The sequence below is a fragment of the Zosterops lateralis genome, assembly GCF_965231275.1.
Source record: "Zosterops lateralis genome assembly, chromosome: 14".
Classification (NCBI taxonomy): Eukaryota; Metazoa; Chordata; class Aves; order Passeriformes; family Zosteropidae; genus Zosterops; species Zosterops lateralis.
The window spans coordinates 17,660,074-17,944,246 of record NC_139774.1 but is presented as its reverse complement, the minus strand read 5'-3'; the positions used below and the strand labels follow the sequence as shown (position 1 = coordinate 17,944,246).

Below are 284,173 nucleotides of genomic sequence, written 5' to 3'. Positions count from 1 at the left end.
GTGTCCCCCCCAGGCAGGGCTTTCTGCAGGCACCAGCCCTCGTTTTCTATTAAAAATACACTCCAAAACATTTTTGAGTGGCTTAGGGATGAGAATAGGAACAGGCAGCCCTGGTGTGAGGGACCTGCAAGGTGCAGGTGTCAGTGTGAGGAGCTGAGCTGTCCCTGGGAGAGGCAGGTCAGTACTGGGAGCACTGGGGTGACCACGGGCCATGCAGGGGATGCTCATCACTTTCCGCCCTTGCAAATCCCTCCCAGCATCCCTACAGGAGCTGTGCAAACTGCCTGGCTCTGCCTGAATAAATGAAAAAGTCCCTGGGGCAAGAGGGAAGCCGCTGGTTCCCCTGCAGGGAGGTGCCTGTGACCTCCTGGCAGCTCCTGGGGGAGCCTCCCTGCTCTGCCCCCCAGCTGTGCTGCTGTCCCCGCCTGCAGCAGCTGCTGGCAACAGCTGGAACGTGGGAAACAGCCCTGCTGAGCCCCAGGGCCCCTCCAGCCCAGCCCATTCCCCTGTCACACCGGGCAAAGCCTGGCTTTGGACAGGACACAGCCCCGGGAGCCCTTCCCAAGAATTCCTTCACCACAGCCTGGCTTTGAACACCTCGGGCACCTTCTGAGCACCACTGCCCGCCCAGCAAAGGGTTAATCTGCTTTCCATCCCATCGCTGGGCTGCCAGAGCTGCAGACCTGGGCTGGGGCACTATTCCCAGCTGGGGCACTATTCCTGGCCTGAGGGTCCCAGCCTGGCTGTGTCCCTGTCCACGTCCCTGACCTTGTCCCTGTCTGTGTCCCTGTCCATATCCCTTACCATGTCCCTATCCATGTCCCTGTCCATGTCCCTGTCCATTCCCTGGCCCTGTCCATGACCCTGTCCCATCCCTGTCCATGTCCCTGTCCCTGTCCATGTCCTTGACCCTGTCCATGTCCCTGCTCATGTCCCTGTCCATTTCCCTGACCATTCCCTGACCCTGTCCATGTCCCTATCCACGTCCCTGCCCCTGTCCCTGCTCATGTCCCTGTCCCTGTCCATTCCCTGACCATGTCCCTGACTCTGTCCCTGCCCATGTCCCTGTCCCTGTCCTGTCCCACAGCATCCCCAGGGCCACAGGAAGGAGCAGAGGGGCTGAGGTTGCTGCATCAAACCCCAAACCAGGGAAATTCCCAGAATCAGCGATGCAGATCTCGTCTCCCACAGCAAGGAGGGGATGTGACACCGGGACAGGGGTGGGGGATCTGCATCTGCAATGCCAAAACTCCCAGAACTTTCTCCCCCAGTGGCTTTTGTTGTTCTCCTTGGCTGCTGGGGCTGGGGAGGAGCTCAGGCTTGGCAGATCAGAGGAGTTGTCATCTCACTTTCAAGTGCTCCAGGACTTTGTAATCTTGGCAAAAGGAAGGTGCTGAAGGGGGTCTGTTCTTGAGTTCCCAATTCTTGCCTTTCCAGTGTGTCGATGAAACAAGAAAAAATCTCCTGCAAGCCTCTTCTTGTTGGATTCTTCAGTCCTATTTCAAGATCAAATAGGCTTTAAAACAGGTCTGGATAAGCTCAGAGACTTAAATCTGCTCGGAAGGTACAGGTTGGGCAAGAGGCCGACGTGACAGTGGCTCCCTGCAGATCACAGGTGCCTCTGGCCTGGACAAAACTCCTTCTCCTCTCAGAAAAAAAAAGCTTTTTTTTTGAGCTTTTTAATATTTTAAAAGCTGATTTGGGACATCCCTGCTCTGGCTGGGGCTCCTGTTACCTGCAGGCAAAGCTTTCATCAAACACTTTGCATTTTCTGCCCCTAATACCTGAGAGGGATCAACATTACTGGGGCTAATTAGGATTCAGAGGGAACTGATTGTTCATCAGAGAGAGGGGAAAATGTTCCGTGGAGCCCTTGGTTTTGGTGGAGCTATTTCACATAATTAAGCAATTCCACATCTTGGCATTTTATTGCTCTTGTTATCGCTGCACTCTGTTAATAAGTTTTTAATTGCAAATCATCTCTGTGACACAAAACTACGCCGTGTTTACTGATCAGCAAAAATGCCATGGAAAGCAGCAAACAAAGGATTGGCTGCCAGGGCCTCTCTCTATTCCATGGTTTGGCACCAAAACCTCCTCAGGTTACCTAAAAAAAAAATTGATTTCTGGTTTGAAATGTTCTGAACAGCACAGAGCCTTGACTGAGGCTCTGGGAATGGGGAAAGAAAAGCTTCCAAGCTTTTCCAAAGCTTCCAAAATCAGTTTATTTGTGTGTTGTAGAGCAGGAGTTTATCATCCTGCAGATGCTGTGTTTATATCCTGCCCTGCTGTGTGTAACTCTGGCTGGGGAAAGGTGGGTTCATGCCGTTATTTAAGAGTTAAATTCACAATTGCCTGTACAGAATTCACGTCAGGCTGAGCAATAACCGTATATCTCCTAAAATCGGATTTATTTGTTTGTTTTCAGTGGAGTGTCCAGGCTGAAGTGCTGAAAAACATCTGCTTTGTGCTGGGAAGGGAAAAACTCAGAAAGCTGGAATGGGAAAGGTCCTTCCTTGCTCTTCAAATCCCCAATTTTCCCCCTCTAGGGTGAATGGACAAGCCTGAATTCATTTTTAGCTCATTTCTTCTATAATATATGAAGGAAATATGTGAATATCTATTCAATCTCAGGTGGGAAGTTTCTACTCAAGAGAATAAAACCTGTTTGGGACTTAAGCAAGCAATTATTTTCATTTTTTTTAAAAAAAAAAGGGGGATAAAACTCAGAAAATTCCAATGAGGTTTGTATTTGTTTTAGAGAGGGGTTTAGCTTTTGAGATTAAAAAAAAAATAAAAAATAAAAAAAAAAATATACAGTAATCTATTTCAAAATGGTTTTCTTCCAGAGTTCATGTGGATTTAGCCATCAATCAGCACCTGGAATGAAAAATAATTCCAACGTTTGACGTCAAATGAAGCATTTAATTCAAATTAAAATAAAATCCATTACCCAGGGGTGGTGAGGATCACAAACCCAGGAAATCAGAGGTGTCAGCCTGTCCATGGGGAGGGTTTGACCTCCCTGACACAGCCCAAACTCCTGGGGTTCAGTGTGAGCAGCCCCTGAGCTGTGACACCAGCCCTGCCCAGCCCAGGTGGGATCTCTCTGCCCCAGGGCTGACACTGCACTCGGGGACACCTGGAGGTTTGTCCTGAGCTCTTGACTTTTCCCTGAGATTGGAGCAAACATTTATCCCTGCTGGCTAAGTGAGTGCAGCTGGGAAATGTTAAACATCTGCAGGAGCCCTGGACAGGGGTTTGTGCCTCTTCTCCAGGTTCATCCTCCTCTTCTGCTCCTGCCTTGGGCCAGTGGGGCACCCCCTGATACCTCACCTTTAATTTTATCTCACCTTTAACTTTATCTCACCTTTAACTGGGACCTCACTTTTAACTCTGACCTCACCTTTAATTTTTTCTCACCTTTAACTGGTGCCTCACCTTTAATTTTTATCTCACCTTTAAAAGCCACTGGAATCACCCCAGTTTTATGTAACCTCAGTGTCCCTGTTCCTGTCCCAGGTTTGGAAACACTCCTTGTCCATTCTCTTCACTGTGGTATTTGTGCTCTAAGTGCCCCCTCAGCCCCAGGGTGGGAATTTCAGCCCCCTGAAATAATTCCCAATCCTGGTGAAAATAAACCCTGGAGTTGCCTGAGCCCTGCAGAGGCTGGGGATGCTTTGGCCTCAATGCCCCAGGGAAAGCTCCACAGGGCTCCACTGCCCTCCTGTCACCCTGAACCTCCTCTGGGTCATTGCACCAAGGGATTCCCTGGTCAGGGCTGGAAATGTCATTTCCCAGAGCTCTGTGCACATAAACCAAGCACAGATTGTCCCAAAATATCATTGTGATATATTGAATACAGATACAGTATTGTATCTCACTTGAAAATAAATAATGTCTCTGAGTCCTCAGGCTGGAATTCTTCCCCATGGGAAACTCCTTTGAAATCCAAACTCTGCAGTCCCAGCCCGGCCTGTGAGAAGAGCTCCATGGCAGGTACAGACACCCAGCTGAACCTTCCTAGAAGGCAAAATAACTAAAACTTACAGCTACAGGCTCTGAGCTCCATTTAACTGGAGTTAATTGGACCAGAAGAGAAAGCAGTGAGTGAAGTCCTGGGTGCTGGAGGAGGGAAAACTCCCCAGGCCATCCCCAGCAGCCCAGGAGGAATTCCTGCAGCACAGTCACTGTCAGAGCTGCCAGCAGTGACAGGGACACATCAAATTCTGTGTTTGCAGCACCAGAGACAACTGGCCAGAGCTGAGCTGAGAGCACAGCCTTGATCTCTCTGCTGTGGGCAGGGGAGGAGGAGAGCAAAGGGAATAAAAGAGTGAAAACCTTTACAGAGTCAGCACTGGGGAATGTGGCTGTTCATAAATCTTGTATTCGTGCAGAATTCAGACTGTGAGTCCTGTAAGATAAATTAACTCAAAAAAGAGGAGAGGAGAGGAGAGGAGAGGAGAGGAGAGGAGAGGAGAGGAGAGGAGAGGAGAGGAGAGGAGAGGAGAGGAGAGGAGAGGAGAGGAGAGGAGAGGAGAGGAGAGGAGAGGAGAGGAGAGGAGAGGAGAGGAGAGGAGAGGAGAGGAGAGGAGAGGAGAGGAGAGGAGAGGAGAGGAGAGGAGAGGAGAGGAGAGGAGAGGAGAGGAGAGGAGAGGAGAGGAGAGGAGAGGAGAGGAGAGGAGAGGAGAGGAGAGGAGAGGAGAGGAGAGGAGAGGAGGATCACAGTGACATTTCTCTCTCTGTGTTGTACCCCTGGAGTCCCAATAACCACAAACATATCTCCTTTCACTGGTAGCTCAACTAAAACCCAGCGTAGCAGAAACAGCTCCTGCCAGGCACCTCTGTCAAGGAGCAGCCCAGAGCTGCATTTCCCAGCATGAATGGCAGCGTTATTTTGCCTGTGTTAACAGAGGCAGCGATTATTTTTGGCACGGGGCTTGTTGTAGTTCCTGCGGGATTTTCCCCGCTGCCCTTGATGGATTGTCAGCTGGGAGGCAGCAAACACAGCGGGCACTGGAGCAGAGAGCCTGGCAGCAGAGGGGCTGAGAATGGAGCTCCTGGAGCAGAGTTGGTGGCTGCTCAAAAATCAGTTTTCTGTCAGTGACTCTGTGAGTGGTCATTGTTGAGGGGCAGCACCTGGGACCCCCAAACCCTGGGACCCCCAAACCCTGGGATCCTCCTGGCCCTGGGACCCTCCAGCCCTGAGACCCCCAGCCCTGAGACCCTCCAGCCCTGGGACCCCCCAACCCTGGGACCCCCAAACCCTGGGACCCCCCCAATCCTGGGACCCCCAAACCCTGGGACCCCCCAACTCTGGGACCCTCCAGCCCTGAGACCCCCCAACCCTGGGATCCCCCAGCCCTGGGACTCTCCAGCCTTGGGACCCACAAACCCCGGGACCCCCAAACCCTGGGACCCTCCAGCCCTGGGACCCCCCAGCCCTGGGACCCCCCAGCCTTGGGACCCTCCAGCCCTGGGATTCCTCAGCCATGGGACCCTCCAGCTCTGGGACCCCCCAGCCCTGGGACCCCCCAACCCTGGGACACTCCAGCCTTGGGATCCCACAGCTCTGAGACCCCCCAGCCCTGAGACCCCCCAGCCCTGAGACCCCCCAGCCCTGAGACCCCAAACCCTGGGACCCTCCCCTGGGGCTGGAGCTCCCCCAGCTCCCCACAGGGATCCAGCTTCTCTCAGAGCGAGGGGAAAGTTCAGGCTTTGGCTGCAAGTGCTGTATTTTCTCTGGATGGATCCTCTTGCCAAGGCGTGGAAATTTCAGGATGTTTCAGCACGGTGCAGCTGAAAGGAAAACTTTCTCTGCCTGCTCAGGCACAAGGATACAGGTACAGGGTGTTTCTTCAACGTTCTGGACTGAAATATTGAGTGAGTACAGGCTCCCAGAGCCTTCCAGTGCTCAGATTCTTGATTTTTTTGTTTGAATCTGCAGAATTTTCCTGCCCAGCCCAACTGTGAGTGGAGCAGCAGCAGCAGATGGTTCCAAATGTGGTTCAGGGGCTGTTGCAATGCAAAGCCTTGCTCTGCGCAGAGAGGAGAAGAGATAACTTCAAAATGGAAGTTAATAGCAATGAGACATGGGAAGAATTTATTAATTGGCATTTAATGATGCATTAGTATTTATTTAAAGTTTTGTAACCATAAGCTGAGGCTTTAAATAACCGTGCTCTAAAGGGAAGTGGAAGGAAAGCAGCAGCAGAGAGATTAAAAAATTAATGCCACGCAAAAAGGAAATGAGTTCACCTGAGAAAAGTCTCTTAAATAAAATATTTCCTGTTCTTTTTCACGCGCCAGCACCTTATCTCCAGCCAAGGCATTGGAGTCATTGTGATAGTGAAAGCTGCTGCCATTTATCCCTGAGGAGCTCGGGGAGCTCCTGCCCCTCCTGGGAGCAGCTCTGGGGACAAGCCCAGCTCCTGTTTCATCCCTGCACACCCAGCTTGGTTTTCTCCTCCTCCATTCCCCAGCTCATTTCACTCAGCTTGTTTAACCATTAAACAATGATGAAGGTCTTGGAAAGGCCTCAATTCTTTCCCCTCCAGTTCCTTCTTCCCCTGTGGTTGGGAGGACCCCCCTGCAGGGCCACCCACTCCGGGGCAGCTCCAAAATATCCCAAAATTTTCAGTGAATGGACACCAGGAGCTGCTTATCACAGAGGCTGAGAACACCCTGATCAAACAGAGCATCAGCATGAAATGCAAAACCTTCATTAATTTTCAAAGGAGCGAATCAATTTATTTTTTTTTCCAACTTCTCTCATAAAACCGCGAGGCTCCGGCTTCAAAGGCAGTTTTGGAGGTGGCTGGTGCAGGATTCAGTGAGAATGAGATGCTGATGTGTAGAAATTTTATCCGTGGATGGCTGGGACAAGGAACTCTGCAGAGCTGAGATGTTCTAGAAACACCTGGGTTTATTATTCCAAGGGTGGTGGGTAAAGAGGGCTTTCCACCTTGGCAAAGACATCCGGGAACAAGGGCATGAGAAAGGAGTCTGTAGAGTTTAGAATATAAAATGACATGGTGATGTAGTAGTTCTCACAGGCTGCAGGCAAAGTCTGTAGGGTTTGTATCTCACGCCGGTTGGTCAATGTGAATTAGAATATTCAACACAAAAAGAGATAGAATGGATTGGAACAAGAGGATCGCTCTCTTGTCCTGGCTCTCCTCCCTTTTGCCCTCACCTCTCTCCTCTGGCCCTCTCACCCTCTTCCCTCACCTCTCTTGGCCCATCCCCTCTCCTCTCTCTCCCCTCACTTGCTCCTGTTTTCTCCCCACGTTTTTCCCCTGCTCCTGCCCCGTTTTTCCCCCTGAGCTCTCTTCTCTCTCTCTCTCCCCATTCTCTCTTTAGGGCTTTGCTCCAGCCCAGGCTGGTGGCTGAAGGCAAAGCCCTCTTTACCCACCACCCTTGGAATAATAAACCCCCGTGTTTCTAGAACATCTCAGCTCTGCAGAGCTCCTTGTCCCTGCCATCCACGGAAAATTCCTACCCTGCACCACTCGGGGCTGCACAGAGCAGCGTGTTGGATCATCCCTCCCTCTGCAAAAATTGATGCTGTGCCCATTTATCACCTCCCACATTCGCACCCGGCTCATCCCATTCGCCTTTTCTCGTTCCTCAGATGTGCATTTTGCACCATTCAAGAGATGCAGCGCTGGGGGAAAAAATGAATAAATATTTCAGTGAATCCCAAAGGGTTTAACTGACAGCCCCAAACCCAGGGGAGGAAAGAGGAGCAGGAAAAAGGGGCTCAGAGGCTCTGGTTGTGTAAAGGGACATCTCTGGAGATGCTCCATTTTCCTCTTGCCTGAGAAGTGCAGGGATTTCTCTGCAGAAACCAGAGGAGTTTGGTCAAAGTAAAAATGGAAACAGCCTGTCTGAGTTATAAATGGCACTCGCTGCCAGAAGGATGAAAATCATCAGGAATGGAGCTCCTGCCATGGGGAGAGGAGTCTGGGGAGTGGAGACTGGGGAGCAGTGATGGCTCTGCCATAACACAGATTTCACCTGTGGGATGTTTATGGAATAAAAATAAAAATAAAATAAAAATAAAAATAAAAATAATAAAAATAAAAATAAATAAAAATAAAAATAAATAAAAATAAAAAAGAAAATAAAAATTAAAATTAAAATAAAAATAAAAATTAAAATAAAAATTAAAATAAAAATAAAAATAAAAATCCATTCCTTATGATTTCCAAAAATCTGGGGGTCCAGAGCAGCAGGACCGAGCTGCTCCTCCTTCCTCCTCTTCCTCCTCCTGCTGGGGCTCTGCAGGGGAGGTAATGATCTCCCTGGAGGGATCTGGGGGCTCTGCTAATTGTTTTAGGGGAAGGAGAACTGCCTTTGCAGGCTGCAGGAATGGCCCCTTGTGCCTGCTCAGAGAAGGGATCTGCCCAAGCTGGCACTGAAGGGATTTTAGAGAAAAAATGCATTTAGAAAAGACAAGTTCTGACTTTGATAGAGCTCCAGGTTAACACAAAATAGCTGTTTATTTATTTTTTTTTTTTTAAGGGAAGCCTGTTTAATTTGTGCTTCAATTATCTCCCCTCCTATGAACATGCACAATCAGGAGCCTGAAGTCCATTCCCCACCACACCGCTTAATTATGGATGGAAGGTGCTAAACTAATTAAAGGATGGCTGCAGTTACCTGCCAGATCTGCCTGAGCAGCTGCACATCTCCTGTTCCTGCAGCAGCCTGGGCTGGGGACAGGCTGGGGACATGAGGGGCCACCAGAGCTCCTGCTCTCCTTGTCCTGCTGTGCCAGCAGAGCACCCAGACAGGGCAGAAATGGGATTTCATATTTCAGATTGTCCCCAGGCTGTGCAGAGCTCTGCCCTGTGTCAGGCTGCTGTGAAGGGCAGAAATGGGATTTTGTGTTTCAGATTGTCCCCAGGCTGTGCACAGCCCTGCCCTGTGCCAGGCTGCTGTGGACTCAGGGCAGAAATGGGATTTCATGTTTCAGATTGTCCCCAGGCTGTGCACAGCCCTGTGCCAGGCTGATGTGGCACTCAGGGCAGAAATAGGATTTTGTATTTCAGATTTCCCCCAGGCTGTGCACAGCCCTGCCCCATGCCAGGCTTCTCGGGCACCCAGACAAGGCAGAAATAGGATTTCATGTCTCACATTTCCCCCAGGCTCTGCAGAGCCCAGCCCAGCTCCCCTTGTGTCCCCACAGCCCCTGGGGGTGTCCCCAAACCCCGGGACACTTGGGCAGTGTCACCTTCACCCAAACCTGCCTCCTTTGGAACCAAAAGCAGCTGCACAGAGGGAGGATCCTGCTCCAGGGTCACCACAAATGTCCCATGAAACGACTGAGGTGGCAGCTCAGTTTTGTTTTATTCCCCCTCCTAATGAGTGGTTATTTATAATTTTGCCATCGGTAATTACAGTGTCTCTCAATGTACACTGAATATCAGGAAAAAATAGGGTTTCATTTTATCTGAATAAAACATTGACAGCCACATTCCTGTTCTGGCATTGAGACAGTTGAGATCTTGCTCTGACAAGTCCTTATGCACCTCGGAGGGGCTGTGCTTTTTCTCCTCCATCATTTCACTGGTGCCTCCCGCCTCTATTCCCACAGCCATTCCCAGGCTGGAATCTTCCCCTGCTCCCCCAGGACTGTGTCTGCCCTCCCAGGGAGGGAAAACCCCCAGCCAGGGCCAAGGGAACAGGGGAATCAGTGGGGCCAGGATGGGCCAAGGCTGTGAAAGGCACCTCCACTCTGCTGAAGCCACAAGTGCACTGAACAGGAGTGAAATAAATGTATTTCATTAAAGGATTCCCAGCAATTTGGGCTTTTGCTGTCTGTGGTTCAGGGCTGGAGGGATATAACGGGGTGCAGATGTCAGAGGGGACTGTGCTGAAGGTTTGCCCCTTTTATTGCTGGATCCTTGTGTTGGAAAAGAACTTTCTGGAGGTGTTTTTGGTACTTTGGGAAGAGAGAAAAGGGAATTTGATGTTCCTGTGCAGCAGGCAGGGAGGAGGCTGTAACTCTCCCAATAACTCTTTAAGCTGCAGGACTTCCACCCTTCAGGCTCTTGTGTCTTCATTACTTCCAAATAAACAAAAGCAGTGATGAGAGCAGAATTCCTGAATTCCTGTATTCCTGAATTCCTGTATTCCTGAATTCCTGTGCCTGTTTGGAACTGCAGCCTGCAGGGGTCTGGCACAGCCTGGCCTGAGGGTGCTGTGGGTGCTGTGGGTGCTGAGGGTTCTGTGGGTGCTGAGGGTGCTGTAGGTGCTGAGGGTGCTGTGGGTGCTGAGGGTGCTGAGGGTTCTGTGGGTGCTGTGGGTGCTGTGGGTGCTGTGGGTGCTGAGGGTTCTGTGGGTGCTGTGGGTGCTGAGGGTTCTGTGGGTGCTGTGGGTGCTGTGGGTGCTGTGGGTGCTGTGGGTGCTGAGGGTTCTGTGGGTGCTGTGGGTTCTGTGGGTGCTGTGGGTGCTGTGGTGCTGTGGGTGCTGAGGGTTCTGTGGGTGCTGTGGGTGCTGTGGGTGCTGTGGGTGCTGTGGGTGCTGTGGGTGCTGAGGGTTCTGTGGGTGCTGTGGGTGCTGTGGGTGCTGAGGGTGCTGTGGGTGCTGTGGGTGCTGAGGGTTCTGTGGGTGCTGTGGGTGCTGTGGGTGCTGAGGGTTCTGTGGGTGCTGTGGGTGCTGAGGGTGCTGAGGTGCTGAGGGTTCTGTGGGTGCTGTGGTGCTGTGGGTGCTGTGGGTGCTGTGGGTGCTGTGGGTGCTGCGGGTGCTGAGGTGCTGAGGGTTCTGTGGGTGCTGTGGGTGCTGCTCTGGCTCCAGGCCATGGGCTGCAATACTGAACCCAAATTTGCCCAGCAAATCAAGACTCGTCACCACTGCAATAAATAATATTTTGCTGTAATGTATCTAAATACAGGTACAAGGGAGTGGAGTGAGATGATTGTAAAGGTCCTTTCCAACCCAAATCTGGGATTGTAAATTGTGCCTCAGAGGAGGAACCTTTGGGGCAGGGGTTGAAGGGTGGTCCCTGCTGGGTGTCACTGTGGTCACTGCAGGGAATGCAGGGTGGGGAGCCCTGGTCCCTGAGAGCTCTGAGGGAGCCTCTGTTGCAGGAGCAGCTCTCAGCACCAGCCTCTCCAGGAGGGTTTGTTTGAAGTGTTCGAGGTGGTTTTTGTGTGCCCACATGAGGGGCAGCACTGCTGGTATATTTGCATCCCGTGTGGGATGTCTCCTGTTTTTAAAGCTGCTGACATTTCCATGGCTCCAGAACACTCAGAGTGAATGGAAACTCCATTTCCAGGGCTGGAATTAATACCAGAGTATGACCAGACATTTGCCTGCTGCAAAAGCAGCCCAGAAAACCCTCCAGAATGGCCCAGGTATGGTTTATCAGACATGAAAACACAGAGAGAAGGTGCTAAGATAAAATCGACCTGAGGGGGCCCACAAAGCTGCTTCTGTTTGGGAAAAAAAAAAAAAATATTAATCATCCTGTGGCAGTAAAAATGGCATTTTTCAGTAATATCTCTGAGCTATGGTCTCTCTCCTCTGAAGGGGGGCAGAGCCTGCCTGAGGAACCCAACACAGTTGTTGTGCAGAGCTCTGGTTAATGCAGAGCTGTTAATTGTCTGACCATTAAATTACTTGGCTTCTACTTACTCCCCACTGGGGACTAATTTTAAATTCAATTAGCACGGAATTTAAGGGATATAGTTGAGGGATTCCAGAAAGCTGCAGAGATATGAAATCGTGTTTGATAAGATGCAGCCAGGAAAGGGAAGCTTTTAATCTCCATTTCAAGCTTTTAAACCAGGAGAAACTCCAGAAGAGAAATTAAATTCCCTTTGAATCCATGTGCACGAGTGAGATTCCTTTATGTTAACGCACCGTAATTTCTACTTATTTTGTTCTTTCCAGTTATTAATGAGCCAGAATGTGAACACAGCCAGCAAACCTTTGGGGGCTGAGCTCACAGGGGGGGTTTGTAAACTCACACCTTGGTGGGTTCTTTAGGCACCGGCTGAGGCTTAAAAGTGTCAAAAACCTTTTTGTTATTTTCACTGCATCAAAAGCAACAGGGATGAGAAATCTCATTTGGTGTTTGGGTGTCCGTGGGGCTGTGGGTGCTGTGTCCATGGGGCTCTGGGTGCTGTGAGTGCTGTGGGTGCCCTGTGCTGTCCATAGGGTTGTGGGTGCTGTGTCTGTGGGTGCCCTGTGCTGTGTCCATGGGGCTGTGGGTGCTGTGGGTGCCCTGTGCTGTGTCCATAATGCTGTGGGTGCCATGGGTGCTGTGCTTATGGGGCTGTGGGTGCTGTCCATGGGGCTGTGGGTGCTGTGGGTGCTGTGTCTATGGGGCTGTGGGTGCTGTGGGTGCTGTGGGTTCTATGCCCACGGTGCTGTGGGTGCTGTGGGTGCCCTGTGCTGTCCATGAGGCTGTGGGTGCTGTGCCCATGGGTCTGTGGGTGCTCTGGGTGCTCTGGGTGCTCTGGGTGCTGTGCTGTCCCTGGTGCTGTGGGTGCTCTGGGTGCTGTCCATGGGGCTGTGGGTGCAGTGGGTGCTGTAGGTGCTGTGGGTGCCCTGTGCTGTCCATGGGGCTGTGGATGCTGTGTCCATGGGTGCTGTGGGTGCTGTGGGTGCCATGGGTGCTGTGCTGTCCGTGGGGCAGAAGAAGGAGCCTGTCCCCCCCTGCAGCAGCCCCCCAGCTGCACCAAGGGAGCTGCACCCCATGAGCCCAGTGCCAAACCCCAAAAGCTGCTCCTGGCCCTGCCAGAGGAGCTCTGTGGGCGCAGGACTCACCCACTGCCCTGCTGCTCCTGCAGGACCCTGAGGAGCCACAATTGAGGATAAATGCTGATGGACACCAGAGCACTGCTCACAGCTGTGTGGAGCTGGTGCCTTTCCTGGCCTGGAGCCTGTGCCTGCAGCAGCTCCTCATCCCTGGGAAAACAGCAGAGAGAGAGTCCCTGCCCCATGGATGTGTCTGATCCTGATGTCTTTATCCTTCTCAGCTTCTCTCCATTCCATATTCCTTGTGCTGTACACTTTTTTTTTCTTTTTTTTTTTTTTTTTCTTTTTTTTTTTCTGATGTCTGCGTGTGTTTTTGGGAATAGAGCCCTATTTAAAAATAGTTTTAATTAAAAAAAAAAAAAAAAAAAAGTTTTTAATAGTACATTAAAGAAAATCAAAAAAATCAAACCCCAGAATAATTACAATTCAATTCAAAACTTTTTTAAAGGATGGCAAGTTTATTTTTCTTCACTTTTCTGGCACAAATCCATTCAGGAACGGAGCCTGACAACTCATCTTAATTTCGGATAATTACATTTTTGCGATTTCTAATTTGCTAATCTATAGTAATTCTCCTGCGATTTTTTAAAAAAGCAGAAGAGGGGAGTAGGGAAAGCTGATTTCTGATCAGAGTTCCTCCCCGCTATAATTAACTCCATCTAAAAAACCATAATTGATGCTTATATAGCTCCCCAATAGCATCCCTGGAATTGGAACAGGCTGCATTGTAAACTGTGCTTTCTGCTCTGAAAAGATTGATTTGCAGCCACTACCAATCTGTTGCTAAGCACTCGGTGACGGCACACGCCGAAGTCCTCAAGGACAATACAGAACAGCCAGAATGTTTTTCTCAGTATCAAACCATTTTCCCCCCCCCTCCCCTTGTCTCCTGAAATATTGCATCAGTTGCTCCTTAATCAAAGCATAAAAAAAATATATGTTGCCAAGGCAATGCCGGAGCCGGGCTGGAGCTGCAGAGTTTGGGGTTCACCAGAGCACCACAGGACTGGGGGGGGTCCTGGCAATGGGGGTTTGCTCCAGCTCAGAGGGGCTGTGGGGATGGGGATGGGATGGGGTTCAGTTGTTCAGCTGATGGTGGAGAGCGAGTGCAGAACAGCCAGGCAGGTTCCTCTGGAAGGGTCAGAGAGGTTCTTTTGGAAGGACCAGGCAGGTTCCTTTGGAAGGACCATGCTTTGGAAGGATCAGAGAGGTTCCTCTGGAAGGGACAGGCAGGTTCCTCAGGAAGGATCAGAGAGGCTCCTTTGGAAGTATCAAGCAGCTTCCTTTGGAAGGGCCAGGCTTTGGAAGGACCAGGCAGGTTACTTTGGAAGGATCAGACAGGTTCCTCCGGAAGGGCCAGGGAGGTTCTTCTGGAAGGATCAGGCTTTGGATGGACCATGCAGATTCCTTGAGAAGGACCAGACAGGTTCCTCTGGAAGAGTCAGGCAGGTTCTTTTGGAAGGAGCAGGCACTTCCTTTGGAACAGCCAGGCAGGTTCCTTTGGAAATGTCAGGCAAGTTCCTCTGGAAGGACCAGGCAGGTTCCTTTGCAAGGGCCAGGCTTTGGAAGGGTCAGAGACGTTCCTCTGGAAGGGTCAGACAGGTTCCTCTGGAGGACCAGGCTTTGGTTAGACCATGCAGGTTACTCTGGAAGGGTCAGACAGGTTCCTCTGGAAGGACCAGGCTTTGGAAGGACCAGGTTCCTCTGGAAGGACCCAGCTTTGGAAGGACCAGGCAGGTTTCTTTGGAAGGACCCAGCTTTGGAAGGCCCAGGGACCACCCCACCCCTCTAGAAGGAGTGTCTGTGCTCAGCAGCAATATCCATCCCAAACAGCCCAGAAATAGAATTCTTCCCCAATCCTGCTGTTCCTTTGGGGCCACAGGGGAGAGACAGTGGGAATGTGCATCTGCAGCAGAGATGTGATTCCTGCACAGCCAAAAAACCCAAATAAAGCCCCAAACCGAATCACTGTGCCCATCCATCTGTGCATTTTATTCATGTACAGATGCAAACTGAAAACAAATCCTTAAAAAGAGATCCTGGACCATTAGGTCAGGAAAGGCTCCAAATGCTGAACTCTCCCCTTGCCTGCTCTGCTTTGTTAGGAGATTTTAATAAAAAGGCAGAGAAGAATGCCAGCTGAGCTGGCACATCTGACATTTTGATAACCTCGTCAATAAAAGTTATTTTATTGGCTTTAAGCAGCTGCAGAACTTTGCCTTATTGTTGAGCTGCCTGTTCATTCTATTCCTGTCTCGTTGATAACAGTAAAAGGATGATGAGTAACGGTGGCAATCAATAGAAAGGCATGTTGCTTCCTCTATGACCATGAACCCAACTCTTCAAATTGCATCTTCAGATTCCAGGGTCTTTATTTCATCATAAATAGATACACAGGGGGGAAAAATACCTGAGTTTCTAGATGGTTTTATGAATGTTTGTTCCCAGGTTTTCAGCGCTCTGCACCAACTTGAATTCTTTCAAAAGCAAAGCACAATATTTGTTCCGAGTGGGGGACAAGTTTTTCAGCTCCATTACAATTATCTGATGGACGGGTGAGCACTGGGTGAACCTCCAGCAGAGCTCCAGCCTGAGCCAGGCCCTGCTGGGAGGGAAGAGCTCCTCCCTGGCCTCTCCTGGGCCTGAGAGGAGAGCTGAGGGTGAAGCTGTGGTTAAAATTATTACGGCTGCAAAAGTCAAAATGAAACTAAATGCTGCTCTCATCAACACTTAAAAGTCAGAGTGTTGAGTGTGTGAAGCTGCAGGTGGGAGAGCAGAAACAGAGGCTCCTGAGCCACCACCAGAGCCCAGCTTGGAGCAGCTCCCCCGTGGTTAGCCAGGGGTAGATTTATTTCATGGAATGGATCACGCCAGAACAAATTATGAATGATTGTTTAAAAGGTATTGTCTTCTGCCTTCTGAAAATAATTTTTTCCTCCATAAAATTCCATCAAGGACCACACCAAACAGGACATTTTGACTGACACACATGAGCAGGAGCCAAGTCAGTTTTGACTTGAAAACATCAGAGCTGAGCCTGCACCTGGGCACACTGAGCACACCTGGGGTAAACCCCCAGAGCCAGGGCACAGCTGGGCACACCTGGGCACAGCTGGGGTAAATCCTCAGAGCCAGGGCACACCTGGGCACAGCTGGGCACACCTGGGCACACTGGGCACCCTTGGGATAAACCTCCAGAGCCAAAGAACATCTGGGCACACTAGGGCACATCTGGGCTAAATCCCCAAAGCCAGGGCACACTTGGGCACACCTGAAGTAAACCCCCCAGAGCCAGGGCACGTCTGGGGTAAATCCCCAGAGCTAGGACACATCTGGGCACCCTTGGGATAAATCCCCAAAGCCAGGGCACACCTGGGCACACTTGAGATAAATCTCCAGAGCCAGAGCACATCTGGGCACACTTGGGCACATCTGGGAACGTTGAGTACACCTGGGGTAAATCCCCAAAGCTGGGGCACACCTGGGATAAATCCCCAGAGCCAGGGAACATCTGGGCACACTGAGAACACCTGGGGTAAACCCCCAGACCCAGGGCACACTGAGCACACCCAGGCCAGGCTGAGGCACATCAGGGCTCTGAGCTGCCCTGGGGCTGCCCTGGGGCTGCTCTGGGGTGCTGTGTTTGCACAGGAGCCCCAGCACCACCACGGTCCCTCCTTTAACCCATCTCTTACCCTTGAAGGGACCAAACTTCCCCCTGGGCCACTGAAAACGGCGTTTTCTGAGAAAAGATGATCACAGCACATCTCCACAGGAACATAATCTTTCAGCTCATCCTTGGGGGAATTTTTTTTGTCCCTGTTTGTGTGTAATTAGAAACTGAAAATACAGGCGGAAGGCTTGTTGTACACAAATTGACGTGCTCGGCTTCAGAAAAGCACATCAGAGTAGAACAAAAGGGACTGAAAAGACTAAAAACCACTCACCTTGTGTGGAATAGGAGCAGAATGTACTCAATGAGAGGGAGAACCAACCAAACCAAACCAAACCAAACCAATGGGAAAGAAACCAACTGTTCCGACCTACACCACCGGCCCCCTTTGGAATGCAACAATCTGGAAAGTGTCTTCCAGAATTAACCTATGGAACCTGATCTCTGCTGCTCTAATTTTTCCAGTTTACTCTATTTTCCTCCTCCTCCTGTAATACCAGGATAATATTTTTTTCCCCTATTTTTATTTCCTTGAGTTAATTCTGAGAATTTTTCCGTGGTTATTTAATATTTGCAATTCAGACTGTGACAGTTCTGCCTGTAGTTGAAAAAATAAAAAAAAAACCTCATGTTGTGTTGCCAAAAGCAGCAAGAGGAGCTGGGCTGCTTGTGTTAATATTTGCATTTGAAAGTGCAAAACTGAATTTTCTCTAGCACCAGACATTTCTGTCTTGGTAAAAGTGCTGGAGAAAAAAAAAAAAAAACATTTGCTGGGTAGAGGGAAAGATGCAAAAAAATACTTATGGAGAACACCACTTACTGAATGGTATTTTCAAAATACAGAGTCCTTGGAAATGTCAGCAATCTGTGGAGCAGCTGAAGAAGTTGTGTAGTGGTTCCATCCCCCAGAACAGTTTCCTATTTGCCTTTAATGCCACATTCAGCTCTTGGGAAGGCAAAGCCCAACTCCTTAATGGCTTTGGGGGCTCTGGGCCACCCCCCCTTTGTTGGCTTTGTTGGCTTTGGGGGCTCTGGGCCACCCCATTTTTTTTGGCTTTGTTTTTTTTTTGCTCCCAGCCTTGCTGAGGGATGATGAGTTTGGTGTTTGGGGCTGAAGGTGCAGCACAGAGAGTCTGTCACATCCCCCCTGTGCCCACAGGCCCTGCAGGTTGACACAGACCCCTGAGGTTTATTCTGATTTTCCCCAAGAGGAACAGAGGTTTCACTTCATATTTCAATGTTCCCCTGGTGTTTTGGGGGGCTGAGCTCTGACCAGGGGCAGAGGCTCCTTTGGGCACAGCTGGGCAGGGCTGGGGGAGCAGAGGGGGCTCAGGAGGGGCTGATGAGCCCCAAAACCTCCTCAGGCTCCCCCCTCCCTAGGAACCTTCCTGGTGCTGAAGCTGTGACTGAATTCGGGTGAACCAGGGCGGTTCTGGCTGCCCCAGGGGTCCTGCTGGGGGAGGAAGGGGCTGTTCCCCTTCTCCTGCCCCAGTCAGGGGTGAGGGCTGGGCTGGTCCTCTTCCCCACCTGGGAACAGGGACAGAGGAGGGATCCCAGGGGATCTCTGGCACCTGTGTCCCCCTGCCCTGGCTGTGCCTGTGTCACCCTGGCTGTGCCCGTGTCACCCTGGCTGTGTCTGTGTCACCCTGGCCGTGCCCGTGTCACCCTGGCTGTGCCCATGTCACCCTGGCTGTGCCTGTGTCACCCTGGCTGTGCCCATGTCTATGCCCATGTCACCCTGGCTGTGCCCGTGTCACCCTGGCTGTGCCTGGCTGAGCCCGTGTCACCCTGGCTGTGTCTGTGTCACCCTGGCTGTGTCTGTGTCACCCTGGCTGTGCCCGTGTCACTTTGGCTGAGCCCATGTCACCCTGGCTGTGCCTGTGTCACCCTGGCTGTGCCCATGTCTATGCCCATGTCACCCTGGCTGTGCCCGTGTCACCCTGGCTGTGCCTGTGTCACCCTGGCTGTGCCCATGTCACTTTGGCTGTGCCTGTGTCACCCTGGCTGTCCCTGTGGCACTGCAGGGTTCCCACACCCACCTCCAGCCCCTCAGCTCCTCAGTGTCCTCTCCACCACGTCTCACCCCAGGCAAGGGGGTCCTGCTGGCCTGCCCAGGGCCAAGGTGTCCCTCCCAGCCTGGCCAGGGTGTCCCCTGCTGCTGTGGCCTCTCTGGGCTGGATTCTGGGGGGTCCCTCCACAGTGAAGGCTCTGCCCCAAACAGGAGCCCAGGGAATGTGGCAGAGAGAACTCCAGATCCTCCCCAGATCCATCATCATTTGCCCCAAGTGTTTCTCACTGGGACTGGTAACATAATAATTGTTGCATGATTTGCTGAGATCCGTGTTCTTTTTTAAAAGTGTCATTTATTTGACAAACGCTCCTTTGCACGCTGTCACAATAACGAGGAGAAGAGACTTGCAGGATGGAACTGTGCTCTGAGCAGCATTGATTTAGTGATTAGTGTCACGTTCGTCTTGGATTTTGTAATTCAGACTCATTAACCCGAAAATATTCTTGCAATTTTCTTCTCCTAGACTGGTTTGAAAGTACAAAAGCAGCCTCTATTCATTTCCAAGGAATCCAAGAGCAACTGCCTCTTGTAAAGGCGCTGAACAAGGAGGGGGCAGGCTGAGAGTCATAGAATGGTATTTAAAGCATTAATTTTATCATTTGTTCCAAATCTCGATTCAGAGAGTGTTTCTCTGCTTTGCCACAGCAGTTTGGACAATGAGACTGAACCAGGGTGTTGAAGAACCCCAAACCCTTTAACCCCCCCTGTTGGGGTTTGCTGTGCTCAGAGGCTGCCCCAGCCCCGCTGGCTGCAAAAAAACTGCTCTGTGCTTTACAGGACTGGAGAAATCATTCCTCCTGCTCTCCCATCCCAAACCCCTCCTTTGGGGCCAGGTCATAGGGCTGTCTGTCCAAGCAGAACCCCAGAACATTCCAGAATGTGGGATGGATTCCTCACAAGTTTTCAGCAAAGCAGAGATTTGGTTCCTCGGCTGGGTCCTGGCATCAGTCCTGCAGCTCCTTGGTGCTGCACTGAGCAGCTGGGAACGTTTTTCCTGATGGAACAGCTTCCTCCAAATGAAATCTTTAATTTGTCTATGCAGATCCCTTTTAATATAATCGGGCTCTTTATTTGGGCAGAGCAGATCTGATGAAACATCCCATTTCACGAGGGCACTTTAGGCCAGACATCAGGAAAAACCTTGCTAATGATTCAAATGGTGAGGCACGGCCTGGGCTGCCAGGAGAGCTTAAGGAAACTCCATCATGGGAAGTCTTTAAGAATAATTTTGGCAGCTATTATCAGGAATGATTTAACTATAATTGATCTTGACTTGGAGCAAGAGAATGGACTGCATGACTTCTTCTTCTTCTTTCTTGTTTTGCATGATTTCCAAGAAACTCTCAAAAAAAAAACAAAACAAAAATAGAGCTGAATTGAGATGGTTCAGTATTACCAAATGTTCCTTCCCCTTCTTTCTAAGGGGAATTTTTTACTACATTTCAACTGATCGTGCAAATAGTTGAACACAATTTGTAATGTCAAGGTCTGGACCCCTTGGGAATGTAGCTCCACCTCTCTCCATATTTAAATATTTAAATATCTTTCATTCTCCTGTTGTTTGGGTTGCAAAGAGTTGGTGTTTCCCCAGAGAAGCCAAACGTGGGGATGGGGCTGGAAGGAAGAGCTGCAGCCACTGTGCAGGGCCAGGCTGAGCCAAACCCTTTAGTTCCACAAATAAGATCTAGAACACAGAGGGCTTTAAGCAAATAGTGCTCAAGTGAAGCTAAAGGGAGAGCTGAGCATTCAGAAAATGACTCAGTGAGCAGCGAGGAGGGGGCTCAGCCCGGGGCTCCTGTCTCAGGCTGGTTTATTAACTCCCAAGTGAAGTGACTAACAGCAAAACTGATGCACAACGCTGATAACGGGCCTGACCTTAAAAACCTCCATGAAACGGATAATTTGCTCATTTTCTAATAAAAAAAAAAAAAAAAAAAAAAAAAAAAAAAAAAAAAAAAAAGCAGTTATATTAGTCACTCTTTACATTTGCCTCTCCAGGCTCTGTGCACAGAGCTAGATATAGACACAGATACAGATGTCACCGTTTTATGTGCTCGGAATGAGCATTTCAGCCTCATGCAGGGAGATGTTCCACAGAGCTGGGGCTGCTCCCCGTGTGTTTGAGGAGGCTCAGCAATGTGGAAACAGCTCCTCCACACCCAAAATTAACATGGCAGAGGCGCTGTGAGTGTTCAGAGTAACCAGATCACCCCAAATCACAATCACAACTGCTGCGTGTCGTCTCCCAAACCACGTTTGTGGTTCCTGTCAGATATTTTACTCCATTCAGGCTGAGATATTGCAGTGACAGAAATCTGACAGCAGATCCCCCAGCTCACATTCCCTGACAGAGGTGGGCCAAGGCTGGAGTTACTTTCCAAATCCCTGTGACTTTGCAAGTTGGAATTAGAATATTTGGGCGAACCACAGGAGCGATTTTGGCGTCGGGACGTGCAGAAGTCGCCTGGTGAGCTTTGGCCAAATAAAACCACGCTGGGTTTTGTTTCCCAGCAGCTTTTCCAGGCGAGGATGCTTTTCAGAAAATGAAACCCATTGACCCAGGCCAGCCAAGCAAAGAGGGGAGAGTGTGTAAAGGTTATAACCGTGTAACACTGAGAGGGTTTTTCTCTGCCCCTCCATAGTTTCACTGAGTCCAGCAGAACTCACCCTGGGCACTCCTGAACCTGCAGCCAGGAGCTCCTCACAGCTCATTTCACACCTCGGGCTGTCTCAGGCCTGGAAGGCTGTGAAACACCTCAATGAGGTGAAATATTCTGTACAAAATCATCTTCTCCTTTTTATTACTGAATGGCTGTGTCCAGTTATTGCCATCCCTGCTTTGCCCCAGGGGGCAGGAGGACCAGCACCAAACACAGCTGGTACCAAAAGGCTTCCAAAGGTGTTTAATGTCCATGAAATTGTGTTGTTCTCCAGCCAGAGCCAGGCTGGACAGGGCTGGAGCAGCCTGGGACAGGGGGAGGTGTCCCTGCCATGGCAGGGGTGGAATGGGATGGACTTTGGGGTCCCTTCCAGCCCAAACCACTCTGGGGTTCTGTGATTTTCTCTATTCACAACACAGGTCAGGCTTGGGGAAGCAGCTGATGAAGAAGCAGCAGCTCTGTCCAGGTCTAATTTGAGTGTTTAATTGAGTATTTCTGGCCAAATCAATCCAGTTTTGGCACTGGAGTGGCCCAGCCCTTCTTCCCCCAGTGTCAGAGCCTTGCAGAGCCCATCTTTGGAGAAAAACCAAAGAACTGGCATCTCCTGTTGTTCCTAATTTATTATTTGCACACAGGTGACTCCCCCTTCCCCTCCTGCTCTGGGATTATCTGTGTCCTGGCTGGGGGAGCTGAGCTCTGGGGGCACCAGGAGCATTTCCTGGATAACTCTGCTCCCTGCTCTGCATGGTTTGCAGAATTACACTTCAACCACTCCTTCTCTGTCCAGCTGCACAAAACTTCAATGTGCTAACAAAGCTTTATGTCCCTTTATCTGTTTTTTAGGCTGAACAAGAAGAGGAAAGGAGGAGTGGATGTTTCAGTCCCCTTTCCCCATCCCCAGGGGGAATGAGCAGGGGATGGATGACCCAGGAGCTCAGGACGTGTCAGGCCCAGGCTCTGCCGAGCTCCTGGGCCATCCCAGCAGAGCTCAGCACTCAGACACGGGGAGAGAAATGATGAAAGCAGATGTGAGGAGGACTGAAACCTCTTCTCCTGTTAATGGATTTCTCTGTCCTGGTATTCCAGCCCTGTGCATTTCCCTCCTGGAATCCATCCTGCTCCATGTGTGTGTGTGTGTGACATCTCAGCTCCAGCTGTGGAAATGATTCTGTGCTCACTGAACCCCGGGGGCTCTGGGTGAGAAATGGGCCACAGGAACAAAGAGAGGATTAAGGGACAGGTTTCTGTTCTCATTTACTGATAGTGGAGAGGGAAAGGAATGAAACCCTACAGAATCATGGACTGACCCCAGCTGGGAGGGACCCCCAGAGGGCTCTGGTCCCTCCTGCTCAGAGGGATCAACTCCTGCTGGGTTTTGCCCAGGTAACTCAGAGGGATCAACTCCTGCTGGGTTTTGCCCACAGTAAATCCTGCCCTGCAGGGTGTGGGAGCCTCCAGCAGCTCCTTGGGGCACTGGTGGCTGCAGGGCACAGCAGGGAGGCCCTGGAGAAGTGCTGAGCTATTTCTCCCCCACCTCAGGGCTCAGAGGTGCCCAGGCAGGCAGCGTCCTGCAGGAATTCTCTCTTATAAGGCTTTGCTTGGCTGAAAACTTCACGAGCCTGAGCGGAGTTTGGGTTTGCGATCGTGGCCAAAGTGGGAGATGCTTTGCCAGGGGGTTGCTATGAAAACTGCTCCCAGCTCCATTGACTGCCTGTGCTGCCTCTGCAGCATCAATTCTATCCCTGGCTGACACCTTTGATTTTGGAATTGTCTCCATTTTCCAGAGAGAAGTATGCACATCAGCTATTTTTGGAGAGCGTGTATTTAATCTCCTGCAAGAAACGGAGCAAGTCACTTGTTCCCTATTTCCAGAGCCATTCCATTTCTCTCGGTGACAGCTCCAAGGAACAGAAGCCCTTATCTTGTCTAATGTCTTCATTTGGGTGATCCAAAGACACCAAACCAAAGATTCCCTCTCTGCGCCACTGTGGGATAAATCCTGTGCAGCACCACCCAGGTGAGGCAGCTCCTCTCCCTCATCTTGGTAAAAAGGGAATATTCAAAAGGAGCCAGTGCTGGATCTGCCTGGGAGCCAACTGAAAATGCTCCGGGGCTGTTCATCACTTTTCTCTGGCCATCCTTTTCTTTCATGCCCAGCTGAGGATAAGCTGTGGTCTTTGCACCGTGTAAAGTGTGTTTGGACTCTTTGCTGGAGTGAAAAACGAGCTGTTATCTGTGCCAGGACTGAGGAGAGAGGGAGAAATCTGGGACAGTCACAGGGGCTGCCAAGGGAAACAACCCGTGGAAGATGTGAGTGGTTTAATAGAAAACACAGAGAGCAGAGGCGCTCACTGAGAGCTGCTCGTGATGGAAAAGTGTCCAAGAGCAGCTGCAGAGGGGCTGAAGGACACGGCTGGGGGATTCTCTGGGCTGTCCCAGCCCTGCTCTGTCCATGTCCAGCAGGAGATTTGGGCTGAGGAGATCATGGAGGGGATCACACACAGCCCCAGCTCCCCCAAACCAGGGCTGGTTTGCTGTGCCTGAGCCTGGCCCAGAGCGAGGTGAATCCTCAGCCATGGGCTCATGGAAAGGCCACCCGGCCAGGGGACATGGTTATCTGGGACGTTTTGATGGCAAATCTTTCTCTTCTCCCCAACACCAGCAGCCCAAGGATGGACAAACACACCGAGGAATGTTGTGCATCCCTGGGGGAGTGCCAGGACCTTTCAGAGCTGTGTTCTGGAAGGAGGGAACACCAACATGGTGGGGTGAGGAGCTGGTGGACAAACACCTCTGTGTTCCTAAATCCAGCTCAACTGGCCCAGTGGAAAGTGCTGATAAAACAAATTTCTCTTTCTGACAGGACAGCTGGTCCTGCAAGGAACATGGAGTTGGGCTTGATGACCCTTATGGGTCCCTTTCAACTCCTGATATTCCATTATTTTACTTTCTGCCTGATTTCTAGTTTCCTCTAAATGCATTTTGGGGTGAGTTGAAGCACCCAGAATCCATCCAGCTGCCATTTCCCTGCCTGGACTGGCCATGTTCTGTGAGCTGAGAGAGGAGCTCAGGGAAACACGGGCAGAGCGTTTTCTTTGCTCCTCCCTGGTTTTCTCTGCTCCTTTCTGGTTACCCACAACACAGAGCTGGAGGATGAAACACTCGAGGAGCCTTTGGTGACCTCGGAGATCACAGGAAACACACCAGGGGCTGTTCAAACCAGCAAATTCTCACACCAAACATTCACCTGCCTGTGCCCTGTCGGTTGTGTCACCCCCTGCTCCTTCCCCAGCCTCCTGAGCACCAGTTTGTCCTCTGCTGTCCTCTCCCAAACATTTGTGACACCTGTGGCTCAAATGGCTTTGCCTCAGTGACAGAGCAAATTCCAGAGCTGGGGGAGGTCTGTGGTCATTCAGTTGGTGCATTCAGATCCCTGTGGCCATCCCAGATTATCCCTGTGGCCATCCAATGCCAGGTGATCCCTGTGGCCACCCCAGGTGATCCTTGTGGCCATCCCAGGTGATCCCTGTGGCCACCCCAGATTATCCCTATGACCACCCCACATTATCCCAGTGTCCCCCCCAGGTCCTGGCTCCCAGCCCAGCCCTGTTAATTGTCATTTCTCCCTGTGCTCAGAGGGGGAAGGTGAATGCTCTGATCAGAGCAGTTCTGTAAACTCTGCTGCTCAGATTGTTCACCTCCCACCTGCCAAGTGCTCCCAGTGTTGGCTCAGGAGCTTTGCCAGCCCTTGGACAGTGGGAGGTTTATGCCCAAATATCAGCCCTTGTTGGCTGGACACCCTTCTCTGGGGTTTCTGTCACTGAACCATAATGCAAGGCACAAAAAAATTTATTTCTTGCCAAGAAATGATTCTGAAATTTCAGAGGAACAAAAGTTAACGGTCTGAATTTGAAATTCCCTCTCATCTAAAAAAGCTGCAACTTACACGAACAATTTACATCAAAAGGAATAAAGCATCACACACAAACTCTTATAAAAGATCCAGAATTCAGAGCTGGGTAAATTTTTGCTTATTTTACACACATCACTTCTCCTGTTGCTTCACTGCAGTTGTACCAAAGTGATGGTGTTGAGGCTGGAGCAGATCCTGCTCAGAGAATCAATTAGATCACAGACACTTTAATTGCTGCTCTGTTGAAGGGCCGTGGGAGGGTTTCACTGTCAGTCTGATCCTCAAGTGAAGAATTTTGGCCCAGTAATGAATGTTAAGTGGGAGAAAAGGCTGGCTCTGAAATAGGGATAATCTACACAGGAAACAAGGTCTGACCCCTGCTTGGCTCCTGCCTCAGACAATTATTTCTGGAGACACAGACGAGGAGTGAAACCAGCCCATGGAAAAGGGCTGCAGCTCAGCCTTGGGGCAGGAGCTGCCTGCACCCCCCTGCCCTGGAATCCAGCAGGGCTCAGGGTGACAGGGATTGGGGACAGGGGCTCAGGGTGACAGGGATGTGGGGACAGGGGCTCAGGGTGACAGGGATTGGGGACAGGGACTCAGGGTGACAGGGATTGGGGACAGGGATGTGGGGACAGGGACTCAGGGTGATGCTGTGGTTTTCCCGGTGTCGCTGGCTCCAGCCAGCCCTGGCACCGCCGCAACTTGGGGGTTTTTGAGTCAGTGAAACAGAGCCACTGCTGAGGCGCAGATGAAATGAGAGACGGGACTCTCCGATGAAACAGCAACTGAGGTTTTATTCCAACCCCAGGGCCGAGGCTCCAGGATTGAGAGATGGAGAGCAGGAGAGACGGAGAGACGAAGAAACCTCAAACGCCTAAAGAGTTCAGTTTTTAAAAAGGGAAAAAGAACACGTGGGACAGCAGAGCATGGGGACCAATAATAAAATTCAGGGTACATAATTTAACTTGTAAGAAGGAAAAACCCTAGCTCCAACTAATCACCCAAGAGTCTTCTGAAAAGTTTCCAAACACTGAGAAAAGTCTCTAGTTGACTGGCAAAAGCAAGTGCCATGTAAACAACAAAATTAACAAATAACTGCCATTTAGTCTTAAAAATAAAAAAAAAAAATAAAAAGTAACAAAGCATGAACTATTCAACACTAACACATAACATATCAGCAAAAAATAACCATCAGCGCCCATCAACCCACTGCCACAGGGTGACAGGGACATGGCTGCTCATTCCCCATCTCTGCCCCTGCACAAAAGGGGTTTGTCCATGGGACACCCACGGCCACAGTTCCATCCTCAGGGAACTTCTGTAATTTACAGAAAGGTCAAATCCATTGCATCAACATCTCCCAGTCACTACTTTTACTTAATTAAAAAGAATCAGATACTAATTAGCATTCTTAATTAGGCTTATCAATCCCAAATGAGCCCAATGGAAAGCAATAAAATCCAAGTTCAGGCCTTCGTTAGCAGAATGAGAAGCTGTTTGTTTTTCTTACAGAATAAAGCAGCTCCTCAGAATTTCCATCTGCCTTTGCGGGAAGGAAGAGCTGGCTGTGAATCCCCCTGGATGGTTTGGAGAACCTTTAGGAGTTTTTTCCCCAAGAGTCTGAAGTGGCACCTTTGGGGTTTGCCTTCCCATCCTATTTTATTAGCAAATACATTTTTCATATCTTAGCTGAAAAACTACTTCACAAGTTACTTCCTTGTTATTTTTGACATTGAACAATATTTGTTTCTCAGGAAAAAGCTGTTCTGCTTGTCCAGACAATGTTCAGGGCTCTTAAATAGATGTTTTATTCCCAAAGAAATGCTTTACCTGTTCTTGTGTGGCAGAGCACGAGCTGTGCAATTACAGGACAGAGTTTCCCTTGTGAAATATTCATCTTTACTTGTGGCAAATGTCTTTTTGGACAGCAAACCCTGAGCTGTCTGTGTCCCAAACACCACTGGCCACTCGTGCTCAGGTGTGTTAGGGGGGAGCTGGGAAAACACCCCCTTTAGGAGACAAAAACACCCCCTTTAGGAGACAAAGCTCTGGTTAAGCCATTTCTTACTGGGTTTTGCAATTCTACACTCCAAGAAACTGTAATTGCAAATGGATTTGGAATGATGTGCAGCTGCATGGTTTGGTTTGGTTTGGTTCAACAAGTGCCATGAGAAGTGCTGAGCAGAGGGGGGCTGTGCTGTGTGCAGGGGAAAGTGCCCATGGGTCTCGTTCCCCTCCATTCCAGCAGCTCCCTGTGCCCTCCCCAAGCCCCAGCACTGAGGGCAGAGGACAGAGATCCCCCTGTCCATGGAGGGCAGGGCTGGGGCTGGCTGAAGCCTTGGGGAGGAGTGTAGGAGCATCTGTGGAGGGCAGGGAGAGGGAACTCTGCAGAGCTGAGATATTCTACAAACACGGGGGTTTATTGCAGGGTGGTGGGTAAAAAGGGCTTTGCCTTCAGCCACAGCCTGGGCTGGAGGGAACCCCAAAGAGAGAGGGAGAGAGAGGGGGTGAGGGGAGGGAGGTAAAGGAGCTGAGAGGGGTAAGAGAGAGGTAAGATTGAGAGCAGTAAGAGAGGGAGTGAGGACCTTGTCACAATCCATTCTATCTCCTTTTGTGTTGAATATTCTCATTTACAGTGACCAACGCGCGCCAGATACAAACCCTACAGACTTTGCCTGCAGCCCATGAGAACTGCTCTATCACCACATCATCCTGTATTCTAAACTCTAAAGAGACTTTTCTTATCCACCTTTTCCCTGATGCCTTGGCAGGGTGGAGAGGGGCTGCACCCTTGGGGCCTTTTGTTTTCTGTCCTTCAACTTGACTCCAGCTACTCACTGTCTTCCTGCCTGCCATGGTCACATCTCAGAGCTGAATTTCATTTGTATTTCACTCTCAAGTTTTACAGCTCTGCCCAGGGCTCCCAGCCTGGCACAGGGCTGCTGGCACTCAGGGCTCCCTCCCCAGCAGGAGCAGGACTTTGTGAAAAGCATGGAAGCAGAAATTCACTTTTATTTTCATTGGAATCCTCTAAGTGTCTTTGACAACCATGGCCATAATGTTGTTTATACAAGCAGAGGTACCAATATCTGAAGTATGGAAATGTTGCCACAGTATAAACACAGAGCTGGGCCGAGCTGAGATCCTCTCCAGTATCGATGGGATGCTGCCATTCTCCTGACATATGGGAATGTTTTCTCCCAATAATCTCCTGCAGAAGGAGTTCTGGGCCAACCACTCATACATTCAAGTTCCATAAAATACACAGCAGAATTTATAAAGTTATTAGAACAGAAATGGGCTTGGAGCTCTCGTTTCGTTGTACAATATGCGGCTTCAGCAGAAGGACTCTGTAAACAGATATTTTAGCTGAATACTAAACTCTCTTTAATATTTACTCTGACAATCTTAATGGTGGACCTCAGCCAGTGTGTTTATGCAGCCCCATGCCTGAAGGTTTGTGCTTCAGCCTTACAGCTGAATGTTTTCCTGTGTGATGGACGATTATTTCAAACTGCTGCTCTCCCCAGTCCTCAAATCCCAGACAGTTTTTGTTGCAAGCTGTAATTTCACTGTACAGGCAGATTCCACACGGATTTCATGTCAGTGTTTGTGCACGGGGAGCAGAGCTTGGAGGTTCCCTCTGCAAAAGTAACAGAAGAACTGAGTCAGGTCCTTCAGTGCTCAGTTAAAGAGTCATAAATAACATTGATGTGCATCCTCTGAATAGTTGTGTTTGCTACAAGGACCAAACTGAAACACTACAGCAGAATCTTTATGGCGGTTCAAATTCAACATCAAAATTGCTTTTTACAGTTGTTGCCTGGACACCCAGCACTGGATGGAGCCTGGGTGAAAGTCAAATGCAAACAGCTTTGTTTGGCTCTGAGTCCTTGTTACTGCCTCAAACCCAAGGGATGCTTCAGGAGAGAGACACAAACAATTCCCCGGTAACTGGCTCATCGATGCAGAGCTAATCAATGCAATTAGCTGAACTTGGCTCAGTGATTAGTCTCAGCTTTGAGCAGACCCCTGTCACAGGCTGTGTTTGCAGCCCTCTGCCATCAGCAAAGCCATAACAGCCACAGCTCTTGCCCATCCTTCGGTGCCAGTATTAAATTACCTCCCCTTCCATCTGCACAAGCCAGGCTGATGTAAAATGATGTGAGGAGTGTGCAAAGAAATAGGTTTTTAAAGGTAATTTAAACAGAGTGCCCTGTGAAAGGCCTAAGGAAATGCTACTGAGCAGTGGGGAGCAGTGGTGTGATAATGGAATAGAGGCAAAATAATGGAAATTGCTGCTCATTGAGCATTTATTCTGAATATAAGCCAGCACTGTGCCCATCTGTAGGAGGTGTAAAGCAGAGTTCAGAGTGGCTGGGGCACCTGCACTGCTCTGGTTGCTTTAGTGACTGATGGTGAATTTGTACTGAATTTCAGAAGGGCTCCCTTCCATTTGCTTGTTTATATTTAGTGTAAGTCTAAATAGAGAAGCAATCAAATGATGAATTAACACAAATTTTGGTGCACTTTTACTGATTGCCACTGTGTGACCTTCTAATTATTCTGTGCCTCCAGCTTAGAGACCCTGAAAAATCCGTGATTGTATTAATGGGGTTTTTTCTCCTTTCAGAACATCATTCCCTCAATTCCTTCTCAATTTCCTTCCAGTCCTCCAGCTTTTGGTGCTTGGGAGCCTTTGACTGGCTGTGCTCAGAGCTAATAGAGGTGACACGAGGGACAGCAAGGGCACTGCATGAGGAACAATGGCCTGGCCAGGATGACCCTCAGGGAAATCACACATCCCTCTCTGAAGAGCCTCTAGAAATCAGAAGGGAATAATAATAATAAAAAAAATTATATCCCAAATTCTCAGCTCTGCAACTAAAATGTCAGTAGCTGTGATTTGGCTGCAAACATCAAACTGCTCTGTGTGGAGGTTTTGCCTCCAGGCTGTTCAGACCAGCTGTAGTTTTGGGCATTGGGAGCTGACAGATGAAGGGCTCAGGGGAGCCAAGGCACGGGCACAGGTGGTCCTGGTGGCTGGGCTGGCCCAGGGAGGGTGGCACAGGGCTGAGGATTTGGGAAAAGTGTCAGGAAAATGGGGCTCCAGGGGCTCCTTCCTGAAATGACTGAATACAGTTTGTGTTCACTAAATATCTTCATGTGTTTCGTTCCAGCCTCTGTAACCAAACCCAAACTGAATCAATACGACCTTGCCCAAGAACATGTATTTTGGTTTGGTGCCTGATTTTAACTTCTAGATAAAACTGAAGAGATTTGGCTTTTACCATCACTCCTCATTCCGAGCTGGCATTCTGACCTGGGTGAATGAGCAGCCTGGCTGCTCTCCAGGAGCTCCCTGAGCTGGGCCAAGCTGAAACATCTGATTATTATTATGTGGCCTTATTGACACACTGGTTAGAGAGTCCCTGAACTCAATTGGAAGAGACAGTTTTAATATCCTCTGCAGGAGAATTTTCCAGGAACAGAGGTGTGTGTTTAGGGGCAGGGAGGGCTCTGTGCATCATCCTACAGCTGTCCCAAAGCTTTCCTGCCAGGGGGCAGCAGGGTGGGCTGAGGAGAGCTGCTCCATCACCCAGGGCACAACCCTGGGGCAGATTTGGGCTCCTGCCAGGGCTGAGCATCTCCCCTGAGCATCACCCCACAGCTCCTGCTCTTCACCTGCCCGTTTCCCCCCTCTCTGTCCCCCCTGCAACATCAGACACAGCCCGTGGTTCCAGACATCTGAGCTGGAAATGTATTAACTTATGATATTCTGGCTTTCATAAGTCTGAGGGTTTCTGATGTTTTGGGACTGTTGTCATCTTGATTTATTTTCTGGGCTTGAAAGGCTTGAACTTGGATATCCATCTTTAGGTTTGTGCCTGTCTGCTCAGCACTTCCCTGAGTTGCTCTGGTATTTTATCTTCCTAGAAGATTACTCTGCTGGAGTAAATGTAAGGATGGCAAAACCCTCTGGAGGCAGTTTGGGCTGGTTTATTTAGAAAGAAAAATGTGGTAGATTTTCAAAAACGCTGCCATGGGAAAGGAGGGAACAGCGTCTCATTTGGAAATCTCTGGCTCAGATGATCTGAAGGATGTGATCAATACCCTGTTCCCGTGGTGTCCTGCTCCCCCTGGACTCTGTCCTGCTGACAGTCTGGGATGTGGGAAATCAGACACTTGAACTGTTTTATAAAAGTGTGGGGAGATCCATCCATCCCCTCCATTTCCATATGATTTGATCTGGAAGTGGGGCTGGGGGCAGTGACACAGCGAGGGGGGCTCAGCCCTGCTGTCTCTGCTGGTTCTGCTGGTTCTGCTCCCCTCTCCCTCTGCCCCACGCTGGGACTGGGGCTGAGCTGGACACGGCCCTCTCCAGCCCCACTCAGCCCCAGCTGAGCCTTCCCACCCCTGCTCGTGGCACAAAGAACCTTCTGGAAGCTCTGAGCTGTGGCAAAGAAAAGGTTCTGGAAGTCCTTGTCTGTGGCACAGAGAAGGTTCTGGAAGCTCTGGGCTGTGGCATAGAGAAGGTTCTGGAAGCTCTGGCACACAGAAGGTTCTGGAAGCTCTGGGCTGTGCAGAGAGAAGGTTCTGGAAGCTCCGGGCTGTGGCAGAAGGAAGGTTCTGGAAGGTCAGGACTGTGCACGGAGAAGGTTCTGGAAGCTCTGGGCTGCGGCACAGAGAAGGAAGAAGGTTCTGGAAGCTCTGGGCTGTGCAGAGAGAAGGTTCTGGAAGCTCTGGGCTGTGGCACAGAGAAGGTTCTGGAAGCTCTGGGCTGTGCAGAGAGAAGGTTCTGGAAGCTCTGGGCTGTCAGAGAAGGTTCTAGAAGCTCTGGGCTGTGGCACAGAGAAGGTTCTGGAAGCTCTGGGCTGGAGTACAACAAAGGTTCTGGAAGCTCTGGGCTGTGCAGAGAGAAGGTTCTGGAAGCTCTTGGCTCTGGCACACAGAAGGTTCTGGAAGCTCTGGGCTGTGGCACAGAGAAGGTTCTGGAAGCCACGAGCACCGACCCACCAGGATGGGCTGTGGCCACCGTCACTCTCAGGACAAGATTTACACACAGACCTTTAGGAGCTGGTTTGAATTTTTTGCAACTGTCACATTTGGTTTAATCCCCGTCTCCTTTGACCAACGAAGACTGAAGAAAGAAGTTTATTTCCTTGTCTTTTTTTTCCGCCGTCTGTTTGATGCTGCTCCAGTCCCAAGTGATTCAGACAGCTCAGGCTGAGGAGGGGAAGGAGCCAGATCCCTCCTCTTGTCTTTGCAAAAGCATCTCGGGGTCAGTCCTTCAGCTTTGCAAAAATTCAGCTCAGGAACGTTCCCGGGTTTCTTGTGCCAGGAGAGCTTTGTGGCAGTCACTTCAGAGAGCTGAGGGAACTTTTTTTTTTTTTTTCTGAGATAAATCACCACCAGCACTTTGACAGCAAATATCCATCTCCAGCCCGGAGCACTTAATGGCCATGAGCTAATCTTCATCATAAATACCAGTTCCAATTTTGCTCCAAACAGGTGGAATGTCAAATGGTGAGTGTTGGCCAGCTGAAATTAGTTTGATCTTGATCAGAACTACAGCGGGAGCTCTGCCTCTGAGGGCAAACACAAAGATTAAGTGTCACCCTGCAGAAAAATGATGGATTTGCTGCGGGGGGAAGAAAGAAACTGAACTCCTCATTTCCAAGACCCCTTGGCTGGAATGGTTCCAGGTAGACTTTGCCTGCTCTGGGCTCAGGTTCTGAGCATTTGGAGCAGAAATCTGAATTATAGACAGATGAGAGAGGGACCTGCAGCCCCAGGGAGGGGACGGGGTGTCCCAGCTGCCCATCCCCAGCCCTTGGTGACACCTGTGGGGACAGGCCTGGCACGGACTGTCCGGCTCTTGTGGTCAGTCCCCACCAACACCCACTTCTGCTCACCACCCCGGCAGAAAGGAGGCAGAATTCTGCCCCTCAGACCTCCCTTGGCTCCTGCCTCAGTTTCCCAGGAGCTCCAGGATGTTCTGTGCAGGGCTGGTCCCAGCTCTGGAGGGAGCAGAGCCTCCCCTGCCCACGGTGCTCTGGGGGGGCAGCAGGAGCCCCCAGGGCTGTGCTGCGGACACAAATCCTGGTGCCCAGCCCTGTGCCACCACCCCTGAGTGACAGATGTGTCCCAGCTGCCCGAGGGGCTGCGGCTCCTCCAGCTCCATCCCATCACATTTTATATCCTTTCCCCCAGTTCCCTGTGAACTCCTCCGAAATCAGCCGGCTCTGTGTTTCCCAGCCTTTTACCCACTATCAGAATGGCTCTTTTTGATGATTAAAAAAGGTTTCCGAGTTTCCCCAACAGCATCGGGCACTGAAAGCACAAAGGGCTGGGGGGATTCACTGATGTCTCTGTACCAGTGAATGGCTTTGGATGGAGCTGGAGTTGAGCAGTGACTAACTCTGAGCCCAGACATTTCTTCTCTTGTTTAAATCTCGGGCATCACTTTTATAATGACGCTGGATAACATCAGCGGTGCTGTACTGGGGCTCCTCCAAGGATTTCGGGTTGGTTATTAAAATTGCTGCACTGATCTGTGAGGGATCCCGGGGAGGGAGAATGGCTGGGGAGGTGCAGGATTGGAATGGGGAGTGAGAGATGGGGGAGAGCCAGAGGGACAGGGGGACACAGGGACAGGGGGACACAGGGACAGGGGGACAGGGGGATAGAGGGACAGAGGGACACAGGACAGAGGGATAGAGGGACACAGGGACAAAGGGACAGAGGGACACAGGACAGAGGGATAAAGGGACTGAGGGACACAGGGACACAGGGACAGGGGGATAGAGGGACAGAGGGACAAAGGAACAGAGGGATGGAGGGACAGAGGGACAGAGCGACAGAGGGACAGTGGGACAGAGGGACAAAAGAACAGAGGGACGGAAGGACAGAGGGACAGAAGGACAGAGAGACAGCAGGACAAAAGGACAGCAGGACAGAGGGACAGAGGAACAGGGCGATGCTGCCCGGACAGGCGGCTGTGCCCCTCTCCTCCCTGCTGTGCCCAGTGCGCACCCCCAGCCCCCCGGACAAACCCCCCGGAGCCCGGGGAGGGGAAGGGGAGCAGGGAGGGGACCAGGGGACAAAGCCACCCCCGGGCACAGGGCACAGGTCACCGGTACCCCAGGGGGGGCACAGGAGGGGAGCGGGCGCTGCTGCTCAGGGTCAGACCCTTCCCAGCCCTCCCCGGGCAGAGCGGGGGGCTCCCGGACCCTGCAGATGTGTTGTTTATAAATACGTGCTGTACTTAGGAAAGCGCCGTTCAATTCACCAATAACGCTGGATTTATTTTTCCCAGTCGTCTCCAGTCTCCAAGTCAGAAGCGAGCAGCGGATTGGCCGCCCGCGATGGTTTCTCAGGAAACTGGCAATTAAGGAGCAGGAAAAACGCCTGTGAGTCACAGATGCTCATAAACAAGCGGAGGGGATTGATTGGGCTGCAGCAGGAGCCGCCGCACAGTGCCAGTCCCATCCCCACCGCTGGATCCAGGGGTGGCTGTTGCTCCCCTCTGGTCATTCAGGGGTTAACCCGCTGTGCTTTGTCCCCTCCAGTGCAGTGAGTGTCCCCAAGGGCAGCCCCTGTCCTGCCCAGGGAACAGGGGGACATTGGGGGTCCCTTGGCCACGTGGAGCTGTTCCTGCTGCCACACCTGGAACACCTGGTGTGAACATCTGGGGAGGGAATGTCCCACCTGGTGTGAACATCTGGGAAGGGAATGTCCCACCTGGTGTGAACATCTGGGAAGGGAATGTCCCACCTGGTGTGAACATCTGGGAGGGAACTGACCCACCTGGTGTGAACATCTGGGGAGGGAATGTCCCACCTGGTGTGAACATCTGGGAGGGAATGTCCCACCTGGTGTGAACATCTGGGAAGGGAATGTCTCACCTGGTGTGAACATCTGGAGAGGGAATGTCCCACCTGGTGTGAACATCTGGGGAGGGAACTGTCCCCAACAAACCTCGTCTCCTCCCTCTCTCCCAAGCCCTGGGATCCCTCATGGCTCAGCACTCTGAGATTTAGTTTTTGGGGATGGTCTGAGATGGTTCAGTGCTCCTACAGCCTGTGGCCATTGTCACTTGTGGGGTGGCCACTGTCACCCATCAGGAGTGGCCACTGTCACCTGTCAGAGGTGGCCATTGTCACCTGTCAGGGGGGTGGCCACTGTCACCTGTCAAAGGTGGCAATTGTCACTGGTCAGGAGTGGCCATTGTCATCCATCAGGGGTGGCCATCGTCACCTGTCTAGAGTGGCCACTGTCACCTGTCAGGGTGGCCACTGTCACCTGTGGGGTGGTCACTGTCGCCTGTCAGAGGTAGCCATTGACACCTGTCAGGGGCGGCCATTGTCACCTGTGGGGTGGTCACTGTCACCTGTGGGGTGGTCACTGTCACCTGTCAGGGGTGGCCACTGTCACCTGTCAGGGGGGTGGCCATTGTCACCTGTCACCACTGTCACCCACTGGGTGGGACCCTTGTCCCCCATTGCTGGTGGCCACCAGACCCTTTGGGGTGGCCACAGGCACCTCAGGGGCTGTTCTGGGCCAGTGGGACCTGCCTGCAGTGAGGGAGGGGCAGGAAGCAGCGAGGGCCTCTCACCAGCTCTTGTTCTATTTATTCCGTATCCATTGGAAAAGCGATTCTGCCCTGAAATAATTCTCTGCTGTCATATGGGGAGTTGATGATAGAACCAGAAATAGCTTCCCCCACGGTAATGCCTCGTGCTCTGCTGCTCTGGCCGCTGGTGCAGGCACAGCCCTGCTCTCTTTCCTCCTCTTTTATCCCCCAGTTCTGCAGAAATATTCAGAAATTTGTGGGAATTTCTTCTTTTCATTCTGAACCCGTCTCTCGGTGCTGCACAAAACTCCTGTCAGAGCTCCTATTATCGGCCTCGTACATTCTGACATACATTAGTCTGGAATATAAAAATCCTCTTTCGTATTAAAGCTAATCTAGAATTTTGATTTAATAAATTGGATCATGCTCAAGGAAATCAGAGTGAAATATCAGCTTGTTAAGTTTCATATCAGCAGCTCTCTGATAGGTATAATACGGCAATTTCTGGTGAATAAATTATCAAAAAAGTTTTATGTGCTGTGTCTAATCTCAATTTCCATCAGATAGAAATAACCACCTACCTCCCAAAGGATGGATTTTTTTATTATTATTATTATTATTCTGTACAACAGCAAAATTAATTATGCTGTTTGGGGTGGGAGTTTATGAAAAAAGACACAGAGGGTGGTTCTTAGGGAATTATCTTATTAATGTCACTTCAGCCATCCAGATAAACACGAGGGATTCACTTGAGAGGGAGGCAGAGTCACAACTGCTTTGATTCACTGGATCAGCCCTGTCCCACTTCAAAGTCTCATCTTCATTATTTGGCACCAGTTCTCAGCGTTATCAGTTTTTTAAATGCCCCTCCTCTGCCCGGCACTTTGGAGATATTTTCCTCAGCGGGTTGTTTTTTTCCACTGGCCCTTGTTGAGCTGCTGATCATTATTCCACATCTTAACGGCGCTCTAATCTTCCTCCTAATTACATGTAATGAGTATTTTGGAGTTGACAGAAGTACATCAAGACATAATGATAAAGAAAATTGCTAAATTGAGTCTTCCAATTACATTCTATTAGCTCAGACGGTTGGCATCTAGTAGAAATAAAAATAGGCATTTATTAAAATCCTTCTATTTTCCCCTGGTGTTTTCATCCCGACCCCACACGGTGTTTCTGAGGCCAGAACACAACTGGCTGCCCTGGGAGCAGCTCCATCTCTCAGCTGGAGCCATGAAATTCTCCCTGAATGTGTGAGGCTGCTGTCAGTGGTGACCCTCAGCCCTTCTTAGGATAAATTCCACTTTTTTTTCCTGTTGCTTATTGAAGGAAGCAAATTTTGTTCATTCTCCGACTGGAGGGTGGAGGCTCCGCTCTTGCTTTCTTACCACATCTTGTATTATTTATGGCCTCTTTCCACAGAGCTGATTTGAGTATAAATAAAGGGAAAGTCTTAATTAGCACAGCTCCTCCATGCCCTGAGTCCTTCAGAGTTTTCTCACCTGGTGAAGCAGCCCTGGGTCAGGGCAGGGTGAGCACTGCAGGGACCTCCCCTGGGAACTGGGGAAACTCTGCAGCATCTCCATCCCACAGCCCTGACCTGATGTCAAGCCCCAGCCACAGCATTTCCCCAAACTCTGCCGGGGTTGGTGGTTTGTGCTGAAGCTCCTCTGGCTTTGGGATCTCAATGCAAACACAGTTCCCTGGGTTTGTGTCACCTTCCCTGGGTTTGTGTCACCCCAGGGTTACCTCATCCTCACCTTTCACAGCGTTTTGCTTCTCTCCTTGTGCATCCCACTGCAAAGGGGTTGAAATTTTAGAAAAGCCCTTCCCAACAGAGAGAGAACAGCTAGAGAAGAAGATTTAAATATTTGTCCATAAGTGTCTTTGTGTCGTCAGGGCAGTCTCAGAGGTCCATCCCCTCCTGGCCAGGGGAAAGTCCTGCAGTGCTGCTTTCCCTGCTCCCCCTCAGAGTGGCCTCAGCTTGGGTTTGGGATGATTTGTTCAAGTCAGGATGAAACAGGAGGCAGGATGCAGCTCTCTCCTGTGCTGTGGGACAGAAAACCAGGCAGACACGACGAGCCCTGACCCCCTGAGCTCCTGCAGGAGCTGGCAGACGAGCAGCTGAGCCCACATTGTTTTCCAGCTGGCTCATCCCCACAAAGAGCCACGTTCTGTGCTTCCCATCACTCAGGAGCTCCGGCCCTGACATTCAGACTCATCCCAAGCAACCTTGGGATGGCTGAGAGTCATTTCCCACACACGGGGCTGCAGGAACATGTTGGCTTGGAGGGGCTCCCTGGTGGAGTGTGCTCAGACTGAGGGATTGCCCATTAAGGGCTGGAGTGGTGGAAATGAAACCTGTGAACAGCTCGGCTGTTCCTGCGGACAAACGGCCCCGCTGTGCCTCGGCCCAGCTGATCTCTCCTAAAGACAATTATAGGATGCAAATGTTTATAAATCACCTTTTCATTTTATACCCGTTGATGTGTTCAACACGAGCTCGGTGTTTCCAGTAAGGCCTGAACAGACTGTGCCCCTTGTCCATCGTTCCTGAGCGGGGACACAGGGGCTGCTGGGGCTCAGGTGTGTCCTGGGCTGCCTGGGAGAGCAGGATCACATCCCTGTGTTCCTACATCCCCCATCCCCACATCCCCCATCCTCAAATCCCCTTATCCTCACATCCCCATATCCCCCATCCCCATATCCCCATATCCCCATATCCCCGCATCCCCAAATCCCCAAATCCCCACATCCTCATATCCCCATATCCCCACATCCCCACATCCCCAAATCCCCAAATCCCCCCATTCCCCCATCCCCTGCTCAGCCTCAGGGCTGGGGCTGCAGTCCTTTGCCTTTCCATGGAGCAGGATGATGTCCTCCTAAAATATTCAGTGATGCACTGGGAATGTGGAACTGACAAAAAAGAAAAGAAGCCCCTTCAAAGCTGCAGGTGTTTAAATGCGATGGAATCAAAGCCATTTGCTGGTTTCCAGGGCCATCCTCCCCCTCCCTGTGCCCCCCCAGCACTGTCACTCTCCCCCAGCCCCTCTTTGCTGCAGTTTGTCACCTCTCCCCCTGCACTGTGGGGTGTCCTTATGGGGTGAGGTGGCTTTGCCTCTCCCAGCCCTGCAGGGTGAAATGTCACCATTGGTAGTGACTGTCAGGAGGATGGGAGCTGGGTGTGGATCCCAGCCCTGCACTGGGAGTTTGTGCATCTCCTGCTGCTGCAGAAAACCCCAGCTGAGGGTCCCCAAAGCCACCCTGTGTCCTTTGGCAGGGACTGTCCCCTCCTTTCGCCCAGCTCCAGCACCTCGGGGCAGGCAGCCGGGCCGGGGCTGGGGCTCAGGCTGGAGCTGGCCACATCACACACGCCGTGATTTATACATCCTGTCCCGAGGAATGGCTCCAGCAGAAGAAAAGCACCGATGGAAATTGCTGCTGTCACTTCTGCTTCCTGTTTATGAGGCAGGATTGGGTTACACAGATGTCAGCGGTGGCACCGCCAGCGCCGCATCTGCCCTGCCTCAGGTACGGGGAAAACGAGGGAACATGAGCCCTCAAATCACATTTTGGTGCCAATATCTTCCTCAGCAATAAGGGGAAGAAGAAAAACAATCTCAGGAAGAGGCAGTATATAAGGGACAGGCGCTGCTGAAGCAGAACAATTATTGCTGCTATAGAGGAACCTGTGATGCATCATCTGCTCCTTAACAACTCCTGGGAGAGAGGAGGGTTATCGAGGGACTCGGGGGGCCAATCTCTAACCCCAATCTTTAATAAAGAGCTGGAAAGAAATCAGGAAATTATACACTTGTAGGGTTGATCTCAATGGTAAATGCGAGTCTACAGAAATTAATAAAGGATGAGGTCACACAACAGCTGAAGGAGTTCATGTTGGTTTGGAAAAGACACTCCAGATGACTTTTCTAATTTATTTTTTAAAGGAATAAAGCCTTACCTGCCAAAGATGTAAGAATGTTCTCAGCAGCTGACAGGGGGGACGAGGTGAGATGGGCAGTGGCAGCACCTGAGTGCAAATAAAACTCAATATTCCTGAGGGTGGCACAGCACCACGGGAGGGGCACAGCAGGATGTGCCCCCTGCAGCTCTGCCGTGGAGATTTAACCAGCCGGGGGCCAGTCACACAGCCCTGGTGCAGTGAGCATGGGAAAAACTCCTTCAGTTGTGTTTTTGGGGAGAAAACCCTCATTCCTCTCCCCATCCCTGCCTGTGGCAGCCATCCCATCCCATCCCATCCCATCCCATCCCATCCCATCCCATCCCATCCCATCCCATCCCATCCCATCCCTGCCCATCCCATCCCTGCCCATCCCATCCCTGCCCATCCCATCCCTGCCCAGCCCAGGCCATGGTGGGCACAGAGGGGACCCCCACCCCCTGCAGAGCTGCCTGGGCTGCCAGAGGCTCCTTTGTTGGACACTTGGGAGCTCCATGCAGGGCCAGGGAACACAAGAATGCTGCACATCCCCTGGGGAGGAGCTCCTGGGGGTTCCACAGCCCATCCCAGCCCAGCACAGCTCCCCTTTGGGGCTGGAGCCTGCGGGGCTGTGCTGCTCCCACCAGGGCTGGGCTGGGAGCACAGGGCATGGCCTGGCTGCAGGAGGGACAGACAGACAGACAGGGGACACTGCTGGGGTGCTGGGGCTGGGGCAGCAGTGGCACCCCAGGTGGGTGTGGGCTGCTCTGGGGACAGCCCTGGAGTAGTGTTTGGGGTGTATTAGAGGGGCACAGGGCTGGGCTGGGGTTTGGGGTCAGGAATGGATGGCTTGGGAGGGACAGGAGGCTGCCTGGAACCTGATTTTAGTATAAATAGAGGAAAGGTGTTCATTAGCACAGCTCCTCCATGCCCTGAGTCCTTCTGAGTTTTCTCAGCTGGTGATGCAGCCCTGGGTCAGGGCAGGGTGAGCACTGCAGGGACCCTGGAGCCCTCAGAGTCTTCATTTTGAGAATGGAGAGGAGAGAAATTGCTTGAACAGAAGGTGCCTGAAGACATGGTTTAATTCCCTGTGATATCCCATAGGATGTTCATAGGGGAAAAGAACCCTCAGCACGTGCAGGAGCTGGATCTGCCCCATGGGAGGAGCAACACAGCTCTGCTCTGGGGCTGTGGGGCTGAACAGGGGCACAGATCCAGCTGGGAAATGCTCTGGCAGCAAAGTGCACCCCTGTGCTCCAACCTGACACTGACCACACTCAGCTTGGGAGATTTGATCAGGAATTTCATGGCAGCTGACAGGACTTCCCTCAGCTCTATTGCCAAGGCTCTTCCAATAGAGGAATTTATCTTGGTTTTACCACAATGTATCATTTTAACCCATTAGTGCAGCCCTTAAATTGCAGTGGGAGCCCTGTGATGGGGAAGTGCAGTGGGAACCCTGTGATGGGGAAGTGCAGCAGGAAAGAACCTGTGGGGAGCTGTCCCAGCTGGGTGGTCTGTCTGTCTGTCTGTCTGTCTGTCCCTCATCCCCCTGGGCCTGCAGCTCCCACACTTTCCACAGACAACTCCTGGTGAACTTTTAGCCCTTTGAGCTAATCCTGAGCTCTGGGGAGGAGAATGAGGCTTTACAAAGCAGGGGATCCTCTCTGCTGACCTTTCTCTGCTGAAGGACCCTCTGACTGCTCAGGGGATAAAAAGTGGGTCACCCCCAGCCTCCTCCTTGCTCAGCTATTGAGAGAGATGTGATAAGTAAATAAACATTTCAGCACTGAGTGAACAAGATGTTTCTGTGCTGAGGAATGGTAGCAGCCCTGTGGTGAGTGCAGGGGCTGGAATTAGTCAGCAGGAACCGCTGGAAAGCAGCACCTGCCCCTCTGTGCAGGCCCTGACACGCTCCTGCCCACCCAGCCCTGCTGCTTTTGGGAAAAAAAAAATGAGTTGTTTTTCAGCCTTATTAACTTCTCCATCCCTCTGATGTGTGGGGAATGGAGCTGATGCTCTGGTTGGAGCTCTGAGCCGCCAGCAGCCCCACGCAGTGACGGATTTCCCTGCACACCAACACATTTACTGATCTATTTACTAATTCATTCACCAGCACACTTACTAATATATTTACTGGTTTACTATCTGCGTGTTAGTAGATGTTCAGACTGATTAGCTGGAAACTCCTTCTGCTGGGCTCTTTCTCAGCTCTCAGAGTGCCCTGAGGAGAGCTGGGAACCACCAGCCCAGGACCCCCTGGCCTGGGACACCTTTGGGTGTCCTTGTCACCCTTCCAGGACAGGATTTCAGACTGTGCCCCTGTTGTGTTTTGTAATCAAAACATAATTTTTGTCTTTCTTTTGGTCTTTTGCTACTAATGCCTGATAATGGGTATATGGGGGGGGAAAAGGGAGAAAACCTTAATATTTGATCAGTCCCAGAGATTTCAAATCAGGACAACTTTGAAGAAACTTACACAGAGAAACTTATTTAAGATTTTTATCATTTTCCTTTCCATTAAAAAGCTGACGCACAGGTGCATGTCTAAGTCTACCCATTGTCATCTCTCATGTCTTTTTGATTTCCCTTTTATTTTTACCCCTGCTTCTATTCTTTCTTTCCTTTATTTAACAGTGACAATTCAAACCACCTTTTTGCTTAAACCCATTGCCAGGTCAGTAAATCACAAATACACACTTTTTAAAGTGAGGCTGCACTGTGCACGGCCATAAACAGCCAATAAATAAATTTGTTGGCATCTAAAGGTGTCCTCTCCCAACAGACTCTCCTACAGTCATTTCCTAATTTTACTGCTGACTGACTTACCAAAGTCATTCTTTCTGTCCTGAGGTGAAAAAAAGAAGAAATACTAAAGAATAATTTCTTTCCTGTGGCATCATCTATTCCTGCTCAATCAGTAGCAGGTCACGTTGGCTCAGGAGGAGCTCTCCTCATCCTCCCAGCCCAAATGAAGCCTGGCTATGAAAAGCAGCATCGTTACCGTGTGATTTGGGAATTTGCTGTTAAAAATAAACAGGGAGCAGGGCAAGGTGGAGCTGGAGATGTGCAGACGCCTCTTTATCCACCCTTCCCGAGAAGATGGAACAAGGCAGGAATCACTGCAGTAATGTCCCCTGTCACTCTGAATAAAACATGAACAAAATTAGTTACTCCTGCCTCGGATTGAAGCAATTATTTCATGTCTCCTTTCCTTGCACGAGGCCGTGTGTAAGCGATTGCCAGGCGCTGCAGACGGGGCCATAGAGGATGGAGAAATAACAGCTGGGACTAATTGGAATTATGGTCGGCTTGATGCACTCCGTTTGTTTATTTATTTATTTATTTGTGTGTGTGTGCAGGGAGGGGAGGGAAGTTTCCCCCAGCATGTGGAATATTTAAAGGGAAAAGAGCCGTGGCGAGGCTGGTGAGCTTGGCTGCTTTAATTAACCTTTGCACGGGGAGCTGCTCCATTCCCCAGTTATTGTCACACTCCCCATGCACCGTGTCTGTCCTCCCCAGCCCCAGGGACAGGCTGGCACTGCCACCTTGTCCCCACCCTGCCAGGGCAGCCCTGGCTCCTCCAGCCTGGCACCCACTGGGTGATTGCTGGGAAAACCTTTTCCTGAGGGAGCTGAAACTCCTGGAATCTTCATCTGTCTGCATCTAATTATTCCTGGCGTGAGGAGGCAGCTCTGAGAATAGTCAGGTAGCTCAGGATGGGAGTTCAGGGTGCCTTGTGCAGCCCCAGCCCAACCAGCCTTTGGGAGGTTTGGGGGTTCCTGTTCCCAGGGGAGCTCAGGAGAGAGGGAAAAGGGCTGAGGAGCTTTGGGGAAATGTCTGGACCCAGCAGGTTCCTCCAGCCTGTTTGGGTTCTGACCGAGGGATGTTTTCAGCCCAAACTGTGCTGTTTGTCTGCAGCCCCAGGCCTGGGGAGCCACGAGGGCCACGCTGGGCTCTGCCCACACCTGTGCCTGTGATGGGCAGTGTGGAGGGAGAGGTGGCACTGCGGGGTGGCACTGGGAGGTGGCACTGTGGAGATGGAGGTGGCACTATGGAGGTGACACTGTGGAGATGGCACAGTGGAGGTGGCACTGGGGGTGGCACTGGGGGGTGGAGGTGGCAGAATGGAGGTGGCACAGTGGAGGTGGCACTGGAGGTGGCACTGGGGTGTGGCACTGTGGAGGTGGAGATGGCACAGTGAAGGTGGCACTGTGGAGGTGGCACTGTGGAGGTGGAGGTGGCACTGTGGAGGTGGCACTGGAGGTGGCACTGGCAGGTGGCACTGGTGGTTGGGGGTGGTACAGGGGGGTGGGGGTGGCACAGTAGAGGTGGCACTGGGGGGTGGCACAGTGGAGGTGGAAGTGACAGAATGGAGGTGGCACAGTGGAGGTGACACTGGGAGAGTGGAGGTGGCAGAATGGAGGTGGCACTGGGGGTGGCACTGGAGGGTGACACAGTGGAGCTGGCACTGTGGAGATGGAGGTGGCACTGTGGAGGTGGCATTATGGGGTGGAAATGGCAGAATGGAGGTGACACAGATGAGGTGACACCCCCATCACAGTGACACATGGGGTGTCTGGGGTGTCTGTCTGGGGTTTTGGGGTGTCTGTCTGGGGGTTTGGGGTGTCTGGCTGTATCAATCCCCACAGTCTGAAAGCAGCAAAGTGCTGCTTGCCTTGGCAGCCCTGGGCCGTGCAGAGCTGGATGTTTGTTTGCAGGATGTTTCAGGAAATGCTGTGACCTCCTGGCTATAGATAGGAACAGAACCCAGCGAGGCCGTTGGGAGCAGAGCAACAGCTCATTTCGGGACCTTGTGGGTTAATTTAGTGGTTTTTCTGCCCTACTTTTTTTTTTTTTTTCTTCTTAAGATGTGGCAGGATGCTGCTGAAAATGTGTAAGTCAGAGTGCTGGAAAGAATCCTGTGAATTGCAGTGAATAACTGCAGAGCAGGGAGTATAAAATACATGTGTTTTTTTAATATTTATTCATAGATTAAAAAGCCAATATGGTGGCTGAGATGAAGGGTAAAAACTTTAATTAAAAACAAAACAACAACGCTTTCTTTCAGTTGCCGTAGCAGCAGAGAAAATGAAGGTAAACATCCTTCTTTCTGAAAAATGATCTTGTTCCTAGCAAAGCCCACCACCTCCCTTTCCCAATAGGAATGTATCATCCTGCTGAGCTGAACCATGAAATGTCACCGGGCAAAGTCCTCGGAAGGCAACGTGAGGCTTTTTGCTGATCTTGCTGGACGCCGGATCAGGAGGTGGAAAATTATCTCATTTCATTAATTAGTTGGGAGAAAATTAATCATCTTCTGATGCATGAAATGTGGAATGCTGATTTCCCCTCTTCTGGGCTGACAGTGCCAGGGTTTGGGGAGCTGTGGCTCCCGTAAGGCCACACTGGGCTCAGCCTTTGCTGGGGGGCCAAGGATTGGGAGTTGGGTCTGCAGAAACCAGAACTTTAATCCTGGCTGTGCTCCACCAGCCTGTGCAACCAGGGCACACCTAATCCTGCTTACAAAAACCACATTTCACCAAATTGTAACTCCATGAACATCAATAACGTGTTTCAAGGTAGGGACAAAGCACCGAGAATCGTCTGCTCATTTGGGTTCCATGGCTGGGGGGCTTCTCCCACTGCCCAACTCCCACCAGAGGGCAGGAGCAGGGGCCAGAGGGATGGATGGATGGATGGATGGATGGATGGATGGATGGATGGAGGGATGGATGGATGGATGGATGGATGGATGGATGGATGGATGGATGGAGGGATGGATGCATGGATGGATGGATGGATGGATGGATGGATGGAGGGATGGAGGGATGGATGCATGGATGGATGGATGGATGGATGGATGGATGGATGGAGGGATGGATGGATGGATGGATGGATGGATGGATGGATGCATGGATGGATGGATGGATGGATGGATGGAGGGATGGAGGGATGGATGCATGGATGGATGGATGGATGGATGGATGGATGGATGGAGGGATGGATGGATGGATGGATGGATGGATGGATGGATGGATGGAGGGATGGATGGATGGAGGGATGGATGGATGGATGGATGGAGGGATGGATGGATGGATGGATGGATGGATGGATGGATGGATGGAGGGATGGATGGATGGATGGATGGAGGGATGGATGGATGGATGGATGGATGGATGGATGGATGGATGGATGGATGGAGGGATGGATAGATGGAGGGATGGATGGAGCTCCCTGCAGAGCTGACACCCATCCCAGCAGGTACCCCTGTCTGCCCGTCTCTCAGTTGTCCTCATTTGGACACTTCCAGGGATGAGGATCCACAGCTTCTTTGGGCAGCCTGTGCCAGTATCCAAATCAGGAGCTCCACTAAACCTTTTCCCAGCCTGTCCAGTGTCCTCAGGCCTGGCGTGGGCATGGTGAGCCCTCCCCACCCCGAGGGTGCAGAGAGTAACTCACACCTGGATTTAAAGATGCTTTATTAGCTGTGGGGGAGACCTGAGCTCCTGTGTGTCAGAATTAGAAACCATTAGTGCACAGTTTGACAAAAATCAACTCAACCTTGACTGTTCATAAACATGGCCTGACATTTCCCTCAGTGCCTGGACACACTGGGCAGGATTTTAAAGATTCCAACCCTATATAAAAGGCTCACTGTTACGAAAAATAATTTACATTGGTTCCTTTCCCAAATACATCAATTACAACCTCAATAAGAGCACACGGTGTTTGCATTTCCATTTCCCACCACGTGCTGCTGTGAGTGCACTGGAAGAGTTGGAGAACTTTATTCCATCCATAGACCTTGGGATTCCCAGGTCTACAGGGAAAAAATCAGAGTTCCAAAATCAGTTTTCCTTCAGGAGACAATACAAATAAAATGGTTCATGTAGTGCTGATGTCAGCCAGGATGTTGGCAACTAGAATAGAATAACAGAGCCACAGGATGGTTTGGGTGGGGACCTTAAAGCCCATCCAGTGCCACCCCTGCCATGGGCAGGGACACCTCCCACTGTCCCAGGCTGCTCCAACCTGGCCTTGGGCACTTCCAGGGATCCAAGTGCAGCCACGGCTGCTCTGGGCAATATAATACAATAATAATGTAATAATTCAGCTTTAGGTTGCATTACATATCAGCAGGTGAAATACCTATTTGCTCATTTTACCTTCAAGTCATGAAGAAACGAGCACTTAATTCACTTTCTTCATTTACTTGTCAGCTCTGTTCATTATAGATGCACATTTTCTAAGTTAAGTATCCAGGTTTCATATCTATATTATAATTAGGACTGGGGAAATGTAATGGGAACAGGTATCATTTAGCATTTCTATTCAAATTCCTCCTGTTTTCAGACAGTGCTTCAGGAGGGGCATTTCCAGGAGGGTCCAAGCTGCTGCATTTTCCTGCACCCCCTGTAAAGATGCCAAAAGACATTTGGCCTTCTGCCTTCCATGGGCAACAGAAACCTGCCTGGGCAAAGCAAAAACCCCTCAGGGCTCAGGTTTGTGTCCTGCCCTGTGAAATGGGAGAGGCTGGGGATGGAGGAGCTGTGACTGCAAGGAGCAATTCCCAAAGAGTCGTGGTGGAGGTGGCAGTGTGGAGGTGGCAGTGTGGAGGTGGAGGTGACAGTGGGTGTGATGGAGGTCACTGTGTGGAGGTGGCAGTGTGGAGGTGGAGGTGACAGTGGGTGTGATGGAGGTCACTGTGTGGAGGTGGCAGTGTGGAGGTGGAGGTGACAGTGGGTGTGATGGAGGTCACTGTGTGGAGGTGGCAGTGTGGAGGTGGCAGTGGGTGTGATGGAGTGTGGTGGCGGAGGTGACAGTCATGGTGGAGGTGGCAGTGTGGAGGTGGAGGTGGCACTGAGGGGGTGGAGGTGACAGTATGGAGGTGGCACTGTGGAGGTGGCACTGGGGGGTGGCACTGGTGGGTGGCAGTGTGGAGGTGGAGGTGGCAGAATGGAGGTGGCAGTGTGGAGGTGGCACAGATGAATGAGGTGATGTTCACACAGGTGAGGTGCTGTTCAGGTGAGTGAGATGATGGTCAGAGGGGTGAGATGATGTTCAGAGGAGGAAGATGATGCTCAGAGGGGTGAGATGATGCTCAGAGGAGGAAGATGATGCTCAGAGCAGTGAGGTGATGTTCAGAGGAAGAAGATGATGCTCAGAGGAGGGAGGTGCTGTTCAGGTGAGTGTTTGGGTGCAGCAGCTTTGCTGATGTTGCTCCACTGATGCTGTTCCCAAGGACCTGATGGTGCAGCCAAAGGTGGTGGTTGTGTTTGAAGGGAAATGGAGCCATTCCCAGTCCAGGTCCTGGCTGGAGGGTCCCGGGGGGAGCTGTGAGGGGCACAAACACCCCAAAACTACAAACACCACAGAACTGCCCCTCCCTGCCCAGCCGGCAGCAGCTTTGCTTTGTATTCACCTCCTGCCTGCAGCTCAATTACCACAAATGGTGCTGATGAGGAAGAAGGAATATCAAAGGAAAAACAGGATAACAGCCCTGAAATTATGTAAATAGCTGATTGAGGAGCGTGGCAGAGATGAACTTTTTCCATTTGGGTATATTGAGTATTTTATTGTACTTGCAGAATCGCAGCCTCTCCTGGGGCTTTTCTAACACTGCGGTTTGTATGTGCTACACTCAAGCCTAACCAGCTGTCTGCATGCCAGGGACATTTTTTTTCCCTTTATAAATGACAAGATTTTGATTTCACACCACAGTTGTATCAATACTCTGCTCTCCCGAGAGCCTCTTAATGCGATGACAATCACAATATTAGCTCAGGCTGGTAATCCCAGGGCTCCTGTATTTCAGCATCTCCCCAATCTCATCAGAATTATATTCTTTCAAGAATATATTGTGGTGTTTATCTTCATACGTATCCCATAAATAATGCTGATGAGCATCCAAAAAATGGTCATAAGTTTCCAGGGGAGTGTGAGGAGCTGTACAATGTACCCTTGGCCTCCTGCACCCATCCAAGACAGGCTCTTCCAAAGGCTGCTCTGTTTCCTCATGCAGATTTCTGTTGTTTTATTTTTACAGAGAGGAATTTCCTGGTGCTCTTTGCAGTCTCCAAAGGGAGATTGAGGGGAAAATCCTCCCTGTGGTGCAGCCCCTGAGGTGGGAATGGTTTGGAAACCTCCCTGGGCAAAGCAAAACCATCCCTGAGCTGTAAAACATGGGAGTTCCTTCGGTGCTGTGCTTGTTGTGGTTTGGGGCTCCTTCCAAAACAATGGCTTTTGTGAATAGTTTGTATAAATCTGAGTCTGCTCCAGGTGGGTTTGTGCTGGGTGAGGCTGAGCCATGGCGAGGATGAGCCCAAGGCTTTCCTGCCTGGAGAAGTGTTGGTGTTGTTCCTTTTCTCTGTGATTTTATCATTAACCAGATAAGGTGGTGTTGCCTGAAGCTCTGTGAATAATCTCACCTTCCTCGCAGTGTTTTCTGTCTGGGATTTAATGAGCCTGATTTTTTTGATGCCTCAGGCAGGGCACAGCTCTGGCTGTAACTTCAGGAATACCAGTGTGGAACTCCAGGAATAACAGTGCTGAGTGTTGTGAGGTGATGCTGTGCCACAATTCCTCTGTGCTTCTGGGAATTTCACCTCCACCTCATCAATTAGGCAATAGTGGAGGGAGAATGGAGTAGATATAGTGGAATGGAAATTGTGGAGCAGATATTGTGGAGTAGAAATTGTGGAGCAGATATTGTGGAGTAGAAATTGCGGAGCAGATATTGTGGAGCAGATATTGTGGAGCAGAAATTGTGGAATAGATATTGTGGAGTAGATGTTGTGGAGCAGATATTGTGGAGCAGATATTGTGCAGTAGATATTGCAGCGTGTTGGCAAATCAGACCCAGCACACACCATTGGCAGTTCCTGCTGTCTCCTCATTTCCTGGCTCCAAATAAACTCACTGGTTGTCATTTAGCAGAGAGGAGGGGATGTCTCTGGGAGGAGCAGGGTGGGCACATCCCTCCTGTGCAGCCCTGCCTGGTGCTTCTGGCCTGGGGAGCTCCAGGTGTGTCACCCCTGCATTTTCTGGCTTTCAAGTGTTTGGATCTTTGCAGCCTGATTCTCACACTGTTTCATGTAAACTCTATGTATTTTTTCACCCTCCTGGACACACCTCAGGGGGCTTCACTGTGCCTGTTCCAGGGGAGGAATGTTCCCTGAAGGGTCTGATCTTTGTGCTGGTAGTGGTCTTGCAGAGTTGAAAATGACTTGATCATATATATATATATATATATATATATATATATATATATGTATAAAATATCTCTATTTATCTATAAAATATATCTATCTATATATTATATATATTTATATAAAATGTATTATATATATATTTATATATATTTTTTTTATATATGTATGTATGTGTATATATATCTATATGTTTAAAGAGGACAGAATAACTTCTCCCAAACCAGTGCCCAGGTCTGTCAGTAACTCAGAATATTAACCACACCTGGGCCAAGTGGAGCTCCCCAGGCCTCCCTCAGCTGGCTGTGAGGGCAGGCAGGGAGGCAGCCCAGGTTCCCTCTCCTGGGCAGGAAAATCACTGTATTTACAGCTCTGCACTGGAAACAGGCTCTGGGTGCATCATCCTGAGCCCAAGGATAGGAAGTGACTCCCATTCCGTGTCTTTGCACAGAATAAAAACTGCAGCCTCTGCTCAGAGTCTCCAACACAGAACTGCATCTCCTGAGCTTAGAAAAAGGGATTGTTGCCTCCACCAGAATGGGGAGGCAGTAAAGCCTTTTGTCTTTGCAGAAAAAACCTACTTGCAAAGCTCTTTAAAAATTCTACAAGTGGCCCAGAGCTTGCTTGGTCAAAGAATTTAAACATGTAGTCTTGACATGTAAATATTTCCAGAAATATTTCCTGAATAAATAAGATTCCTTCCAAGATGACCTCAGCCCTTGGCAGCAGCCAGGGCTGTACTGTACATCTTCCAGAAGGATTCATCTGCTGGGCTCTGCAGCCCCTGGAGCTGCTGCCAGGAGCTTGGCACCTCTGCTGGGATGGGGCAAAGGGAGTCTGGAGTGTATCACCCCTCCAAAGTCTCCTTTTCTCTCCTAATCCCAGCCTCCCTCCAGGTCTGCAGCCCCTCTGATCCCCACCATGTATAGTCAAATGTGGGGAGGCAGAACTGAGCACCACTGGCCTTTATGGGCCATAAATCATTTGGGTTTTATAGTTTCTATAACTCCTCTTGCATTCCAGATAAGCAGGGCTGGAGGTTGGGTTGCCTCCAGTTCCTGGGGCAGGTTCCTGGGGGCTCTGCAGAGCTGTTCCTGCTGGTCTGACCTTCCCAAACCTCCTGTGGCCTTTTCTCTGGGTTATTTTTGGTGTTATCCTTCAGGGAGAGCATCTGTCCCTGCAGCCTGTGCCAGCTCCCACCTTGTGTGCTCACAGAGGGGCAGGTAAAGCTTTTCCCTGCACACCTGGGGGGGACAGGCACTCCCTGGGGCTGTGGGGACACAGCAGACAACAAAAAAATAAATGAGTGTCCATCACAGGCTTCTCTTTCTGCTCAGAGCTGTTTTCCACTTCTATATCTGGGGATTCCTCCTGCAAACTCATCCCTTTCCCAGCACTGGATTTCCTCAGCCCTGCTGTGTCCTCACCTGTGTGTTCCTCCCCCTCACCTCTCTCCCCTGCCCCAGATCTGGGACCTGCAGCCAATTTCTTACTGGTCTGAGCAAAGCACAAACTATTCCTGCCAGTTAAATCCTTACCCAGTGATCTCCAGTTCCATTCCAGTGGCCCAGGGAGCTGCAGAGTCTCGGTTCCCCCTCAGTGGGAAGGAGCTCTGAGGGGAGCAGTTCTGCCTTCATAAAACTCTGCTTTTTCCTCTCTGCTTGTCTAAAGTTATAAAAGTGATGAAAAACTCGACTCATTTCTTCAAGTTCGAGAACATAAAGAGTTTCCCAAAGGGTGTCTCTCTTCAGAGAGGGGGGTTTTAAAATCAGCTTCATTTCTTGGCCAATTTGTTGCTCAGCCCTCACTGTGTTATCAAAATACTGTATTTGCAGAAGGGAGCAGGGCTGGCTGCAACACAAGAATGTCATTTTTTTGGAGAACTCTTCGACTGAAATTTGTTTGCAATGCACGTTGAACACAACCAAATGCTTTTTGGAGAGAGAAAAAAAAAATTAAAAAAAAAAGGAAAATATGCAAACTTTGCCTCCTGGACGGGCACAGTAACCCCAAATAAAAGCAGCTGGCGCTGCCTTGGAGCTGCTGGTGGTGGGTGAGAGCTGCTGGTTCCTCGCCCTGGGGAGCCCCAGTGTGGCCCAGGTGACCCTGGGGTGGCCCAGGGATGGGCTGCAGGTCATTTTTGGGGACACAAACCCCTCTGGGCAAGTGCTGGTGGAGCCCTGCTGGGCTGTGACACTGGGAGGGGACACTGGGAGGGGACACTGGGAGGGGACCCTGCCCTGCCCTGAGCACGGTCTGCTCATCCTCCCTGACTCCACACATGGATCTAATCATGGCTGAGTCCATCCATACATGAATATTTACTGAAATTCTGCTCGCTGAGCCCTGACATTGTTCCTGGTGCTCCTGCAGAACACGAGCCCTCCAAGGACTCGGCCTCTGATGTTTGTTTTCCACCTATGGCCCCGTGGCTTCTCCCCCTCTTGGCTAATTATTGCAGTTTCTTTTTAAATGATGCATTTGGTATCGAACTATGGATTTAAAAAAAAAAAGTTTTTATGCTTGTCTTAGCTGGAAATATGTTCTGGCCTGACTTGTAATTCCCTGTGCAGCCTTGTTGGAGTCAGGTAATATACCTCAAATATGAAGTCAATAAAATTGTACTGTAAGTCACTGCAGATTTAAAGATTCTTTTTTTTATTTTTTTTTCTTTTAATGAACAAGAATCCCAGGCAGCCAGAAACAATTAAAAAAAAAAAAATTCCAAGGCCTAATTAAGAAAACAATTTAAGGATATCTTGGGATTTAAAAATCTGCCAGGGGCTGTGGTGAGCAGGGAGCTGAGCAAAGCCCCTGAGGGTTCTGGCCCCTTGTCCTGCTGGGTGGGAGTGAGGGCAGTGCTGGGACAGCTCTGGGACAGCCCTGGGACAGCCATGGGCAGTGCAGGGACAGCCCTGGGCAGTGCAGGGACAGCTCTGGGCAGTGCTGGGACACCCATGGGCAGTGCTGGGACAGCTCTGGGCAGTGCTGGGACACCCATGGGCAGTGCTGGGACAGCCCTGGGCAGTGCAGGGACAGCCCTGGGCAGTGCTGGGACAGCTCTGGGCAGTGCAGGGACAGCCCTGGGCAGTGCAGGGACAGCTCTGGGCAGTGCAGGGACAGCCCTGGGCAGTGCAGGGACAGCCCTGGGCAGTGCTGGGATAACCCTGGGCAGTGCAGGGACAGCCCTGGGACAGCTCTGGGCAGTGCAGGGACAGCCCTGGGCAGTGCAGGGACAGCTCTGGGCAGTGCAGGGACAGCCCTGGGCAGTGCTGGGACAGCCCTGGGCAGTGCAGGGACAGCTCTGGGCAGTGCAGGGACAGCCCTGGGCAGTGCAGGGACAGCCCTGGGCACTGGGAATTGCTGCAGTGGATGCTCCTGCAGCAGGAAAGCACAGGGGGAATCCATCCCTGTGCCCTGTCACAGCTGGAGCCACATCTGGGACATCTGGGGACCTGTGCAGGTGTCAGCAAATTCACAGATTGTGAAAGTGCCCGGGGCAGTGCCCGGCTCGGTTTGCAGCTTCCTGTGCTGGTGAAAGTTCCCCAGCCCAGAGCTCTGGGTGTTCTCTGGCTGCCGGTAAAGGGTTACAGCAAAACTGTGACCCCGGGGGGACCTCGGGGACAGGGCAGGGACAGAACAGGGACACGGACAGGGGCAGGGCAGGGACAGGGACAGGGACAAGGACAGGGGCAGGGCAGGAGCTGCTCCAGCCCTACAGGGCAAGGACCAGGGCTGGGCTTTGGGATTAGGGATGGACTTTGGGGATGAGAGTTGGGAATGGGATTTGGGTTGGGTTTTGGGGCTGGGAATAGGGTTGGGCTTTAGGGCTGGGCTTTGGGGATGGGTGTTGGGAATGGGATTAGGGATGGGTTTTGGGGATGGGCTTTGGGAATGGGTTTTGGGGCTGGGATTTAGGGCTGGGCTTTGTGGATGGGCTTTAGGGCTTGGAAAGAAAAATTGCAGTAAAAGGATCTGTGGTTACAGCACCAGGCTTGTTTCTTCAGAGCTGATAACACTGATGGGATCCGAGCTTATTTAGTCTCATAAAGCAAATGAGTGATTCACGGGCTCCATCTCTGCACAGAGACTCTATTTATGTGATCCCAGAAATTATATAAATACTGTGTTATTCATACATCTGCATCTGCTTTGATGGCAAGGCAATTATTCCTCCCAGCACAGCCCCGTTCAGCAACTTCCTAATGCTCCAGAGGTTATTTATTGCAGAAAAAAAGTATTAAAATACACCTTAAATGGCCAACACTGTATTGCTCATGCTGTCACTGTCACCCCCAGGCAGGGACAGGTGTGTCCCTGCAGCTGGAGCTGCCCAGGGGTGGCACCTCTGAGGGACAGCAGGGCTGGAGCTGGGCAGGACAAAGGGCAGCCAGGGACACACCTGGCTCTGCCTGCCCTGGGGACACCAGCCTCGGGGACAGGATGGCAGGGGGACAGGGGTGGCAGGGGGACAGGGATGGAGTTGGGACAGGGATGGCAGGGGGACAGGGATGGCATTGGGACAGGGGTGGCAGGGGCTGTCTCTGAATTGGGGCTGTCCCTGAATTTGGGCTGTCCTGAATTGGGGCTGTGCTGAATGTGGGATGGGGGATGTGGGATGAGGGATGTGGGATGGGTGATTTGGGATGAGGGATTTGGGATGAGGGATGTGGGATGGGTGATTTGGGATGAGGGATTTGGGATGAGGGATTTCAGATAGGGGATGGGTGATTTGGGATGGGGAATTTGGGGTGGGGGATTTGGGATGTGGGATTTGGGATGTGGGCAGGGTCCAGGCCAGCTCTGCCGGGCCACAGGAGGAGTCTGACCCCATGCAGGAGCTGGGGAGGTCTCAGAGGGGACAAACATCCCCCGGTGAAGTGCCAGGCCAGCAGGAGGACTGGAGGGGCTCCGGGTAGTGACAGATTGTTTCTGGAGCAGAGGAATGGCTGTGATGGGAACGCCAGGTTTCCCTGCAATTCTGGATGTTGTACAAAAACAGCTCTCTTCAGACCCAGCAGACAGAAGCAGAATAAAATAGGGGTTTTGAGTGGAAAACTGCCAATTATTCCAGATTGTTGTGATAGTTTAGTGATTCACACAAGACTCCAGTAGACTGCTAGAGAGAACTCCTGCTCCAAATGCTCTTCAGGCTACACAGCCTGTTTGGGAATAACACACTTTTTGGAAATAACACTTCCATGCAGGTTTTTCTGCTTCCTGAGCACTCTCAGTGTATCACAGGGTGGGCAGGGGGTTCCAAAAGGCCACCAGCTCCAGGTAACCCCAGGGGACAGACCAGGGACCTCACAGGTGAGGCTGTGGACAGCCCAGGTGTGCCCCTCACACCCAGGGCAGGGTGGGAGGAGTTTTACCTGCAGCTCTGTGGTTAAAAGAAGGCAGTAGGAAGAAAAAAAAAAGCCCTATATTGACTAATTTTTACCTTACATAAACTTCTCACTAAAGTATGTGAGGGGTAGAATGTGCATGTGGCATCAATTCTGTTATAAATGCCAAAAAAATTTTCTGTGCAGTTTATAGAAACCACAACAGATCTTTAAAACAAATGATTTGGGTTTTTTTTTTTTTCTTTCTTTACAATTTTGCCGTGTTGGCAGTTTAAGGGATCTGAAAATTGAATCCATCCATCTGGCATTGGGAAAACAAACAACATATTTGTCTCTGTTCTCTCTTCACTCCAAAGCTTAAAGATGTGAAACACAACCAAGCAAATGTGACACGGGAGGGGAAGGGAGGGCTGGGATCACTCACCCCTCAGGCTGTTCACTTGAACAGGTTCTAAAGACAAGATTTGACTCATTTAACCAAAATTCCTCCTTGAAACTGAGAAGTTTTAAGGATTAGAGAAGATCTGAAAAGTGCAGGGTGTGTAAAATCCCAGGAGCTGATCTGACAGTGCAGGGCTTGGGGCTGTGCTCAGTGCAGGGCTGGGGACACTGGGGACATGGGGGACAGGGGGAACAGGGGGGACACTGGGGGACACTGGGGGACACAGGGGACACAGGGGGCACAGGGGATACATGGGACACAGGGGGTACGGGGGACATGGGAGACACCGGGGACGCAGGGAACACAGGGGGCACAGGGGACACAGGGGACACGGGGGAAAAAAGGGGACATGGGGGACACAGGGGACACAGGGGACACAGGGGACATGGGGGACACAGGGGGCACAGGGGGCACAGGGGACACAGGGGACATGGGGGACACAGGGGGCACAGGGGACACAGGGGACACTGGGGGACACAGTGGACACAGGGGACACAGGGGACATGGGGGACACAGGGGGCACAGGGGGCACAGGGGACACAGGGGGGCACAGGGGGCACAGGGGACACGGGGGGGCACAGGGGGGCACAGGGGGCACAGGGGACACAGGGGGCACAGGGGACACAGTGGGCACAGGGGACACAGGGGGGCACAGGGGGCACAGGGGACACGGGGGGCACAGGGGACACAAAGGACACGGGGGACACAGGGGGACACAGGGGACACTCCTCTTCCATGTGCAGAACAAAACAGTTGCAGAAATTCAGTTCCCGCCGAAGTGACAGCTCTCAATTCCCTCAGGCCTCTGTGCACTTGCCTGTCCCTCCTTCTACAGGTGATTCCTTTAATTTTTCTATTCTGGGCTCTAACAGCCCAGAATAATTAATTAAATAAATAAATTTATTAATAAATGAATAATAATTATTTTATAATAAATAATTAATTTTTCTACTTGCTAAATGAGAGAAACCGCAAAGGGTTAATCTTTATCAGAAAAGCATAAGCACACTTAAGCACACATAATGGCCACGTTATTTCCATTAAACTCCCTCCTCCCATCTATAACCTTGGTCACATAATCAGGCATGAAAATCATTATCTATTTCATTCACATCTGTTAGTAATTTTTTTTTTGAAACCTCCTTTTAATCTGATTAGAACTTGTCCTCTAAACCAAACAAATTCTAAACTCAAGGCTAAAATATCAGATTAGCTTAGTAATCCACACAATATTTTCATTTTCTCTTCCTAATTGAATTTGTACATTGATCCAGGTTACTGTTCCCCTGGCCATTGTTGTCAGCCCTTTCCCAAATGCCAAAGGTGTTTTCTGCACGGGGGAGGCACTGACAGCTCTCTGCTTTTCCAGTAAATTCATCCCTGTCCCTGTCCAGGGACACCCTGGGCCTGCCCCCGCTGTCCCTGCCCCTCACAATGATGGGGATTCTCCTCTAGAACCCACTGGGAACGTTGTCTGAAAGGTGAATTCCTGAGGACTGGGCTGGGGAGTGCTGTGAGGATACCCCTGGATCCCTGGGCAGGGTTTGGGACACCCTGGGGCAGAGGGAGGTGTCCCTGCCATGGCAGAGCTGGGACAGGATGGCCTTTGAGGGTGTCCTGGGTTGTGGTGTGGGATGTGCACACAGTATTTATTCCATCCCCATCCCCATGAGCTGTTGGAACCAGGTGGGGCAGTGTTTTCCCAGGCCCCTCCTTTGGGCTCTTCTGCTCATGGCCCATCAATGCCTTGCCCAGGACTCACAGGGAACTCCCTCCAGGAGCTCTCTCTGTTTAATGGGCCATCAAGGAGCCACTGCACGACTCCTCATCCCATTGGGAGATGCTCCCAATGCCCAGGGGGAGGAGCCAAGCATTCCCACCTGGAGAGAATCTGGGATTTGGGACAGGACAAGCAGCCCTGAGCCACTGGATTCCCAGAGGAGCAGAGCTCCCAGACCTTTCTGTGGGATCACTGCTTCAGGAAGAGCCCCTCACCTGGACTGCTCCCCCCACCCTGCTCAGGGTGTGTTCTGACTCTGTCAGTGCTCCTTTGTGTTATTGCATTGATTTTATTTTATTTTTACCTTTTTACCTTTCTTCTTATTAAATTGTATTTCTGACTTGGAGCCTCTCACTCGTTTTGCTTTCAAACCACAACAGAAGGTCCCTCCCAAACCACCCTGGGGTCCTCTGACTCTGATTTTGAGGGAACATCCTGCAGGACAGTGGCAGTGGCAGTGCAGGTGGAAAGAGAAGCCAATTCCAGGTATTTTCTTCACCTCCTGCTGAGTGTCCCCATTATTTTGCACAGCCTGGGGCTCAGCAGGACACTGTGCAGAGGGAGAGGACACAGGGAACCCCTGCAGAGCTGCAGTTTCCTGCTCTTTTTGTCCATTTTTTAGGGAGTTCTCTCAATAAAAACATCCACCAGCCCCTCTGGGGCTGCTCCTGCTGAGCCCAAACCCCTGACACGGCCAGGGCTGAGGGGATGCACAGAAATAACCTGTGGGGTTTCACTTTCGCTCTCACAGATGCTCCCAGGCAGTTTCACTTTGCAGAAATCCCTTCCCAGAGCAGCTCAAAGCCCCAGTGGGAGCTGCAGCAGCACTTTGGGAGGAGCAGAGAGAACCCCCCAGGCTCCGGGAGCTGCCCTGGAATTTGTTCTCATCCAGCCTCCAATTTTCTTGCCTCTATCTCAGCCCTTTGGGGGCTGCAGGCAGAGCAGAGTTTTGGCAAGGACAGCACGCTGTAAAGCTTTTATTTGCCTGTTGCAGTTGTTTCGGGTCCTGTTCCTTGTTAAGGAGTAATGGAAGAAGTCAAACACTGACCTTCCCTGCAAGCCCTAAAGAGCCTTTTGGGGCACTGTAACAACCTCTGAGGACTCCTGGAGTTCTTCACCAGTCTGTATAAAAGTTACTGGTCATCAGCTGCTTTTTCCTTCCTCTCTGATGACGGCTGAGTTATTTTAAATTAGTATTTCTTGGTTTATTAGTAACTATTTCTCAGTCCCATCCATTAATTTGGGAGCATTTTGTCACACTGCACAGGTGTCCCTGTCCTTGGCAGGGGGGCTTGGACCAAAAATCATCTTTACTGGCGCTCCCAACCCAAACCTGGCTGGGATTCTCTAATTCTGCACACATTTCCTTCAACTCTCCTGAAAACAAATGCATGTTGTGAGCGCTCAGGATGCCCTGAGGATGCTGTGCCCCAGGATGCAGGTCCATGGCAGGGATGCCAACACCCCACAAACCCCCTGGGTGCTGTCAGACCCTCTTTTTTTGCAGCAAGGCTCAATACTGGGCTGCCCGGAGCACCCAGGGAGCTCCAGCTCCTGAGAGACGTGAGAAACTTTTGTAACAATTCCCAGCGAGTGCTGAGCCTGGAGTTCTCTTCATCTCTGCTAAAAGCCATAAATCATCCCACTGCAGGACTTCTGCCATCACACAGCCCCTTGGGCTGTCACAGCACGGGCGTGGTTGGCTCTCACCTGCAAATTAACCAGCAGTTCCACACCATACCTGAAAAACCAGAGAAGACTTGTTTCACTGGAGAAACATATTTTTTTTAATTTTTTTTTTTTAGGAAGTTTTGCATTGATACAGGAGAGCCCAAACCTGCAGCTTCATCAAGCCAATGGACTTTGCTCGTGGTCCCTTAAAGAGAAGTTTGCAAACTGAGGAGTTTAAATCCTGTGAGTGAGTCTGTGCCTGGGCAGAACCTGCCCTGGTTCCTCCTGGCTGCTGCTGCAGCTGAGGGTTTCTGTCTGCAGGGTGAGTCAGGCTCTTGTTCCTCTCAGCAGGAATCTCTGATCCCTTTGTGCTGACACCCACAGCAGAGCTGGGCCCCTCATCTGCCTTTGCTGGGGTTTAATAAAAGGTCAGGCTGGTTCTCTGCTTTCCTGCCCCTTGCAGACAGCTCTCATGGCAGACAAATTGAGCTGCCCAGGGGGAAGAGAAAGGAGCCTTTAAAGGGTCAGAAAGTGGTTAAAATGTAGAAGCAAAAAAGGTGGGAAGGAACAGATCATTTCACAGCTAAGTGGAGCCCCACAGAGAGCTCTGCCATTCCAAATACTCACAAATGACTTGGAGAAGGAGAGGAGGTGGCAGGAGGTGGCAGGGAGTGACAAAGTCGTCTGCTGAAAATACATCATTCAGAGCAATAAACCCAAAATTTAACTGCAAAGAGCTGCAGAAGTACCTGACCAGTGCCTGAGCTGGGAGTGAGCAGGGGATGAAATGCCAGGCTGGATTTACAATGCACAGAAGATTATCATACACACAATGGAAAGCAGGAAAAACAAATGAGCGTGTGCCATGACAAGCTGTAAATTAGCTACTGGAGATACAGAGTCCTTCTGAAACAAACTCCTCACTGCCTGTCAGAAAAATCAGCTGGGACGTTCAGAGTGATGAGGGAAGGGAGAGAAAACAGCTTTGTGTGGCCATGTCTTGTGTACTGTATGTACTCTGGTCACCACTCTCAGCGAGTATGAAAAAGTGTGGAAAAGATCAAGAAACAGCATTAGAGCAAAAACAACAGCTTTGGAGAGCACAGAGTCCTGGTTGATTCCGTGGTGCTGAGGCTGCTGTCACTGTGCCTCTGCCCCTGGGACATGGGACACACCAGGTGTGACATGGGACACAGGTCCCCACTGCTCCCATGTCCTGGGGACACTGGAGCCCAGCCCCAGCAGGGGCTGCAGGGGAGAGCAGGGGCTGCAGGGCTGCAGGGGCTGCAGAGGGGAACAAGGGCTGCAGGAGAGAACAGGGGACAACAGGGACAGCAGGGGAGAGCAGGGGCTGCAGGGGATAACAGGGAGGAGCAGGGGAGAACAGGGGAGAACAGGAGATAACAGGGGATAACAGCGGGGAGCAGGGGCTGCAGGAGACAACAGGGGCTGCAGGGGACAGCAGGGGCTGCAGGAGAAACAGGGGTTGCAGGATTCTGGCTCCAGGCTATTTCTGAACAAAAACTGGGAGAGGCCCTGCTCCTCAAAATATTTCAAGTGAGGCTGTTTCTGACAGAGCTGCTGCTTATTTCCACTCACAGTGTTTCAGAGCCACTCACAAATCTGGGTTTCAGTGCTGCTGGCAGTGCAGAAACTCTCAGGTGGCAAAATAACCACCTGTTCTGGAGAGCTTTGTGTTACCAGAATGTTTAGGCTGTCTCTAAACTCATCTTTAAATAGGATAAGACAATGTGATTGTCTTTTTATTTGTTTTCTCTTTTCAGCACCAATTTCTGTGATGTCAGTCTGATGCCAAGCATAATCCCACAGAGGAAACACCTTGGTAACTCTTCTGGTTTTTTATAAGATCTCCCAAGTAAATCACAGAAAAAGCCTGTTTGAAGCAGCATTCCTTTGAAAGTTATATCCATGTAAATGCTGGAACAACAAAACACAGGGAGTAAAGAGGATGGAGCCCAAAGGATAAGGACAATTAAGCACTTTTTACATAAGGAATTAAAAGATCAAGACCTTACATCAAATTAATTTCTACCATATTCCCTTCTTGTCTCCAGAAAAAAAGCATTTTAATTTTAATAACCCATCTCCTTACCTAACTCCCTTTGAATTCCCCAATTTTGGGTATGTGATATTTAGGAAAAGGTTAAAAAAATCCTTTTTTTACATGGTGCTCATACTGCAAGTCCAAGAATCCTTCCCCTTGGCCCCTGGGATTGCCTCAGGCTCTAATTTAGGGCCCATCCAGGGCACTAAACCTGTCAGAGTTTGGAGTTATGGTTTCAGTTTGAAGAGGTACCAGATCTCTCTCTGTAAAGGCAGATGTTTTAAAAGGCACGTGGCATTTCATAAAACAGGCTTTTAGTGGTAACATTTTTATTTTGTTCGTACCTTTACTCACATATTTCACTCCCGAGTCCGAGCTGAACACTCTGCCGGTGTCACAGCTGAATTTGTTTCATTAGTGGACCCAGCTGCACATAACTCTGCTTTATTGCTGACAGGGCCTGGATTTACAGAGCCTGCTTTGAAATCACCAGCGTGGGAAGCAGGACTTGGTTTAAAACAGAACTAGGTGTCAGTGCTGTGTGCTGCACTCCTGCAAGTGCTGGAGCCAGGTGGGAATGCAGCTCCAGAGTCCCTGGAATCCACGCCTGTGCCCAGCCCTGGGAATCCACAGCTGTGCCCACTCTGGTTCCAGCAGAACTTGGCACTGGGGTTAATTTGTCCCTTTGCAGCAGCAGCACAACATTCCAGAACAAACCCAGGAACTCCCAACACTGCTCTGCATCATTTCCACCTGCCTGGCTCCTGGCAATCCATGGAGCTGTCCCAGGAACTGCTGAGCCAGGTCAGGCCTTCACTGACTCACCTGTGCAGGTAACTTCTCCCTGTCCCCAAGGACAAGCCAAGGTGACCCCAGGAGGTCCCATCAGGTCTCAGTGACACAGAGGAGCCCCACAACCCATGGAGGGGCTGCCTTGGCAATGCCACAGAGCCCAGACTAAAATCTCTGTGCCCCTGGCTACTGGATTTCAACAGGCACTGTATTTTTAATTTTTTTTGCAGGAAAAAATACAACTGCAATCAGAGGTGGTTCTCTTCTTGCAGGCATCCTGTAATTAGCCCAAGTTTTCTTTTTTCATCCAGAGGTCTTGATGCATAAACCAAAGGTTTCCTCTTCCTTGCATGTTGTTGCCAGATGTTTCTGCAAAGCTTCAAAACAACAGAGTTGTTTGTGTGTATTTGCACATGAGTTCACCCCATGGCTGTCACAGAGGGCTCCTCCTCCTCCTCCTCAATTAACCCAATTAATTCCTCTCCCCTTCCCCCTCCACTTCTGACCACTGCATTTCTCTGTCTGTCTGTCTGTCCCAGCACGCTGAAGTTTCAGCCCTTTGTCACAGATCCCACAGGAATGGGTTGAGCTTTAAGGTCCTTCCCAGCCCAGGCCATTCCATGATCCTTTAAGGGAAGGAGCAAAGGGAATCAGGATGGAGCAGATCAATACCTGCAAAGAGGAAAGGGCTGGGAAGGAGAATGGCACAGAGGAAGAACCACAGAGTGGTTCACGTAGAAGTGAAGGACCTGGTGGGAAATCAAAGCACAGAATAGATGAAAACAGACAAGGGCTATGATGGGAAATACAGGAAAAAACATGGTAAAAATAGAAAAAATACCCGGAGTCATCAGTGCGAGGAGGAGGAGGTGGGAGGGCACGGCCCAGCCCTCTGTGCCTCAGCCTGTGTCTGACCACAGCTAATGGCAAAAGCACATTGGAGTGAGCTCAGAGGCAGCAGCCTCCCCTGACAAACACATGGAGGATGCTGTGATGTCCTGCTGCTAAAGCAGCAGCTCCTGAGCTGTGGAGCCACAGCTGGGGAACATCCTCATCCCATTCTGGCTTCCCTGCAAAGCTATTGACAGGCTGCAGGCACTGGCTGGGGGACTTTGATGTATGTTCAAGAATTAAACAGAATTACTCTCAAGCTGATAGGAAACAAAAAGCAGCTCCTTACAAGGCAACCCAAGATCTTAAAAGCTTTGGCCTTGAGAAGAGCCTTAGACACTGGGCCTGTCAGTGCCCCCTTGGGAGGGAGCAGATTGCAGAGGGAGGAGCAGCTCTGCCTATAAAACTCTGCTTTACATGAGCTGTCTGAGGCACAGCCACACAACTGGCATTTCACAAGAAAAGGCAACACAACCCTTCTTTTGGAAGTACTTCCAAGTAGGATTAAGGACTTAAGGAGTTGTTTTGTGTGGACTGCACAGAGCCTTTATTCCATGAGTGCAATCTCTGATCCTTCCCTGTGTGAGATGTTTCCTGTGCCCCGTGTTCTGCACGCTCCCTTCAGTCAGCTCTGACAGGATCTGCTTATCTCCAGGTGCCCCCATTGTCCGGGCTGACCCCAGGCAGATTTATGTCAGCATCTGGCAGCCACAGGAGTTCCTTTCGGTGCTTCAGATGTTCTTTCTGACCTTTGGAACACTCTACACAAAGCTCAAAGTGGCTTCCATGAATTGCCTGATATCCTCAATGAGAGCCATAATTATGCTTTAATGATTTAATAATATTCTCCGCTTCTATAGTTTAAAGTCTATATTTAGTGTTTGTTAAGGTCAAGGCTCATTATCTCTGCAGTATTCTCACATTGTGGTGTAGGAATGTGCAGCCATTTACAGATTTTTGAAATCTGAGAGTTGGCACCAATCTCCCTGTGGCTCCCCAAAATTCCTGGGGCTCTGGACCAGACCTGACAAAAAAAAAAAAAAATCACAAGTTTATTAAAGCCTAATTTACCTCATGGCTCTGTATAAACCAGCAAAGATGAGCTGTGTTTAACTCTGACCATCACCACATAACACATTTGACGTTGTTCTGTGTTGGGTGCACGTTAATGTTGTAAAACAGCCAGAACATGCAGCTTTATCAACTTCTACATCACATTCACCTTTAGTGGAGGAGTGTCCTGGGGAAGACTTGTGTCTGAAGGAGAACCAGGGGAGGTGGTTTGTTGGCTTGTTCAGGCCCAGGGGAGAGCTGTGTGAGGAAGTATTTTGCAGCACCAGGGGAGCCTCAGGCACAGGAGCATCCCCTGGTCACCTCAGGCTCCTCCTGGCCAAGGAGCACCTGTGTCACCCCTGCATTTTCTTGCTTTCAAGCGTTTGAATCTTTGCAGCCTGATTCTCACACTGTTTGGTGTAAACTATATATATTTTTAGAATTTATCTGTGTGTTTTGCATAGTTGTTCTCTGAGAGGAGAACTTGACTGATGGTCACAGTGACCAATGGGGTCAGGAGGTTGTGACCTCCTTGGGCCAATCCTGGCCTTCTGTAAAAAGTGTATATAAATGATGGAGTCAGAGAAATAAAGAACTTTCCATATCTCACCTTCTGCTGCTGCTGTCCTCTGTGAGGATCCACACCCACATCACCTGTGGCCCCTCTGAGTGAGGGGGTCACACACCTGGGGAAGGGCAAACCTGTAACAGCTTTATAGAGAGGCAGAAAACATCTGGCATTTTAAAGCTGCTCAATTCAATAGAAAAAAAATTATGGGGAACAGTTCCCAGGGACAGAATCCGGTGCGGACCCGGAGAGGTGGGGACAGACAGGGAGTGTCACCAAGGGAGGTGGCACTGAGTGCTGCAGCCACCACCGAGGGGACACAGCCCTGGGGAGAGGGGACACAGCCCTGGGGAGAGGGGACAGAGGGGACACAGAGGGGATACAGCCCTGGGGAGAGGGGACAGAGGACAAACAGCCCTGGGGAGAGGGGACAGAGGGGACACAGAGGGGACACAGCCCTGGGGAGAGGAGACAGAGGACAAACAGCCCTGGGGAGAGGGGACAGAGGACAAACAGCCCTGGGGAGAGGGGACACAGCCCTGGGGAGAGGGGACAGAGGACGAACAGCCCTGGGGAGAGGGGACAGAGGGGACACAGAGGGGACACAGCCCTGGGGAGAGGGGACACTGAGGACAAACAGCCCTGGGCACCCAGGGCCTCCCCACCCTCCCAGGGTACAGTAAAATTCTGCGTAATAATCTAAAATTGGGTTCTTCAGGATCAAAGATGACATTAAGATAAAGAATTATTCATTAGAGAAGGAGTTGTCCTACCCATTACTGCACAAACCCAGCTGTAATTAAGCATCTGAACGGGTGTTTATAAACAGATGTTCTCATCTAAATGTCTTAGAAATAAACAGCTTTGTTATTCCAGTTTCTCCAAACTACAGGAGCTGCAGCTCTCCTGCAGGCTGGTGTTCTCCCACATGTACCCTAATATTTGAGTTCCCCAGATTGCAGGGGTAAGAGGGGCTCCCAAATGGAAGACAGTTTCTGCAACAGAACAATAATGTAAATTTTCCCAGCAGCAATTTTGGATTTCGTGCTTTGAGAGACTCTGTTACATCTTTATTGAGCAGCCAGGACTCTGCACCAGCCCCACACTGGTGGCACAGGTTTGTTTCACAGTCTCTGTGAACACTCTGACTTCTGCTATTCCGGTTCCCTCGCATGGGAAGAAGTGTTTCCTGAGAAATCCATTGCATCATGCAAAACTCACCGCAAGACAGCTCTGAGGGCTGCTTTAAACACATCTTTCAGAAATGGGGAAGAGCTACAATTTTTTAGAACCATTTTTCATAACTTGTGGGGGAAAAAAAAAAAAAAAGAGTAATGTTAATGTAGCATTGTGTGCATGTGTTTTGCATTTTAAAAGTAAAATAACAGCCTCCAAAAGTCAATGTGGCTTGAAACAAAACTTATAACTTAAAAAAAAAAAAAGAAAAATAAATAAAAAAATTTAAAAAGAAAAAAAAAAAAGAAAAATAAAAAGAGGGTATATAATTGTGCTGTAAAATCTCTTCATCTTGTCCAACCCTCTGCCAAGGCAGGGTCACTTGGAGGTGACACAGGAATGTGTCCAGGTGGGTTTGGGATGTTTCCAGAGAGGGAAACTCCAGCTCCTTCCTGGGCAGCTGTTCAGTGCCTGCCACCCTCCATGGAGGGAAATTCCTCTTTGTGTTGAGGTGGAACTCGTTGTGTTTGAGTTCTTTGCTCCTTGTCCTGTCTCTGGCACCTCTGAACAGGGTCTGGCACCGTCCTCTGCCAGCCCTGGAGATGTTTGTGTGGATGGATGGGATCCCCTGTCAGTCTCCTCTGGACTGACCCAGCCCAGCTCCCACAGTCCCTCCTCTATCAGAAAGATGCTCCAGACCCCTCAACACCTTCGTGGCCTCTGCTGGACCCTCTCCAGTGGCTCCTTGTCAGAGCAGAGCCTGGAGCTGGTCACGGGCTGCAGCTGTGCCAGGCCAGGGCCGAGTGAGAGCATCTCCCCATGGCCTGTCCATTCTGCTCTGTCCTGTCCACTCTGCCTGTCCTGCCCCGTCCACTCTGCTCTGTCCACTCTGCCCTGTCCACTCTGGTCCATCCTGTCCACTCTGCCCAGCTGTGCTCTGTCCTGTCCACTCTGCTCTGTCCACTCTGCCCAGCTCTGCCCTGCCTGCCTGCTCTACTCTGCCCTGCCCTCTCGGCCCAGCTGTGCTCTGTCCTGTCCGCTCTGCCCGTTCTGCCCTATCCACTCTGCCCTGCCCAGCTGTGCCTTGCCCTGCCTGCTCTGCCCTGCCCAGCTGTGCCCTCCCTGTCCACTCTGCCCTATCCACTCTGTCCTGCCTGCTCTTCCCAGCCCTGCCCTGCCATCCCTGCCCTGCTGTCCCTGCCCTGTCCACTCCGTCCGTTCTGCCTGGCTCTGCCCTGTCCTGCCCACTCTGCCCAGCTCTGCCTGTTCTGCCCTGCCCTTCCTGCTCTGCCCAGCTGTGCCTTGCCCTGCCTTGTCCACTCTGCCCAGCTGTGCCCTGGGTTATCCACTCTGTCCTGCCCTGCCCGCTCTGCCTGGCTGTGCCCTGCCCTGTCCACTCTGCCCATTCTGCCCTGTCCTGCCCTGCCCGCTCTGCCCGGCCGTCCCTGTCTGCTCTGCCCAGCCCTGCCCTTCCTGCTGTGCCCAGCTGTGCCCTGCTTTGCCCGCTCTGTCCTGCCCTGTTCACGCTTCCCAGCCCTGTTCACTCTGGCCCGTCCGCTCTGCCCCGCTGTCCGTGCCCTGTCCATTCTGCCCTGCCCTGCCCGCTGTTCCCCGCCCGTCCGCGCCCATCCCGGCTGCACTTTCCCGGCTCGGCCAACAGGTCGCACCGTTCCCCCTCGGCTGGGGCTGTCCCCGGGCCGGGCAGGGCCTGGAGCCGGGCCGGGCACGGCACAGCCGAGCCGTGTCGATCCGGGGCTGGGAGCAGCTCTGTCCGCCGCCTCCCCCGGCCGAGCCGAGCCCGGCCCGGCCCGTCTCCACTCCCTCTCCACGTCGGGGAGGCGGAGGGAAGGAGGGAAGGAGGGCGAGAGGGAGGGGAAGGGGAGGCGCGGCCGCCGTCCTCCATTTTGTGTGGCGGGGGCAGAGCCGCCGAGCGCGGCCGAGGGGACGGGACGGGACGGGGCGGGGAGCGCGGCCGGGAGGGGGAAGCGACATCCGCGGGGGCAATTAGCGCTAATTAACGGAGGGGGCGCCGCGGCGGCAGCGGGCGGGGACGGCTGAGGGGCCCGCGGGAGGAGCGGAGCGGAGCCGTGCCCGGAGCGGCAGCGGGGGGAGCCCAGCGGTGCCGCCGCGGCCCCCGAGGGGCGGCTGTGAGCGCCCTCCCCGCCGCCTGCCGAGGGCCGCCATGGCCGTGGGCGGCTGAAGGAGCCCCAGCGCCCTCCCCCGGACGAGGTAAGGCCGCCGGGGGTCCCGCGGGGGCTGCGCTTTACCCCGGGGAACTTGGCATGGAGGGCGGGGAGGGTGGCAGCGGCAGCGATCCCCGCAGGAATACTCGGGGCAGGGCAGGGGGGGAACCCAGCCGAGCTGAGCTGAGCCGCCCCTGGAGGAGCCCGGGCTGGGACAGGAGCGGGGCCGGGCCCCGGTGTGGGTGTCCCGGGGCCCCCAGTGTGGGTGTCCCGGTGTGAGTGTCCCGAGGGCCCCGGTGTGGGTGTCCCCCGGGCAGAGCCCCCTGTGTGAGTGCCCTGGAGGGCGCGGAGAGCCCCAGGCCGGGCCCTGGTGTGGGTGTCCCAGGCAGAGACCCCGGTGTGGGCGCCCCGGTGTGGGTGTCCCCCGGCCGGGTCCCGGTGTGGGTGTCCCGGGAGCCCCAGGCAGGCCCCGGTGCGGGTGTCCCGGGGGGCGCAGAGCCCCCGGGCAGGGCCCGTGTGGGTGTCCCGGTGTCCCCCGGCCGGTCCCCGGTGTGTCTGTCCCTGTGTTGGTGTCCCGGGCCCCGGGCCGGCCCTGGCCCTGCCGCGGTGGGTGTGCCGCCAGTCGGCTCAACAGGTCCCGACACATTGCTTCTGAAAACTCCACTTCGCAAAACGCGATTTTTTATTGCAACCCGGCGGTTTTAAGCGTTTTGCATCGTTTTCCGCCCTTGGGCAGACTTCTCGCAGCTGATTTTTTGACACGTTTCCTACGCTGGATGATTCGCTGCCTTGCGAGGGTTTTTTTTGGGGCGTTGGGGGGAATTATCAAATGAAATACCTACCTTTTTCCCTCCCCTTGGCGTTAAAAAGGAAGAAGGCAGCGCTGGCGGTGGAATAGTTGTATTTTTCCCGGCCGCTGTCGGGTGTCCACCTTAAGCAGCGCGGCCGGTCGGGGCTGTCCCGCTGCGGGTGCGGGGCCTGGGCCGGGCCGGGGCTCCCTCAGCGCGGCCTGGGGCTCCTTTTCCCCGGACAGAACCCCCAAATCCCCTCTGAAGGACCCCCAAATCCCTTCAGATTGACCCCCAATCCCTTCTGAGAGAGCTCCTGGCGGCTGAGCCGCTCCCGGCCGGCCCGAGCTCCCCGGGGCCACCTTAAGCTTTTCCACGTGGGGCCTTTGAGTCGCTCCGAGCCTTAACTTTGCCCATGGAAATAGCGGCGGGGCCGCGGCCCTGAGAGCCGGGCTGTGCCCGTGTCCCGGTGTCCTGTGCCCGTTTCCCGGTGTTCCCGGTGTCCTGTGCCCGTTTTCCCGTTTCCCGGTGTCCTGTGCCCGTTTTCCCGGTGTCCTGTGCCCGTTTTCCCGTTTCCCGGTGTCCTGTGCCCGTTTTCCCGGTGTCCTGTGCCCGTTTTCCCGGTGTCCTGTGCCCGTTTTCCCGTTTCCCGGTGTCCTGTGCCCGTTTTCCCGGTGTCCTGTGCCCGTTTTCCCGGTGTCCTGTGCCCGTTTTCCCGGTGTTCCCGGTGTTCCCGGTGTCCCAGTGCTGTGTCCCGGTGTCCGGCTCTGCCCCCCCGACTTGCGGCACTCCCGGGTAAAAAAAGGCTAGACAACCGTGTCAGGAAGTTTGCCCAAGAATTTACAGTGTTTTCTCCAAATATTTATGCTTTCAGCTCAAATTAAAAAAAAAAAAAAGGCTTGTAGGAAATACAAACGTCTGAAATTTAACGAGGTTTGTTTACGGGTGTTGTTTGCAGAGTAGCAGTGGATGGGTAGAGTGCTGGTAGATGATAAAAATCCTGATTTGTTTGTAGCTGGGTTTTATTTATGAGCTTGGGATGTGTTTGAGGAGTTGTGCAGGGTTCGCTGATGGATGGGCGGGTTGGGTTTGCAGCCCGGTCCCGTGCGAAGGTGTGAGCGCCTGTGTTGTGGTGGGGAGGGAGGGAGGGAGGTCAGTCCTGGGGAACACAAACCACAGAGCTGCCGCCTCTGCGACCCCCGGACTGCTCTGCCAGGGGAGAGATCCCGGGAAAGCTGCCAAGTGTCCTTTTCTCCTGCTCAAGGTGTAGTTAAATACCAGGGAAATTTACCTGGTAGAATTTATAACCGGGTCCTTTAGCAATTCTTGCAGTTCCTTAGTGTGAACGTGGGTGACGGAGCTGGAGATTGCAGAAATGCCATGTGCAGTGGCTTGGGTTGTGTGCAGGCAGACCAACCCTTTCATCCACGTTTAGCAAAGCTTTAAAATACATAGTTCCTCCTCAGTAGACAGAGAACAAACCCCAAAACCCCCAGCAAACAAGCGCAGTGTGTTTGAGGGATGTGGCACGTGTGAGCCCACAGTGTGCTGTGACTCTCAGACAGCTCAGCCAGCTTTGCCAGGAAAAGCCTTTAGACTTTTTATTTTAAAGCTGTTTATTAATGTGCCCTTGCCGTGCTGACTTTGACTGCTTCTCATCTTTTTGTAGTTAATGGTAAAGTAATGGATTCCAAAGAATTGCTTAACCCGTCGGATCAAGACGACAGCAGGAAAAATGCACTCATCAGTACCAAAGGAGGGATCGTGATGGACTTCCATCCACCCTTCAGGGGTGGAGCTACTGTCCAAGCCCCTGTGTCTACATCCCCTCTCCCCGCATCTTGTCACTCAGATTCCAGTCAGCAACCTGCTTTGGCTGACTTTCCAAAAGGATTAGGAAACAATGTGCCTCAGCCGGACCTTTCCAAGGCAGTGTCGCTCTCGATGGGACTGTACATGGGTGAAACAGACGCGAAAGTGATGGGAAACGACCTTGGATTTTCGCACCAGGGCCAAATCGGCATCCCTTCTGGAGACACGGACTTCAGGCTCCTGGAGGAGAGCATCGCGAGCTTGAACAAGTCCTCGAGCCTGGCGGAGGACGCCAAGGGAGCCGCGTCTGCCGAGGTGGAGCCGGATTTCCCGGGCATGGCCGGGCGCGGCGTCCCCGCCGAGCCGGGGGCCGCCGTCCAGAGCCAGGTGGGCTCCAACGGCGGCAACCTGAAGTTGTTCTCTGAAGACCAAAGCACCCTGGATATCCTCCAGGATTTGGAATTGCCGCCGGTGTCGCCGGGCAAGGAGCCCAACGGGAGCCCGTGGCGGCTGGACCCGTTGCTGGAGGAGGGCGGCTTGCTGTCCCCCATATCCGCCGACGACGCCTTTCTCCTGGAAGGAAGTCTCGGTGAGGACTGCAAGCCTCCCCTTTTATCTGACACTAAACCTAAAATTAATGACCGTGGTGACCTTTTACCCAGTTCCAAAATGCCAATGCCTCAAGTGAAAACAGAGAAGGAAGACTTCATTGAACTGTGTACTCCCGGCATCAAGCAGGAAAACATGGGCCCTCTCTACTGCCAGGCCAACTTCTCCGGGTCGAACCTGCTGGGTACGAAAGTCTCGGCCATCTCCATCCACGGAGTCAGCACCTCTGGGGGACAGATGTACCACTATGATTTAAATACTGCGTCTCTCTCTCAGCAGCAGGATCAGAAACCAATTTTTAATATCATTCCATCTCTCCCTGCCGGGTCAGAAAATTGGAATAGGTGCCAGGGATCGGGGGATGAGGCATTGGCTCCGCTGGGAACGCTCAACCTCTCTGGCAGACCTGCTTTCTCTAATGGCTATTCAAGGTAATTAGTTTTTGTTGCTCTTGATTAAAACGCTACAAGTGTGTTTAGCACAACTCCGTGCATGCTGGTTTGTTGCTCGGGCTTTTGTTTTTTTTTTTCCCTTTTCTTTCCCGTTTTCCATTTGGTATGTGTGGCTGATTAGACATCGCTGGGGAATGTTTATCCCACAGTACAACAACAGCAGCTTTAAGCAACTACTCAATTATTGGTATTAAAGGGAAGAAAAGTGGAGGGGAGCTGGCGTGCTGTAAAAAGTAAATAAATAAATAAAAATAAAACTTCCAAGGTAGAGCCTAGAGGGAAAATGGAGCATGTGGTAGCAGGATCCATACACAGGCAGTATGGAAGGAAGTATTTAAATGTATACAAAAGCTCCTTCGTTCCCAGGGGTTAGAGGATCAATCACTGTGGGCTTTTTTTCCCTCCCTAGCATTACTTAAATGTTATGCACAAAAATAACTTGGTTGCCGGGTAAATTTCTAGAATTACATTTAAGCTGAACTGGAGTTTTCGCTGTGCTCGGTATCGCATTTACCTTACATGGACAAGAAGATTCCGAGTGGGAAACACTCAGCGGCTTGTTCAATAACTGCCTTTAAAAGAGATAAGAGTATTTGCAGGCAGACTTAAACACACCTGGAATTTAACTCCTGGGCAGGAGGGCTGCTGGGAGGGAGGTGTGGGGAGCTGGGTCCTACCTGTGGCCAGTGCTGGTTGTGTTTCCTGCAGCAGTGCAGAGGTGCAGCCGTTGCAGGGAAGGGCTGCAGGAGGAGCAGTGGCTGGAGCAGCTCTGGGGCAGCTGTGCTGAGCTGCAGGAGCACAGAACAGTTCCCATTCCAGGGGAACACCCCACTGTGTCTCCCCTGGCTGCTCTGTGTTTAACAACTCCTTGCACGAGCAGCCTCCACAGAAAAGGGGGATTTTGTATAAAATCTGTTAGAAAACAGCCCTACAAGTGCCTCTACAGAAACCTGCTGTTTGCAGGCTTTTGGTGAAGGATCTGGTTTAGCGTTCTGGGTTTTATTGCTCTGCTGACACTTGGATCCCCAGGGTGTTCCCGCCAGTCCCGGGGCTCTCCCTGCACGATATTTGCTCCATTTTCCCATGGTTGGAATGAAGTGTGTGAGGATTTCTTTGTTTCAGGAAGACAACTTTTAGCTTGCTTTCATTCTCCATTTCTTGCACAGATTTTGATTCGTGTCGTAAATGTTTTTGTTTGTTTGTTTGTTTGTTTTTTTCTTTGAAGTGTTTAAAGCAATTTCTAATGTAAGAGATACAGAAAAGAAAATCAAAATTTATGGCCAGATTCCACCTTGGTACATGAACATTGAGCATGTCTTACCGTTTATTTCGACAGAGTAGAAATGCTTCGTGCTAATCTTTTGCATAATTAGTTTAATTCCACGTTGTGTTCAGTTTGTTTCGTGGGGATTTTTGGGGGAGTTTTTCCTCTGCTCTCGCCATATCTTTAACGATAATCACAAAACTCTGCGTCAAAGCAAGAAGCGTTTCTGCATCGGGGAGGAGGATTTCAGGGACATTTTAAATGAGCAGATTGCCCCGAGATAATGGAAATGTCACTTTTGGGGGATAATCCCGAGGAGGTGCAGGCAGAGCTCACCCACTCGGGGTGGGTAACACAGAGATGTCAGCCCGGCTCTGGGGAGTTCAGGCACCACTGTTGTGTGCTGTGTGTGATCCCAGCGGGATGGGGAGCTCCTCTGGGCTCTGAGCCTGGCAGAGTTTCCTCCTGGAAGGGATGGGAGAGCAGGGGAGATGTCCTGGTGCTGTCTGAAGGGGTTTGGGGCAGCACAGGGAATAATATCCTGGAGCATCCCGACCCCGCCGCCTCCTCCAGTGCCCCGGGTTATCCACCCTGGGGCTCCAGCACTGACGCTCCTGCTTCCTGCAAGGTCATCTTATATTTTATTGCTTCCTTTTTGCCGTAAGATAATGGATTTTTTTTTTTTTTTTTTTTTTTTTTTCTTTATGGAATGTGTAAAGAATTTCAAGGTGGCTCCTTGTTGGGCTTTGTGTAAAAACATATTATTCACTGATTTGTGGAAGCTGTTCTTACTTCCTAAGGATTTTTATATACTTCAACTCCAAAGTCCAGTTCTAAAAACAGCGTTGTTTGGGTTTGCTTTATTATTTTTATTCTATAACGTTCAGGCAATTCCATGTTCCTTTTACAGTGTTTGAGGTATTAATGAACCCTGGGTTTGAAGCAGGAATTTGCTTTCTTCTTGAGCCTTGCCAGAAATATTTGGTCTAAACTGGGTTAGTTTAAGGTGATGCATTGTGGATTTGTTTGTTTTTCTTGTAGAAGACTTAACAAAATTGGCATTTGTTTTAGAAACAAAGGAAGGACTCTCTTGCCAGGTTCCCGTGGTCTGACTTTTTTTTTTTAGGTACTAAATGTGAGAGGTGGAGGCTGGGAGTTTGAGAAGCTTCAGGTTCCAGGAGGAAATACTTCTTGGTGTTTGTAGAATTATTTGTCTACTAATAACTTACTAATTGTAGGCTGAACGTAGGGAAAGAAAAGCTGCAGTTCAGCCCTGGAGTTCAGGTTGTATTTAATCTGCCTGTTTAATGGGAAACCTGGAATATCCTGTTCCATCCACTCAGGCTGGAATTGATGTCGTGCCATTTCTGGCTGGTTTTGCTCCTCCAGGTAGCCCAACGTGCTGGGCTTTAATGAGACAAGTGATAATCAGGCCCAGAAAACCAATCCATTGCAGTGAGCTGCAGGAGGGATCCAGAAGTTAACAAACAGGATGCAGACTTCAGGAGTTTGATTAATGGGAATGGATTGGCCATAATCAATAAGCTGTTGTTGATGGAAGAGCCAAGCTGGTGCTTGTGCTGAGCTGCTCAAACACTGAGCTGCAAACTCCAGATCCTGAGCAGCAGGGAGGCTTTGTCTGGGGTGGCTCTGAGTCTCCCCTCCAACAGAGTGCAGTGAATGAAGGAGGTGGACAGAATAAAAGGGAGGAAAAAGCAAACCAACAGACAGTTTACCTTAGATTGTCCTTAGTGGCAGCGAGACAGCAGCTGGAAGAGGAGCAAATCGAGCTGCAAGGCTTCACTGAAGAGCTGGAGGGTTTGCTGCTGTCTCCAGTGGGATGTTCCTGTGATTTATGACACAAACCCAGGGAAAAACCGTTCCATTTCAAGGAAATGGTTTTAGCAACACACACTCGTGGGGCTCTCGCATGGTATAGACATTAAATCCTTTGCTCAACTCCTGTTGCTCCGACTTCCTGGAGATGTGGCTCGTTGTGGGGGGAGTGCAGGGTTTGCTCCTACAGCCAGAATTCACAGAAACTGGGCCCCACTGGCGCTGTTAGGGCTTCTCTTATTACAATTGAAATCATTCCTAGTACTTAAGCTTGTGGGGGATAAGGATCATTAAGGAAGTTTAAGAAAGGGCAAGAGCTGAGAGAAGCCATTTAGAGAGGAGGAGAGGCTGGAAGGAGGAAAAGTTTCGCTGGGTCCAAAGCCTTGCTGCCAAAAATTCCCCTTCTGCCCTTAACTCTTTAACTGGGATTCTTCTTGTGCTCAGGTGCTGTGTGAGAAGGAAAGGGGAATAAAAAGGGCTTGTTTGCCAGCAGTGGTAAAGGTCAGTTGTCCGTTTGTCTTCCCGCTTTGTTTCCCTCGGCCGCTGGCCAAGGCCGGTGGCTTGGCAGGGCTGGAGGCAGCGCTTTAAGTGCTGCCTGACTCAGCAGTGGATAATGTATGGGACATCCGGAATCGGGGCTTTTTTAATAATTCTATTTTGATATAAAACCCAGGCGTGGTATTTGGAGTGCTCAGTAGTCTGTGTTGTGATTTGTCAGCTTAATGTAATACTGTACTTGGGGGGTTTGACTCTGGGAGCGCACGGCGAAAAAATCCAGTTGTTTTGGCAGGAAGGGATGAAGCAGGAATGTCCTGCAGAATGTGCTCTAAGGCACTGTGGAAAGGTAATAGATAAATGAAAGGTCATGTAAGATGTAATCCACTTTTCCCACTTTTGGCTGGTCCTTCCATCGAGCTCATTGCCAAGGAGGTTGTTGTAAGTCCAGTCCAAATGGTTACCTTCTGCAAATTTATTTTTCCCTACAATGAGCTCTGTTTTAAACTTAATTCTGGCTTATAAAACAACCTTATTTCTGTTGTTCATACCATTTTTCCAAAATTTATCTCCCTGGTTAAACCACTTGTACTGTGCTGCTGCCAGTGGAGACAGAGCTGTGGAATAAGTCCTTAAGGAGTGAATCCTGCTCACGAATCTTCTCAGAAATGTGAAACACAGGTATTATCCAACTCCTACATTGTATATTTACCATGCTAAGGATTACTTTTACAGTGAGAGCAATTTATCTTGGAAGCAAATTTCCTTTTTTTCCTTTGATTTTTGCTGCTCGTTCTGGAAATAAACAAGTGGTGCATATTCTGTGTATATGTAACTGCAAACTGGAATTATTTCTGCACTTTAAAAGGTTCCCAAGTCCTCCTGTCTTCCTGGGTCTGGTTTTATAGTCACTGCTGAGTGTGGTGGTAACTTTCCTCCTCCCAAAGCTGTTGCTGTGGGGTTCCATTAATTTTTGGGGTAGTTGAGCTGCTGTCCCACCCCAGGGTGCTGCTGTAGTGTCATGTGTTCATCCTGGGAATGGTCCCCATGGCACCAGTCTGGAGGAGAACAACATCCCAATAAAATCCTGTTTGCAGCCCAAGTTACGAGCAGTGGGAAAAGCTTTGTAGAGCTGTAGTTACAATTACCTTGGGTTTGTGCTGTTGAAACAACTGCGAGTGCCACCTCTGGGGTAGAGAAATGAACTTGGAAATGCCTTTGTGAGGTGATCAGCTTGGAGCTGAGGAGCACAGAACAAGTGTGTGTGCAACAGGGTGCTTTCTGGGGAGAACCCTTGGATGTGCTGAGTGCTGTGCACCAGACCCAGGAGTTTGGGTTGAGCTCTCTTTGGTTCCCCAGCCTTTGTCTCAAGTTTACACAGATTTTAATCGTATTTACTGAAGAATTAACGTGTGCCACCGTTGCGTGTACAGGTTATTGTTCTCATCCCAGGGATTTTCTGGCTGATTCACTGCAGTGTGAGATCCATTGATGGCCATTTGTAACAGGCACTGTAGTGTGAGATCCATTGATGCCCTTTTATAACACAGCCTTTGCTTTAATAGCCAAGGCCCTCGCAGAGCAGAGCAGGAGTTAATCCTGTTCTCAGAGCTGGCTTCTGGAAATACTGGTCAGATGCTGCCTGTGGATGGCCTCATCCCCCTGGGACAGGAGTGAACCAGTACAGCTGGAATAGATGACACACGCAAAAAAAGAATAATTTCATCTCATTGTCTTGGCTCTGACTCCAGAGCAGCTCTTTTGGGCTATCTGTGGGAAAAAAAGAAAACACAGGATCCACAGTTTCTCTGCCCATGTGTGAGGGTGGGACCATTGTGGCATTGCTGGTCTCCTGCAGAGGGATGTCAGCAGAGGGTCACCTGTACAGAGTGAGCTCCATCCGTGGCTTGGAGCACTTGGAACCAAACCAGGGAGACTTGAGGGGCAGCTGGAGGACTCTGGCCATGGAGCAGGAGAACCAGCAGGTGTGAAGTGTCCCCATGGATAATGTCCCCATGGATAAGCAGCCACTGTGTCCCCAGAAGTGCAGGGCTGGGCTGGGAGGACAATTCAGCACTCTGTGTCTCTCCTGGGGGTTTTCCTCCTTACCTCACCTTCCCTCCAAAGATGATGTTGTGCCTGTGCCTCCCACGTCCTGGCCTGACTCAGCTCCCACAAACCTCTGCCGTGCTGTTTCCTGCTGGGATCCCATCCCTGGCTGAAGCAGTGTCTCCCCGTGCTCAGGCCATGCCTGTAGTGCTGAAACAGAGCTCTACAACACCCTGACCAAGGGTTTTCCTCCCTGTCCCACCAGCTGTGTCACCTCCATGTCCCAGAGGTGTCTGGCAGGGGCAGGAGGAGCAGCTGCAGCTCCTCTGGCTCAGGGAGCCAAGCCTGGAGCTGTGTTTGGGCTGCAGGGATGGAGATGAGGTCAGGTTTGCTCTCTGTGTGTGAGAGGCGAGTCCAGGCTCCAGGACACGCTGTTACTTACCCAGGATATCATGTCGAGTTCTCTAATCCCGCTGCCTTAAATCAATAATCACCACAATTGTGTGCAGTTCTGGAGGAAATTGTGCTCTTCAGAAGTCGTCTTGACATGGTGTGTGGAGAATGTTTCTGTACCAGCTCGGTGCTTTTTTAATCCAGGCAGTGCCAAGGGGTCACCATCAAACCTCCAGATTCCAGCTCCACCTGTGGAGCTCCCAGCCTGTGCTAAACCTTCCTAGAAAATTACAATCCTGGTGTGTTTTGGAAATTAATATCCCACAGACTGCTGATACTTTGCTGTGGGGATGCAATATCATGCCCAACTTCCCCTTTTTGATCAAATATCTTGGGTTTTGTGAGATTGCAAAGGCAAAAGTACTGTTGGGGAAGGGATTCTAAAGTAATGATCATGTCTTTCTTGAGTTCAGTTCACTGCTACTGTAATTTACTAAAGAAAACGACTTTCATATTGGATTTTACAGTAATACATTCTTCATACTATTTGTAATATGTTTGTACAGTTACTGTGTGTCAGAAAACAGCTGGAGATCATCAAATTTCTGCACCACGGTCACACAAGATTTAATATGAAACTTGTGAGCAGCAGGGCGCCATTTACTCTTGTGTTGCTTTATTCAGATACTTCATATTTCTCATTGCTTTTATTTGTGTAGCTGAGTTTAAAGTTAGTAAGTATTGCTCAGGATGGGACTTTTTATAAAGAAATGAGGGCACAAATGCGTAATTTGTCTCAAAATACTGCCTGGGAAACTCAGAAATGTGCTGTAGAGTCAAGGAGGAGCAAAGCATGAAGTATCAATGAAGTCTGTATTCAAAAATCAAGTACTGGAAGTGATTTCACAGCTCCCTGGCTCGGTTTTCATTTTTCCAAGAAACCTGGGAAAGGTCTTGTCATTGTCCTTACCCAGAATATCCTTTGTGGTGCTTTTCTGGATGCAGCTGGGGCTTCAGCCTTTTCTTACTGGAACCTTTGCAGGCAGGGGTGAATTGGGGTTTTTTTTTTGGTGTGTACTCCTGTCCCTGGATGTCTGAATGCCTGTTCCAGTCCCTGGATGTCTGAATGCCTGTTCCAGTCCCTGGATGTCTGAATGCCTGTTCCAGTCCCTGGATGTCTGAATGCCTGTTCCAGTCCCTGGGTGTCTGAATGCCTGTTCCAGTCCCTGGGTGTCTGAATGCCTGTTCCAGTCCCTGGGTGTCTGAATGCCTGTTCCAGTCCCTGGATGTCTGAATGCCTGTTCCAGTCCCTGGATGTCTGAATGCCTGTTCCAGTCCCTGGATGTCTGAATGCCTGTTCCTGCTGGCAGTTTTGTGGAGGAGAGGGGCTGGAAGGTGGGTGAGCTCTTTGTCACAACTGGGCAGTGTCTTGGCTGCCTCTCCCTGGTGAGAGGGATGTGAAAACAGCTTATCTGGGGTCAGACATTCTGGGGAATTTTTACAAAATGAGGTTTTGGTCTTAGATGAGACTCCTGAAGCCATACACAGCTCCTTTCCAGCTGTGTGAATTGGGTATGACAGGGGAGGGTTTCCATGGATCTGTTCTTCCCAGCTGGACATTGGGAGGGGCATGGCTGCTTGTGGTGTGTGTGCACCTGGCCTTGCTTTGGGCTTCAGCCCCTTGGCAGCTCTCCGCAGCCTGTGTGGTGTCTCCTTGCCTTCTCCTGCCCTCACAGCCTGCTTGGAGAGCACCACTCTGAGGTTTGGGGGTTCTCAGGGATTTTTATTGCCGAGCTCCAGCAGATCCGCTCTGCCCTGAGCCAGGAGTGTGGAATCTGTGACAGAAAACAGCAGCTGATGTGGTGGTTTATTCGTGCTATCACGGCTCAGAGAACCTGCTCCAAGGTGTAGGGATGTAGTAACAGGGTCTGGGAGGGCTTGGCATGGCCAGGGGAGCAGGAGCCTCTGGGGGTGCTGGGGTGGGCACAGGGGGCTGCAGGAGCCTCTGGAGGTGCTGGAGTGGGCACTGGGGGCTGCAGGAGCCTCTGGGGGTGCTGGGGTGGGCACTGGGGGCTGCAGGAGCTTCTGTGGGTGCCAGGTTGGGCAGGGAGCTGCAGCTGCTGGGTTTAGGGAGGCTGTGCTGAGCTGCTGCTGTGCTGTGTTTGTCACTCATCCCGACAGCTTGGAGAGGAGAGCTGGTGGTGTGGCTGTGCAAGGTGTGATGTTCAGTCTGGCTGTGCAAGGGGTGATGTTCAGTCTGGCTGTGCACAGGGGGATGTTCTCAGTCTGGCTGTGCACAGGGGGATGTTCCCAGTGTGGCTGTGCACAGGGTGATATTCCCATGGATGCACTGTCAGGAAAAAGCTGGGGCATCTCCCCCATCATTTAAAAATGGGGTAGTGAGAATTCAGCTGTAACATATTAAACTCTCCATTTGGTTTATGATTTCAGTAGCTTTTCAGTTCATCAGGTAGTGTAAATTCAGAATGATGTATTTTAAAACAAACCCCCTATCCACAGGCACGCTGTCCATTGCCGTGTACTCATATATTTTTTTCTTCTTGCTTACTTGTTTTTCCCTTTGCTTACTCGTTTTCCCTGAGAGTTTCTGTTACCTTTCTGAAGCAATAACTTCCCAAAGCCGTCAGCAAAGGTTCTGAATAAATCCATACTGAAAACGTGCACGTTCTGCGTGCACATGTGTGGATTTGTTGTGCAAGAATGCAGTCCAGGCTTGTTAACTTCAAAAACAAAAACCAAAACTAAATAAAGAGAAGAACTGGCAGACTTGACAGCTTCATGTGGATTTCAGTTTGCATGTGGATTTCAGTTTCCTGCTACCCGGCTGTTGTTTTCTCTCTTGTATTTTTTTCTGTGGGTTACTTTTGCTGCCAGGGCCTTTGATGGTTCATTTTGCCTGTTGAATTTCTGTTAATCTTGTGTTCCATATGAATTGGTCCCAAATCAATTGTGCTGTCCCCATATGAGGGTAGGTATAATTAGACTTTTTTTTTTTCTTTAAATTAAAGGACTTTGCATCTTGGTTCTCTTAAAAGATGGACTAGATTAGAATATAAGTTAATATGAGAAAAAACAGTTTTATCTGAAAACAGACTTTTAAAGCAGCTTTAAAAATTAGAATTTTTAAACTTCGTATGCAGAGTAGTTTTGGGATGCTGAAGATGTATGGAAGTTAATTTCACTTCATACCTTAATTTTAATAAGATAATACATGTTTATTGAGATAATGGCATACTGGGGGATGTACTGCCTGTTGGTAAGGATTGGCAGTCACCCCAGCAATGGCATTGGAGTGGCCTTTGGATTTTATTAAAAATAACTTTATTAATATTTTATTTAAAATAAGACCTGGATTTAATTAAAAAGTCATTTCCAAACAGACCCATTTTGGTTGGAAAAGCCCTCCTGGACCATTGATTCCAAGCTGTGCCCAATCCCCACCTTGTCACCAGCCCAGAGCATTGAGTGCCATGTCTAAGTTGTTCTCAGTGCCCTACTGGGATTTCCAGACATGAACTAAAATTAGTTTGCAGAGGATGATCTTAGAGATCTTTGCCTCTTGATTAGTAAATTATATAATCCTGTTTGAGGGGAAAAGGAAGACTTGTAATGCTTTTGGGGTTATTTGCTTTGACCAGACAATCCCGGTAAGCTTCAGGTTTGAGAGAAAACTGCAGGTTAAATTTCTGCTGTTATTTGAAGCGGCACAAAGCGTAGCCATGATCCCGGATCACAGATAGGCTCTCCCAGCTGGAGCAGCACTGCTGCTTTAATCCAGATTTCAGCAAAGGCTTTTCCTCTGACCTACTTTGTCCCAGCCCAGCCCAGGCTTTTGAGAGGTCCCTTGGCTGCCCTGCCCATGGGGGAAGTTCTCTGGTGTCGGCTCGAGTCCTGCTGTGCTGTGACTTCCCTTGGTTTCATTTTCACGTTGCTTTATGAATTCTGCCCTTCCTGGCCACGTGTTTCTGCTGAGCCCCACATCTGCCATTTTCTGAACTGAACCGAAAAGGAAGCTTCCCTGACACCTTCTTTTTTAACAAAAACCCATCTAACAAGTTCTCTGCTGATTTGGTTTCCGTAGCTGGAGAAGACAAGTCTGTTCTCATGCAGTGCCAGGTGATTTGCAAGTTCTGTGCATGATTTGATTAAAAAAAAAAAAAAAAAAAAAATCTAGTGCTGAAACTCCCTCATCTAAAATATAAGTGTTGTAAGAACCTGAGTGCTTGGAATTGTGTATCATGAGTAGCAGAGCATTCCTTTTTCAGCCCTTACTGAAGGGAGCAGTTAATATCAGGATGCCTGCACGACAACATCCTGAGTCATCGAGATCCTTGACAGCTCCTTTCCAACCAGAGCAACTGGTTTGACAAATGAGCTTGGACTTATTTTATCACTTTAAAGATAAATCTTTAAAGACTCCTTTTTAACACGTTAAAGGTTGGGACATCTGATATTTTATTAAATAACAATCTGGAGGTTTCGGAGTCCACTTATTTTTGTGCCTGGGCTTGTTCCGTGTTGCAGATCAAAGCCCGGCTGAACATACCAGTGGGGAGGAGGAAGTGACTGGGTTTCTATTCCTGGCTGACCCCAGCCTCGGAACCGAGGAAGAGCTTTAAAGGAAATGCAGCATTCAGCTCTCTGAATCTTTCCAAGTATTCATAAGTGCTACCAGCACTGGCTTCCTGCATGCGGCATTTCGAGGCGTGGACATGTTAAAACTGCCCTAATTTCGAGATGAAACAGGGGTGACAAGGGGAGCCCTAAACCACGGAAATAGCAAAATCTGCAGTTCCAGATTTTATCAAAAACATCCAAACCATCCTATTGTGACCTGGCAGGCAGCTCTGCAAGCCCAGCTAGAGTGGGTGGGAAGGGATGGCTGGAGCCCAGTGGGGTCTGGGAGCCTTCAGCCTGGGCAGGGAGAGCTCCATGGGATCCCTGCAGTGCCCCTGATCCCCTGGGCCAGGCTGGCTCTGCCCAGCACACCTGGAGGAGCTGCCAGCCCTCAAAGATGTTGTCCCCAGGGATCCAGCACTGTGACAGGGCTCCTGGAGGACCTGGAGTGGCACCTGGAGCAGTGTGGGGTGGGAGCCCAGCTCCTTGGCACAGGGGCAGCTGTAAACCTGTAAGGTCACCGAGCACGAGGAGGCTCTTGCGAAAGAGCTGTCCTTGCTCCTGGAAGGAAAACATCCCTCATCCAGTGTCCTGGGCAGACACCCCTCATCCAGTGTCCTGGGCAGACACCCCTCATCCAGTGTCCTGGGCAGACACCCCTCATCCAGTGTCCTGGGCAGACACCCCTCATCCAGTGTCCTGGGCAGACACCCCTCATCCAGTGTCCTGGGCAGACACCCCTCATCCAGTGTCCTGGGCTCCTCTAAGGCTGTGGCTGAGCTGGAAATCCAGTCAACCTGAATTGATTAGAATGGCTTTTTCTCCTTCCTTTAAGACTTGGACACGTTTCCTTGCCAGAGGCCATTTCAAAAGACAGAACCCAGCAACCCCCTCCAGGCTGTGATGGAACTGGGAGAGGAGTTCTTTTGTGGGCTGGAGAGCTGGGCAGACAAGGGGCAGGATTTGGGGGTGGCTGCTGAGGCTGAGGAGTGTCCACTGGTCCCTGTGGGTCAGTGCTGGGCTGAGGAGGGAGTGAGCACAGAGGTTTCTGGGTTAGCTGATCCTGAGCTATTTCTGGTGCTGAGCACCAGGCTGGAAAGCTCTGCAAGCTCAGAGCTGAGCAGAGAGGGAGCTCCAGCTGGGAAATGCGAGGCTGTGAGCCTCAGGAGTATTATCTGTGCATTGACTGCACAGGATGGAGCTCAGAGCTGGCAGCTGGGACTCGGGAAAGGGTTTTGGATTGTCACTGATCATCCTGGGCCACCCTGAGCTCGGTGTGCAGGTGGATGGGGGTGTTGGTCACTAGGGAGGATGAGGAGGAGCTATGGCTGTGCTTGGTGAGCCCAGCACTGCTCCTTCCCTGCTGTCTCCTCCTCAGTGGGCTCCAGGAGTTCTTCACTGGCTCCAGAGAACTTCTGTGCATGGCTTTGGCTCCAGTGCCTGAGAAATTGTCCCCAGATTTCTCAATGGAGAAATGGAGGGAGGACAGTGGCAAATCCAGGGTGGTGGTGCTGATGTCTCCCTGCATAGCACTTTTTCCTTTCCTCGTTTTGATACTGGGATATTCTCATGTGTGTGTATTCCCCCACCCCGTGTGTTAAACTCCATACTTCATTTTGCCTTGAAAATTTCCAATCAATCAAGGTGATTATAGGAAACAGGCTCTTCCAGATGCTGCCTGGGGAAAATCCTGAGGGTTTGAAAGGCATCCTTCATTTCTTTTATGCTGTAGCCATCGTTCCAGAGGCATCTGGGAAATTAAAATCTTCTCTTATAAAGATGGGTTACTCTGTCACACATATTAGTGTCAGTAGTTCCCCTGGCTGTCCCTGTTGTCCCCACACGTTTGGATTGCTGGACCAGCACTCAGGAATGTTCTTTTCCCTCCTGTGCTGTTGCCACAGATGTGCCACCAAAAGCAGCTAGACCCTGGTTCAGTAAAAAAAAAAATCAATAATTTTCTTTAGTTTTAACTGCAAGGAGATTGTAGTAAATAGACTAAATATCAATTTAATACAATTAATGCAAATTTGTAACTTAAATGTAATTTTTGAAGTATTTTCTACAAGCACAGCAAGAAAGAACTTTAATTGCTCAAGAAAAATGAGAACTTGACCATGTTCTAGCCATTCCAGTAGTTTATTTTTCTTTATTTTCCATCTGCCAAGGCTAGAGCTCGGTGCTCTGCTCTAGTCTCTAATCATCCTTTCCCAGGGAAGGTGATTATGTTTTTTGGTTGCTGTGTTAACAATGTGCCCTGGTGCTTCAGACTCCTCATTTGGAAGGTCCATTAAACCCAGGGGTTTCCAAGGTGAGAAATTGAGCTGCAGGGAGGGAGCTGGCTCTGCTTTGGGTGTGTTTGGAAGAGGCTGTGGTTGGGGTCTGGGGGGGCACATCCCTCCTCAGCCACTCTCAGTGTGTGCAGTACATTGTGTTTCTGCTCTACGTTTCCCAGGGTGATGATGAATCTCTCCCAGTTTTCCCAGAATTGTAGTTTTAGTGAATAAAGCTGTTCTCGATGCAGGAGCAGGGAATGGTGTTGGGAATCCTTTGCTTATTTCTGCCCTGAGGGGCTTTCTAATTCTTTCCAGTAGAAAGTCATCGTGCACATAGTGCCGAGCATTAATTGCTTGGACTGAGCCTCGCACAACATGTGAAAATTAACAGTAATACAAGCAAGCTGACGATGGGACGCTGCTCTGGGAGACGTCGTGTTAAAATGACAATAATTGCCTTCTCCAGCCTGTGTTTTGAAGACCTTTTTGTGCTGGTGACACCAGGCTGGGAGCAGCTAATGGCTCTGTCCTCCGTGGCTGCTGCTCTGCTCCAGGGCACGCAGCTTTGCTCTTATTTCTGCAGCTCACTCAGGCAGGGCTTGCAGATCATTTCCAAAGGGATATTTCTTTGGTTTCAGTCAGTCTGCAGGCAGTGGATGCCACAGTTTGTGCACAGGAGGGGAAGAGCAGAGCTGTATCACTGCAGGCTGGAGCAGTTTCTCAGGGAAGAGCTGTTCTCTCACTGCCCTGAGACACTCCTTCTCCCAGCGTGCCTCTTGGCCTGAGCACTTCAATTTCCTTGGACTCTTTGGACCTGTTCAGACCAAACCTGTTGCTTTGCTATTATTTTCTATTCACAGAAGAACTGCAGACCATTATTACTTTCTCTTTTTGCAGGTGTCTCGAGCTGTCACCAGCCTTTATTATTGCCTTTGCAGCATCATGCTCACGAAGCTGCTGCTGTTTGTGGAGGGGCTGGATCTTTTACCATCCTTCATCTCAAAAATTGGAGTCAAAGATTTGATTATAATTTTGTAGCACTCCAGCACTGATACATTCACCTTTTATTTTGGATCCCTGAGTTGGTGAAGTCTCTACTTTCTTTTTTATTATTGCTGGCAGGATCATAGAATGGTTTGGGTTGGAAAGGACCTTAAAGCTCATCCAGTGCCACCCCAGCCATGGCAGGGACATGTTTCACCATCCCAGGCTGCTCCAACCCCAATGTCCAACCTGTCCTGGGACACTGCCAGGGATCCAGGGGCAGCCCCAGCTGCTCTGGGCACCCTGTGCCAGGGCCTCACCCAAAATCTCGTCTCACCCTTCCCTCTGTCAGTCTAAAGCCTTTCCCCAGGCCTGTGTAAATAAGGAAAGCACCTTTTGTTTCCTTCTAAGTAACATTTTGCCAGTCCAAATTTCAGTTTTCGGGCCAGTCAGTCTGGCTTGTGCAATTGCCTTTGATAAATAAGTGTCTGGGTTTGCATTTGACAGGAGAGGCATGTTGGAGTTCACTTGGTGAAGCCTTTTGGCCAATGAAAACTGTTTTTTCATCCTAGTGATGCCTTTTTCTGTAAGTCACCAGTTGTGATTATATCACTTACCGTATGCAAGTAACATTTTCAATTTTCTCGTATGAAACTTGCTTAGATTAGCAGGCACATACAGAAGGTCTGTATTTGATGTTTAGTATTTTTGGAGAAGCACCGTGCTGGTTTTGTCTCAGGGTAGACATGCAAATGTAACACAAACACTTTGAGTCACAGGTCTGAAGGCTGTTGGTCAGTCCCAGCCTGTGGGACAAGATTAGAGTGTCTGGTCCTGAGAGATGGTCTAGGAAGCAAGTCTTTTTTCTTAACAAACCGTGGGTTTTGTAACTGTCCACGTAAAGAGCTGAGCCGCTGTCCCCTGCCAGCTCCTTATCAGCCCTGCTGCAGCCTGTGCTGCTGGAATCACAGAGCAGGATTAGCTGGGGCTGCCACACCACTACAGGACAGACACCTTCTCCCTGTGCCTGTGGGCTCCAGCACCAGGGGCTGTGTGTGGATCAGACACCTTCTCCCTGTCCCTGCAGGCTCCAGCACCAGGGGCTGTGTGTGGATCAGACACCAGGATTGGTGTCAAGAGGGATCAGACACCCTCTCCCTGTCCCTGCACACCCACAGAGCCCTGCAGGCTCCAGCAGCAGGATCCCTGTGTGGATCAAACACCAGAATTTGTGTTGGCTCAGCCTCCCAGCCATGGAGGTGCTCTGTGGAGCTCCCAGGGCTGGACAGCCCCGGGGGGTGTTTGGCAGCAGCTGCTCCTGCAGTGCTCAGGGTCAGCAAGGGGCTCAGACCCAAAGTTTCCTGCTTTATGTGACTGCAAAGGAGGAGAAACTGCTTGGAGAAGCCTCTGCTCTCTGTTGAGGGTCAGAGACACCTCCCAAAGCCATGCCAAGGCTCCAGCTCTGCTGGCCATGGCTGGTGAGGCTGGACCTGGACACTGGCACTGTGACCCCAAATGTCCCGACCAGTGAAGTGCTGTGACAGTGTTCTGTGTGCGCTATAGGCCTTGGCTTTGGGCATATTTACCAGCCCCCATCAGCAGGGTTTGTCACTTGAATCACAAGATTAAACTTAGTCTTAAATACTCTTGGAAGGAAGCAAACATCTGTGTTGTGTGTCTGCTTTGGGTTTGCATGTGCTCTGTACTTGTGCTTGCTCGAGGAGCAGGGAATCCTGAGAGCTGGGGCATGCACACAGCATTATTTATCTGTAATAATATAATTCCTGCTTGTATCTAAATGCTCTTCCCAGTTTGATACATACAAGTTTTAATTTGATACTGGATTCTTTATTATCTGTATATATTCAGGAATGAGTGTAGTAGCAATCACCAGTGGGTATTTTTATTATTGTCTGCTTTGTTCTTCCTCCCTCTCTGCCCAGCAAACTTGGTTCTTTTCTGGATTCGTGGATGCACTGTGGAGTTATCAGTGGTTAGACAACAAGTAAACACGTACTGTACACGGGCTGCTGGCCAGCTGGCCCTGGCAGCCGGCAGCTCGGGACTTGCTTTCAGCCCCAGAAGAATGCCTGTTTGCTTGGTCATTTCCTTTCCTTTCAAATACAAAAAATAAAACTTTTTTTTTCCTCCAATTAAATTGCTTTCCTGGCCTAAATATTGAAATTAGGGAGAGAACTCCTCAGATATTGGGGCAATGTGGGAGGAAGCTTTGGAGTTTGCAGAGGAATCCTCAAGAAACAGTCGTGCAGATGCCGAGATGGGCTTGAAATTCATCTTTTTTTCCCCTTTCTTTGTGGGGGAGTTTCACACTGATTTTTCTCTCCCTGTTTGAGGCTTGCATTATCTGTGGCAGCTGTGCCTGTGCCCAGGGAGGTGTTGGGGCACACAGAGCCCTCGAAGGGCAGTGCCCTGACCATGGGCTGTGTCCCTGAGGCTGAGCTTCCTCTGCTTGGAAAATCCCCTTTCACAGGGTGTTTTCTGCATGTTTTCGACTCCAGGGTGGGGAAGGCAGCTCAGAACATGGCCTGGAGCACCCTGGGACATACCTGGCCACACTACCCTGGTGTTTTGCACCCCTGTGACTGGTTTCCTTCCAATATTTGAGTGATCCTGTTTCTGTAATGCAGAATTAAAAACGTCTATGCTGTAAAGCGGGAGAATAATTAGGCTAAATGCATGCCTGTAATTGATCTTTTTGCTGGTTATTATACTAAAGATCTGCCAGGAAATTTGTTTTCCTTTCCTGCATCCCTTTTCTTCTCCCTTCAAAATGTGCTCAGAAACTCCAAAACAAAATCCTTCTGCTGGGAAAGGCTCAGCACATGAATCAAGGCTCATGGTTGTGGCTCCCTTCTTTGACCAGAGGAGGATTTTTTCAAGGGCACCAAGACAATGTGTGTATTATTCCCTCCAGCTCATGGGTTCCTCAGCCTGGGATAATGTATGGGCAGGTTTGGCAGGGGCTGCCCAGGGAGGTCTGGAGTCCCCATCCCTGGAGGTGACACTCAGAGCTCTGGGCTGGGAACAAGGTGGGCACTGGGCACAGTTTGGATCAGTGACCTTGGAGATCTTCCCCAGTTTAAATGACCCTGTGAATTTGATGACATCCTTTCACCAGTGTTACATACACCAAGGGTTTATCATTGGGTGTGGGAGTAAATCTGCTTTTGCAGGGAAGTTAAGAATCATTTCTTACAGAGCAGCCTTAGATATCATCTCTCTTCTTGGCTCTAGTTTGAGGTCAGAAAGAAATCAGAGGGCGCCTTGGCAATGGGGCTGAAACAGCACAGGTGATCTTGGGGTTAATTTATTTATTTTACAGAGCCCTGTTTCCAACTTACCTTTATCTCTTCCTCTGGTGTGTTGTCTCTGTCCACGTAATGCAGTTTTGCAATAGCAGTTGCATTTCTGGCAATTTCTGGGCTGGCTTTGCCTCCTGGGGGTGCCGGAGCTGCCTCGGCACAGGCGCAGTCGCCCTGCCCGTGGCACAACACTGAGGGGGAATTTGGGATGGGAACATATGCCTGTGTCTCCTGAGCTGCTTCAGAGGCTGCAGGAGAAATCCAACATTCTGTATCTTGGGAAATCAGAGGAGCGGAGGTTTGCAGGAGAGTGAAGGCTGATGATGGGAGCCACCTTCTTTTCCAGCTCCCTCCAATAAATGTCAAGTAAAATGCTTATTTTACACACCAGAGGTGTGGGGGAGCTCGCCTTTAAAAAGTGTGTGAAAACATTCTTTTCATATTGTAATTCAGGACTGAGTTTAAAGGCTGGTTTTGAAAGCAATAGTGCTTAGTGGAAACTGGTTTTGAGTATTTTGAATGGTTTTCTTCCTTATTAATTTTCCATTTGAGCACTTTAAAGTCTATCAAGTCCATTTCCCGTCTCCATCATCACATTGAGACTACTTGGTGGTTTCTCTGATCTTCTCAAGGCCTTGCTTTCTGTAAATGACAATCCCTGTGATATTTATAAAACTGTTTTTTACTTGGTGCTGTTATTAAAAAACGTGGAGCAGAGAAAGCGAGTCTGGGAGGAATGGATTTGGTTATTTGTGACTTTGCAGCACTCTGGGGTGGCTCTCGCTGGGGGGAAGGAGCAGGAGAGCAGTAACCATGGCTTTATTCCATGTCTTGGGAGCACATTCCTGCCTGCAGTTAGACTGTGATGAGTCCTCTGCCAGGCTGCCATGTGCAGTCCCTGCAGGGCTCCAGGCATCTCAACACGGTACATTCCCATAATACACTGAATATCTGCAAAAATATCTGCCTGTACAGGGCTGTGCAGGTGAACACAGCACAGGGTCTCCTCTCAGGGCTGGTCCTCAACCTGCTGCACCCCAGGAGCACTGGGCTGCATCATGGAGCTGGGGTTTGTCACCTGGAGTTAGCACTGAGCCGTGGGATTTGTTCCTTGTTTCATCAAAAGTCTGTAAAATATTTCAGGTTTTTCTTGCAAAGCTTAAAAAAACTGCCAGGTCGTGGTTTGAGGCTCAGCCTAATCGTGTGATTTAGTTGGTAATTTCCTTTCAAAAATGCGAAATGTGAAACTTTTTTTTCCTCCAGTTAAATTGCTCTCCTGGCCTAAATATTAAAATTAGGGAAAGAGTTCCTCCTGCCACCTCCAGGGATGGGGACTCCAGACCTCCCTGGGCAGCTCTTCCAAAACCTGCCCATACATTATCCCTGGCTGAAGATTCCAGGAGCTGGGAGGAATAATGTTTTCTTTTCCTTTTCTTTGTGCAGCAGTTTAAGCCCGTTTTCTCTCCCTGGTTGAAATCAGAAGTGCTGCTTTGTTCTTTCAGCTCTTCTGCACATCCAATTCTCAGCCCAGAACAGATTTTCTGAGACAAGACAGATTCTCTTAATTGTCAGCCCTTAAGTGAAGCTGAAGGAGAGGTGCCAGATGCTGCAGGATTTGTGATTGGAGTTGCAAGAATAAGCAATCCAGGGAAAACACTTATCATTGTCTCCTTGGAAAGGCTGACCTGCTTATCTCCAGCACTGGCTCCAGCTGAGATGAGGAGCTCAGCCTTTTACCTGGATCTGATATTTCCTTGTGGATTTTTTCAGTGGAAAACGGGGCTAAATTGTGACTTTTCCATGCTTTTTGAGCCACCACAGCTTCTGAAATAGTGAGAAGTAGCAGCAGAAATGGAAGTTGGTGGGTCTGCTCATGTCATGTTATCATTTGCTGTATTTCTCTCATGGTGCTTCCTGGGTTTTTCTTCCAGAAAAGCTTCCTTTCCAGCTGTAGGTTCCACATACACAACAGGGGTAAGAGGAAGGTCTGTATTACAGGTAGAAAAAGCTGTAGATGATGATGGTGTGTTCAGCATCACGAATTAAAAAATACAAGACTTAAGACATTCCTTCCTGTCAATTTGATGATAATTTATATTCAGGCATTGGTTAATCTCATCTAAATTCAGATGTGCTAAGGACTCAAATTTAAGAGCATAATTATCCATGCTTCAGTTTTCTCCACGAGGCAATGGGGAGGAGAGACAGGCTTGGATTGTTCTTTGCTGTTCAGTGTTTCTCTATATTTCCAGGTAAGTGTTGATTATAGCCATACTTCTAAAATTAGTACCTCTTTTGGTTCCTGAAGCTAGATGAAATTATTTTGGGGGGCAGAATTGACCCTGGATTTTTCTTTAGTATTGTCCTGGTTGAGGCACCATCAACCCAGAACAAGTATTTTACTTTTAGGATGTGTTAGTTCTTTATTTGTTTATTTATTTTTATTTTCTGTGGTGGTGGTTTATCTGTTAATAGTCTCAATCCACAGATTGGTCGTTGAGACACTGAAATGTTTTGACTGTATCCATCCAGATACTGCCTTAACTTTTAACCTGGTTTGTCTCTGAGCCAGATCCTTTATTACCTCACCACGAGTAGATTGGGTGGAAAGGAAAAGCCCCACGTGTGGTGGGACAACTCCATAAAAACCAGGAGCTCCTTTTCTCCTGGGAGGGGCAGTGGGATGGCTCCAGAAAAGCAGATGCTCTGGGGAAAGCAGTGGGATGACTCCAGAAAACCCAGAGCTCCTTTCCTTGCAGGAAGGGCCAGCACAGACCGTTCCTGTCTGGCTCCTGCTGCAGCCACCAGCCTGTGCCAGGTGAATCCCTGTCCCAGCAAGGCTTTATCTGTGGGTTTCAGCAGAGCTCTGTCCACACAAAGAGTTAAGAGTGCACTCAGGGCTGGGTTTGTTCCTGTTTGTCAGCGTGACCTTTGTTTAGTGGCTCTCACACAGAGCATGTAAGTGACATGTTAAGACATTCTTGGACAGATTTTAGCCTGGAAATGCAGCGAGGCTTTGGTCATACATGTATTTATTGTACCTTAAAAATACTCCTGGGGTAGCTGCAGCTTCTGGGGGCTGCTGAGAGCCTGGGTGGGAGCACTGGGAGTGCTGGGGAGCTGGGTGGGAGCACTGGGAGTTAAAAATAAGGAAATATTAACCACTTTGCTGTTTTGTAAAGATTGTTTGGTTTGGGGTTAATTTCTCTAAAGCCCCACAAATCTGAGAGAAGTTCTCCAAGGGTAGAAAAGATTTTGTCTGAGGGAATCTCATCGCAGCATTGGAGTTTGCTGATCAGTGTCTCTCAAAGATGCAGCAGCAAGTTGAAGTTACTGTGCTGTTAAATCAATAGTTGTTTAAACCAGGGTGTTGTGTTTTAGATAAAAGCACCTCCATGTGCTTTTCATTTGGAAACTTCAGGCTTTCTGTATGTCAGCATCCCCTGTCATTTGGAGTGAAAGGCTTGTTTGGTGTGTGTGATTGCACCTGTATGGGGTCTGCACCCTGGGAGCTTCAGTGCTGCTTTGGTTTGTTTCTCTGCTGCTTGCTGCTGAAAAAGCTGATTATAAAGCTGAGACTGAGGTAAATGAAGTTGTACCCCAGTGAGGTCTTCTCATAATGTCTGATTGAAACAGATTTTTTTTCTCCTTTGCTTTATGTTCATATTTTTAAAAGGTGGGATTGTTAGATTGACAGATCATCTGACAAGTTGAAGGAATTGGCTGATGAACTTTCATTTTTTCCTAACCTGACCTGCATTTAGCTTTGTCAGGTTCTTGTCTCTGATATGCTCAGGTGCCCATACCTTTGAAACCCTTCCTAGCTGCAGCTCAAAAAGCATTTTTTGGTATTTTATATTGTTTGATTTCATCAATTATATGGGAAACTGATGCTGTACCTGTTTTCTCACCTCCTGTGTAATTACGCTTATGTCAGGAGATCAGGACTTCTGGACTAATAAATACTCTTAAAACTGAATTAAACACCTGTTTTCTTCAGGTGCTGAGTAGAGTGAGCTCACCTTCCAAACCCAGCGTGCAGTGAATTCTGCCTTTCCCATATTTCAGTAGCAAACATCCAGTATTTTTTCCATAAGGAATACTACAGCTTTCTTACTCAAAGTCTTCAGATGACTTCAAAACCTGTTGCAGCAGTGAATGCAGTATATACTCCACTGAGTAAATCTTGAGTAATGACCATAGTTAAAATGTTTGATCTGAGCTGTTGTGACATATTGAAATTCAGGAAAAGAAAAAGGGTTTCCCAGCAGGAGAGTTTTTAATACTTTTCAGAAAGAATGTTTGGACACTTGCAGTAAGTTCAGCCCTGGAGACACAGGAGGTGCCCTGGGAGAAGAGGGATGGTGTGGAGGACTCTGGGTCTGTCTGTCTGTCTGTCCCTGCCATGGTGGTTGTATGAGAGAGGTAATCAGCCCATTAATGAAGTTTACAGATGGAGTTTAATTGGGAGGGGTTCCCAGGGCTGCTCAGGAAGAGAAAATACACAAAGAGGCAGAGACGAACAATGTGGCCAGGAAACAGTGCGAGGTTCAGCGAGGAAGGAATAGAGCTTCCTTCAACTGACAGGGAGGGGAGAGCACTGAGCAAAGCGGGGAAAATAATACCAGGAGCCCAGGAGAGAGAAAGAAGGCAAGAGCTATAAGTATCATGGGGGGGAAAAAGCACACCAAGAAGGAGCCCAAAGCCCCAAGGTGAGAATTGCCTGTAAAGGCCGGGTGTGGGCAGCAGGAGGGATGTGGTGAAACATCTTTATAGTCTTTGAGTGTGTGACACGGTTGCCAAGTGGAAATAAAAGCAGGTAATAACCTACTGTGTGTGCATGTTATAGCAGAAATTGTGTCTGTAATTGCTTAACAGTGTTGACAAAAGTAATTACAGCACTCTACTGGATAATTCAATAAAGTTGACTTAAAAATGCCTTGGAAATTGCATACAATGCACACGTCATAGGGCGTACAGTAGCTGGGGTGCTACTCCTTGCTTGGCCTTCTGAGAATATGACACAAGTTTCTGTGGCTGAGTTTGTGTCAATAAACAAACCTACGACGTGCTTTTCTTCCTGTTCATGCGGGGAAGAGTGGTTTCGTATTTGTTCTTTGCTTCCACTGTGTCAGAGGCCAGTTAAAGTGAAGCGAAATCGTGTTCTGAAGGGTGCTAAAAGTGCTTGAAAGAGTTGGGGAAATGCTTTGTAAACAGGTTTGCTCAGCTCTGTTACATAGACACACGGATTTGGATGTGAAAGATAAAAAGCATCAAGAGGTAAATATAAAACAGGAAAGAAAAGTTCTTTTAGGGTTTGAGGGGAGGCTTTGGCTGCTCCTCAGGTCCCTGAGCCATCACTGTGCTCATCTGTCACAACTCTCTGATTTTTAAGTCATCGGGAATTTTCAACTTGCTCCTTGTCTTTACTTCAAGAATTCCTGTTCCCTCTGTGAGGTGGTAAAAAGGAACCTGTGCCCTTTGAAGTGACGTTATTTCTCATGACTAAATGGGAACCATAACCCACACGAGTCGGGGCTGCACCTCAGCCCAAACCCATGGCACTGACAGCGCCTTGCAGTCGTCATCCTTGTGACTAAGATCTCAAAGTCATCACAAGTATTTTTGTCTTCCAGCAAAGTACCCAGGATATGATGTTTTTATTGGGTTTTGTTTGTTTTTCGAGCCGTCACGAAAGCTGATTCCGTCCTGGCGGGTTTATTGTGGCAAAGCCCCGTCTCCCTTCCCGCTGCACTTCTCATTAAAGGCAGCTCAGGCTCCTCCTCGGCTCATTTCTTCAGCTGCTGATGAAAATGAGTGGCTATAACAATGAATTTCCCTCTCAGGGGATCAAAACGTACTGAACACATACCTGAAATTGGAGTGAGTTTAGTAAACAGTTTGAAAACAGCAGGAGCGAACCTTCAGTTGGAATTCCTGTTGGTAAATGCAAATTATCCGTGTAACGAGTTCATTTCGTGTCACATCTGTGTGGAAACAAACCAGTAGAGTTTATGGGCATCTCTTCTGCCAGTCAGTACTGAAGCAGTAACTTCTGGGGGTTAAATATTTTCATTTTCAGGTGTAGGTTGAGCACTAGTTGAAGCAAATGACCAGTGTGCCTGTTAACCGTCCAAAACTTCAGGAATGTTAAAAATACAGTTCTCATTTGCTGGTTGATTTATTTTTGGGGAAAAAGTTTCCTTCCTACATATATTTGGAATAGAACAGACATGTTTTAAACCACGAGGTAGATTTTGATTTTTTAGCAGTTTCTGCTGAAAGTAAATGTCATTTCAAGGGAGTATTTTTGTTGTTTATATGCCTCGTTTAAACTCTGTTTTGGCCACTTTCTTTTTGGTCCACTGGTGTTTTTTGAGCTTCTGGACTCCCGTTCAAAGTTTAAAGAACAATAACCAGTCAAATGTAAAATAATGTCAATTGAACCAGCCGATGACTCAACAGTCAACCAAGTCATCCTGGCCCTGCACCAAATGGAGCGAGGCCAAAACCTAAAGTTGGCACCGGTCCCCGTCCCTCTTCTCCATAGATTTGCACTGAAGCAGAGCCCAGGGTGCAACATGTTGGTTAATATTCCATAATGAAGTGCTGCACGTGTAAATGTGGGCCTCCCATTGAGAGAGGAGAGCCCGTCCTGCAGGGCTCCCTGCCCAGGGATGGGAAACAGAGTTTGTGCATGAGAAATTCAACAGCCTCAGTTCCTTCAGTGTCACTCCCCTGTGAGCAGAGCTGCCTGGAAGGGCTGGAGAAGAAATGAAGGATAAAATATTTTTCTGCTTTTTTTGCTTTCTCTTTATCTTCACCTTCTCCTCCTCTTCTTCCTGTTCAGAGCTAAGGTGTTATTTCTGCTCTGTTGTGTTTGAGTTATGTTACTTTTAGTTTCTTTCTTTATGTTTCTTCTGATTTTTGTTGTTGTTGTAAAGCAGGAATTATCTCTGCAGAGCAGCTAAAAGCATGAACTGGTGCCCAAGCCTGTGTGTCCACATTGATACAGCTCCAGGTCCAGACCACTGTTAGATGTTCCACTGGCAGCAGGAGAGTCTTGATTTTATTATGTTTTTTCAGAATAGAAAAATTGAACTTCCTAAATAGAAGTCTGAATTTATTTCTGTCTTGATGATTATTTGACTGTGGATGGACTGTTAGTGCAGCTTTGAGACTTTTCAGCCTGGAGGAGAGGAGGCTCCAAGAGACCTTGAAACCCCTTCCAGGGCCTAAAGAGGCTCCAGAAGAGCTGGAGAAGGAGTTTGGAGTGACAGGACAGGGGAGAATGGCTTCCCACTGCCAGAGAACATGATTAGGTGGGATATTCAGGGTGGGGAGACCCTGGAACAGGGTGCCCAGAGCAGCTGTGGCTGCCCCTGGATCCCTGGCAGTGTCCAAGGATCAGACAGAGCTTGGGGCCACCTGGGACAGTGGGAGGTGTCCCTGCCCATGGCAGGGGGTCTTTGCAATCCTTTCCAATCCAGGCCATTCTGGGATTCTGTGATTCCTCTGCAGTTTAGCTTAATCTTTTACTGCCTTTCTTTCTGTATCATTAATATTTCTCCATGTATGTTAGAATCAGCTTTCTAGATGTCTCTCTCCTTTCCAAGCAGCATCATTTTGGCAGCCAGCACTCAGTCCTGTGATTGACACGAGCACTGGACACGGCTCACGCTGAGCTCATTAATGGAACAAGTCCTGTTTAATATTTTAAGTTCAGTTCCTCTGGTACAACATTAATGTGTGCTGGAATAAGGGGTCAGGTCTGATATATGCTGACTGTGAAGGAAGAGCCAAAATGTTGTGGCTGCTCTGAGCTCGTGGATCTCTTGTGATCACCACAGAAAAATCTCAGTGCAGTTCTGCTGCTGTTGAATTCCAAGTGCCGGCCCCTGGAATTGGTGTGTTAAAGGGTCAGTGTTGAGACAATACATTTCGGGGCAGTATCTTGGCTCTTGGTTAGTTTGCAAGGTTCAGAAAACTAAAATCCTGCTTCCAAGGCAGGTAAAGCAGCTCTGAGGCCGCTGAGGTCTGAAACAGAGCCCAGAATCCACAGAAGTTGGAAAAGACTTCCAATGTTACCGAGTCCAACCTGTGCCTGTTCCCCACGTTGTCCCCAGCCCAGAGCACTGAGTGCCACCTCCAGTCCTGCCTTAGGCACCTCCAGGGATGGGGACTCCACCCTTTCCATGGAGAAATTCCTCCTGGTGTCCAGCCTGACCCTCCCCTGGCACAGCTTCAGGCCGTTTCCTCTCATCCTGTGAGCAGATGCCAAATCCCACCTGGCTGTCCCCTCCTGTCAGGGACTTGTGCAGAGCCAGAAGGTCCCCCCGAGCCTCCTTTCCTCCAGGCTGAGACATTTCTTGGGATGCACTGAAAATTAAAAAAAAACCCAACTCTAATTCTGTTCAGACTTTGCACTTTACTGTAGAGTGCATTATTCTTGCAGGGTTCTGGCTCACCTCAGTCTGTGAGCACCGAGCGTGTCCCTGTGCCTGTGATGTGTCTGTGAGAGAGTCTGTGACAGGCAGCATTGAGATGATCCACAGGCTGTAAATACAGATCAAATGGCTATTTTGTCATCCAGCAAAGCATAAACAACTTGAATGGCCCAGAATCATTTGATTCCATATTTTTATGTAAAGTTTGTATTTAAGTATAGAGGTTCTGGCTTCTGTCCGGGTCTGTTTTTTTGCTGCCTCTTTATTTAGGGAAGGAAGGGTGCACAATGAAATTAAAAATGCAGCCCAAAGCTTTGGAAAAGTCTGCCTAAACTGATTCATATAGAAATGAATCCTACCCTTGAAGGTAAGACATTTTGGCCGCTTTACTGAAGCGCTGCAATAAATATAAAAGTTTAGAACATATAATTTAATTATCATATTCTGGCCATAAATGCTTTAGGTCTGTAGTACATTTGAAATCCTGAGAGCTCTGGCTGAGGTTGCAGCTGCAACATCAATTACCATTTATCCATTCCAAGAAGGCTTTTGCCTGTGCCCTTGAAGCCTTGACGCTCTGGAGAGGCTCCAGCGGGAGCGCGGCCGCTCCGGCGTCGGGGATGCCAAGATGGGATCGGGCGCCATTTCACAGCAGGACCAAGCCTCCTCTGGGGCTGCCAGCATCTCCTCAGTGCCTCCAGGCAGCTCAGAGTCCCCTCAGCAGGATGCTCCTCAAGGTTTGGGCATGGTTGTGGTGCAGGTTTGGGGAGGGCTGGGAGCGCCGCTGGCCGTGGGGAGCCGGCGCTGCCAGGGCGGGTTTGCTCCGTGTGTTGTGTTGGGAATGTGCAGATTCCTGTTCTGCTTCCGTGCTGTTGGTGTCTGCCAGCAGTGTTTGTTTGAGTGTACAGACCCACCAGTGCTACAGCCAGCTGTGGTTGTGTGATGGGATACAGGTAATAGGTGTGTTCTGCAGGTGGGGTGATCCCCAGACTTCGCTGCTTGAGGTGTCTCTCGTATTTTATATTTTTCTGCTGGACCCCTGGCAGTCCCCTGGCAACATTTACCATGGCAGGGTCGGGAGGAAGGACAGTTCCTGCCCCTCTGACTGCACACCAGGAGTTTCTCTGCCATGAGTTTCTGGCTCCAGCAATGGAGGAAATTTGGCCGTGGCCTTGCAGAGCGACACATCCCTCACGGTGCCATTATCTTGGCTGTGTCATAGACACTCTGCACAAAACGAGACCGTTAGTTCAGAATCTGATTTCCTGGCTTATCAGGGGGTTTTTAATACACTGTTTATCTGGGTGTGCGATAAAGGAAACCGTGTTAATTGTCCTGGTTCTCAGAGCAGCTGGAAACCAGAAATGCTGGGGGCTTTTATTTGCAGCCTTTGGTTAAATACTCCAGAGGAGATTTTTCATTTGTTGTGACATCATTGAGGACATGCTTGTTGTCAAGAGCAGCTCTCCTACCAAAACCATCCAGGTCTCCATTTTAAACAGAAAATAGGAAAGAGAGCTGAAGAATAGGTGGGTCTGTAAGGAAGTTCTGTGGAGGGAGGATTGGGGGCTTTGTGAGGAGTGAACACCCCAGGACACCTTGGCTTGGGGTCTGTCACCGTGTGCTTTGTGCCTGTGGCAGTGGCTCTGCTGGCTCTGTGTGTCCAGAGTTCAGGCAGCCTGGGAGGAAAACCTGGGTTCTTACCAATTTGCAGTCTCTTCAAAATGAAGTGAAAACATTTCGAGAGACAGAAGAAACCAGTGGTTCAGGTTCTCAGCAAAAATGCCTTTCTGGAATTATTTCCAATTGGCAAACACAGTTCTGTTTTAATAGTCGTGACAAGTCTAGTGTCAACAGCCTTGGATTAAAATTTTTTCCTGCTTGAACTGAAAACTACTTCCCTGCCTAAGAGGATATAAAAATAATTAATAGTTTCTCTAGTTAATGAAGAAATAAATAAACAATTCAAAAAATGTAATCAGGCAGTGTCCACAGCCTGGTGTTTACATTGTTCTCATTGCTGGAAGATAAGGAGGAGGCCCAGATGGCAATGACATTGAAAATGGTTCCTTTACTCTGAGTGTGGTGATACCACTTACACCAGGGAGTAACTTGCGTTTAGGAGGATGTTCCCAGTAGTTGGTTCAGTTGAGCTGCAGAGGCAGGATGTGTGGTGGGCCACGTTTGGGTGTCTGGGTGTGTCAGGAGTGAACTCCCCTTTGGACAGAACAGGGTCCAGGCTGAACATCCCTTCCATGCCCTGATGAAAAGAGGTGCAGGCTGTGGGCTGGAAATGGTCAGTAATTTTGTTTCCTGAAAGTGTTCCCCTTGTCCTTGTCACACTTGGGTTGTTTGTCATAGGATCAGAGAATCATGAAATGGTTTTCAGTTGGGAGGGACTTTAAGGATTATCCTGTCCCACCCCTGCCATGGGCAGGGACACCTTCCACTGTCCCAGGCTGCTCCAAGCCCTGTCCAGCCTGGCCTTGGGCACTGCCAGGGACCCAGGGGCAGCCACCCTCCCAGGGAAGGATTTCTCCACAATATCTAATCTAAACCTACTCTTGAAAATTCCATACTTTTGTGATTTTCATTTAATAATGCAAAGTAACAGGAGGGTGATATATTTTAGAAAATTATGTTAGTATATTAGTATATGTTAGTGTTAGTAGGTCCAGCACATGGGGCTGTGCCCATTCTGTGTGTTGGGGAGGTTTTCTGGTCCTCACAGTAAAGAGAAAAGAGAGGCCAACAAATGTTCTCCTCAGCAGTGCCCACCTGCACTGGAGGAGGTTATTTCTTCACAGAGTGAATCCCTCCTCCCCTGCATCTGCTCCACATCCATGACTGGTGATGGGGCCAGAGCCCGTTGCTCTCTGTCTGTGTGTCCTGTCTGTATATCCCTGTCTGTGTGTGTGTCCTGTCTGTGGGTCCCTGTCAGTGTGTCCTGTCTGTGTGTCCCTGCCTGTTTGTGTCCTGTCTGTCTGTGTGTCCTGTCTGTCTGTGTGTCCTGTCTGTCTCTGTGTCCTCTCTGTGTATCCCTGTCTCTGTGTCCCTGTCTGTCTGTCCCTGTCTGTGTGTCCTGTCTGTCTGTGTGTCCCTGTCTGTCTGTCCCTGTCTGTGGGTCCTGTCCATGTGTCCCTGTCTGTCTGTGTGTCCTGTCTGTGGGTCCTGTCTGTGTGTCCTGTTCATATGTTTCTGTCTGCGTATCCCTGTGGGTCCCTGTCCATGTGTCCATGTCTGTCTGTGTGTCCCTGTCTGTGTGTCCCTGTCTGTGTGTCCCTGTCTGTGTGTCCCTGTCTGTGTGTGTCCCTGTCTGTGTGTGTCTTGTCCATGTGTCCTGTCCGTGTGTCCTGTCCATGTGTCCTGTCTGTGTGTCTGCACTGTCCCTGCTGGTCTGTCCAGGCTGGTCTGTCCCTGCTGGTGTGTCCCTGCTGGGCTGTGCCTGTCCCCAGCAGGCCCCTGGTGCAGGAGCCCTCCCCGGGGCGTCAGCACAGCCGGCCGTGCTGCAGGTGACCCTTGAGCCGGGGTTGAAGTCTCTGGTCAATGATTAACCCTGGAATGGCTTTAGTTAAACAGCTTGGTTTCTGCAGAGCCCATTGCTGGGGCAGCATCTTCGTTAAGCCTTTGCATTTTGCCCCCTTCATTAAGGTTTCCCATTTCACCCCCTTCATTAAGGGCTTCCCGTTTTGCCCCCGTATGTTCCCTTGACTGGAAATGATAAACACATCCATGGAAATAAATAAAATCAGATTATATATGAATAGTTTCTGAAAAATATACGAGAATGTACTAAGTTTAGTATCCCTCTACCAGTACCTTGCCTCCCAAAACGAAATTTAATCAAGGTTTTTACAAATTAAAACCTTAAACTTGGGTGGTTTTTTCCTCTCTCATCTCTGCTGCTTGATTTTTTTTTTCTTTTATCTAGATGAGACTCACAGTTTTATTAGGGTTTTGTTGAGTTGAAAGCCATTTCTGTAAATACCGAAAGGTATTCTATTATTACATTATCTCAGAGTATAATTTCCCTGCCTTACCTCTTCCTTAGGAAGTGGTCGTTTGCCTTTTACAGTGTATAACTTCATAGATGAGAGATTTATTTTAAATGTCAGGCAGGTTATGTGTGGCTCCTGCAGGAGCCCTGCTGCCCTGCAATCCCTCCTGCTGGTGTTTTACAGGCAGGGCTGGCTGGCAGCTCTCCACACGGTTAGTAAATATTGCCCTTATCTGATACAGCCAGGCTGGGAAGATATGCCTGCAGCCCGGATTAGATTGCTGGCTACTGCTTTATTAATCAATGTAATCATTTATTTTTAGTTTTCCAAGTCATATCATCTGTTTTCTTTCTCATATTACATTTTCTGTGGTGCTGGTGGCAGAAAATGAGCCCCCTGTTTAAAAATTAAAGGTGACTGAAAAGTTTCAGTGGAATATGTTTGGCACTGTCATGGTTTCCCTGACAGCTGATGAATGTTTCCTTAAAAATGCTTTTGTCAGAAATTTGAGAGGTAGAAAGAGTTTTATTTTTGTATCTAAATTAGCTGTCTTCAAAACTATACATAGAAAGATGTTTCCATCTTTTTCTGGTTTTAATAATTTTAATGAAGCAAAGTTCTCAAGTTATATATTCCTTGCTTAAAGGAAACTCTCAGCCTGTACTTCAGTGTTTAATCTGAGATATTTAGTCTGAGAAAAGGAGCTGCTGGGCCTGAACCTTTAGAGAAAATAAGGCATCTTAGAATAGCCAGACAGTGATTGCTGCTTTTAAAAGGGGTATTGCTTGGCTTTGAGGTAAGTGTTGGGGTTTTTAAAATCATGGTTTTTTGCATATGACAGTCTAAAAGTAGAGAAACAAATTTCTTTCTCCAAATGTATCAGCAAGCTGGGGAGAGAAGAAAAAAAAAAAAAAAAAAAAAACCAGAAGAAGAAATTAATATGTGTATCACATGAAAGGAAGCAAAGCTTTGAGTCAAAATTACTTGTCTGATGATTATAGACAGGAAACCTGTGAGAGAGCAAAGAACCAAGGATGGCTCTCGAGCCTGAGGTTCTGCCCTGATCTCTGGGCTCCTTCTGAAACCTCCATGGAGCAGCAGGAATAGATGTGAATCCTCATCTTCCTTCCCCATGAGGTGTGTGCTCCTGCAGCCCCAGAGGGGACAGGACAGTGCCCCTGCACCCTCCCAGAGCTGTTCCTAGAGGTCTGTGCACTTGAGGAAGGCACAGAGAGCAAGATGAGCCCGTAATTAAAGATACACGTTCCTTTCCTGCCGACATCAAATAGGTGGGACTGGCTTGAGTTACACTGTGCCACGGCTTGGGTGCTGCTGGGGGCTGGCTTGTGCAACCAGAGGGGTTCATTAAAGCTCCCTGCTCTTTACAAAAAAAGACAGATGATTTGGAGAAGCCGTGGCTGGCCATGGGTGAGCAGTGCAGCACTGACAGACACGCCGTGGGGCTTGGCAGCCCCCTGGCACAGCCGTGGCGTGGAGGAGACGTGCTGCAGCATTCCACAGATACTTGCTGAACACAGAGCAGCGATGTGACACATTGGAGCTCTTTTCCAAGTTCTGGAAAGAAGCATTCTTCCCTTTGGGAAAAGAGAGGCCTTTTTCTTGCCTTTTTTCCTCAAGTTTGACTCATTCTCCTCCATTCCTGCTGCCAGCCTTTCCTGCTGAGGGCTTTGCATCTCCCTTGTTCTGGTCTTGCTCTGCTGTCCTCTTCCCACTGCTCTTCCAGCACCTTGAAGGTGTTGTTTTGTTCCTGTCTGGTGTTTTCTGCTCTGCTCTGAGACACAGCTCAGCTTCTCCCCAGCTCAGACACCGGTTTTGGGGGGTCTCCACATCCCTTAGCTCTTTGCCTTTCTGTGCTGTCTCATTTTTTCCCCCCCAACGCAAGTAATTTTCACTTCTCTCTGCCTTCTGATTCCATTTTTGTCAAAGTGAGAACTTCATTGACACATTTATTCTGGTTCGACTTTGATCCTTCTGTATTTGAGTGGGAGGATCCTGCTCCTTGTCTTTTGATTGCCTCAATCCCTGCAGGAAAGAACAAACACAACGGGCAAGTCCTTTGGATCCTTGGAGGGGCCATTTCTCAGGTGCTCTCTGGGGATGGGACATACGGACCTGTGCAAAAGCAGAGCTCCCAGGTGGTGGAATGTCTTAATTTGGGATGGAATTTTAAGGTTTGCGTGAGCGTGTTGGAGCTGTGGGTTTGTTTTTTTTTTTAAATGTGTGACCAAATCTGGTCAGACTTCCTTGAGGAGAGGAAAAGGAATTTTCCATGCAAAAGCCGTCCCACATACAAATGTTAAGCCCACATCAGGGAACGTGGATGGTCTGGAGAGTTTCCAAGGAGAGGCACCAAAACCTTAAATAAAAGTGTCATTTTTCGAGCTTCATCTGGAGAGTGGCTGGAAACCCTGGTGAACAGGATTTTCTGTGAAAATCAGTTTCAAGCGAAGCAGGCAGGATAGAAATCATATTTTAGAAGTTTCAAATTCAGTTGGAAATCGCAGAATAGCTGAGGTTGGAAGGGGCCTCTGGAGGTGCTCCAGTCCAACCCCCTGCCAAGGCAGAGTCACAGAGCAGGGGACACAGGAAGGTGTCCAGGTGAGTTCGGGATGTTTTCAGAGAGGGAGACTCTGTGACCTCATGGGCAGCTGTTGAGGTCTCTGCCACCCACCATGGCAGGGAGTTCTTCTCATGTGGAGGTGGATGAGCTCAACAAGCTGGGCCTTTCCAGGGCTGTGGGGCTGCAGCTCTGTAGGATCAGCCCCTGAGCTCTGGCCCAGCACTGCTGGGTCACCCCGAGGATTAGGAGCAGCTCCAAGGTGATTATGATGGATTGTTTGTTGTTCTCAGAGGGATTTGTTGTTTTTTTTTTTTTTTCTTAACAAAGCAACCCTTCCTTTGTAGCTGGGCTGGGTGTTTCCATCCAAATCCTGAAATGAGGAATATTTCTCACTCTTCTCCAAAATTGTTGGGGTGAAATGATCACTTGTTACTGTGAATATCTGTTACTGTATGGCCCAATTTGCACAGCCTCTTGCATAACAGTATCCCAGCAGAAGAGCCCTGTGCAGACTGCAGGGAATGTGGCACTAATGGAAACAATATGGAGTAAGAACGTGTTTTAAGAGTCAATCTTAAAGGCTGGGATAATTGTGCAAGAAACTTGGCTTCAGGAACGTGTAAGGGAAGGAATCTTGATGCGGCCAAATAGGCTGTGAAAAATCCATACAGCTTTCCTTGGGTCTGACAGAAGTCCTTGTTTAACTGTTTGTGGTGTGCAGAGCTGTCCCACCAAGAGTGGGGACAGGCCATTCCAATCGCTGTGTTCACCTCTGTCCCAACTAAAGGTATTTTTTCTGCTTTGTTTCAGCCCTGGAATGAGGTCAGATGTAAGCTCTTCTCCATCCACAACCTCAGCAACCACGGGACCACCTCCCAAGCTCTGCCTGGTGTGCTCTGACGAGGCCTCCGGGTGCCACTACGGTGTCCTGACGTGTGGCAGCTGCAAAGTGTTCTTCAAAAGGGCAGTGGAAGGTAGGACCTGCTTAGAAACATAAAATCCCCGTGCATGTCATCCTTTTTCAAACCCAGCAGCCATGGTTTTGTTAGAATCCTGCTGAACATCCCATCCATTAGATCACTGATCTTGTCATAGTAAATCACATTGATAATGGTGCATTATCCAAAGCATGGATTCCATTCACGTTGATTAAATGCTCCCATTCACTCTGTGTAAAACAATTTATTGTTGTCTTGGCTTTTGTCTCTTTCGTTTTTCTTTCACTGTTGTTTTTGTTTATTCGTCCCGTTTTTATACAGATATTTGTCTTTGTGCAGTAGATCTGTAGTAGTTTGTGATTTTTTCAATTTAAGGTTAGTTGGTTTGTGTAGAAAATTTACATGGGACTCAGTAATGTTTTGTGTGAGGTTATTATAGTTTTACAATGTAGTTCTTCATGTAAACAATGTTGGTTGAATGGCATCCATGTCCCTGGGTGTTATTTGCAGGGACACTGGGTACCAGGGATGTGTGTGAGATTGGATCACTGGGATTTCTCTCTGGTTGTGATTAGAGAAAAATCCTTCTGGAAAACAGAGATGATGGAAAATGAATGTGAATAAGGACTGTGTGATTTTTGGGTGCATCAGTGGCCATTTTTTAAGGGGCTAGGTGGTACCTCAAGGTGTGACTCTGGTTCAGTATCACATGCAGAAGAACTGGAGCATATTCCCAGTGTTCCTGGGAGGATGGTCACTCCTCAGGTCTGAAGAACATTGTTCTTAGTCCTGGCCCTCAGGGTTTCCTGTCTTGTGCCTTCCTCGTGCAGCCCTCACCGAGCCAGGCTCTTTCTGCTGACATTTGTGCAAGTTGGGGTCACTGGAGGAGAGGGAGAGCTGTTTGACAGAGACAAGGCACCATTCAAGGCGCTTTCCCCCAGTTCCTGCCTCTCCAGGTGCCATGGGGAGCTCTGTGGAAGGGCAGAGCCTCTCAGAGGCATCAGGAAAGTCAAGTTCATGTTGTGGTTTCTGCTGGTCCCAAAGGGGAGCTGGCTCTGTGGGAAGTGAAGTATAGCAAGGTAATATCAGCTCAAGTGCAAAGCAAATAATCATCTGTACCTTTGATTAAAACATGGTCACCAGAGATCCCTCAGGAGACCGTTTATGAGGCAGCTGGACGTGTGCCAGAGCCATGGGTTTGCCTGTTCTCAAGCTGAAATAAATCACAAAAGTATTGATACAGGAAGGAATCACCCCAATGAATCCTTTTGCTTCTGACACACCATAAATTGACTGTCTTGATACTAAAAATATAAACTGGCTTGTGCCAATCAGTTCCTCAAGACTCACCTCTGCTTCTGCTTTGATTGTGCCACAAATTATCCCACGTTTCACACAATCCCAGAATCATTAAGTTTAGAAAAGACCCTCTGAGATCAGCAAGTCCAGCTGTTGATTGATCCCCATGGCACCAGGGGCTGAGCACTCTAAACCCTTCCATCAGATGACATGGATGTTTGCAGGATCACTTCCAGGATCCATTAGTCCTAGTCCTCACGTTAAGGAACAAATAATTTGCTTTTGTCTTTTATAGGCATTTTTTCTTATTGGGAACACATGTAAAAAGAATTTGTTCCTGCAATATCCTTTTTATTAGTGGCTGCCAGGCACCTGTTAGTGCTCAGACCAAGCTGACTCTGCACACTCGTTACCCGGCCTTTAGCCAAAGCCCTTTTTTCCACCTTTGCCTCCAGGCCTGTGTACTGTGGCAGAAATAGTCACAGAAACTGGAAGTGTCAGTGTCTAGGAAGCCAATACAAAGTGCATTTTTTCAGCAAAGAGTAGAACCAGAAGAGAGGAGGAAGGGTGAAGGTGGGACAGCAGTTGTTGATTTCTGTGCAGTTCTTCAGGCAGACAGGCCTTTCTTCAGGAGCTTGGGCTGGCCAGAGGTAGCTTTTACTAGCTCTGATTTCAGGGTTTTTCAGAGCCCAGAGCCTTCATGATTTGAGTTTCTCCAGCCCCAGCCCTGCTCAGCTCCCAACACTTCACCCAATGTCCCAACCTGGATCCTCACTGCTCGTCCCCAGCTCTGCTCACCCTGCTGAGCTCCTCACACCTCCCTCCCTCCCTGCAGAGTCCCCATCACCTCTCCCTCCTGCCCTGCTCCAAATTGCCCTTGTTCATCAGCATCTTTCATTCCATCTCCCAAAGTCCTTTGTCTGCAATTCCCAACCTTTTTCCAGGCTGCTGTGCTCAGATGGGCACAGAGCTGTTGGTGTCACGGTGTGTCAGAGCCCCAGTGTGCCAGAGGGGGCTGTGGGGATGGGGATGGGATTGGGATTGGCCAGCCTCGGAAAAATGCCCCTGTGTGCCCCAGATCCCCCTGGAAACACCTGCATTGGCTCACTCCTGGTTTTTACCAGAGTATTTGTGGAGTATCTGGGTGTGAGCAGCAGAGAGAACCAAAGCTCGTTCCTTTGGCTGCTGGCACATCCCTGGGCAGCAGGTGGATGTGGAGCACCAACTTCCCTTCATTTTCCCCCAAAAATCATGTGGCAAGAAGGCTTTGAGATTAAAGTGATACAAAGAAATAGTGCAGCTTGATCCCAGGAAAGGCAAGAGTAGGTGAGCAGAATACAAGAAACAGAGCATTGGTGGAGAGGAAGCTCTTTGTTAGCAATAAAACAGAGCAGCTCAGGAGAATCCTCACCTGAAGAGTCTGCAGTGATGTGTGAGGCTGTGGTCTCATCAAACAGTGTGGAGGGACATGGAGCTGTTGTCTGTGCCCCACTGCAGTGCTGGCACCAGCTCATGTTCCATGTGTTGGGATGTTAATGGCAACCAGAGTGGTGAGCTGAGGGTCTGTTGTCTGAGTTAATTAAACACAAAGCTGGCACAGGGGTCAGGAAAGCTCCTCTCCTCCGAGTGGAGGAGGTGGGAGGGTCATTCAGAAAAACATTCCTTGGAATATCAACTTGAGGCACTTCACAGGAGAAGTTCGGCCAAAGCCATAGGAATGAACTCTGCATGCCCATAATTTTCACAGCTGACTTGTAAGAAATTCCTTCTCCAAGCTGTTCTCCTGTGAGAAAACTCTTGGACTCTGTTGTTAATAACTCAGTTTTGGAAAATCTATTTGTTTCTCACAACGTTGTACTGTCAGTACTTTGCAATACAATGTAAAAGCCCAGGCTGCAGCTTTCTGCCCTCTGGAAAAACATGTTTCTTGACCCCTATCTGGGGGAAAGGTCTAATCTTTGGCAATACCTTTCCCTAAATAGGTTACATTCAGACATTTATTGACATAACTTATATAATTAAGAATAGATATTTCTGTTGCCCTGCTTTAAACAGCTAAGAAATACAGTTATTTTAATTTATGCACTTCAGCTTGTCATATTTTCAGGGCCAGTTTTGTTCTGAGTCTGTGAATCCTTAAAAGTGTCAGAGAATTAGGTTTGTCCGGGTCAGGCTGTAAGTTACAGGAAGGTCTCAGGACTGTCCAGCTCTGTGTCTGTAGAAATGTTTACAAAGGTTTGCTCAGAACGTGTTTGTGTTCATTATTTATGTCTCTTGTCAAGCTATTTAGAGAAATGGGAAACGTGCTGTAGAGGATGGCTTCGGTAAACACAAGGGGAAATAGTTTTAAAAATAGAAATTAACAAATAGAAAATAATATTTCTACTTAAATGTGTTGGCTTTGAGGTCTAAACATGAGAAATGGGTTTGGATATGCAAAGTCAGGTGGGTACAGATATTTCTGCAAGACACACAGTGCAGCAAGTGAAGTTTTTCTGTGGTCCTTGCTGTCACTGAAGGGGTGGCTGAGTGGGATCTCTGCCATGGAGAGCTGATGTCTGTCTGTGTGTCTGTCTGTCTGTCCCAGGGCAGCACAACTACCTGTGTGCCGGCAGGAACGACTGCATCATCGACAAGATCCGCAGGAAGAACTGCCCCGCGTGCCGCTACCGCAAGTGTCTGCAGGCGGGCATGAACCTGGAAGGTAAAACACACACACAGGGCCTGCCCAGGCTGGGGGGCACCAGGCTGGGGGGAGCTGCACTCTGGGCTGCATCTCGTGGGCATTGCAGCAAAAGGCAGCAGAGTTTGTGCTCAGACTTCTCCTGTCTGCGCTCACCTGCTGTCTCTGGTCAGCACAAGCGAGTCGCGCACACAAACGAGGGTTGGTTGTTTCTCGTTCCTCTCAGCACAAACATCTCGTGACTTTTTTGTGGAATGTGGGACAGCAGAACTCTTGGAGAGCAGCTCAGGGAGGTGTAACACCTGTAGGAGGGTGTGCTGTCTGGGTGAGCTGATGCTGGGACCACACAGGACAGGGATGGGAGTGGGGATTGCATCTTCCTGCTGAAGAAAATTGAAGTACTTTTGTGGATACTTCTTAAATATCTGTTAAAATTTCTCCAGAAAATTTAATTTTATGGTTAAATTTAACATACCTCCACATCATTGTTCTCTGCTCAGTCCTGAATGACTCGTGAGGCTCTGAAGGCCACATCAACCAGAGATTCAGCAGCGGTTGTAAAATGGCTAATAATAAAACACTTTTATTAGTGTCAGCTTCATTTTATGTTTGCTATTTTTCCCTGAGCAGCAGAGATTAACACAGCACTTACTAGTGCAGTTATCCTGGTGGTACTTGTATAATCAAAATTGTCAGATAAATTAAAAATGTCAAAGATATGTTTGTCAGCTCCAAGGATGAACAGAATTTCATTTCAGCCAGTTATAATATCCTTGGCGAGGTGTAAGTGATAAGTTAAAGAGATCAATGAGGCACAGACTGGTGGCTGTGTTAGCCCATCATTCCTCTTCTGCTCCCAGCCTCCCTCAGGGGGACACAGCACCACCTTTCCTGGGCTGGAAATGGGACTGGACCTGCCCTTCCAGGCACATCCCTTTTTCAGGAATGCTGCTCCATTTGTTGTCATGATCTGTGTGCAGGAGGGGAGGCCTCAGCCAAAACCTGCACTCGTGGCTTCTGAAATAAATCCCTGGACGACATGGATGGTCAGTGAGTGTCTCCCAGGAGCTGGATTTGGGTTTTGGACACTCCCAGTGGGCTGGACCTCATCCTTCAGAGGTCAGAGCAGGACAGGCCTTCTGCCTGCTCGTGGTGTCCATGGGGACAGGTCACTGCCCTGCCAGTGTGGCTGGGGGCAAGGACACCCAACAGCAGAGCCTAAAGCAGCTTAAATAATGCCAAACCCCTCAGGTTTAGTTTTGAGGTGGAAAAAAATGCATTTTGCTTAAGGTTAATTTCTATTTTTTCTTTTCACAGCTGTTTTCAAAATATATCTGTGATTTTCATGTATTTATCTATGTGAAAAAGTGCTCTCAGAGTAAGGCACAGAGGATCCTAGAGAATAGTGAGGCTTTGGAGGATGGATTTTGTTGTGTAAGTTGTTGGAGAAGGTGGGGAGAGGGAAGCTTTTATGGCTGAGAGGAGAAAGGAATCCAGAGACTCGGCAGCACAAAATGGAAGAGCCCAGGTAGTGTGAAAGGGTGAAAAACACCCTGAAAACAAGGATTTTGGGACAGATCTGAGCAGATGGAGAAGTGGTCATGCAGAAAAGCAAACTGGGAGGCAGTATATAAAGTGCGGAAGAGACTAAAATCCAGTTTCTTTTATCTTGCCTATTTTAGGGTCACAGTTCAGGAATGACTGTTGTTTAAAAAAATAATTAAATTTGCATGTTTTTTAGACAGTAATTTCTTTTTGAAAAGTCCCCAGCTGCAGCTTCAGTGCATAAACAGTGGTTATAGCAAACCAGTGAATGGCCAGGAGAGATCCCAGTCCAGCCCTTCAGTCCTTGGGCCCCTTGCGCTCACCTGAATTCCTGCTGGACTTTTTCCAGCTTTGGTCATCTCTGAGTTCCCAGTACCTGCAGTGCATTTCACTGTTATGTACTGGGTACAAAACTAATTTATTTTTAAATTAATGAATTCATTCATTCTATCATGCAACATTTTAATTGACCTGTTCTTTTCCCGAGTTAAAAGTAGCCCTTTATAGTCACTTGATAATTTTCTGTTATTCTTTTTTACCATAAAATCATTAAGGGTTGGAAAGGACCTCAAGTCCATCAGTCTTTTGCACTGCACACCATCCTTTTCTGGAACTTTCTTTTTTCTATTGCATGTTTTTTTTGGGGCGTAGGGGACTGGAAAAACATCAAGCTGCAGGTACCAGAGATTTACACAGCACAATGATGATATTTTGTTCTCCAGCCTTTATTTCCTTGAGTTCTCATTTCCGCTCCCACCGTTAATTGGTGTTCCTTGGCACCCTTTTCTCTTTGTGATGTGCTGGAAGAAAAGATTTATTGTCAGCTTTTATGCCTGTTAAAAAAAAACGGTCTCATAATTTTTTTTGGCTTTTCATACCTCATTTTACAGTTAAACTTGGCAATTAATTAGGTTTTTTTTTTCTGCAGTCTTCGCTTGGAATTTATTTCAATTTTTTGAGGAATCTTTTAGTTGTTTCTAATTCTCTGCCTTGCAGTGGGCTGGTTCTGGCTGCCAGCTCAGGAGGGCAGTGCCTGCTGCCCCTGGGGGTGGTCGCAGGTCCCTGTCCCACCTGGCTCAGGTGTTGGGGCCATCTGCCCCCGGGCAGGGAGGAGGAGGAAGCCTCTGCAGCCTGGTGGATGCCACACTGCAGGAGCTTGGGGGGTTTTTGTTTGCTTAAACAGAAAATCTTGGATGGTTTTCTCTCCATGCTGAGTTTATCTGTGGGGGTTATCTCCTGTAAAATGCCTTAAGGAGCTGGCTGTAAATTAGTGGTCTTTTTATTATTTAAAAATTAATTGCGAAGAAATTCATTATCTCAGTCTTATTTTTCTTCTTTTTTTCTTTTGTGAGGTGCAGCTATATATCTAAGTCAGGGCTGGTAACAGGCTAATAAAAATTCTTACATAATTGTCTTATCAGATCTGTTTATTTTGATTATAATTTTATCAGGCTTTCTGGGCTGGAAATACTCCATCCAGGTGTCTGCAGGAAGCTGAAGGCATGTGCTTCTAAATTTAAGTCAAAGCAGTTCATTTGCTCTTCAGAACACGGATAATGGGGCAGAAAAATGCCAGAATATGAAAGGATTTTGAAGCAGCCATTTCAAAATTGAGAGGAGAATAACAAGAAGCTCTTTGCTCCAAGGAAACAACTGTTGCTATTCCCTCATGGCAGGCTTGGCACATGTGGCCAGTCTACAAAACTTTGGGAAAACGCAGTTTGTGCAAGGCCTGCAGAGGATTCCTTGCCTTTGGTGGTTGTTTTCCAAAGGCTCTGCTGCAGCCAGAGGGAGAGGCGGCTCCAGGAGGGGGTTCTGTGTGCTGGCACTGAGGGCTTGGTGCACTTTTGGGTGTTGAGGGATCCCCAACAGCTCAGGAGGAGCTTGGAATGCACAACCACGTTACGTGATGGGCTACAGATCGATCTGGGAAGTTGCAGAAATCAATTAATGAACTGAGGCAGCCAGGGAAGGAGCTGGGCTGGTTTGGTCTGTGTTAAACAGTGAATTCCGTGTGGCCGCCTGCGTCCAGGAGAGCCAGAGCCAAGCAGGAGACTCCATTAGGGACAAGATGCTAATAAAATTGTTGCTCCAACTTTTTGTAGTTTACAGTTAACATCTCTGTGTGATGTTTTATTTTTTTGGCAAATGAGTTTTATGGTTTAATTACGCAGCAGTGATTTATATGCAAGAAAGCTGGCAAGAGAAAAAGCGCCTCCTGCCCAGCATTTTAAAAAAAAATCCCCTGTTTTCCCTGGCTTGAGAGATCCAGTAACTTCTTACCCATTAAATATATTTTTTTTCCTTTCTTCTGCCTAGTTTCTATGCTTGGTATTTAAAGGAGCTTTTAAAGTGTGCAGGCCTGCAGATATTTCCAGTGGTGGGATTGAGCCTTGTACTTTAGGGTCAGCCTTGTATTTCAGGGTCAACCTTGTATTTCAGGGTCAGCCTCGTATTTCAGGGTCAGCCTTGTATTTTAGGGTCAGGCTCATATTTTAGGGTCAGCCTCGTACTTTAGGGTCAGGCTCATATTTTAGGGTCAGCCTTGTACTTTAGGGTCAGCCTCGTACTTTAGGGTCAGCCTTGTATTTTAGGGTCTTGTACCTTGTAAGGTACCTGCAGACATCACTGAACATTTTGAAGCATAAATCGGCATAAATATGACTTTTATTAAAATGTGAAGTGTCATTTTCTGACAAAAACTGGAGTTTTGCTCGGAATGAATGCGAAACTCCCGACTTTGCCAACAAACGCTGTGCAGCTTTCACTGCCCTGCTGCCATCTCTGCCTGGATGAGAGCAGCCTTCCCTCTGCTGCGTTTATCTCCTCATTTATCTCATTCCCATTCTCTCCCCACCCTTCGCAGCCCGCAAGACCAAGAAGAAGATCAAGGGGCTGCAGCAGGGCGGCGCGGCGGGCGCGCGCGAGGCGCCGGAGGCGGCCGCCAACAAGAGCATCGTGCCCGCGTCGCTGCCGCAGCTGACGCCCACCCTGGTGTCCCTGCTCGAGGTCATCGAGCCCGAGGTGCTCTACTCGGGCTACGACAGCTCCCTGCCCGACTCCAGCTGGAGGATCCTCTCCACGCTCAACATGCTGGGCGGCCGCCAGGTGGTCGCCGCAGTCAAGTGGGCAAAGGCGATCCCAGGTAAGGTGCAAGTGTTACCTCCTGCCTTTAATTATGGTCTTTTTATTGTTTGAAGATTAATTGCAGAGAAATGAATTATCTCCTCAAGTTCCTGTCGAACCTAAATCAGCCTTTGTTTTCCATCAAGATGAAGTGTTGGTAATAGCGGGGCTTGTTTGTGGCTCAAGTACTTCCGGAGCAGAAAAGCAGAAAAAATTGCAGATGTAAACGTTTATTTACCACAATTAGGTCGTTTTACTTGAACAGTTTGACCGCTGAATATTAAAATTCTTACTTAAATGAGTATTTGTTGTAAAAGTATTACAGAGGACTGTTTGTATTAGCTCTGTCTCCACCTCAGATTCACAGAATGCCAGAATGGTTTGGGTTGGAAGGGCCTAAAGCCCATCCTGTGCCACCCCTGCCATGGCAGGGACACCTTCCACTGTCCCAGGCTGCTCCAACCCCAATGTCCAACCCAACCTTGGACACTTCCAGAAATCCAGGGGCAGCCACTTCTCTAGGCAATAAACAATTATTTCTTGAATATTTTTATCAATGAGGTTCCCTTGACTTCTGCAGCCCAACATCACTGCGCTGGCTCATCGGGTTCCTGACTCCCCCTCACTGTCCAGCTCCAGGGTGGAACTCAAGGTGTTATTTTCTCCCAGCTCTGTTCAAACTGACTCTTACCTGGGCAGAGGAGGAGGTTTGCTGCTATTTTGGCTCCTACCTAAAGACTCAGTGAGACAGGCAAGGAATGATGTCAAATCTCAGCCTTGGATGTGACATGTGGCATTTGTCGTGGAGAGGCCATGGCCAAGGAGAGCTGGAGATGTTTGTTCCTACAGAACAAAGCCCAGTGTTTATCTCCCTCTGTCCCTGGTCAGTGCTGTTCACTACCTGTTCTCAAAAACCCTGGCAAAAACACCTCCATGACGCATAGATTGCCCAAAAATAACATCACAGAACAGGTCTGCCAAAAAAAAAAAAAAAAAAAGAAAAAGAAAAAAGCCCGATAATGAGATTTATGAGTCATAACTGTGTCTCTTCGAGCAGGGGAAATAAATTAACAGTGGGAAAGAAAGGCTGGAAAACTCAAATACACGTTTGTCCAGCAGAGATGTGACTGGAGAGGTTTGTGTGGGGTCTGGCTGACAAGGTGGGGCAGGTTGGACAAGTTGGAGTCAGTGATTTTTGGGGACTTTTCCAACCTCAGGGATTCTGGCATTCTGTGTCAGGGCTGTTTGCACTGGGCACTTGTGCTGAATTAGCTCACTCTGCTCCAGGAGAGGCTCACATGCACACATTTCCTTCTGGGACAGGTTTTTGGGAGACCATCTGCTGTTCCCAGATCCAGATTTAGATTCCATTTTATAAAACACTTCTCTGTTCATCATTTCTGCTGAGCAGTTTTTGTAATTAGCCAAACCCTCCAGGTTAGAGCTTATGCTCTCAATGAAAATGCCAATCTTTTCTTTAATAGCCACATTAATAGCAACTGTTCTTATCATTTTTATCTCCTTCCTTTTGTTTGCTGAGGTGGTTCCTCAGGAGTGTTTAATTTGTATATCCTGCTCCTGGTTGTAGCCCATCAGCCATGCTGACAGCACGCCAACATTCCTTGCCAAACCCTTTAGTTGAGATTTCAAAATGATCTTTTCCTGGGGAGGGTTTGAGCACAGATTTCAAGGTTTGACCCAAAAAAGACTGGAGTCACTTTGAAACCTTTTCTTTGTATTTTAGAGCCTGGTCATTCCTGGTGACTGCAAAGGCAGGGGCTCTGTTTAGACCCACCAAGTTTGTTACACGTTCATCCACTGGCTCTTGTCTGTTGGCACAGCTTCAGGAAGCAGCTCTTTAGATGTTACGAGCTCTTTAGATGTCAGATGCTTAATAAAAATAGATAAAATCAGCTTGTATTCAGGCTCTAATAATGGCTCCGTATGGCACAGTGGTTTCTTGGTAAGTGTAGGCTGCATCTGATAGGAGCTGGTGCTGCAAATCCAGAGCTGGTGGCATTTTCACACTCTTTGAGGGACCAATTGTCAAGTTTTACTCATTTCCTCCCTTTTCAGTTGGCTCTGATCGTGCTGCATTTGAGATTAGAAGCAGTTGATGCTGGTAACTAATGCACTACTTACTCTGTAGGTTCAGTGTGCAAATGTTGTTGAGTAAGAACAAAATTTGATATTAAATCATTCATTGTCTAGCAGACTGCTTTCATGAAAAGGAGCTAAGCCTGTTATTTTTGGAAGGCAGCCCAGTGAATTACAGTGCATGTGAACTATAATTGTTGCCTTTTGTGATGTATCTGAGTGACCATCAGTTCCAGATAACCACATACATGTGTACTGTGATTTTTTAACTTTACATCCCTTTTACTCCCTGTAGTACCTGTGCACTGATAACACAACAGTTGTGCTGCTCTCAGCCCTGCTCCTTTTCCAAGTCACACAACACTTTTGTCTTTTATTACTTTTTTACAACTGACACCGTCCCCCCTTCAATTTTTATTCCTCCAGGTTTCCGAAACTTGCACCTGGATGACCAAATGACCCTCCTGCAGTACTCCTGGATGTTCCTGATGGCTTTTGCTCTGGGCTGGAGATCCTACAAGCAGTCCAATGGCAACCTGCTGTGCTTTGCTCCAGACCTGATCATTAACGAGTGAGTAGGAGCTGCCAGGGGGTGGATCCAGGGCTGCTCAATCCTCCCAGGCTCCCCACAGCAGCCTCTCCTTTCCCACTTGTTATTTTTTTTTCCCAGCAGCTTGCTTAGCGTTTTTTTTTTCCACTAAGTCAAACGGAAGGTAATTGAGATATTAAGTGTATTTATATCCAGAAGTTTTTGTGGGAGGTGTTTGTGCTTTAACATTCCATATTGTGACTGTTCCTGCGCCATTCACTGGAATCATTCATTTTATCAGAGCCAACACAGTCAGAGCTAAAAATAATGCCTGGGATGGAGAGGAAAGTTTGGCAAATTGCATAATGTGCTGTCTGTTTAGTGTATCAAAGTGGCAGTATGGCCCCACGAGTTTGCCACAGTCAGACATTTCTGTCTGATCTGATGAAATTAGGGCTGAAAAGGCGAGGTTAAAGATGGAACGACCTGCCTGATTTATATTTTTTTTTTTGTTGAACTTTGTTAATTTTCAAGCAAAGTTGAATTTCGTGGAATTTTGGAACGTATTTTTTTTTGCACCACACATAATTTTCCTTGTATTTTTCCAGGTTTGTGTTGTGCAGTAATTCTGTGCTATAGAAGAGGGAATTTGGGATTGTTGGGCTGATTGGATCTTGTTCACGTGTTTGTTTCCTGGTTTTAATATGGAGGCAGTACCTTTAGGCTGTTTTGGCACAGTTTATTATTCCTGGTCCTATTTCATTTCAAAATCAGATCTCCCAAATATTTTCTGTGTTTAAAAAAAATACAATAATTGTTACATTTTCTGTGGGATCTGCTATTTCTATTTCATGTATATTTATTCCTTCCCTTTTTTTTTTGTTCACTGTAAATATTTTTCCAGGCTTTTATAAACTGTAATCATTGCCTTATAATAATAATTATTTTTTAAAAGGCTGAGGAGGAGATGGCAGGTGAGAGCCCATCTGTGTACTTGTGTTCATTAAAGTGCTTAGAATGTGTCCCTGGAGCAGAACAATCTCTGTGTGGTGGAATTGAAATAATTGATGTTGTCACTAAGTGCAATAACATCTAATTTGCTGTAAGTCAGAGGTCTCCTGCTGTTTTATCAGTGGGTCAAAACCACAGAGCTTCAGTGCTAGGTGTTGGAGCTCTTGAAAACCCCCAGAAATGAAAGGGTAATGCTGTTAACAGCAAACAGCAATTCCCAAATTCCTTCCAGCTCCAGTTTGGTGAATCGTAGCTCAGAGCGACATTTGTTTTCAATAAAGCACCGAGCTGACTGAGAGCCCTGCAGTTCCTTCCAGTGAGCTACAGGTTCTCCATAAAACTCTCTGGTCGTAACTTTTTATGTCCCATCCCTCAATAAAACAGAGCCAGCTCGGGGTGAAGCCTGACAAACACCAAGTGAGGCAGGAGAGCCCTGCAGGAGAGGCCTCTGTTTATTACAGAATAAACACCCTGTGCCCACCTGGGGAAGGTGAGCTGGGGCTGCCACTGGGGCAAACCCACAGAGCCCCTGCCATGGCCACAGGGAAGGGCAGCTACTCCTGGTTAATTCTCTTTGGGTTTTATATGAGGTTTAGAAAGCATTTATTCTGTTTCTGAGCTTTCAAGACTTACCCCCATGCTCAATATCTTCAGCTGCACAAAGGGAAGCTCCATCTCTGAGGGGTCTCCAGGACTTGGTGGTTCAGTTGGAAATAACTGCAGTTATTGATTGATTTTTTTATGGCATTAATTAGGCTTTCTTTAGCCTCATGTACCTGCTCAAACATCTGAGCAACATCAGTCCCCCATGCATTTATTCTTGTGCAGTGTGTTCCTGTGTATTTACTGCTACTTACATGGAGTAGCAACATCCAGTAGCTCACAGTCTGGTGGGAAAGAGGATTAAATTCTCTTTTTTATGTCTTAAACTGGCATGTTAGCCATTTGCTTAGTCTTCTCCTAAAAATTGAATATTTATTGAATATTCCACTTTTATGTCTGTACTGCTGTAATTTATTTATTTATTATGGAGGTATGTCTATACTAGCTGGCAATTTTATATATATTATACGTGTTTTTATACACACACACACATGCACGAAACTTGACTCAAGCTGTTGAAAAGTTTGGCAGCTGAATAAATCTAAGATTTTTGGCCGTTATTTAGCACTTGGAAAGGGTTTAAACCTGTGATTTTGCAGTATTGTATAACTGTTTCCCCAGTTTGTGATTGAAAACATGCCCTGCTGGAACTGGCACCGGTTCTGTCTCAGCTTTCGTTCCTCTGGGTATGTCACAGGGTGCCCAAAATTACAGTGAGCACAGTGACAGTGCACGGTTGTGTTCATCGAGTAGCAGATGCCATTTAATTGCTGTCCAGCTTGTGAAGTTCCTGGAAGTCCTGGGCCTCAGGATTTTGACTCTGGTTCCCTGCTCGTCACTGTAGCTCCTTGCTGGGGGGACTGAGGTCACGGGTTTGTGCTGCTGATCTCGTGTGCTGTGCAGGGTGCCTGTGCTGCTGCCTTTGAGCAGCAAAACAACAAGTGATGTCAGTGCTGTGAGCAATGTTCTCTCAGTTCCCTTGTTCCCCGATTTTTTTTTTCCCCAACATTCTTTTGTAACTCTTTTTGTGGAGTCGGTGTCATCTGGTTTTCAGAACAGCAGCATCTTGTTTACTGGGGTTTGGGGCTGTGCAGCTCTGCTGAGCTGGGTGAGTCAGAGCAGTGCAAACCCTGCTGTGCTTGCCTTGCCAATGTGCCCATTCTTGTGCCCTTTCCTGTGCCTGTTCCTATGCCCATGCCCATCCCTGTGCCCATCCCTGTGCCCTGTGCTCCATCCCTGTGCCCCATCCCTGTGCCCATCCCTGTGCCCATCCCTGTGCCCATCCCTGTGCCCATCCCTGTGCCCTGTGTCCATCCCTGTGCTCCATCCCTGTGCCCCATCCCTGTGCCCATCCCTGTGCCCATCCCTGTGCCCATCCCTGTGCCCTGTGTCCATTCCCTGTGCCCATCCCTGTGCCCATCCCTGTGCCCTGTGTCCATCCCTGTGCTCCATCCCTGTGCCCCATCCCTGTGCCCATCCCTGTGCCCATCCCTGTGCCCCATCCCTGTGCCCCATCCCTGTGCCCCATCCCTGTGCCCATCCCTGTGCCCTGTGTCCATTCCCTGTGCCCATCCCTGTGCCCCATCCCTGTGCCCATCCCTGTGCCCTGTGTCCATCCCTGTGCCCCATCCCTGTGCCCCATCCCTGTGCCCATCCCTGTGCCCATCCCTGTACCCTGTGCCCATCCCTGTGCCCATCCCTGTGTCCATTCCCTGTGCCCATCCCTGTGCCCATCCCTGTGTCCATCCCTGTGCCCTGTGTCCATTCCCTGTGCCCATCCCTGTGCCCCATCCCTGTGTCCATTCCCTGTGCCCATCCCTGTGCCCCATCCCTGTGCCCATCCCTGTGCCCATCCCTGTACCCTGTGCCCATCCCTGTGCCCATCCCTGTGTCCATTCCCTGTGCCCATCCCTGTGCCCATCCCTGTGTCCATCCCTGTGCCCTGTGTCCATTCCCTGTGCCCATCCCTGTGCCCATCCCTGTGTCCATTCCCTGTGCCCATCCCTGTGCCCCATCCCTGTGCCCATCCCTGTGCCCATCCCTGTGCCCTGTGCCCATCCCTGTGCCCATCCCTGTGTCCATTCCCTGTGCCCATCCCTGTGCCCCATCCCTGTGCCCATTCCTGTGCTTCATCCCTATTCCCATCCCTGTGCCCATCCCTGTTCCTATCCCTGTGCCCATTCCTGTGCCCATCCCTGTGCCCATCCCTGTGCCCTGTGCCCATCCCTGTTCCTATCCCTGTGCCCATCCCTGAGCCCATTCCTGTGCACATTCCTATGCCCATCCCCGTGCCCTGGGCACTGCCAGGCCTGGCCTGGAGCAGAGATCTGGGTATTTAGGGGACAGGGAGGGGGTCAGGGTGTTCAGTGGTAGCTCAGCTGAGAAGGCAGATGTGTGGAGCCCTCCCAGAGCACTGTGTGTGTTTCCATGAGCCGAGTGTAGCACCCCATGGAGTGTTACACTGGTGGGTGAGTGGGTGAGTGCCCTGTGCAGGGAGGGGAGCTGGGATCCTGAGCAGAGCCCTGAGCCCTGCCCTTGTCCTGGTGTGTGTCCCCAGGACAGCTCCCTGTGCCAGCTGAGATCATCTGATGTGCCCTGGCCAGGCTGGGGCTGGCTGGGAGCTGTTCCCAGAGCTGTGCCAGCCCCGGGCCGAGGTGGTGAATCAGCCTCCCTGTGCTGTGACATGAGGGCAGAGCCACCCTGCACCCAGCCCTGCCTGTGCATGGGGCTGTGCCTGTCCCCTGCCCTGGGAACTACAGCTGGGGTGGCCTTGGCACTGCCCAAAAGCTCTGTGTCTTCTCTGCATCCCTCAGCCTCGTGGATGGGCTTGTGTTCCCAGCAGGCAGAAACAAACAACAGGCTGACCCCTTTCATAATGTTTATTTTAACCTTCTGCCCAGAAATGGGCACAGTTTTACACAAGGAGAGCTGCTGAGCCCTGGCAGAGAATGGGTTTCAATTACTCAGTTTGAAATATGTGAGTGGGCTTTGGTACAGCCCAGAGGGGCCAGGACAGCCTTTGGCCACCTGGCCAAGTGGTGGCTTTGTGTCAAATGCCCCGAGAAACATCCCGGTGCCCAGCCTTGCACCTACTCCTGTTTCATGCAGCATTATTACCTCGTGTGCACTTTGTGCTCCTTGGTGGGGGAATCCTGAGCTGGAGCTGGGCTCTCTGGGTTGCTGTGAGTGCCCACAGCTGGAGCTGGAGGTGTGGGACAGTGCCACACATGGCCCAGTTCCGTGTGGAGGGAATTGTCCAACAGCTGGGTTTGGAAATGCTGGGCTTTTACACCTATTCTTGGTCTGCTTTCATACAGCTTCAGTAGTTTGTGCTTCTGTCTTTCCAAAGCCATTGGAATTCCCCCTGGGTTTTGCACCTTGAGAAAGGGCTGTTCCCTGTTTCCACTCAGGGTTTCCCAGAGAGATGGTGAAGGTACTTTGTATGATCCTCCTTAAAAAATAAGGGAGAGAGAATGGGAAAGTGATCAGCTTTGGAGGAACCGTTGTTTCATAACCAAATCTTACTCATAACTCCCACAGGGATCCCATTTTGTCTCTGTGTAGATTATAATGCTGCATAGGTGATACCAAGGAAAGATGACACATCATTAACAAAAAACGAGGTGCTGGCATTGCTGCAGAGAGATTGTGTACTCATTGCATTATTTTGCTTGTCTTTTTCTCTACAAAAGAAAACCCATGGAAGAGCATAAATCTGTCTTACACTCCTCAGAATTAGTCTGTTCTTCATTTCCCACTCAAAACGAATTCTGCAGCATTCACAGTAACCAGGCATAAGAGCACACATAAGCAAGATTGCTGTGTCAGATGAGGTATTAGATAAAAGGAGTTCCTGTCTTCATGCAAGGCTCGGTTGAAATAGGAAAAAAAAATATACAAAAACCATAATGTTTGTTATTCTGATTCCAAGATTTGCCTTTGCTTGTCAACATGACTTTCCATTTATGGTTATTAAGGAGTTTATTAGAGTACAAAGATAATGAAGTTTAACTGCAGTGCTGGTCATTGCTTTGGGAACATGGACAGGCACAAGTATAAAGTCACTTTGAAAACTGAGAAGTTACAGGAGGATGCTCCTAAATATATAAATATGCATTAAATTAGATGCACTTCTCAAAGTTACTGGAGGAATTAGAGAAATCCCAGCTCTAGTGTGGCCTGGGAAGATGAGAGGCTGGGGGAACTCAGCCTGAACTTGATTTCTGTGTCATGTTGGTGCCATGGCTGCTGATAGCAGAGTTTGCTGCTGAGCCCCTGCTGCAGACAGGCTCCTTTGTAAAGACACTGGGCCTCAGGATGTCCCAGAGCTCATCCTGCACTCAGGGCCAGTGTTTATCTGTGTCACCAGGGCAGTCAGCCCAGGGGCACACTGAGAAATGGAGCTTCCTTTGCAGTGTACCATGGCTCACCTACAGCTCCTCCTCTGCAGCGTGGAAAAACAGACCCAGGGCGTGCAGATAACCAGGCATTTCACTAATTCTGTGCTTTTATTCCTCAGGCAGAGGATGAATCTCCCCTGTATGTATGAACAATGCAAACACATGCTGATGGTGGCCCGAGAGCTGTCCCGGCTCCAAGTCTCCTACGAGGAGTATCTCTGCATGAAGACCTTGCTTCTCCTCTCTACAAGTAGGTGAACAGCTCAGTACCAAGTTTTGGCTTCTACAGAAGTATCTGGTAGATTTGCAATAGATAGTGTGAGATAAATTTATACAATATGCTGCATGCTGGTTTTTATCCTTAGGTAGGATATGCTGGAGTTAAACAAGTCACAGCTTAGTAAATTCTGTCTGTACTGTCTGAAAGTTGAAAGTGCCGTGTCAAAAATAGTCCTTTTAGACTATACAGGAATAAACTAACCTGAGACAGCATAACTAATGTAAGTGGTTATGTGTAAATAGCTTTTACAGTGTTACTTTTCCTGTCTGTTGCTGTCACTGGGAGCCAGTGACTTTGTTCTCCCCTGCTCCGTGGGGCTGGAGCTCCTGAGGATCTGAGCTCAGCCCAGCTCAGCTGCAGTCCAGGGGCTCACACAGCAAAAAGAGAGAGAGAGAGAAAGTGGGAGTGTGTGTGAGTGTGCTGGGGTGGGTGTGAGCTGGGCACCTCGCTCCTCTCAGCCTCTGTGTCCTGGGAAATCCCATCCCACAGTCACAGGATCCCCAGGGGCTGCTCAGGCAGGGACTGACACATTCCTGTTCCTCCCTGGCACCAGGGCTTTGTTCAGAGCCCTGACAGAAGTGTTTGAAAGGTGGCAAGAGCAGCAGAGCAAGGAAAGATTTGTCAGCGTGCTTTGGTACTTGTGCATCATCCTCATCAGGTGCTTTGGCTTGGAAGGGACCTGAAATGTGATGAAAAGTAAATATTATTAAGTTTATTGCACTGAGGGTGTAAACATTCCTTATCCTTAATGTTGCCAGTGAGTAATAGCATCGATTCTTCTACAGAAATGAGAATTGTTCACCTTGGGCTGTTTCTGGATAGGAGCAGGAGGATTGGGAACCTCACATGTGTGGGCAGGGCAGTGTGAGGGTGCCATGGCCAGTTCCCCCAGTGCCCCACCAGCCTGGCAGTGCCCAGCCCTGCCTCACTGCCAAGCCCAGAACTGGGACAAGGGCTCTTTTCAGAGGAGACTTTGAGCCTCTCATGGCCGTGGGCTTTGTAGGAACTTAAAACTTCCCTGAAACTGCAGATTTCAAACAGTTCCTGTTTGATTCTGAAATCTCTCCCAAAAATTCCTCAAGTGTTTTGGGTGTGGTGTAGGCCAACTCTCTTCACAGGAGCTGGAAATTTCCATGGAGAAATTTCCATGGCAGAAGTGGTGAGGAGGCAGCAGTGGCAGGATTCAGCCCCTCCAGCAGCAGGGCCAGGCAGGAGCTGGCACTGCCCAGAGAGGCCTCTCCACTCCATTTCCAGTGGGAGACAATTTATCTTCATTTTGTTAGACTACATACATTGTGTGAGTGCATCAGGGAACTTGTGCAATTGTATGGCTGAAATTTCTGTAGCTCTTTAATCCACAACTTGATAATTTGAAGTTGTTTCTTGTGTTTCTGTGTTAAGTTTTCCAAGAGAAGGAGAAGGAGTAAAACAGGAATCCCACACAGGTCTAGACTTGCAGCTCACACACAGACGTAGCTCAGAGACCTTTTCCATGTGAAGTATTGAAACAGTTGACAGGTTTCATCTCCTGTGTAGGCAAGGCAGACAAGAGGCTTCACTCCAGGGTCTCTGCAGTGCTGCCAGTGCAGGGAATGTTGGATTTCCTGAGGGAGTTTGCTCTGTGGCCTCTGTCCTCCTGTTGTGCTTTCAGTCACCTTTTTCTCAGCTCTTTCTCTTCTCTGTCTTCAACTCTTTCACTTCCCCAAGGTGATCAGAGGCCTCAAAGGAAGCACCTTCAGGCCCTCTGGAGCTCCATTTGTTGCTCCCTGGCCTTTGGAGGGACCATCCCCATAGGAGGAGAGAGGCCAGGGACCTCACCTGGGTTTGCATCCCCAGGCTGTGGGTTGTGTCCCAGCTCCTCACCTGCCCAGCACAGCCTCAGTGTCCCCCCCCCTGTCCCAGGGGAGCCGTGTCCATGCCCAGAGTCCCCGTGGCTGGTCAGTGTTTGCTGTCCAGTGTGTCACTGCCCTGCCCGGGCCCGTTACCTGATCCATGTCAGGAGGCTCAGGACCAGGTGACATTTCAGGATCCTTTCCAGGCCAGGCTGTCCTGTGATCCTGCCCTTGCTCTTCCCTGGGCATGCAGAATTTTTATGGGACCTTCCTAATGTCAGATTTCCCCAGACCTGGAGAGTACAGGAGCTCCAGCCCTGCTGGTTTTCCATCAAGGAGCTTCTGGGACTGGGTGTTGTTGCCTCCATGGTCCAGTTCCCTTCTCACTGATACTTGGTGGGATATCTTTAGAGTTTGTTTTTTTATTTTATTTTGCAGCAGGCCTGTGCTTTGTGTTCAGCTGGTCTCTGTCCCATCCTGCTCTCTCCTTGTCTCTGGTGTCATTTCAGTCAGTCCAAGTGCTTTTTCTTTTGCTTGTTTTCAGCTTATCACATAATGGTTTGGGTTGGAAGGGACCTTAAAGCTCATCTCATCCCAACCTGGCCTGAAACACTTCCAGGGATCCAGGGGCAGCCACAGCTTCCCTGGGCATCCCCACCCTCACAGGGAACAATTCCATATTTTAACCTAAATTTCCCCTCTCACTTCTCATCCTATCACTGCACCTCCTGATGCAGGTTCCCTCTCCGTGTAACTAATGTAAGAGAACTGAAACCATGTCAGAGCTGAGTTTTGCAGTGTTTAAGGGTTGTGTCCATGTTGCAGTTCCCAAGGAGGGCCTGAAGAGCCAGTCCCTGTTTGAGGAGATCCGCATGACGTACATCAAGGAGCTGGGCAAGGCCATCGTCAAGAGGGAAGGGAACTCCAGCCAGAACTGGCAGCGATTTTATCAACTGACTAAACTGCTGGACTCTATGCATGATGTAAGTCCTGACAGGAATGCTGCAGGCATTCCACACAAATACATTTGGGGCGGGGACACTGAGCTCCTCCAGCTCTTTTTATTTAAAGGGACAAATATTGAGGAGGAGGAGGAGGAGGAGGAGGAGGTCATGCTCCTGTGCTGTCTCACAAAGTGCAAATGGACAGCCCTGAACGTGCTCCTCTCAGGCTGCCTCTGCAGTGCAATCCGCAGCAATTAATTGTAGAATTAATTTCATTTTCAGCCTCTCCCTTTTTAAAAATTGCTTTAAAAAGGAGGAGCTCAGGAACTGTGACTGACTTTGCAGTTGAAGCAGAAATGTGGTGTTTAAAAGCAGTCTCTTATGTCAGAGCCCAAGAAGTGAAGAATTTATGGAATAGTTTGAAATTCCATTAAAACAATGCCTCAGCACTATGTGTGGTGTTAGCAGTGATCTAATTTTGAAGGAATTTCCAATTCAGACTGTCTCCTTTGGCAGTTTAATTCTAATTACACATGTAGCACAAAGCACTGTTTAAGACAAGGGTAACTTTGAGACCTCAAAATTAGTTTTTTTTTCTTGCTACTGTACCAAGCACCTGGAAAGATCTCATTTAGCTTCTCCATGTGTGTGTTATTTATCTGCTGGAATGGGAATTGGAACCAAATCTCCTCAGTGTTTGTAAAGCCTTGCACAGTCTGTTGGTGTGGTTTATATCCCAGTGCCATGGACATTAATTAATGAATTTAATGAGGATTCCTGTGCACGTCTTGCCTGAGCCCCGTGCTGTGGGCAGGAGTTGAGGAGGAGGGAGGTGAATGTTCTCTGAACATCTTCATGTGCAAGTAACTCTTTGTCTTGTCACTCGTAGGTGGTTGAAAATCTTCTGAGCTTTTGCTTCCAGACATTTTTGGATAAATCCATGAGTATTGAGTTCCCAGAAATGTTGGCAGAAATCATCAGCAATCAGATACCAAAATATTCCAATGGAAATATCAAGAAGCTCTTGTTTCATCAGAAGTGACTGCCTTAACACAAAGGGTTGCCTTAAGAAACCGTCACACGATAGCTTTGTTTTGTAAAGAGAAAACCTACAGAACTTGTTCCTTTTGTCCTCGCAGGTGTTTCTTTTGTAATTATGCACTACATGTGGTTTACAGAGGGCCAAGAGTTGGGCTGGAGAAGCAGCGGATTTCTCGCGTTTGTTTGGGAAGGAAATTGGGGAGAAAGGAAAAGGAAAAGATCTCGGGGTTTTGGCAGAAATTTTTTTCTCTCTCCCCTCGTGCACCATCCCTGGATGCATCAAACCACCAGTGACAAGCTCTGAGGCTGTTACAGACATTCTGCTAATTAATTAATTAATTGCTGCAGTTGGCTGGAGACAATTTTTTTTTTTTAGGCTTTTTTTTTTTTTTTAGTCAAGTGTTTTGGATTTTTTTTTTTTTTTTTTTTAAGATAAGGTAGTATTTTGGTTTATGCATGTAACCTGAAGAAAGTTTACAAGTGTATATCAGAAAAGGGAAGTTGTGCCTTTTATAGCTATTACTGTCTGGTTTTAGCAATTTCCTTTAACTTTATATACCGTGAACTCGGCTTGTTCATTTTTTTCTTACATAATTTTTTTGTAATACTTCAAGATGCCTATTGTACAGCTGGTTTTTTAAGGTGGGGCAGCTCGTAGCTTTCCTAAACGACCTCTAGACAGTAAAAATACTCGAGTAGATTCATGTGAACCTGGGTTGGGCTTTTTCTAACCTAATGCTTTCTTTCAACTGGCAAAGTGGCCATAAAAATTGGGCTTTTTCTAAGGGCCAGGGTGGGTGGGGAGAAAACTCTCAAATCTCATTTCAGTAGATCCGGATGAAACAAATCCTTTTGGTACATTGCAAACGTGTCGGATATGCAGATTCACAGAAAATTAACCCAGTCCTAACTGGATGTAAATGAGCAGGTTATTTTATACAATGAAGAAAAAAAAAAAAAAAAAAAGAAAAAAAAAGAAGCCTGATTTTTGCATACGATGCAACAGCCATAACCGCAAAGAGTCACGGGCTGCATTGATGCCAAGAAGATCAGTCCTGACTACCCATCAGGAAATTTTCAGGAAAATATGCATAGCTTCAGAAAAGTTTACTTCTGTGTGGAGAAACTCTTTGTTTTCTATATATATATATATATATATATACACTTCAAGCTGTCATCACACAAGAATTTCTGGAGACCCCCAGGGACAGGGGAGGACGTGCCGAGCGCACCGGGGGCTCTTCTCCCGCAGGATTCCCCAATCCTCCTCTCCGGGGACTTGTCCACGCAGCTGGGACTGGATCCCCCAGCTCCAGACTCGCCTGGTTAGAGACCCAATTCCACCTCTCCACCCTTCACTGAACTGCTCCATCCTCTTTTCCTGGAGAGCAGGAGAGCTCTGCTACTGAGTTCGTGGTCTTAGAGTTGTCCGTCAAACTTTTCTGTCTTTGTAAGGCTGCAGCCCTTCACATTGAATTCCTGGCGTGCCATAAAATTCCCATAATAGGCCTTGTGGATTTCTCCTTGTTGCCATTGATGAGGATATTTTCGACGTTTAGAAGCTGTAGTAGCCTTTTCTACGTGCACCTTAACAATTTTTTTCTGTATCTCAAAACTGAAATATTTACTACGCCACTCTAAAAATTTGATTTTTACTCAAAAAGTGGCCGGATCGTTTGTGTAATAGAAATGAGAAAAAAATCGTCTTGAGAAAAAAAAAAATACAAAAAAACCTAATATATTTTTATATTTAGTTATAGTTTCAAATATGTATAATCGGTATATTCGCTGATCCAAGAGAAAAAAAAAAAAAAAAGGGAAGGGCTACTGCAGCTTTAAAAGCAATTTATTAAATGATTGTAAAATAGCTTGTATAGTGTATAATAAGGATGATTTTTAGATGACAGATTGCTTTATCATGATACATGTAATTATATTTTTTGTAGGGGTCACAGATAACGCTGAGTGTGGAAAGGGCGGCGCGTGGTCGGGCCGGAGGCAGCACCGGGGCTGTCGGTGTTGGGATCCAAAGAAAAGTGCTCTGTTCCCAGGGGGAAACCTGTGCTCCGCGGGTGTTTGTGGGCTTGGGGTGTGTCTATTGAATCACTGTGTAAAATTCCCCTTGGTTTGGGGTGGGATACTCCTATCTGTACGGTCGGGAGCCGCTCCCCAGGCACGGCTGAACCAGACCCCGCTGCAAAACCTGTCACAGCCTCGCTCCCACAGCAAAAACAGCTTCGAAATTGGGCAATAATCCACATCCAGGTGCCAGCAATATGTAAATACAGAGCGTGGGGTGTTCACAGCACATTTCTACATTGAGCAGACCTTGGTTTCCAACTGAAATAGGAAACTCAATTCTCGTCCTTTCTTAAAGCTCTTTTTGAATGTTATACCTATTAAGAAAAAAAAAAAGATCCTATATTCAGTACTTTGGAGTAAAATAGCATCTTTAATAAAAGAAAATAATCGCTCTCTTCTTTGATCTGTAAGGAATATGTACATTTTGTAACAGGTAAAGGTCAGGATTTTAATTGGGACTTCCAGCCCAAGTCATTGGGAATCCTCCCGCGCCCGTTTGTGATACAGATAGGAGTTTGTACTGCTGGGGTTGGGGGGCCCTTGGGCTCGGGGAAATGTGCTCTTACTTTGGAGAATGTTTTATAAATTGCACCCCCAGAGCCCCCGGTGGGAGCCTGGGCACGGCGTGTGCGGGTCGGGGCGCGGGGACCCCAAATTGTCATTTTTTTTTGCCAGCAAAAGCAACTGCAGTGAACTCCAACAGGTGGTGGAGTCGGGGGTTGGAACTGGATGAGCTTTGAGATCCCTTCCAACCCAAACTGTGGGGTTCAGCAATCCCCCCGTGAGTGAACCAGCAGGAGGAGAGGAGAGGAGAGGCTCTCTGCCCCTTGTGTCTGTTTGCCTGTATATTCATTTCTCAGTCTCTGGGTTTAAGGAGAAACAAAAGGAAACTGTGATGTTCAGAGGAAGAATCGTCCTGTACGTGCCGTTCAGTTCAAACCTTCACCGAGTGAGACTCCGTAGGGCTGTAGCCAGCAGCGAGCAGTCCGTGTCCTGTTTTCCGTGGTCCGTGTAGCAGTGGGCAGTCCCTGCACTCTGGATAACGCAGGGAGAACCCGGTGTCGGCCCTTCAGTGCCTTATCACAAAGTGCACGGACCCGCGCGCCCGGCGGGGACAGCTCAGGACTCCAATGGCCTTAGGGGGACACGGGGTGGGCTGGGGACCGGTGCCAATCCATGCTGGAAAATGACCTCGCCATTTCCACAGGGAAAGGAAAGGTCGGGAAAAGGAGGAAAGTGCCTGGATGAAGGTGGGCTGTGGGAGAAACACCCATCAGCCAAAACTTCAGAGAGGGAGGACTTCAGGGACATGACTTAAGAGTGAGATTTTATAAAAGATTGTATTATTATTATTATTATTGTAGCCCTGCAAGTGTTTAAAGCCTGGTGGGACGGGGCTGGAGCAGCCTGGTCTGGTGGAAGGTGTCCCTGCCCTTGGCAGGGGGGAGTTGATGAGTTTTAGGGTCCCTTCCAAGGCTGGGATCCCACGGGGACAGACCAGGCAGGCTCTGCCCTCGTCCCAGGGCTTGCCGAGCCATCGACGTCTCATAGGAACCAAATTTTCCATGAAGGTCGAGGGCCTCTCCAGGCAGAGGCCTCAAAGGCTGGGAGTGTGTGGGAACTCCCCACCTCCAACCCCCTGCCCCCAGCAGAGGCAGCGATGGGTCATTACTCTATTTTGTATATTAAACAGAAAAAAAAAAAAGATATATACTGGGGACAAATCCTATATCATACCAGTGTATGGCATTATTAAGAAAAAAAAAAATCATTATTTTTATCACAGCAATTTTAAACAGCATTAAAAAAAAAACAAAAAAAGAAATTAAACCAGTGACTCCTGTTTAAAAATAAAAGTTGTAGTTTTTTATTCATGCTGAATAATTCTGTAGTAACAAGTCTGTAGTTTTCACCTACTCAGTGAAATGTTGGACTGTAAAAGCTTGTGTGGAATTGTTGAACATTTATTTTTTCATTTAAATTTGCTGTTCTGGTAATACAAAGCCACACATCTGTACAGAAGTTGCAGTAAATGTGAGCCATTTACAGCAATGCCGAATAATGGACAGAAACCATATAATAAAATTCTGCTTTTTTCATTAAATGGCTCCAAAATGCCTTTGTGGAGTTTTTGTTGTGGTCCTGGAGAGGGTTGGGTCTGACATGGCAGGGGAGGGTCTCTATGAGTTTAATGTCCCTTCCAACCTCAATCCCTGTTTAATTCTATGATTTTAAATGTATTTTGTCACTGCAGTGGTTCCCAACTGTCTGATACTCACCAGAGTGTGATAAAAGCTCCAAACATCAGTGATAGAGGGAAATAAAATGTCCTGAGCAGCCTTGGGGCTCCCCAGGTTGGGTTGGGACAGAAATCCTGGGCAGGGATGAGTGGTGGGGCTGGGCTGCCCTGGGGTCCTGAGCAGGGACAGGATTGAACCCTAAAAACTAATAGAAAATAGATAACATATATAAAATTATCTATTATACAATATATTATGTATTATATATTTATATATATGTATATATATATATAGAGAGAGAGAGAGAGTATATTTTCAGGTTCACCAATAATTGAAGTTATCAGTAACCCTGGTAAGGAAATGCACCTTAAGGACTTTGTAAAAACCCAGCAGTGCTGAACAAGCCTCTCTCTGGTGTGAAGATGCCGCACTTGGCTTCACAAAGTCTCAGCCCTGGAACAGAAGATGCTGCAGTGAAGCTCCTTCCCTGCCATGTGGCCCTTGGAGTTTTTGGTGTTTCCAGCCCTGGTTTTCCCCCAGCACAGCTCAGCCTCCCCCGAGCCAGGGAGCTGCGTGCTGTCATAAAATCCCATTTAACTGCAGCAGAAAAGGCCGAGTTCCCAGCAGGGAATGATTTCTTTGAATTGTTTGCAATTAAAACAAAGCTTACATAAATTTCCCTTTGGTAATTCCCAAGCTGGACGGGGTCAGAGGCAAGGCAGGGATGGGGTTTACGATAACCACGTTTGTTTGGGCAGCAGTTATGGAAAGATGCTTTAAGGAGAGCCATCAGAGCCTCAGATAAAGAACTGCTCAGTGGTTCACGGCCTCCAGCTCATGGTCAGTGCACCAAGGGCTCAGTGTGGTCACATTCCACCCAAAATCCCCTTGGTGCAGTTCCATTTACAAAAGTATTGATGTCAAAGCATCTGTGGCCCAGGGTCTGATTCCTTACAGGATTTCTGTCCCTTCCTTGGCCCTGGGGTGGGTTGGGACACACGGGCTGCTGCCTCCCTCACCTGCCACCTCCTTTTGCTCTTAATTTCCTTTCTTGGGCTCTGTCCTGAGTTTCCAAGAAATGCGGGTGAAGCCCAGCATGGGATTGCAGTTCATGATTCCTGTTGTGTTCACATTATCCCAGTAAAACGGTGGCATTTCAGACTGGTTAGGAGAAGATGCCATTAAATGCCATTTTTACAGCTCTGACATTTGAGCTGTGGAGTTGGTGTTTGGCCCTGGGATGGTCCCCAGTGGGCTGGTTTGTCCCTGCCCGTGTCCCCTCTGCAGCCTGGGCTCGTGTTGAGCTCTTGGGCCACGTCAGGCACAAATTCTGGGGTTTTACAGAATAAAGGCCCCTTGGCTCTGTGTTCCTGGGTATCCCAAAGGGGCTTCCAGATGCTCTTGTGAAGCTCCTGCCAGGGTCCTGCAAGTTTGGTGCATTTCCTTACCAGGGTCACTGATAATTTCAATTATTGGTGAAAATATACTATATATAAAATACTATATATATATACTATGTATATACACACTATAATATATACTATACATATACTATAGTATAGTATATAGTATAGTATATAGTATAATATATACTATAATATACTATATATAAAATACTATATATATAAAAATATATAATGCATAATATATTGGGTAATACATAATAGATATTTTATATGTTATCTATTTTCTATTATCTACTTTTTATTATCTATTATATATTACATATTATATATATTACAGAGTATATAATATATATTATATATTATATTATATATTATATATTACATAGTATAGAGTATGTGGACATTTCAAAATTAAAACCTGTAAATATTGAACTTGCCAATATGTTATGTATTTTCTATTATCTACTTTCTATTTTCTATTACATATTTTCTATTATATATTTTCTATTTTCTATTTTCTATATTATATATTATACATTATATATAGCATATATATTATATATATTATATATATTATATATTATATATGTTATATATTATATGTTACATATTATATATTATATATTATATATTATATATTATATATTATATATTATATATTACATAGTATATGGATATTTCAAAATTAAAACCTGTAAACATTGAACTTGCCAAAGCCTGGCTGGAGGAGCAGCACGGAGAGGAACCATCAGAAAAGGGAGTTCACTGATGTGCAGTGCCCGGGCCCAAGGCTCAGCTGATAAAATCCGACCTGGAGGAAGGGTGGCAGTAAATGGCCTTATCCAATCCATCACTGGCCTGGCACAGCTCCAGAGCACAATTAAGGATTCTCTCTGAGGTCACAACAGGGAACCTTAGGTTAAAAAAATAACAAGTGAGTGGAATCCGTCTAATTGTGGGATCTGTTGATTCGAGATGAAACCACATGAAAAAAATGGTTGGGGCAGAAGTGCTGAGGCAGCACCAGGTGTGGGCAGTAACTGTGCTCCTGGTGCAGGGGGACAGGACAGGACAGGACAGGACAGGGTGACACTTCTGCTGAGAAGAGTGACCTGAGCCGGGCAGGGGCTCGGGGATGTCCCCAGGGAGAGGAAATCACCTGCAGGGATGGGACACAGGGACAGGCAGTGACACAGCTCAGGGACTGTCCCTGCCCTCCTGTCACCCTGGGCTCCTCCTGCCTTGGCCCCAGCACAGCCCTCTCTGGGCTCCTGCAAAGAGCAAATCCACAATCAAACCCCAGCACTTTTAATTCCTCATTTCTCCCCTGCCCTTTCCTTTTTTTTAGGCAGAGTTTCTGCAGCTCACACGGGTTCCTACCCCGGACAAACACAGCGCTGGCCTGTGAGCCTCAAACTCTGCAACCACTAAAAATAATTCTTAAAAATCCACTCAGCCCAGCAAGTCCAGGGGACCCGGGGGATGTTCCAGGAGATCCGGGGGATGTTCCAGGGGACCAGGGGGATGTTCCAGGAGGGATAATTCCAGAGGACCAGGGGGATGCTCCAAAGGACCCGGGGGATGCTCCAGGAGGGATATTCCAGGGGACCCGGGGGATATTCCAGGGGACCAGGGGGATGCTCCAGGGGACCCGGGGATGTGTCACAGCCTCCCCTCCTCACTCAGCCCTGCCCAGGCAGGGACAGCTCGGGGGGCTCCTGCTGCCCCCTCTCCTCCCCCGGGCCGCTGGATTTGCTGAGCATAATGGGGCTGAAACAGCTCAAAGCTGGTCGGGCTAAATATATCCCCGTTGCTGGGGAAATAAATAATAAACAGCGGCGCGATGGGGAGGGCGCCCAGCCACCATTGGCCCTGCCCGGGGCGGCCCCTGCAGAGCTCCAGGTACCGCCGGGGACACAAAACACAACAAAAAACACACAGAAACAGCACCGGGGCCTCGACAAACTGCCGGTCAGAGCAAAACTTGGGAAAAAATAGCCGGCAGTGAAATGGGGGCAAAGGCGGCAGGTGCATCTCCCAGACTGGGAAATGTTTAGGAAAGATAATGGGGGCGACAAAGTTAATGAGAGTTAGAAAGGGATAAAGCGTCTCCAGGATCTGGGGAGTGGGGAAAGGTGAGCGGGTAGACAGGGGGCTGCTCCATCCCCTGTCCCTCCCTGTCCATCCCTGCCCATCCCCTGTCCCTCCCTGTACATCCCCTGTCCACCTCTGTCCATCCCCTGTCCCTCCCTGTCCATCCCCTGTCCATCCCCTGTCCCTCCCTGTCCCTCCCCGTCCCTCCCTGCCCATCCCCATCCCTCCCTGTCCATCCCCTGTCCCTCCCTGTCCCTCCCCGTCCATCCCTGCCCATCCCTGCCCATCTCTGTCCCCTGAGTGGGTTCATCCCTGGGTGCAGCAGAGGTGGCACTGTCACTGTCCCTGTGAGGTGACACTGAGTGTCACTGCAGTGTCACAAGCCCAGCTGCCCCTGGCTGGGGTAACCCGGGTCAGGACGAGCTGGTTTGCCCTGGGAAAAGCTCCTTTGGCTGCCAGGACACGGTGCCATGGGCTGGGAATGGGCACTGACCTGTGTGACCCTGGGGAGGGGCTTTGGGCAGGGCATGGACAGGGGGAATGGCCTCTCACTGACCGAGGGAAGGGTTAAATGGGGTATTGGGAAAAAATCCTTCCCTGGGAGGGTGGGCAGGGCCTGGCACAGGTGCCCAGAGCAGCCCTTGGATCCCTGGAATTGCCCCAGGCCAGGTTGGACAGGGGATGGAGCAGCCTGGGACAGTGGGAGGTGTCCCTGCCATGGCAGGGGTGGCACTGGGTGGGATTTAAGCCCTTTCCAACCCCCCGTGCCAGGGAAATGCTCACCCCAGTGGTACCTTCACCACCAGCCACATTCCAGCCCTTCTGGGCTCATCCCTGGAGCCTCCCCCACCACCTGCCCCTCCTGCTCTGCTCTTCACCCACAGGTGGCTGCAAACAGAAGCTCTGAGCAACCTGCAGATGTTTAATTCTCTGCTTGCCCGGGGTAACAGTGGATGCTGGGGCAGGGCAGGCCTGGGGGAGCTGTGGGGGGCTCCCAGAGAGATGGGGACACAGCAGGGACACAGAAATGTCCCTGTGGAGACGGGATTGCTCCAGCTCCCCCCAGTCCCAGCTCCAGCCCTGCTCTGCCATCCCTAATCCGGGCCAGGCCGGTCTCCGGGGCACCCGCCTGCTGCACCTTTTCCCCTTCCTGTGTGCGTCAGTGAGTTTAGAGCCCAGGTGTGATTTTCTAGACCCTTTTGTCTGAGGTTTAGAAGCAGAATAAGCTTCATTAGCAGGAGGGAGGATTTACAATAAGTAATAGGTAGGTGCTACCTGGTGAACTGTCAGCATCGTGCTAAATTACCAGCTGAGCCTGTCTGCAAACAATCAGCTGCTCACCCAGAGAACACAGCTTTAAATGGCTATTTCTTAAAAAACCTTTGCTTTGAATCGTTATTTCCCAAAAGCTAAAAATCTGCATTAGCCCAAATGGACAAAGTATAATTGCTTTGAGGTTTGTGGTTCGGGAGGAATTTTAAACCACCACATACTCACTGATGTGTCCCTCCATTCCCAGCTCTGGCTCTGTACAGGTGATTCTCCCTCAGCTACTCCTGATCCATCCCTGGTGTCCATGGACCAGCCTTTGGCCTCTTCTCCAGCATCAGGACAAGAGGAAAAGGCCTCAAGCATCCAGGCCAACCCCAACTGCAAACCAAATCCAACCCAACCCAACACCAAACCCAACACCAAACCCAACCCAACAAATCCAACCACAACCTGACCCAATCCCAGAACAAACCCAAATTCAGCCACAACCCAACACCAAACCCAACCCAACCAACACCAAACCCAACACCAAACCCAACCCAACCAACACCAAGCCCAGCCCAACCAACACCAAACCCAGCCCAACCCAACCCCAAACCCACCCCAATTAATCCAGCTGCCACCAAACCCAAACCAAACTCACGGTGCCCTTGTGGACCATCAGCCACCGATGTGAATCATGGCAGGGCTGCACCAAGAGACTCCTCTGGTGTCACCTCCAACAGACACCATTGCACCATCTCTTTTTTTTTTTTGTTTAATGCCCACAGTGACTGCCCAGGGGCTGCAGGAGAGGCTCTGCCCATCAGCAGCATCACCACCCAGCTTTAGTTTCATTTTGACTGATGATTTTAATATTAAGCATCAAATGCTGTGTCAGGCTGGTTTAAAAATATATATATATATTTCCTATCTTTAATTTCTCTTGGAATAAACCAGTGTTTACTACAGTATTAAAGCTGGCCCAAAATGGGAACATTTAGTAAGCGTTCCAGACAAGTTTTTTCTTTTTGGAAAATTTTAATTAAAAAAAAAAAATACTCCACTGGCTCTCCTGTAAGAGCAATAACTTCTGCCTCGGTTTGATTTCCTTTCCTCCAGGAGACATCTTGTAAATACATCTGCGTGGGACTTTTGTTCCCAGAAACTCTCTGGGTAGCACATCCAAAAGCTCCCAAATGCCTCTGAAAAGGAATTTACTCGGGTCTAGGAGTATCCAAGGAGCCGAGGGGGGACCAGCACGGAAAGGTTTTGTGGGGACACAGTGCTGGTGCTCACACAGCATTGCTAAGCAGGTCCCTAAATACCCTGACCCCAAATAAAGGCTTTTGGAGGGGATTTTGGCAGGTTTGCAGTTCCCATTCATCCCCAGCCCTCGCTCTGCTCCAGCAGCATCCCGGGAAGGCAGGAGGGAGTGGTTTGGGACAGGACAGTGACAAACACAAATACATAGTGCTGACAGATGAAATATTAAGTTTTTTTTTTCTCTAAAATCCTTTCCATTAGCCCTCCCCATCCCTGTCCCACCCCCAGGGCTCTCACAGACCTGCCCCAGGCAGGGGCAGCCCCAGGTCCCAGCACAGCCACGGAGCGATGCCGGGGCTGGATAAAGCCTGGCCTCATCCTAAGCCAAGGCTGGACACAGCCCAGCCCCAGCTGATGCCAGGGCTGGATAAAGCCTGGCCTCATCCTTTGCCTTCAGGAAAGCCAAGAAATAGCACAAAAGTTGGCTATAAAATCCAAGGATGGAGATGAAGCAGCAATGTGCTGAGGAAACACCAATTTTATCCCTACAAACCTCTTCATCCAACACCTCAGAGCAGAGACCACGAGGCAGTTTGGGGACTTCACCCCTGCCCAAACCATCCCAGCCATGTGAGGGGCCCAGAGTGTTCCCCAGGGGATCAGAGTGTCGTGGAGAGGGTGTGATCCCATGGGAATGAGCTGTGCCACCCACCCTGGAAAGCAGGAAAAAAAAAAGATCGCCTTTTTCCTCTTTTTTTTTTTTTTTTTTCCCCAAGACAAAAGCCCAGGAAGTTTAATTACTGTGGACAAACACGTGAAGAGGGCTGAAATTTCAGCTCCCTCCTCTCTCAGTGACACCAGGAGGTGAAGGAAGCAGCAGCTCCAGGCTGGGGTTGGGGGCTTTGGAGCCTCTCAATGACCGGCTTCAAATGTCCTTCGCTTCTCTCCTTACAGCTCTTCTAAAAATATCAAATATAGATCTTTTCCTCATAATATTTTAAGATACTCTATTTATACATTAATCCTTTCAAAAATAAAAAGTGACACATAGAGCAATTCAGTCACTCAGAGTCTTTAAAACTGTTACAAAAAGCCACGAACATCCATCCCCCAGCGCCGCGGGCTGGGGGTTCTTTTGAGACTTTCTTTTTATAAAATATGATTCCAGCTCTGAAAATCCCAGCTCTGCAGCCAAACAGGGCTCCTTCTCCCATCCTGCCCCTTCCAAAGGGTCTGGAATGATGAGGGGTTTGCACATTGGCCCTGCCAAGCCCTGGAGGTGTGTCCATGCACAGCCCCATCCCGGCCACACCAACAGCAAATTGGAAAAAATTCACCTGGCACAACCAGCACTGCACAGACTTGGCACAGAGGAGGAGGAGGAGGCTGCAAGCAAAGGGGAGGCCTGAAAAACAAGGCTGGAGGAGAGGCAGAGGCAGCTCCAGCAGGGCACATCAGCAGCCCTGGATGTGTCTGTACAGGGGGATTTGGGGAAGGGGAGGTACCAAACAGCCAAACAACAGCGCTGGGGGCTTGTCTGGGGCTGCTCACCTCGCACAGGCTGAGGGTTACCCCACAAAAATCAAAACCCTGGAGATAAAAGAGTTGAGTTTGAGAGGTTTGGTCCAACACATCCTCTCTCCAACCAGCAGGAGCTGCCCAGCCCTGCAGAGCCCACCCGGGGCTCGCAGGCACAGGGGGGACACCCCAGGGCAGCTCAGCCCCCACAGCTCGGGGTGCTGAGAGCACCAGGGAAGGCTCTGGGAGCACAGGAGTCCTCCTCAGTGGGACCTTGGGCTTCCTGATGCCCTGCAGGGAATCCTGGCCTTGGTGCCATTCCCGGCCTTCAGCTCAGCCCCTCGGAGCACTCAGAGCACTCAGCACTCCCCTGGATGCTGTTCCATGGTTGGGATGTGGCCTTGGAGCACACCCAGCTCGGGGCTGGGGGGGTCTGTCCGTGTCCCCAGGAGCAGGAGGAGAGGCAGGTCTGGTCCACACAAACATCCAGCAGCACAGGGCTCAGGGCTCAGGGCTCAGGGCTGTGCTCACCCCGGGCACACAGGGGCCTGCAGGACTCCCCATGGATACCATGGAACGCTCAGCAGTGGCTCTGGGCACCCCACAGTTATAGGAACTCCACGTAGTTCTCGGGGATCAGTCCTGTCTTGCCGTTGAGGGTCCCCTCCAGCCAGCCGGGCTCCTGGGATGGGTGAACTGCAGAGACAGGGAAGGGCACGTCACACCTTTGATTTGCATTGGTTTTTTTAATAAAGGAAATGAACAGAGTTAGTTCCTGCTGACCCAAACCATCCTGTGATTCTGTGAACACACCAAGGCATGAAGGGCTCTGTCCCTGCCTGCTCCCTGTGGGACTCCCTGGACTTCCCTTCACCCACTGCAGGCTCCAAATGTGAGCTGTAGGCTCCAAATACTCCCTGGGGCTGCTGGGCTGAGGGAAGTGAAGTATTTGGGGTAAAAACAGGAGCTCAAAACTTCCTCCAGATTTGAGCTGAGACCTCTTGGAGGTTGGAGAGAAGGTGGTTAACTCCACCACATGGTAACTCTGCACATCCCGCCTTGGCCTGGGCCCAGGCTGGGAGGGAAATTGCATTAGGGAACAATCCCAGCGGGAAAGCAAACCCTGCAACCTGATTGTGTGCAACCAGAAACCTGATCAGTCCTCAAAAGCCTTTCTTTATTCAATCAACTCCCAAAAATTCGCTGATTCTGCAGGAGGCAGGCCAGGGTTACGCCTGCAGGCAGAGGAATATCCCCCTCCCACCATAACGGGGGGAAGCCAGTGCTCCAGAGCTCCTGGAGCTCCCTGGGCTCCTGTCACCTTTCAGGGCTGCCCTCAGTCCCTCATTCTGTGTCTGGGCTCAGCTGCAAAAGGCACCAGTTGAGCTGGAGCTCTCCCAGTCCCCTGTGGGTGTTGCTCCCTGTTGCAGCCCCAAACCCTGGCTGGATCAGGCAGCTGCTCAGCCTTGTGCAGCCCCAGGGAAGCTCAAAGTCAAACCAGGACCTGGCTCCAAGTCTTGCCTTTGCTGGGGTTTGTAAAGCCCCTTGATCACAGCAAGATCCCCCCAAGCCAGGCTGGTCCCACCTCAGGTTCTCCAGCCAACGTGAGCCCTGGCTGCACTGCCGAGTGACTGGAACACGCTGTGTACTTTTTCCCTTGAATAATCCATTGATTTTTATCAGCAAACATAATGTATTTAATTCAAACTTGTTCCCCTCCTAGCTGCTCTGATTCCCACGGGCCCTCAGAGGGGAGACCATGTTTATTTATTAGATGACTATGGAGCTGCTTTGGAGAAGGATTGTCTTTAATTCACATGTATTCATTCTCCTCCCCTTTCTGCTGTGTTCGCCTTTATATCCCAGGGCAAAACCAGTGCCTGTGGTAGCAGCCTCCCAAATGACAATGCTTAACATTTAAAAGCCAAGAATGACTTGGAAAGCAGCAAAAAGTTTTGTGTTCACACTGGGATTATAACTAAGCCAGAGCTGCTCAGTTCCACAAGGCACAAACTCTCGGTGCAGGAAACACCAAATCCGTGTTCATTAACATGGTCTGAGTGAGCAAAGCCCACCTGCTCCAGCACTCACATCCAGAGGGGGGGAAAAAAAAAGCACATGTGACTTTCCCATCTCCTGCACAAAACATTACAGCAACATTACCCAGAGTATTTCTGGTGCTGATACCTGGAATCTAATCTCCCCTTCGCAGAACCCCTCTGGGAACGGCTCTGTGTGTGTGGCAAACACTGGGGCAAGGCACAGCTCTGCCTTACACCCAGAGGGGTCTGGAGGCACAGAGGGCTGTGCAGGGCCCCCCCAGGCTGTGAGGCAGGCAGGGGGCAGAGCTGGCTGTGCCCTGAGCAGATCACAGCCCAGCATTTACTCACTCACCATTATCGAAGACGGTGCCGGCAGTGAAGGAGAGTTCAGAGTCGTGCTCAGCCTTGCAGGCGTAGAGTGCACGGGCCTTGCGCAGGGGGGAGCTGCAAGAGAGGCCACAGAGGGTGGGCACAGAGCCCCCCACACCCCTCTGGGGGGCTGTGGGGCTCATGGGGGGGCTGCTGATCTGCTGGGCTCCTCCTGTGCTGCCCAGAGACAGCAGCAGAGGCTGAAGGCTCTCGGGGATGAGGTTTCACCATGATGCCAATCCCAGTTGGCACCACCTGGACTAGAGCCCACACTGGTGCCCAGACAGCACCAGCCCAAGCCAGGACAGCTCCAGGCTCCAGGATTCTGTATCTGAGGGGCCACCACTGACCAGAGGTGGGCACAGAGCAAAGTGGCAGCAGGTGCTGGACTGGCCCCACTCTGCCAAACCCATCCAAGTGCAGCTGCAACCACAAGGAGAATTTGACAGGGAAGAATTAGCACTTTTGGAAGGTTATTTCAAAAGAAGAAAGGCAAGCAGGTCCATGAAGAGTTTGCTGCACCTCTTTAGAGCCTGTACATGAAGGTAAAAAAGATTTAACAGCCGTTAGATTCTGCTCGAAGTGTCAGCGTGCCCACGCTGCAGGGGAGGGAAATGGAGCAGGGAGAGCCAGGAATGGAGCAAACTGCTGGCAGAGAGCAGAAAATGAGGGACCTCAGGGCTCCCCAGGCACAGCACAGGCACACGGAGCTGCACCTGGAGTTCCCACCCATCCCTCCCAGCTTTGGGCTGGAGCAGGGCTGGTGGAAGGCTGTGACACTGCCAGGCTGTGGTGACAGTGACAGTGACAGCGACAGCCCAGGGTGGCCCTGGCCCCTGGAGCAGCCACATCCAGCACTGCTGCTGAGCTGTGACATGGCCAAGGAAGTGATAAAGTGCCCTCAGGAGCTGCTGGGGTGGGGAACAAGGTGTCACCATTTCAGATCAGTGTTTTACCACTTTTTATCTTTCTGAGGACCTGAGGTTCCCCTGAGTTCCCTGGACAAGCCCAGGGAAGCAGCAACACTTCAGGGCAAGAGCAATTCCCCTTCACACCAAACGCAGGTGCTGGGAATGGCTTTGCTGCAAAGAGAGCCCCAGAACGGAGACCTCTCCTCTCCAAATTCCAGCTGCCTGACACGAGCAGTTCCCAAACACTTAAAAAGCAGGATGGGCAAACAATCCTCCCACTCCAGAGGGTCCTTCACTGCCGGGGAGGCACCGCTCACCTGGAGTGCTTGAGACCATCAGATGAGAACCAGGAGGGATTTTCAGGCTCACAGTGCACAATGGCATCTCTGGTGCCAAGGGTACAGCCTTGGGCAGTGCCTGCTCTGGTGCCAGGCACCCCAGGGGGACCCCAGGGGCTGGCACACAGCTCAGCTGCTCCAGGAGCTGCTGGGAATCCTGCACTGGGTCATTGCAGCTCCCAGGAATGATTTCCTCCAGCAAAGCCCAAGGATCTTTATCCTGGGCACAGAGCAGCCTGTGCCACCCTGTGTCCATCACCCTCCTGGGATCCCAGACGAGGCTGTGGGCAGAAAACCAGGGATGGCAGAGCTCTCCAAAGGCTCTTTACTCCTCTCAGTGCACTCCTTACCTGTAGCAGGGCAGAGCAAAGCCAGCAGGAGCTGAGCTGAGCCCAGCAGTGACACTGAGCACAGCTCCTGCTCCCCTGACCCTGAAAGCTCCAGCCAGGGCTCAAGGTGTCCCAAAAGGGGCTCTCCTGGGGCAGGAGGTTTGAAAGCTCCCCTCTTGCTGAGTGCAGACAGCTGTGCTGGGTGGGTTCGAGCAGGATGCCACGGGAAAGGGAAGTGAAGTGGGGGGGAAAACCAGGGAAATTAAACAGAAATAGCAAAAGCAACAAAAAGCCAAGCGAATTGTGCAACAGACCTGATGGGGGATGAGTCGCTGGACGTAGAGGAGGTGGGCATAGGGCTCGATGGTGCAGAGAACATGGGCCAGGATGGTGACAGGGGTGACGTTGGGCTTGGATTCTGAGGGCTGCAAGACATAACCAGAGACCTTATCAACGTGCAACCACAGCAACAAACAGCAACCCAGAGACACGGAGACGACAGCCGACGATAGCGAGTGCCTTGGGAATATTCCCAGCATGAGACACAGCCAGGAAATGAAGTGCCAAGGCCTTGGGAAGTGTTTCAAGGCTGGATCTGCATTTGTCTGGACAACAAGAGATGGATCTTCCAATTAACACCCTCCCTCCATTGCCCCATCCGTGGCACCTGGCACCCTCTGTGTGCCCAGGGTCTGTGCTGGCAGCACGGCCACTTACCTGCCTCGTGCTCCTCCAGGGCTCCCAGAAATAGCTGCTGGTATTTCTGGATGTTAATGATGCCTGTGAGCAGCCTCCACCCCCCTCTGTCTGTCACTTGTGGCGCTCGTACATTCAGCGTATAAAAATGTCATTGATTTTGTTTTCCATGTTTGACATCCCCTTTTCCCCCTTGTGCTGATTCCTGAAGCCAACTGGAGCTGAACACAGTTACTGAACTGGTAATTGCACACAGAAGGTTTTGGGTCCTTCCAAACTGTTTGATTCAGGTCATTCTAAGATTCACCAAAAAGCAATTACAGCACTAAAATACCAGTTTGACTCTTGATCCATTTACTGCTTCTCTGCTGAGCAACTCACTGGCAATCCCTATCCAGTTCAGATTAGAAACTCCATCCCTGATCAAACACCAGAAATCCCTCTCCACACTGCAAATGCCTCTGTAAAAACAAGAAGTTTTGTAAAAGCCTCATGACTTATGTTTTTTTCCTTGAGAGAAGGACAGTAGCTCTGATCACACAGGTCTGTGCTGAGGTGGGGACAGGGAACAACCCCCAGGGTGTTCTTATCCCTCAGCTGGGACCTTCTGGAGTAGAGGGAAGGGATTGAGGGAATGGTGGCTCCAGAATATGTTGAGAATCTCACCCCTACAGGAGCTCAGACCAGCGTTTAACCTTCCCCAGTGTCCTCTGGTGCCACCACAGGGGATATTTATGACATGGATGTTTTCCCCTTGGAAATTGGACCATCTCTGCTTAAGGCCAAACTCTTGGCTGGACTCCTTGCAGAAGCTGTGTCACTGGATTCAACAGACACTGATTAATTCCCTCTGAAATTACAGGCAACACCTTTATTATGTCAGAAGATTACACACGTAGAGAAATGGGATACAGCAGTGAATGACTTCACCAGAGGCTGGAGAACAGGGAATGTCATCAGGCAGGCTACCAACAAGACCCTCAAAACGCTCTGCTAATAGTCATCACCATTTAAAAACAATCCTTTAGCATTTCTATCATCAAAACCATCCATCCTTTGAAAAATGAGTTTTCCATAGTCTTTACCAAACCTGACAGCCATTGGTACTTACCAGATACTCCATCTATTCCCACGCCCAAACAGGAGCTGCTACCAAGGTCACCAAGTCAACCCAATGTGTCCAAATGAACCCTCTGAGTATAAGTTGTTTCAAAGAGATGGTCTAGCAATTCCCTTCCCCAAGAGAAGCCTGGCCAAGGTGGGACATGGAGGGGCTGGGGACCAAAATGTGGCTGAGCCTGTCCTGCAGAGGGTGGCCACCAACACATGGCACTGGGTGTGCCAGGGATGAGGTGACCACTGGGACATGGCACTGGGTGTGCCAGCACTGGGATGGCCACTGGGACATGGCGCTGGGTGTGCCAGGGATGAGGTGACCACTGGGACATGGCACTGGGTGTGCCAGCACTGGGATGGCCACTGGGACATGGCACTGGGTGTGCCGGCATTGGAGTGGCCACTGACCCTGGTCCTCTCCACTGCACAAAGCAATGAAAATCCAATGGCACAAGGCTCCAGGGCTGGAAATTGCTACTGCACTTTTTGAGATGAAATCACGTCAGAAGAATGCAGCTCTCATTGCTCCTCGCGTCGCTCTGTCATCGCTCCACAACTGCCAGCCTGCTCTGCTCATGACAGCAGGGAATGCAACCAGCAGGATTCTCAGAGTTATCAGGGAAAAAAGCCTGAAAGAGCCACCTCTCGGGCCAGCCTCTGCCTAAGAAGTTATCACTAATTTAGAGCAGGATTTTGGTGTGTCTTTGGATCCTTGGTGGCACAGGAAACACTCTGTGCCCAGCAAAGGAGATCAGCATGGTCCTGTGGTGACTGAGCTGCTCCCCAAGTCCTTCCAGAACATTTCCTCAAGCAGAACCCATGGGTAGCTCAGGACCCATCTGAGCTGCTCCCCAGCACTGACAGACCGTGGGCTGTGATGGGTATGGAGGGTTCACCTCCCTCCCATGGAATACAGGTATTTATTTTCATGCTGCTGCTGGAGTATCACCCTCCTGAGCTTATGTGAGTGCCAGACCCGAGTCCTGCCTTGCTGGAGGTGTCAGTGCCCATGAGGGAACGGGCTATCCCGAGGTCTCTGGCGTTTCAGAAAACAGTTTTCTTGTAGGATCCAATTCCTTTTGTTTCTCACAAAAAGAGCAGAGGTGGTGAGAGGCTGGGGGGAAGTTCTGGCTGCTGCCTGCAGGCAGCAAGTGTCAGCTGGATGGTTTTTTTTCCTTCTTCTTACTCGGGAGGGCTCTTCCTGTTGGGTGCACAGTGGAAACAAAACAGAGAAAATTGCTAAGAACCAAAACCATCAGAAGCAGGAAAAAGAGAAATGGCTCAAATTAGAGTCTTCCAAAGTGAGAATGGACCTTTCCCCAGCAGAAGCAGCAGGAGGAACTCCACGAGTCTGTGGCCCAAGGTATCCTGAGGCTCTTGCCCTTCCTGCTGGTCCAGCTGCACCTTGGAAGCAGCAGCTGAGATTGCACAGGGAGGGAGCACTGCTGGGCATGGGCAGGGCCACCTGCACCTTCCACTCCATGTGTCCCTCCAGCAATCCCACTCTTCCAGCAAACACAGCACTTGGAAACGAATTTAGGAGCCAAATCCTCCTCCCTGCCTCCCGTGTCGGCTGCACACGCTGCCTTTCCCATGCAGATGTTCAGTTTGCTGCCCAAACACGTGAAAAAAAAAAAAAAAAAAAAAGGCAGAAACTCTTGTTTCAAGACTCTGCTGGAGTTGCTGGAGCTAAAAAAATTTTTTTTGTGTGATCTCTTCTCCTAACCTGCCTCTTTCATTCCTTTTCCCGTGCCCAGGCTGCCTCTGGCTCTCCTCACCCAGCTCAGCCCCTGAGGCGTGTGCAGCTCTCAGAGCCCCTCTCTGCAGGTCTCCTCTCAGACAACTCCTGCTGCTTTGTTCTCCTGGCCGAGAGGACATCGGCTCCACTTCAAACATGTTTACAACTTGTTTATTTTTTTGTGGAACTCGGGGCTATTTCTGCCACGGCACATCTCCCAGCCATGGATGGGCAGAGCCCACTGATGCATTCCAGCCCTTTCATGAAATCACCTCAAGAACAAACAACAATATTCCCACTCTGACATGATCAGTACCTGACTGCAGCAAAACACATCAAGGACCACCCGGCCCTTTGCTCCCTGATCTATTCCTAGCTGCAGAACATCAGGTTCTTCTCAAAGGTAACAAGAAAAAAAAGACAATTACAGCTTTATGTAATGCCAGAGCACTTCAGCTCTGCCGAAACAAGGACAAAAGTGCAGCTCACCAGCAGCCATGGCTCTGTTGCCTCAATGAAATGGGAGGCAGCCTGGGTTGGGGAAGCTCACGGAGCTCAAGCAGCAGGTCCTAGCAAAGCTTGGAGTGATGGATGGGCTCTAGGAAGCAGCTCCTGGGCACTGGCAGCACCACCCCAGACCTGACCAGCCCACAGGGCTCCAGTCTGGCAGGGCTCTTCCTGTGCTTGGTGCTTTACATGCAAGAAAAATGATGTTAAGCTCTCTGCAGTGTTGCTCTCTCAGGAGTAATGTTGCTGCAAGCTCGTTTGGGCAGAAAAAAATGACACGTTTAAAGAAATAAGCAGCTAAAATGGCCTGTGGTCAGCATCACTTGACTAAACTGGTCCAAAAAAATCTCAAATTCTTCAGTACAGACCTTCCCCACATTTCCATTTACCAGTTTCTCATCTCCATCAGCACAGATTTCAGGCTCTTCTTCCCAACAACACGGACGTGTCCCTCTGTAATCCTGATGACACCCAGCACATGGGTTTGTCTTGTCACTTGGCTGCTTGGCTGATTTCCCACGTGTGGGAATATTTCCCTGCTTTAGTCATTTCATAAACCATCTAAAAGCTTTTTCCAGTTGAATGAGAGAGCCCGGGCTGAGGTCTGACTCTGGGGAGGAGGGCTGGAGCTGCTGTCCCACGTTCCCAGCGCAGACGGATGGTGCTCGATGGTGCAGAGGGAGGAGATGACAGGCCTGCTTTGGTAACAGAATTCTGGCACGGAGCTCAGAGCCTGCTGCAAAGGCTGGAGACAGTGAGGGAGTGAGCAGAGAGTCAGCAGTGGGTGAGTTCTCAGCATGAGCAAGCGCTGCAGGAAGGAAGCTGCAGGAGCAGCCTGGTGCCAGCACAGGTGTCCTCCCGCCAGGTGAGCTCCGGGTGACATCGTGACATCTTAACAGGGAACAGCATTATCAGTAACAGCTGCATGATTTGTTTAAAACTGAGAATTCCCAGTATCACCAGCAAGCCACAGAGCCAGCAGTGACTGCTCTCACATGGCCCCAGCACTGGGACAGGCAGGGGGAGATGGAGGGTCCACACAAACCAACCTGGACAGGACACGGGGTCACAGAAGGGCTGGGACTGGAAAGGGCCTTAAATCCCACCCAGTGCCACCCCTGCCATGGCAGGGACACCTCCCACTGTCTCAGGGTGCCCCAAGCCCCATCCAGCCTGGTCTTGGACTCTTCCAGGGATCCAGGGCCAGCCACAACTTCTCTGGGTACCCCATGCCAAGGCTTCCCCATCCTCACAGGGAATAATTCCTGCCCAATATCTCACTCCACCTTTTGCTCAGCAGTTGCATTTTCTGCTCTATCAATACCCCCCCTCCCTCTTCCTCCCTGCTCAAAAGGCTCTCAGCAGACTCAGAATGAGGCTGGAGGGTTTGCTGCTGAACCGAGTGCTTTCAAACTGTGTTAAAGCTCTTAATTATTAATAGAAAAGTTGTAATGTGGCAGCAGGGAGCCAAAACTGGCAGTTTAGGAGGGAAGTGTTGGTAAATCAGGAGCCAGTGTCTTAGTCATGGCTTCTCCATCGTGCCACAGCTTCTACCATGAGATAATGCTGCAAGGCTGGGGACATTAGTCACCAACAAATTCTGTTTGCAATTAAGCACAACTCAACAGCCCTCCAGAAATCTCACTCCTCTCTGGCATTCAATGCACTGCTATCTTACATCCCCCTGAAAAGAAAACTCTCCCATCTGCCACCCCAACAACCACATGGGATCCTCAGAAAACGAAGGAAATTAAAGTCCCTGTGGGATCACAGCTCCCAGCTCAGCCGTGGGGGGTTTGGGAGGATCAAATATTTGAGCTAAACACATCCTGTGCCCCGGGCAGCCTCTGCCAGCCACAGGCAGCTCCACCTGAGCTCTGTGACCTCCTTTTGGGAGCTGCAGGGGAGCTGAGGGACACAGAACTGTCCTTGCTGCCAGCTGGGGCAGGACAGCCCTGACCCCTGCCCAAGGCTCGGGTGGGTCCAGCCCTGCAGCAGCAGCCACCCTGTGCTGCCCCACTGCCCTGGGAGCCTGGCTTTGGGTGCAGAGGGAGGGCATTTGGTCCTTATCTCCCCTCCTGGGCTGGCAGAGCTGTTCTGCTGCAGGGAGCCAGGAGAGACATCAGGATGGCCCAAGAAAGGCAATGGGGGATGTCCCAGAGGAAAACAGTGCTCTGCCCCCACCCCAGGAGGGCACAGATTTTGGGAGTCCCCCCACGAGCTGGCACTGTCAGCTCTCCAAAGGGAGAGAGAGGTTCTTTTCACATTTTAAGCAATTTCTAGAAATGAGCAGAACAGTCATTCCCCACCGTAAAAAATTCATTCCTGGCTAAGGAATATTCCCCACACAACTTGACAGGAGGCCACTTCCAGGCTCAGATCCCAACAGAAAACAAAGACAGTTTCTTTGAGCCTCATCAACTCTCATTTTTGAGCATGTAAATCTCCTCCCTGCAGCACGAGGAGCCAGCACTGCCCACGGAGGGCACACACAGTGGGAAAAACAGTGGGGATTGCTTGGGCCTGAGAAGGTGATTTAGGAACAAATGGATGAGGAAAGCCACTGCATAATAATTTTCTGCGTTTTCCTGGTTTCCCTGATTTCATTTTGTCCATTTGGCCTGGTGCTGCTTTGCTCTGCAGCATTCTGCAAACACTCTCAGTTAGGAGAGCTGATCAGAGCATTTCACTGCAAACCCCAAAGACCACAACACTGAAACACTCCAACTCGATCATCTTTATCAAAAGAAACGCCACATTAGCTCTGCTCTTTCTTTTTTCATCTTTTTTTTTTTTTTTTTCACTTAAAACCATCAAACTTTGCAATAACATTTTTGCCTGAGCAGGTCTAAGCAGCAGAACTCTCCTCCTGCAGCCCCACAGCCCCTCCCTGTGCAGCCCAGCTGGGAGGTGTGAGCACCACAACCCTCCCCCTTTACTGGCCCAGCCTCAGCTCCTCTCCCTGCCATCAAGCTGGACATGTAACCTTGGAGAACACCCTTCCCAGTAACCAAATACAGCAAAGATTAATACAGTCAATTCACTTTTTTACTGGTTGGGTATTTTTCCACTTCTTATTTCTGGTGTTTTCCCAAATCTCCCCTGTGCTGCACCCACTGCTGTGCTGCCCACCCAGCACTTCAACCCAACCCAACCCAACCCAACCTCCTGCTCGAGCAGGGGCTGGAAGGGACCTTAAAGCTCATCCAGTGCCACCCCAGCCATGGGCAGAGACACCTTCCCCTGTCCCAGGCTGCTCCAAGCCCCAGTGTCCAGCCTGGCCTGGGATCCCACAGCTGCTCTGGGCACTCTCACCATCCATCCAGGGAAGGATTTCTTCCCTCTATCCCACCTAACCCTGGCTCTAGGCAGTGGGAAGCCATCCCCATTGTCACTCCAGACCTTTGTCCAAAGTCCTTCTCCAATTCTCCTTTTGGCTCTGAGCTGTCCCTGAGCCTTCTCCTCTCCAGGAGCAGCCCCAGCCCTCCCAGCCCAGCTCCAGAGCATGTTTGTGGCCAAAGAAGGGGATAAACTCCCCCTGCTCCTCGGGCTCCCCCAGGGTCTGCAGTGTGAGCCCTGGGCACTGTCTGGAGCAGGGAACATTCCCATCCCTGACCTCTCTTCCCTCTCCCCACTCTCCCCCTGAGCTCAGCCCAGTCTGAGGGAATTTCCCCAGCCCCAGGGGTGACACAGCTGCTGCCACTCATGTTTTTGAGTGCAGAAAACACCAAAAGATGGCTCAGTCCTCCTTTCTCCCAGCAATTCCCTTCCCCCTGGCCAGGCAGGACACCTTCCCTGCAGGATCCCTCACTGGGGGGCTCAGTGCCAGCCCTGGGGCTGCTGACAATGTCCTGGCTTAGCACTGCCCTGTCACCAGAGTCTGCACAGCCACCAAGGGATTGGGTTACCCCCAGGTGAGGGGAAAGCGCTGCCCTGACAGCCCCAGCTCATCCAGGAGATTAATTAGACACCAGGATCTCCTTTCAGAGGAGACACGATGTGCAGCCCTGTTCCCCGCGGTGCTTTGGGGGGGAATTGTCAGCCTTTAGCTGGGAAATGGGATAGGGAGGGATGGGGGTCCCCATCTGAACCCCACTCACATCCCCAGGGCCATGGGGGAGCTCTGTGATGCTTTCAGCACTCCCAGGGCTGGTTTCAGCACTCCCAGGGCTGGCTTGCTGTGCCTGGAGCCCAAAAACACTCCCAGAGCCGTCAAAAGACTTTTACAAGCAAGAGGCTGGGCTACGTCCCTGGGTTTGAATTTGATCTCCCTGCAAAAAAAGAGGAACCAAAGAACGCACTCGGCTGTTTCTTTGCCGTATTTCATCTGGAGGTGACATTTATAGGTGGCAGGAAGACCCAATGTACCGTCGTTTTTGCTTTCAGCAGGCTCAATGAAAGGTTTGGCCGGGCTCACACTTGAGATTGTGCCCAAAGGAAATTCGGACACCGACTGGGAGAGGGGCTGGAACTGGGGGCTGAGCAGGCAGAACACCCCAGGACCCCAAAATCAAAGGGGGGAAAAGGCAGACAGGGAAAGGAGAAAGAGAAGAAGAGATGCCTGGGCAGCAGGATGATGCTCCTGAGCTCCACAGCTGAGCACACACAGAGTGCCTGTGACTGCCCCAGGGAAAGCTTTGGTGGAGCATCTTTGATTCCTGCATCCATCCATCCATCCATCCATCCATCCATTCATCCATCCATCCCCCACAGCGACTGGGATGGATTTCAAACCCTGCTCCATTTGAAAGTAAAATTTCCACTAGCCAATATTTGTTTGAGGCAGTTTCTTTGAAGAAGATGCTGCTATGCAGCGATCTCCACACTAATTACAGGAATTAGCAAAGCAATGGAGTGCAAGATCTCTCTTTTTTTTTTTTTATTTTTTTTTTTCCCAAGGTTTTCCAGAAAGCTGCCTCTTAAACATCGTGTGCTGCTGAAGTTTAAGGTGCTTTTTTAGAAGCCTTAGCAAGGAAATCTAAATTAATTCAGCCTTAGATGTTCTCAGAGCACCACCCAAATAGAACAGTGCTCTCTTCAAAGGCTGAAACATCTGAGGAGCCTCCTGAGGGGCAGCACTGGGGGAAGAGCTGTGGATGGTGGGAGTCGAGGCTGCAGGAGCTGTGGGGTGGCCTGGAGTGTGGAGCCTCTGAAGAGGCCGTTTGTCTGTCCATCTGCCTGTCCATCTGTCCATCTGCAGCACAGCCATGGCCAGGACAAGGCAGAGGGTTCAGAGGCAGCCCCAATTCCTGCTGGGGCAGGAGTGATGCTCCCAGCCTGACAAATCACCTTTGTTTGAATGGATGAGCTGGGAGAAAATATTTTGATATATGACCACTGGGTCACACGGGGCTGGCCACAGGGCTGGAGATTTGTTTTATGAGAGTATTTGGCTCCATTTTCAAGTTCAATTTGTGGAAAGTTTCTAGACCGAGAGCTGACTGGAAAGAGAAGGAGCTGAACCTTTGCACAGTTGTTGTGCCAAGCTCCAGGGCCCGTGGAAAGCCCACAGAGCAGGAAAACAGATCCCACCTTTTCCTCCTGTGAGCTCAGGGCAGCACACAGAGATGCTGGGGCAGGCAGGGTCCTACTGCTGGGGGCTTTTCTTACCCAAATACCCCCAAAACATCCCACCTCCAATGGGAATTTGTCCCCAAACCAAGCCCTGCTCCTGTGGCCACCAGCACTGCTCTTTTCCACACATCTTAAAATACCTCATCAAGGACACAGATGCTTAGAAAATAAATCCTGGATTATTTACACACAAGGGAAAGAAATCATTGAATCATTAAGGTTGGAAAAGACCTCCAAGATCATAAAGTTCAACCTTCTATATGAAATCTGTATATATACATGTATATATATATAGAGAGAGAGATACAAATTTAAAGATTATATGGCCATCAGCAACTAAGCCTCAAGTATATTTATCTGTGGAGTCTACTGAGTTTGCTGCCTGTGTTTTCCATGAGCCAGGTTTGAGGACGTTTGCCAGAGCCCTGAATCACTCTGGTTTATGGAGCTTTCTCACCACAGGCATGATCCAGGACTCCCAAGCTAAAACTGCTCTAAAAGAAACAAATACACAGACACCCTCACAACAGTCTGCACCAAAAAAAAATAAATAAGTCATGAGATAGTTTGGATGTTATGTCATCTGGAATGGGCCAAGCAGCAGACTGGGAATTTTAGGAGATTTTTTTCTCAAGTGAGAGGACTGGGAGAGAGGCGGGTTCTGTTCTAACCTGGCAGCAACCTCTGCTCCTCCTGAGCACAAACCAACCCTGTCTGAGGCACAGAAAGTGCCAACCCTGAGCAGCCACACGAGGAGGTAAGGGAGATGAAATAATCAAGTACCCTGACCCTGCCTGGAAGGCAAAACTTCAGGCAGGAAAAGTCTGGATTGAGGATCCAGGCTTGGGGACCACCCAGGGCACCTCCTGCAGCAGCTCCAGCCATCCCACCCTGCTGGAACCACAGGAATTGGGGTGTCAAAGCTCCTGTCCCAGCCTAGGACACAGCTGGGAACTGCTCTGCTCCTCTTGAAGAGCAATCTAGATAAGGCTGTTCTGATTACAAGATTTTACCTAATCCCCCAAAAATGCCATTTATTGTTTGGCGGCCCCAAGATCCGCCCCTCGGGGCTGGCCTTGGCCATCCAAACCCACATCAGGCAGAAGACCAGAGTTTTGGGCTCTGGGCTGAGCTTGGAGTGGCTGCAGGGAGCAGGATGGAGGGAGACAATCCCCAGTTCCCAGCTGGGGCTCCCTGCAGCCACCCAGGGGGTGCTGGGGGGTCAATGCCCCCAAGGAAGGGCAGCAGGGGACACAGCAGCAGAGGAGGGTCCCCAGGGAGCCCCAGCCCTGCTCTGCTGGCCCCAACACGCCTCTCCCAGCTCTTGGCTCGCTCTGGGGCCATGGTGGCTCCCGGCCAGGCGGCCACAATGCACTGGAAGGAAGAAGAAACAGCTTTGTTTTGCCCGAAGCCTCGCAATTAATCAAGTTCCTATTTCCTCACAGTCCCACGTTCCCCACCCCAAATGCACCAGGCAGCTCCGGCCATGGCAGAGCCCCTGAGCCGAGCACAGGGTTTGCTTTTCGTGTGAACAGAGAACCAGAAAATGAAATTAGAGTGAAATAGAAACGTCTTTGCTACAGTGAGAACCACTCAGGGCCTTTGGAGTCCAGCGCAAGATGGGAACCTCTGGAGCAGCCCCATCCCCTGGGCACCACCCAGGAGGAGCACACAGAATCAATCCCAGAGCCATTCAGGCTGGAAATTATCTCCAAGAGCATCAAGTCCCAGCTGTGCCTGATCCCCACCTTGTCCCCAGCCCAGAGCACTCAGTGCCACCTCCAGGGACGGGCACTGCAAACCTCCCTGGGCAGCCCCTGCCAAGGCCTGGCCACGCTTTCCACAGAGAAATTCCTCCTGATTTGGACTCCTCTGAGCACAAGTCACTGTTTTTATAGTGACACACTGCAAAAAACAAAACACCAGTTGCATTTTCCTGGCCTTTTTCCAAATTAAAGTGGGGCTGAGTATCAGGGTGGGAGGAGAGCGGGTGAGAATCCAGGTTCCCCAGGGACAGCAGCACTTGATTTATGAGCAAATCTCTTAAACAGAAGTCCCAGAGATGCCATTTCTGAGGGACATTCCCAAAGTGGCTGCCGGGAAGGCAGGATGAGGGTGGGACCTGCTCCTGTGCCTCTGCACCTCTAATTGCCACTATTCTTCAGGAATATAAACAACAGGAGCCGTGGAGCAGAGAGCCGTGAAAGCTCAGCAGAACACGGGCCTGGGAGCACAGGGAGAGGAACTGGAGGTCAGGCAGGGCAAGGACTCATTCCTGGCTCAGCACAGCCCCTCTGGATGGGGACAGATGGGCAGGCACAGCACAGCAGGCACAGCTGGGCTCTCCTGCAGCTCCCCAGGAGAAAAACCAGCAGCACTGAAAGGTCTGTTTGCTCCACCTCACCTGTTTTTGCTTTCCTGTGTCCCAGCTGATCATTGTCAAAGTTTACCTGCATTTTTAAGGGATCATTTTTCCAAAAGGAATCCTACCCTCTCCTGTTTGATCCATTGCCCCATCCCTGGCAGTGCCCAAGGCCAGGCTGGACAGGGCTTGGAGTAACCTGGGATAGTGGAAGTTGTCCCTGCCCATGGGATAGAGGAGCTTGAAGGTCATTTCAAACCAAAGCAGTTGTTGGTTCCATGGCTCTGGGATGCTGCACTTGGATTTGGGATGGTGAGGGCCTTCAGAGCAATGAGAGGAAGGTGCAGCATCACCCCAGTCCCATGGCTCTGTGTCTCCTGTCCCACAGCTCCCTCCCAGCCACTTACAGAAGTCTCTGATGGAGACAGTGATTTTTGAAATTTCTTTCATTTTCAAGCACGGAAAGAGAAATGTTCAATTTTAACTGGGATGCCTAATGAAGATTTATTTATGTGGGAATAACTACTCTTCCTTGGAGTAACTGGGTTATTTTTTCATGACCACTGGACCTTAGATCTGCTCCTCATTTCTTTCCATACCCACAGAGGGCAAGAAATAGCCATACTTGGTCAGTGAGAAAATGAAATTAAATGCAAATAGACGTGTACTAACTAAATCTGTGTTTCCCAAGGTTATTATTTCCCTAAATGCCAAGTCCCTGGGGTGAAGGAGGGGCAGGGCTGGCAGTGTGGGGGCTCAGCCTGGCCATGGCCCCATCCACCAGTGCCCTGGGCCTGGGGGTGAGGATGGGCACCAGCACTGGGAACATCCAGGCCTGGAGGGAGGGATGAACATGGGGAGGGTGTGAAACTGGTTGTATTTCCTTGGCTGGAACCAGCCAGTGCCACCCCAGCCATGGCTGGGACACCTCCCACTGTCCCAGGCTGCTCCAAGCCCCAATGTCCAGCCTGGCCTTGGGCACTGCCAGGGGACAGGGGAACCACAGCTTGTCTGCCCACTCTGCCAGGGCACAATTCCTCCTCAATATCCAAATCAATTCCTCCCCAATATCCCTATCAGTATGAAGCCATTCCCTCGTCCTTGCCCTGCCCCAGCTGAAGAACACATCTCTGCTGGAACTCACTGCTTTCTGCTCCATGCCTGGCTGCTTTCTAAGGAAATGCTGTCTGCAGGGGCAGCACGAAGACACCCAGCAGGACACACAAACAGGACACAGAAACCTGCTGGGACACAGAAACCCTGCTCTGGACACAAATCCCTGCCCAGAGTTTGGTGGCCCCAGTGCTGGGGCAGTGACAGCTCCTGGCACGGGACAGCAGCTCTGCTGACTCACCCAGTACAACTCCTGCCCAGAGCAGTTTTTCCATAAAAATAAACCCAGCCCTAATAAATAAATTCATTCCCATCGTAAAAGCCCCATTGGTGGCTGGGAAGGAAAAGCCTGAGCCTTGCAGCAAAATAATTTCCCTCTGCACTGGAGACTCTGCACTGTGCTCCAGGGAAAGCAGATAAGAGCCCATTTCCCTGGGGAGGGGGACAGGGGGACCAGCACCAAGTGAGGAACCTCAGCCCAGCACAGGCACTGCTGCAGCAGAGTTTGGGAGGATGTGACACTCACTCACAAGGGGGATTTAGGAACTGGCACAGCTCCTGGCACAGCAGACCTGGGGGATACACGAGCATTTAGCAGGGAGCCAAGGGCTTTTGTAAACAGAAGCTCAAACAAACATCTCTCGTTTCACAGATGGTGCTCACAATTTACAGCTGGCACGTTTAAAGGCCACCTCGGACACGTTGGTGCTCACGGCCACAAATGGGACACAAGAAACACCCCAGGCCTGCAACGATTGCTCTCCCTCTGAAATCCACAGGAGTTATTTCCACAGGAATATCAGTGAGACTCCTTAGTAGGAATGAAGAACATCAGAATGACCCAGCTCCTTTCCCTGCAGCTCCCCAGTTTGGGTGAGCACAGGCTCCCAGCTCAGCCCCCAATGCACTGACAGCCCCTCCTGAACAGCTCCCAGCACAACAGCCCTGCTCCACAGCTAAAAATTACACAAAACTGTGAAGAACAGCAGAAAAAAACCCAAACTGCTGAAGCAGAACTCAGGGATAGGTGTCACAGGGCCAACAGAGGATTTGGCAGTGTCTGAAGGAGCACAAACCCCAAGGCTCCTCCTGCCCCTCCCCATGGCCACAGATGCTGACTGGTAATTCCAGGGCAGCCCCAGAACCCCTGGCAGGGCAGTAGGAGCTGCCCCAGCCCTGGGCAGAGAGCGTGGCTGCCCCAGGCAGAGCCCACATTTCTCAGCTGCCTGGACAAACAGAAGTGTCTTTATGGGACATTATTTGGGCAGCCCCGCGGAGCGGCCGGACACTGGCACCATTCACACACCCTGCCCTGGGCCAGCCTGCAGGGCAGGGCTGGGGACAGACCCACTGCTGGCAGCCCTGTCACCCTCCTCATCCTCACACTGCAAACCCAGCCCCACCGAGGGCAGAACCCCATGGAGCTCTCAAAAACACAAGCAAGCAGGGGGAGTGACATCCACACACATTTAGACAGAATAAAATCAAGTTAGATGCTTCACTTCTCACTGAGAGATTGGATTAAAGACATTTAATTTAAATATTTGGGGTCACAGAGAATATCTGCCCTGTGCTATTAACCCCTCTTAAGATTCATATTTCAACCTTTAGCTCAACACAGAGCAAAACCCCATATGTTCCTGCATGTGCAGGAATTATCTCATAATCACTGGACTTGTGGAAAAGCACCAAATGGCACCAGCACTGTCAGAGGCACGAGCTGCCCTGCTCAGCCCTGCTCCACTCACAGAACTAAAGGCTCTGTAACTGGCACAAGCACCTGGTTCAGTGCCAGCCTGCTCACCTAATCCCACGGGAACAGCACGGTGCCTCCGCTCCCCAGAGCCTCACACAGCTTTAACTGGGTTATTCTGCTCAATTCCTTTGGAACTTCTGCTGAGAAATAAATCATTAGGAAAAGGCAACTGTTGGAATCTGAAAAGCTGCGAATTTGGCAACCAATCCTTGTAAGGTCCCAAACCTCATTCTGTGACAAGACACACCATTTCCCCTTTGAAAGATAAACTAAAATCATCCTGTTGGGGGAATAGGATGTGACTGATTCCAAAGCTTCAACCAGGCATGAGAGAGAGAAGCATCTTTACTCTGTATGTAAAGCACAGCCTTATTTTGGAGGTTGTCCTACCTTTGGGTGGTGTGTCCTGCCTCCAGGGCTCTCCTGCTGGGGAAGATCCCCACGGGGCAGGCACAGCACAGGGCTGGGCACACTGAGGAGAGGCTGCTGGGGGGCTGCTGCAGCTCAGGCTTTATTTAGTGGCAGGAGGAGGATGATGATGAGGAAGCAGAGCAGATGGTGAAGCTGGATGAAGCCTGTGTCTGTTCCACACTTACCTTCCTGCCTGGGAGTGCCATCCTGAACGCTGGAATGAACATCAAACCCAAATCCCAACCCAGCCAACCAACAGTGTCACTACATCCACAGCACTGAGCCCCCACTGGCACCCAGCTACCCCTGCCTGCCCTCAGGGCACAGGGATTGCTTTGGATGAGGAGGAACTGGGAGTGTCTGGGGCCATGGGAGGGGTGGGAAGGATGGTGTCCCTGCACTGGGGTGCTCTGGGAGGGGAGTGACATTCCCAGTGCCCACCCCAGGGATGCACAGGGCACCTTCACCTCCCCAGGATCTCCTCAGACCAAGCTCCAGGGCGTGCCTGTGTGCCTGGAGCTTCATCTCCTGGAGATCTGAGCACATCTTCACATGGCAGGGAGGGGAGTTCTGTGGGAAAATGCTGCAGGAGCAGCAGGAAGGAAATTCCCCCAGCGGAGCCGCCATCGCGAGGGCTCCACCACAGCAGCTTCGGGGACTGCAGAAATAACCCTGCCCTCCCCAGGGAGCCATGGCTAAGGTCACTGCTTTTTCCCTTGAACTTTCCAGATGAAGGAAGCAATAGCAGAAGCGACAGCGTGGATTTGGCCGGAGATCAACTGTACTGACAACAGTCACAGGATTGAAGTCAGAAGAAAAAGTCCTTTGTGCGTGTTGGAGTTATCACCAGATGGGCCGGGCAGCACTGGGGAGTTCTGCTCAAAAATATTCCACATGGGCAAAACCATCAGAGCTGGAACCCATGGCAGATGTGTGACCAATTCCCCTGCTTAGTCTCAGTTAAAAATGGAGGGGAAGTGTTTGGTGCCCATTAAAAATTAACATGTTAAATTGTATTCTTCAGCAAACTGCTGAGGTTGAGAATAAGAAACAACTCTGATTAAAGATTAAGGATGGAGAGTCTATAAAACACTAATTACCATTGTACTTACAGGGAATTTGGCCTGTTGGGCTTAATTACTTCTAGTTCAAGATCACTCGAGTTGAGGCTGGGCTGGGGAGCGCTGTTGGAGTTGAGGAAGCTGTTTACATTTGAAGAGATGACAGATTCCAGGCTGGAGTTGAGGATGCTGTTCCTGTTCTCCTCTAAAAAACACCAAAACCCAAGAATCATCAGCTGCCACTGCAGACAAAGTGAAGAGCAAATGGCTGTGAAGCATCCCCAGGAAACTCTGTGCCAGTGCAGACAGGGGCATCTCCCCAGAGCTCAGAGTTACTTACAGACACATTAAACCACAAGAAATACCAGGTACTCTTTGGCTCTTTTGGGTTTAAATCCAAAAAATGAATCCATTTAAATGAACACCATTTTTAGTATGAAAATACACATTTTTCTGAAGGTATTAATATTTTACATTCCCAAAGGTGTCCAAAATGCCACAACCTGAAAGAATTTGAAATGTAAGCTATGTACAGGAATGGATTTGTGTGACTGGATGGATGGAGTGTTTGGGTGACAGAGTAGGACAACACCTTAGATCAGGAACAGGGCAGATCACTCAGCTAAAGTTCCTTCAGCCTCACATTTGGCACCAACTACTGTTTCTCCTTCCTGCTCAGTTCTGAAAGGGGAAAAGGATGGATCTCTGCTCTATTTTATTTTGGCTCAGCTCCTCCAAAACGCAGAGCAGCAGTGGAGCAGAAGTTTGCCTTTGGATCTGATGTGGAATGGGATGTGCTGGACCTGCCCCAGTTCTGGGGGAGCTGCCACTGCTCTGCTGACACACCCAGAGCATCTCAAATATTCCCATTTCCCTCCATCCCAACTCCTGGGAGACCTCCCCATTGTTTGTGGGGCACTGACAATGTCCTGCCTCTCAAAGAGCCACCACAGCACGGGGGCCTCTCCTCGGGTCACCGAAAATCCCATTAACTCATTTCCAGGAGATGCCTTTGCCATTGGAGCAGTAATTGCAGTTGTGAGAAGCAATTAGCAACACTGAGGGCACAGAGCAGCCCCGGGCAGAGGGAGAATTCTGGGATGCTGCTTTCCTGAAAGACAGGCACCAGCTGGACAACACACAGTCCTACTTCAAGGATACTTCTCTCCAAAACTATTTTTCCAGTGCAGAATAACATGGTCAAACTACAAGCCAAAAGCATGTAATGGTAGGGAATCCTTGCTCCCAATCCCTTTAAATTCCATATTTTTTTGAGTGAGAATGTGCCATATTAATTTATATTTATATTTATATTTATATTTATATTTATATTTATATTTATATTTATATTTATATTTTATAAAGAGGGGTAATAGAGTGCAAGAGGAACTCCTGGGTTGTGTGAAAGGTCAATCCTGAGCACACAGCAAAAAGGAACTGCCTGTCAAACAGCCTGGCAGGAGGGTTGTGTTGTCTTGTTGGGGCAGCTCTGCCACCACTGCAAAGGGAAATGCCACATCAGCCAAAGGGTTGTGGCTGCCCAGAGCAGAGTCCAAAGCTCCTTGTCCTGCTCCTCCTCTGGAGCTGCTGCATTTCCCAGGTCCCTGGACAGAATCAGAAGCTGCAGGGCAGCAGGACAGGGCTTGGTTTAGCCCAGGTTGAGTTTATCTTCCAGAGATGAGCCAAGGATGTGTGATGATGATGCTGAAACTGGATTTCATTAATCTTCAGCTGCAATGAGCCACCTTGGGAACAAGCAGCACAGACATTTCTCTGTCCCCAGCTCTGAGAGAGTTGAACCCTCAGGGCTCAGAGTGCACCAGCACCATGTGAGGAAAAAGATGATCCATGGAGGAGACAAAGAGGCCAAAGTGAAGAAAAGTGAAGAAAATCAGAGCACTGACCTCCACAAATACTGCCAGGCAGATGTAATAGCCAGCAGATGAAAAAAAGAAAGAAATCCAGCTGTCTAAAGACCTAAAAAACCCCAAATCCCTCTGGTTCTGCTTCTGCCAGAGCAGGTTTTGGGCAGCCCACGAGAGGCCACCTGTAGAGAGTGGCCAAGGGCAGGGAGTGCCTGTGCTGAGCCCTGAGGAGCTGCCCTGAGCCCCAGAGGGGACTGACACCAGCTCATTATTTGCAAACATCTCCTGCCCAAGGCTGAAGGCTGGGAATAAGCTCCATAAGCTTGGCAGCTCATGTGGATTGTCCCTGTAATCTCCACAGCACCCACGAGCCAAGAGCAGCTCAGAGTCCCCGAGAGCCACAGAGCTGAGACTCAGCTCAGGGGGAAGGGAGAGCAATGGCAGAATGTGAAACTCCTGCTTTATTTGATTTCCTCCTTTTTAAAAAGGCTGAAACTCTGCTTCATGTTTTTGAAAGCTCATTCTTTGCTGGAAGATTTAATTTGGTCTTACAGCAACAAGAGCAGAGCTGCCCATCAGCTCAAGAGAATTTCCAGCACGCAGAAAAAAGAAGAAGAGCCTTTCACCCCTTGCCCAAATTTCATATTTCTAGTGGGAAATCAGGCAAACAGAGCCACTGGAGCCTCATCAGAGCCTCTGTCTCCATGAACACCGTGCTGGGGCAGGGCTGTGCCTGATAACTGATCCAGGGCACTTTGGTGACAGTGACCCCAGGGACCAGAGAGGGGATGACAAAAGAACTGATAAGGAACAAAATGGTGTTTGCTGTGCTGGTGACACTTGTGTCACAAGAGCTACTCCCTGGGTCAGATGTGGGTAAAAATGTAAATGTTTAACAACAAAATAATCACTATAATCACAGATTAATCATGATTATCTAATCTGCTCCCTGTGTCTTGAACATGATAATTTTTGACTTAGTCACAGCTTGGTATGATGAATGCTACTGAAAAAATCTTAGAAAGATATTGGACTTTGATGAACAGATTTCAAGTGATGGAAAATCCACTGTCCCACTCCACTCCTTTTCACGTCAAACTGCTCCCAGTCTTAAAAAAACATGCACCCTGCTCCCATTTAGAATGTTTGTAGCTTCAGTTTCAACTTTCAATTTCTGTGGTGCTCAGCTGGGCTTGAGCTGCTGACTAAGCCCTTGTGCTTCACCCTGACTTAAGAGCCTTGGTCTGTCTCCAGACCAGTGAGAAAGGAAAGGAGGAAGAAAAGAAGAAGAAAGGAAACCTCACATATTTCTCGTGATGTGCAGCAGGGAAGGCAAATAAAACAGCAGTGACTTCCCAAAGACACAGGAGGTTATAGACTGTCAGGAGGAAAACCAAGAAATTGTTGCTTCACACGGGAATAAACAAAGAAAGGAGCTGAGTTCCTCTCCCAGGCATGGGGAGGATGGCACACAGAGGCCCTGGCAGCCTGAAGCTGACAAGCCACTGCTTAGTTAGCAGCAAATAAATTACTGGGCTGAAAGTTTTGATATTTGAGGCTGCACTGAGAGTCGTCCCACACCATTTCCAGAGCACGCTCTGGGGCCGCCGCCGCTTCCTCAAACCCACGCGGATCTTTCCGATGCCCGCCCCAAAGGAGAGTGTCTGGTGATTAACAGTAACCTAATCACACAAAGCCACATGTCTTGAGAGTCAGCAAAATCCACAGCGACCACTCTGTGCACCCTGGGGAGCTGGATATCCCCAGCCCTCCCCTGCTCCACTTGTGCTTGTCCTGCTCACCAGGAGACTCTCCTGCCTTTTTTACCAAACTGGGAGAGCTCCCTGTGTGCAGCTGCCTGGCTCCAGGACGGGCAGGAAGAACCCCAGAGCTGGGAATTGGGTTTACTCAGTAACACGAAACAACAGCCTGAGCAGACACATTTCTGCCACCCCACGAGCAGGGGCTGGGGCCTTGGCTCTTTCACCCAAATATCTGGAGCATCAATTAGTGACAGAAATGGAAAGATGAGCTCCAACATTTTTGAACTGCCATGGTACATAATCCTCGGGAAAATGCCGAACCTCCTGGGCGAGTTTTCCTGTCTGTAAAAGGCAAAGTGCCCGAGGGCATCCCAAAAGGGGACGCCCTGTGGGGACTCCAGCAGGAGGCTGCCCTTGCCACAGGCGTGGCACCCTGTCCTGGCAGCTGATGGCAGCGATGACGGGCCCAGGAACATGAGAAGGGGACACGCAGGGGCCCATCAGGTGGGGAGGGGACAGCAACACTTTATCCCATGCTAAGGCAGCCTCACTCAGAGCCCCGGGTGAGGGCTTGGATGCCAGCAGAGATTCCACTCCCCACCAACGCGACAGCGGAGGAAACCGAAGCCTGGCCCTGTCATGGAATCATCCCTTCCACTAACAGCAGGAAAACTGCAGGGGAATGTGTCAGGCAGGGTCAGGGCAGAGCTGCAGGGCCGGGAGGGCACTCACGCTTCTCGTTGGGCTGGGCCGTGTGGAAGAGCGTCAGCGGCCGCTCGCTGCACGAGGGAGGCTTCGACTCCGTGCTCTTCTTGCGGGAGAGCAGCAGCTGCGAGTTCGACGCCGGCGCCTCTGGCACCGTGTTAAAGATCTGGTAAAAATAATAAACAAGTTGTTCTTTGGCATCACCCCCGTGGAACAGGACAGCTGCCCACCTGCCTGGGCTGCACGGCCTCTGAGGAAGACAGGCACCCACAACAGGGCAGCGTTTTGGGGACAGACTCCTCAATTCCACATTCCCACTCTTTTTCACCCACATTCCTCTTTTTTTGCACCCAGGATGCACAATGCAAGCTGTGAAGAGCCCTGACACTCTGGCACTCTGCTGATTTTGGGGGTGCAGGTGATGATGAGCAGCCCAGACAGAGCAGGCAGTGTCCCCCCTGTGCCCCCGGTGCCCACGCTCCCACGGCTGCACACCAGCTTGGGAAAGTCTTTGCAATTTCCAGCCACAGCTGTCAGACAACTGACTAATCACATTTTTCTCAAGGGGATAAAAACTCTAAAACTGCACGAACCCAAAGAGCAGCAGCTTTGTCGGTTGCTGATATTTGGTTGTGGATTGTTCCTTTTCTGGACCCCCAGGCTCAGACAAGGGCAGTGACCCCTCCAGACCAGCTCTCCCAAAGTCTCTCTCCATTGCTAAAATCCATTAAACCCACTCCTGCCCCTGCCAGAGAGATAACTGGCATGGCCAGGCTTTCCCAATAGGAAAAGCCCAGGCTGGCACAGCTCTCTGCTCAAGACAGAACTGGATGTGGATTTAGAGCCATGATGCCTTCCCAGCCAGGGCAAAGCTGCTTTCTACTTCTGCCTTTGCTGCCCAAATCCGTTACTCCTTTCCAATCAAAACCAGACTAACAAAAGATCATAATCAGGGAACTGGCTGCATGTAGAGGAAAATGGGGTTTTTTTAGCATATACAGCCAGGGAGGGACAGCCAGGACCTCGGCCCCACCGAGCCACCACTGCTCCACTGACAGGCCACAACACCCATGGCCAACAAACGCAAATGCACCAGGATTCGGATCAACACTGTGGATAAAGCCAATACTTGGATAAACCCGGATTTGGTCAGTAAAGCAGGAGCCAGCCAAGGTGCACATATCACTAGCCATGGGAAGAGAAGGGGCTGCCATGGGCAAAGAGAGACCAACTCCTTTCCATAAACTACTGACGTGAAAGAAGCAAGGGAAGCCATTACCTTCTCATGGTTTTCTATTAGAATTTCAATCACAATGTTCTGGAATTTGATGTCCATAATGGCAGCGACCGTTTCCTCTTGAGGTCGAAGCAGCGTCGGCCCAAACACCACACCCAGATTAGCAACAGTCATCAGGTTCTGCTTGTGATTATCTGCAACCCTGGGAAAAAAAAAGAGGAGGAAAATGAAGTAGGTGATGGAACTAATCCACAGGGAACCCCCTCCCTGCCTTCCCTGCCTCGTGGCTGGCACAAGGCTTACAACCCTGTTTACATTTTTCGCGCTCCTGGTGAGCTCCTTGAAGGCTCAGCCATGTGGAAAAGTACAAATTTAACTGTTGGGCTCCTGGAGACCTTTCAGCCTCCATGAATTGACTAATCCCACAAAACCTCAACCCCGGGCCAGCCACTGAGCCTCATGCTGCAAACCACTCCCAGGAAAACATCTTGAATCATTAATGCTTAAAGCCCTTCTGAAAACAAATTGTTGGACCTCTGACACACGCCGCTCTCCAGCTCAATGAGTGACCTCATATGTTCCAAAGGCCAATTCCTTCCCAGCCATTCCAGCACCAGAGGTCAGTCCCATCTGGCCCAGCCAGGCTGGCTGGGAGGCCACGATGGGGCTTTGCCCCCAGATCCTGTGCCCTACATGTTCCCTTCTCCGTGGCACAGGGACACCCAAACCTTCCTCCTCATCACCTCCATCTCTTTTAGTTCACAAGAGGGCACAGAGCAGCTCAGCAGAGTGAAGCAGCTCACGCTGAGGATGTGGTTGTGGTGTTTGAGGGGTTACCCTGGAGCAGCTCCAGTTGGCACCTGGTCTTAGAGGTGCAAAGTCCTAAATGGGACACATCCTTTGCTGTGGCTCACCCCAAGGGGACACAGCAGCAGGGACACAGGCAGGTGTCCCCTGGCCATGCTGGGCTGTGCAGGGAGCCCTGGCTGAGGCTGGACAGAGCTCACAAGGTGCTCTGGATGCTGCTGAGTCACACAGAGACACATCCATGGCACCTGTGACCTGCCCTGCCTCCAGGAACCTTTCTTGTGGTTTGCTGCTGACCTCTTCAACCAGGAACTGTGATGCCTCCAGGCTGTGTGCTCATCCAGCTGTAGCCTGAGGGGGTTTTTAGTGTCTTTTCCTTCACCTTCTCTCCCATTTCCCTGGACAAATGCAGCACACAGTGAGGCTCACACTCACTTGCTGGACTGACCCTAAAATTTATTGCCTTGAGTTTCTACCATTGATCTTGAGGTCAAGACATTTGTGTGCAAGCTCAGCATATTTCAGCACACTGCAAGCCCAGGCTGGCTAAAAAGAAAAGATGCTTTCCATCCTTTTCCATCCAAATCCCACCTGAACCAGCAAAGAACTCATCCCTACAAACAGCTCCTCAGGCAGCAGACAGGGGCCTCATCACAAGGGGGGCTCAGGGCTGCTGGTTTAGCTGCCCCCAACAGCAACATCAGCCCTACTCACTGCCTGGGCAAGAACAGGCAGAGCTGTCCCCTCCACTGAGTCTGCCTGGGATCCAACCTGAGAGTGGGGAGGTCCTGGCAAAGCCCCTGGGAGCTGCCAGGACCTCCCCCTTACCCGTAACTCCCCCTCCTGCCAGGAAACTCTGAATATTTGATCAGAGCCTGCGGGAAATCTCCGCTGTCAGTAAATGGCTGGGGCAGATGGGCTGCCCCAGAGATGACAACCTCAGCAGAGGGGACGTGCTGCTCACACTGCCACCCCTGGGTGGGCACAGAGCCTCTCCCCATCCTCATCCTCATCACAGCCAGGAGCTCACCAAACTGCTCACTGCCAAGCTGGGAGGGGAGACAAACTCTCCTTAAGGAGTCACAGCCTCATGGAGCAGCAAGAAAGGCAGAACAAGTCCAATAAGGACCAATATGTACTAAATAATATTTACATGGGGATTCAAACCTACCCCCCCACTCCCAGCCACATCACTCACAAATCCCAATGACATTTTTGCATTGCAAAATTGCATTTCAGACACACTTCACACGCTCCTAATTGGATATGGAAAAAACGCAGCTGCAGCCCAAATGGCTTTCAAAAGCACTAATAAAATAATAATTTTAACGATCTTCTGTGGTTAGTAAAACAATGTTCATTTATAAAAAAAACAACCGAATTGATCTAAGTCGCACAAAATTAGGTGCCTCCATTTCTCATTACCGTTACCATGTCCTACATCACTCTAATAAATTGCACTGTCATCAGCTCATTACAGGGAGGCAGCTGAGCGTGGTCCTGCTAATTATTTCAGACTGGGCTATTAATGGTTTCCCAGGCAGGACATGGCCCCACGGCACCACCAAGGACTGCCCACTCACCCACAGGGTGCTGCCCTTTGCCTCCACCACCAAACTCCTCCTCAGGATATTTTACTTTGCCTCTGGAAGTTTGGGAGCTGTTCTGCAGCAATCTGGCTCCTTTCTGGAATAAACCTCAGTGGCACATCAACTCCTGCTCTGCACCCCAGGTACTTTTCCAGCAAGAGCCATCCCTGTACCAGGTCACCACAGCCATGCTCCAAAACATGATTCACCTTTTCACATCCTTCAAATTCCCCATCCATTACCCACAGGATAATTTACTCTAAATTATAGCTCTTCATCATCCTTTGTACTAGGAAATAACGCTGCAGTTTCTAAAGATGGGTGCTCTCAGCCCAGAGTGGGCTTAATGCCCCAGGCTGTTCAGCAGGGACTGTCAGTGCCATCCCTGAGCTGCTCTTTAGAAGTTTTCCAAGCAGTCACTATATTTTCCTTTTAACCTGCTGTTTCTTTCCGGCCCTTGATGCACTCTGAGAGAACTGCACTGTCATTTATTCCTGTGGGTCCTTTTTCTGCTCCCCACTTTACACAGGAGTTATTTCCAGCACAGGGGAAAGCAACAACTAATGGAGGAATGTGCAGACTTCACTTCACTCCTGCTCAAGGCTCACAGTGGCTTTGGGACTTTTTTTGGGCTGATCCTTCTCCTGGCAGCACACAGTGGTTCCCACATCTCTCAGGGATCAGTGGGAGATCAGCCTGGGGGTGAGGGACACACAGAGCCCCTTGGCCAGGGGGAATTCTGTGCTCAGCCTCACCAGCCAGCAGCTCCATCAGCATTTGATCCACTTGGTGCTGACCCAGCAGCTCTGCTGGACACTGGCAGCTCCTCCTGGTGTCACTGGGACTGAGCCCTGCCATGCCCTGGGGACAGCCCAGCCCTGGGGAGCTCCATCCCCCCAGGGTGTCCCTGGACACTGCTCACTTCTCACTCCCTTTCAGCAAAACAAAGGAGAGCAGGAGCAGAGTAAATCCATGTTGGGTGTTAAATTAGATTATGCCCGGGGTTGCCTGGATACTGTATAATCACTGCCATGACCAAACACAATTTAATCTGGGGTAATTGGTAGCCAAGGCTCAGTGCAGGGGAAGCAGGAACAGTAAATATTTCAGTGTGGTCAGAGCTCCAGTGGGTGCCACAGGGGCTCCTGGCTCTGCTCCCACAGAACTCCTGCCTCTCGTGTCTGGAATGACTTCCTACATGTATTTTATAGCTGTATTTCTATATATGCATAAACTGCTGTGTGTGTATTTTATATATAAACATGTATTTTATATACAGAATGCGTGTAGCTGAACCTCAGCCAAAAGTGCCATTATTAGTTCAAATATATTTCCTGATTCAGAGCAAAATCTCTGAGCAAAAAAAAAAAAAAACATCTGAAGGGAACAAAAGGAAAGTCTGGAGTATTTCTATTTCCATGCCTGGGACAAACCTTTGCAATCAAAGTGCTTGTTGTGGCTGGCCTAGCAAGTCCTCACAGGATGGAAAATAATGCAGCTCATTCCTCTTGCTACAGGTAAAAATCCATCTCCTGTCTGCCACCACCAGTGGAGCTTCTGTTTAACGTGCAAAGCCAACCACACAGAGACCAGCAATCCACAAATTATTTAGGCTGCCCTGGGGAGTTTGATAGAAATCAAACACCTTTGGCTGTAGACATACAGGGAAGGTAAAATGCAGAGGGAGCAGAGGGAGCAGGTTGGGTGGAGAGGCACCTCCAGAGCCACCAGCCTTGTTCCCACAAAGTAAGTGCAAAGAATCATGGAATTATTTAGGTGGGAAAAGCCCTCCAAGATCATCCAGCCCAACTGTCCCCCCACCACTAAGCAACATCCCCAGGTGCCACATCTACACAGTTTTCAATCCCTCCAGCAATGGTGACTCCACCACTTCCCTGGGCAGCCTGTGACAGGCTGGACAACCCTTTCAAGGAAGGAATTTTCCCTAATATCCAACCTGAACCTCCCCTACTGCAACTTGAGGACACTTCCTCTTGTCCTGTCACTTGTTACTCCCACTCACTGCCTATAACCTCCTGTCAGGGAGCTGTGGAGAGCCAGGAGGTCCCTCCTGAGCCTCTTTTTGTCCAGGCTGATCCCTTTTCTCAGCTCCCTCAGCTGCTCCTGGTGCTCCAGGCCCTTCCAAAGCTCCAGAAATGCCCCTGGGGCAGCACAGCCCCTGCCTGGGGAGGCTCAGCAGGGCTGGGCTTTGTCCAGCACACACAGCTGGGACCCCACAGTCCCCAAACCTGGACCTCACCAGGGACAGACAGACAGACAGAGCAGCCTGAGCACACACAACTGGGGGCATTTATCAAAAAGCAGCTCCCAGACCCAGCCCTGTAACTTGGACCTCACCAGGGACAGACAGACAGACAGACAGACAGACAGAGCACACACAACTGGGGGCATTTAACAGATACAATCTAATGGGTTCTGGGAAATGTTCCTGTGTGCATTTAACTCATCCCTGCACATTATTGAGTTTAATTGGGCTGTGATTGATGAGCACAGAGGTGGAGAGGGAAGAGGGGCTGGGCTGGCCACCACTCAGCTTTCCCCCCTCTCCAAGGGGCTGCTGGAGCTGTGTCCCCAGAGATGGTGGCCCTGCAGCTCCCTGGGGATGACTCACTTCTCACTCCAAGCCACGGTGGGTTTCCCAGCCCCGGGAATGTGTCTGGTGGCTGGGAGCACAGCAGGTGTTTATTGCAGGAATGTTGTGACTGGCACCCAGCACAGAGCTGGTGGAACCAGTGATGCAACCCCAGCTGCAGCAGCACCCACTGGTGTCCCAGGCAGTTAAATCAGTCAATCACACATTCCTGAATTGTTCCTAAAAGGCACACATGGATGGGAGGAGGTGACAGGGACACTGGTCTGCAGTGGCTGCTGGCTCATGGAGGAGCAGGGAGCACAACCAGCTCTGCTTTATCCTGTGTTCTAAAGCCACATGGATGTGGCACCTGGGGACATAGGCTAGGGGTGGCCTTGGCAGTGCTGGAGATGATGATCTTAGTGGGTTTTTCCAGCTTTAAAGATTCCATGGTTCCCAAGCTGGAGCACAGAACACATGCACAGAAATGCCACATTCCACATTGCAGCACCATCCCGCCTGTTCCTCGAGGCTCTGGACATGCCTGCACTCCTCAGGCTGCTCTCCATGGGCCACAGGGGCAAACTGAGATCACTCAGCCACACTGAGAACTGGGAACATTGGGAATTGGGACAAACCCTGCTGTCTGCAGGCCATGGGCTCCCAGCTCTGCAGCTTCCCCAGCCCCACTGCTCCAGAGAGGAGAGCCAAGCCTGAGGAATGCACACACAGAACAGCAGATCCAGAAGGAGGACAGATCACCAGGGAGTGACAAAACCTCCCAGTGAAGACAAGGGGAAACTTGCTGAATGCAAAACCCCTGCTGCTCTCGGGTTCCCTGCTCAGCTGAGACCAAACCTGTGCCTGCACTGATTCTGGGGCTCTGACTTGCTCCAACAAGACTTGCTTTTCCTCCCGGGTGGATCTGGCCACAGCTGGATGCTTGGGTTCACTCCCAGGGAAAAAAAAAAAAATAAAAAAGGGGCTCATGTTGCACTGAGAAGACACTGAGGCCAAATGTGAGGTTCAGTATCAGCGAGCCAGATCAGAATGAATACCAAACGTGCTGTGACTTGCAGGGAAACACGCAGGGAGCTCAACCCTGCTCCAGCTCAGGCTTCCCAGACCGAGCCAGAGAGGTTTGCAAAGCCATCCTCTCCAGCTTTGGGCAGGCTGAGCTTGAGGGGGGATCTCAGAGTGATCCCAACCCTGAGCCCAGGGCTGAGGGCCACCGGGCTGGCGCATTCCCTGTGCCCAGCACTGCAGGTTTCCACTGACACCTGGTGAAAAGCACAGGCACGGCCAGAGCTGATGTTAAATGTCACCATGGTTTCCACCTGCACAAACACAGCCAGCAAAGGGGCCTCAAGCTCAAATACCGCTGAGGACAGGGCTGGAGCAGGGCCTGCCATGGCTGCAAACTGTGCCACTGCCACCCCAGTGCCAGCCCCAGCACCTCAGCACAGCCCTGCTGCACAGGCAGGTTCTCCTCCAAAACCAGACCTCAGTGGTGCTGCCACAGTGCAACACCAAACCCACAGGGGCAGCAGGGCCAGGAGAGCCCCCACAGGGGCAGCAGGGCCAGGAGAGCCCCACAGGGGCAGCAGGGCCAGGAGAGCCCCACTGGGGCAGCAGGGCTGGGTTATCAAAGAATCCTTTGAAAGAGCTGCTGCCACGGCGAGCGCCGCGCCGGAGTCTCCAACCTGCTGCATGGAAAACAGCCAAAGTAAACGGGCTCCCAGAGAGACTCCCAGCAGCCACAGCACTGGGGTGAGCAAGTGCAGCTCCCACGGCCCCACAGAGAGCCATTCCAAGCTCACAGGGCCACGGGCAGGAGCTGGTGCACACCTGCACCTTCTCATGAGTGCAGTGTCCATAGGGAAGGGCAACAAGGGCAGGGGGTGACCTTTTTTTTTCCCTTACAGGTATTTTGGAGTTCATTCACTTCACAAATGCAAGGCTGGAGCTCATCCCTCCAAAATACTGAATTCCTAGAAGATGGTGTTGGAAGAAAGGGAATATAGGAATAAGCAGCTTTCAGAATTAATGATGTGAACAACGGCAGGAGAAATGCTTCTCTCACCTTCACCAGCGGGACAAGGCTGGAAACACCCCTCACTCCCCCAGTTCTGTGCCCCTGCCACACACACAGGGGTTGGAACCAGATGGCCTTTAAATGTCCCTCCCAACCCCAACCTTTCTGTGATTCTGCAGGCCAGGGATCACTCAAGCATCCTGGCAAAAAATGCAGCCCAGAGATATCTTGGCAATGTTGATTTCCTTTCTTCTGCTGAAAGACTCGTCTGACTAAAATCTCTCTAAATGAGTTTGGTTCAGTGCTGGGTCTGTTCACACAGAGCAGTCAAGGGATGTGCTCATGAGGACACCTCCATCCCACTCTGTCTGCAGGGACGGTGCAGACACCACCAGGGAGACTCCAACCACTTATTGGAAATCTTTTGCTCAATCTCTTCCCATACCCAGTTTCAGTTTCACTGTGATAAACAATTAAAAAGAATCCAGATAATTACGTGCTATCAACAACCTCTACCCAACAACACCAAGTTCAGACACAAGCCCACAAGAATTCACACTTGAGGAATGCAAAATGCCTGGTGCTGCTCCGGGAGATGCAGGAGGAGCTGGCCAGAGATGTTCAACCACAGAAACTCCACAGCAAACCCAGCAGCTGCTTTGTTATGAGCTGCTAAATCATCATGCCAGGTTGGTGATGCCAGCTTTAGCCCAAGACCCCCATTATCCTATTTCCAGACTTGAGTCTTGTGCAGGATGTGGGTGCAAAAGAACTTAAGGAGGGTCTGCAGGCTCTGGGGCACATTCCCCTCCAGCTAAAAACTGGAGAACCTGCATAAAATATGAGAGAAGCATGGAAGGAAAAGCTACCAGCACCCACACAGCTGCTCCAGGGACAATCCAGACAGAGGGGGTTAAAAGTTCATTTGCAGAAGCAGAACAAAACCTTTTGCTAATTTACACATTACAGGAAGCCAAGCCCAAAAAACCCAGCGAGCACCTACAGGGCTTTTTGTGGTGGTTTGTAATTCTGCAGAATGTTATATTAAAAACAAAAGCAGAGGAGTGAGAGGGAGGCAGAGCTGGCAAGGGCAGGCACAGAGTGCTGCAGGGCTGTCTCGCCTCTGCGGAAGCGTCACCAGCTCCTCCACCAGAACACGTGAAGGAGAGGAGAGCAAAGGGGAAACCAAAGGTGCTGCTCTTCCCCACGAGGCTCTGGTACCTCCAGCTCCAGAACACAAATCACAGAATCATGGAACAGCAGAATGGCTTGGGTTGGAAGAGACCTCAAAGCCCAGCTCATTCCAACCAGGGGAAAGGGAAAAGGGGTAAAAGGGCACAGCATGAACCTGAGCCAGGACAGCCAAGCCCCAGGCAGGATTCTCCCAGCTCCTACAGGGAGTGCCTCCAGGGAGTCTCCTTCCATGTCACCTCTGTTTTGCTACTTATAGGAGCACCCAAATCCTTTGGGTCACTTGAACTCCAGGGCTTTGCCTGGATCCAGCACTGCCATGATCCAAAAGGAGCAGAAACAGGCACTGGGCATAAAAATGGCATTGCCAAAGGCAGCGAGGAGGATCATTGCCTGGCCCAGCCACACCAGCTCCCCGTTTGCTCCTGGCACCCAAAGCAGGCCAGCAGCACACCAGGGCAGAGCATCCCAGAGCCCTCAGTGGCTAGTGGAAATTTCCAGAACGTCCTGGACAAGAATGACTTAGTGGAAGCAATACATAAATCAAGCAAATGAATAGTTACCAGACAGCAGCATAAACAGCTGCCACGGGGATGAAATCAGACCTGCCGTGCCAAGAGGCGTCAGCCTCCTTTGCCGGCTGCACCTTCGGGGGAAACCAGCAGAACAACCCGAGGGAAAGCACATTCCTGCGGGAGCTGCCACCCCTGGCCCTGCACAGGTGCCCTGGTGGGCTCCTGGAGCTGCTCTGGGCACTGAGAACTGTGGGGAGCACTGGAGCAGGTCCTGCAGGGCTCTGCAGGGCAGCGCAGCCCCGAGCGCGGCACCAGCTGCCCCACGCCGAGCAAAACAAGCCCTGCTTGTATTTTTAGGCAGAAGACCTGGAGGAATTTTCTCTTCTTGTCCTTTGCCAGCAGTCCCTGGTTGAGCAGCGAGCCCTGAGGAACGTGCCAGGCCCCGTGTCCAGCCCCTGCCCCGTTGAAGGTTTTGCTGGATCCCCATCAGCAGCTGCCCGGCAGAGCCCATGGAAACCATCGCCCCGATCAGCAGCAAACAATTTGTGCAGGAGATAACAATCGCTGTCATCTTGGTTAAAAACACGTAAACTAGAGAACACCACCACAGCAAAACCAAAGGGAGCCAGCCCGTGTTGGCCAGGCCACAGCTGGGAGTGATTAGAGATAATTAATTCTGCTAAACACACGTACACACAGCTCGGTGCAGCCTCCTCCATGGCCCTGACCTTGGCACAAGGGCAGGGGGTGCCTGGATCGGGGTTCTGTGGGGGAGTGGCAGCAATGGCAGCCCATAAAAAGGTCTGGGAGCCCCTCAGAAGGGTCTGGGAGCCCCTCAGAAAGGTCTGGGAGCCCCACAGAAAGGGGTACAAGCCTGGCACCATCTGTGCTGCAGAACCTGGACTCGCCGCCACAAGAACAAAGCTCAGGTGTCAAATTATGGCCATGCGTGAAAAATAATTCCCTAAATGCTTGAAATATAATCAGAGTGAAATCCCCGTGCTCTGCACCTCCACAGCATTGACTCCTGGGTGAGAAAGTACATTGCAAAAAGAAGAAGGAGACATGGGATGGTATTGCAGCTCCCACTAACAAAAATGGCAATTTTCTGCAGCCAGCTCCACTCCAGCAGCACCCCTGACACAGCCACCACCAGCCTGGCACAGCCACCACAGGCACCTTGTTCCACTTTGACTTGTTCGGCATTAAAAACAAATGGATTTAATCAAAGAATCCCAGAGTGGTTCAGGCTGGAAGGGTAAAAAGAGCAGGGATGGGGACTGCTCCTGCTCTCTGGGCCAGAGTGAACAACTGCCTGGACATTTCAACGTGAGGCAGGAGCACAAATGGGCTTGGAGATGCTGTAAGAGGCAGAAATCAAAGTAATTTTCTATCAAAATGCTCCTCTGCCCTGTCTCTGCCTGTTCCTGAGATTTGTCCTGTCCCTGCTCTGTGTACCCCACTCCCTGCACCCCAAATCTGAGGCCTCCAGCTGCCTCGGGACCCACCACACAAGGAAGGGCACTGCTGAACCACCTCCAAGGCACTCGTCCTGTCTGCTGCTGGGGTTAATAATTGCCATTTTTGAACATTTCAGCTTTCTTACCAGTTTTGTTACTGTCAATAAAAAGCGCAGCTCCACCACACGAGGAGCCCCACAGCCCTCAGCAGTGCAGCAGAGCACGTACACCCCAAAAACACAGAAGTCAGAAACCACCCAAAGCAGGCTCTTGCTTTACTTGATCGACTCAGCCCAAGTTCTGGTTTTAGTGTCAGAAATCTCCACAGCCAGGCTGTGTGAGAAATATTTTTTTAGCTCATCTGATAAACATGCAAATCTTGATTATTCATACGTTACTTACTTAAAATAAAAAACCCAGACAAAAACAGATGAGACAAAGGCCTCCAAGCAGTGCAGCCCAGCCTGGCAGGGGCAGCCAGAGGCCCTTGGCTTTGCCCACGTTGGCTGAGGCTGCCCTGACTCTCAGCAGCACCCAGACCCAGCCAGAGCATCCCCCTGGGGCAGCATGGCCCCTCCCTCCAAACATCTGCTGCAGATGTGAAGGTTTCTCTCCATTCTTGTCTTTAATCTGGCTCAATGCACTGCAGCCTCAAGCAGCTCTTTTAGAGAGTAATGGCAACAGCCCTGGCTGCCCCATGGGCACTCCTGGACCAGGGTGCTAAATCCTAGATCAGGGTGCTGCCCCTGGATCAGGGTGATACTCCTGGATCAGGGTGCTGCCCCTGGATCAGGGTGCTGCCCCTGGATCAGAGGGGCTGCCCCTGGATCAGAGGGGCTGCCCCTGGATCAGGGTGCTAAATCCTGGGTCAGGGTGATACCCCTGGATCAGGGTGATACCCCTGGATCAGGGTGCTAAATCCTAGATCAGGGTGGTACTCCTGGATCAGGGTCCTCCTGATCAGAGCAGGGGCTGCAGCACCAGCCCCAGAGGAAGCTGTGAGCCCAGTCCTGGCTCTGCATCCCAAGATTCCCCCCAGCAATCCTGCCCCAAGGCTGGAGAGCTCAGCAGGCTCTCACTCCTCAGCTTCCTGCCCTTCTCTGAGATAATTTTTTTCCTATTAAATAAGACTATGAGCTGTTTCTCTTCCTAAAATAGCACACGCCACCACACACACACAGTTTGTTTTGTTTGAATTCCTTCCCCACTGAAGCAGCACAAACCCCACTGTAAACCTGACTCCACATCTCTACTCCATCACCAGGTTTTTCCTTTAGATGGAAAACACTGAAGCAATCAGGAGATTCCCTGCATATACAAAATCACAGAATCCTGGAATAGTTTGGGTGGGAAGGGACCTTTAATCTCACCCAGTTCCACTCTTTGCCATGGGCAGGGACACCTCCCACTGTCCCAGGCTGCTCCAAGCTCTGTCCAGCCTGGCCTTGGGCACTGCCAGGGATCCAGGGGCAGCCACAGCTGCTCTGGGCAATCCCATCTGCCTGAAGGGTGCACCTGGAGCCACTGAGCCTTGGCTTCAGGCTGTAAATGCAGAAGGTTTGAAACCAACACCTAAACCAGCAATTTTGGTTTCTAACAGCCTTGCCAGGGACCCCCAAGGAGCAGACACAAGCTCAGGCCACAAGAAAGCATCTGGAGTTATGTTTAAGCCTATTTCAAATATATTTCGTTATATTTTTTTCTTTTAAACAGATAACTTGGATCTTTCCAGATCTCCTCCTAAGCAGTCTCAGTGATTAAGTCATTCCCCAGGTTTCCTCAGCCCTGCTGCTCCTGCAAAGAGCAAGGGCAGCTCCAACCCTGCAGCCTTGAGGCTGCCACAAACACCTGATGATGCTTTCACTTCTAAAACACTAATAAAAGGTTGCCATGGGAACCTGCAGGAGCAGGAAGAGGATGGGAAATTACAGGTCAGCTCTAGCATGGAGAGGAAAAAAAAGATTATCCCACTCCTTTGTCCTCGCAAAGTTTCAAGATAACAAAAAAATGGTGATTGATCAGGGTGAAAATATGCCCCAGAGTAGTCATTTGGTGCGCAAAGAAATCACTTTTAGCCCTTCAGTGGCAAGTTTGCTCTGAAACCACACAAGGGGCTTCACCTCCACTCTGCCTCCAGCACAGCCCACGTAGCCAAACCCATCCCAGGCCAGTAAAGCGACACAAGGTTCCCAGGAGAGAATGAGTTCCTGGTGCTGCCACGGGGCTGGGGCTGCCTGGGAAGCTCCTGTCCCCCAGCCCTCCCTCCTTTTCCCTCATCCCCCTCCCACCCCACTCACTCTCTCGGCCCTCGCTTCACTCACACGCCGCTTTCCAGCTGCCAACCAGATATGACTCAACACCACACACACATACAAGGAAACTTTTCCACCACTATTAACTTTCAGAGGAAATGGAAAAAGGAGAGGAAAAACACATCAGTCATAAACGTACTTTGCCAAATGGTTCATGAGCAAGTGCAGCATCTGCCTGTTTTTCTCCGGGAGCCGATGGACGAGGCTGTGGATCTCCGACACCCTGGACTCCTGATTCTCTTGTTCTGCACAGGGAACATGATTTATCTCCACATTAGGGGGCTGTTGTGGGAAGAGGCCTAACACTGCCCCTGACAGACATCCCAGGCACTGCAGATACTCCCCACGGTGCTGCTCCTTCCTATCAGCTCCATCCAGCTGTTTCCAAAGGAAAGCACTTAATGTGCTGAAAGAGTGAGCTGAGAGCAGATGTGAGTGTGAGCAGCATGAGGAGCAGGGCAGGGCTGGCTGCAACCAGAGCAATTCCAGTGATGGGAATACATTCCCACGTTCAGAGTGCCCAGGGCAGGCCAGGCTGGAGCTTCTGGTGCTCCTCAGGCTGTTTTGGGTCCAGGGTGATGATGAGTGGGAGCTGCTGGAGGATGTCAGCACTGCCATGGACCCCTCCTGACATCCCACTCCCATATCCACAGGCTGCCAATGGAAAAAACCCTGCTGCCAGAAAAGCCCCTTCCCCTGGGCACTAAAGGAAAGATTCCCCAGACATCTGAGCCCCCCCAAACACCACGGAGCAGTTTAACAGCAGCTGATGGTCACAGTCACAGTCTCACCCAGCCCTGTGCTCCCTCCTCCTCCTCCTCTGGTCACCCCCAACAGCAGCCTGGCCCAGCTCCAGCCCTGCCCTGCTGGCCAGGACACAGCCTGGGAGCACAGGGGGAGGCAGCAGGGCAGGAGGGATGGCAGCCCCTGGAAAATGAGGCTCCTCCTCAGGAACGGGACCATAAACATCAACAGACTCACTCGCTGCTTTGATGAAGCTCCTTTGAAACTGGTACATCATGAGGGGCCCTGGGAGCATTCTGGAAGATAAAAAGGAAACAGGCATGAAGCACGTCTGAGGAGCACAATCCACACCAAGAAAGCTTTGCCCCTACAATAAACTCAGCTTCATTTTGAAAAGGGCAGAGTTAAGCAACACCAACTCCAATTAATTCCCCCCATCAGAAGGGGTAAGGTCTGTGCAAGGACCTTTGATTTATTCACCACTAAATTAATCTTTAATTTTAGCATTCCTTCAGTAACAGCTTCAGTGTACCACTGAGCCCATCATTTCCAAGTAAGTTTGAAAATGAATTAAAAAGATAAACAAGCCTAGTTGTAAAACTTTCCCAATCCCCTCCCATCTGCTCCATCCCTTCAGAGGGACACACTGGTGCTGCCCACATTCCTCTTTGCTTTGCCAACAGCTCAGACTCTGGAGCAAAGGTTGCCAATCATGCAAAATTCTGTGATTTTCTAGGCTGAGATCCACCAAGCTAATTACACTTATCATCCTAATTGGATTTGGGCTCTCTCTTGTGCTCCCTCACTCTCTGAAACACAACCCAGTCACTGGGAGCACAGAGCTGTGGTCACAACAGGTAAGGGCACGTTGTGGATAATGAGATGCTGCTGCCTGCCAACACCCAATCCTGTTGGGAAGATCCCCAGGATGATATTGGCTCTCCTGACACACACAAATCATAACTACAATAGAGCTCAGCACCAGGTCTGGAATAGCTCTGCAGCCCCTGCCCTTACACATGCTCAGAAGGTGGAAGTCCACTGGGAGAAGCTCAGGGAAAAGCTTAAATCAAGGCAGGGGATGCAGGAATGAGCTTTTAAAATCGTGTTTGTGTAATATGTGCATCTGCCAGAGCTGAGTGTGTTCCCAGATCCTGCTCAAACCTACTGGAAAGGCAGGGAAAAGCCAGAATAAATTCCCTAAGAGCAGTTTCTGCTCTGGTTCTATAAAATGCTGTTGTTAAGGCTCTGCAATAACAGGCAGTAAAATCCTGGGCCAGCACCAAACCCCTCCTGAGGCAGGTGAGGCTTTTCTCCTTACCTCAGGTAGGTTTTCAGTGCACTAGTGATGGTCTTGATCTCCCACTCTGCACAGATCTCTGTGTCTGTCTCTGTGGCTGTCTTGGGATCTATGGAAAATTACAAAAAAAAAATACAGTAACTGAAAGAAACTGAAGAAAATTCCAGTTTGTGCCAGCTCTGCTGTGTGGGGAGACCATCATATCCTGTTTTATTTGCTGTTCCCAGCTCAGGACACGTTTGCAGGGGTGTGAGGGTCATCAGCTGGGACAGGCCAAACTGACTGGCCTGGGATGAGAGACAGCAAAGGGAATCCTCCACCCCCTGCAAGGACAGGGCAGTGTGGCCTGGAGTGTGCCAGGACACTGGGGAGAGCACCCTGAGGTGCTCAGGGACAGCAGTGACAGCAGGGACAGCCAGGCACAGACACAAGGACAGAAAACGGGGACCCTCTTCCCTACCATGGGCAGCACCATCATCACCCTGCAGCCACCCCCACAACCAGCTCTTGGCCTGGAAATTACAGCCACAGCCACCTGCACAGTCACCTTCAGAATAACCTGCACAGCCACCTTCAGAGTAACCTTCACAGCCACCTTCAGAGTAACTTGCACAGTCACCTTCACAGCCACCTGCACAGCCACCTTCAGAGTAACCTTCACAGCCACCTGCATAACCACCTTCAGAGCCACTGGGAAGTGGCTCAGGCCAGATGAACCACAAGTGCCACACGGTGACAGCTCCCAGCTGGGGCCAGGAGCACCAAACTGATGCCAGGAGCACCAAACTGATGCCAGGAGCACCAAGACAAGCCCAGGAGAACTGAGACAAGCCCAGGAGCACCGAGACAAGCCCAGGAGAACCGAGACAAGCCAAAGAGCACCAAACCAAGCCCAGGAGCACCAAGACAAGCCCAGGAGCACCAAACTGAAGCCAAGAAAAGGCAGACATGGAAGTGCCCCGTGTGCTGCTCTCTCCTGCCCGGATGCTGCTCCTCCAATGCTCTTTGGTAACTCCATCCTGCAGACTCAGGCAAGATCCTCCTGCTCCAGCAGAACCCCAGGGCAGCCCCTGGGGGGTCCCAGCAGTGCCAAGTGTCCCCAGGGAGCAGTGCAGGTGCCAGGGCTCCCACTGTCCCCAAGGCTCAGGGTGACACAGCCACAGCTGCCGACACCATCTGCTCCCACAGGCTCAGCTCAGGGGGGTTTTGCCTTTTCACAGACACAAATAATGCACTTTTGAATACATAAATCAAGCAAATGAATAGTTATTTTTTCTGAATTTTAAAGCCCCATGGAAGCACTGGGCAATTTTTAACCTGCTTTAAAAGAATGCAGTGAATAGAGTTCAGCTTTCCCTCAGGGCAAAGGGGTTATTTTAATTAAAAAAAAAAAAAAAACAAAAATCCATCAAGAGGTGCACTTGGAAAAGTAAACACATAAGAAATTCATATTCACACAAAGATCATGTGTGGCTCAGCAATCACACAAATGACCTCCATCCTCCTGAGCCAATGCCAGGGAAACTTCCTACAGCACTGCCTTTACAAGGAGGGAATTTTAATGGACTCGAGATAAGTTCAGCATAGTAAAAAAACAAACAAACAAACAAACAAAAAAAACCCCCCAGAAGTTCCATTTTTTTCTCAGAAAAAAAAAAAAAAAAAAAAAAAAAAAAAAAAAAAAAAAAAAAAAAAAAAAGAAAAAACACAACCTTTTTAACCAAAGTAGAACCAACAACTGCAGAGTGTGTGTCTTTGCAAAGGCTCACCCAGCAGCTCCTGGGCAGGATCATGGAACACGAGGTGAAATTCCACAGTGGGTCCCATGAAAAGACTCAGAGCAGTTAATCAGCTCCCCTTGACCTTCAGACAGATGAGTCTGCAAGAAGTTGGGCTGCAGCTGCAGCATCTGTGCCCCCAGGCAGTGATGCTGCAGCCAGCCCTGCCTCCCACAAGGACACACTTCCACAGGAGCTGGGGCCAGGAAAAGCACCCAGAGCCCAGAGTCAGCACTGAGCCTGGAGCTGCTGCCAATCCCTGCTCTGATGGCTCTCACAGATTCCTCCAGGGTGAGGGGAACAACCTGGGGAAGCAGCTCATTACCCCAGTGTGGTTATCATTGAGAGGCTCCCAAAGCAGCCCCAGAGATGGAACCTCCAGCAGTGAGGGGCTGGAGGGAGCCCCAAACCCAGCCCCTTATGGCCCAATGGCAAAGGAGCAAGAGCACATCAGATAACTCATCTGTAACTCACCTTCTGCAGAGTTCAGACCAGCTGGGGCCCCACAGTGCCACAGTAAACCCTCCCATGGGAGCTCCCACTGATGGAAGTTCTGTTATTTGTTGGGTTTTGTCCTCATTTTGATGGTACCAGTGAATGCTGGGGAGATGATCTGCCCCCCACCAGCCCTGGGAACACTCCCCAGAGCTTCACCCCCATCAAATCCACCCTGAAACCCAACCCAGGGGCTGGGGCTGCCCCTGGTGCCCACCAGAGCCACTGCCATGTGGCCACCACACTGACCTCCTGCAGGGCCACCCCGAGCCAAAGCCCTTCCCAGCTCTGCCACCGACACCAGCTCAGGGAAACTCGATCCTTTTGCCATTTAAACTGTATGTGAAGCAGTAACGCTGCCCACATTCATTTCTAAATATAAGGGAAAGCTGACAGTGGAAGCACAGTTTGGCTCCCCCATTGACGAGGAGCCCCGAGGGCAGCGAGAACAGATGGGCTTTGACAAGGGACACGTTTCCATGTGACACTGACTTCACACACAGCCCAAACACCGGGGATGATGAAGATTTAATCCCCCACAATTTGGAGAAATTATGGGTTTGCAAAGCATCCCAAGGATTGACCCCATGGGGGATTCCCAAAGTGGGTCCCACTCCCAGCCCTGACCGGCCTCCAGTGGAACTTCCAGCATCAACAACCAAGGAGGACACACCGGGACAAAGGAAAAGCACCAGCCATTTATCACCTCCTTATGAGACACCAGGGCGACAGCTGAGTGGCTTCAGTGGCTGAGGAGATAATGGATGCTGGCTGGGCTCCAGCACTGAACCCTCCCAGCTCTGCAGAGCTCCTCACCCAGGCGAGTTCTGCCATCTGTCACAGCCCGGGGACTGACACCAGGACTGACACCTTTGTGCCAGCACAACGGGGTCCATGGCCCTGCCACCCACGGGATGTGGTGGTGAGCATCACCAGAGGAGCTGCCAGGACCTGCCCCGGGGCTCCAAACCACCCTCTTTTTACCAGCAGTGTTGGTTTACCAGCAGTGTTGTTGGATGGATGGATGTTGGATGGATGCTCTCCCCGTGCCCACTGTGTGTGCCACAGGACAGCACTCCCACATCCCCAGCCTGCCCCAAACTTCAATAACAGCACCAGCTCTCCTGACTGCAGTGAATTTCCCAAATGTCACAGCACAGAGATCTCCTGCACCCACATTTGGAGCTGTGCCCTTCTGCTCCCATCACCTGGATTATCTCTTTTCCACAGGTTAACACTGGCAGCTCTAACAGCCACCATGGGCTTTGCTCACTGAACACATTAATGGTGGGAAAAGAAGGAGGAATTGGAAAAGACATTGAAACACAACAGATGAAAACTTCATGCAAGAAGAAATATGCAGAGAAAGGAGCACTGGAGTTCTGTGAGGACAAGGAAAAGGAGTCATGTAGAAAAGGAAAGATAGTAAGTGAAGGGAAAGAAGAAGATGAGCAGAAGATGATCAGAAATGCCATGCATTTCCCCCCTACATTCAGTAGGGCACTAACAAGTCAGTAAGCATTTGTTTCCCTGTTCCTACAACTATTTTATCCCTGGTTTTGCCAAGTCTGAGCAGCATCAGCCAGGACTGGCCAAGGGCAGCCCCTGCTCCAGCCCAGCTCTCTTCTCTCCTCCACTGTTGTGTCTCAGGCATGTCTGGACAGATGGACAGACTGGTCCAGGGCTGCAGCTGTGGGATGGAAATGCTGCCTGTGAGGTCAGGGCTGAAGTGGTTGTGTCCACACACAGCCAGAGCAAACCTCTGCTGTGCCAAGACCCAGCAGCTTGTCTCTACAGAGCATCCAGAACTGCAGCATCCAGTGCCTCAGTCATGAAGGAAACACATTCTGGAAAACTCTGACAAGAGTGAGATAAACAGGCACAAGAAAGTCCACGGGGAAAGCAAGAACAGCCACAGGCAGCATGTAACATCCAGGAGAAAATAATTTCAAAGGGGGCTGGGAACAAGGGGGCAGGTAGGAGATGAAAAGCCAAAGCTTTCAGCTATTTCTTTGAAGATCTTGGTTTGCATTTGGGAAAGCAGCCAGAACTCAAAGCATGTGTGAGCAGGACACCAGTGGCTGCAGCAGGACCTGGAGAAGCCAGACCCTCCACAGGTCCTGCCTTCAGACCTGCCCACAGTGCCCAGGACCTCCAGCCTCAACCAGCACAGGGTCCTAAGGGCACAGTCACCACCAGCAGGGACCCCACAGGAGCCTCTGCTCCTGCTTGGCAAGACTTCAAAGCAGCACAATCTGCTTGCCTTTAACAAAACTCCAGGTACTTACCCATTAATATACTCAGCAGCTTTTGAACTCTGGAGTTCACCCCGACAATCCGGTAGAGCCCCTGCTCATTGATCCCTGGGGAAAACAAGGAACTCCTTAGCAGAAGGTCACAAGGGCTGCTAAGATTTCTTTGGCTTCTAAAGTACTAATGCCAATGAAACCTTCCCACCAATGAAGTACAAAGCTATAGAAGATGGTTAAATTTGGGGTTGATAGCAAGGTTTTCACGTATCCTATTCTATTTCATTAGAAGTGTTAACCCCAGTTAGCTCAGGAATGAGGATTTAAGGACACTTTTCCTCCTCCCCACAGCCATGGCAGCCCCATGCAGGATCTGCACTTAACCAGGACTATTTGGGAGATTTTTACTGTGTCAAGTTCTTCAGGCTGAGCTCTGAGCCTTTTGCATCTGACTTTGCCCTGTGGGGCTGGGACAACCCCAGCTGTACACAAGGACATTCACAAGAGGGTTTGGGGATGGAAACCCATATGAGAGGATATGGCTGGCAGCATCCCTGCAGGAATGATGCTCAAGTGAACCCCCGCTTTGGTTCTGTCCCCTCTTTTTGCACAGCCAGGGTGTTATTTCCTCACTGTGCCCCATGTCTGTGAGTCCCTGCTGGCCCAGCCGTGGGGCAAACCCTCCTCAGCATCAGCCTGAGCATGTTGTGGGTTCATTTCATGTGGCTCTGAGGGCTCATGAATCATCCTGTCCATGAAAAGGGCAGGAAAGGAACTGCTCCACTGGCAGCAGCTGCCCCAGAGCAAGCCCAGCCCTACCTCTTGTCTCCACAGCGTGGATGCACTTCTTGATGATGCTGAAGCCGATGCTGTCCAGCTGGGCAGCTGCAGGGAAGGGCAGAGAGCAGGGCTGAGCAGCTGGCAGGGCAGGGCAGGGCCTCCCAGGCAGCACCAGCCTCCTCCTGAATCCCTGCCATCCCAGCCATGCACCACTGCCCAGATGAGAAGGAGATAAATGAGGGCAGAAAAACACAAGTACAGCAGTTTGTACCAGCTGCAACCCAGGAAAATACAGACACTGATCATCATTGCAGCCTCCACATCTCTCTGAGCCTTGGGCTCTGCCAGGCATCTACCAGTGCACATGGACAAAAATTAATTTAGCATCAAGGTGAGATAACCCAAATTTGTCTGGAAAGTTGACAATGGTTGCTTGGAAAGAACAAACCCTTGATAATGGCACATGAGGTGTCTTGCCTCTGCCCAGGAGTGAGAGCTAAAACAGGAGAGTTAATGGGATGTACAACTCAATTCACTTGTGCCAATGCAGGTTTTCACTTTCTAAGTTCAAGGAATTACTAATACAGGGACCCAAACACCTGCTGGAAGAATTCATCCCATAGAGAGTTTTCCACCACTGCCTGGAAAACACTGCCCACAGCCAGCTATTTGTCATGGAAAATTAACTCCTCCCTCCAGAAAGGTTTGGAGAACCTTCCACAGGACAGAAACCCCTCAGAGAAGGGTGGGCAAAGTCCCCCTGAGCTCCAGACCCTCGGGAATGCCATGATGAGAGAGACACAATTCTCTGTGCAGAGCAGAGCAGGGCAGGGAGCAGAGCCCAGGGCTGGCAGTGCCCTCAGCAAGGCACGTGCAGCTCCCTGCTCTGCATTCCCCTGCTCACATCCCTGCTCCCCATCCATGGGCAGCTGCCAGCTCACCCTCACACTGAGCAGCCCCTTCCTAATCCCCTGCTTTGACTCCTCTGCTGGGGGTGGGTTTTGTCTGATCAATGGCACAAGGACCCAAAGCAGTGCAAAGGAAAACAGCTCTATTATGTTTTTCTGGGCAGGCAGGCCCGAGTGCTGAGCCAACACAAGCACACGAGCTGCAGGATGCCTGTGCCACAGGACGTGAGGACAATCCAGAAGCTGCAGAGCCCTTTGCTGGGCACCCTCAGGGCTCCCAGCATGGATGCAGCATAAACCCAACGTGTCATCCATCAGCAGGGCACAGCTGCCATGCCCAGGCCACTGATAAACACAAGAAGCTCCAACCATGGTGTGGGAACTCTGTTGCTCCAGCAAACCCAATTCAGCAAGTCTGATCAGTGACCTTGGCTGGTCACTGGTGTGACCCTGACCTGTGGGTATCCCAGTTTGGATCACTGCTTCAGCCTCTCTGCCATCCCTGGAGATGCCAAACCATCCCACAGAGCAGCAGTTTTCCTTCAGCCCCTTGTGTGTCAGGCTGGACAGGGCTTGAAGCAGCCTGGGACAGTGGAAGATGTCCCTGCCCACAACTGGATCATCTTTAATCCTTGATTCCAGAACCCTGCAGGACCCACCACGCCACGGCCAGGCAGGGCTGGGATCCCTCAAGAAATGGGAAAACCCAGCAGTGCCTCTGGATGGAAGTGACCTGGCACAATCCCCCTAAGCAGATCAATAAGCTCCTCCACTCACTGTCAAGCTCTGGGTCAGGAAAAGTCAGGGATTTATTTGCAGTAGTTACGACCAGAAATAATATCTGATTAAACATCCAAAGTGCCTTTATTCATCCTTAAATTTAACTTTTTAATGAGCATTGTAAAAGCTTGATTTCCCCTCTCTCGGAGCATCTGCTCTTCATCTCAGTCATTTATCAAATGATTTGGTTCAGCAATTGTCCAGACCAAAGGCAGACCTGGATCTGCTGCTGGCCAGATCAGAGCCATGGAACCAGCTGGGTTTGAAAAGCCCCCCAAGGTCATCAAGTCTAACCCTTCCCCCAGCACTGCCAAGGCCACCAAACCCCTGTCCCCAAGAGCCACATCCACAGGGTAAAACCCCTCCAGGGATGGGGACAGCCCCTTCAGAGAAGAACCTTCCAAACTGAACTGCCCCTGCCTGCCTGGGGACAAGTGGAAGGGCCTCCCTTGAGGCTCTCCTTCCTCAGGGCAGGGTGTGAGGCTCAGCTCCAGCCACCACACATGTCACAGGCTCTTCCCAGACCCAAGGAGATGCCCTGCCCAGGCTGTAAATCCATCCCAGAGACATTTTACATCAGCACAGGTGACACCCATCACCTGCACAGCAGCTCCCCCACAGCCCCACACTCCTCTGACCTTCAGGCAGCTCTGCATTCCAAGTGCTGCTGAATTGCTCTCACCCCCCTTTCTATTTTTGCCTGGCAGATTATTTCTATTTAATCCATTAATTCCTTTCCTTTACGCTGACGTGACATATCAGAGCATCAGGGAAGGGGCAGGAGGGCTGAATCAGCTCTGCCAGCCTGCCTGGCCCCAGCTGTGTGTCAGGGCACTGCAAGGTCAAAGCAGCTCCTCTGCCTCCCCACCACACACTCCTGTGCCATGGAGCCATCCCTGGTTTGAATTCTTCCAAAGATGTTTTGGAAATAAGAACCACAGAGGAGCTGGGGAACCATGAAGCAGAGAGCAGGGGAATGACCTTTCAGGTCTTATCAGAAGTGAGTTTTCAGGGCTCTAACTACCAGTGAGCTGCCAAGACTGGGAAAGGAAGACTGAAGGGTCAGAGTAGGTCAGAGAAATGGAAGAAGTTTTTTACACTGAGGGTGGGCAGACCCTGGCACAGGTTCCCAGATTTGCTGTGGTGCCCCTGGATCCCTGGAAGTGTCCCAGGCCAGGCTGGACAGGGCTTGGAGCAAACTGGGACAGTGGAAGGTGTCCCTGTCCATGGCAGGGAGGGGAAGAGAAGAGCTTTAAAGTCCTTCCAACCCAAAATATTCTGTGATTCCATGACTGTGATTGCTGGGAAGGGCCAGGGCACCCAGACAAGGGCACAGCAGACAGGGCAGCCAAAGGGACTCAATGTCTGTGGAGAGCTTGTGAAAATAAATATTTTGATGGACCCTTGGGCTAACGAGGAACCAAGTGGATGTGGAAGATGGAGAGGAAAATGGTGGGAAGGAAGGGAAAGGAGGAATTTTGTGCTGCTCCATGCAATAAGCACAAATGACCTGGAGGATTTGTTTCCGCAGAGCAGGGCAAGTCCTTCTGCTCAGCAAACTAGAGCATTTAAATTCCCCTGGCTCTCTCATGGCTCAGTGACACCACTCAGCCCCTCTGCTCAGCCGCCTCCTCCTCCACAGCAGAGCAAGATAAATCACCCACAGGCCCACGGCCATCTGGCCACCCAGCAGGACAGAAAAGCCAGAAGTTCTGCAAAATGACAGTGTCCTGAAAAATGCCACCACAGCACTGGGAGGCACTTCCAGCCCCCCAGAAGGGCAGGCAGGAAGCAGAGGCACAGAGGCTGCCGGGGTCAGGAGCCACTCCATCACCACACTCACTCCAAGGCCTTATAGGAAGATCCTGTATCCCGGGCTGATGGCACAGAGCCAGCTGCTGAATCAATTCTAGCCTGGCTGGGGAGGCAGGCAGAACTCTAAAACAGGGATTTAATGAGGCTGAAGCAGTCAGAACTCTCTGCCCACAGCAGAGGCAGCCCCAGCCCCAGCAGAGGGTTCAGAAACACCTTCAGCCAGGGGTCCCAACCTGCTCCCAGAACCAGGAAGGACAGACAAGGAGCAGACAAGGAGGACCATTCTCATTTTTAAAATGGTCTCTTGAGCCCAAGCAGCAGGTGCAGGGCTGGCAGAGGCAGGGCTGTGTGCAGGGAGCACAGAGCTGAGCCCTCCTGGGCTCTGCACATCACCAACTCCCTGTGCCCTTCTGGGAAAAGGGACAAGAGGAGCTGTTCCAGCAGAGTTCCTGCCCCAGGGGCACGGGCCATGCTGCTTTCCTGGATCTGGGATCACCTGGGAGGGACAGCCAGGTGGTACATGCAGGAAAAGATGGATGTGCAGGATCAAAGGGAAGGAGAAACCACAGAGGGGGGAAGAGACTGCTTTGTGCAAGGGCTGAAATGGGTGTGAGGAACATTACCTGCAAATTATACCAATTACTGAGAGAAAAATGCTTTGGCTGTGGATGGAAATGTCGTGTGTGAGGCAGCACCAAAATGAACCAAGAACTGAACGTCAGCCTGGGCCTGACCAGGGGCTTTGAGGGAAGGAGGGGAGGGACTGGAGCTGTAGTATTGCAATTATGGCAAATCCAACCTACTGGGAAATGGCTCAATTAAGGGGTTTAAAACACAGGACATAAGAGGCAGGACCAGGTGCAACTGCTCCTCTAGGAAGAAAAACAAGTGCTTTCTTGACCCAAGGCTTTGATTGCCTGAACTACAACAAAAAGAGCTTTTTTTTTATTACTGAGGCGTCTTATTGACAATCTTGCCAAGGCAGGACCTCCTCACTCTTCTATTTCTGCCTCAATTCCCCTTTTGAAAGCCACATTCACCCTGCACATTCTGCCTCAGAGAGAAGAGCTGGTTGGTCCCAGGTGTCACTGATCCCTCTGCTGAACTTCAGGAGCAGGTCCCAAGGCCACCAGACCCCTGCAGTGCCACCAGGGCAGGGACACAGTGTGGGACACACCCTGAGGGGTGCAGGGCACTGCTCCCCATGGCCCAAGAGGATTCTGCCCCTGGTCCCTGCTGGGTGCCACACTCAGCTCTCCCTGGGGTCCCCACACTGAGCCCTGTCACCCCCCAGCCCAGCCCAGTGTCACCAGCACCTCCTGCTGTCCCCTCCCACAGCTCAGCCACCTCCCAGGGGTCAGCCTGGGGAGGAAATACTCACTGCCTTCGCTCTGGTTGTCCTTGTTGGAGTTGTACACCTGGAAAACACAAGCAGAAAGGCTCATGAGGACCCTGGCTCCAGCTGGGCTGGCACTGCTGGTGTCACCATGGTGTGTCACCTCCCCAGCAGCCAGGCAGGTCCCCAAACACCACCACAACCTCTTGCACACAAACATTGGGCTGGAGTTATGTTAAAAGACTGACTAGGGCAGCTCTGAAAATGAAATGCAAATGGGATGGACCAGGTAAAAACAGAAATTAGAGGTTTCTAAACAAAATGATGGTGGGCTTGGACTACATGACCTTTAAAGGTCCCTTCCAACCCAAACTATTCCATGATTCTGTGATCCTCCTCTGAAAGACACAGAGAGGTTATAAACTTACAGCAAGGCAGGCAATTCCCTTATTCCTCTCAGAAAGTAGGAGAGGAAAAGAAATGTCATTAATTTAGAGAGGACAAGAAGAGCAGCAGGATGAGGCACTGAATGCATCCAGCACTGCCTGCAGCAGAGCCACCACCAGCACTCCATCCAAGCCTCTCCAGCCTTCAAATATCAATATTCCTCCTCCCACCCCAATCACCACCACCACAGCTTGGCTGCTGGAGATTAAAGTGATGTTTCAGTGGACACAATAAAAAGGGAAAACACTGGCAGAAGGTTTTAACCACAATGTGAGGGCACTTTTAAAAGCCCAGGGTAATACCAACAGCAGCTCTAAGAAGATCAGCTCTCAGACAGGTTGTTATTTCTCCAGCTCAGTGGAGTAAAATGGTTTAAAATAATCCTTCAGTGCTCAGAGTCCCACCAGGAGCACACACACACATTCCAGTGCTCGGAGTCCCACCAGGAACACACACAAACACATCCCAGCACTCCAGGAGCATCCTGGATGGGCACTGCCCACTGAGCAGGACAAAAGGCTGGTGAAGCCGTTGGGAACAGGGCTGGGAGCCCCTCGCAGAGGGAGCAGGGAGCTGCCTGCATCACATGCTGCCTCCCAAAATAGCCAGTGGGCAAGGCAAGCTTCCAAAGGCCGTGTTGATAGCAACACCCAGGCAGCAACACAGGCTGCAGGGAGGGCTCTGCTCCACGGGATCCCAACCCTGACACCCCCAGGGTCCCTGCTGTGGGGGTGTCCCCCAGGAGCTCCAGCTGCAGCAGCAGAACTGCCTGTGATGTTCTCAGAGGATCAGAGACAGCCAGGCTCAGGTGCTGCCTGCACAGCAAAACTCACTCATTGTGCTGCTCACTCGGAATGTCCCAACACCTTCCACCACCCACAAACACCCCAGAGCAAGGCTGTGTGTCACAGGGAATGTCACCAGCAGGGCACACAAACAGATCCTTTCCCTGGAGGTCACCCAAACACAGGCCATTCCTGCTGGGCGCCAGCAGGAGCACGGCAGGACACCCTGGATCAGCTCCACCACCCAGGACACGCTCAGGGGAGCACAAATCCAATGGAGCAGCTCAAAACTGGGCTTTGGGCAGGGACTGGTCCCTCCAAGGAGCATCTTCTCTCTCTCTCCTTCCCTCCCAGGACACCTGGCTACGTAACACAAGGCCAAGCAGAGATGATTGTTTGCAGGAGAAAAAAAATCCATCAGCCACATCTGGCAGGCGGGGGATGATTCAGCAGCAAAAGCAGCTGCAGTCAGCAAGTGAGTTTTCCTCTAGGAACAGTGTTTACATCAAGAAAATCAAGTAAGTGGAAAGAGGGAAGGAAAACACCCGCGGGCTCCCTGACAGCAGTGCTGCCCTGCAGCCCCACCATGGAGTCAGCCTTCCCTAAAGAAGACTTTCCTGAACCTCAGTGCCTCTGCTGAGGGCTCACTGAAGGGTCTGGGGGCTCAGATTTGTTACTCAAAGGTTTGGAGACACAAAGCTCTTCCTGATTCTGTGCCCTGGCTCACCCTCAAACACAGGTAACACCAAACACAGCAAAGGGTCAGGCTTGGAGCAGTCTGGGGTGGTGGGAGTGGGAGGAGAGGAGCTTTAGGGTCCTTCCAACCTCAACCATTCCAACTCCTAGTTGCTCCAGGAGATCCTCAGCCTGCACATTTGCTCCTCCAGTTTGGATCCGTGGAACAGCAGAGGTTGTTAATCACCACAGAGTGCTCTTAAAACAAGGGGAAAGGGCAGGCAAGGAAACACAAAATGCTTTTGCCATTAATTGCAGAGTGTGCACACAATGAGAGGGAAGTTTCACACAGAGATCAACAACAACAACCATGAAACACAGAGACAATGCCACCGTACATCCATCTCATCTGTTAATCCCCTAACACAACTCCACACCAGCGGGGTTTTAGCCAAGCCCCAAGTCTGTAACATCCCTTCCTTTTCCAAGAAATAATTCTCCTGTACTGCCTCAAATCTTTTAGAGGGAGATTTTTTTTCTGCATAAGAGAAAGTTTCCAAGTTTGAGGAAAGGGCTGCTTTATAAGAGGTCCAAGAGTGAGGCTCCTCCAGGTCCCCAAGGGTCACCCCTGCCCTGCTGGCAAACCCCTGGTGCTCCTGCCTTGGCAAAGGTCACTCCTGCCCAGCCTGGCCCTGGGGATGTTGATATTCCACTCTTTCCAAAACAGCTCTGATAACAGGCAGGGCTTAAAGCAGAAGGATGCATTTGAAGATTGAGCCTCACACATCAGTCAGTTCATGGACCAACCTCTCCATGGAAAGGGGGCAGAATTTTAAAGAGGTTCTTGCTATTCCCCACACCACACACAGAGGACTGCAGCACCTCTGTCCTGGGAGAACCTTGGAAAAGCTCTTCTGAACCTCTTCCAAACAAATGCCAAGTGCTGCATTTGATTTCCCCCTGCCCTCACCATATATTTGCACCATTCCAGGCTGGCTGTGGCTGCCCCACAGACACAGCCCTGGGCCAGGGGACACCAAGGGACACCTCACAGGGTGACACCATCCAACACACAGCTCGTGGGAGCTCTGCCCAGGAGCTCTGCAGACACACAGACATTGCCCAGCACCAGGCCAGACAATAAAACACCATGAAACGAGTGTCATTTTATGCCCACACGCTGTTTTTCCTGCTGTGAACACACTCTGGAGAAAACTAAACCCGGAGTGTTTCTCGGGAAATAAAAAGCTTCTTTCACTTTCCACTATTAGTCACTGACAAAGGGTGGGAAATCAGAGAGAAGAAACATTGCTGGGAGGTGAAGGGCCTGTGGCCCAGGGACACGTGTGGGAACAGGCTGGGTTATAAAACTCCCAGAATTGGGACTGTGACTAAGGTGGAGACAAATCCCTGCCCCGCAGCGCTGCGGTGCTTCGGCGTCTCTCTCCCATTAATTATTCCCATTTGATTGTCTTTCCAGAGCCAAAACACCCTGACCAGGCAGCTTCAGAAGCAATGTATATAAAAAATTTATATTAAGATACTACAAAACTTACAGAGCTTGATGTCTCGTATTTAGTTTTCTAAACTCCTACTGTAGCTGGTCAAATATCCTGGACAAAACCAGATTGTATAATTTATTTTTTTTTTTAGCAGAAGCTATTGCTGCTTCATTCCTGCAGGATAATTGCTGTTTGGGAGCTTTAAGAAAGCCTTTATGAGCTATTATTGAAAAATTCCAAGATGCATCTGTAAGTAATCCAGAAAGATAAATTTTATGAGAGCAGTTACAACTCATGACTGCTTTGACACTTGCACTATGCTCAATTATGAGCTTGATATTTAAGATAATTCATCAAAGAACCAGTTATTTCCTTTGGTGAGACATTTCACCAGATACATACATGCTACGTTTTGCAGAGGAAATGGTTTTATAGGGATGATTAAGAGCTCTGTGATGTTCGAGGGTGTGGTGGAGGAACACAGAGCCCAGGAGGCAGCTCCCTGCTCCCCTGGAGCCCAGAGAGGAGCTGGGGGTCACTCACTCACATTCCCCCACAGCACAGCCCAGAGTTGGCTCCTGGATCCATGTCCCCAACTCCTCATGGAGCAAAACCTGGGCAGAGACAGCAATGAAGGTGCTGCACCTGCTCCTGCCCCCTCTAAGTTCACTCCTGCCATTACCACACACCCCAACACTGGAGCTGTGGGTCATGCCAACATCAGCTGTGGACTTTCCCAATCAGAAAACCTTTAAAAGACACCATCTGGAGCCTAAAATGCTCTTTCACCCACTGACAGCCACCATCTGGAGCCTAAAACACCTGCACAGCCACTGATGGTCATCACTGAGAGCCTAAAATACTCCTACAGCCACCCCCAGAGCCTGAAACACCCCTCAGACACCAACCCAGAGCCTAAAATACTCCTACAGCCACCCCCAGAGCCTGAAACACCCCTCAGACACCAACCCAGAGCCTAAAATACTCCTACAGCCACATCTCATCATCTGATGCACTTTCTGCTTGTGCACAGATAAATCCAGAAGAATTCAACCCATCAGTTTTCCAAGCAAACTAAACAAGCTGCACACACAACGTGCAAAGAGCAAATGGGTATGTGAGTGGTTTGGGATGACACTGGACTGTGGGAAAAGAAAAGGAAAAGGAAGTAGGTGGGGGGTTGAAGGGGAACTACAAAAAGATGATGTTGAGTAATTTCATTTTTACTTCCCCCTTTCAGGGGTCACGCTGCTGCCCGTGGTGTTCATCAACCTGCACACGACATGGGCAGTGATCTCCTGGGGCACTTGTTTCATTTTAAGTTTCATTCACTTTCATTTAAAGCTTAAAATCCAAAATGGCCCAAGCTAAGCTGCACATCCCTTGGAGGCTGCACCGTGTTCAGCACCAAAATCCTTCCAGTTCCAACACTGGCATGAAATTCTGCCCAATGGGTAAAATCCAGAGGGAAGGATTGCCCAGGTGCTCAGAGGGAAGGGGGATTTAGGGAAAGCACTGCAGACCAAGAGAGCAGCAGCCCTGGTTTGCAGAGAGGAGGATCTCCATCAAAGAAGGATTTCAACTCCATGCCCTGGCGTGGAAGATTCCACCTCACACTCCTTTCACTGGTGCTGGGACCTTCCCTTCAAGCCAGACTTTCCATTTGGACTCTCAGAATGGGCCAGTCCTGCCAAAATTCCCTGGTCTCCCTGGGGGAGCGTGGTGTTTGCAAGGTCCAGAGCAATGGGAGGAAATGCTGCAGTGTTATGCAATTTCCTTGTGATTCATATTCAGAAATCCTCAAAACAGCCAGGAACGAGCCTTTCCACTTTCAGCTCTAAAGATGCACAAGCCCAAGGGGTATAAATAGATATGATATTCCTCCAGAACTGGTAGCCCAAGTGGCTTCCCAGCCAGGCTGGGACACTCTGGGAGGCCATGGGCAGGAGGAGCACAGACATTCCACTGGAGTGTTTTGCAACCCTTTTATAAGGGCAAATGGGCTGAAGAGCAGGGTTCCAGCTGGAGTCTGGCCACTCTGACTGACTCAGCTGCTGCTGGGTGTCTGCAGCACCCCCAGCACCCCAGAGCTCACAGAGAGAGACAGCCCTGTGCCCCCCCAGAGAGAGCCCTGTGCCCCCACAGAGAGAGCCCTGTGCCCCCCCAGAGAGAGCCCTGTGCCCCCACAGAGAGAGCCCTGTGCCCCCCCAGAGAGAGCTCTGTGCCCCCAGAGAGAGCCCTGTGCCCCCCCAGAGAGAGCCCTGTGCCCCCAGAGAGAGCTCTGTGCCCCCCCAGAGAGAGCCCTGTGCCCCCAGAGAGAGCTCTGTGCCCCCCCAGAGCCCTGTGCCCCCCCAGAGAGCCCTGTGCCCCCACAGAGAGCCCTGTGCCCCCACAGAGAGCTCTGTGCCCCCCCAGAGAGCCCTGTGCCCCCCCAGAGAGCCCTGTGCCCCCACAGAGAGAGCCCTGTGCCCCCACAGAGAGAGCCCTGTGCCCCCCCAGAGAGAGCCCTGTGCCCCCCAGAGAGCCCTGTGCCCCCCCAGAGAGAGCCCTGTGCCCCCCCAGAGAGAGCCCTGTGCCACCCCAGAGAGCCCTGTGCCCCCCCAGAGAGAGCCCTGTGCCCCCACAGAGAGAGCCCTGTGCCCCCCCAGAGAGCCCTGTGCCCCCCAGAGAGAGCCCTGTGCCCCCCCAGAGAGAGAGAGCCCTGTGCCCCCACAGAGAGAGAGAGCCCTGTGCCCCCACAGAGAGAGAGAGCCCTGTGCCCCCCCAGAGAGCCCTGTGCCCCCCCAGAGAGCCCTGTGCCCCCCCAGAGAGAGCCCTGTGCCCCCCCAGAGAGAGAGAGCCCTGAGCCCCCCCAGAGAGCACAGAGAGCCCTGTGCCCCCCCAGAGAGAGAGAGCCCTGTGCCCCCCCAGAGAGAGCCCTGTGCCCCCCAGAGAGAGCCCTGTGCCCCACAGAGAGAGCCCTGTGCCCCACAGAGAGCACAGAGAGCCCTGCCCCAGCCCCACTCAGCCCAGCAGGGAAAGCTGGCAATCCTACACGTCCCTTCTGCACACCTCAGCTGCCCTGCAAAAGAAGGAACAAGCCTTTCCTCTTGGTTCCTTCCTCACTGATCGTGTCCTGCAGGGCCCTCCATGGGCACAGGGATGCCCAGAGCTCTGGCACCCAGAGGTGGCACAGCCCTGGGGCAGGGGGCACCCTGTATCCTGTCCCTGTGGCAACAAGAAATGGGTCAGGGGAAGAATGGAGAGAAGGAAGAGAAGAGTGAGAGGACCAGGCACATCCCACAGCAGGCAGGACCCTCCAGCCCTGCCCCAGAGCTGCTTCCCTGGGACACAGCCCTGGAGCAGCATCCCATAAAGCTCTTGTACAAAAAGCCCATTTCCTCGTTAAAAGCAGGACACCTGGCAACCTTGATGAAATCAGCCCTCGTTTCTGGCTCTGCCTTATCAACCCTGTTCTATTTCTGTCCGAGAGCCAGGTTTTTGTACTACAAGCAGGATTTTCAGAGCTAGACTACACTGTGTTGTGGTTAGAAATAACCTTCCTTGCTCCGAGAGCCAGAAGGATATAGATAGGAGCATGAACTCTCCCAGCCCACAGCCCTGCAAACCTCTCTGCAGCGGGAGGGGAGGGAAAATTCTGCCTTGCTTCCCAAGTGGAGAACTTGGCAGGGCAGCAGAAACCCACAGAGAAATGCTGGTTTATGTCATGCAGACGAAGCTGTTCCTTTGGAGGAGGGTGGCCAGGGACCCTGGCAGCTCCTTCCTTCCTTCCTCCCTTTCCTCCCAACCTACTGTTCATCACAGCCAGAGTCATCTCCCACCTCGTGTCCCCCTTTCTCTCTCCTGCTCCTTCTTTCCAACATGAAATTTCAGCTTCAAACTTATACCTGGGCCTGATTAAAAGACAGAAAATAAAAATCTACCCAAAACGAAGCATCTTGGGGGGGGGATTGAACCCTCTACATGAGTCTTGCTCTTCTTCTCTCTCAGAGCTGAGCTAAAGGATGGTTCTAATTAAAAACAAGCCCACATTTTATTACAAGTGCAGGCATTCCCAAGGGCCTCTGGAGCCGAGGCCAGGCGGGCTCCCCGCCAGCCAGCTGGGCTGCTTAGCTCAGCGTGGTTATATAACCGTGTTTGTCACCCAAGGAAACAATCACCTGGGTCAGAACAAGGGAAAAAATTACCTGGGTCAAACTGTCAACTTCCCATGGCTCGCTCTGGGAAGGGAATGCAGCAGCAGCCACGCTGGGGGATGAGTGGGAGCAGGGGGAGCAGAGCGTGTCAGATATGTGGCAGCCTCGGAATAACACCAGCTAAAGGTCAACCGCTCCAACAAAATACATTTTTGGAATAACTAAAGCGCCTAAAGTTTCCCAGAGCGGCGTTTTTAGGCGAGCCCAGCGCAGCAGACATGTTGGGATGGCTCAAATAACCCGATTAAAAGTGAAAACTCGTGCTGCTCAAAGCTTTCCCCCAAGTTTTCTAGGATGCTTGAGCAACAACTTGCACATCCTCCTCCGGCAGCTCTGCCTGGAGCGCGGCCAGCCCCAGCCAGCACACACGCCCTTCCTCCTCCCAACGTCTGCTGACGAACACGGGCTCTCAGCACATCAAAACCAGCCTAATTTTAAATGACAGTGTCATCTTTATTTTTAAAATAACTGTAACGCAGCCGTGCCTGGCGCTCCTCCTGTGTGAGAGAGGTTTGACACTGCCCGGGTGTTCCGAACGAGGCTGGTGGCCCCGCGCCAGGACTGCCTCAATCATGGCCCTGCAGCTCTAAAGGCTGGGACATCCCTGAGGTGAGACCACTTCCAATCCCCCATCTGCACATCTGGGGACACTGTGGGGCAGCACAGAGCCTGAGGAAAGCAGCACAAAGGGGGCACAGCCCCATCCCTCCTCTCCCAGAGAGATTTCTGTAAGCCCAGAGTGGCTGCAGGTTTCTTGGATCAATCCTGGGATGTGGCACAAGGTTCTTTCCTGGACCTGGAGGCCAGCACAATGGGGTTTTAAAGGCTCCTGGTGTCCCTCTCCAGAACTGCAGCAGCACATTTATCCCTCTCCAGGCAGGACCTGAAATTCCACAACACTCAAAACCTCCCTGGGAAATCCCAGCCCTGCCTGTACCCCAGTCCTCACCACCACCTCCAGCATCCAACAAACTCTGCCTGAGAGACAGGACAGGGACACATCCACCTGCAGCCTGCCATGGCCTGAGCCCAGTCCTGCTCCTGATCCTGCAGAGCCCAGCTCCACACACAGGTCTGCCAGCAATGACAAACCCAGGGAGAACACAGAAATAAAATTATCAAAACAACAGAGTTTGAAAATAACCCCTTCTTCTGGGAGAAGAAAAACCCCTGGGTGAGGGATGGTGGTGGGGCTGCAGCAGGACAGTAAATCACAGCTTAAAACCAAACGTAAGACCCAATTATGGAGGAAATAATGGAGGAGGCCGGCTTTGCGAGTCATTGTAGCATGAACCATTTACTTTAATTTTTAATTTAAAGTAGGAAACAATACTCTAATAGTCTATTTAAATTGGCAGGGAAATTTGTTCTCCCAACATGGAGCTATTCCCTGAATTTCTACATGTTTGTTGAATTGCCTGATCCAATAACTCAGAGCAGACGTGATAAAGAGAGGAAAGTGAGTATGCTCTCTTTGGTCTGTCACTCCAGCTGAGGCTCTCTGCTCCCTGCTGAGGCCTCCAGCATGGCTGAAGGCTGGACAGCAAGTTCCTACCAAACCATGACAAGAAATCACTGGATCAAGCACCCTGCGCCCTCCCCTGAGGCTGGTTCACCTCTCTGGGCCCAGGCTCACAAACAAGTTGCTGCAAGCAGCTGCTCCATCCTGTTCCACATCTGTGCTGCAATCCAGGTTCGATCATCCCCAGGCACCCACAGACCCAACCCACCTTCAGCACCACGCTCACCTCCAGCCTGAACCCAGAACCCCAGAACACACCTGCAGCAGAGCTGGGAGTGTCCCACACAGGAGATGGGTGTTGTGCCATGTCCTGTGGATCAGGACCCCCAGCCCTGACCCCTGAGGGTATCAGCAGTGACATAATACACGGGTGCCACCAGGTCCCCACCAGAGGCAACACCTCCCAAAGAGAGAGCAAAACCCAACTGGTGTCCTGGGACCAACCACTCCAGCATCGAGGCAAAGCCAAAATTTATAGCCAATTTCTGCAGCACAGGCCCCAAGGCAGAGCAAGGAATGCATTACAGCAACAATGAGGTATTCACACCAGAGACAGGAGCCACTGCTCTGCTCCTGGACACCCCCGACAACACAGCTGGAACACGAGGTCACTGACTTGCCAAAACTGGGTGGGGACAGCGCTTTTAGGTGTGTAAAAGCAATCCAGAGGGCTCTGCTCTCTTTTAAAAATTATCTATAATGCTTCTTTAAGTGTTTTCCTCTGAAGCAGCTCCTAAAGCAGAGGACAAACCCCGGCAGGCGCAGGGACTCCAGCTGGGTGAGCCGCCAGCCACTGAAGCTGCAGTTGCTGGAAGCAGGAAGAAAAGCCTGAAGTCAAGGCTTAAGACCTCACTGGCTTAAGTGCTTTAGAAGCAAAATAAAAGCTTACAAAGTCCATGTAAAGTTGCTGCTATTACAGGCTTAAAGGGTTACCAAACAGGAGAGGGAGAAGGAGGGAGCAGCAGCAAGAGCGGGTGAACTGAGAACCAACATGGAACGTGTATCTCTGAGGATCCCCTGCTGCCACCTTGTCCCCAAAAACGACACAGAATTTTTGGGGACAAGAATCTTGAGCTGTGGGATGTAAAAAAAGCCAAGCAGGGGCTCCCCTGGGCCAGTGGGACTCACCATGACCAGGGCTCCCTGCATTGGGAGGTGGCACCAATGCTCCCAGAGCATGGAGAGACTGAGCTCCAGTTCAGGGAAAGTTCACTGGGTTGTCTGGACTGGGGAACAGAGCAGAGGCAAAGAGAAGCAACAAACAGTAGAAATGTAGACATTAAGAGTGGGCAGAGTGGGGAAAAAATGTTCTCTTCACTTAAGAGAGAGAGAGAGAGATGGAGAAGCAGCAACAGGAATGAGTCGGGTGGCAGAGAACAACAAAAGAAATCTGCTGTAAGCAAACAAACCCAGGCAGGATGAAGGCCCTGCAAACCTGCGAGACAGAGTGCACAAAAAACACCGTATTTTCCACAAAGCTGACAAAAAAAAAAAAACCCACGTCTGTGGGATTGAGAGCCTCATCAAAGCTGAGCATGAAAAAGGCTGTGAGGAGAGACAGTGAAGAGGCAGAGAGGGAGCAGAGCCTGGGGACAGCAGGGCAGGGAACACAGTGAGCACTCGCCCACGGGCTCCCTGTGCACACACAGAGAGGCCACAGACACTGTCTGGACTCAGAGATGCTCTGGGTGAGGGTTTTTTCTACCACCTCTGATGACTGAGATGGAATGAATTCACATCACGAAGCAGATCTGCAGCTCCAGTGAGCCCCAGTGCTGTCCAAGGGGTTGGGAAAGGGGAGCAGTGAGTGCCTGTCCATCCCCCCCACAGCCACGCTGGGACTGAAGTCCTTCAAGTGAATTTAATTTTTTTGAATGAGCCAAAATAACAGGAATGCCGAGGCTGAAAGCGCTGGAGCGAGTTCAAAAGACGACGCTTCCACTGGGAAATAAATCTCTCACTGTTTTGTATAATTAGACAAGGAAAATGAAAAACAATTTAAGGAAGAATTCCCAGAAGCAATATCCAAGGAGGAGGAGGGAGGTGTGCAGGGCAGGAATGTGGGGCTGGGCTCTGCTGTCACTGGTGACAGCAGGGCTGGAGGAGCCCCAGGACCACTGAGATGACAGTGGTGGCACTGAGATGACAGATGTGGCACCAGGGGACACAGCTGGGACAGGGGACACGGGGAGCTCCAAAGGGACACCCAGCCATGGCTGGAGGGATGTGGCATCCAACCCATGTGGAGGAGCCAGCAGAGACTGAAGGGGACATGCCACAGGAGGGGGACACAGAGGAACACAGGAGGGGGACACAGAGGAACACAGGAGGGGGACACAGAGGAACACAGGAGGGGGACACAGAGGAACACAGGAGGGGGACACAGAGGAACACAGGAGGGAAGCACTCTGCTGAGTTTGGGGCCACAGCTGGGGAGGTGAGGGCTGTCCCCACCCTGAGCAGCAATGGGAGGGGGCTCAGGGGTCACATCTCTCCCCCAGCCCCCGGGGCAGGAGGGGCAGCCCCAGCAGAGCTCAGGATTGGGGAGTTCTGTGCCACAAGTGGCCGGTCTCAGCCGCCACCTAGTGGGGAGTGCCCACGGCTTGGGGCTGGGAAAATCCCTCCCAGCCCATCCAGTGCCCCATCCCCACCTTGTCCCCAGCCCAGAGCGCTCAGTGCCACCTCCAGGAGTGCCTTGGGCACTCCAGCGATGGGCACTCCAAAGCTCCCTGGGCAAAAAGCCTGAGCACCCTTTCCATGGAGAAATTCCTGCTGATGTCCATCCTGAGCCTCCCCTGGTCCAGCCTAATCTCCTCCTGTCCCTGTTCCCTGGAGCAGAGCCTGATCCCCCCGGCTGTCCCCTCCTGTCACCAGAACCAGAAGGTCCCCCCTGAGCCTCCTCCTCCACCTCCTCATCCTCCTCCTCCTCACTCATTCACCACAACCCTACCTAAATCCTTACCTTGCTGCTCTTTGCCACAAAATACAGCCTAATTTGTGCCTCTCAAAACCTGCAGCCCAGCAGAGCCACCACCAGCCAACACAGCTTTTGTTCCTGACTCAGGTTCCAAGGAAGTTTCAGAATGGCTCTGGCCTCCACCATAACACATTTGCAAACTGCATCAGCAGAGGAGAAAATCCATAAGAAACTGACCCTGAAGTATCTTAACAAAACCCAACACCGCTGCTCCGACACGGAGTTAGCAGTTTCTCCTGTTTCCAGCCTCTGCAACATGGAAGAAAACCCAAAGTCAACACGGGGGCTTTATCCAAATGAATAACAAGTGGTAAGAGTTAACGGCGTGATGAGAGCTGTCTGGAGGCTGCTCTCACTGTGAGACACAGCGTAAATCTTCTCAAGTTGTGACAAATGTCTTGGCTAATGCAGCCACATCCTATGTTTAAATCTCACTGAGATGTAATTTGACATTTGGATTTGCTTTTTTCATTATAATGAAGAAACAAACTCCAGTCCGCGCTGATCTCTCCACGGGCTGGATTTGCACATGGAATTACCATCCCCACCGTGCCAATCCTTCCCCAGCTCTGCACTCAAATCAAAGGGAAAGCAGACATTCTTTCCAGTAGGGTTCTTTGGTTACAGGAATACAGTCAAAGCACAGGATGGATATTTCTACGAGTCCAAAGGTCAAATCCTCATCTCTTGCTCAAGGAAATCCCTGTGGAATAGGTGACACACAGATAACACGCTGCACCCCGGTGTTGTAAGATAAGAACCCAAACAGAACAGCCCACAGCTGCATTTTTGATGGATGGAGGAAGATAACTGAGGACAAGGAGCTGCCTCATGTGTCAACACACGCCACCTTCAGCAGCAAAGTTGGATCTGTTTCCATGCAGGCTGCATTCCCATCACTCCCATCCACACCTGGAAGGGCAGTGTAAACCATCAGCAATTAAGTGCCACGAGGTGTTGCATTAATGCACAGCCACAACCCCTGAAGTGCTGGATGAGGCAGCTGTCCCCACCTCAGCTGATGGGCACGACAGGGGACAACAGCAGCAAGCAGGCAGCACCATCACCTGTGTGGCTTTGAAGGAGTTCTCATAACCAGATTCTGGAACAGGATAATCCAGGCAGTCCTGTCCTGGTTGTTCCACAGAACCTTTGGCATGCACAGCACCCAAAATCTGTGTCTGCACCTCTGCAGACTGGCTCTGCTCCTGTGCTGCATCCTGGTAACATCAGCAGCTCAACACACAGCTGGGGTTCTGCTTTCCTGCATCTCCCATCACAGCTGCCAGCCCTGCCACAGCAGCTCCCAGCAGAGGGGTGCACTGGGAGCCAGGTGAGCAGGCTGGAGGAGCACGAGACTCTGTTCAGATGAGGATCAACAACGCACATTTTGTTTCTGAAGAAGCGGTGCCACCAGAATCAAGGCAGGGGTTCATTCAGGAGGGATGAGGACAGCTGGAGCCAGAGCTGGAGAGGGTTGTCCACTGCAGCTGCCTCAGGGGTGAAGAGCCAAGGGTGGAGGAGCAGGGCCCCTTTCCAACAGGTGATAGAAAAGGGGAGCAGAGGCTGTCACAGAACCAGAGAATCATGGAATGGTTTAAACTGGAAAGGCCCTTAAATCTCATCCAGTCCTACCCCTGCCCCAGGCAGGGACACCTTCCACTAAACCAGGCTGATCCAACATGGATCTGGACCAGGGATGGAGCAACCACAGCTACTCTGGGAGGGTGTAAATAGAAACAAGAGAGGTTCAGCCTTGGGGTCAGGAGGGCAGGGAGGCAGCTCTGGAGCCCAGGCAGGCTGTGCCCTCTCCTCCCTCGGAATCTCTCAGCTCCCGACCCGTCACACCCCGAGCAGCCTCCTCTGAGCAGGAGGTTGGACAGAAACCTCCTGAGCTCCCGTCCTACCTGAATTACCTGATGGACCTACAACTCCAGGCTGGGACCTGGCTGTCATCCACCACACAATCCTTGCCCTGAAATGCAGGGCAGCACCTCCCACACGTTCCAAAAGCAAGTGCTTGACCAAGTCCAGCATGTGCTTTCCAGACCTCACAGAACAGCCTCGTGAGTCTATGCCTCACCTGGCTGCAGTGAACATTTTTTCTGACAAACAAGAACCTTTCCATGGATTTGGGGGGGATCTGCTCAAACCAGGAGCAGTCTGTGTGAGCAGGCTGTGCTGGGATAGGACACCCTGCTCCCTGCATGAACTCTGCTCTGACTGCCAGAGCCCAGAGAGCAGACACCCACTCCAAAGCCACACAGGCTGTTGCAGAACAGCCCAGGCTGCTCTGGCTCTCCACATGGCTCCTTTTCATATCCCAAAAAGCTGTTGGCCATGAGCAGGCACAGAGGCCACAGGCTGGCCTTGGCTGCTCAGCAGTGCTGGAAGTGCCACAGGAGTCACCACAGGGAGAGGGATGGGCCACACAGTGACCCCAACACCCCCCAAGGGACCCGCTCAGAACCAGCCAACGCTCCCCAAGCTGGCAGCAAGGTTTGCAAACGCGTTCCAAAATAAAAACTCACAACAATGACTTTTCTGCTAAGCTCAGGAATCCCTTCCAGAGGTGAGGAAGGCTTTGGCACAGCAGGAGCAACCACGGGGAACAGGGGCCACACTCCTCTGCTCACACGAAACGCACAACTCCCCACCAAACCCGGACACGGCTGCCAAGGAGCCGCAGGACTCCAAAAGCCCTGAGAACCTACAACGTATTTTCTTCCACTGCTCTTTTTGCCATGTTTTCCTTTCAGCACGGCAGAGCAGCATGTTTGTGCTGGCCAAGCCTGCCCTCCCCTCCTCTCCGCCGCACCTCCGAGCAATCCAAGCACGGGAGATACAGTATTACCTCAAATATTTAACCAAGGGATTAGAAGGACTCTCTTGGCAGGAGGCAGGAGCTGCTGCACGGATGCGGCTCCTGCGCCGGCTGGCAGAGAGAGACCTGCCCCGGGCTCCTGAGAGCTCCCCCAACATCTCCTCTGCTCTTTTTTTGGGCCAAAATTGGTGCTCACCTGTGGTCCCCTCACTCAGAGGGGTCACAAGTTGTGATGTGGGTGCAGACCCACACAGAGGACAGCTGGCAGCAGCAGGTGAGATATGGAAAGCTTTTTTTATTTTTCTGACTCTATTAACTTATATACACTTTTTACAGAAGGCCAGGATGGGCCAAAGAAGGTCACAACTTTATGATTCCATTGGTCACTCTGACCATCAGTCAGAGAACAGCTACATAAAACACAAGATAAATTCTAAAAACACATATAGTTTACATGAAACAGTATGAAAATCAGGCTGCAAAGATTCAAACACTTGAAAGCAAGAAAATGCAGGGCAACACTCACGGGCTCCCGGCCGTCCATGGCCTCCATCCACAGCCTGCGGTCCTCCTCGGAGAGCGCCTGCATGGTGATGACACCCGGCCTGCCGAGAGAAAGGGCACGCTGTCAGTGAGCACACCACGGGAGGGAGAGGTGGCAGACATGAATTTTTCATGAGAGAAAGAAGGACAAGCTCCCTCCTAGCCGAGCCCCAGCACGAGGAGGACAAAAGGCATGGATGTGCCTGCAGGTGCTGAGCGGGACCAGCAAGCGAGCAGAGGACATCTCCAACAATCAACACACCTTTCCAGTGTTTTTTTGCAAGAGCTGGGTGCCAAATTCCTCCTCTGGCCCTTGGCCAGGCAGCTCACCTGCACTGGGTGAAGCACGTCCATGGAGGAGGAGAAGGCAAGGAAGGTACTCAACCAAGCAGGAGCCCCACACATCCCAGCCCCCCATGTCTCACCACCACCCCAAGCACCAGGCACATGGAGGAGACCCTTCCCCAAGTTCATCCCCAAGATGTCAGTGCCCTCATGGCTGTGCCAGTCCCCTGGCCCTGTCCATACCCTGCTGTCACAGCAGTGACAGTGACACGATGCTGGTGTGTGTCCCCCTCCAGCAGCCTCACGGGGGGAGCAGTGCAGAGTCCCAGTGCTGCTCCTGCCCCCAGCAGTGTCACACACACAACAGCCCTGAGCTGCCCTGGCAAGCCAGCCTCCAACAAACAGCTCATTTGCTGTAATGAGAAAGGGAAAGGACAGGCCTGAGTGCTGCTCACACAGCACAGGGGACAGCACTGTCACCGCCCTTGCCCGAGGGCCAACGCCACCTTCACCTCCTCAGTGGGTGCCCTGTCCACTCCTGGACCACCCTGTCCCTGCAAGGAGCCAAACCTCAATTACCTGCTCTGTTAATCGTGACCAGCAAGGTGAGGATGGATTTGACAAGACAAGAGTGTTTGCACAGCCACAGTGTGAGGGTGTGGGGACACAGAGGGTGGGAGCTGTGACCCCACACCAGGGGCTGGCACCTCACAGGGAAGGGAAGGGGAAGGGGAAGGGGAAGGGGAAGGGGAAGGGGAAGGGGAAGGGGGATTAAACCTCAGGAGCTACCAACTGCCTGCAGAATGTTCCACAGAGCACGTAGGCTCTGTTCCCAATCCCCAAAACCTGATAAAGCCTGGGGAGAGGAGGGATTTCTAACTTGAACTTCCCAAGGGTGATTCAGCAGGGAAACGTGAGCGGCACCAACGCTCTGTGGATGCCCTTTGGTCCTTGATAAGAGCCTGCAAGAAAATTAAATTTTAACAGGGGGCTCTCAAGAGGTGGGTTTGGCCCTTCTTCTGCTGCTTTGTGGCACACACGGGTCAGGAACTGAGGATTAACCCTTCTCCCTGACTCCACTCCTCAGCCCAGCTTCCAGCACACACACGGCAGCTCAGCACTGTCCCACCAGTGGAAGCTGTGCCCAGGTCCAAAAACCAGACATAATGTGCTTGATCTCTGCTAATCCCATTGGTGAGTCAGTCAATACTCACCAGCTTAGTGGTTTGGAAGTTTACTCACTTCAGAGGGAAGAGGAAACCACTTAACCATCGCCTCATCTGAGAGGGAAAAGGCTCCTCATCCAACAGCGAATGTATTGAAAACGCTGCACAAAGCTCCTTGTTGTGCAGGTACAAAGTGACTCCAGGGCAGCCCCTGGTACCTGGGGAGCTGCAGTGGCCACTTTAGCCAGGGCTTAGGTCTGATTTGAAGCCAAGCTGCTGCTGAAGGCACAGTCAGAGAGCCCTGGAAAGGCTCTAGCTCAGCTAGAGACACACAGGAAAGGAAATACTGGGAATGCTGCCTCTTTAGCCAAAATACTAGAACAGAGAAATTTAAACCCTCCACTCGTGGTATGTTGGGCACTGGGCTCCAGGCAGAGCAGGTCCCAGAGGGGCAGTGCTGGTATCTGGAGTGCCAGGTTCCCTCAGCACAGGGCACAGAGGTGATAACAGCAAAATGTTTGTTCTTCCTCCGAGCAGATAACAACTCCTCGGGCTTCACTTCAAAGTCAAACTTCTTTAACAGCATGAGGGGAGGGGCTGTGAAACTGAATCAAACCCAATTTCCATTGCAAATAGCTCTGCATTTCCTCCCCCAGTGTTTATTTGCCAGGGCACCCATTGCATCACTTTCCTGAGCAGAAGCATCTTCCTGGCTGTGATAAATTTAAAATGCACCCACATATTACGCCTCATTCATTATGGATGTGGCCGGTGCCCAGGGGGTTCTGTGTGCTCACAGCCAGGTTGGATGGCTGGCACTGGGGCAGCCTCCTGCTGCAAAGAGCAGCATCCTCACCCATCTCCACCTCACCCATCCTCACCCATCCTCACCTCACCCATCCTCACCTCACCCATCCTCACCCAGCCTCCTGCAGGGTCACCCCTTGCACAGCCTGTTCCTCACCAGGGTGATCTCCAGCCATGCCAAAACCCCTGCTCTGATGTCCTCTCAGGTTGGGTTTCACACCCAAGATTCAAGTTGTTTAAAGTTCTTGGCCCTCTAAAAGCCCCAAGTCGTATCAGTAGAAAGAAGCAGAGTCTTCAAGGTTCTGTTTTCAGGTTTCTCATGTTGTTTATTATTTGATATCTCAGAGTTTTCTCCACTCCCAGCCGAGGTCTGGACAGGGCTGGGACATGAGGGGACGGCCCCCGATGGGGTCACCTCACATTTATACAGATAGCTACAATTATTTACAATTTCACACCAATGCCCAGGGCTCACACTAAAAGGGTCATTTCTGCTCTGACCCAACCCACTGTCACTGCCCAGTGCCATCACCACCTCAGGGGATGGAGGACGAGGAAGGAGAGGAACACCCAAATTCCACCAATTTGTCATCTATTCTATGAACTCTAAAGGTACTAAATTTTTCATCTTCTACTGTGCTAAACTACTGTTTTCACATCCTGGTGGTTTCAATTTCTCTCAGTGTTGGAAGCCTCTCCCATGGACTAAAACCAAACCCAGTGTTTTCCTGGGCTGTGCCAAGGTCTCCAAACCCCCTGGACCAGCTCCACACCCCCTGCCCAGGGCTCAAACTCCCTTCCTCGGGTCCCAGCTCATCCCAGGGGATACCCTGGACACCAACAATGTCCTTTCCCAAAGGATTAATAACACAACACCCTCCTGGATCTGTCACCCATCATGCACAAACCTGAGCTGTTGGGGCAAACAGGATTCACTGCTGATTCACTCCTAGCTGCTGCATCTCACATTTCCACCTGCGGGGCACCAAACCCCTTTGCCTTTTTCTGGGACACAACGAGGGGAAGGGACATTTTGGGATCAGCAGAAATCGATTTCTAAAGGGAGTGAGTGTAGGAGGGTGAGGCCAGAGCACAACACGGCAAACACTTAATAAGAAAGGATATTTTTAATATGCCACAATCTAAAAATGGAAGATTTTTTCCGTATGAGACCACACAGGAAATTTGAATTTTCTCAATATCTCAGCTTTTGTGACAAATGGCCTGGCCTTAAGGAGCTGTGACTAAGCACACTGAGAAAATGAGAAACTGCAATAGCTTTTCCGTCTTCCAGGAAAACAAACAAATAAGGAAAGCAATAGAAACAGATAAGAACTTCCAACTGCTGTAGCAGCTTATCACAGCGAGACAATCTAAACTGCTGATGAAAACACACCAGAGTGCAATAATAACAGGGGCTGAGTGCACAGAGATGCTCCCAGCCCCAGGCTCAGCACAGCAGAGCAGCCCAGACAGGACCCCATGGCCCTGGGCCAGGCACCACCAGCCACGTGTGGCCCCAAAATGTTGGTGAGAAAGGATGGAATTAAGGGGTGAACTGACCCTGAGCTCAGAAATTCAGGGTGTTCACACAGAGCAGCACCAGAACAGCCACCAGCATGTCCTGCAGGGGTTGGGGCCACTGTGGCCACCACGGGGAAGGAGCCTCATCCCTCCCTGTGACAACCCATCCCTCACCCCCCTGTGACAACCCCCGAGGCTTTGTTTTAAAGGTCGCTGGAAAGGTGACACCGGCACAGGAACGGGGACAGGTTGCACTGCACTGAGAGGAGCTGGCGGGCACGGGGACACTGCAGGGATGGGGGACACCGCAGGGGATGGGGGGACACCATAAAGATGGGGGGACACTGCAGGGGATGGGGGGACACTGCAGGGGATGGGGGACACTGCCAGGGATGGGGGACACTGCCGGGGATGGGGGACACTGCCGGGGATGGGGGGGACACTGCAGGGGATGGGGGACAGAGCAAGGAACAAGGACAGTGCAGGGATAGGGGACACCACGGGGATGGGGGACAGTGCAGCAAAGGGGGACACTGCAGAGATGGGGACACTGCAGGGGATGGGAGACAGAGCAGGGATGGGGGGACACCGCAGGGGATGGGGGGGACACAGAAAGTCGGGGGACACTGCAGGGGATGGGGGGACACCACAGGGGATGGGGGGGACACAGAAAGTCGGGGGACACTGCAGGGGATGGGGGGACACCGCAGGGGATGGGGGGACACCGCAGGGGATGGGGGGACACCGCAGGGGATGGGGGGACACAGGGGACCAGGGAGCAGCCCCTGCCACAGCCAAATCCTGGGTCTGTCAGGTGCATTCCCAGAGCAAGGCCAAGAGCCCTCCTGGGGAACACCATCTGCTCAGGGGAGCACCTGGCAGGTCTCTGGCAGCTCTCCCACCCCCATGCCAACCATCCAGCCACTGGGCCAACTCTTTCAGGAAGAATTTCTTAACAGACAGGGTGGTCAGTCACTGCAGGGGCTGCCCAGGGAGGTTTGGAGTCCCAACCCTTGACATGCCCAGGGAAGGGCTGGATGTGGCACTCACTGCTCTGGGCCAGGGACGAGGTGGGGATCAGGCACAGCTTGCACTCAGTGGTGTTGTGGCTCTTTTTCCACCTCAATGACTCTGGAATTCTGGTTCTACAACTCCACTGTGCACCAGGTGTGGTGGCACTCACTCACCCTGGGGACACCCAGGGCAGTGGTGGCTCCTGCAGTGGTCACTGCTGTCCTGACCCACCCAAAGAGAGGCCAAACCCTGCCTTTGAAACCCTCCTGCTCCCCCAGAAACCAGCTGGCATTTAGAAGCAGCTCGCTTCTGGCCCAGAGCAACGACCTACATTATCCTAAATGACAAAGCCTTTGTCATCAGTCAAATGCTGCCACTCCTCCCCAGGCTCATGTTGTAAGACACTGGCTGTCATCCCTGTTCACCTTGTTTACAAACCTGATTTAATGTGCAGGGACTATAAACAAGTTTAGTTAATGAAAAATAAGAGTATTAACAGTAAACCACAGTATCCATCATGCTGGGGGTGTATTTTAGACAGACACCAGAACACCATTCTGGGGTTAATTTTGCTGTAACAACACAATACTTCTAATTTGCTACACTGAACACAAGAACATATTTGTAAATGCCAAGGGCAGGTTGGATGTGGGCTGGAGCAGCCTGGTCTAGTGGAAGCTGTCCCTTCCCATGGCAAGGGGTGGGATGAGATGAGTTTTAAAGTCCAACAGAAACTATTCTGGGATTCTGTGACAAGGAAGCAATGCTGTAATGACAGATCAGGCTGCAGATTTTCAGCTTGCTTGTGCTGAATCATCTTTACAGGAGGAAAAACCCACTTTTTTTCCCACCTAAGAAGGAACAGCTCTCAGCTGGTGCTATTTAGGGTGTTAGTGCTGAGCTCCAGCCTCACACCCCGTGCTGTCTGAGCTCCCAAAATGCAAGGCTGACAAAAGCTCATTTCTGTGCAGTGTGAGGAAGCACTGGCCGAGGCTGCCACCTCCAGGCTGTCCTGAGAGCTGTAAAACTCCTGAGAGCCTGGCAGGGTGAAGGTGATCTCCAGCACACCCTGGCACTGACCCTGAGGGTGCCCAAATCTACACCAGGAATAAGGAAAACAGGCTGGGCACATCACAGTCTCTTTTCATTGTGGCAAAACTCGTTGTTTCTTCTTAATTTAGGAATACCCAATATTTTAGACATCTATTTACAAGTTCTGATACCAAGAGAATGCAGAGCTGCCTGTAGATTGGGGAAAAACCAGCCTTTTCTTTCAGGTGTGTCCTGCTCTCTCAGGAAAATCCCTGCAGCAGGAATGTGTACATGAAAGGAGAAATTCCTCAGGTTTCACCTTCCTGTGCTATTCCTCTGCCATGATTTACGTGGAACTTGCAGATTTCTGGAGCAGCTCCTGATCCCATGCCTGGCAGGCTCCAAACATCAAGGGAAGCTTCAGCTGCCTCTGAACACGCTGAAGAAAATTATTGTGGCTCCGTTCTCCTTCTCCCACTTATAGTTTGATTTTCACATTATAAAAAAATATCCTCAGGGCACAGCAAAAAAAAAAAAAAAAAAAAAAAAAAATTCTTGTGTCAGCAGAAATAACTGCAACTTTCTGGAGAAAAGCACAGCTCCAGAGTGGGAGGTTCTCTCATCCCTCAGCCAACAGAGGCAGAGCTCCATCACCCCCAGCCCTCCCTGCCACGGGCTGGCACCAAAACATTGCTGGAGCACTGGCTGGACAGGGAGAGGCACCAGGGGTTACTCCTGCACTGTTCAACACCCAGATTTTAATGAATTTGGTTTTTTCTGAGACCTCCAGCTGGACCACAGACAGGCACACAACTGGGAGAACACAGTGAGTGCCTTTGGAGCAGCTCTGGTGAACCATGTTGTGAACTCCTGCAGCAGGGGAGGCCTGAGGCAGTGACTAATTCCTCTTGGAACAGCAACACCAGCCTGGCTTGCCTGTTTATATGTGTGAGCCACGCATGATGCTCACTGATACGGTAACAGCTCTCACTCCTGAGTGCCAGAGATTGAATCCACACATACCTCTGGTCCAGCTGCTGCGTGATAAGTCACAGCAGAAGTGTTTTCCTTCTTCAGGAAAAAAAGGGAGTGAAAGTGCCTGGAAGCAGGAGCCAGAGGTCCAGTATCAGCCATCCATGGTGAACCAGCCACAGCCACTCCAGCAGAAAAGCTGACACTATTCCAGCACATGCCCAGAGCTGGAAAGAGGCAGCTCATCCCTCCCACAACACCCACAGAGCACTTTTCCAGGCTGGCAGTGCTCATCTTGTGTGGCCAGAGGCTGCAGAAGTGCTAAAACACCCTTAAAGTCAGAGAGACTTGTAAAGCAAAGCACTGACAGAACACAGAGAGCACCTGGCTGGGAAAGGTGTGAGTCCATGGATTGATGTTTTTCACTCACAGAGGGTGTGACTGCAGGAGAGGAACAGGGGAAGTGCACAGGAACAGTCCCAAAGCCAAGGGCAAGAGCACAGCCCTGCCCTGCACAGGGTCACCAGGAGCTCCCTGGCCCCACTCACCGATCCACAGCCTCCACATCAAAGCAGAACCTCTTCTCAATGGAGTCTGTTTTCCTCCGCGTGCAGGATTTCAGGGTGACAGCTTCATCCTCCCCCTGGGGAGAGACAAAAATCACAGCTGAGGCCAAGAACAGCCAACAACCACAGTCCTGTCCCCAGCACTCACCCCTGGCAATGAGCAGGTTCAAACCTGGGGGGATCTGGCAACATCACCCTGCTAAAAATATCTATTTATATCTCTGACTGGTCTTTTTACCCTTATTTAGTCCAAAACCTTTCATGAGGAGCCTTCAGGATGCCCACAATTCAATCTGTGCATTAAGCACCACACAATCCATTCCTCAGATGGGCAGACAGTGCTGGGCCACAACTTTTTGGGTAAAATCAGCTTTATTTTCCACTGCTGAACAACACTGCACAGACCTGCTGGCAGTTTGCACTCCAGGCTGAATTTCTGGCAGCACTCTACACACGAGGACTCTTAACAGGAGCAAACATGTCTTAAAATGTTTATGATATAACAAAGCAATGACAAAAGCCTTCTCCCATCCAGAGAATGCCTCTCTGCATCCAAACTGAACTGGATTTGCACAGGGCTGAGCAGATCCAGCAGGATCTGTGAGCACTGCTGTCCTCTGCTGGAGGAAATCCTGCCTCACTCAGCCCCTGCCAAGCACAGACACTTCTCCTGCAACTGTGAAATTCCACTGATGACTTAAGAGAAAATGAATGCTGAAGGAGTTCCTGGAGACAGACACTTTTCTGGGCTCTCTGTGCTGTTCCTGATGACACCTTGGCTGACCACCCTGTTCCCTGACATCACCATTTTTCCAGGAAACATATTTAGAGTCACTTAGATTGGAAAAGACCTCTAAGATCAGAGAGTCTGAAAGTTGCCCAGAACAGCCAAGCCCATCCATTAATCCACATCCTCATGTGCCACAACTCCATGGCCATTAAACCCCTCCAGGGAGGGGGGTTCTTATGGTTCTTATCCATAAACTCCACCCCACTGCCACCATCACTCAGCTCCTGACAACCAAAACACCTCCTAGCACACAGTCCTGCTCATCCCACCATGCCCCCAGGATGGCAATAGTTCTCCTGGCTGCTTTCCCAGCCCCTCCTGCTCGCTGCCCGTGGTGCAGGAACTGCTGTAGATGTTCTTCTGTTGGGACTCTGAACCTGCCTTGTTTTGGGGGAGAAGCCCTAATTCCTACCTGGCTGTTCTCATGGGCTCCCATGGTTTCTAACTCACCAACAGCTCTCCAGACAAGGGAATCAGCACAGACTTAGGATGAGAGAAACCTCCCTGCAGGGTTTCTGCCCCTGGTGCCCCCCAGGCTGCCCCACTGCCAGCACAAGGCTGCTCCCACTCTGCTCAAAATCCAGAGAATGCCTCTGCTCCAGAGCCACCAATAAATACCCAGCTCTGGGACAGCCTCAGGGGCTGATACCACTCACAACCCACCAGTGATGGGTCTCCCAATGCAGCACCTGCTCCATCCAGAGCCCAAAATCCCCAGCAGTGCAGCCCCCAGGCTGCTCCATGCTCAGATGTCCAAGGTGCTCACCACTGACAGGCCCTTCCAGAGCTGCCCCAGCACAGGCAGCATTTCCTGCCAGGGTGGTGCAAGCACAGCCCTGGAGAGGGCTCAGGGTGCTGCCAGCAGCTCCCACACCCCTGGGTGCTGGGAGAGCCCTGGAATGGGAAAGGACCAGATGAAACACAGGACAGCCACTGATGATTACAGGGCTGGGATATGTTAATGCTGAGCTATAATGAAGATGCTCCAAGGCAAGAGGAAATTAATTTTAGAAGCTTCCCTGCCCACAGCCGGCTCCCTGTGCCAGCAGGAAGCCGTGTGGGAGCCTGTCCAGCTGCCCCAGGCACTCCTCAGCAATGGGATTGTGTGTGCAAACTGTCCCAGCTGGGAGCACTGTGGAGGGGTCTATTGTTCCTGCTGAACAGAGGAGCAAAGCCAGCCATGGATACAGCCCTGGGAGCATTGGGATACAGCATGTGCTGGCTCCCCACTGCCCTTGCTCCTCACACCCATCGGGGACAAGGGGAGTTCCAGGCTCTCTTGTGGCTCTGTCCAAAACAAAACAATTCCATTGGCCAAGTCACAGGATCATCAGAGAATGGTTTGGGTAGAAAGGGCACTTAGAGCTCATTTTGTTCTACTCTCTGCCACGGGCAAGGACAACTCCACTCAACCAGGTTGCTCCAAGCCCTGTCCAACCTGGCCTTGGACATGTCACAGGCATTGGAAAAGCAAGAAAATAATGAAAATGTTCTCATTCCTTGCCTTGGAGCAGGAATGAGGGACTGAGGAGAAGGCACCCATGGAGCTGGAGCGTGGTGGGTGCATGTGGCTGGCAAAGATCTGTGGGCTCTGGGGGTTCCCTGTCTTTTCTTCCTCAAACCAGGTGCCAAATTCATTCCCCATGTGGCAGCCACTCAGCCTGGAATGAATGTGACCACTTTGCTGCATTTGTGTCACTTTGCCAGAAAGGTGACACAGTTTGAGCCCCGGGAGAGGCTCCAGCCAGCAGCCCCTGTGCTCCCTGGCAGGACAGAGCCCTGCTCCCTGCCAGCACTCACCCCCTTTCCTCCTGACTTCTGGTCAAAGGGCACCATGGTGATGCGCTTGGATTCCCTCTGGTAGGTGCAGTAATGCTTCACCCAGGACGTCCCAAAGTGACCTGCAGAGCAAACACAGGTTCATGCCCACAGCAGATTCGATGTCTTCACATTAGAACCTGCTGTGTTTAACCATCATTTCACATGCCAGACTCCTGTACCTAAAAGACTTTTCTGAGGGACTGGCAGTGATTCTCCCTGGCTGCCACATCCCCAGTGAAATCCCACTGAATTTCCCACTCCCTGGGCCAATCCCTGTCCTCCAGGGATTCTGCTCCTGCTGAACCACCCTTGGTGCCCCTGTCCTGACAAATCCCTTCCCCAGGCTCCCACCCCACACTCCCCAGCCCAACACCTACGCTTCTCCTGCACGTAGAGATACCCCTCCATCGTGTAAGGGCTGATGTTTTTGTGTTCATGGGGATTCTCCTTCATCTTCTTCATCAAAGCCTCAACCTCTGACCTTGTTCCTTCAAAGCGGTTTCTTGTCTGCAAATTAAACCAGGAATGTTTATTCCAGTGCAGGGACCAGTGCCTGGCTCTGCAGAAATGGGGTAGGAGTGGGTTCCTACAGCCCTGTGGGAAATGGGGCTGGGGAGCCCAGGGGCAGCCACAGGGCAGGTTTGCTTCCTGGGCCTGGATTTCAGCTAAAGCTGATCCCTGGAAGTGCCCAAGGCCAGGCTGGATGGGGCTTGGAGCAACCTGGGACAGTGGGAGGTGTCCCTGCCCATGGCAGGGGTGGAATGGGACGAGCTTTAAGGTCCCTTCCAACCCAAACCAGTCTGGGATTCGGGGATTAAAATACACCAGAAGGTGAAGTGGCTCTGCCAGACACTGACAGCAATGGTCACAGGGACAGTGTGGGCACAGGGACACCCCAGGCACACTCACATTCTGGATGCTGATTGTCAGCTCTGTCTTGAAATCACTGAAGTCCTTGGCAAGCTCGTAGCCGTGGTGGTAGAATGTGAACAGCCCCTGCAGAAAGGCCAGCAGCTGCATTGGGGAAAAGCAAATGGAGATGGTCAGTAGGGACCCAGAGCTGAGGGGAGGGGGCCCTGCAGCCCCCCAGGGGTGGAGGGGCTCCCTGGTGAGCTCTCAGTGAGAGGGGCTGTGGGGTGAGGCTGGACCCCACTGCCAGGGCTCCCCATGCCCCCCTGGCTCACCGCCCCACCCCAGTGCTGTGCAGGCTGAGCTGGACTGAGAACTCACTTACAGGTTCCACAAACTCAAACATCTTCCTCTCCTGGACCTCCTGCACCTTGAAGACATATTCCAGGGAGACCTCGTAGAAGTGCTGCCGAACCAGGTCCACCTGGCTGTCTGCCTGCAGGGGGTGGAGAGGAAACACCAGCTCAGGGAGGACCAGAGCACACCTGGCTGGGATGGGAACAGCCCCAGGCACAGCAAAGCCCCCAGCCCCAGCTGGACAGAGGGCACAGCAATAAACATAAACCTGAGCCACATGAGCAGGCTCTTCCTTCAGCTGAGAAAAATGGGTGTGGTGACTCATGTCCTCACCTCCCCAACAGCTGGGCAGAAAACAGGCAGTAGAGGCAAGAAAAATGGAAATCACTGTGAACTTGGCAAGAAAAGGCAACTCCCCCATTTTTGGAAAGCACTCCCCCTCGCCAGGGATGCCATACCCACATTTCACAACTCCTCACTGAATCCTCTTTGTGAGGTAACCCCTCCCTCGGTGGGGTCTGAGCCACACACACCCCGCACACTTCCCAGTGCCCGGGGGAACAGGAACCAGCAGCTGAACTGGGAGCTGCTCCCAGCGGGCTGCGGGCTCCTCCTGCTCCCCGGAGTCAGGGGCCGGGTGCGAGATGCCACCAGATGGCACCAGCAGCCAGCGCTGCTGCAACGCACCTGCACGGCATCCTGCATCCCAAACACATCCCAACAGAACCCTGCACAGCGTCCTGCATCCCAAACACATCCCAACAGAACCCTGCACGGCATCCTGCATCCCAAACACATCCCAACAGAACCCTGCACAGCGTCCTGCATCCCAAACACATCCCAACAGAACCCTGCACGGCATCCTGCATCCCAAACACATCCCAACAGAACCCTGCACAGCATCCTGCATCCAGAAAACATCCCCAACAGAACCCTGCACGGCATCCTGTATCCCAAACACATCCCAACAGAATCCTGCACAGCGTCCTGCATCCCAAACACATCCCAACAGAACCCTGCACGGCATCCTGCATCCAGAAAACATCCCCAACAGAACCCTGCACGGCATCCTGCATCCCAAACACATCCCAACAGAACCCTGCACAGCATCCTGCATCCAGAAAACATCCTCAACAGAACCCTGCACGGCATCCAATATCCCAAACACATCCCAACAGAACCCTGCACGGCATCCTGCATCCCAAACACATCCCAACAGAACCCTGCACGGCATCCTGCATCCCAAACACATCCCAACAGAACCCTGCACGGCATCCTGTATCCCAAACACATCCCAACAGAACCCTGCACGGCATCCTGCATCCCAAACACATCCCAACAGAACCCTGCACAGCGTCCTGCATCCAGAAAACATCCCCAACAGAACCCTGCACGGCATCCTGTATCCCAAACACATCCCAACAGAACCCTGCACAGCATCCTGCATCCCAAACACATCCCCAACAAAATCCTCAACAGAACCCTGCACAGCATCCTGCATCACAAACACATCCCCAACAGAACCCTGCACAGCGTCCTGCATCCCAAACACATCCCAACAGAACCCTGCACGGCATCCTGCATCCCAAACACATCCCAACAGAACCCTGCACGGCATCCTGTATCCCAAACACATCCCAACAGAACCCTGCACAGCATCCTGCATCCCAAACACATCCCCAACAGAACCCTGCACAGCGTCCTGCATCCCAAACACATCCCAACAGAACCCTGCACAGCATCCTGCATCCCAAACACATCCCAACAGAACCCTGCACGGCATCCTGCATCCCAAACACATCCCAACAGAACCCTGCACAGCATCCTGCATCCCAAACACATCCCCAACAGAACCCGGCACAGCATCCAATATCCCAAACACATCCCAACAGAATCCTCAACAGAACCCTGCACAGCATCCAGCATCCCAAACACATCCCAAGAGAACCCTGCACAGCATCCTGCATCCAGAAAACATCCCCAACACATCCCAACAGCATCCTGCATCCCAAACACATCCTGAACACATCCCCAGCAGAATCCTGCACAGAATCCTGCAGAGCATCCAGCATCCTGAACACACCCTCAACAGAATCCTGTGCTGCATCCTACACACATCCCAAACAGAATCCCAGACAGAATCCCAGACACAGCCCACTCTCCATCCCACCTGTATCCCATGTGGCACCTCCAGGCAGCCCCACAGGGCCGTGCTCTGTGCAGGGCACAGGATCACAGCTCTGACAGCCACGAGTGGATCCTTCCCTCCAGAGCCTGAACTCCCTCCACTCCCATGCCCCATCTCAGAACCTCAAACACAAACTAAACCAAGGGCTCAGGGGGTGATTTAAAAGCCACCATTCCCTGGGACACGTGGGAGCTTCCACATGGGGAGTTATTTACAAACCCCAAGGACAAGGCTGGCCTGCAGGCACATCTGCCCAGGTTCTGAGCCCTCCTCAGCCCTGAATTGCTGGAAGATGATGCCACAGGTATTTCTGCTGTCAATCCCCAGCCCTACTGGGCACAGTCCCACCACCTGGATACAGCAGTCCCATGTGCACCAGTGCCCTCAGTAAGGCACCAGCAGCACACCAGCACCAGGCCCAAAGGCAAGGACACACACCCTGCAGGACCAACCCGGCTCTGGGCCAGCACAAGGAATTCCAAACTTGAAAGAAGTGACTGAAAACTCAGCATACTCATCCAGTGGGAGCACTTGTCACCACAGCCAGCCACGTCCTGAATCACTGATGGCTCTTAAAGAGTTTAAGGCACTAAGCCTGATCCCTCCTCCCCTGGGGCACAAAGCAGAGCAGCCACTTGCAGAGAAGGAGACCAGACATCCATGATTTGTGCTGGCACATGGGAAGCCTGCAGCAGAACCAGTTCCTTTCTGTTACACTCTTTAATTATAAACCCTCTCTCCCTTTTGACTGCTATCCATTTTGGGATCTCTCTGATTTACTCACCAAGACAGCTCCGTATCCTTTCATTACAGGAAAGGGGAAAACCCAGCACCCGCAGCCAGAACGAGGGAAAAAATGAGTTTACAGCCAGGAGAACCATTGTTATAAGCTGTATGAGGCATTCAAAAAGCTCTCCACAGTCACAGCCAGGCATGGAAACTCAGAAGCTGCCCTCACCTCCTGAAGCTGGGATTCTTTCTTCTTGGAAGACAAGTTCAAGTGCTTTTCTAGGACACCACAATATTTCTCCGTCTCCTTGTCGTATTTCTTTTTGGCCTCCTACAAAACAGGACAAGAAGTGTGACACTGAACACAAGGGCCCCAGAGCAGCTGTGACAGCAGCCCTGTGGCACTGGGCAGGGTGGCAGTCCCAGGTGGGAGCTGACACCAGACAGGACCTGCTGCTTTTATCTGCCAGCATCAGGCAGCTACAGGAAAGCAGCTCATGCTGCCAAACCCCAAGGCTTGAGGGAACCCCTCCTCTACTCCTGGGGCCCAGTGCTTGGTAAAATACCCAGATCTAAAAACAACAGAGTGAGGAAAGAGGTCTCTGAGCAGAACATGGTCACGATTCCACATCCCACCCTTGGAAGAGCTTCTCCCCTGTGTCACACAGGACAATGACAGTACCTCAGTGGTTCATGGCAGGAGCATTAAGGATGCCAACTTCACTTTCCTTTGCCACCCCAACACGCCAGGACCAAACCCACCCAGCACCTGCCCAGGAGCAGGTCCACTCTGCAGGACTCCTCTCTCTCTGTGTTTTGTTTCCAGGCTGGGCACTGCTGCCATGCAAACACAGCCCTGGGCCTGCCATGAGCTGCTTGCAGGCAGCAGCAGGTTGTTATAACAACAGGGGAGCCACAGACAGTGGTTTTCATTTCAGAACAAAGGCAGGAAAGAAAGAGGGGGGGCCAGGCTGTCTCACAGCCACCCTCAGCCACACCGGCGCTTCCCCGTCCTGCCAGGAGTGTCTGAGTTCCCCTCCAGCCCCAAGTGATGCTGTGGGGTGGGGAGTGCAGGCTGGGGGACTCAGGAAAATGTGAGCCCTTACAAGAAAATCCTAATTCTTCCTTGGAGTAAGGAAAAAAGTTCACTTTGGCCAGCATGCAGTTTTTTGCCCTTGGCGCGTTATTTGGTTGGGGTGAACTCATAGCTGAGGCCCTTCCCAGGAGCTGGATCACCCCTGTGTCCATCCCACAGCAGCACACTCCCTCCTCCCTGCCCCAGCCCCTCCTGCAGCCTGCCAGGCCCTGCCCAGCTCCGGGGGGCAGTGCCTGGGTTACCTTGGCAGCCCCAATCTGCTCCTTGCGGAACTTCTCCAGCGGCGTGATCAGCACCTCGCTGGCGTTCTCGATCTGGGGGCAAAGACAGGCACAGCTCACCCCTGTGCTGCTCTGCCATGGAAACCCTCCCACAGCCCCCAGACACCCACAGGCTTCACCTCTCCATCTCTGCAAACCTGTGAGCCCCCCCTGCACCAGCACCTCTCCGACAGCAACACTCCGTTCCTGCTGCTCTTCAAGTGTTTCCCAGCCAAGCCCACCCTGTCCTTCCTCTGCCCTCCCCTGCAGCTCCAGCCCAGGACTGAGGGAAGGAGTACTTCAGTGTCACCAGGGTGTCCCAGGTGCCACCACCCCCTGCTCCAGGACGCGTGGGGCCGTACCATGCGCATCCGCTCGTCCTCCAGGTTCCGCAGCACCGTGGCAAACTCCTGCAGGGACTTGGCTGGAAGGGACAGTCAGCATTTAATATTCCATTTTAAAGACAGAAAATGCACAGAGGGGGTTTATCTGTCTGGGTTTTGGGGGTTTTATTATCTCTGCTCTCTCCCTAGAAAGGTTCCTGCTGCCTACAGAAGCAACAGGCAGCAGAGCATCCCCAGGACCAAGATTCCTCCTACAGAGAGCAACATCCTCAGCTCAAATCTGCCCAACCCACAGTCATCAACCACCCCCAGAGCACAGCACTGGCCTCCAGCCATGCCCAGCACACGAGGGGCAGCTCCCCAGCACAGGCACAGCACCAGGGAGACCTGCATGAGGAGCTATTCCTGCTGAGAGACTGGGCACAAATAAACAAGCAAAGTTAAATCAGGGCTAAAGCCTCTTTGCACTCCTGGCTCCAGACGACGTGCACAATAAGCTGTAAAAGTTCAGCTGGGGCAGGAGCAGGATGAGAGAGGGAAGAGGCTGAAGCCAGTGCCCTGTGCCAGGAGAAGCTCCGTGGCAGAGCCAGGCTTAGCTCAGGGAGTGTTGCCAGGCTGGGCTCTGCTGATCCCCTCGAGCACAGGATCCTGTGCTCCAGCAGTGAGGCTGCTGCTCCTCTGCTGCAGAGCACAGCCCCCTGCAGTGTATCCAGCCACAACCACCTCCAGATTCCCCTCTCCAGGGCAAAACATCCAGCTAACTGAGATGGTCTCCGACACAGGCAATCTTCTCCCTTTCCCATCAGGCAGGGACAGATTTAGGCCAAGAAGTCACAACTGATTCCCCAGGGAAGGCTTTGCTGCTGTTGAACCAGGAGGAATATGCTGCTTCCAGAGAGCACCCAGACAAATCCCTGGAGCCCTGGGTGTCCTGGAGTGTGTCTCCCTGCCATGGGGGGCCTGGGCTGTGGCTCCAGGAGCAGCAGGACTCACCTATGCAGATCTCATCGTCCGTCTCGGCGTCGCCGATGCAGCGGAACTTGAACTCGTTGAGGGAATCGGCGAACTTGCGCTTGGCGGCTGACAGGTCTGGGGGAGCAGGGCAGGGAAAAGGGGCATGTCACAGGGGGGACATTCCCCCAACAGCAGCATGCAGGCAGATACACGATCCCAGCCAGGAAATACCCACAGAGGAATCCATCTGAGGGAGCCCTGGCAGCAGGGAAACCTCAGAGCACTGCCCTTCTGTGCCCACCCCAGGGACAGGGCTCTGGGGGGTCCCTGCAGCACCCCCAAAATACCCGACAGGAGATGAAACCTCAAAACACCAAAAGAGCCACCCCAGAGCTCAGACCCAGAGCCATGGGGCAGCAGCAGATGGTGACACACAGTGACAATGCCCCACTGAGGGAAGGCAGTAGCACAGAGCTTTATTGCTCCCCAAGCTGCAGATTCTCCCCCAGATCTGGATCCTATTAAGTTCTTACTGGCAGTGACCTGAGTGGATGCAGGCTTGGCTTTTCAAACCAGCCCTGTTAACCTGGCACACTCAGACAGTCCCAGGCACAGTGAGGCCACCATCTCCCAGGGCACCGTGTGGCTGCCAGCCCTGCCTGTGTGAGGATGACGGTGTTCACTCCCACCTTCATTTCTTCCCTCAAAACCCAAAATTCCACGGGTTTTTTCCCTTTCCCAGCCTCGGTGGAAAATGTGTGTGCACGCAAAGGCCATTTCCTCCTCTCAGACACCAACAGCCAAGAGATAACCACACCAGAGTCCAAGTGTTTTGCTTCCCCCACGGGATAAGGGGGTTGGCAACTTTCTCCAAGCATTCAAGCTGTTTTCCCAGTATCTCTGCTGACAGCCCTGGGCTTAATCCTGCCCAGCTCAGTCCCAGCTGCCTTCACACCACTGCCTCCTAAGGCAGCAGGAAATCCCCCAGCCAAGGCAGGCAGGGAGAGGGGAATCCCTGGGAGCTTTCCCAGTGGAAAAGTACAGAGGGGGCTTCTTCGAGGAGAAGGTTCACACATAACAGGATTTGCACTTTGCTCCCTGGAGGATGGAACCAGCGTGGCTTTTACACCCTTCCCGTGCCGGGAGCTGCTGAGAGTCTCCACTGGTATCTACAGAAGAGATTTTTTTGGGGAAACTTCCCAGGTGCTCCTGAGCAGGGCTGAGAAGAGGGACTCAGGAGGGTGGGTGGGTTTGTTCCAGTTCAGCACAGGGCTGAGCAAAGGGCACTGGGACAGCCCTGTGCAGCTCTCCCTGCTCCCTTCCATGTGCCTGTGCTGGTGTCAGCAGCAGAGCAGCCTCCTTCCCTCACCTCCTGCCCTCACCAGAGCAGCCTCCTTCACTCTCCTCCTGCCCTCACCTCCTTCCCTCACCAGAGCACCCTCCTGCCCTCACCTCCTGCCCTCACCAGAGCAGCCTCCTGCCCTCACCTCCTGCCCTCTCCTCCTGCCCTCACCAGAGCAGCCTCCTGCCCTCACCTCCTGCCCTCACCAGAGCTGCTGGAGCAGACACAGCACTCAGGAACTCTCACCCAGTCCCTCCTGCCTGCCCTGCAATAACCACAGAGATGATGTTAATGATCCCAGGAGCCATTTCCTCTCCCCCAGCCCCTGCTGACCCCCAGCCCTTGGCCACATTCCCAGCAGAACCAGGCCTGGTGTGACCCCCCTGGTGCCCAGCACTGCCTGGGCAGGGCCCCAGAGCTGGAGGCTGCTGAGCACAGGGATGAGCACCTGGAGGGAGCTGCAGCAGGATCAGCCAGAACAGGAGAGAGGGGCAGCCATGCCCACCCTGTTGTCCTCCCTGGCCCACCCATGCCCCAGCCATCCCCTTTTCCTAACAGCTGGAACCCTTCAATTACATTTTGTGACAATACCCCAGCAGTGGAAGCAGGAGGGTAAAGGGAGAGCAGGGCAGCCCCTTGATGAGTCCCAGCTCCTGAGGGTTCTTCTTCCCCAGGGCTGTGAAGAAGCAAAACCAAAATACTGCAAAGGCTCATCAGAATCTGCTGCTTCTTCTCACACATGAGCAAAACCACCTGGGCACTGCACAAGAGTCACACCAGGGCTGCACCAAGGCCTGGCAAGTTTTCCTTCCAAGTTCTCTGCTGGCTTGATCAGTCAACCACTGACCATCAGGGAAATGCATCTCAAAAAGCCTGAAAAATCCTCCTGCCTGGGCAACACAACCAGCTCAGGCTGCAGTTATCATCATCATCATCACCTCCCACGGCTCCCTTTTCCCACCTGGGCTGGTGAGGATGGGACAATCCCTTTGGGAAAGTCCCCTTGACAGAAAACTGGCACACACAAATCCACCTGCACAGCTACAGCCACCAAGGATCTAAACAAAATGTCCTTTTAAAAGTGATGCATCCTCGCCATCCACTGCAGGAACAGCAGGAAGAGGGAGGGCTCCCAGCAGGTCAGAGGGCAGCAGCCTCTCCTGGAAGCAGCCTTGGATAACCCCTTTGCCTGTCCCTGCTCCCTCACAGCCAGCCCAGGGCTCACCCCACTCTCCTCCTCTCTCTGCAGCCGGGGAGCTGGAAAACTGCTGGTTGAATTCCACCCCAGCCACACACCTGCAGCTCCAGGGCTCCCTCCAAGCCCTTCAGGACCTTAGGAGCCCTCCAAGGACCTTCTCCAGCCCCCAGGAATCCTGCAAGGGCTCAGCAGCACCTCATGCCCCCTGTGTCCTCCCTCCTCCTCCTCCTCCTCCTCCTCCTCAGCTGTTGAGAGTTCAGTCTTTCTGGAAAAGCAGTTTGTGTTACTGCAAGGAGACTGAAGTGGTTGCCTTTTACTCAAAAAGCCTCTTCCAAAGGAATTTGGAACTACTGGGAAAGGCCATTTGCAGAAGGAAGTGTCATGATTTCCCAGCCCCGCTCCATGAGTGCAGTACCCTGGGGTGTCACTATGGGGTGACCCCATTCCTGCCAGGTCTGCACCCCAAAAACAATGGGGAGGACACCGAGAGGAGCCACAACACACCAAAATGAGATGTCAGGAAGACAAATGTCCCCCTACTGCCTGGTCCCGTGTTGGAAAGATCAGGGAAAAGTGAAACTGCTGGCTCAGAGCTGGGGGCTCTCCCCAGTGCTGACTCTGCAGGCTCTTTGCTACACAAGCTGGAAAGAGAAAAAAACCTCCAGCTCAGCTGGACTCAGGACAGGGGCAGAACAGCAGGATGGGTGGTTCAGGCTAAAGACAAACCTGCTGCTGAGTGTGGCCAGGAAGGGTTAATGCTGCCACAAAGGGGGAGCAGAGGATGCTGCTGCAAGGCAAGCTCGGGGCTCTGCCAGAGGCTGTGCTCACACGGAACGGGATTTCTACACTTCCTGCAAAGAAAACTGCTTAATAGCCTATATTTAATGTTCAAGTGGACAACAGGAACTGAGACTCCTGCCCCTTCCTTCCCCTGCAGCAAAGAACAGCAGGAACAGCAGGCTCAGGCTGTGTCCCCTGCAAGCCCCCAGTGGGGACAGGAGGGCAATGCCAGTCCAGCCCCTCTGCCCCAAGCAGGGCAGATTTGGGGAATCATCACCCACACCCTTCATTTGGCTGCAGGAAACAGGACACAGCACTGGGGCAGCACCTCCACAGCCCCACAGCCAGGTCAGAACCAGCCCAGGGGGCAGCAGGGATGGGTAATCCAGGGAACAGCCACTCTAATCAGCAGCCAAACCAGCAGGATTACAGCCTGCCAAGGGTGCTTAGAAAGCAGCAATATGGTGTCTGTCCCCACAGCCAGCCAGGGCTGCAGCACAACAGCCCTTCAGGGGCTCACACAACCCTCCTGCAGCTCAGGGATACCCAGGGAAGGGTTTTGGGAAAGGTCACAGCTGGGCCTGGCCATGGGTGCATGGGACACTCATCCAGCCTGGCCCCACAGTCCATGCAGGAATCCAGCAACAAGCATGTCATGCCTGAAAACAGCGTTTGCAGCTGCCAGTTTGGAGTTTTCCCCGCCCAGCCCCAGCCCTTGCAGCACTGGGATCAGCACCAAGCGTCAGGGCAGCATCATGAAACGCTTCATTTGCTCCAGAAGGTTTAAATCCCCTCTCTGTGCTTCCCAGCAAGGTCAGCAAAGCCCTGCTCCAGTGAGACAACGCAGTCCTCTAGGCCTGGCTCAATCCCAGAGTCACTTCCATACAGAATTAACACTGATTTGTTTATTAAACAACTTCTCCACCAGGTGGTTGGAGTTAATCTGTGATTTAGGATGGGACGGCAGCTGCTGGCAGGTTCCCCCTCTGAATCATCATGAGCAAATTGTATAAAACCAGATGGGCAGAGCCCACCCCACCTCCAGCACAGCTTCTGCTGTCATGTTCTGCACAAAAGCCTGTGGAGAGGCTGCCACAGCTTTGGCACACGCCACAGATGGAAGTTGGAGGGTGCCCAAGACAGCAAGGTGACCCCAAGGACCAGGGCCATGGGGACAGCCCCTGCAGCCACCCCAGACAGGACCCCCAAGGCAGGGAGAGCATCACTGACGTGGCCCCACAGCTCCCCAGACCCCATTTTGGTGCCTTTTCCACACACAGAGCCTCCAGCTGAGCCTTGTCCCAGCAGCACACCCAGGGAGGCCAAATCCCACCTCTTCACTCTTACCACAGACAGTTTACAAACACACATTCCCCACAAACCACGCGGAAAACCCCAAAACCGCCCAGATGTGCTGAAGAGCAAAACAACCTGGAGCTCAGGCCAAGAGTGCAGGTCCAGGAGGTGGCAGAGCTCTGGCTGAGCCTTGCCCTGCAGCCAGGGGAGCTCTGGGCACTGCTGCCAGCCCAGGCATCCCTGTCTGCTGCGTTCCCACACTCGGCGTGGCTCCGTACGGCAGCGCCGGCCACGGGCACAGAGGACCCTTTGTGGGCTGAATGGCACCATTGACCAGGCTCAAACAGCACATCACATTTGAGCAACACGCTGCAGACACCAATTATTTCCGTGGTGTTTTAGGAGATAAAGGTTCCGTGCTGGGGGAAAAACAAAGTTATCCCTTGGAAGGGCTGCCTGGCTGCGCGGCTAAAATTATCCCCACCCGCTGCCCACCAGCCCAGCACCACGGCCACGTCATCCTGCCACCCCCAAAGCAATGATGCTCCGAGTTATCTTGGCAGCTTTGCCAGGCCAGGATGTTTTTGTGAAGCTTCTCAAGATCCCTGATGGAAGGCACGGGAGATGAAGGGAAATGAAGCCACGAGGACCATCAGGGCCCAAGCTGCCAGTCCAGTGTGACATCCTGCAGCAGGGCCAAGGCAAGAAGCCACTTGAGCTCCCACTGCTCCAGCCCCTCTCCTCCCTTGCTTTGAGGAAGTTGATGGTCAGTTGGAACCCTTGTCCTTCTGCCCCACTTCTCAGCCATGAATCAGCCCTGGACTTCCTCAGGCTCTGGAGCCCTGAGCCCAGTGCTGAGATTGTTTTGCCACTGGGGCAAAGGTCTCACAGCCCCTCTCCATCCTTCCTGCTCAGCTTTTCTTAGTGCTTGCCCATCCAGTCATATTGCAACAGAGCCACTTTCACAAGTCAGATCTTTGCCTGAGCCACTGCAGGAGCCCAGCTCATGCAGGCAGCTCTGCCTTTCCCCCCTCAGAGTGTCACCAGGGCTGGGACACTGGCAGGAGAGAAACTGCTCCAGGCAGCAGCGATGGGTTCATGATGCAGCTGATGAAGTGTCCCTGACACAGTTAATGAAGGGTCCCATCTCAAGGGACTCCAGCACAGGGCATGGGAACCATCAGGCAATGACCTCTCCATCCCACCAGGAGAGGAAGATCTGGGAGACTCCCACCTGTCCCACATGGAAACCCTGGATGATGTTCTTTGCTTGCCCAAACAGGACTTTTCAGCAGGGCCACTCCACAGTGAAGTGCTCTGCGCCCAGCACAGTCTGGCCCTGCCCCAGCTCTGCATTAATCCGGTTATTTTAACGAGCTGCAGCAGCTGTTGACTCAGAGACCACAGTGGGGAGAGTGGCCAGAGGTGACTATGGGGACAGCGGTGGCAGACAGAGGGACAGGGAGCTCCTGGCACTGCCTGTGTGTGCAGCCACAGGTGCCAGCAGCAGAGCCTGCCCTGCCTGCAGCCAGCACAGGCAGCAAACAACACCCAGGAGTGATGTAAACGACCCCCGGAAAGGCTTCCCATTCCTGGAGAGCCTGAGGAGACAGATGTGTGCAGCTGCAGGGAGGAACAGCCCTGCCAGAGCCCTCACTCCCAGCAAGGAGCAGTGGGGCTCAGGGAAACACAGCCCTGCCAGAGCCCTCACTCCCAGCAAGGAGCAGTGGGGCTCAGGGAAACACAGCCCTGCCAGAGCCCTCACTCCCAGCAAGGAGCAGTGGGGCTCAGGGAAACACAGCTCTGCCAGAGCCCTCACTCCCAGCAAGGAACACTGGAGCTCAGGAAAACACAGCCCTGCCAGAGCCCTCCTGGCAGCACTGGTAACCACTACACACCCCCAGCATGGCCCTGGAAGATAAGGGACACAAAGCCAGGTACCACCAGCCTGGCAAGCAGCTTCCAGGCTGAGCATGTAGAGAACCAGCACATCAGATCAGCACAACACCCCATCACTGAGCAGAGCCCCTGGTGACCCCTGCCCAAGGGGCTTCCTGATGCTCTGCACAAACATGGCAAAATCCCAGTCCTCCCACAGCCCCCAGAGCAACATCCCAGCCCTCCCACAGCCCCCAGAGCATCACTGCCTGCAGCTCCTGGAGGGGCACAGCCCATCTCCCCCCCTGGATGCCATCCTCACTCTCTTGTGCTGGACACAGAGTGTTCCGTGCACTCAGCAGCAAAACAAAATAAAACGGGATTTCTCCACTTCCCCACCCAGCTCCCACGTCTGGCACTTTTCCCTGTGCTTATTTTTGTTCACGTCCTGGTGTTGTTTTATGGCAGAACCCCCTGGCCCGTCCCAACCTGCAGCCACAGAGTTTGCCAGGCAGGGAGGCAGGGTCAGAGCAATGGGAGCTCAGGTGGGAGCAGTAAAGGTCTCTGAATAAAATTCAACGTAAATATTCACCACTCCAACACAGAGGAGGGATGCATCCAAACAGCAAACGCAGGCGACAGCTTAAGTGCCTGGAAAACATCAGGGACATGGTAATGAAATGGAAAATTACCATCCTGGCTGGCATTTCCACGGGCAGCCGACTGCACGAGCGAGCAATGTGAGGAAGCAGCAGTGAAAATCCCTGTGTCCCAACCAGCCCAGGGATTTGGGCACAGTGCTGGCTCAGAGAGAGAGAGATGTCAGAGCTGCTGAGCACAGCTGTCCCACTGCACCCCGTGCCTGACCTTCAAACCCCAATCCCTGACTGCTATTCCCAAAACAAGGATTTTGAATGTGGCATTTCCCCTCCACCTGCACACTGCCCCACTGCTCCAGGCAGGTCATGTAAATGCCTCCAGCCTTACACCTGTGAGTAAAGTGCCTCTGAGAGCAGGATGGAAATCCTGTTTTACTCACAGCTCCCTCACTGGGAGTGAGTCAGTGCAGGTCAGTCCCTGCTAGCATTAACACTGCTCCAATAATTGTAGCTTCTCCTCAAACTGCCAGGGGAAGTTCAGGTTGGGCATCAGGAGAATTTTTTTCCTGGAAAGAATGGTCAGGCTTTGGAAGGGGCTGCCCAGGGAGGTGGTGGAGCCCCCACACCTGGAGGTGCCCAAGGAAGGGCTGGATGTGGCACTCAGTGCTCAGGGCTGGTTGACAAGACGCTGATGGGTCACAGGTTGGATTTGATAATCTTGGAGGTCATTTCCACCCTCAATCATCGTGTAATTCTGTGATTCCTCTCCAAACCCTGGCATGACCCACAGGAAGGCTGCAGATGACTTTACCCTTGTTACCACAATATTTCATCGACTGGAGCCTGGAATCACATTTCATTAGGACAGAATGCCCTGCCCGAGACAGCTAATCGATTTAGAGGACACTAATCCAGAAGAAATTTGCTCCTGACCCAGGCAATGCCCATTAGTGGAGCAGAAGGGGGTCTGGCAGGGAGGGCAGTCCCTGCATGGGGAGGGGCTGTGGCAGAGCCCCTGCCAGACACCCAGATTGCCTCAGGCACTGGCCCTGCTTCTGGATTAGTTTATTAAACCTAATTAGTTAATAGGTGGGCCACAGGGAGCCTGCTTGATTTCTCAAGGGGCAGCACCAAAGCACTGGGGTCCCCAGGGGACAATGAGCCCAGAGTGCCCCAGGTGGGGAGGGGACACACGCCCTGTCCCTGCAGGCAGGACAAGCCTCCCTGGGCAAATCCCATGGCACAGGGCACTGCCTCCCCTGTCCCCCTCTCTTGTCCCCATCCCAGAGGCAGCAGCTCTCGCCCAGAGCCAGGGCAGGGATCAGGGTCAGCTCCCAGCCCCTCCAGGAGCTGTGCTGCACAACCTCCTTCCTTCTCCTCCCTCCCAAGGAGGCTGCGGAAATCCTTTTGTCGCCGGCGTTCCTCCACCTCAGCTGTAAGAACAGGAAAAATCCCACTGTGCTTGCAGGAACATCAGTGGCAAGTGAGTCAATTTTTCCTGCTTCGGCAGGAAAAGAGAAATATAAATTAAAATCTCCAGCAGAGCCTGGGGAGGCACTCAGGGTGAGAACAGGGATGGACAGCCCAGGGTGCAGCACAGAACCATGGAACAGTTTAGGTGGGAAAAACCCTCCAAGATTCTCATGTCCTGCTGTTTCCCCTGCACTGCCAAAGCCAACACATACCATTGTCCTCATCTGTAAAACCCCTTCAGGGATGGTGACTCCTCCACTGCCCTGGGGTAGCCTGTGCCAGTATCTGACTACCCTTTCCAGGAAGAGATCACTGCCTTTAACCTGGGCTTTCTCCGGGAATTTGTGGGAGAGACACCCAACTCTCTGCTCTGCAATGGTGGGGATTTTTTAGTAAAACATTGCTTAGCAACCAGCAACTCAACGAGGGCATGGCTCTGGACAGACGCTGCTTCAGCGAGAAAAAGAATAAAAAACCAGCAAAGGGACTCTGCACCAGGCAGGGTTAGGAAAAGGCACACGCCAGCTCTTTTTACAGGTCACAGCCCAGGGAACCCTTCACACTCCCCTCACTGTGCACCATGGAATGCCAGGCTGCTTTGGGTTGGAAAGGAACCTTAAAGCTCATCTAATTCCACCTCCTGCCATGGGCAGGGACTCCTGGACTAGCCCAGGTTGCTCCAAGCTGTGCCTGAGGGTGCAGCACAGTGTGGGGAAGGGTGGGGTGGCAGCAGCCAGCCCTTGGCTGTCCCTCTGTCCCTGTGCTGGCGGCGCTGCTCCACGTGCCACAGCCAGATGGTCTGGAGGCTGCTGTGCTTCCCACCAGCCTGAAACCCGCCTGGCATCACAGCACAGACATCCCCCTAAGCACCATGGTCCCCATGGCACAGACATCCCCTTCCCCCTGATCACCATGGTCCCCATGGCACAAACATTCCCTTCCCTTCCCCATCAGCACCATGGTCCCCACAGCACAGACATCCCCTTCCCTTCCCCATCAGCACCATGGTCCCCAGTGCACAGACATCCCCTTCCCCATCAGCACCATGGTCCCCAGTGCACAGACATCCCCTTCCCTTCCCCATCAGCACCATGGTCCCCATGGCACAGACATCCCCTTCCCTTCCCCATCAGCACCATGGTCCCCAGTGCACAGACATCCCCTTCCCTCCCAGCACCACGGTCCCCATGGCACAGACATCCCCTTCCCTTCCCCATCAGCACCATGGTCCCCAGTGCACAGACATCCCCTTCCCTTCCCCATCAGCACCATGGTCCCCATGGCACAGACATCCCCAGCATCCCTGGCGTGCTGTGACACCCTGCTTCCATCTCTGCTGGGAGCAGAGAGAGGAGCAAAATTCCCAGTTCCTCCAAGCCACACTTGAGACCATCCTTGCCATAACAGCTGGGGCAATGCCCTAAAGACTCGCCCTTGTTGGGAGCTCCTGGGCCCAGGGCCAGCACCGCTCACACGGAGCAGGTGGAAACACCTTGGGCATGGGGAGAACACCGGGAAAACAGAGAGCACCGGGAAAACAGGGCAAACATCCCTGTCCCCGTCCCCGGCGGTGACAGCCGCTCGCGTGCCTGGTGGAGGAGGACGGGGATGATTCACAGCAGAGTGAACAAGCTGTGCAGGTTTCCGTACGAGCTCCCCCTCGCTCTGCCTCCCCTCCCACCCACCGCAGTCACGCTACAGCTACTCATCAACTCAGCACAGCACAGCTCCTGGAAAGACAGGGATGAAGTAACCTGAACACAGCGAGGGATGCCTGGCACAGCCTGTTCCCCACACTGTCTGTCCCCCAGTCTGTCCCTACAGTGTCCCCTAGTCTGTCCCCACACTGTCTGTCCCCCAGTCTGTCCCTACAGTGTCCCCTAGTCTGTCCCCACACTGTCTGTCCCCCAGTCTGTCCCTACAGTGTCCCCTAGTCTGTCCCCACACTGTCTGTCCCCCAGTCTGTCCCTACAGTGTCTCCTAGTCTGTCTCCACACTGTCTGTCCCCCAGTCTGTCCCTACAGTGTCCCCTAGTCTGTCCCCCAGTCTGTCCCTACAGTGTCCCCTAGTCTGTCCCCACAGTGTCTGTTCCCCACAGTGTCTCCCAGCCCATCCTCCTGCTGTCCCCCAGCCTGTCCCCACACTGTCTGTCCCCCAGCCCATACCCACACTGTTCCCCAGCCCATCCTCTTGCTGTCCCCACACTATCCCCACACTGTCCCCCAGTCCGTCCCCTCACTGTCTGTCCCCCAGCTTATCCCCACACTGTCCCCCCAGCCCATCCTCTCCCTGTCCCCCTGCTGCCCCCAGCCTGTCCCCTCACTGTCCTGCTGCTGGCTGCTGCAGAAGGGGCCCAGAGAGCCCCAAAGCAGAACCACACCGTGAGCAGGGTTTGCTTGGCCCCACTGGCACTGCTGCTGCCCCGGGACATGGTGGGGGGACTGAAGCCCCTCTGTGGTGGTGCAGGAATAATGCCAACCCCTGAGCAGCCCTGCCCTGGTCTGTGCACTGCTCCTGGGCTCAGGGAGAAGCACACCACGATTTTAGGGTGCCTGCAGGGACAGGGTGTGAACAAAGGGGTTGGTGGTCCCTCTGTGCCAGCTGGGGAGGGGTCTGCAGACAGAGAGGGCAGAACACACTTGCCCCACACCATCCCTGCTACTGAATCAGCTACATGTGCCAACCTGCAGAGAGAGAGAGAGAGAGCACAGGGACTCGGGCACTGCTGCCTCCCACCCTCCCTGCAGCAACCATGGGAACGGCATTTCCTCACTCGCATTCCCAACGTCACAGAGCTGCCACCAGCAAAGCAAAGGGGAAAAAAAAGGAAACCTAAAGAGCCCACTGCTCCCAGCCCATGTCCAGGGCACACAGGTGATGCCACACACAGCACAGGTGATGCCACACGCCTCTCAGTCTGGCAGCATTGCAGACACAAATGGAGACAGATGATTCAAGCTGTGCCAGCAGCACATCTGTAGCCTTGGGAAAACAGCCTCCTGACCCAAATCAGGCAAATCTGCTCCGTGCTGGAGGCATGAGCAGGTCACAGCATGTAGGAGATTCCCAGAGCTGGAGGAACACAGGGACATCCAATCTGGCCCTTCTCATCCCTTTCCCAGGTTCACCCCTGCTCAGAGTCACTCCCTGGACACAGGTGTGCAATCCCAGTCTCCACCAGCTCAGGCAGTCCCAGCCCTGCCTCTCAGAGCTGCTCTCTATCCCAATCCATCCCCTGCCATCCCAAAAGACTGGGTTTAACCCACCATGGGACACATGCCCAGTGCAGGCCCTGCAGCCTCTCCAGGCTCTGTCCCCAGCCCAGTGTATGGGGACATGTCCCCAGAGGTGCTCTGTGGCACACTCCCAATGACAGGGATCTCCCAGCCCTGTTCATGAGCCTTCTGTCAGCACAATGTAAAAGCTGTAATGGTGAGCACAGGCTCTCCTGCACACCCCAACCCCTGTGCTCACCAGGTTCTCTGTCCAGCCCCATGTCTCACAGCACCCCCAAGGTGCCCACCCCGCTGTCCCTGGCTCCCACCATCAGCCCCCAAACCTGCCAGCACTGTGGGGTTGTGGCTGGGGTGGGATCCCCTGGGAGATGGGAAAATATTCCCTGAGGATCCCTCCCACACGGATCACAACCACAGCAGTGACTGTGCACACAGGGGAACCACTGCAGCATCCACAGAGGGTGAGTTACCCCTGACACTCAGGCAGAGCCAGGTGGGATAAGTGTGCAGCCCCCTGGAGCCAGCACAACAATCCCTCCAGGGCTCTCAGTGCAGACCCACCATCACACAGAGCATCCCCCAAAATGTTCCTGTTGCTCATTTCCACTGGGGAGGAAGAGAAGGATCAATTTGTGCTAAAACTGAAACATGGTATTATCATCTATCCCTCATTTGAATAAAATCCCAGACAAGTTATTAAAGATGTGGTTGCACAAGCCACACAGGTCATGCAAAGGAGGAAAAGTCCTTGGTGCCTCTGGCTCTGCTGGGGCAGGACTGGCTGAGCCACAACCATGTCCCTCCTCCAGAGCTGAAAGTATTCCCTACACCGAATGTTTACTACAGGAATGAAGAGGGAAAAAATGCATCCTGACACAGGAGAGCCACGTTACACCTCGGCTGGGTGAACAAAGCAGGAAAAAAAACCAAAGTAAATCATTTTACCAGCCAAACCCCAACCCAAGTGCTTCCCCTGTGGTTTGCAAGGCACAGGGAGAGCCCAGGGGACCCTCTGCCCGTCCGAGCATGGAATGAGCTCCTTGGGACACACATGGATGCTCCAGGAAACCCTTCCCTGCCCCAAGGCAGGAATTCCCCAGGGTTGGGAAGACACAAGCTGGGCTGTGCAGGTGACTCACCTGGGCTGCCCACACTCACCACAGCCGTGGGCAGCAGCCAGGGCTCAGTGCCAGCAGCCCAGCACCATTTCTCATGGCACAGCCTGAGCAGAGCACAGTGCCAGCGGTCACAGCAACCCAGCCAGGTGGTTGCTGTTGGTTTTGCACCCTCCAGAGAGCAGGAGGCTCCTTTTCCTCCAAACAGGAGCCTGCAGAGCCCAGCACTCTCCTCTGAGCACTCAGGTTTGCACCTGCACAAACAGGGGCTGTTCCTGAACCTTGATCCCTCCCTTCTGTGCAAAGGTGTTGAGAAGGTTTGGGCTGTGACTGTTTTCTTCAGGGACCAGAAGAGCAAAAAGGATGAAAATAACCTAAGATGGGCTTTGGACTCCTTCTCCTCAACACCTGGGGCACAAGGACCATCACCCCAGATGGCAGCAGGTCACAAAGCAGCCCCAGACTGGGCTCATGCTCCAGCACACCCAAGGGCTTTCTCCCTGCAGAACCACATGAGGACACTTTGTACAGCCCCCTGTTATCCCCCTGCCCCCAGACCCACTCCCAGGGGCAGTGAGTGAGCTGAACCAGGGCCATGGGAATGGGAAAGGCAATGACAAAGTGGCAACGTGGGCCATGGGTGCCATGGGCCTGTCATGTTTCCTTATCACCCGCCCGGGCCTCGTTTGTGTAAAAAGGGAATTAAGCAAACACTGGGCAAAAGTTTCACTTTCGCTTCCAGTGTGTGTTGCAGATCCAGGGGCAGCTCCACCCGGGACTGGCCCTGCCACCCCACAGCCATGGGCACAGACACCTCCCAAAGGCTCAGCTTCACCCCCATGCTGCAGAGATGTGGAACAGAACCCATGTGTGAGCACATCCCAGAGTCTGCAACACCAACAGCACCACCAGGAACGACCCCACTTCAGGTTTTAAGCTGCACAGCAGCCTTGGAGCAGGATGTGTCCCAGGAAATATCCCAGAACTGCGGCAAAAGCCCTGCCCTGGTGGCAGCACAGGCCAGAGCAGCCACCCTGGCATGGTGCAGGTACACAGGGGTCAGCCCAGGGGGAAACTCATCACAATCACAGCCTGCAGGCACAGACAGAGGGGACACCACACCTCTGTGACAGCACAGCCACCAGCTGAGAACCTCAGCTGCTCACCACAGCCAGCATGGGACACTCTGGTGGGGCTCAGAGCTGGCAAGAGACCTGTGGGACAGTGCCACATCTCTCCTGGGAAGTTGGTGGGGCCAGAGGAGTTCCCAGGCACTGCAGGATCCAGGTCCAGCATCATTCCTTGGGTCCCATCCCTCCTCACTGCTGGCCACAGCAAAAAATACAGCTAAAGGAAAAGTGATCCAAAACACCAAACCAGCTCAGCTCCAGCTGTGCCTTTTGGGGCACCTCTGCCTTTCCCATGGGAGCCTGGGGCATGGCACAGCCAGCCCATGTGCCCCTCGTGGGGAGGGGGTTCACAGAGCAGCCCCAGCCCAGCCCCAGCACACAAATTGCAGTTTGTGCCGTGGGAACATGGCAGCAGCCGGGGCGTGGACGCCTTTGGTGGCTTCAAATTAGTGCCTGGGACTTGGAGGAAGGAAAACAAACCAGCAGAAACGTGGCAGGGCACCAGGCTGCACCCAGAGCCTGAAGGGGACAACAGCCCCATCGGCACCGGGACACGGCGCCTGCAGCACAGGAGGAGAGCACAGGGATGAGGAAGAGGAGGAGGAGGAAGAGGAGGGTGCCAGGCTCAGCCCTGTGCTACAGCACAGAGGAGGTGATGGCTGGCAGCCCCTGCCACCCCCACATCCTCTATCCTTATGTGGCTGCTTGTTTCCCAACCTGCAGGCATCTCCACATCACCACCCCAGTGCCTGGGCCCCAGCTCCCCCTCCATGCAGCACAGGGGCTGGAGGTGATGCCAGCACAGGGACGAGCCACTGGCTCCCTGCCTGCCCCTCTCACAGCCACAGGGACACGCAAAGGGAGAAAATCCTTCAGCATCCCTGGTCCTGATGGTCAGCACAGCTCCCGAGCTGGAGAACAACTTCCACGGCATCCAGGCTTCGAGTTCATTATTTATGTCACACTTGAAGTCTCTGCATCTGTAAAAACTTTCTGAATAATTTATGGATGGTGGATCAGGGAGGAAGAGGGACACGTTTTGCTGAAAACCAGGTCACTGAATACCAGCCAAGCAGCAAAGGGAGACAATGGAAACAGGCACAGAAACTCACTGGGGGAAAAAGATCCAACAGCATTTATGTACACGCAGACACACACACTCCAGAGATGCCCTTGGCATCTGAGGATATTTAGCAAAACCAGCCCTTCAGCAAATGAGGATCATTTTCAACCTCCTGAATTTATTCTTTCTTCAAAGGGAAGGAGAAAGCGCTGTGAATCATCCCTATCTCCCTCTGTACCTACACTGAGGGCAAAAGCAGGGCACAGCAGCCCTTTCACCAAACCCTGGCAGATTTTTTTGTGTGTCCTTACTCCAGTCTCACCATCCCTGCACTCCAGTGTTGGTGCTCCTGCCCAGCTCTGCAGAGGGCTCTTCCTCCCCTCCATCACCCAGCCCGAGCAGCCCCTCACCAATGCACAGTTACACATTCTCCCCACGCCTGTCTTCACACAAAGAGGATGTGAAACGTTCAGCAGAAGAGGCAAGAGGAAGGAAAAGGAGAGAGGATATTGCAAAGGCCTCACGTAACTCGGGCTGCAGGCTGTCACAGACACGTCCCTCACTCCACACTGATGTCCTGGGCCAGGTTTGCTGTCCCCAGGCCTGCCCAGCTCCACAGTGTCACAACAACAGCTGAGGAGCAGCACCGAGACCATGGCAGTGAGATAAGGCCACCATGCCCAGCCATGGAGAGAGAAACCAAAACCACTTGGAAACACCACTAAGAAATAAAAGCCAGTTAAGAAAAGCAAACACCTGGTCACAGTCAGGAATGGCCCCAGATATCACCTACACTGGCTCCCAGGGGTGACATCCCAGCCCCTGCAGCAGTGACACAGATACAACAACCAGCAACAGGCAGCACAGCAGCTCCTCACCCCTGGAGCATCCCCATCCCTGCTGCTGCACACTGCAGTGGTCTGTGAGGGCTCCTGGAACACAGCAGAGCTTGGACCTGTCACACACTGAGGGTGACACGGGTGGGAAGAGCCAGCCCAGGGCTCTGCTGGGGCATCACAGCCTGAAGCAGGCACTGAAGTCACTCCTGCAGCAGGAGAAGGATGCACAGAGGGCCAAGCATCCCAGCCAGGGAGGGGACACCTCTTCCCTGCCCCACATGCCCCAAACTCTCCCCCTGGGGACACCCCAGTGCCACACAAGCCAGGGAGGTGGCAGCAGGGCAGGCACTGATTTACTCTCCAGCACAATCAGCATTATTCCTGTCCCTGCAGCCTGGGCACCACTGGAACTCCCCTCCAGCCCTGTGCAGGAATTAAGGGCTAATCCAGGAACACATTCAATAGGAGCTACAAAACAATTCAGCCATAAAAACATCCTTATCTCCAGAGGCCAGCGAGCGTTCTTCCTGCCCGGTGTGGGCAGCCTGGGGCGTGCAGCACAGCCATGCCTGGGGGGACAGGAGCCCACTGCCAGCCACCAGCCCACAGGGGCTCACAGCACACCCCAAAATACCAAATACAGCGTGCCCAGGGTGAGAGCAGAGCCAGCCACCTCAGCCAGCACCTGCTACAAGCTCACTGACTATGCCCAGAGATGCCTCAGGACTCACCAGCTCACTCCTAAAATGTATTTTCTGTGATGAACAGATGTAGGATTTATTCTGGGATAAAATGAATGCTACAGGCAGGGCCAGGCACTGCTGCCTTCAGCAAACGCTCCACAGCACAAACCTGCAGAGCCATAAACGCACCCACAGCCGTCAGGTTTGAGATTCTTTTAGCCCCAAATGCCAAGAATTGGTACAATGGGAGTCCCTGTAAGCCAGATGTTGCCAGCTGCTACTTGAGCACGGAGGAACTGCACCCATGGGGCTCGGTGTGAGATCACAAGGGGAGGGAGCAGGAATCAGCCCTTGGTGGTGGGAATGGATGGAGCATCCCCTGCCCGGGCACCCTGGGGTGACCTTGCTGTCCCTGGCCTGGCTGGTTCACGGCAGGTGATGCTGCAGGGGCTCCTGTGTTTGTGATGTGTCCCTGTCACCCCACGGCACAGACTGCTGACCACACCAGCTGTCAACCTGCTGGGTACAGGCACCCCTGGATGGGGAAGCGCCCTGTGATTTGATGCCAAAAGAAACTTAAAAACAGGAAAAAAACCCCAAACGACCCTATGAGGGAACAGCACAAACAGAGCCACAGCTTGTGCCCACCCAGCACAGCACAGGCAGCCATGCAGAGGTGTCCCCAAGCCTGGCTGTGGGGACAGAGCCAGCACAGCCTGGGCACTGGGGAGGACTGGGACACTGCCAGCCACAGGTGAGGGTCTCCCCAGCCACAGGTGAGGGTCTGCCCAGCCACAGGTGAGGGTCTCCCCAGCCACAGGTGAGGGTTCTCCCCAGCCACAGGTGAGGGTCTCCCTAACCATAGGTGAGGGTCTGCCCAGCCACAGGTGAGGGTCTCCCTAACTACAGGTGAGGGTCTCCCCAGCCCCGAAGCCACAGCCTGCATCCCCCTGCCATCTCTGCATCCCCCTCCCACCCAGACCTCTCCCCACTGCTCTGCAGCTCTGCAGCCACCTCCTGTTCCCCATGGAGAGGGAGATGATAGCACTGGAGGGGTCAGCCCGGGCAGAGCCACACAGGGGGCTCCGGGCATCGCCCACCTGAGCACAGAGAGCACAGAGTCCAACAGGAGGGAGATGGGGGGCGATGCACCAACCCACCACCCCACAAAACCGCTCCCAAAGGATGCACAGAGCAGGACCTGCTGGATCAGGACCACAACCGCACACATCCCAATGGAGCAGGGCTGGAACCCCGCACATCCCTATGGACCCACCCTGATGGACCACACGCCTCCACACGGGCCGGGGCAAGGCTGTGCCTGTGCCATGGTCCAGAGCCTGGAGCACACATGGAGCACGGCCAGGCACATCCCGGTGCACCGGCACAGGGCACGGCCCGGGCTGGGCACGGCCCGCAGGTGGGCACAGGTGGGCACAGGTGGGCACAGGTGGGCACAGGTGGTCCCGGTGGAACAGCCCCGGCCCGGGGGTCCCGCAGGGCCGCCCCCAGCCCCGCACTTACTCTTGAGAGCGGCCACCAGCGACTTCCCGTCCTTGATGAGCTCCTTGATGAACTTGTTGGTCTTGTCCAGCTCGGCCTCGTGGGAGCGCAGCCTCTCCCGGAACTGCGGGCTGTCCAGGCAGCACTCGCTGAACTCCAGCGCCGGCAGCCCCATGCTGCCCGGCCCGGGGGAGAAAAGCACAAAAAAAAAAAAAAGAAAAAATTAAAAAAAAAAAATCCAAAATGCAGAAAACGCAAAACGGAAGGGGTTTTAGGGCCAGGCGCGCAGCCAGGCGGGGCGGGTGGCGGGAGCGCGGTGCCGGGCCAGGCCGAGCCGAGCCGAGCCGGGAGCGGGGCCGGGCAGGGCCGGGAGAGAGCGGGGCCGGGAGCGGAGCCGCCGCGCCGAGGGCGGAGCTGCCGCCGCCGCTCTGGGGCCGCCGCCCGGGCCCGCCCGCCCGTGCCGCCACTGCCGCGCCACGCCCCCCAGCGGCGGCCAATGGGAGCGCGCCGGTACCGCCTCTCCCCGCCCTCTCCGCCAGCTCGGCCAATCAGCTGCGGGGGCGGGGCTGTGCCCTCAGAGCGGCTGCCGCACCTGGGAGGAGGCGGTTCTGCAGAGGCGGCCACGGCCCGGCCTCGCTCCTGAGCCGCTCCTGAGCCGCTCCTGAGCCGCTCCTGAACCGCTCCCGCCACCCTGCCCGGCCCCGCTCCGCTCCTGAGCCGTTCCTGCCCCGCTCCTGAGCCGCTCCCGCCACTCTGCCCGGCCCTGCTCCGCTCCTGCTCCGCTCCTGCTCCGCTCCCGCCGCCCTCCCCGGCCCGGCCCCGCTCCTGAGCCGCTCCTGAGCCGCTCCCGCCGCCCTGCCCGGCCCTGCTCCGCTCCCGCCACTCTCCCAGGCCCCGCACCGCTCCTGAGCCGCTCCTGCCACCCTCCCCGGACCAGCCCTACCCTGCCCGGCCCTGCCCTGCCCGGCCCGGCCCGGCCCAGCCCCGCCGCGGGGAATCCCGGCCCGCCCCGAGCCTCGGCGGGTGGCGGCTCGCACGTTTCTCCTCCCCACGGCACATCTGTGCCGGAGATTACTGCCCGGCTTTAGCCGTGTGATCTGCCAGAATAAACCCCTAATCTCCGGGAAAGGCTGGGCGTGGAGCGGCAGCGGGAGGAGCTGTGGGGCCTGTCCCGGCGCGGTGTCCCCAGAGGAGCATCGTCCCACGGACAGTGCTGTCAGCGCTTCCCTCAGAGGTGATGGATGCGGTCACTTCTCCCCCCAGGCGGTGGCTGTGGCCGCTCACACAGCCCCGGTGGCTGCAGCACAGCCCGCTTCCTCCAGGAGCACGCCAGGAATGCGGCCCGGGAGCAGCAGCTGCCTCCTCACCTCCTCCCCGAGCCTGTCCGGAGAGAACTGCACCGCACAGAGCAAACTGCTCCTCCTCGCGGGTCCGCCTGCCTGCAGAAAAGTGCACGGTGGCCGCAGGAAAACGGGACATGGCATCGGCCCCACGGAGCTGAGTGACCCCATCCCTGCACAGACAGCGGCACCGAGCCGAGAACGGAGCCCCCCAAAGCCACCCCGGGCCGGCGGTGACCGCTCCCCACAGCCTGTGACAAACTGCCACAATTGCGGATAATCCCCGAGCGGCTGGAATTCCCTGTTTTATCCCCGGAGGGGAAGCCAAACCCCGCTGCCACCGAGCATCCCTGTCCCGCTCCCACCGAGCCCATCCCTGTCCCCGTTCCCACTGGACCATCTCTGTCCCTGCTCCCACTGGCCCATCCCTGTCCCCGCTCCCACTGGTCCATCCCTGTCCCCGCTCCCACTGGTCCATCCCTGTCCCCGCTCCCACTGGCCCATCCCTGTCCCCGCTCCCACTGGTCCATCCCTGTCCCGCTCCCACTGGTCCATCCCTGTCCCCGCTCCCACTGGCCCATCCCTGTCCCTGCTCCCACTGGCCCATCCCTGTCCCCGCTCCCACTGGTCCATCCCTGTCCCCGCTCCCACTGGCCCATCCCTGTCCCCGCTCACACTGGCCCATCCCTGTCCCTGCTCCCACTGGTCCATCCCTGTCCCCGCTCCCACTGGCCCATCCCTGTCCCCGCTCCCACTGGCCCATCCCTGTCCCCGCTCACACTGGCCCATCCCTGTCAGCTCAGCCATGAAAACCCCACCAGGCCTGGGGCCAGCTGCAGGAGGATGGCCCCACACAAAGCCCACTCCCAATGTTAAAAAGTTCATCCACCTGTGTTTTCCAGCAGTTAGATGCGGGCACAGGAACCTGACACCAGCTCAACCTTTTGTCTCTGTTTGTTTTTTTAATCCTCCAAAGCACGATTCTCTCCGTCCTCACACCACAGCCCTAATTCAGGCTGAGTCACCGCCTTCAAATATGGCTTGTGAGCCACATTTTTTTGGATGAGGCCTCCTAATTATAAAAAAGGGATGTAATACTAATTGCATGCTTATCTTGTAGGCAGGATATGAAGTTTAATGAGCTGTCATTTACGCCATATGCAGGCAGGCCCATAAAGCACGAGATGTTGTTATTTGGATTGTGCTCCCTAATTCCACCCTGCACAAAGCCACAGGAGCACTATTTGAGTTTTATCCTTCTCCATCACCATTGTATGTATTTAAAAGTGTTCCAGCACTCACTGCTAATGGAGAAGAACCTGTAACTAGATTTATAGGACACTGCCTTAGAGGATGGGAATATCTGGGGCTCGAAATTGAAATTTTTTTTTCAGCTCTTTTCCAGAATCGCAGAAAAGGATTATGCTCAGACTGTCATTTTCTGATGAGGACAGAATGGAGGCCACACAAAGCTCTGCCACACACGAAACACCACAAATAGCACTGGAACTGAGGCCTGAGGCAGGCAGTGAGGAATCTGCTCCCCTTTTTCTGCCTTTATTCATCAGGAGACACTTGTTGTGTTTGAGCTCCAAATGTGAGAGCAGAGCAGGGCAGCAGGAGTGGGGAGGAACAGCCATGGACATCTTCCAGCCCCATTTTCCTGGGATTGTGCATCCAAACTGCAAAAGACTATCATAGAATATCCTGAGAAGCAATCATGGAGCCCAGCTCATGGCCCTGCACAGGACACCCCAAAAATCTCACCACATTCCTGAGGACATTTATCACTGAAAGGGAAAATAAGCAAACAAACACCCCAGACTTTCACATCCTCCTGCCTGTGGATGACAACAGCTTTCATCCCTCTGTAATCCCTGCCATATTTGCCTGCTCTGATTTATTGTTTTAAGCAGCTGGGTTGTCTCACCCCGAGTGAGGCAGGTCAGCTGGACACTGTGTGGGGATCCAGCAGCACTGGACAGAACCCTGGCCACAGGCAGTGACCACAGCCTGTGCAGGGCTGTGCTCACACATCCTGCCCACAGATGAAAGCTGTGGCTGCCCTAATCCTGTCCTTGACCACACATTAGCACATTCCCCCTCGCTCACCAAACCACATCCCACAGCTCGCTCGCACAGGGAACATCCGCAGAAAACTACTCCAGCATTAAAATTAAAATGTAAAAAGAGAGTTTCTACCTAGATTAGGTGACTCTGGCTCAAATAACTGCTGGTGCAGGGGTGGGGGCTGCCACAGCCAAGCAGAGGGAAGAGAGAGACTGCCAGAGGACAGGGTTAGATGGGATTTTGGGCAGGAATTATTCCCTGGCAGGGTGGGCAGGGCTGGCACAGGGTGCCCAGAGCAGCTGTGGCTGCCCCTGGATCCCTGGAATGGACACTGGGGCTTGGAGCAGCCTGGGGACAGTGGAAGGTGTCCCTGCCATGGCAGGGGGTGAGAACTGGGTGATCTTTGAGGCCCTTTCCAACCCAAACCAGTCTGGGGTTCTGTGAGTGCAGCAGCATCAGCTCAGCCCCAGCCCTGTCCTGCCACCAGCCTTATCTCTGGGTGGGTCACAAAACCAGCCGGATTAAACCAGTTTGTTTGAAAAACAGCAATTCTTTCCAGAGTGAGCTTTCAGCTGGATCAGCTCCCTCATCCGAGCACAGCATCCTCCCACCTCCACATCCCTGCCCAGCCTCACAGCGGCTGCACTTGTCACCGGTGCCCGTGACACATCCATTGCTAACTCGGCGGAAGGAGCCCCTTCTCCTCCAGGAAAGCTTTGTGCCAGTTACATTGAGCAATTAGAGAAAGCCGGAGTGACAGCAGGAGAGGGAGGTGAGGAGGCAGCTCTGAGTCCCAGTGTCAGCTCTTGGCATCTCACGGCTCTGGGCAGCCTGGAGAGACAGAGCCCGAGGAGAGGCTGGGGCTGAGCTCAGCAGCCTCATCCCCTCACTATCCTGCCTCAGGGATCTCCCCAAAAGCTGCCCTGGTCCCCACAGCATTCCCAAAGCTGTGAAAATCACAGCCCATGTCACAGGGGGAGGGACAGCCCAAAACCACCCTCTGCTCCAGGTCTCACACCACCAAAGGCTTGGGCACTAATGCATTTCATTAAACCCCAGGAGACACCAGCAGGGCATCCTGACTGAGGCTTGGGCACTAATGCATTTCATTAAACCCCAGGAGACACCAGCAGGGCATCCTGACTGCCAGAATGCAGGAGCTTCCTTGGAATTGCCCTCAGGCAGCAATGTTCAAGGTCTACTTATTGTGTGGCTGTGGATCACACTCACATCTTCCCTGCTCCCAGACTCTTTTTATTGGGGTAGACACAGATGAGGCATTGTTTATGACAAAAAAACAAACCAGATAATGCAATAGAGCATCATAATGGATCCCCTTCAATTAATTCCCTGTTGTAAACCAAAGGGCAAGTATTGACCTGTTGTACTGACAACCCTCCAAGAGATCTGATCCTTGACCTTGGACCTTTCGTTGGCTGTGAATACAACTCCAGGGTAGACACCAAGGGCTTCCCCTTCTCCCATGCTGTGCTGGGAATGTGCTGTGGGTATATTCCTGTTTGACACCTCTCCCTGTGACTGCAGCCAGCAGCCTCAGTGACACCCTCAGCGTGACAGTGCTGCCTGCACTCACGAGCTCTCCATAGAACATGATTTTAGATATATATATATATATATATATATATATTTTAGAGTGGAACAGTACTTTCCCTCACTGCGTTGCACCTCTCACAGTCACACATGAATTTCCACCTACTCGATTCCTTTTTTTTTCCCCTTCTGCAGCTCACTTTTCTCCTTGCAGTCACTCCTCCTGGCCCGCAGGCAGATTTGCAGGGGTGGGTGAGACGAGACAGGAGACGGGAACAGCAGTGACACAGCCCAGCCTCTGCAGGGGGACACATCCCCTGAAATGAAAAGCAAACTGGGCTGGGGGTCTCTGCTCCCAAATTCTCTTCAGCTCCCAGCTCACACTCATTAACCTCCCATGATTTTTTTGCATTATCATTAGCTATTTGTGCTGCCAAGTCTCCCCAGACACCACAGGTTTGGAACTGGTTTCCTGTAGAACAGAAATATCAACGCCATCTCCTGTTAGTCAGCCTGTGGTGCCACAACCATCTCCACATCCAGCTCCTTTCCAGGTCCCTGAACCCACACTCAACGCCTTGGGCCATGAGTTGCTGTAGCTGATGAGCCTCTTATCTATTTTAATTAATTGGCTTCACCTCCTGCTCGTGCTGTGCCACACTCACACCTGCCTGGACCTGCCCAGGTCCTTGCTGTGCCAAGCCTGGGAAGTGCCTCCAGGAGATCTGGGAGCACCAAGGAGAGCAGGAATCTCCAGGACAAAGCCCCAGGGCTGTGCATCCGAGGGGAGCTGTCTCTGGAAGAGACACAGTTCCCTTTCATCTCCCTGGCAGCTGTCAGAGCAGATAGAGCAGGAGCCAGCTCCCGGTGCAGGGAGCACAGGGACACTCCTCAGCCTGGAGGGAGGTTCCTGGGGCTTGTGCTTTTATCCGGCGGGGAAGGTTTGTTTCCTTTGATTCCTTGTTAAAAATAGCAGAAAAGTTCTCAGTGCTCTGCAGCTGGGACACTGGGCAGCTGTGTGTGCCCCTGGCCCTTGGGCTGCCCCAGCTCTGCCCTGTCACACTGCACGGGGGGCATTTGCCCAGCTCTGTGGATTTTGGCACAATTCCCCCGAGTGCTGCTTGTCTCCCCCTTCCCCAATTTCAGGGGCAGCTAACTTACATTTTTATTACTTTACTAAGATTCAAACACTGCTCCAACTCCTGTCCAACTGCAAACCTCCCTCCTCCTGTCCCAATGTGTGACCCCAACCCTGCCTGCTGGCAGGACCCTGAACCAGGATCCTCCTCAGGGATACTCACAAACCCCTGTGCCTTTTGCTTGCCTGATGTCAAGTTTGACTTTTGTTTCCAGGATGATCCTCAGGGTGCTGCAGCCTGCCTTCCACTCTCAATGTCTGCTTTGTGTCCCCATAACTCAGTGGTGGCATTGATGACCAGTGATCAAAGGCACCCTGAGAGCCTTATGCTGAAGCAGCTTTTAGAACTGCCATGCTGAGGGTCTGTGCTCACCCTGTTCTGGCCAGGAATGGGACACAGAATAACTTACAAACCAGAAACATTATTTTAAAGAGCAGTGCCTCATTGGGGCATTGCAGAGGTTCAGTTTCCCAGCAGCACAAACCCCTGTTTGACTGGAGCCACAATGACCCTTCTCTGTCTCCCTTGGGAGCAGCATTCCCACTGTAAATGTTACCAGGGCTGTGCACACATGTGGGACAGAACAAAGCTCTGCATTATCAGGCCTGTGGCAGCCCCACTCAGGCTGGGTTACACACCAGGGAAGTGGTGGCTGCAGGGTCACAGCTCCTGGAGATGTCAGGGTTGCTCCAGCACAAAGATGAGGGTGGCACATTTCTGGCTCAGGGAGCTGGGATTGTCTGGAGGCATTTGGCACATTTAACATGATGCAGGAAGGACACACAACTCCACAGAACAGCGTGGGTTGGAAGGAAGCTTCCAAATCATCCAGTTCCAGCCATGGGCAGGGACAATTTCCACAGCAGCAGGGTGCTCCAACCCCTGTCCAACCTGGCCTTGGACACTTCCAGGGATGGGGCAGCCACCACTCCACTGTTTTCACACATATATTTGTATATTTAGTCACCTTCCAGGCAAAGACAGGGTCAGTGGTGCTGAAGATCACTGTCCCCTGGCCCATGGTCCAGGTTACATTTCATCCTGAGAGGAGGGTGGGCTTCATCATCATCATCATCATCATCATCATCATCATCATCATCATCATCATCATCATCATTCCCTTCATCCCTGACCCTTCATTGTGCTGTCCAAAATCTTCACTAGCTCCTCTTCCATCCAGGCATCCCTGGCACAAGGATTCTGCAGAACAGAGTGGTGGATATTTATCAAGTGAAGAGAAGAAAGAAATCCACTCCCTATAACTGCCAGAAAAGTGGCAAAGGAAACATCACCACAGGCCCTCAGGGACGCCCTTACTGACAGAAAAATAGAAGTGATACCTAATCCCCAACAAGTTTCAAGCTTGGGATTTTTTAGGTGAATTCCTTAAGGAAGGAGGTGAACACACAGCACAAAATACAGAAAACCCACAACATATCACCGTGATGGAAATGATTTTGGAAAAAAGAGCTGGTCATAGATGTTCTCTAAATTCCCTGGGAGGCAAAGAAAAGGCCTGACAGGTGCATTTTGGGCAGTGACAAGGCATCGAGCAGCTGGCCAAGCTACAGTTAAACACACAAAGTCAGAAACAAGCCCTCAATTAAATGGAAAAGTGAAATTAGTCACGCCCCTGGGAGTCACTGCACTGCAGGAAGCTGAAATGGAAAAGTGGAGGAACCAAGGGCTATGGAATGATATCCATGGAAGAAGTATTTAAATAACAGGGTTAATTATAAAGATGACAAAGTTTCATTGTCAGGAAAGGCTAAACACTCTGCTTTTTGGGAGAAATACAGAATCCCCTCAAAGGCCCAGCCGAGCAGCTGCCACTCATTTCCTCCCCAAACATAAAGGATCAGCCTCTCTCCATGTCCTACAGGGGAGCTTTGGTCTCATAATTCTCTGTGGATAAACATTTCCACAGGTTGTGGGGAGGAGAGGGAGCACCAGGCAGGACCCCAGGGAGCTGGGCTGTGAGTGCCTCATCCTGGCCCAGAAAAACTCAGCTGTGTCCCTTGGGGCTGGAACAGCAGCAGGCAGCACCCAGAGGTGTCACTTGCACCAAGCCCAAAGCCAAGGCAGGAAAGGTTTGGCCACCACCTGCATTAGACACCCAAAATCCATCCCAGTGCTCATCTGTGGCTGCACAGGAGCTGGAGGCAAACCCCAGTGCCTCCAGAGAGAATTCCAGCAGGCACCAGTGCTCCCAGCCTGGGTGACCAGCACAGCTGCCCCAGCCAGGAGCTCTGCAATGAGCTGGAGGTGGCCAGAGCAGCATCATTTATATCCCACTCCACTCTGGATCCCACCAGCACCGACACCCTGCAACTGCTCCCTGTCCCAGCAGCACCTCTGGAGGGGGAGCCTTTCCCAGAGAGCACCTGCAAGCCCAGAGACACAAAAGGGATTCAGGAACATCCCATTCCATCCCTCACCATGGGCAGGGACACTTTCCATCATCCCAGGCTGCTCCAAGCCCCAATGTCCAGCCTGGCCTTGGGCACTGCAGGGATCCAGGGGCAGCTCTGGGCTCCCCAGGGCTCAACACCTGCATCATAAAAGGTTTCAAAGACAACCCATCCCTAAGGATTCCAGTCCCTAAGGAGGCAGGATCCACACCAGGCTGCTTCTCCCAGGCCCCTCAGGAGGGGTGTGAAGCCATCTGAAACCTCCAACCCCTTTCACTGGGGTTCTGTTACCACAAGACAATTCCAAGGAGAGGAATGTTTTCCCAAAATTTGTACAACCACTGGAAAAATGTCACAAACCACTGTGAAATTGAGCTGAAGCCGTATTTCCAGGAATTAGAAGCAGAAGTTCCCAAACCAAACTGCAGTTTCCTTTTTGGAGGGGCTCCAGGGATGTCTGCTGTGCATTAGCCCTGCTACGACCCATACAAGGGATGTGAGCTCTGCCTCCCCCTGTGTAAATAGTAATTTCCTCCTGGTGCTGCTCAGCTCCCAGCCCTCAGCCTTCCCTCTTCTTCTGTCTCTGCTCCTGGAATCTGGATGGAGATTTTTTTCTTTCCCCAGCACTCAGAGACCAGCCCCACACATGGACCACTTTACAGCAACTCCCCACTGTTGGCTTCAGTGCAAATCGTTTTTAATTCTCATAATTAGGCAAGGCCTCTGCCTTTCCTGCATAAAAATATCTTCAAACAGCTTCTCGAAATTCCTGTGGAAATCCCCACTAACTGTCCCGGCCGTGCCCGGAAACCCAGACAAAGGGTTTGTTCCTGGGGCTGGGCTCCCCCTGCCTGAGCCTGCAGCCCCAGTGTCACTGCACCCCCGGGGTGTCACCGTGCTCTGAGTGGCCTCTGCCTGTCCCTGGCTCTGCACGTCCTTTGTCCTCTGCTCTGGGGTGTCAGAGGAAGGGTGGCAGAGCAAGAGGGTCACCCTGAAGGTCCCCAAGGGCTGGGGATGGTGGGGAAATCCCTGGAGGGCTGAGCCAGGCAGGCTGGAGGAGCTGGAAGGGCAGGAATGGAAAGGCTGCAGCCCGGCTGATTTCCCAGAAAAGGGGAGAAAAACCAGAAAACGGATTAGTGTTTTTTAAAGTTAATGATTATAGGAATAAAAGCAAGGAGGTGCCCCACAGGGAGCTGTGCCAGCCTGTCTGTCTGTCCCTGTGCCAGCTTGTCTGTGTGTCCTACTGCCAACTTGTCTGTGTGTCCTACTGTCAGCCTGTCCGTGTGTCCATGTGCCAGCAAGTCCATCTGTCCCAGTGCCATCCTGTCTTTGTGTCCATGTGCCAGCCTGTCCGTGTGTCCCAGGCCAGTCTGTCCGTGTGTCCCACTGCCACCCTGTCCATCTGTCCCTGTGCTAACTTGTCTGTGTGTCCCACTGCCACCCTGTCCATATGTCCCAGGACTAGCCTGTCCATGTGTCCCTGCGCCAGCTTGTCTGTGTGTCCTGTCTTGCCTGTCCCCACCCGTCAGCACTGGGGACACGGGGACACAACCTGCGTCGGAGGGGACAGCTGTGGCAGCAACAGAGCAAAATTATCCTCATCGCCTCAATTATTTTCCAGGGACACATTTCACCTGCTCCAGGGCGCGGTGTGAGGTGTCCTGGTGGCACAGGGACAGGGACAGTCACAGACCCGGGACAGGCACACTCAGCCTCACACTCACCTCACAGAGCCAGCCCAGGCTCTGCTCCGTGTTTGCTTTCACAGCTCTGCTGGCACAGGACATGCCCTTGAAACGTGCAGATAAGACACTGATGATGATGGGGAGCAATTCCCTTGGCCGTTAAAAACATCCAGTGCCCGGGGAGCTCCTCATCTGACACCTGCTGGGAGGGCACTGTGGGCACCTGGGGAATCCCAGGGGCACTGCAGCACTGCCAGGGGGGCCCAGAGCAGCCCCAGGGGAGCCCAGGGGCACCACTGCCCACCCTGCCTGTGCCCAGCCCAGTGCCAGGGGCAGCATCAAAGCTCCCATCCCCTCACAACACTCTCCTCTCCAATCCTGCTTGTGGTTCATTTCCCTGCAGAGCTGTCCCCCAAACACCAGTCACAATTTCCAGGTAACAGGGAAACCCCCTCTTTGCCCTGTGCCCCAGCTGTGCCCACCCCATCCAGCTGTGCCATCCCCATCCAGCTGTGCCCGACCCCATCCAGCTGTGCCATCCCCATCCAGCTGTGCCATCCCCCATCCAGCTGTGCCCACCCCATCCAGCTGTGCCATCCCCATCCAGCTGTGCTGTCCCGGGGGTCTGTCCTTGTTCATTCCCCTCCTGCTCTTGTCCCCTTGCTGTCCCCATCCCATGGCAGATGCAGGAGGCCCAAGGGCTGAGCTCATCTCATCCCATCCCTGTTTATATTCATGTGGCTTCTGAGATTTGGTTTGTATCCATAAAAATATGTTATTTACTGTACAATTAAATATTTGTTTCCTAGTGAGTTGGGCTGGGGTGAGCTGTGGTTTCTACAATACCCTTTAAGCATGGCTTACACCCTTCCTCATTGCTTTCCCTTTCATACCTTTAATTCCCTCACTCCTCGTGCCTTTATCAGCTGCAGAGAGCTTTGCCAGGGACTTTACAATGTAAAATATTAAACAACAACAAAAAATTAAAAATTATTTTTAAATTGGCTTCCTCTCTCACTCACTTTTTTTCTGTGGGAAGTGCAGCGGCAAACCAAAAGCAGAATATTTCTTAATTACTCAGAAGTACTTCCCCTGCACATACACCAGCCTGGGCACCCAATTATTGTGTTTATAACGGTGGTGACAGTGCAGGGACAGACCCGAGCGGGCTGTCACAGCCTGTGCCTGCACATTATCTGCCTCAGCAGCCCTTGTGTTTGGCTCTGATGGTTGTTGTTTGCAGCAGGACCCGCCAGGGCAGGGCAGGGCTGGGTGCCTGCCTGGCACTCCTGTCCCCATGGGTGACACTCTGCTCCACTGGGATGGGACCAGCCCGGGGTTTCTGCCCACGTTTGATCCCTGCTGTGATTTGTGGGAATGTCCCATGCAGGGCCAGGAGTTGGACTCAATGATTTTTATGGATCCCTCCAGCTCAGGCTCTTCCATGATGCTCTGATGAGGTGACCCCTATTTTTTCTGGGTTTTTTGGACATACATCTCTTAAACCCATTTCAGCGCAGAAACCCAAATGATTTCTCTCACTTTTCCTGGCAGCAGGCGAGTTTCCCATTCCTTTGGCACTTCCCAGTCGGGCTCTGGCCTCTCCCTGTCCCCGTGCAGCCCCAGCACAGGCAGCCCCCAGCCAGGCCAGCCGCCCCCTGCCCCACTCCCAGAGCCCAGGACAAGGCCAAGCTGCAATTTCCCGGGTTAATTGCCAGGATGCCAATGCAGGGGAGAGACAGAGATCCCTTTGTGCCGGCTCCAAGTGCCTCTGTTCCAGGAGAACGGCTCATAACCGACCTTGCTTTGTGTGCCCAGCCCTGGCTGGACACTGTTTGCACAAGTAGCTGGGCTGACAAAGACAAAATGGAGAATTCTTGGAGATTTTGGGTGGTGAGATATCTCCTGGAGCAGCCCTCAGACACAGTAGCCCCAGTTGTGTTTTCCTCATGGGTTCGGATCAGAAAATCCAGCAGGGCTGACATTGCTGAGGGAGCCACCACTGGGGGATCCTGGGCTGCTCTCCCTCACCCAGAAAGGCAGAAAAAACCTTCTGAGGCAGAGAGGGAAGGGAACATCCACCAGTGGCACACAGGAGAGCTGGGGTCCTCCAGGTCCATCCATCCTTGGTGCAGCCCCCCTGGCAGTGTCAGGGCACACCCTGCTTGTGCCAAAACGAGGAGAGAAAACTCTGTGCCTCTTGTCAAGCACATGGGAAATAAAATAAAAGCCAAGACAGTGCCCAGCACAGCCCAGGGAGCAGCTGGGACAGCTCTGAGGGGATGTTCATAGATGGGATTTTGCCACCTTTCCTTCAGAGCCACCTCTGCTGATGACAGACCCTGCTTGGAGCCTTTTCCTTCCCAGGTGGGGAGAAAGCTGCCTTGGCTTGGCTTCCAGGGAAGTGGGGCAGCTACAAAAGCTCTGGAAACCACACAACAATCAGAGGAAAGAGGAAAGTGATGCTGATGAGCAGACAGTGTCTCCAGGCCTCACCTGGAAGGACAGCAGACATGGCAAAGGAGCAGAGGGTGATGCACCACACCCTGCCCCGCAGGAATTCCCGGGGTGGCAGCAGCTCCCGAGGTCAGAAAGGTTAAAAAGCACCCAGAGCTGCATAACCTGAGCCTGAGGAGCCTCCCAGGCTCTCTGTGTGTAGATATTTATATATGTATATATATTTTAATATATTTGTATTGATATGTAAGTGGCACAGGGTGCCCAGAGCAGCTGTGGAAGTGTCCAAGGCCAGGTTGGACAGGGCTTGGAGCAACCTGGGACAGTTTGAGTTGTCCCTGCCCATGGCAGGAGCTGAAACAACTTGGGCTTTAAGGTTTCTTCCAATCCAAACCATTCCACGAGTCCGTGATTCTGTTTTTTTGGTAAGTTTTGGAAGATTGTGATGAGGGAATAACAAACTGCTGGTGGGATCTCAGCAGCTCTTGGAACAGGCTGTGGCAGGGGATTGAGGCTGCTCATGATGGAGCAGGAACTGCAGGGAGGAAACATCACTGGCCAGGGGAGGGGGACAAATGGATTCTGTCAAGCTAACTGGAGCTATTTTTAGATAAAACTGTAATTAAGTCAGTACTTGATAACAGCAGGACTTTTAAGGTAATGGGGCTTCTGTTACATATCTAAATGCAACATGGCACATATTAAATGAATCAGGAGATGTCTGTTTTCCCTGGAATGTAATTACAGCAGAGGCCTGGCTTGGTCAGGGTATCCAGGAGAGCCCTTTGGGAGGCAGCTCTTGACTCTGAGCTAATGCCCAGCCGAGTAAACAACGCTGGGGTCAGTGTCTCGGGTCATTTGTTAAAATACAAAGGCTGGGAGTCATTCCTCAGGAGGGGCTGCTCCCTCCTGGGAAACGGGCTGGGGAGCACCAGAGGGATCCTGGTGGAGGAGATGGGACTGAGAGTCACCTCCAGGACCAGGGCAAAGCCAAACAGAATCTCTGTCCTGGGCCTGCCTGGGCGAGGGACAGCTCTGGCAGAGCTCAGGGAGGGCAAGAGGACCTTAGTGAGGCCCAGGCTCCCCCCTGGCTCCCAGGGGCAGAGCCCTGACCCCCCCTGTGCTCCTGCAGGAGCAGAACCTGGAGCAGCTGCAGTGGCTTTGGGGGATCCCCAGGGCCACCAGATGTTCCCTTGGTGTGACACCAACTGTGCCCAGGGACAGCTGTACCCGCTGCCACCCAGATGTGCTCCAGCTGTGGATGCTGCAGCCTCACCTGCACGGGCCTCACATACCCTGCGGCTGCCAGATGTGCCACAGCCAGAGCAGCTGTGCCCCGGCTCCAGATGTGCCCCGGCATGGCCATCATCCTCTCTTTGCCCTGTGTCCCAGCTGTGCCCCTCCCCATCCAGATGTGCTCATCCCCATCCAGCTATGCCCGCCCCCTCCATCTGTGCCTGTTCCCCATCCAGCTGTGCCTGTTCTCCATCCAGCTGTGCCTGTCCCCATCCAGCTGTGCTGTCCCCATCCAGCTCTGCCTGTCCCCATCCAGCTGTGCCCCGCCCCATCCAGCTGTGCCCAGCTGCGGTTCCGCGGCGCCCTCTGGCGGCTCCGGAGCCTCCCTGCGCCTCCCTCTCCTGCGGGATTTTCCCGGCTCAGTCATTTTATTCACCTTTTCCTTCATTAGAACCTCTGTTACCTTTATTAAGTGACTTTTCCCCTCCTCTTCAGCGATTGTTGAAGGGAAAAGTGGCCCCGTAGGAGTTTCTGGTTACCAAAATTCACCTTACTGAGATAAACACCTCAATTTGGAGAGACTGCAAGAGGAAAGATTTGGCCTTGGTGAGAGTCCCCCAAAAAGAGAGAATTTAGGAAGTGTCAGAGATCAATTCCTTATTTCTTATAAATATTTCTTATAAATATTTCTTATAAATATTTATATATAACTATATATATTAAATAAATATATATAAATATTTCCTTATTTCTTATAAATTCCTTATAACATAAAACTGGTTAATGGGAAGCAGGAATAAGAAGACATTTAAATAAGTCTTTAATACAAATAATACAATTTAATAGCTTTACATATTTAATCTACATTTGTGATGTACTTAATATACAGGATATTTTAAAAAAATAAGGTAAAAATAGGATAAAAAGAGTCATCCTGACAGTGCTGAGCGTGTGGCACCAGGATGTCCCCAAGAGTGTCCTCAGAGGAGACCCCAGGGCAGGAATGGGCAGGGTGACCAAAGGATCTGGATTGCTGCACATGGAGTGGAGGGGCCTGGCTCCCCCTGTCCCCTCCTGTCCCCTCCTGTCCCTCTCCTCCCTTGTCCCCTCCTGTCCCCTCCTGTCCCCCCCGTCCCTCCTGTCCCTCTCCCGGCTCTGGTGGCAGCACACGGAGCCAGGACTGGCCGCAGTTCATTCCAAGGCTGCTCTGAGCATATTTTTAATATATTTATCTCCCGCCAGCTTCCTGCCAGGCTGGTCTGGGGGGAGGAAACGGGCCCACCACGGCTCCAACCAGCCCTTTGGGGCAGGGAGGGACAGAAAGGGCTCTGCAGGAGGGCAGGGACAGGGCAGGGACAGGAGCTGGTGGCACCGTTTGTCCCCAGGACAGAGATCCTGGAAGGGCCTCCGGGAAAGGGAGAGGCTGGATTCAATCCTTGTCTTTCACCTGGGCTGGAGTCCAGCCCCAAAATAGCCGGCCAAAAACAAGATCACATGAGAGGGGAAAAAAATAGCAAAGGCGAAGGATTGTCCATCCATCCATCGCTCCGTGCCCGGTGCGGGTGCAGAGCCCGGAGTGCGGCCTGACAGGGGACCGGAGCCGCGGGGACCCGGCTGTGACCCCGGCTGTGACCCCCGGCTGTGACCCGGCTGTGACCCGGCTGTGACCCCCGGCTGTGACCTCGGCTGTGACCCCCGGCTGTGACCCGGCTGTGACCTTGGCTGTGACCCCGGCTGTGACCCCGGCTGTGACCTCGGCTGTGACCCCCGGCTGTGACCCCGGCTGTGACCTTGGCTGTGACCCCGGCTGTGACCCCGGCTGTGACCCCGGCTGTGACCTTGGCTGTGACCTCGGCTGTGACCCCGGCTGTGACCCGGCTGTGACTCTGGCTGTGACCCCGGCTGTGACCCGGCTGTGACCCCGGCTGTGACCCGGCTGTGACTCTGGCTGTGACCCCGGCTGTGACCCGGCTGTGACCCCCGGCTGTGACCCGGCTGTGACCCTGGCTGTGACCTTGGCTGTGACCCAGCTGTGACCCCGGCTGTGACCCGGCTGTGACCTTGGCTGTGACCCCGGCTGTGACCCCGGCTGTGACCTTGGCTGTGACCTTGGCTGTGACCCAGCTGTGACCCCGGCTGTGACCCGGCTGTGACCTTGGCTGTGACCCCGGCTGTGACCCCGGCTGTCCCCTGGCTGTGACCCCGGCTGTCCCCTGGCTGTGACCCCGACTGTGACCCAGCTGACCCCGGCTGTCCCCATTGCCCAGCCCTGTGCATCGCCACCTTCCTCAGGTGAGTGACTTTGTCGGCTCTTCCCAGCCCAGCACAGCGTCACAGGCTCCCGGGGGCTCTGCACTCCTGTCCCGCAGGGTTTGCAGCAGGTTCCTGCTTCCTGAACTCCTGGGCAGCTCGTCCATTTGTGTGGAGCTGAGGGAGAATTGGGGGCTCCTTTTCCTCTGCCCCGGAGCTGGCAGGAGGCAGGAGGGGGTTCCCACTCTGGGGTTGTCCCCAGCTCGTATGGGCTGAGTCCTGCAGGAATATCACCCCAGGAGGGATGGAACCAAACCCCAGGACTGCTGGATTTCCAGAGTCTCACTCCAAACGTGCAGGAAGTTTTGTTTAAATTAACTCTGTTGTGGCACCGTGGTTTGGGGGATGAGGAGCTGCCAGGGCTCAGCTCCCCTCACTGACGTGCCTGGGGCCAGGCAGGGAACACCTGCAGCTCCCTGGGGCTCCTGGTTAATTATTCACTGTGCTCCAAACAGCCCCGGGGGTGTGTTATTGGTGGGACTCAGAGCCCAGGGCTGGTGTGAGCAGCCCAGGGCAGTGGGGTGAGCAGGTTCCTCACCAGGCAGGGCAGGAGAGGAGCTGGAGCAGCAGCCACTCATCGAATTCATCCCAGAGCCTGAGAAATGCCACAGGCACTGCTGCAGGTGCTGCTGGCACTGCCCGGGCGGGGCGGGGCTGGGGAGGGCAGGGGGGAGGCAGAGCCGCTGTCAGGGCAGTGCCCCCACCCCTGACCAGACCCCATTGCTGTGGTGTCCCCAACCCTGAGTGTCCCCACCCCTGACCAGACCCCATTGCTGCGGTGTCCCCACCCCTGAACAGACCCTATTCCTGCACTGTCCCTATTCCTGCACTGTCCCTATTCCTGCACTGTCCCCACCCCTGAGTGTTCCCCATTTCCACTGTGTCCCCTTTTCCTCGCAGTGTCCCCCATCCCTGCCCTGTCCCCATCCCTGCAGTGTCCCCATCCCTGCAGTGTCCCCATCCCTGCAGTGTCCCCCATCCCTGCAGTGTCCCCATCCCTGCCCTGTCCCCATCCCTGCAGTGTCCCCCATCCCTGCAGTGTCCCCATCCCTGCAGTGTCCCCATCCCTGCACTGTCCCCGTCCCTGCAGTGTCCCCACCCCTGTGGCTCTGCCAAGGGCCACTGCAGCACTGTTGGTTTCTGGGTTTTGGCCGATCCTCCTCTCCTCCTGCCCGGCGCAGCTCCCGCTGCCCAAGTCCATGTTTGCTCTGTGTCTGCTCCGGCTCTTGGCTCCATCCGGGGCCCCCAGCCCTGGGGACAGGCAGAAAGGACACAAATTTGGCAGGACACCGCCTGCAGAGCACTGCACTGGGGCTGCTCAGTGCCAACCACAGCCAGGGGCGAGGGCAGAGGGGAAGGCTGGACTGCAGAGAGGAGCAGCCTCCAAACAAGGGGAGGGTTCCCTTGAGTGAAAAAATGGATCAATATTTCCTAATCTTCCTCACAACCCCCATGCCTTTAGTCCAGGAGAGCCTGAGGCAAAGCCGGGCCTGTTCTTTCCTTAAATTCAGAAATATTTGGCTATATCTATTTTTTTATTTTCTGAAAAAGCAAGAGGAAATATTGGGTGGGATTTTTAAAAACAAAATGGGGAAAAAAACATATATTGATACATCCAGAAAGCTCCAAATCCACCTGCACTGTCCCCAGCAGGAGCTGAGTAACCACAGGGAACTGGGGAATGTTTTATATCCAAATGTCTGAGCTCGGGGCATTTCCAGCCCGGAATGCCTGTCCAAACACGCTGAAAGCCTGTTCTGAGCGAGCTGCAGATAAAGCAGCCTAAACATCACATCAAAGGCTGGTGGAGCCCGGCCAAGAGCTGAAATCATCGCTCGGGCTCCGGCCGGGCTTCATTAGGGATTTATTAGGGATTTGTTAGGGGATCATTGGAGCTTCATTGGGGCTTCATTAGGGCTTTATTAGGGATTTATTGGGGCTTCATTGGGGCTTCATTGGGGCTTCATTGGGGTTTCATTAGGGTTTCATTGGGGCTTCGTTAGGGCTTCATTGGGGCTTCATTGGGGCTTCAGTGGGCCTTTATTGGGGGTTCATTGGGGTTTCATTGGGGTTTCATTGGGGCTTCGTTAGGGCTTCATTAGGGCTTCATTAGGGCAGCTCGCAGCTCTCAGAGCCGCACCCCGACCTGCACCCCTTGGGCAGGGCAGGGACCCCCATAGGGAGGGCAGAGACCCCCTGGGGAGGGCAGAGACCCCCATGGGGAGGGCAGGGACCCCCTGGGGAGGACAGGGAGGTCATCGGTTTCCCGCAGGGCAGTGAGACACCCAGAGCCGCAGGAATGTCCTGGGGAAGGGAAGGGAAGGGAAGGGAAGGGAAGGGAAGGGAAGGGAAGGGAAGGGAAGGGAAGGGAAGGGAAGGGAAGGGAAGGGAAGGGAAGGGAAGGGAAGGGAAGGGAAGGGAAGGGAAGGGAAGGGAAGGGAAGGGAAGGGAAGGGAAGGGAAGGGAAGGGAAGGGAAGGAGAGGTTCAGTAAGGCCGGGGCTGCTCCGGCTCCTGCCGGGTTTTATCCGCTCCTGTCCCCGGCGGGCTCAGCTCCAGCCCCCGCCCCCTGAGTTCGGGCAGGTTCCCGGCCCCGCTGCGGGGCTGGATGCGCTCAGCCTTCCCTTCCTCCCCCGCCCCGAGGCAGCTCCTCCTCATCCCCATCCCCATCCCCATCCCCATCCCCGCTCTCCCGCTCCATCCGCTTCTCCCCGCGCTCGGAGCCGCCGCCGGGAGCAGCCGCCGGTAGGTGCGGGCGGGGGGCGGCGGGACCCCCAACCTGGGCCGGGCAGGGCCGGGGCTGAGCCCCGCGGGGTGCCCAGGACACCCAGGGGATGCTCAAACACACCCCAGGGCACCGATTGCCGAGGGAGGCTCGGGGATGCTCCGGGGTACCCCGGGGATGTTCTGCCATTCCAGGATACCCAGGGGATGTTCTGGCACCTCTGGATGCTCTGGGGTCCCCTCGGGATGCTCTGGGATGCTCCAGGATGCTCCGGGGATGTTCTGGCACCTCTGGAGGCTCTGAGATCCCCTCGGGATACTCAGGGATGCTCCAAGGGATGTTCTGCCATCTCTGGAGGCTCTGGGAGCCTCTTGGGATGCTCCAGGATCCCCAGGGGATGTTTTGCCATTCTGGGATCCCCAGGGATGTTCTGGCACCTCCACAGATCCCTCTGGAGGCTCAAGGGCAGAGGGAGGTTCCCCAGTGCAGGGTGGGGCTGTGAGAGGCAGCAGGTCCCTTCCCCAGGGACAGCTTTAGGGTGGCAGGTGCTGCTCCCCCCCACAGATGGGACAAACTCCCCCCCCCCCAAAAAAAAACCCTGCAGGTGTCCCCAAATCCTGGAGGGAGGGGTAGCTCAGGGGCTCAGCCTCATTCCAAATGACAATGTCCAAATTACTGCAAATTCCTAAAGCTCTGGGTAGAAGCAGAACCCAGATCAGAATCTGAATTGAAATATACTAAACAAATATACCAACATATTAAATTGAAATATACTGAACAAATATACAAATTGAAATATATCAAACGTTTCAAATGGCAAAACACAATATTAAAAAAAAAAAAAAAACCCAAACCAAACAAACTAAAAAAAACCACCCAGACAGAACAACAAACAGAAAGGAAAATTGCTGCAGTGACACAGCACTATAAATGGCTCATTTTTGATGCAAAATAAATAAAAGTCACAGAACCATGGAATGGTTTGGGGAAGCCACAGCTTCTGTGGGCAATTAAGAGTGGTCAGGGATGCCCCATCCCTGGGAGTGTCCCAGGCCAGGTTGGGCAGGGGATGGAGCACCCTGGGGACAGTTTAAGGTGTCCCTGCCATGGCAGGGGTGACACTGGATGAGCTCTAAGATCCCTCCCAACCCAAACCAGTCTGTTGGGAAAGATTAATCAGGGAAACTTTATAAATATGATTGCTTAGCAAAAGATTCTGAAAATGTGAAACCTGTAGTTGAGATAGAAATGGAAGCTCACTTTGAGTTGTAGGATACCGAGTCTTATTCACTATAGAACCTAAACACAACAGCCTGGGCAGCTGGAGGAGAATCCCTTTGGATTGAACAATCCCCTTCTGCTGCCTGAGGGATCCAAAGGTCAATGCAGCAAAACAGAAAAGTCTAAAGAGGAGTTTTTAGAGTTTAAAATATAACACATGGTAATGTAGTAGTTCTTATAGGCTGTGTGGAGATTCTATAGGATTCTGTGTCTTGTGTGGGTTGGTCACTGTAAATTAGAATATTCATCACAAAAGGAGATGGAATGGATTGGAACCAGGACCTCTCTCTCTTGGCTTTCCCTCGCTCTTCTCTCGCCCTCTTGGCTCTCTTGGCTCTCTTGGCTCTCCTCTTGGCTCTCTCTCTCTGGACCTCGCTCTCCTTTCCCTGCTCTTCCCCCTGCACTCTGACCCTGCCCCTTGCTCTCTCTCTCCCCTCTCCTCAGCCCAAACCCTCTTTGCTCTCTCTCCTTCTCTCTCTGGCACTTCCCTCCAGCCCAGGCTGGTGGCTGAAGGCAAAGCCCTTTCTACCCACCACCCCTGCAATAAACCCACATATTCTAGAATATCTCAGGTGTGCAGAGTCCCTTGTCCCTGTAAGTCACAGATGCCTCTACACCAGTCCATGATGATTCTGTGATTTATGACTGCAATAACACCACAGGGATCACCCCGATGGCCCTGACAGCCAAAACTCCTCCTCACCAGCACTCTCTGAGCTCTGAGCTGCTCTCCCAGCCAAACCAAAGGTGCCAAACACAAATTCCTGCAGGTTCCAATGTCCCCGGGCTGGGGCTGCAGGTGTCAGGCTGGGACTCTGCATGTCCCCACTGTCCCCTTCCTTTGCCAGCACCTGCAGCCTCCTGTCACCTTGGGGCCATTTGGCAACAGGGAAACCCCTGACAGGGCAGAAACAGGTCCCTGTTCCCCCTGACAGCAGCAGGTTCCCACTGTACTGGGGGTCCTGGGCACTGTGGGGCTTTGGCTCAGCTGTTGGGAATAAGGGCAAGGAGCCAGAGCCTCAGGAGCTGCCTCAGCTGGGAGGAAGATCAAGGTCTGAGCAGTGGGAGGAAGGCCAAAGTCATTTAGGGAGCTCGGGAGGAAAAGTTCATCCCCTGGGCTGGGGTGGAGCTGGGAAGGAAAGTTTATCCAAAGGGCTTGCAGAGCTCTGGGTCTGCCTGAGCCCAGCTCTGTGCAGCCCAAATCCAAAGTGTGTGTTCCTGCAGGGCCCAGCTCTGTCCATCCCAAACCCAGAGTGTGTGTGTGTTCCTGCAGGGCCCAGCTCTGTGCAGCCCAAACCCAGAGTGTGTGTGTGTTCCTGCAGGGCCCAGCTCTGTCCATCCCAAACCCAGAGTGTGTGTTCCTGCAGGGCCCAGCTCTGTGCAGCCCAAATCCAGAGTGTGTGTGTGTTCCTGCAGGGCCCAGCTCTGTGCAGCCCAAACCCAAAGTGTGTGTGTTCCTGCAGGGCCCAGCTCTGTCCATCCCAAACCCAGAGTGTGTGTGTGTTCCTGCAAGGCCCAGCTCTGTCCATCCCAAACCCAAAGTGTGTGTGTGTTCCTGCAGGGCCCAGCTCTGTCCATCCCAAACCCAGAGTGTGTGTGTGTTCCTGCAGGGCCCAGCTCTGTGCAGCCCCAATCCAGAGTGTGTGTTCCTGCAGATCCCAGCACGGAGGAAGCTGTGCTGACCCGCTGTGCAGGGAGAACAATTGGACATTGTGCTGCCTTATCACCCTGAGCCCTGTCCTGCCTGAGGAACCCATTAAACTTTAGACCCCTCTCTGGGCAGACCTTCCCGTGTGTCCCGTGTGCCTCCTCAGCCTCCCACCCCTTTTCACCCTTCACTTTTTTTGTCTCTGCTTTTCCTTTGGCCTCCCACTTTATTTTGGCCTCCCGCCCTTCTCAGCCTCTGCATTTCTTTCCCCCCTCTCACCCTTTCTTGGCCCTCTATCCTTTTGCAGCCTCTATTTTTTCTGTCCTTGTTTTTATTTCTGATCAACCTTTTTTTTTCTCTTGCACTCCTCAGCCATTGTTTTTTTTTTCCTCCTCAACCTTGTGACTCCAATTCTTTTCCAGACTTGTTCTCACCTTTAGCCCCCATTTCTATTTCAACCTTCTTTACTTATTCCATCCCCATTTTATTTTATTTTATTTTGTTTTATTTTATTTTATTTTATTTTATTTTATTTTATTTTATTTTATTTCCCTGTCTTTATTTCCCTTTTTTGCCCTTTATTGCCCTCAAAACACATTAGCACTTGCACTGGATCTTATAAACCCTTTTAGTAAATATTCCCTGAGAAAAAAAAAATGTATATTCCAGGGAGGTAAAGGCTGCCCTGAGCTCCTGGGCTGCCCCTGGGTACCAGCACTTCTCCCTCCCGGGCACAGCAGGCACTGACTCACAGCTGGGGCATTTTTAGGAATCCTGTGTACATTGTCAGTGCAATGTGGGGGATTATCCTGGAGCTTGGGTCTGTCTTTCAAACAGAAACCTCACAATGAGAATCTCTTTGCAGAAGGATTTGTTGAAAACCAGTTCAGTGAGAGGCACAAAGGCTTTGTCACAGTCTCTGCTGTGGCTGCAGGAATCCTCCCTCTCCCCCTGGGTTTGAAAGGTGCCTGACTCAGTGCTGAGCTCCTGTTTCTCCCCTTGTTTCTAGCATCAGAACTGTTGGTTTAAAGCTGTTGGAGAGCCAGAGCAGAGGCCAGGGCTGTGCAGAGCAGCTGCAGCAGCAATCGGTGACATGCAGGTTTTATATTCCCCAAAGTCTGTCAGTGTTTAACAGGGCACTGCTCACCAAGGGATGGGGACTTGTGCCTTGTGCTCTGGTTTCCAGCCCTGAGGAGGCACAGACACTCTGCACATGCAGGGACAAAACTGTCCCTGCCACAGGTCCTGCTTGAATAACAAAATTGCTTCATTTCCATCTGCTGGAGGCAGCAGAGAAAGGCTGAGACAGACTCTCACAGTGCCAGGTTCATGTTTAGGAATTCCCTTCCAGAACAGCTAATACACAGTGCTAAATAAAGTCCTGTTAGCCACAGCACCATTAACGTGCAGCCATGGTCCAGCTTAAAGCCTGACCTCTGTTTTAATTAGGTGACAAACCCCATTCTGCTGGGTCTTAAATCAGAAGTGAGCTCAGAAAACAACCCTTTAAGTGAGCTCAGAACCCCTTTCCCCTTCTGTTTGTGCTTTCCCTGCCCCCAAACTCTCTTTCCTTTCCCAGACTCTCTCCCTTGCCCAGGGAAAGCCCCAGACTGAGGAAAGCACCAAGCTGGGATCCCACAGGCAGATTCCCAACCCAGAGCATCAAAGCCTGGCAGCTGTCCCTGAGGGCAGGGCAGAGAGGGGCTGCACAGGGTGTGGGAACCAGGCTGTGCCCAGGTGCCCCTGACTCATGGCTTGGCATCTAAACCCCTTTTGTCCCCTCCAGACTCCTGTTGGGAGTGGTGTTGTCTGCCCTGAGCTGTCCTCACAAGGATTTGCCCACTGCCCACAGCAGTCTGGACACACAGTTCACCCGTGACTGACTCACAAAGCCTGTCCTTGCTCCTGGCTCTTAATTTAGATCTGTGTGTCAGTCTTGATCTTGGATTTTCCCTTTCCACAGCTCCAGCGCTGGTAAATCTGCCTGTCCACCTGCAGACCAGCCCTGCCAGCCCTCACCTGTGCAGGGACTCTGTTTCTGCAGAATCACAGAACCCAGGAGCTGTTTAGTTTACAAAACCCCTCTCAAATCATCCAGTCCAACCATTCCCCCAGCCCTGCCAAGGCCAGCACTGACCCCTGTCCCCAAGAGCCACATCCACACGTCTGTCACAGCCCCCCAGGGTGGGGCCAGCCTGGCAGTGACCCCTGTGAGGGGCACAGTTGCCCACCCTGCTGGATGCTGGTCCCAGGGGTGTTCCCAGCCCAGGGGGTGAGGCAGGCAGCTCCCCCAGCCTGCAGACCCCCCTTGGGGCACTCTGAGACAGGCCCCAGAACAAGAGCAGGAGCCTGAGGAGTCATTTCCCTTCTCTGCTTCATCCTTGCTGCAGGGCAGACAGGAGGGGGAGATCTTTACCGTGACAAATCCTGCTCTGTGCATCCCAGGATGAACTCCAGACCCAGAGCTGTTTGCTCATCCCAGACACTCTCTGTGTGCCATAAGCCCCCTGGAAATGATGCTGATCAGGGAGCTCAGGCCAGACCTGCCCCTCTCCCTGGGAGATCAGGGACATCCTGCATCCCTGTGCCACCCAAACAGGACCTGTCCCACCCTGTCCCCTCCATGCATTTCCAAACCCCCAGAGCTGGCACAGGGCCATTCCTGTGTCCCCAAGGCTGCTCTGATTTCCCCCACTCCAGTAGTTTTTCCCAGAGAGATCCACCATCACTTCTCCCACAGCTGCCCAGCCCCACGTGGGTGTTGTAAACAAAACCACCCAACTCTGTCCTTTTTCCACTGGAATTTCCATCTCTCTTGATACTTGATTCGCTATTGAAGGTCAAATCTTGGACATGAAGTACAAGTATTTAACACCAAGTGAAATACCCTCCCTTCCCCTTCCTTAGTATTCCCATCACTGCAGGGTGTTCACAAAAGCTTCCCCTGGATGGGAAAAGCTGCCAGGCCCCAAATGGGCCTCCTGGAGCTCACACCTGCCCTGGTGTGGATGTGAACCTCCACACACCACAGGGGACGCTCACTGACTCCCTGGGGACTCCAGTGCAGGGCTGAATGTGCAGGTGATGAGTAAGGAAAAGGTAAAACCCCATTGGGGTCCTGGTTGTGGCAGCCCTGGCAGCAACTGCTGATCCTCTGCCTGGTAGACCCAAAATTTTTGGTTTAGTGTGGGTTGTTTTTTTTTTGGGGGGTTTTTTTTGTGGTTTTTTTTTTTTTTTTTTTTTTTTTTTTTTTTTTTTTTTTTTTTTTTTGTTTTTGGTTTTGGTTTTGGTTTTTTTGGGGTTTTTTTTGGGTTTTTTTTGTTTTTTTTTTTTGTTTTTTTTTTTTCCTACTTAGACAATCCAGGGCATTTTTTTGTCTTGATTATCACAAGCATCACATCACAGCAGCTGTGGCTGCCCCTGGCAGTGCCCAAGGCCAAGTTGGACAGAGCTTGGAGCACCTGGGACAGTGGAAGGTCTCCCTGCCCATGGCTGGGGTGACACTGGACGAGTTTTAAAGTCCCTTCCAAGCCAAACCATGATCCCTGTGGGCCAGCCTGGCCCCTGAAGCAGCTGTGGAAACACAGGGGCACAACAAACACCGCGGAGTGTCTGAACTGCCCACTGGGGAGCTGGAAATAGCCAGCGTGGGTGAGACCTCGGGGGCTGAGCCTCAGCAGCCTGTTAAAATTGCAGCCTTCCCTCCTGCACTGTGCCCTTTGCGGTGCTTTGTTGTTTACAGAGATGAGAAGGGGCAGAGGAGCATCCAGAAAACATCCCCTTCTCTCTAATGAGGGTTCTGTAATGGAAACACGAGGCAGGGATCTGTTTTCTTTGGAGAGGGGTGGCAGCTCCTGCTGCTGTCACACAGCCTGTGGTCACACATGTCACAGCAAACAGGTGCCCAGCCCTGCAGGGACACAGGTGTCTCTTGTGTCCCCGTCTGGGACAGCAGCACCAGAATTAGGGCTGTACCTTCCACGGGGTCTGGTCCCAGTGGGTGACTCAGGCCAGAACTGAGGGTGACACAGAGAGCTCCGTGTCCACCCCCTGCCACAGCTGAGAATTCCCCCCAGGACACAGACCAAAGCACTGACCTGTCTGGCCCTACAGACCACAAGAGGTGCAGGGCTGCTCTCCTTAGTTTACGCCAGTGACTACTTAGCCACACTAAGATCTGTGTGTCAGCCTTGCATTTTCTGCATTTAACATGATTCAGCCCCGAGCTGGCCTTACTCTGATCTTTCATCTGAAACACTCCTTGCCCACTCCTACACGCTGCAGCTTTTCACTGGAAGGCATTTTCCCCAGTCCCCAAGTCATGTAGATAAGAAAATTATTATTTATTGGAGGATTTTCCTGGTAATAGCCACTATTAACTCAAGCTTTTCTCTTGCTGTTATTGAGCAACAGCTTAAGCTCCTTACTCAGGCAGCTTGGAGAAAAAAAAAACAGGAGTCAGCATCCAGGGGTACAAGAGGCTGAATTTAAAATAAGACATTGGGCAACAGAATTAAGAACAGGATCCTTCCAGCCAGTCTTCCTTAGATGTTAAAAAGAGCAGCTGTACAGCCCTTACACAAACACTGCAGGATGAACACCACTGACTCCCTGCACATTTTCATAGTAAATCATTGCTGAGCTTATGGTGAACCCAGAAACCAAGAGATTTTCCTTGGGAACGGCCCAGCCCGAGGCTGTGCTGGAGGAAGTCGGATTTCTGAGCGATGATATGTCTGCTGATGGTTAACCACCAGGATGGATGTGGGGTTTCACTTGGCCTGGAGATGAAACCCTCGATTCCAGCATCCTCTGCTCCTCTGGGGGAAGGACACGGGGTACAAAGGCTGAGCCCAAACTCAAACCCCAGTTTTGAAGCTGGAGCCAACCCTCGGCTGGGTTTGGCCACCCTTCAGAGGGCCAGCTGCAGGAAGTGCTGCCTGACACTGTGTGAGCATTGCTGCTCTTTGCTCCCAGCTCCAGCTCCACGAGCAGCCTGGGAGGTGTTGGAGCCATCTGAGAGCTGGCCCAGGGTGACCAGGACAGAGGGACAGGCACGTACCACAGCAGGGGCGGGATTGGAGGGCTCACAGCGCGCAACAGCAGAGCCAGAGCACTGCTGGATTAACAGCACAGAGGGATCTTTTGGGGCTGCAGTTTGTCATTGGGCATCGTTTGTCATTGGGCATCGTCCGTCTGTCCGTCCGTCCGTCCATCTGTCCGTGGGTGTGCGGGGCAGCCACACCTGCAGCGCCAGCCCAGACAGCCACAGCCAGGCCTCTGTGGTCTGACCCTGTGCCCAGTGTCCTGCAGGGACACCGGGGGTGGGGACACTGCAGAGCTGGCTGAAGTGACACCAGCTGTGCCTCCTGTCCCCAGGGACCGACAGCAGGTCCTGGGCGGGGATGGGACCCCACTGCAGGGTCCCACCAGTCTGGGGATTCTGAGCAGGAGCCAAGGGGGACACAGAGTGCCCCCTGCCTCTGGGGGTTTTCATATCATCACAAAACACTCCAGCCAGCACCTTCCCAGCTGCACCTCCCATGGTTTCTCTCCAAGACTCCTTTCCCTGGAAAGCCAAGGCAGATCCAGGGAGGAGGGGTGCCCACAGCCCATAACCAGGGTGGCAAACCCCAAAACAAGGTTCCTGTGCCTGGTGCAGCACAGGGCCACCCTCCCCGGGTGACAAGGACAAGGCTGGTGTCACTGGTGGCACCTGGCAGTGGCTGCTCCCAGGCAGCTCAGCCTGCTGGAGGGAGGTGCTGGGAGGCAGCAAAGCAGGGGAGCAGGGATGGGGCTGTGCACTGCTCTGGGAGGAGGAAAAGGCACCTGGAAAAGGCAGGCAGGACTCACTGCAGGGGAGGGGAAGCCCTGGGTGGTGGCATTGCCACCTCTGCAAAGCCCAGAGGTGTCCCCTGGGAGAGGCACATCCTCCAGCCCATCCTCGGCTTTGGGAGCTTTGGGGAGTCTCTGTCCAGGCTGTTCTTCCCATCCTGCAGGTCCCACACATCCAGCTGGCTCTGACAGACGGGGTTCAGGGATATGAAAGGCTGGGATCTGTGGGATTTGTGTGTGTCCCTGCTCTGGAACCCAGACAGGACACAGGGACAGGACCATCCTGGCACAGCTCCAGCTCTGGGGCTGGAGCGGCTCCTGCAGCTGGAACTACAATTAAGTTAATGACCGGATGGCAAAGGGCCGTGGGTTGGGAGGTGGGAGGGGAGGGAAGGTAATTACAAAGTGGAGGGTTCTCCTGGTTTTCCTGTCTCCCCACGGACACCACCAGCCCGGTGGGATGTAGCACTGCCTGTCCCAGCTCAGAGCTCTGAAAAAGCCACATCTGGGTCTGGGGTTCCCTTGGGCACCCCTGAGGACACAGGGCTGGGTTAACCCTGTCTTTCCCATGAAGCTGCTGTGTTGGTCATCAGCTGTTGTAATTCTTTAGGGAAATGGTTTCTCCCTTTTTGACCCTCTGGAGTCATTTACCACTTAAAATGACCCTTCCTTCCCTCTCTGACCCCCCTGGCTGTGGTCCAGCTGTCTCTTCCCTGACCAGGAGGTTATAAATTGTCTCCCCTTCCTTAGTTCTACCTCTTTCCCCCTGGAATTTCAAAGAATAAACACCTGGGACAAAGGTCCCGGGGGAAAGAGCCTCTTCTAAGATTTCTCACCTCATCCTTGGTATAATTCTCTCCAAATCCTCCTAATAACTGAGCTGGCTAAAGCCCCCAGGAGGAGGGCAGGAGAGTGAATTTATCAATCAGCCATTAGTGACACCCACTCAGGAAACTCCTAAAATCCCAGCTTTACAGCCCCTTTACAGCTGTTTTACCTGCCACAAATCCAGTGTGACTGAGGGGAAAGGCTGTTCTCTGCTGGAGAGCAGGAGATGGTGACAGCAGGCATTAGTTAAATTGATTTTTTATGCTTTTGGTCGCACTTCACTCCATATATCCCACTTGCAAAGGGTAAAAATCTGCCTGATAAATATTTCATCAAGCAGTTAATCACATCGCTGGAGATAAAATCACCTGGCCATAAACAAGACTAGAAAGGAGCCAATGCATTCCACTGGTACTCACAGAGTGATCTATTCCATATTTATCATATGCTTTGCCTAATCATTTATTAAGTCCTTCTAAGAGGATGTGGAGCCCAAGGAATGTGAGCTGTGCCTTGCACTGCCAGCCCTGGGGAGGGGAGAACAGCCCATGCTGATGATAACCCCAGACCCACCAAGCTGCTCCTGCAGCAACCAGAGCGTGAGGAAATCTCTAACCCTTTCCTGGATGGGGAAATCCATCCCATGGAATGGTTCTCTAAAAGTTATGAGTAATAAAATCCCTGTTTATCTCAGAGGTGTTTGTTCCACATGCCTGGGTAGATCTCAGATCACCCCAAAGCCCACAGGAACCTCCTGGGAAAGGCAACTCAGAGCCTGAATTCCTTAAAAATATTCAACCTGTTGTAAGGGTTTTCTATTCCCATGTGGAGAGTCTGGAGTGCCTGGGCAGTGACTGTGCAGTGGAGATGGGAAGGAGGGTGATGCTGTCTGATCCCAGCTGAGTCATACGTCCTGGAGAAACAGGATTTCTGCTTTAATGGAGAAAATAACACTTCCCAAAGTGAAACCAACTGGAGCGTTTCCACTGAACTCACCAGAGCTCAGGAGACGCTGATCTCATTAACTGGAGCTGGACAAAACCTCAGGAGGCTCCTGGGTTTAGCAGCTTCTCCTCTCTCTGGAGCTCTCTGGGTGATCTTTGGCCGATCATTTAAATGACAATTATGATGAACTGCCCTTCTCATCACCGTGGCCACTCAGAGGCCATGCAGAACATTTCCTTCCAACCCTACATAAAGAAATTGTGTCCAAAGCCAAGGACAATCTTGATGTGTTTGAGTCAATCCAATCTGGTTTTAGCCCAGTGGGTGAGATACTTCTGCTTTCCTCCATGGTACTCCATACCATAAGGAAAAAAGCTGGCTACCACTGGGTTGAGCCTTTGCTGGCGACTAAATTTGTGCCATAGGAGCCATTAAAAAAAAAAAAAAAAAAAGGCACAAAAACTTCCTTGAAAAAAAAAAAAAAAAAAAAAAAAAAAAAACACAACCAAAAAAAAACCACAACCTTTTGGACCATTGGGAATCCCCCCAGATTTCCATCAACATGACCTTTATCATGCAAACAAGTGCTGTGTAGTGAAGTCTGCATCAGCTTTGGAGCAGAGAGAAGAGGTCCCCACTCCTCTCATGGCTGTTATTTCAGAGCTCACTGACATTGGCAGCACAACCAGCCCTCGATGCTCTCAGTCAGATCCTCGCAGAGTTTGGGATTTCACATCAAAGCCACTGGTTTGGCCAGTGATAAAGTTTGGAACCGACCCCAAACTTCTGAGAATTTCACAGCTATTCCAGCTGGGCTCCTCTCCCTGGGAGCTGCAGGGAGCAGCACAGGGCCTGGATCAGATGAACATTCAGCTTTAACTCATTCCTTAAGTCTTTTTTTTTACCTTCAGAAATTATTTCTGATCCTTTGGGGTGCTGACATGTCCACCCAGGAGGAAGAGCTGGACCCAGATGGAGCTGGGGCTATCCCAGAGCTGTGCCCTGGGTGCAGCTCCCAGGGATTTATCTGGATGGGGATTTTCTCTCAGGCAGCACAGCAAGGCTGTCACACACAGCTGGAGGAAAGAGGAGCCACAAACTCATCTGCTCTTGGACAAACAGGCTCCAAATCTCTGTCCTGGTGTGACCAGCAGGGTCAGCAGCCGTTCCCCTCTGACAGAAATCTCCTCCTGGAATATTTGCCTTTCTCCATGGGGCACCAAATAACCACTGGAGTGTGGTGTCTCTCAGCTTTGCATATTTCTGTTCTGCTTTGAGCTATTTAATAGCATTGTTGGGCTCCTACCCAAAGCAATAAGGCCCTTTATGTTGTCTTTGGTTCAGGTTTTCTCTCTCTCTCTCACTCGTGCTTTTTTAATTCCCATAAAAACCTCACCAGTGTTCCTGCCAAAAGTGTAATGGCAGGGCCGTGAGTGGTGGTGTTTGCAGAGGAACAACTCCACGGCCATAAAGTCTGAGAACAGCCAGAGTGTTTAGCACGGGGAGACAGGGGGAGTGGAAAAGTGTTCAGTGAGATTTGCTGGGGCAGTCAGGGCAGCTGGCAAGTGCTGGAGCCTTCCTAAAAATAGCAAAAATAACCCCTAGAGGAAATAAGTGATGATGGAGCTGTTGCCAGTTGAGCTGCTCTGGTCAAGCTGTCTGGAGGTGCCCTCCAGGTGACTGTGGGTGGAATCCAGGCCTGCAGAATGTGCTGAGATCCTGCTCAGAGCTCACAGATCTGGGATGTTTCCTTCTCAATACCATCCATCATCAATCCAAGAGACTTCTGGGTGCCTTTTACCCTCAGATTCAAGATAAGCTTTGGGTCTAGGAAATTACCTGCAAAGAAACTGAACTACTGCATGAAAAGTGTGATGAGAGAAAAATAAATACAGGGACCAGACACTCTAAGAAATAATTTCACCTGACGATGGTGTTAAAAAAAAGATTTTGAGTCTGTATTTGGCACCACCTGCTTTGGAAACCACCAGGAGCCACAGAGCTCTGGGGCTTCACCTCCAGCCTCATGGCAATAGGTGGGGGCACCTGTGTTGTCACTCCAGAAAGCACTTCCCAAAATCCCAATCTGTGTCAAACGGGGTGTCTGAGAGCCTGGGCTGAATTCTGTGTCCAGAGCAGAGCTGGTGCCACGGCTGGGGGTGTTCTCAGCCTTTATCTCCAGGGCTCAGCTTTTAGCAATCCAACTTGCAGAGGTTTTTACTCTCTGCAGCCATCTGGGATCCATTTCCAGGTGTAGCTTCCCCTTCTTGCAGCTGGTTTTGGAGTTTGTAAAGAGTTCAGAGGCAAATGTTTGGAGATTCTGTGTGCATGTACATGTGCAGAATTGATACCCCCAGAATCTGCCAGGGCACTCCAAGCAGCACAGCAAACCCACACAGTGTGCCACTGGCTCCATCCCAAGGCACCGGTAGCACAACTCACTGCTAAAAAAAGACATTTTTACAATCTATAAACACATATAAACAGCGACTATAAAATATTTTCCATAATATAGCTGTGGGAATTCGTGACATTTAAAGCAATTTCCTGCATCTAGATTTATTCTGTGCCGTGTCTTTTCCTGTTCATAAATCCACTTCTCTCCAAGCACTGCAGAATTCTGCGTGCACTTTCTGTGTATGGAAGACAGAATGAATTAATGGGAGATTTTAAATGTAGTTTTTAGACTGAAAACATGACAGTACCTGGAATATCTGTGGGAATATCTGTGGGAATATCTGTGGGAATATCTGTGGGAATATCTGTGGGATTGTGGCCCAACCTGTGGCAACTCTTGATGCCACCTCTGCAATGGGATTTCTCATTTCTCAGCCTCCAACATCCACAGCATCTTTCCTTGACTGGCCTGGTGATGCCTTCAGGTTTTGGCACAGGATCTGCTCAAACATGGATTGTGACCACAATCTACAGAAAAATGAGGTTTCAATATGATCTTTCATTAGACCAGCTTGATCCAACCCCAGTGTCCAGCCTGGCCTTGGGCACTGCCAGGGCTCCAGGGCAGCCACAGCTGGGCCAGGGCCTGCCCACCCTCCCAGGGAAGGATTTATTCCCAAAATCCCATCTAACCCTTCCCTCTGGCAGTGGGATGCCATTCCCCTTGTGCTGTCACTCCAGATCCTTGAGCAAAGCCCCTCCCCAGCTCTCCTGGAGCCCCTTTAGGCACTGAGATGCTGCTGGTTAATTCATGGTATATCCAAGACTCAAAATTCCCATTTTCCATAAGCTATTGATCAGTAAATCTGCTTGGCCCAGGCAGTGAAACCTCCTGTCCCTTGCTCATCTCCCAGCTCATCTAACATGTCCCTGACCTTTTCCATGTGTGTTCCTGGCCCAGGTGAGCTGCAGAGAGCCAAGAGATGAGCAATATTTACTACCTGACGTGCAGAGGGTGTTGCAATTCCTGCTCATAATTGTGTTTGAGAGTTATAATAGCGCAGAGAGAGTTTTTTACCTGGGCTCCCTTCCCGCCTCTTGCGGGTTCCAATCAGACACTGGCTGTTTTTTCAAGCTGGTTTTTTTTTTTTTTCTGAGTGTCTAATTTTAGCCCGCACGTCAATAGAAAGGAGAACAAAAACAGAATTCACTGCGATAAAATTAAAAGGACCGAGTCTCCACCCTGGCAGGAGACAGTCCCACGCTGGGGGAGCATCACCTTGGGCTGTGAATCACCTACCCCTGGTCCCCAGGGTGACCCCCAGGCTCCCTCCCTGGCCACCTTTAAAGCCCAGCAGCAGCAGCAGAGTGTGCCCAGCCCTGGGTGTCACCCCTGCTGTCACCTCTCTTGCAGCCCCAGGATGGCCGAGGGGGAAATCACCACTTTCACCGCTCTGACAGAGAAATTCGACCTGCCCGCGGGGAATTATAAGAAACCCAAACTGCTGTACTGCAGCAACGGGGGACATTTCCTGCGCATCCTCCCCGATGGCACCGTGGATGGCACCAGGGACCGCAGCGATGAGCACAGTGAGACACCCCCGGGGGATGCTCGGGGATCCCTGAGAGGGAATTTTATCGCCTGGGAAAGGGGGGAGATGGGGAAAACGGGATCTGGGCCGGGGTTTGTGTGAGACGCCTCCCCTGGGACACAGACAGGGGCAGGGGAGGTGGGAGGTGTGTGCTGTCAAAGGGGAGATGGGAGGTGTATAAATGGGTGTGTGCAGGGTTAAATCTGGTGCTGGTTTTAGCTCATGGCAGAGAGAGAGAGGGGACACTGCAGGGATGGGGGACACTGCAGGGATGGGGGACACAGCAGGGATAGGGACACTGCAGGGATGGGGACAGTGCAGGGATGGGGACAGTGCAGGGATGGGGGACACTCAGGGATGGGGGGACAGTGCAGGGATGGGGGGACACAGCAGGGATGGGGACACAGCAGGGATGGGGACAGTGCAGGGATGGGGGACAGTGCAGGGATGGGGGGACAGTGCAGGGATGGGGACAGTGCAGGGATGGGGACACAATGGGGATGGGGGACACAGAGGGGCTGGGGACACAGCAGGGATGGGGACAGTGCAGGGATGGGGACACTCAGGGATGGGGACAGTGCAGGGATGGGGACACAGCTGGCCCTGGCAGGGATGGGGCTCAAGGCACCCCACACACACACACACAGAGCATCCCATGCAATCTGTGCTGTCTTTCCCTTGTCATCCCTGTCCCACAGCGCTTTACCAGGTCACCCATGGCAGGCTGTCCCCTGCCTGTCCCCATCCCTGCAGTCAGTGACACTGGTGGCTCCAGCCCGTGGGACACTGGGACCTCTGCTGGGAGCAGCTGCTCCTGCAAAGGCCATCCCTTGTCCTGCCAAGGAATCCTCGGGAATTTTATGCTTTTTGTGCTTTTGCATTACCAAAACCTCTTCAGAGGATTTTTTAACCCACTGCCCAGGAGAGCTGGACAGGCCATACAGCAAATCTCCTGCAGGGCTGGGCTCTTCCCCTCAGCTCCTGGCAGCCTCCTCTGGGTCACCATATCCTGAGCATTTACTGGAATGGGACTGACACCTGCCAGGCTCCTATCTCGTCACAAGGAAAGGCTGTGAGGAGCCAAGCCGGCCTTACAAAGTGCTAAGAAAAGCGCTTTTATTTTCCTTAAGCCACAAACAACACATGTGGCCTCTGCCCCCAAACCCAGCCTTTCCTCTGGCTATTGTTGTTTTAGTGACAGACAGTTTAGAGGAGAGTTTTAATTGCAAACAGTGTCTCCCCAGCACCAGGCAGTGAGCTGGATGAAGGTGAGCTCCCTGAGGCTGGATAAACACAGCCTGCAGCTCCAGCCAGGAATAAACCTGGTGTGTAACCCTCAAACCCTTGGGAAAGGCTGGATGGTGACCCAAAGGATCTGCAAGAGACAGAACTGGGCTCACAGACACACCAGGAGAGGTGGTTTGAGGTCAGGCAGTGTCTCTGCAGCATTCTCCAGAATTTTTACTGCACTCAGAAGGAGAGGTCAGGATCAGGATGGCATCTCCTGGGACATGGGGAGCCACCAAGGACATGAGCACCCACTCCTGTGCCCCACCTCAAGCTGCTGTCCCATGGATGTTGTCACCCAGCACAGATGTTGTCACCCAGCATGGATGTTGTCACCCAGCATGGATGTTGTCACCCAGCCCAGCCCTTTTCCCCCTGGAAAAGCAAATCCACCACCTTGAAGTGGCACCTGCCCGTGGGCAGTGAGTGCAGGCAGGTCCTGCATCCCAGCACCTCCCTGGCTGCTGGCCTGGGGCCACCTGTTTGCAAACCTCTGCCAGAAAGGAGCCTCCTGTAAACCATCTCATAAACTGGGATATTGGAATACACTAATATTTACAGAGGAAACTCCTGGAAGGGCTGTGCGCCAGCCGAGCAGCCTTTGATGAGGTGTAGCCTTGCTCTGAGCACCCACAGCCCTGCTCCTGGAAAATGATGGAGCAGCTTCAGCATCACTGCCTGGTGTGCAGGAGGAGCAGCCCAGAGCATCGCTGGCACTGTGGGATGTTGTCACCCAGCTGGGACAGCCACCACCAGCCCCAGGGAGGGACAGGACATGGAACAGCCAGGGGTCATTGGGAAGCCAGCTGCACCAGTGCTCTGCAAACTGCCCCTGCCCGTGTGGATTTTGTACCAGAAAAATGTGGAGAATTTTTATTCTTCTCATAAATGGCCTCAGGATCAGGGAGGATCTCTACGAAGAGCAGAAGGAGTCACTCTCTGTGAGCCTTTGTTGTCCAGCCCCATGTCAGGATCCATTTCCCACATCTGTGGGTGTTCCAAGCTTGCACCAAGGAATGGAAAGAAAACTTACCTGGACACTGCACATTCTCCAGGATGAGGCTCATGCTCATCTCTACAAAAAGTCTCATTTTCTTGTTTTCAAGCCATTACTTCATGGAAGGAAATCTCTGTACAGAGAACCTGTAAGAATTCAGTGCACAAGCTCCTTCCTCTGGACACACTGTTCTCCCTCCCTTTGTGGCCAAAAACCTCAACATCCCCACTGGCAGCAGGAGGGGCCCTCACTCCCCTCTCTCAAGGAAAGTTTTTAGACCAGCAGCATCATTTTCATCCCATTTTCCATATTTTCTCCCTGGATTGCTCCTCGGCCAGGTCTGCAGCCCCTCAGGGCACACAGGTGGGCTGGGGTTTTCCCAGAGCACATTCCCAGCCCAAACCAGGCGTGCACAAGTGTTCCTGCAAACCTGCACCCACACAATTTCCTAATTAGCCATCATTTGCTGAGCAGGAAATGCCAAAAAAATGAAGGATGTGAACCATTAAAGCGAAGATTTCGCTGGAACGGGTGTTCCACCAGGCCAAGAGGTAACATTGCCTCTTACCTCATCTAAATAAGGATAAATAAATTAAATATAAACAGGAAGGAAGGAGCTGGAGCCAAGACATCCGTTCATTCTTCATTCCAACCAACCTAAATATTGCTGTTATAAATCTTAGGAGGGAAAAAAGCTGCCTACGAGATGGGAAAGATCACTGGGAAGAGCTGGAATTTGCAAGTCACTGTGACTGCAGCCACAGGCTTCTCTATTTCCCCATTCTCCATCTACACTGGATAAATCCAGCTGCAGCAGACAGCTGGATGGGATGTTCTGGATCAGGGGTTTGCACTGCAGGCATCTCCACTCTGCCCATCCCTGGCTTAGCTCTCAAAATACTTTTTCATATGTCACTCCTTAAGTGTCCTGTCAAACCACATGAGAAATTTGTAAATTAGAGCCAGAATTAAAACCCCAGTCTCCTGTGTCCCATTCCAGCATCGTAACCAAAGAGCTGCCCTTCCTTTGATGTGAAAGAGGGGAAAAATTGGTCTTGGGTTCCTAAAGGAACCTGTGGGATTGCTTTGAAGAAGAGGGTACAAGGAGACACTTTTATTACACACTGTACTGCTTCCTATAAACTCTTTATAAGCCAAATTTCAACAAAATACCCCACTAACCTTCCTGGCAGTTCTTTTTTCCTCCTTTTCCCTATTTTATTTTCACTGTTGTTGTTTTATTTTTCCCTCCCAGTTCAGCTGCAGCTGAGTGCAGAGAGCGTGGGGGTGGTGCACATCAGGAGCACCCAGTCGGGGCAGTACCTGGCCATGGACACCAACGGGCTCCTCTATGGCTCTGTAAGTGGGGGATCCCCTGGGATCAGGCCTGGGGAGGGCTGCAGGAATCTCACAGCTGAGCAATGCAAACCACAGGGCAATCATCAGGCTCTGTTTGTGCTGCTGGCAGCTGCATCTGGCTCTGTTTTGGGGGGCAAGTAAATAAATCACCAAATAATGTCGTTTACTGCCTCTGATAAATATTGTATTTCCTATGGGACACTTGATAAATATTGTGTTTCATACCTGGAGCAGCAGCTGCCACCTGGTGTAGGTGTCCCTGCCCAAGACCAGGGGGATGGAGTTTGATGGTTTTTAAGGTCTTTTCCAACCCAAATCATTCTGGTTCAGTGCTCTGAGCCTGCAGCTGCCCCCACCCAGCTCAGGGCCAGAGCAGCTCATGGAGCACAGGGCAGATTGGGCTCTGCCAATTAAAATTCCCAGGTCACATAAACCTTGCTACAGGAGTGGCCCAGGGGAGTAAATCAAGGCCACCTACCCCACAGTTTAAATATGAGCTTTATGGGGTGTGGAAATCCCTGAGATGGGTCTGGATGGCATCTCAGAGAGGAGCTGGGATTGTCACATCAGGGACATCCCCATGCCCAGGGCACTGGCTCACTGTCCCTCCCCTGGGCTCTCTTCCAGCAGTTACTGGGTGAGGAGTGTCTGTTCCTGGAAAGGCTGGAGGAGAACCATTACAACACCTACGTGTCCAAAATGCACGCGGACAAGAACTGGTTTGTGGGGCTGAAGAAGAACGGGAACAGCAAGCTGGGCCCGCGGACTCACTATGGCCAGAAGGCAATCCTCTTCCTGCCACTGCCCGTCTCTGCCGACTGAGCCCGGCCCCAGAGCTCAGACATGGCCCCAGATCCCGAATCCCAGCTGCTGCTGCCTCCCTAGAGCTCCCCAGAGCTCCGAGCTTTAGGTCAAGGCTTTGCCAAATCCAGCCAAAGCAGAGCCCCTTGGCTCTGTGTGAAGCTTTGCAGAGATGAGGGGACGAGCCCTGACACCTCCCAAGGTCCACGGGGTCCCATGTCCCCCTGCCCTCAGCTGTGTGTGCCATGTGTTCCATGATCCTTAACTGTGTGTGCCATGACCCTGAACTGTGTGTGCCATGTGTGCCATGACCCTGAACTGTGTGCCTGTGTGTGCCATGACCCTTAACTCTGTGTGTCTGTCTGTGCCATGACCTCAGCTATGTGCCCATGTGTGTGTGTGCCATGACCCTCAGCCATGTGTGTGTGTGTGCCATGACCCTTAATTGTGTGCCCATGTGTGCCATGACCTTCAGATGTGTGCCCATGTGTGCCATGTCCCTTAACTGTGTGCCATGTGTGCCATGACACTCAGCCATGTGTGTGCTTGCCATGACCCTTAACTGTGTGTACTATGACCGTCAGCCGTATGTGCCACGTGTGTGCCATGACCCTTAACTGTGTGCCATGACCCTTAACTGTGGGTGTCTGTGCGTGCCATGACCCTTAATTGTGTGCGCCATGTGTGCCATGAGCTGCAGCTGCCAGGCCCTGCCCTGGGCAGGCCCCCAGCAATGTGCCCCAGGGTGATGCTGGTTCCCAGAGAAGTGCACGTTTTGTGTCCCCAGGCATCCTAAAGCAAAGCCTCCCTGGATCCTCCTGTGTGTTAATACATTTATCCATCCAGGTGTGTAGCTCCAGCAATTCCAGGCTGCACCATCAGTCCCCCTTAGCCAGGGCCAGCCTGGAAAGTGCCAGCTGGGCTTGTAGTGCTGAACTAGGCACAGCTCCAGCCTCAGACCTCGGCCTCCCTCACAACACCAATAGTGTGTATTTCATGCTGGTACCTGCCATATGTTATTTGTATTTATTTATTAAGTAAATATTTCTCTTCTACAAGCTGTTCATAAGTAATTCCAGGCACCTTGAGGCTGTCCTGGGGAGGATGGGGCAGTGACTGGTGTGAGCAAGGGGCTGCACAAGGGTGGCAGAGCATCACACCCATTCCTAAAGGAATCTAAAAGTGTTGAGGCTCTAAAAGTGGCACTGAGGCCCCTTGGTGGCTCCCAACCCCTCTGTGAAGCTGATTTTCCCCACCTCTGGCACAAGGCACATCTCCCAGGCAGCTCAAGGGCTGAGAACATCACCAGGACACCACACTGCCCTGCTCCACCCTGAGCATCCACAGCTCCTCTGGAAAACTTTCCCAGGGAGAGGAATTTCTCTCTAATATCAAATCTAAATCTACCATCCTTCATCTTAAATCATTTCCCCCCTGTCCTATCCTGCCATCAAGGACAGGGATGAGACACAAGAGCTCCCAGCAAAGCCAGGACCAGCCATCCCACATGGAGGGAGGAATAAAAGCCACTCTGCCTTGCATATTTCTGCAGCAGCAATTAGCCACTAATTGCTGCTCTTCCCAAACGCTCTGCTAATTACTGAACTCCTGAACTCCTGCACTTGCTGGCTCCCAGACCTTCTCCCCGGGGCTGATAACAGAATCACAGAATCACAGATCACAGAATCACAGATAACATCCCTATAATCCCAGCAAACGGGGAATGGTGGAGCCACAGCTGGGAAGGAACATCTGCCAGGCCTTTGCACCTTCCCTGTGGCCTTCCAGAGCTGCTTCCCACCTGTGGGATCCACGAGGAAATGCAGGGAAAGGCGGATTCTGCCAATCCTGGGCCAAGAGAGGCACCCAAACTCTGCCTCTCTGCTGGGCCCAGCAGGATATTCCCATGGCAAACACAAAGCTGGGGGGTGTGGGCAGCCAACAACACCCACACTTGTCTCAAACACAGTGATCCCCATCCCTGGGCTGTCACTCAAGTCAAAAAGTGAATTAATGCCTGAGCAGGAGAATTGGGTTACTAATTAAACTGGCAAGTTGGACTGTGCAGTGCTGGATTTAGTGTGCAACACCTCATTAACCCAGGGAAATCTCTCCTTAGGCTTCTGCTGCTCCCAAAGCGCCCCTGCAGGTACAGCCTGGGGAAAAGTGTCAACACCTGGCCTGGAAAATAATCCCTGGGGAAGGAGCAGTAATTGTTACAGACAGATGGACACCCAGCATTGCCCGGAGAAACCAGGCTCACCTCGGGGTGTTTGTCCTCAAAAAAAGGAGAATTAAAAGACTTAATGAAATCGTTACAAGGGAATATCTCTCCCAGTAAGTGCTGGGAGCCTGAGTGTGCTGTGAGAGGGATGCTGGGCAGGGCTGGGCTCCTGGAATAAAGAAAATAAATAAATTCAGCCCTGCAGGCTGACAGGGGAATCCCTGTCCCCTCTGCAGTGCCTGGGAAGAACCGTGGAATAAAGAAAATAAATAAATTCAGCCCCACAAGCTGACAGGGGATTGGTGTGTCCCCCTCTGTGATGCCCAGGAGGAATCGTGGAATAAAAAATAAAATAAAATAAAATAAAATACATTTAGCCCTGCAGGCTGACAGGGGAATCCGTGTCCCCTCCGCGATGCCCTAGAGGAACTGTGAAATAAAAAAAAAATAAATAAATTCAGCTCCGCAGGCTGACAGGGGAAATCCCTGTCCCCTCCGTGATGCCCGGGAGGACCTGTGGAATAAAAAAAAATAAATAAATTCAGCCCCTCAGGCTGATACAGGAATCCGTGTCCCCTCCACGATGCCCTGGAGGAACTGTAGAATAAAAAAAATAGATAAATTCAGCCCCTCAGGCTGACACGGGAATGGTGTGTCCCCTCTGCTGTGCCTGGGAAGAACTGTGGAATAAAGAAAATGAATAAATCCAGCCCCTGGGGCTGACAGCTCGCTGTACCCGGGAGGTGGCGGTGCCGGAGCGCGGTCCGGGCATCCCCCGGCGCTGCACCAACATCTGTCCAACATCTGGCGCACACATGGAGCGAGAGCAGCCGAGGGGCCGGGGCCGGCCGGGCAAGGGGCTCCCCCCAAAAACCGCCCATCCCCCGCAGCGGCTTCTCCTTCCTCCTCCTCCTCTCATCCCCTCGGCTGCTTTGTCCCTGCCCAGAACGCCAAACCAGCCTGAGAGACAGAGCCTGGAACGGGCTGTTAATAAACTCTGGGAACTGATGGGAATCCAAGCTAAAGGGAAGCTGGGGTTTGTGCTGCTGCTTCCCTGCGGTTGGAGTTTTGGAAAGGCTGTGCCGGGGGATACACACGGCTGGGGATGGGAGCTGTGGGACACAGAGCTGGACACTGCCAGGTGCTGGTCCCTGCTCATCCTGCAGCGTTCCAGTCCCATCCCAGCCCCTGGGGATGCTCATCCTGCAGTGTCCCAGCCCTGCCTGGCCCCTGCTCATCCTGCAGTGTCCCAGCCCTGCCTGGCCCCTGCTCATCCTGCAGTGTCCCTACTCCAGCCTGGCCCTGGGGATGCTCATCCTGCAGTGTTCCAACCCCAGTCCCATCCCAGCCCCTGCTCATCCTGCAGTGTCCCAGTCCCAGCCTGGCCCCTGGGGATGCTCATCCTGCTGTGTCCCAGTCCTGCCTGGCCCCTGCTCATCCCTGGGGTGTCCCAGCCCCATCCCAGCCCCTGGGGATGCTCATCCTGCAGTGTCCCAACCCCAGCCTGGCCCCTGGGGATGCTCATCCTGCAGTGTCCCAGCCCTGCCTGGCCCCTGCTCATCCCTGGGGTGTCCCAGCCCCATCCCAGCCCCTGGGGATGCTCATCCTGCAGTGTCCCAACCCCAGCCTGGCCCCTGGGGATGCTCATCCTGCAGTGTCCCTGTCCCATCCCAGCCCCTGCTCATCCTGCAGTGTCCCAGCCCCATCTCAGTCCCTGGGGATGCTCATCCTGCAGTGTCCCAACCCCAGCCTGGCCCCTGGGGATGCTCATCCTGCAGTGTCCCTGTCCCAGCCTGGCCCCTGGGGATGCTCATCCTGCAGTGTCCCTGTCCCAGCCTGGCCCCTGGGGATGCTCATCCTGCAGTGTCCCGGCCTCTACCTGGTCCCTGCTCATCCTGCAATGTCCCAGTCCCATCCCAGCCCCTGGGGATGCTCATCCTGCAGTGTCCCAACCCCAGCCTGGCCCCTGGGGATGCTCATCCTGCAGTGTCCCAGCCCCAGCCTGGCCCCTGGAGATGCTCATCCTGCAGTGTCTCCCCCTCCACACATCCTCCCCCAGCACCCTCCTCTGCACCCCAGAGCTCCCTCCCCACTGGCCTGAGCTTGTGCCAAACCATTTTGGGAAGTCCTGACTGAGAGAGGCTCTTGGGACAGCACATCTATTCCCCTTTGTGCCCTGACTGTGTTTTTAGAGCCCCCAAGCTGAGGAGGGAGCTGGGGTAAAGCTCCATCCAGAGCAGCAGAACAGTGTAAATCTGCTGGTTAAAGAGGAGTGATTTCCATGAGGAAGGTCCCGTTGGGAGGAACGGAGGGATTTGCCAGAGCAAACCCTGCCAAACCTCTGCCTCACAGTCCTTGCAGGTTGGGCTCACTCTCAGCTCATGCAGCAATTTGTTCTGGCTACTGAGGGCAGCTTGTGGCGAGTGCTAATCCCAGCTCTGGGGTCAAACCCCTCAGGAGGGAGGAGAGGCCCCCACTGGCAGCTCTGGCTCCTCCTGAGACCCCCTGAGCATCCCAAAGCAGCAGCTCTGTGTAATCCCCACACAAAGACGTGGTCACTGCTAATGGGTTTACCTGCTTAATTCTCCCTTCCTGCCTCTCAGGGTTTTCCCTTCCCCACTGGCTCGGTGCTACAGGAAACTCTGCTTCCCACATTAAGCAGCTTGTGTGCAGCAGGACAGGGAAATGCATTTATCCTGCTGAATTCCCCAGCCGTGACAGGGAAATGCATTTATCCTGCTGAATTCCCCGGCCGTGACAGGGAAATGCATTTATCCTGCTGAATTCCCCAGCCGTGACAGGGAAATGCATTTATCCTGCTGAATTCCCCGGCCGTGACACTGAAGTGTTTCCAGGATGTGAATCCTCTGTCACTCACGTCCTTCCCTGCCCTGTTTCCGGAGCTGAGCCATGACACATCTATATCAATTTATCACAGAGCATCTTCCACCCCCTCTGGCTCCCAAATCACTTCCCCTGGGACCATCTGGTGTCACCCTCAGCTGCCCAGAGGAGCCTTGATGCTCATGGTGACCAAAACACCCCCCAGCCCCTGCCAGGGCCCATCCCTGCCCAGCACAGCCCCACAGCAGAAGGTCCTGGTGGTGGCTACACTTGGGATGAGCTCAAACACTCCCCAGCACCCCAAATTTACTGCTTTCTGCAGAGATTATCCCAACATGGGGCTCCTGTTCTTGCAGGAGAGAAGGTGGGAAGGACATTCACACCCACACGTGCCAAAAAAACCAACCTCAACTGCTCAACCTCAACCTGCCTCAATTAAAAATGGTTTCTAGGCTCAGCCTAACCAATGTTGGCCTAAATTGGGGATCACAGCACTGCTGGGCAGGACACTGGGCAAGAAAATAATTTCCAGGCACAACCATAAAAGTTACAACTTGATAACTCGGGCTGCAAGGTTTGTGCTCCTTAGAGAACAAGCCTCAAGCTCAGCTCCAAACTCTGCTCTCCAAGGGCAGCCCCAGCTTTCTAAATAAATCCAAGCACAACCCAAAGCCATCAGAATCCAATCGCTGCTCACTCGAGCAGATCCCCCTTGTCACCGAGCGCGGAAATTCAATATATGGGAAGAACTTGCAACAACAAAAGAAAAAAAAAAGAAATTTCTGTTTATTTTCTTAGCAGGAGTTTGGCCTAAACCCTTCACTTTTGGAAAGAGAGTCAGTAACTCTGTCACTTCTTTTTTTACCCTCCTTTAATTACTTTTCTAACCTAAATGAGAACCAAAAGGAAGGCTTGGGGCACTATCACAGCATCGCGGGCCAGATGTACCCTGGCCAAAAACATGATTCCAAAATAAGACACTGAGTTATGAATTGTAACTAAAACACTGTTCTACCAATTTTCCTCAGAATCTGGACAGGCTTTCCAAAAAATAAATAAATAATGGGGCTTTAGAACAGAACTTTGCTCCCTCCTCTCGGGTTTATGGTTTTCTTTCTTTCCTGAGATTCCAAGGCTGGTGGTTCCTGTGGGTCCAAGGGAGTGTTTTTCCCTCCTGAGCTCTGAAGGATTTGAGTCTGAGTCTGTGTCTCTGTGCGATAAGGATGAGGAGTCTCGAGGTCTTGGTTTTCTTGGTTTCTCACCAAGTTGTTTATTAATTCTTGTCTTACAATTCTCTGTGTCCCCCAAGGTGTTCACAGCAGCCTGGACACGAGGGGACTGCCCTGTGATGGGAGGTTCTGCCTTTATACAGATAACTATGTACTTATTATTTACCATTCCATACCAATGTCTATCACCTGCACTAACAGAGTCATTTCTACTCTGCCCCAACCCACTGAAACTCCCCTGTGCCCACGTCACTGCAGACAATGGATGTCAAGAGAGAAGAAGAAGAACCCAGGGCACCGCCCTGAAATCTCCATCTTGTCCCTTTGCATCTACATTCTAAAAACCCAAAACTACAAAATCTTCCACAGAGTGATAAACTACGCCACTGTCTGTCACACATTTGTGACTTGCAATTCTTCTCTGTGTTGGATGTTTTTCACATGGACCAAAATCAAAGCCTGTGTCCTCCTGGGCTCTGTGCCAGGGAAACCCCCCTGGGCAGACCCCAGACCCCCCTGCACAGACCCCAGACCCTCTTTTTGGGGTCCCAGGCCTCTGTGACCTTCCAGGGTGCCCAGAGGGATGCCCTGGACTCCAACACCTCCTAACGCTTGGGACACATTAATTCACTCTGTGCCCATGGGATGGGTCCCACAGAGCAGCTCCATGGGCTGTCCTGCTCTCCCAGCCAGGAGTTGTTCCATTTTATTCCATTCTGTTCCTCCAAACCCTTCAAAACCACCTCTTCTCCTTCCTCGCTGAAATGCAGGCTTAGACATCATTTATTTTTTTACTAAAATCCTCTTTCTGGTGTCCCTCAGTGCTCTCCCAGGTGCTGTCCCCATCCCCAGGTGCTGCGGTCCTGCCCTGCCCCAGCTCCCAGCCCATCTCCCATCTCACCTGCCTCTGTGAGTACACAGAAATCACACCCCAGAGAAGAGTTAAACCAGCCTGGAGAGTTGTTTCTGCCCCACTTTGCTGCCTGAACACCATCCAAAAGCAATTAAAGCAGCACAATAACCCTGGTCAGGAGCACTGAGGTTCTGCAGGGACAGACAGACAGACAGACAGTGGCAGCACTGACCACCCCGTTCTCTCCAGGATTTTCCCCCAAGGCCATTTC

At 51.6% G+C, this 284,173-nt stretch overlaps 3 protein-coding genes across 6 annotated transcripts; 2 read left to right on the top strand and 1 right to left on the bottom strand.

Annotated features, from left to right (window-relative positions):
* The first annotated feature begins 67,705 nt into the window (after positions 1-67,705).
* Positions 67,706-127,042, top strand: NR3C1 (nuclear receptor subfamily 3 group C member 1). The gene is made up of 9 exons (XM_083871964.1): positions 67,706-67,836; positions 70,248-71,430; positions 104,546-104,709; positions 108,560-108,676; positions 113,067-113,345; positions 115,850-115,994; positions 122,086-122,216; positions 124,904-125,061; positions 125,912-127,042. The coding sequence occupies exons 2-9, from the start codon at positions 70,262-70,264 to the stop codon at positions 126,062-126,064; spliced, it is 2,316 nt and encodes a 771-aa protein (XP_083728090.1). The 5' UTR covers positions 67,706-67,836; positions 70,248-70,261; the 3' UTR covers positions 126,065-127,042.
* Positions 127,043-138,085: 11,043 nt separating this feature from the next.
* On the bottom strand, positions 138,086-239,468 carry ARHGAP26 (Rho GTPase activating protein 26). Of its 2 annotated transcripts, XM_083871965.1 has the most exons (23): positions 238,882-239,468; positions 220,765-220,860; positions 219,790-219,851; positions 219,410-219,481; positions 218,301-218,402; positions 215,183-215,293; positions 214,858-214,962; positions 214,326-214,455; positions 213,928-214,028; positions 211,320-211,414; positions 203,955-204,033; positions 188,546-188,582; positions 183,701-183,766; positions 182,921-182,995; positions 178,381-178,468; positions 177,297-177,355; positions 176,455-176,560; positions 163,856-164,015; positions 162,604-162,742; positions 158,295-158,448; positions 142,224-142,334; positions 140,315-140,406; positions 138,086-138,616 (listed from the first exon to the last, which is right to left on the bottom strand). In XM_083871965.1, exons 1-23 carry the CDS (start codon positions 239,033-239,035, stop codon positions 138,528-138,530), a joined length of 2,283 nt encoding a protein of 760 aa, XP_083728091.1. In that variant the 5' UTR covers positions 239,036-239,468; the 3' UTR covers positions 138,086-138,527. The 2 variants fall into 2 exon arrangements, with proteins under 2 accessions (XP_083728091.1, XP_083728092.1); XM_083871966.1 differs by lacking the exons at positions 138,086-138,616; positions 140,315-140,406; positions 142,224-142,334 and adding an exon at positions 142,349-144,922 and having other exon boundaries at positions 238,882-239,466.
* A 15,522-nt stretch (positions 239,469-254,990) lies between these two features.
* Positions 254,991-277,084, top strand: FGF1 (fibroblast growth factor 1). Of its 3 annotated transcripts, none has more exons than XM_083871969.1 (4): positions 254,991-255,041; positions 272,131-272,306; positions 275,848-275,951; positions 276,579-277,084. In XM_083871969.1, exons 2-4 carry the CDS (start codon positions 272,138-272,140, stop codon positions 276,771-276,773), a joined length of 468 nt encoding a protein of 155 aa, XP_083728095.1. In that variant the 5' UTR covers positions 254,991-255,041; positions 272,131-272,137; the 3' UTR covers positions 276,774-277,084. The 3 variants fall into 3 exon arrangements, with proteins under 3 accessions (XP_083728095.1, XP_083728094.1, XP_083728093.1); XM_083871968.1 differs by lacking the exon at positions 254,991-255,041 and adding an exon at positions 257,671-257,802 and having other exon boundaries at positions 276,582-277,084; XM_083871967.1 differs by lacking the exon at positions 254,991-255,041 and adding an exon at positions 257,672-257,802.
* Positions 277,085-284,173: the final 7,089 nt, after the last annotated feature.

Bases quoted from the DNA above. Each gene is read 5' to 3' on its own strand.
- NR3C1 (XM_083871964.1), top strand. From the start codon at position 70,262: ATGGATTCCAAAGAATTGCTTAACCCGTCGGATCAAGACGACAGCAGG. The intron at 122,217-124,903 runs GTAGGTGAACAG...TCCATGTTGCAG, and splicing joins CTTGCTTCTCCTCTCTACAA to TTCCCAAGGAGGGCCTGAAG. The intron at 125,062-125,911 runs GTAAGTCCTGAC...TGTCACTCGTAG, and splicing joins TGCTGGACTCTATGCATGAT to GTGGTTGAAAATCTTCTGAG.
- ARHGAP26 (XM_083871965.1), bottom strand. From the start codon at position 239,035: ATGGGGCTGCCGGCGCTGGAGTTCAGCGAGTGCTGCCTGGACAGCCCG. The intron at 219,482-219,789 runs GTACGGCCCCAC...CTTTGCCCCCAG, and splicing joins AGGACGAGCGGATGCGCATG to ATCGAGAACGCCAGCGAGGT. The intron at 177,356-178,380 runs GTAAGGAGAAAA...TTTATCTTCCAG, and splicing joins GCACTGAAAACCTACCTGAG to AATGCTCCCAGGGCCCCTCA.
- FGF1 (XM_083871969.1), top strand. From the start codon at position 272,138: ATGGCCGAGGGGGAAATCACCACTTTCACCGCTCTGACAGAGAAATTC. The intron at 272,307-275,847 runs GTGAGACACCCC...TTTCCCTCCCAG, and splicing joins GGACCGCAGCGATGAGCACA to TTCAGCTGCAGCTGAGTGCA. The intron at 275,952-276,578 runs GTAAGTGGGGGA...GCTCTCTTCCAG, and splicing joins ACGGGCTCCTCTATGGCTCT to CAGTTACTGGGTGAGGAGTG.